Below are 238,674 nucleotides of genomic sequence, written 5' to 3' on the forward strand. Positions count from 1 at the left end.
GCCCACGGAATTAAATAATTGTTAGCCAGTATTAATGGTCGAGTCACAAGTGGAATCCAGTTCTCGTGATTCCCATTTCAGGAATGTTGGAAACAGCAGCTGCTTCTGTATCCTGGATGCCATCTGTGGCATAAATTGCAGCACAACAGAGAAAAACAAAACACAACTATACTGTATCTGGTAGGTAGACCTGGATTGGAATCCCATCTTTGCTAAATGCTGCCTCTGTGATCTTGGACAAGTTGCCTAATGTCTCAGTCTTTTTTCATTATTTGCAAAATGGAGATTGATTCATTCCTCAAATCCTTCCTAAATGCAGAGGGATAGCAGAACATGCCACCTCGAAACATACCTCTGTGGCAGAGTAGACACAGAGAAGCTCTGAAAAACTAGAATGCCCTTTTGGAAGGGAAATGTACATTTTTAAAGGAAATCTCCATTCCTAAAGGTGTCTCCGTCTCTGTACCTAGAAGAGGATTACTAAATCACGAGACACTCTTTATCAATGGGGAAAACACTAACTTAAATCTGCATAGCAAACCTTAAGCTTGTTTACTTTTCTTTCCCCGGTCACGTCCCGTAACTGGTCCTTCAGCCACCCACCCAACGCCAACACACACCTTTCTTTTGTCTACCCGAAGATGGTATATAAATTGGCATTCTAAGTCTTTTCCTTGGGTATCTCTAATGTATGTATGAGGTATATGTGTTAATAAATTTCTATTTGTTTTTCTCGTGTTAATCTTCTACTTCTCAGCCAAGAGTTCAGAAGAGTAGAGGTAACATTCTTTTTTTTTTTTTTTTTTTTAGATTTTATTTATTTATTTGACAGGGAGAGAGACAGCTAGCAAGAGAGGGAACGCAAGCAGGGGGAGTGGGAGAGGAAGAAGTAGGCTCCCACTGGAGCAGGGAGCCTGATGCGGGCTCCATCCAGGACCGTGGGATCATGCCCTGGGCCGAAGGCAGACGCTTAACAACTGAGCCACCCAGGCGCCCCTAGAGGTAACATTCTTTTCCCTCCCCTAAACCTACCACATGCTAGGCTGAGGACACCAGAGAGTATAAAACAAAGTACCTTTACTGAGAAGCTTACATTCTAGAGGAGAGGTAGAGGAGCCAATAAACAAGTTATTTACAGTAATACATGAGATGGTGATAATTGTTATGAATAAAAAAAGGAAGAGGAATAGAAAGTGCAATCTAAAAGTCTACAGTTTTAGGGTAGAGGGGAAAGCCCTGGCTGAGAAAGTAATTTGAACAAAGGGCAAGGGAGCTGGCTATGCTGGTATGCAAATATTTGGGCAGGTGTTCTAGGAACAGGGAATAAGTGTGAGAGCCCTCTTGACACCTCCAACTATGTAGCTGTAGCAGAGTGAATTAGGGGGAGGTATGAGAAGAGATCAAAAGGTAATGGGCAAAGTAAGTTAAGGGGCTAACCCTTAAGGTCAATATGGGAGGGAACTAGTAAAAGTGAGGACACTGGTAGGTCTGACTCATTGGGGCCATTAATGGGACAAACTGCCAGATATGCCTTCTCTCTCAGGTGGGGTGGGAGGCTACTGTAAAGGGGCACCAAGGTTATATTTAACTCAGGAAGCAATGTTTTAGTTCTTGAATTTAGTGGTTTAGTTCTTGATAGGTATATGGATATTCATTGTATTATTTTTATTTCAATTTATGTGTTATTTTTGCATATGAATTTCTTTTTATGTTATGTTACTTATTTAGAGAGGGAGAGAGAAAATCTTAAGCAAGCCCAACCCAGGGCTTGATCTCACAAGCCTGAGATCATGACCTGAGCTGAAATCAAGAGTTCGACGCTTAACTGGCTGAGCCACCCAGGTGCTCTTTTTGCGTATGAATTTATAAAAATCAGTCCCCTTGGAAAAAGTGAAGATAAAAGAGGGCTAAAAATTCATCTTGGAGTGGGTCAAAAGAAAAAAAGCCAGCAAAAGGAGAGTGAAAAAAAAAAATAGAAGCAAGAGGAATGTGGAAGCTAAAGGAAAGAAAAAACAAAGGGTTCGATGGGTAGAGTCAGATTCCATAGAAAGGTCAGATAAGATGACTCTACCCAAGAGAAATGACAACATTAATAAAAGTAGTGAAAGCAGGCATCCTTGTCTTGTTCCTGATCTTAGTGGGAAAATGTTCAATCTTTCACCATTGAGTATGATGTTACCTCTGGGTTTTTCATATATGGCCTTTATTATGTTGAGAAAGTTCTCTGCTAGTCTTAGTTTATAGGCTGTTTTTTTTTTTTTTATCATGAAAGGGTATTGCAGTTTTTAAAACTTGTTTATTGTAAAATACAGATAACATAAAATTTACAGGCAAAAGAATGAATTTGGACCCTTACCTAACACCATATACAAAAATTTAACTGAAACTTGATCAAAGACCTAAATGTAAGATATAAAATTTAGAAGGAAACAGTTAAAAAGCTTCATAACACTGTATTTGACAATAATTTCTTATGCAACACCATAGGCACAGGTAATAAAAGAAAAAATAGAAAAATTGAACTTACCAAATTTAAAATTTTTGTGCATCAAAGGCCACCATCACCAGAATACAAAGGTAACTCACAGAATAAAACATTTGCAAATGATTTATGATTGTTACTCAGACTATAGAGAGAACTCCTAAAACTCAACAACAGCTCAGTTTCCATGAGATTTCTTAACATTTCTTTGTCTTCTTTATTTCTTTCAGCAATGTTTTAGAGTTTTCATTGTATAAGTCTTTCACCTCCTTGATTAATTCCTAAGTATTTTATTCCTTTTGATGCTATTATAAATGGAATTGTTTTCTTAATTTCTTTTGGGTTGCTCATTGTTAGTGTATAAAGAGGTGACTGATTTCTTTCTGTTGATTTTGTATTACTCCATTGCTCAATTTATTTATTCTAATAGTTTTTTCTGTGGAATCTTAGGGTTTTCTACATATAAAATCATGTCTTTGAACAGAAATAACTTTGCTTTTTCCTTTCCAATTTGGATGCCTTTTATTTCTTTTTCTTACCTAGTTGCTCTGGCTAGAACTTCCCATACTATGTTAAATAGAATTGGAAAACAAAAAAAATAAAAAACAGGTATCTTTGTCTTATTCCTGATCTTAGTAGCAACACTTTCTGTCTTATACCGTTGAAGAGAAAGTTAGCTGTGGGTTTTTCATACATAGGCTTTCTTATACTGAGTTTCACTCTATTCCTAGTCTGTTCAGTGTTTTATCATGAAAGGGTGTTGAATTGTGTCACAAGATTTTTCTGTATCAGTTAGTTTTTTCCCCTTTATCCTCTTAAGACCATCTTTGTATTCTAGGAATATATCCCACTTGGCCACAGTATATAATCCTTTGATATGCTGTGGAATTCAGTTTGTTCATATTTTGTTGAGAATTTTTGTATTGATATTCATAGGGGATAGTGGTCTGTATTTTTTTTTTGTTTTTTTTTCCCTATCGTGTCTTTGTCTGGCGCAGTATCAGGGCAACAAATGAGTTAGCATGAGTTAGAAAGCATTCCGTTCACTTTCAATTTTTTGGAAAAGTTTGAGAAGTATTGGTATTAGTTCTTTAAGTCTTTGGTAGACTTCTCCAGCAAAACCATCAAGTCCAAGGCTTTTCTTTCTTGGAGGGTTTTTGATTACTGATTCAACCTTGTCACTAGTTATAGATCTATTTGGATTCTCTATTTCTTTGTGATTCAAACTTGGTAGGATTTATATTTCTGAAAATTAGTCCATTTCCTTTGGTTAATTTGTTGGTGTACATATATTCATAGTATTCTCTTGTAATCCTTTTTATTTATGTAAAGTCAGTAGTAATGTCCCCTCTTTAATTTCTTTTTTTTAAGATTTTTAAATTTATTCATTTGAGAGAGAGAGAGAGAGAGAGACATAAGAGAGAGCACAAGCAGGGGGAGAGGCAGACTCCCCACTGAGCTGGGAGCTTAACGTGGGGCTCGATCCCAGGACCTGGTGATCATGACCTGAGCCTAAGGCAAACACTTAACCATCTGAGCCACCCAGGTGCCAATTTAATTTGATTTTAGCAGCTTGAGTCTTCTCTTTTTTCTCTGACATTCTAGCTAAATATTTGTCAATTTTGCTGATTTTTTTTTTTAAGATTATATTTGTTTATTTGAGAGAGAGTGAGAGAGCCTGAGCTGGAAGCAGGGGCAGAAGGAGAGGGAGAAGCAGACTCCCTGCTGAGCAGGGAGCCTGACACAGGGCTCCATCCCAGGACCCTGGGATCATGACCCAAGCTGAAGGCAGATGCTTAACCAACTGAGCCACCGAGGCGCCCCAATTTTGCCGATTTAAAAAAACAACAAATTTTGTGTTTGTTTTCTATATTCTCTTTTTATCCTATTCATTATTTCACTTATCTCCACTCTAATTTTTATTTCCTACTTTCTGATAACTTTGGCTCAGTTTGTGGTTCTTTTTCTAGTTCCTTTAAGGTGTATAGGGGCTCCTGGCTGGCTTAGTTGGTAGAGCATGGACTCTTGATCTCAGTGTCATGAGTTCTAGCCCCATGCTTGGGTGTGGAGCCTACTTTAAAAAAAAAAAAAATTTTTTTAAGGTGTATAGTTAGGTTGTTGATTTGAGATTTTTTTAATGTACATGTTTGCAGGTATAAATTTCACTTCAGCACTGCTTTCAGTACATTCTCTAGGTTATGTATGTTGTGCTTTCATTTTCATTTGTCTCAAAATATTTTTTAATTTCCTTTATGATTCCTTCTTTGACCATTGGTTATTTAAGAGCATTTTTTAAAAAAATTTCACATTTTCGTGAGTTTTCCTTCTGCTACTGTTTCTAGTTTTGTTCCACAGTAATTAGAAAAGATACTTTGTATGATTTTTCAAAATTTATTAAAACTTGTTTTCTATGGTGATTACATGATGTGATATGATACAGGTTAGCTAATGCTACTGATAGAAACGTTTGCAGTATATAAGCATATCAAATCAACATGTTGTATACCTTCAACTTACACAGTGTTATATGTTGATTATATCTCAATAAAGCTGAAAATTTTTAATAAAAAAAAGGACTTGTTTTCTGGCCTAAAACATGTTTCACTCTGGACAGTGTTCTATATGCATTTGAGAAGAATGTGTGTTCCATTACTGTCAGGTGAAGAGTTCTATATATGTCCATTAGGTATACCTGGATTATACTGTCGTTCATGGACTCTCTTTCCGTCTTGATCTTTTCTCTGGTTGTTCTACCCATTATTAAAAGTGAAATACTGAAGTCTCCAACCACTATTGTAGAATTGTCAATTTCTCCCTTAATTCTCTTCTTGTTTTGTTTCATATGTGCTCTGATGTTAGATGCACATATGCTTATAATTGTTATGTCATCTTGTTGGATTTAATCTTTTTCTGTATATGAAGTCCTTCTTGTCTCTTATAACGCTTTTTCTAATGTAAAATCTAATAATATAGCCACCCCAAACTCTCCTTTGTGTAATTATTTATTTCTGTCAACATAAATTCATGGATTCTTATTTTATTCAGTGGGTTATAACCCATTACAGTTGGCTCTTAAACAATGTGAGGGTTAGGGGTATTGACCTACTGTTGAAAATCTGCATGTAACTTTTGACTCCCCAGAAACCGGATGACTAAAAGTGTACTGTGGACTGGAAGCCTTACTGATAACATAAATAGGTGTTAATACATATTTTGTATGTTATGTGTGTTATACGTGGTATTCTTACAATATAGTAATGAGTATAGTAATAGTATAAAGTGATATTGAGCATCTTTTCATGTCTGTTGGCCATTTGGATGTCTTCTTTGGAGAAATGTCTGCTCATTTCTTCTGCCCATTTTTTGTTTTTTGGGATTAGTTTTTGGGTGTTGATTTGTATAAGTTCTTTATATATTTTGGATACTAACCCTTTATTGGATATGTCATTTGCAAATATCTTCTCCCATTCGGTTGGTTGACTTAAAAGGCAACTGTTGTTGATTGTGTCCTTCGCTAGGCAGAAGCTTTACATTTTGACGTAATTTACACAGTTTTGTGGGGGGGTTTTTTGTTTGTTTTGGTTTTTTGGAGCACCACACAACACAGAGAACTTTATTCATCCATACCATTCCAGAGAAAAGCAGGCTCACTTTCGTATGCTGTTGTCTTGGGCTTCTGCCACTTCTCTCTCAATATGTTTCCATTTACCCTGCTTCTTTTTCTCCTTAGCTGCTATCCTCCTTTCCTCTTCTGCTCGAGGTTTCAGGTAGTTGTAGCACTTGGCTCTGTAGGCCACACCAAGGAATAGGGCAGAGTAGGGGCTGCACTTGAGAAGCAGAGCCCTGCACTGCCAACACCATCTTTTCTGTAACCTTAACCAGATTTTTTTGATAAATACCAAAAATTTCCAAATTCCCAAATAGAGCTATATTTGGAAGTATAAAATTAGGCAATCGGGTAGAACATTCCCTGAATATGTCTGGAGGCAGATACATTCTGCCTTGACTTTCTGGGAGTGCCAAGTGAATAATGCCATCCTCATTTCAGCCAATAGTGATGTGGCCAGCTGACCAGGGAAGTCCCTATTTTTGTTAGGAAGCTCTTGGTGAATGTAGTTTCTGGGAAAAGGATGTTGATTATCCCTTCCAAGGATAGAGGATGGGGAAGCTAATTTATCTGTTCAGTGGGGTCTTGCAAGTGTCTTCTGCAGCCACTGTGGGAGTAGACACAGAGCTTAGAGAGAAGGGCTGAAAATGCTCTTCAAATCCTAGCAGGCCAGATGAGAAAGCTGAATCAGAAAGCCCGGGACCTCAGTGCAAAGAGTGCCTAACTGCCTGAGAATAGGTTGGGGGCAGTGTTGGACAAAGTGTCACTGCCTGGGCTGGCTACCAAATGCTGGATGAGGTATGGCCAGAAGTGGCCAACCAGCTTTAAAATGCAAAGACAGGGCAGTCATGAGTGGTGGGGGAGAGGGGGCAGTGAAGATGACACGGTGAGAGTAGGGACAGTGGGCACCCATGACATGTGCATACACAGATGGGTCCCTGGGGTCGAGGTAGAGCTGACGGTAAGGTTGTAATGTTGGAAAGCACGCTACTAAGCACACTAATAAAGGCATTTATATTAGTTGATACACATTCTAGGGACTTAAACCTACTCATGATACCATCCAATCCCTTTACAAAAATAACAGAGGTATAAAGATTTCAACTCAACTCTTAATTTATAAATTTCCTTTAATGGAGATCAAGCTCTAAGTTTTGTGGTGCTTTGGGGTTCTATTTCTTAATTTTTTGTAATAAAGGAGAAGTTTGTATACGTCTATTCCAAAGATCGACTGGAGCTAGGCCATCTGCCAAGATCACACGATATAGGAAAAAACCCAGGGTCTGTAATACATTAGGAGACTCTTCTAAAAGTCATGGTTTGTGGAAGGGTGATTCAGGTTGCTACTGAGATCACAGAAGGGTGGAAAAGGTGCATCACGGTCTGATTATGGGTCCCTTTTATGAAGTACTTCTGGATGGGTCAAGATGGTTCAATTCGATGTCTTTCCTGCAGTCGAGTTGGATTTTTTTCCTGGTGCACTGTTTCCACTTAGCTCCAGGTGGTTGGAGGTGGTGGAATCCCAGGATATTTAGATCATGTCATTGCTCAGGAAGAACGAGTGTGTGAAGGAAGAAGTCCTCAGCAGTTGGGAATGAGACTGCCCTGTTCCTAAGTCCGAACTGACTGTTACTGTGTGTATCTGGGGGGAGGCAGGCATCCTGGAGGAGGAGGTAAAAGCCTGGCCATCGGATCTAGCAGATAACCTGGATCTGTGACTTTTGTGGTAACACTGTCAGTTTTTCCTTGTATTTAGACTTTAGAAGAAGATATTCATCTAAGGGAAAAAATGAAATACCTAATGTTCACAGCTAATAAGATCATTGTAGAAATGACTGGAGAAGAAAAAAAGCAGCAGCACCTAATTACTCTTGCTCAGAACAAGAACTACCTTCACTGGCATCCTATTCATACAGGTGCTTTACTTTAAAGTTAAGTTAGAAATAAAGTCTAAAATTACATTTGAAAAATAGAGAACACAAAATACATGACAGAAAAACAAAATGTTATGGAATCAAAAGAAAGGAAGTTAAAGGTAAGTAAATAAAAGCTAAAGGAAAATGCTGTAGGTTAAACAAATCAAAACGAAAAGTAAGTAAAGCTAGCTAAGAGGTCATGTCCAAAATGATGACAAGGGAACAAACAGGCAGGGCTGAGACCCAGAGTCTAAAGGCCATAAGCCCCAAGCCAGGCACACAAGATCCCCTAAGCTAAACTAAAAAGCTTTACATTCACTTATTCTCTTGAGGCCAGGGGTCCTGGAAGGAGGGCCGAGGCCTCGGGCATCCTTCCCCTCATGGTCAGGCTGCATAGCACATCTGTGTGGTTAGGCCTGTAGGCTGCGAGAGTCTGATTAATTCAGGCCGTCCTGGATCATCTCACCACACCTAGGGTCCAGCCAGGGAGCCATTACTCACCTCCATCACTGCCCATGAGCAGGGCCCTTCTCCACCTAGTGAACATACGTCCCTCACTAAGAAGGGCAGTACACTGGGGACCCCAGTTAGGTCCTTAATGCTCAGGGACAACTTAAAACCTACACATCAAAGAAAGTCTTTCTAATATTCCTTCTAGAGTATCTGCCTTTCAAATTTTCACAGGTTGAAGCAGGGGGAAGCCCTAAGCCCGAGAGGGGGGACACTGAGCTGCCAAGAAGAAGGGAGGGCTCTATTGAACACCTGTGAGGATTTCAGAAAAGGGCCCTGGGTTTGAATCCTGACTTTGCTACTTCCTAGCTATGTGCCCTTGAGGAAATTACACCTCCACGAGCTTCAGTTGCCAACTTGTTAAGTATTACTAGCGTATCATTACTATGTGGTTGTGCGCACAGTAAGTAGGTCAGGGAATACACCTGGCACAGGTGATACAGTGCTTTTGTTTAAAGGCAGAATAATCAGGGATTTAAGGAAGCAGTTGGAGGGCGGCATAGTTACCCAGCATGTCAAACTCACCTTTCTGGGTAATCCATGAAGTGACTCCAAGGGACATCTTGATGAGGACACTCATTATCCAGGAAGGTGTCAAACTCTGTTTTCGGAGGAAGGGCAACTCACGTCCATTTTCCTCAAGGAAGGGTCTTAACCACTGAGGCTCACATAAGCTTAAAGCCATTTCTCTCTCCCTTGAAAGAAGCGGTGAAGGATAGGAGGGATTTCTTCCAGAACCACCTGACATGGGTGTGAGCCACACAGTGACTGTGCAAGTGTGGTATCTTCCTCCCTTGGAGACCTCTCAACACAATAGGGCAGAGTTGTGTGCCTAGACTGGGTGGGCACACTCCTACCTGGAACAGAGACAAGGCTAGAGTAACTGCAGAAGGGCCTTCATGGGGCCCATCTCCCTTGTACTTCAAGCCAGGGCAGAAGTTCAGCTGCTGGTCTCAGGAAAGAGCCTACTTTATCGAGCTGAGCACCCCAAACATATCACATTTTAAGCAGAAATCAAGACGTTGTTTGCTGGCACAGTGGGGGGCAGAGGAGGGATGAGAGTAAGTCTCTAAAAAAAAAAGAAAGGCACAGCACCCAGGTTCTAATTGTTTACTTTAATGCCATGTGAGGGCACTGGGGCTCTATGCACCAAAGCGCTTACACAGACAGGTAGTGAACGAACATAGGAAGTGTTATACCGTGTACACAAACCCAACACCATACAGAAGGAAGACAGTGGACCCAGGTGACCTCCCACACTCCAGAGGCAACCTGTTCCTACACCCAGTCTTTGTTCCCGCCTCTTCAACCCCTGCGAACCCACCCTTCTCCCAATTAACATCTGTATACATATATGTTTCTTCCAGGATTCCAAAAAGTGCCTCTTCCACTCCAGTTCCCCACACTCCGGCTTCTGATGAATAAAGCCTCCCTCTTTTAAGGATGACAAGGCAGGCACTCACTACCTTCATGAAAGAGCCCCAGCAAAAAGGTACCTAAGAAAGCTTAATCACTTAGAATCAAAGACGGACAGAAGGTATGCAGGAGGATGTTTAAAATTCTCCCTGGGATCAAAACGCTCAGTGTAAGTAGTTTTTGTTTTGCTTTGCTGTCATTTTTCTTAACCTCTTCAGGGTCCAGCTTAGACCAAGACTGCACACTGAGGCTCACCCCGCTCTGTGGCTTGCAAATGTCATTCTTCTAGTCTTCCAACAAGCAACCCAGAACAGGAAGATTATGTCACCTGACCGGCCTGAGGCACAAGGCTCAGACAGCTCCCAGAATATCCTAAGCCCCAGGAAGAAAGAATAGAAACTTTCAGCGCACAGTTGACTGCTTTCCACACGCTAAGCACTGGACAGCCTCGTGAATTAACCAAAGGTAGAATACGAATGGTGACGATTCCTCTCTTTCTTCTATTTAGAGCGTTACCCAAAGAACTCCTCCATCTGGGATGTTGTGATGTGTTTCATTGTGGTTTTCTTTCAATCTTTGTTGTTGCCATTAAGTTTGTCATTTTGGTTGAATTTTGTTATGGCTGCTTTTGCACCATTCAATCCTATCTCCTAAATCTTTCACCTTCCCAACCAGTGAGCACAACACCTGGGAGAAAAGGTGCCCCAAGTCAAACACAACGGAAGCTCCAAAGGCAGGCACTTGGTTTGACCCATCAACATTATGCACAAGAATTCTATGAAAATATACTCCCTTTCAATTAGGAAGAAGCATTCATCCTTTGGAGCCCTCCTTCCTAATCCAACCCTTCTTATGCTCTAGACCTGACCATTTAGAGTTGAGAAGGGATCCAACTGGGAGAAGTCACTTCCTCAGACATGACCTTTATCTGGAGGCCTTTACCACAAATCGTCACATCCAAAAGCACTTTTCATCTTGGCCTTGGCTTCTCATCAGAGAATGGCCAAACTGGGCCATTGACTTTTTTTACTTCATTTGGAAAGAGCTCTAAGCTGGCTGCCAGTATCCCTGCTCTGCCTGGTCTACTGGCCCCGAGCCTTGTCTCTCCCACAATGGCACAGAGTACACCACTGTGAGGATAACACAGGGCCAGAGTGGTCCAAAGGAGTGTCTCTAGCAAGGGGCCTGGGGACAGTGTCCTTATCCAGCAGCCCTGTAGCCCCAAGCTAGTCTTCAGGGTCCATTTTTGAGCAAACTTGCTTTTGAGCCAACCAATCACTCTATTTTACATGTATGGACTCTAAATAACCGATGTTCTGTGATGCTCTGAGCCAGGGGTGGGAACGAGAAGGAGCCAAGGCCAGATTACTGAAAGCACTGGGATTAATTGTCTGCCTTCTCCTCACACTGCCTTTCTCCTGAATAGCTTGCCTCAGTGTCTGTCCAAAAATGCATTTGTGTTAGGCAGTAACACCAACTGGAGCGACTTAAACGAAAGACTTCTGTTAGAACAAGACAAGAGCCATGTTGCTGGAGTAAGCTTCAAGCAGGGACATCAACTCCAGAACAGTGATGATTCATTTGTGGATGAGAACAACAGAACACAGATCTCAGAACCCGAACAACTGACTATACCTTCCTCTTAGATCTGTTCCACCATATAATGGGAGAGTGCAAAACCACGCCCCAGAATTCCTGTTCCACAGAGGGCCACGAGGTCACTGCCCTATGAAGGAGTTCGGCAAGGTCCCAGGACTTGGCCTTCTCTTCCTCGGAAGGATGCAGACATCTTCCGTTCCCCTTCGCCCTACCTCACCAGTCTGGTCTCGTAGGACTGAGACCAATGAGGCTGTCCTCACCAGTGTTTTACATATAAAAAAAAATCTCCCTACAAAACACCCAGGACAGTCGAGTGCAGTCAACGATTACAGGGAGAAGCCCTTAATGCAGCACAGAAATGCTATGTTCCAATTACTGGTGCTGCATAGCTCTTCCTTCAGGAGATGCATGTCCATAGCTTGCTTAACAGCCCTAGTCTGCAGATGGAGCAAGAAGAAAAAGCAGTGGGAGCAGAACCTTGTGGATCTTTTTCTCTCTCTGAGATGTGGAGAGTAAAATGTGATGGAGGTTTGCTGCGATCGTCCTACAGCTCCTGGTATAGCTGTGCCTCCCACCCAACCCTTTCTTTGCTTCCTCGGAACAGACACTCTCCTAGGAGAACGTGAGCAGGATAAAGCAACAGGGTTTAAAAAAGAGGGGGTTCCTGTCTACAGAGGTTCACCACAAATTGGATGCTAACACATGAAATGGCAGCCAAAGAGACATTCTGAGCCTCCAGAAAGGGTGCCACACTCAAAGATAACAGAAGATCTGTGCAACTTGCCTGCTTGACTCCGGGAATCTTCAAAAGGAACCTCTGAAATCTGCATTACAGCCCTGAGGAGATAACCCTTCAAGCAAGGAAGGTTGGTGGAAGGTAGGAGAAGCCAAGGCCCTAAGGCAGGGCTGTAAACATTGTGCTCTTCTAAGGCCAACCTGGTGCACGGCTTTGGCAACTATGGTTACATCTCCAAAAGGTGGTGAAGAATATGTTTCAGGAGGGAGAGTCTTTCCACATCCTAGAACAAACCGTGAAACTATCCCTGGGGGAAGAGGGAGAGAGGATGCTTCTTCTTCAGTCAGGGGCCGTGGGGTAGTTCCTTGGGTAAATCCCCCCTCGTATTCTGTGTTCATACCTATATGCTAGGCACAAGGAAGGGATACTCGAACGGGGCTGAGGACGTGATTACGCCTATATTAGTTTGGTAACGTGGCACTAAAAAGGGCAGAAACTCTCTTGCAAGATCGAGTGTGACAAAACCTCTCTGGACTTCCCGGTCAAGCCCTAGCTAGCCAGACCCCATCAGCCTCAGGCAAAGACTGCTGTGCCTTGAGGAAAGGTCAGGTGAGTGCAGGTACCAAGTCCCTGTGGGCCAAAAGCCCTGAGCCTGACCCCGAGGTACAGCCGGGAGACTGGAGCTGCCAGGGGACCTCCATCCCCTTGGAGCTGTGCCTCAGGACTTGGTCCTCACCTCAGCAGGTCTGGGGCAGTTAGGATCCCTTCCAGGGATCTTACTCCCAGAGCCACTAAAGAGAATGGACACCCTCCTTGACGGGACTCTGTTCCCTACCAGGGCTACTCACCACCACGTGATCTTGAACTCATAGATGGGGCGCTTGCAGTAGTAGTGGTTGATGAGGTGCTTGTCGCACACCCCGATGCACTGGTGGTCCACGATGAGGCCCTGGGCTGACAGGTCCGTGACCAGGCAGTGCAGTAGGTCATAAACATCAGCCACAGCCTCCCAGGGCCCAAAGGACACATCCACTTCGCAGTGGTGCTCAAAGAGCTGCCCGTCGCTGTCACTCCGCTCGAAGCGCAGGGAGTTGAGAAGCGGACACTCGTAGGGGGTGATGGGCATCTCCTCCTTGAAGACACAGACCTTGAGCTTGGCAAAGCGGGCCTTCCGCTGTACCGCACGCAGCCGGGCGATCTCCACGATCCGCTCCAAATGGTCTGTGGGAGTGAACACAGCACCCATCACTGGGACAGGGGTCAGGAGGCTGGGGTGGGGGGTGGGCAAGGCAGTGTCAGGGCACAAAGAGAGAGCCCCAGTGAAGGCAGGATCCAACAGGAGAGAGAGAGATCCTGGGGAAGGGACTCTGTGGGCTTATGAAGGGCACAAACTTAAACAGGGGTCATGGATCACCATGGCAGAAGGAAACCAAAAAGATGGAATGAGGACAATCCTTTTGAAATGTGATTTGATGAGGTCACAGGCAAAGCGGGTCCTATTTAACCTGAATCTTCCCAGTGTGACTGGGAGGGAAGGGCAGAAAGGGAAGCAGGAATCTCTCCAATCTTGAGTAACGTAGATGAATCTCAGACCCACTTCTTCTGGTGAAGACCTAGGCCCGGACAGATGCCTTGCAACCCTCCTTTCCCACACCTCGACCACCCTGGGCAGTTGACCCCTCACCTTTGTAATAGGGCATGAGTCCCAGAAATGCCTGGCGCACTTTCTCCCCCTTCAGAGGCTGCATGTTTTCTAGCTGCTCCAGGAGGGGCCCGATGGCATAGTACTGGGCCTCTTTGTACACAGCCCGTACACGCTCCCGGGGAGGCAGGTCCCCTGAGCGCAGGAAATTCAGCACATCTCTGAGCGAGAAGGAAAGAGAGTTGGTGAGAAGGAGCTGATGGGTCTGGGCAGTGCCACACAGGAGTTACAGCACAGAAATCTGGAACCAGACTACCAGCTGTGTAACCTTGGGTAAATGAACCTAACCTCTCTCTATGCCTTGATTTTCTCATCTGTAAAATGGGGGAAATTAAAAAAAAAAAAAAACTACCCCATAATGGTATGAAGGGCCTAAGTGAGTTAATAGATAAAAAGTGCTTGGAAGGGGCGCCTGGGTGGCACAACGGTTAAGCGTCTGCCTTCGGCTCAGGGCGTGATCCCGGCGTTATGGGATCGAGCCCCACATCAGGCTCCTCCGCTATGAGCCTGCTTCTTCCTCTCCCACTCCCCCTGCTTGTGTTCCCTCTCTCGCTGGCTATCTCTATCTCTGTCGAATAAATAAATAAATTCTTTAAAAAAAAAAAAAGTGCTTGGAAAATACCTGGCACCGAATAAGCCCTCAGTATGCATTAGTAACTGTTATTATCAGTATCATTACTATTATATTTATACTTATTATTAGGTATGGTATTTTTTATTTTTATTAGGGGTTATTATTATTAGGTGTACATAGGAATAATGGAAAGATGTGATTTCTAGGCTCCTTAATCTATATATTTAAATCAAGGTATAATTAATATGCAATCAAGGTACAAATCATATAGCTGGATTACAACCACCGCCTACACCAAGATACAGAACATTTCCATCTCCTTAAAGTTTCTCTCTGCTTCTTCCCATTCAATCCCAGAATTCTATCAACAAAGATAAGTTCTGCCTCATCTTGAAATTCATATAAGCGGAAGCACACAGTACGTTCTCTTCTATGCCTCGCTTCTCTCCTTCAACAGAACGTTTCTGAGATTCATCCCCTATGTTGTGTGTAACAAGCTCAGTGGCCCGGCATTGAATGGATACACTGCCATTTATTTACCCATTCTCTTGTGGATAGACAGTTGCGTTGTTTCCAGTGTGGGGCTCTTACGAGTAAAGCTGTGACAAGCATTCCTGTACAAGACTTTCTGGGGGCCCATGTACCACCTTGTCTTGGGTATATATTAGGAGTAGAATTGCTCAGTCATAAGGTGAAGTGCATGCTTAACAAAATGGCTGTAGCATTTTACATTTCCACCAGCAATGCGGAAGGGTCCCCATCTTCCACATACCCTCGCCATTAGTCTTGTTCTGTAGCTATAAAGGCATCAGATGCCTACCCTAACACCTGAACAAACTGGTGCCTGCAATGAATAAAATACCTACTGCATTTTCTTAAAATAAAGACTCACTTCTTTTCATTCTATCTTCAGATTCCTTAGCGCTAAGAATAATCAGATCCTTCACTGGGAGGTGTGGGAAGGTCTTTTCTGTGAAGATATGTGAGCAAACCCCGAGATCAAGATGTCGCCTCCATAGTGGTCTATGACCGTGATGTAATACCAGCTAACACTCACTAAGTACTAATCTGTGTCCGTCACTATTCATGTGTTACCCCTTTTAATCACTTCAGTGACATTGTGCGGTAAGTGCCATTTTAGGTCCATTTTATCAATGAGGAAAAGGGGGGGCTCCAGGAGGTTAAGAAAGCCTTTCTAAGGAGCCACAGCCAGCGGGAGCCAGATGCAGACATGGTTGACTTCAAGCCCATACCCAGAGTGGTCCAGACTCTAGTCCACGGTGTTATTCACGGATCACGATGGGAAACTGCCCCAGGTGACGGCTCAAGCAGCCTTCACGGTGGGTACTGGGAACACATGAACTGTACCAGCAGAGAAACGCACCTGACCAAATGCCTTAAACCCCTATTTTATTTTATCTGAGTCTTTAAGCAACTCCATCTGCTGATGATGAATCATAGGCCACTGGAGTCCAACAGCCCAAGGAAAAATGCCACAATATCCTGCTTTCTGCCACACCCTTGCCCGCCTCTGACCCTCTCCAGCTATGGCCACCTGGGCATGGGCACATCGACCTAGAGCCAAACCCTGTTTCCCCCTCCCCACAACCTCTTTCCAAATTAGTCCTCTAGGATCTTAAGCAAACCTTGGTCTGCTCTCAAAAACATAACCCCGGGGCAAGGCCCAGCTAAAAGTGCTGTGGGAGCTGCCAGCTGGGGCCAGCACTTTCCTCCCCCAAACAGCCTGCAAACAAAAATCTTTTTATAGCTCTGCGGAGCGATGTGACACTTTGTTTTCTCAGCATTGGAGGCAGCTGACAGCCCAATGGGGACACCTAGATGGTTCAAAGTAAATTGTTTGACCAGACGCTCCTTTCTGAGGATAAAAATGACCTTTCTCCCAGTGCGGGCAATCCTACTGGGAGGCCAGCACAGAGACGTAGTGGTTGGAGAGTTTCTGCCTCCCTAGTCGATTTGTTGAAGGTGGAGAACCGTATTAGTGCTCTAGTCACCTCCAAAGTTAGACTGAAGGGGCAAAGAGCTTTAGCCACATGCTCTGGAAGGACCTGACCAGGGGTCACACCAAGGCTCCTTATGTAATCGGCATGGCAGGCCTGTAAGGCAGCTATAATTATTTCTCATTTCACAAATAAGGAAACTAAAACATAAAGTCTTTAAACTGTTCATGTGTCAGGTGTCAGAAGTCCTTTCTTCGGAAGGGCTATTTTCTTTTTTGAGTTTGTGTCTTCCCATGTTTTAGTATTAAAAGGACAGTCACAATTGAAGGTGTTTTTTTAAGAAGACTTTTCTTGGCAAAATTAAAGGATGGCAATCACGTATTAGCCCTTCCCTCACCTCTTTCGTTTGTCTGTTTTAGACTATTGAAGGAAGTCTGAGAACCACGGTCGACACCACGTCCCTCCCTAACGGCAGTGTGGAGCCCTGGATTCTGAATCGGAGGGTTTTCCCCAAGAAGTTGTTTTGGAGCACCCCACACCCCCGCCTCCAGGTGGGATCACAACTATTCCCCACAGATGACAACTTCCTGGTCTTCAAGTTCACAGGACAGAAGAGTTTCACCACATCCAGCCAGTGCGCGTCACCTGGGATTTCTCTGGCTGCCCTCGTCGCCTCTGGGAAAGAAACTATGACTTTGATTTCATTCAATAAACATATTCTTAAGTTCCATCAGCACACTTGTTATTTCCTCTTCTAGGTATTATAGACGACACCAGAGTCCCCGACACTTACTCGCTAGGGCTACAGAGTTGACCACAGAGGGGGAAACATACCCAAAGTGGGTGCCGTCCCGGTCGATGAAGTACCGGCCCTCGGCGTCGGTGGGGATGTAATGCCGCCCGCTGAACATGGCCGCCAGCATGGTGTCTTCATAGCGCCGCAGGGTAGACAGGCGTGTGGTGAAGTGAGCCCCTCCAATGTTAAGGGGGACAACCTCGGGAAACTGGAAAGGAACCACCGGCACCTTCAGCCAGACTTTGGGGAGTGAAGCAGGGGCTGCTCTGTCTGCAGTCTCCGTGGGTCTCATTAGCGCTGCACCATGCAGGCAGCCAAGGCAAAAGTCTGGGAGTCTTTCTGACTGCTCTTCTCTCTCCTCCCTTTCCGTACTCCTCAGCTGCCAAGTCCACCCCACTGTCCCCCCGATAGCCATTAAATCAGGCCTCCCCACACCCAGTTCTCCTATCTCTGCTCTAGAATGAATTTGCCATTTCTATGCCCTTGCTTATGCTGTCTTCTCTGTCCGGAATATTCTTCCCACTCTCCCTCTGTCCATCTAGCATATGCAATTGCCCTATGCGTGGTGTGCGTTGTTCACTGCACAAGGGCACCCGTCTGCGAGTGACCTGCTAGCCCAGCTGTGTGCCCTTTCTCCGATGCACACCAAGGCACCATATATGTTAGCAGCAGCCACTCATTCTAAAAGCTTCTCTTCAAGTTTCCTGATTTTGTGAGCATTTCTGCTCTTTTGTCCCTCGCCTGCCCCCAAGAGGGAGTTAACTAAGTATTCCCTCCATTGTGCCTTCACCATGTGCCACGCTCTCCTCTTATAGTGCCTAGCATGATACACGGGCAGTTATTTACTCCTGTCAGTCCACCCTTCTAGGCCCCAAGCTGCCTGAGGGCAGGGACAGCATCTTATTCACGAATCACGAGGCCACCCACAGGGCTCGTAGATGTTTGTGGAATCATTCCAGGCATCCACTCCGCATTCTCTGTCCCTCACCACTTCTCTCCTACTTCATCTGTAGAGTGAGATCAGTCCCCAGTCCAGCTCAGGTTCTGGAGGCGAGGGCAGGGGGAGGAACAGGGAATGATGGTATAGATTGGCCCAGAGAAGCTCTGGGTTCCCCCGAAAATGCTCAGGGGAGGGGGAATATCTTTCACTGCTTGTAGTTTTAAAAGTAATGAAACCAGTTCTCTCTCATTTTCTCACAAACCTCCAGATTAACTAAAATTTTATACTAGGGCATACTTTTTCATATTACAACATCTCTCAGGCTCCAGTGTATATTTTTCTAGATAGTCCTTTCCCCCAGCTTTCCAGTTCTGTTTTTTTTCCACATTTTTTTTTTTTTTTGAGGTATAGTTGACACACAATGTTACATTAGTCCCAGGTATACGACACAGCGATTTGACAGGTCTATAGCTTATGGTATGCTCACCACAAGTGTAGCCATTACGTGCCACCATATGTCGCTATTAAGATATCATTGACTTTATTCCCTACGCTGTACCTTTTACCCCAGTGACTTATTCATTCTGTAACTGGAAGCCAATACCTCCCACTCCCCTTCACCCTTTTTGCCCATCCCTGTACCCTCTCTCCTCTCTGGTAACCACTGGTTAGTTCTCTGTATTTATGAGTCTATTTATGCTTTGTTTGTTTGCTTTTTTAGATTCCACATGTAAATAAAACAATATGTTTTCAAATTCTTTGTGCAATAAAGTAGGATACAAATACATTAAGTCAAAGTTACCCAGAGCCTAATGCAGTGCCTGGCTCGCAGTAAAGACCCAAATACGCATTGAATGAATGAGTGAATGAATGAATGAGTGAATGAATAAAACAGAAAGGTGTGTACAGTTCTCGTGTATGTATGCACTGTTAGTCTTCTGCAACCAAAGGACAGCAAATGCCTTCTGCTTACTCTATAGCTCCTCTGAAACTATTGTATGTGCACACCAAGGACTAAAATATTACTTTGGAATAATAATACTTTACATTTCTGGAGCTCTTTACACCTTTTCCAAAGACATCTCATACCAATCCAAGTGTTTGCTCCATAGTAGAGCTAAAAAGACTGAGGCACAGAGGAAAAAGCAGTCAAAAACAGTTTTAGATCTCACATGGAACAATGTACCTATGGGGGAGATGGCCTACAGTCTCTGGGTCCTGCGCTCTTTCCTCTCAAATCACATTGTTTTCCCAATGACAGTGCACAAAAGATAAGCACCACAGTATTCCTGATGGCTTTTTTTTTTTCCCCTCCAACTGCAAAGAGTACTTCTAGGGTTTTGCTCATTGTCACAAGAAGTGGTTCCCGATGTTGAGGGTATAGGCTTCTAACCCTAAGAGGACCAGCCACCCCCAGCCCAGCCCTGCCCCTCTGGAGCTGACCATTTTCCTAGGACCCCACACATCACAGGCTCCCTTATCCTGCACTAGACCTTAGCTCCTATCTCCTAGTCTCCTTCTTCAGTGCCCAGGAGTGCCCCACCTTCCTCCTCTTCCCTTTCTCTTGGGGGTCATTTCAGCTCTAGATGTGATACTGTCATACACGTTAAGACCAGTAGGAGCACCCCAACACAGGAGCTAGTGAAGGAAGGCTATGGAGTTGTCAGGTGAATGTGGACACATCTATTCATCGGCCCTCTTCTTATCTGCACAGAGTCCCTTACCCCACTGTCTGGGCAGCTGGAGATTAGGTTTGGGCAACCACCAAGGCCTCCTCTTGGATTTCCTAGAAGACACTCTCCTCTTGGGGCTCCGAGGTCCCCTTCCCACAGCCTATCCTCCCTCCTCTGGTTGGTAAGGATGGGACATAGGGGTGGGACTATAAACCAACCTTGCAGTCCGTGAATTCTGGAATCGGGGATTGGGGGAGGGGGGCCAGGTGTGCCAGTGGGGCAGGGAAGACACACCTGGAGCGTTTTACCAGGGGGTGGGTGGGCCGGGGAGCATAGGTCCTCTGGCGCCGCCCTCAGCCCGACCTCTGACCGCAGCCTCAGCACTGCTCACACCCCAAGGTCAGCTCTGCTGGGCACCTGCTTCTCCCTCTGCGCCCCTTCCCACGCCCCACCCCCAGGTACCTCCTGGGGCAGCAGGGGCAGCGCGTGCCCCGCCTGCGTGGCCGTCGGAGTGGCCGGCTCCAGAAAGTCGTCTTCAGCGTCGGAGCTGGACATGGCACCGTCTGGGCGACGGCTGTCTGGCTCCCGCCCCGTGACTACCACCATCCCTCTGGCTCTGGACAGTGGGCGCGGCTTCGGGCGGGCGGCGGCGGCCCGGGCACTAGCGCCGAGCAGCGCCTGGCATGACGCGACGCGGCGCGGCGCGGCGCTGCGCTGCAGACGGGCGGGCCCGGGGGGGCCGAGAGCGCAGCGCGCGAGGGCGGGAGGGCGGCCACTCCCTCAGCGCTAACTGGCTCGCGGACCACCGCGCGGACCGCAGGGCCACCGGCCTGACCCGGCCGCCCCCCACTATTGGCCGAGGCGCCTCTGGCTCCGCCTTCGATTGACAGGAAACTCGTCCAGTCCGAGAGCAGGCAGCGCCGTCGGCCTGCGCCCGAGTGGCCACTGGAAGCCGGGCCTGATTGCCTGCCCTGCTCTTATTGGTCGTCGGGCCAGCAGGCCCGCCCCCTCCAGCCGCTATCTCCCGCTCGGCGCGCAGGGCGGGCGCGTGGGGCTGCCGCCTCTACGCGGGCACTCCTCGTTGGCTCGGAGGGCGGTTCCCGCATCGGGGTCGGCGCCTCCTAACTTGAGAGGAGGCAGGGCTCACGACCGAGTCGTTCGTCTGTCTGCAGGGCAGTGGGCCCTGTGCCTCCTCGGGCGTCGAAGGCCAGGAAAATCCGGGGGGGACTAGGTCACCCCAGCGGAGGTGCGGGAGGAGAGCTGAGGAAGTGGCGGGAGGACGGCTGAAGTCGCTGAGCTTGTAAGAGAGGAGGGGCAGCCCTGCGACAGGGGCCAACCCTCCTCAAGCCATAAGGGCTAAACCTGGGTTTCCAGTCCTTCCTGATTGCCTCAAGCAGGAATCTGAAAAAAGAAAACGCGAAATAGGAGCAACCGAGTTCAATTAAGAATGGCAACGACTCTCCATCCTCTGCCTGCCGTTCCTCCGCAGATGGAGACAGGCCCTACCCAAAGCAGCTGACAGCTGTCTGCAGCGTCAGCGGCTGTGTCCCCTCGCAGGGGGTTAAGGACTCTGGCAGGGATCAAGGTTTGAGCTCTTTCAAGCCATTTTTACAGCCAGTTCCTCATCCGATCCTCCTACTGTTGTGACAGAAAGGGAAATTGAGACCTAGAAGATCCGAACAGCTTCAGAGAGGTCAGCAGTGAGCTGGAGGCACAGCACTAGAAGTCTTCTAGGTCCGTGTTTTCTCCCACCTTACTTGCAACAAAATCACTGGGGGGGGGGGGGGCTTGTTAAAATACAGATTCCAGTGCTTCCTCCAGGGAATCTGATTTGGTCTGTCTGGAGTGAAGCCCTTACCTGGGCATTCCTAACAAGCTGGTAGGTAAGACTGATGTTGCAGGTACACGAACCACACTTTGAGTAGCACTGCCCTAAACGGGGCCCCTTGAGGCTTCCTGTTATCTACCACTATCTTATTCCGCCTTTCTCAACAATATATATAACAAAATTTCTTCTTTCTATCCTATGACAATTAGGATGTTTCGGCTGTAACAGAAACTGCAGCCAAAAACTGGCTTAATAAGAAAATTTTATTATTGTACATAACAAGAAGTCTGAGCAGATCCTGGGTTGGTTCACCAAGTAACTCAACTGAACAAGGAGTTACCTGGACCAGCTTCCTTCCATTTATCCACTCTGCCAGATGGCCTCTCCTCCCCTAGGAATCCATTTGAGAAAACCACGGAACTAAGGGCTCTCAGGGAGACAGTTATTCCAACTCCTTAAGGAAAGGCTGTATAGAGAAAACGAGAAGGGAGCCCCAGAGGCCCAGGAGTTAGGGAAATGCATGTGCAACCAGTTTTACGCTGCATTCTGAATGTGTTGGAGTTTTCGTTTTCCCTTCCTGCTGAGGATTTCCTTCAGGAATGTAGTTTCCCAGTTACTTCTGTTTACACAGTGGGGGGACTCCAAGGTCAGCAGCCTGGAATGAGGACTTGCTGAATGAGTAGGAAGGGGTTGGAACAGGCTTTCTGGGAAAGCAGGGTAGTTTGCTGGCAGCAGCCATCTCCACCCAGCAGTGGAATGACTTCCAGGCCAGTTCACATGAGGGCTGCAGGGAAAGGTCAGTGAGACTTGGAGAGAGGGATGGGGTGAGTAGCAGATACTCATGCAGGGGTGGCGGCTACTCGCAGAGGCAGCCTTATACCCTGGGATCACTTCTCCAAGAGCAAACCAAACAAACAGGCCTGAGATCAAGCCCTGAGATTAGTAACTGATTCTATTCTCCGTGTCTCCCTAAAGAAAAGAACTGAATGCCGGCAAATCTCTTAAAGTACTGATGTAGCTACTGAATTTTCTCTCCTGATTCTGATTTGTTGAATAAATAATTTAACAACCATAAAGGAAATGAAAACAGAAACAAAAGCATTCATCTTCTTTTCCATATTGCCTTCTTAGTTTTAATTTCGATTTAAATATTTTAGACATATAAACAATTATGGACACTAATAATTGGAAGCCCATGTACTTAGCTCCCAGCTCATGAAACACAAAATTATAAACAATTGTATCTGCACACACCTCCCTAATCTCATTCCTCCCCTCCTAAATATAGTATGTATTATTCCATGCATGTTTTCTCTTTAGTTGGGATATATAACACAGACAAGTGCAAAACCATATATGTACAGTTTGAAGAATACTTATAAAGGAGATACCCATAAAACCACCACTCAATCAAGAACTAGAACATTGCCAGGCCCCACATTCTCCAAGGGTCCTCCCTGATGAAGACAACCTCTGTTCTCCCAGAGGTCACCAACACCCTCACTTTTCTGACAATCATTTCCTTGTTTTCCAAGCTTAACCACCCTTATCTAGATCTCTAAGCAATGCAGTTTAATTTTAGCTGTTTTTAGACTTTTTAAAAAAGATTTTTTTTAGAGAAAGAGAGAGCAGGGGAAGGGGCAGACGGAGAAGGAGAGAGAGAATCTCAAACAGGCTCCCCACTGAGCATGGAGCCTGACATTTTATTTTCTCTCCTGTCCTACCAAGATCCTATGTGTATCCATTTAAGCATCTCCCTAGGGAATGCCTTTGTGTGTTCCCTTTCCAGCACCTGGCCACGGGACAAAACCCATCAGATTAACCCATCAGCCTTCCATGCTCTGCCTCTGGGTGAATGCCATCCTCGTGTGAATTGGTACCACTATAAATGCATGATTAACCATGCCGCCAGGCCATCTGTCCATGTGTTTCTTCTAGTCAGCTCTCTTTTCTTTTTTTTAATTGAGATATAATTGACATGTAACATTATATTAGTTTCCGGTGTACAAACATAATGATTCAATATTTATATAAACTGCAAAAAGATCACCGCAATAAACCCAGTCAATATCTAAGCTTCCTTTTCTATTTCCAATCTTATCATTCTTTCCAAGACCCCTCTGCGCTCTAGGAAATCGCCCCTCCTTCCAGCAAACAGCAATTTGGCTTTTATTGCATAGATTGATGAGGCTATCAGGCGTGAAGAACTCCCTCAACTTCCTACCATCTCCCTGGTGCGTTAACCTTCTTCTCTGGGTTTGAGGCTAAGTCTCCCAAGGAGGCTCTAACTTCTCCAGGATTCTTACTTGCTCCATCAGTCAGCCCTTTTCTGTCCTGAATTTTCAGTCTCTCTCTGTATCTTTTCTTTTGCTGTGGCCTTTTTAATGTGCCAGTTTCGCCCATCATAACAAATAAAAATTCTTCTTCAATCCTGCATCCTTCTCTAGATAGCACACCTTCTTTCTCTGTCTCTTCGTAGCTGGTATCCTCACAAGAGTCCCCACGGCTTCCTCCACTTCCTTATTCCCATTGCAAAGTAGACTTCTCACCCTCACTGAAACTGCTCTCCCCGAGATCAGAGTGGCCTCCTAATTGCCAAGCCCAACAATCTGTCCTTGAACTCTCTGAAGCATGCCACTGTTGACCAGTTTCTCTCTCTTAAAACCCCTTTCTCCTCTGAATTCCATGAGCCTCTTCTGTCTCTCCTCTCCATCTCTTTCCCATCTCCTTTGCAGGGCTCACACACCCTCTCACCTCTTCAGAGCTGCTGGATCTCAGGATTAGCCCTTGGCTTTCTTCTTTCCTGTTTTACGTACACTGTTAAGGTGATTTTGTCTACTCGCATGGTTTCAACCACATACGTTAAATATTCTCAAATTTAAATTTCCAACCCAGCTGTTTCTCCTGAACTTCATGCCCTTATCTTACATAAAACTGCTACTTCACATCTCTAACTGGATGACCCTAAGGGAAATTTGAAGTTAACACGTTCAAAACCTGACTCAGCATCTTCCCACCAAGCATTTCCATCCTCTCTTATTTCCCCCAATTCTCTCTCAATTCCTTGTTTCTTATCCATTGGGCACAAAGGGAGAAATATCATGGCTGAGAGGAGGGAGTTAGAGGGTTGGCTTTCCCTTGCTCTCCCAGCCTTGAGGACGATGTTGTTTGCCAACCGCTTCCCGAGGCACAAAAGCTTGGCTAATGGCCCACTTGCTCTCAACCCAGCTCAGCTCTCCCCCAGCCTCTGATGCACTCCATTCACTACCCACTGCTATTCCTCGGCCTGGACTTCTCTACCTATCATCAGGTTGGTAAATGTGACCGATGTTCAGATTGGATCTCTCGCTTCTTTTCTGATCCCTCTTAAGTGTGCCTCACTGAATGCTAGAAGCTTAAAACCTAAAAGCTACTTTTCCCAGAGTCCCTTGTATCCTGGATTCCATGCATGACCTAACTTTCACCAAGCAGATCAATGTACTTGAGACTTGGGTCGGAGGCCATGATTCTTACTCTTTTGGGAGGCAAGCTCAAATGTGGAAGTGTTAAAACTTCCTTTTTGCTGTGGTTGTAGCAGACTTCCCGGTATATACCTTCCTGAATGTCAAAAATCAGGGTGGAGGCATATGTTTTGTTGTCTTACTACTACTTCCTGTAACACCTCCAAGGTACAGTAACTATGCATGGCACACAGGAACTCAATACATGAATACTGAAAGAAATCTGTGCTATGATCACACTCAGATTATTATCTCCATGTACTTTTCCCTCTTGTATTTTATTGGTATTATTAGTATACAGGGGCATGAATTGCTATTATTAATATCAAAGAGGTAGGGAATTCCAGAATGCCATCACTCTGGGTTGGTGGGAAGGAGCTCCTGTCAAGTTGTGAGAAGTCCTAGGAGTCTTATCCAGAGCAAACACTAAGGGAATGCTCTTTGGATTGGGGTGCACACTGGTAACCATGGACATCTTCACGGTGTAAGATGACACAGGCCCTGTAGGGCTCTCATCTCAAGCTCTTAACATGTAGGCTCTTGATGAATGTTGTTTTATATTTTCACTTATTAATTAGAATAAAACAAAAATAACATATGAAACAGATGCAAAAATAACATCTAGAATTCCATGAAAATGGTGTTTCATGGATGTGGTTTGAAGGTCCATCATGTCCTACCTACTATTGCCTGTTACTTTCTCATACCTAATGTCTCTAAATGAGGCTGGTTCCAGTCACCTCTGGAAGCATTACAGTCAATGGGTGAGTATATTGGAACCACACCCCCAATTCTCCCTCCCACCTCACGCCCAGTTTGTGTGGCATTTTCACTGGTCTATCGTTTCAGGCTTAAGCACTTCCCAGCTTAAATATCTATTACCTCGACATGATTCCATCAAGTGGAAAAAGAATTTAGGGGACATACAATCCCCTGCACCCTAAGAAAATGCACCCTGTCTTCTGATGTTCCCTTCTTTTGGGGCCTCTCCACCATTCTACATTCTTTGTCTTCCTAGGCATCCCGGCCCACTCAGAGACTTTGTTGGATCTGAGGCTGCGAAGGGCCTGCTTCTCTGAGGCGGAAAAAGAGTATCAGGGAAAAACAACTTGCCATTTGGGGGCTTCCTCGCTCTGATGTTTGTTCTGACATTTCTTGACGTTGCCAGCTAAGAGTCCCTTTGGTTGGCTAGAGACATTAAGATATAGTGAAATATTTAAATATCCTGAGGCACGATAGAATTAAAATGATCTCTAAGAGTAGGGGTTTGCGCATTTTTCCTGTTAAGGGACACACAGGAAATATTTTTAGCTTGGTAGGCCATATAGTTTGTCTCTACTCGACCTGTAGCTGGAGAGAGAAAGCAGCCACAGACAAGACATATCTGGTAGGTGTGGCCAGATCTGGTTCACTGGCCGTAATTTGCCAACCCCCGTATAAGATAAATAAATCCATCCTACCTGCATTGTGATCTTTTCAAACATGCTCCATCCAAACGTCCGAATGGCTGATACCCTGCTTCCTTTCTGATTCAAGTCTGTTATTCATTTGTGAAGATCAATCAATAGCCAAATCTTCAGATTATTAACACTACTATTTTATCACCCAAAGATTGGATAAATGACTTATTAGAAAATAAGGGAACTGAAAGTCAGTGTTAAGTCTAACTAGATGTGTAGTTTTGGGTAAGTTGCAGCACTACTCAAGATCCCAGTTTTTTTTTGTTTTTGTTTTTTTTTATCTGTAGGATTAGGGGGTTCGATCTCTTATTTCTTTAAAAAAACATACTGTTTCTGGGGTCTCCTTACGGTGGTGATGGCATGAGAGCAGAGTAGGAACTCCAGCAGCCAGTCACTGCAGGATAGGCATTGAGAAAGTTTCTTCCCCTCTTTGGCTGAGTTTTAGTTGCAAGCAGTGCAGCCAAAACGTAACCAAAAGGAGACATTATGCTTCCAGAGAAGTGTCGAGGAAAAGTACTGCAGGCAGGCAACAGTAGTGGCTGTTGGATCAGGCGCTAAAGGAAAGCGTGGAGAGATTCAACCAATTAGCCTGAAAGTTGGAGATAAAGTTCTTCTCCCAGAATATGGAGGCCCCAAAGTAGTTCTGGACCACGAGGATTATTTCTTATTTAGAGATGGTGACATTCTTGGAAAATATGTAGACTGAAATAAATCACTATTGAAATGGCATCATGGGAAGCTGTCCATTCCACTGAAGTTCTGAAACCTTTCCTGTAAATAATTTCCATGTCTCTTTCATAACAAACTAATGATATCTAAGAACATAATAATAAATAACTCATTGTTTGCTTTTTTACAAAAATAGTTCATGTTGATCATAGCACATTTAGAAAACAGAGTTAAGCAGAAAGAAGAAAACAAGAATCCCCACAATTCCACCACCAAGAGATAACACTGTTAACATTTTGGAACATGTCCTTTCAGTTATCTATCAACTTAGCTATTCTACTTAGTTTCCTATCTATCCTTTAAATAATAAAGATGGCATCATAATAAACAGCTTTGTGATCTCAAGTTTTCACTTAATGTAACATGAACATTTCTGTGTTATTAAATCTTTTTCTACAATATCGTATTTATTAGCTGAGTTCTATTATGTGGATGTACCACAATTCATTTAACCAGTACCCCCTTTTGCTAGATTGCTTCAACTTTTTTATTTCCATAAACTATATTGCAATGGACAGTTTTGTAGAGAAAGCTTTGCACACATGCAAGATATATTTCCTCGATTGTTTTTCAACTTGAAAACTTTTTCATACATTCAGCAGTCATTCCATGTTTGGCCAATAGAGGGCATTTTAGGCTTTCTCAGGGTAAGGCCTTAGAGCCATTTCCATAATACGTAAGAACAAAAATAGTGGTTTTATTGTGAAAATGATTCAATTTTGGATCTTTGGCAATAATCAGCTCCAAAGGAAGAATCAAAGTCATTTATTTTTATCTCTAACAAAACTACTCTCTCTCACACTCACACACACACATACAACACCCAATACTCAAATAATGAAGTGCTCCACTACTCAAATAATGAACTGCTTTGTTAGGATTTCAGCACAAAATGAATAAAAATTACTTCTTTTGCCCAATTCAGAATAACTAAGGAGGGAGTGTTCTGTTTTACACAAAGACCCAAAGTCTCTGCAGAAGACTGCAAGGGATAGTGACAAGCAGGAAAGGGAACTCGATGCTGAAAATATTGACCTCTCCAGAGAGAAGCCCAGACAGCTCCAGGATCTATAGTTCCTTTAGAAATACAGATTTGGGGGTAACACTAAACGAAGTCTTGCCTAGACCACTACTTATCTATCACTTACTAGCCAGGTTTGGGTAGGTGATGCTATATACATTTTGTTAGAACCTGAAATAATTGTTTCATGGGCATTTTTCTTGATTTTTACCAAGACCATAAATTCCCAAGGGCAGTGATCTGCCTATGCTTCCTGGCACACCACCCAATTATACCTGGCAAATTACTAAGTACAAGGGAGGTACTTAAACAGTTGCAAGTCAATGCTAATGGCAAGTTTCTATTCTAGTATAAAGATGATTATTGAGATGCAGAGTAGTGGTTAGGGTGTCGGCTCTGGAGCCAGATTGCCTGTGTTTGAATCCCGACTCTGTTACTAGCTGTACTCGGTACTTTACCCCAGAGCCAATGTTCGTAAAATGTAGGTCGTAACAGAACATACCTCAGATGGTAATTATGAGAATTAAAGGAGTTTAAACATGTAAAATGGTTAGCACAGAGCCTGGACCATGACACATTCCTAGTTAAGTATTACTAGATGGATTACTTGATTAAGTGATTACTGAGGGTTTTTTTTCCCTCTCATTTTTAAATTCTATGATTCTTCATGGCTGATGCTCTCTTCAAGCTCCTCCTGTGGCCCCTGCGGACACCAGCCTCTCTCTGGCCTTGCGGGTGCACCTGCTGTCTGTGGCCAATGGCTGTGCTGGCTCCAGGAAGTTCTCTGATAGAGGCCACACGTCTACCTGGTCGCTTCCTGTTACCTCCTTTTAAATTTTACTCCAGCCATCTTTCATTCGTTCAACAGGAGTTCCATTTGATTCACCAAATTACAATATCTCATAGACAGTCATCTTCATACATGTGATCGGAGAGGTCAACGAGAAACAGAAACGCTTTTCTTCATCGGGCTCAAAAGAAATGTGCTTGGGCCAGAAAGAAAGGAAGCTTTGTGAAAGAAGGAATGTCAACAGGGATGGAAATAGCACAGCATCTGTTTCTTCAGGCCAGTTGGGCTGTGGTTTCCTTTTTCCCCCCCGAGTTGGCCATTTTGTGCAGCGGTTCTCCGCCCTTTTCCAATGCATGCCCACCTGTACTGGCGGAGTCTCTAGGGGTGGACAGGTGTGAGAAATAAAAATCATGTCTCCTTTGGGGCAAGTACTGGAGGCGGGCTGCATTACGGTTACAAAATGTCCTCCTCTCCCATTCCGATAGACTCTAGAGGAGTATGTGACCCCCTCCCTACAAAGTTAATGACATAAGATGAACACAGGAAATAAGCAAAAAAATAAATATTATGTTAAGCTGAAGCTGACTTTATTACCATTTGGAGGTTGGAGCAGTTATGTAAGGAGGAATGGCACTGAAAACAGCTGAGCCCTTAATGAGGCTGGGATGTCCCGGGGAGAGGGGAGAGGGTGTATGGGCATCTGGAAGCAGCAGAAAGTGAAGGAGTGTAAGGAGACAGGCAGGAGGCGTACTGTGCACAAGAAAGCAGTGAGGCCACACTGTGGAGGCAGAACACTTTAGGTGTAATGTGTTAGGCTTTAGAGAATCAAAGAAGGGTTTTGAACAAACGATTGATATGGCAGCAGTATTCATTTTCAACTGAGGGGGCAGGCCTGGGGGAGTGGATGGAAAGAGGGGTGCTCAGGTCAGGCTCGGACTGAAGCACCAGCTCACCATGACGGCACTACCTGAGGGGCCTTGTCTAAGGGACTTGATCCAGTTGAGCCTGTTTTCTCATCAGTAAAATGACATGCCAGAGGTTTCTGGGAGAATTAATCATTTACCAAGTATTTTCCTGGGTTCCTAGAATGTGCTAGACACTTTGCTAGGTGTCAGAGATACAAAAATGGACAAGAAAAGATATAGTCTCTGTGTTCCAGAACTCACTATCTAGTATAGGAGACTGACAATAAAAAAAAAAAAAAGTCAACATTAAAAACTGCAAAGTCTGATAAGGTGATACTGTGAAGACGAGAAGCAGGAAGGGCATCTACATTTTAGTTCAAGAGGTCAGGAAGGGTCTCTCTGAGGAAATGGAATTACTGAGACCAGAGAACTGAAGAGGAGGCTATCAGGCAAAGAGCAAAGGAAAGAACATTCCAGAGAGAGGCAGGAAAAGCTTGGTGTGTTTCCGGGAGATGCAAAGAACCTTAGAGCACATGGGTGGAGGTGGGGGAGATGGAGAGACGGGCAGTGGCTGGGTCATGGCAGGAACAGGGCTTCTATTCTAAAAGAGAGGGTAAGGGGGGAAGGGCATAACTGTACGTGCATTGTAAAACTATTACTCCGCTGTGTGCTAAACAGAATTGGGGGGGGCAAGGGTAAGAATGGGGTATTATTTAGGAGGCTCTCTAATGCAACAGTCTAGGTGACAGATGGTGCTGTCTTACGTTAGGGTGGGAGCAGTGGAGCTGAAGGGAAGTAGATGGATTCAAAGAATATTTTAAACATAGAATCAAAGATTTTGTATGTGGAGGGAAAAGGGAAGAAAAGACTCTTCCATGTCTGGCTTGAGTGACTTGGTAGAAAATATTATTTGCTGATGGGTAGGACCAGAAGATGCCGAATTCTCAAGCCAGGCTTTTATGTTAAGAGAACACATAAAACACCTTGTTCAGTGCCTCGCACATAGAAGACCCTCAATAAATAGAAATTACTATTATTATCTGGTCATTCTGTATTGTAGAACAGTGGCTTTTAGAAAACAGCCAGGAACAGCAACTTCTCTGTCCTTAAATGTAGTCCGTAGGCATGAAATAGAACAGGATTCTGAGACAAACGGATGAAAGCAAGTCTTCATGAAACAAATTACAACAAAATCTTCATTGAGAAGTTAAGATGCAGGTCAATTAACCTTCAACAAAGGAGGAAAGAATATACAACGGGAAAAAGTCTCTTCAATAAATGGTGTTGGGAAAACTGGACAGCCACATGCAAAAAAATGAAACTGAGTCACTTTCTCACACCATGCACAAAAAATAAACTCAAAACATATTAAACACCTAAATGTGAGACGTGGAACCATAAAAATCCTAGAAGAGAGCACAGGTAGTAATTTCTCTGACATCAGCCATAACAACATTTTCTAGATATGTCTCCTGTGGCAAGGGAAATAAAAGCAAAAATAAACTGTTGGGACTTCATCAAAATAAAAAGCTTCTGTACTGAAAAGAAAACAATCAACAAAACCAAAAGGCAACCTACAGAATGGGAGCAGATATTTGCAAATGACATATCTGACAAAGGCTTAGTATCCAAAATACATAAAGAACTGATACAACTCAACACCCAAAAAACAAATAATCCAATTAAAAATGGGCAGGAGACATGGACAGACATTTCTCCAAAGACATGCAGATGGCCAAGAGACGCATGAAAGGAAGCTCAGTATCACTCATCATCAGGGGAATGCAAATCAAAACCACAATGAGATCTCACCTCACACCTGTCAGAATGGCTAACATCAACAACACAAGAAATGACAAGTGCTGGGGAGGATGTGGAGAAAAAGGAACTGCTGGTGAGAATGAAAACCGGAGCAGCCACTGTGGAAAAGAGTATGGAGATTCCTTAAAAAGTTAAAAATAGTACAAGCCCAGTAATTGCACTACTGGGTATTTACCCAAAGAATACAAAAACACTAATTCAAAAGGATACATACACCCCGATGTTTATAGCAGCATTATTTACAATAGTCAAATTATGGAAACAGTCCAAGTGTCCATTGATTGATGAATGGATAAGAAAGATGTGGTACACACACACACACACACACACACACACACAGAGGAATATTAGTTGGCCATAAAAAATGATCTCTTGCCATTTGCAACAACATGGATGGAGCTACAGAGTATAATGCTAAGCAAAATAAGTCACAGAAGGACAATTACCATGTAATTTCACTCATATGTGGAATTTAAGAAACAAACGAATGAAGAAAAAAAGAGAGCGAGACAAACCAAGAAACAGACTCTTAACTATAGGGAATAAACTGATGGCTACCAGACGGGAGGTAGTTAGGAAGGGGTGAACTAGGTGATGGGGATTAAGGAGTGCACTTGTGATGAGCACTGGGCGCTGTACGGAACTGCTGAATCACTGTGTTGTACACCTGAAACTGACATAACACTGTACGTTAACTATAATGGAATTAAAATAAAAAACTTAATTAAAAAAGTTATGATGCATACAAGGAAATATCTACAATACAGCCAACTGAAGAAACTTTGGCTTATTGATCACCATCTGATAAGGTCTTACTGCTTCTCTAAAATCACAGTAACGAGAACATGTAAACCGCCAGAATGCTTCACACATTTAAAGCTTTTATTTTGAAAAATAAAATACAAAAGTCATTAAGTTGTAAATGTATACGGTAATTCCTCAACTTCTCAAAAACAATACAATGAATTATTTAAATAATTAAGATATTTAATATTATCCACATCAATACATTTAAACAGGAAGTGTCTACAAAACATTAGAACGTGTACGGACCACCTATTCCAAGATGAAACTGCCCAATTTCGCTTGTAGAATTCCATTTTAAAACCCTCCCCTTGAAACAAAAGTTTGCAATCTGGTAAGAAAAGATGAGGACCAGAGCAGTTTTAACAGAAAGCACATGCTCCCTCTGGGCTTCTATCCACAGGGTTGTGCACGTATTAGGATCAAGAGCACTGGACTCAGGAAGCAGATCACTCGGGAAGGCCCGAATGTATAGTGACATCCCGCCCTCTCAGTAGGAGACTGGCAAGGGAACAGGAGATGCGGGCCATGGTACATACGCTCCACTGATCTCAGCAGGGACAGCCAGTCCTAGAAATTTCGCTTCTGTTGAAAGGCAGCAGTCTTCCCTAGGGCAAACAGAACAAGGTTACAGGTGTGGAGTCACACTTTATTCTCCCCTGCACCATACTGCCTCCTTCCCAGTTATGGTCCTGGCAGAAGCCAGGCAGACAGGGAGGAGGACAGACAATTACAAGGGCAGCTGCCTCAGAAGGACTACCAAGGAAGCACACTCTCCCGCAGTCTGGGATGCTTTTAGACGCCTGTCAGGAGCTTCAGGACACAAAACAAGCAGATGGCAGCCAAAGCAAGGGCTGCTCCTGCCCATTTCTAAAAACTGTCATCTGCAGTCAAAGCTACTGCAGGGGCCCGGGTAGGGATGTCACATGTCCAGGGGTCCAACATGCTGACTCTTCACTGGAAAGAGTAGATACCAAGGTTCTTTAGAGGAAGCTTTAGAGAACACAGTGACAGTCATTCAAATGCCAAAGGGACCCAAAAGACTCAGAAAGACTAGTAACCTCCCTGAGATGCTTTGTTGTCTTCCTTGCTTCTTCTGAGTCCTTCTCTCACTGCATGCGGCCCTACACGCCGCAACAAGCATACAAGGATGAAATGAGGCTGTGGAGGCAACTCGAAGGCTGGAGTGCACTGACACTTCATTCTGTCTTGTAAAACATTCAATAAATGGATCCCTGCGTGTGCATTTCACAGAGGGAGTTTATCTATAAAAGGTATGATAACTGCTGTTCTATGCGTCCAGAGAGCCTATGTCTAACATTTAGCATTTGCTCCTTAGCAAAAAGGCAGTCATAAATCCTGAAACCTATTATTAGCTCAAAGTCATCCATGATTTTGACATGGCATAGCAGTGTTCGTGTGCTTTTTCAGCCTATTATCCATTAACCCAGCAAGTCATAAAAATCCCTTATTCAAATTATTCAGTCTTAATTTTCTCATCAGTACAACAGGTATAACACCACCTACCTGCCAGAGCTTGGAACTTTGAATGAATTCATTCATATAAATATACATATATGAATATCATATTATTATTACACAGTATGTGTCATATAATATATGTCATTTATACATTATGTATACAAAATGCTTGATATTTTATGCCTTGTATAGAGTATGCAGTCAATACACTGTTATTATATAAAATAAAAATAGAACAGCAAGCAAAACTATAAGAAACAAATCAGATTTTTAAAAAAAGCTTTTTGAGTTCCAAATGATCTAAGGCATTACCACATCATTCAGAACAAAACAGAATCTTAAGGAAGTGTGGGAAAGGGGCGTGAGCTCTGGGCAGCTGCGTCAGGAGGTCTGGGTTCAGAAACCAGCGTTGCCACTAATTGGCTGGTGTCCCTGGACACGTACCTGATGCTCAGACATTAAAGGGACTGGTACGGCATGGCTGGCCTAACCCAACCGTAGCCCTTACCTACAATGAGACAATGTAGGTTACAAATAAGATCTCATCGTACTTTAAAATCAGCAAGGACAGACTTGACCAACTCCCAAAAATATTACTGCAAAAACATCTGCACGCCCAGCGCACACAGAAGCAGCTCTGGCTTTCACCTTCCTGTGATGGGACTCTGACAAAGAACCTGCTCTCTCTGGGGTCAGTTTCCTTATCTGCAAACAGGTTATTGGGGGTAATGGTCTCCAGATTTCCTTCCGCTAAAATATTTTATTATCTTATACTCCCCCTCATATTAAAAATAACAACTAACACTGCTGTAGTGCTTACTACGTGCCAAGCTTTCTGTAGACATTATTATGGTTAATTCTTACTACTACTGTCTTACTGATACTGTCCTCGTTTACAGATAAGGAAGTTAAGACACAGAGAAGCAATTTGCTCAAGGCCACAGAGCCCAGATTCCAACCCAGGCCGACGGACTCCAGAGATGTGCTCTCCATGCCAGCCACACTGCCTCCTAAGACAGCTTAAGCAGGGAAACCCAAAGACCAAGGCATGTCCCCCAACTCTCACCTCATGTACGTAAGAGGTTCCTGGCTCTGCTATTCCACTTCCTCAGTCTGTCAAAGGAAACAAAAGATGTTTGAAAAGTCCTTGAAGTTCATCACGATGAAAACTGACTGCTCCCATTAAAATATCAGGGGTAGCTTGTAGGCTCTGAACACAGATTTTCTAATGAACTCCGTCTGCTACTATTGTATAATAAAGAATCTGACTGGCCTATGTCCCTAGTTCCTGGTAGGGAGACTCTAAATTCTTGGATTTTCCCAGGTAACAGGAATGTCTTCACTATTCAGGAGCTCCCTGGATCATACCTGAGCTTATGCTAAGAGAGGAGATAACTCAGGAGGGGGGCTGGTCACAGAAAGATCAAACCTGTGATTAGAGAGTTGGGACTTGGAGCCAGCCAACCTCTGGATAGGGGATGTTGACTGGGACTGACTTCAACCACACGCTCAATGATTCATCAATCATGTCTATGAAATCAGATCCCAATAAAAACCACGGGTGCTGCAGTTCAGTTCGGTGGAGCTCCCTGGGTGGTGAACGCACTGATGTGCTGCGGACAGGGAGAAGTGCCCTGACTCCGGGTGGTGTGGGCATAGCTCTGTGGTTGAGACCCTCGCAGTCCTTGTCCCACATGTCTCTTCATTTGACTGATCCTGATTTGTATCCTTTATAACAAAACTGTAAGTATAGCACTTTGCCTAGTTCTGTGAGCCACTTTATTTATTTTTTTATTTTTTTTATTAACATATAATGTATTATTTGTTTCAGGGGTACAGGTCTGTGATTCATCAGTCTTACACAATTCATAGCTCTCTGTGAGCCACTTTCGCTAAATACCAAACCTGAGGGCTCTGTGGGCTTCAATTTTCTCACGTATTGTAAGTTAAATCCAAGTCTTTTATAGCCCTTTTCTAAATATGAGTGTGTGTGATGCATTTAACCACAGTAAGGGGTATGAAGTTCCCAGTAAGCCTTTTGCGCATTTTTAATTTTTATTTATTTATTATTATTATTTTTTACTGATTTGTAGGAATCCTCTATATTCTACAAATGAGTCCTTTGTTTCAAATTATTTTATCCCACTTGAGGTATACCTTTTTACTCTCTCTATGATGCTTTCTAATAAATAAATATTATCGATTTTAATGGAGCCCAAGTAATCCATTTTAAAGTTAATGATTAGTGCTTTTTATGATCTGTTTAAGAAATCCTTCCCTCTTAAGGTCATGAAGATATTCTCCTTTATTGTCTCTTTAAAACTTCATTATTTTGCCTTTCGCATTTAGGTCTATAATCTGCCTGGATATGATTTTTGTGTATGCTGTGAAGCAGAGGTTATCCCTTTTAGTCTCAAATTCCCTTTCTTGATTCCTTCAAACTTATTATGCAAAACAGTCTTTGGATTTGACATTCCTTCAAGACTTGCCTCTTGGATTATTCTCTGGCTCCAACTGCCACACGTGCAAGTGACCGATGGCTTATTCATGAACCCAGCCGGGTTTCTGGGGCATCACGCCTAGCCCAGGCTCAGGGGCCGGGGCCTCCTTGTTTGCAAATTTGATCAGTCTTTAGGGGAGATCAGAAGTTCCCTAAGAAGATCTTTTTTTTCTCTGACTCTTGAGGACTCCGAACTGCTCACCCATAACAGAAGTTCGGTAAACATTTGTTGAATAAGTAAAATGAGTGAGAAGGAGGATTAAAGTTGTGTATATGCTAATAAGAATATGCTTTGAAATTCTCAAGTAATACATATCAACTATTAACGGCTGACTGTTATTGAACAAGGATCTGAGAAGACAGAGCCTTCAACCCTGGTGTGAGACAGCTTCTCTTAGAGAGCCCAGCCCACTTACTCCAGGCTTGCGTCAGGCAACGTGACTTCACACAGAGTCTGTGAGGAGGTATGTTTCCCTCACCAATCCATATCTGGAATGATTTTAGAGACCGAGTTCAGTGCTGAGTCTACATTTCCTATTTACAAGCCGATTACTGAGAGCGGCAGTCTGGAGGCAACATGCACTATCATTAGGCTAGAAAGGGAAGTCTGCTGCTGCGCTCCGGTACCAGTTACCCGTTTTTTCCCCACTACGATATGGGGATGGCAGATGAGGCTCAGATGCAGAAACTCTGGGCTACCTCAGGCACACAGTGTCAGCTGTAACACTGCCTGTTTCTCTTCAACTCAAGAAACAAAACCGAAACCTGAGTAAGTGAAGGCGTGACATTACAAGGATTAACTCTGGATCTATTTTCACTAAATCTTTTAAAAAGTAGAAGTTATAATTTTCAAACTCTCATTGTCCTTTCCCAACTTGGGGGCTTTGCAGTTGAGGGCCAATGGCTGTGAATATAATGTATTCACAAGTCTTCTAGGCTCCAAATAAGACAAGTTAAAGGCCATGGATGTACAGATGATAAGAACAAAGCGTGGCTGTATGGTTTATGTCAAGTTAGATCAGAAGGCCGGAGCAGATTCACCAAGGCAGGCTTCTTATCTGTGGAATACCATATGGCTTGTAAGTCACCTCAAGCAACTGGATTTTAGTTATCAGTAAAGTAGTTCCCTAATTTTGGAAGACACTGACACTGAACTCTCTCAAATTAAAACTGTGTTAAATTACTGTTAAAACCAACGATTACCAGAGGCCAGTCTTTCTACCACCAGCATAGCACTCTTTAAAAAGATCCCTCTGACACAAGAGCCCATCTATCACATTAAGAAGAGGAAGCAGATACAGTACCTGTGGTTTTTCTTTAAGAAATTCAGGGAGCTGAAATTCTCCTTTATAGACCTGGAAAAACAAAGCCAAGCGTGAGTTTAAGGAAACAGGTACTGTCATCATCACTTCAGGATGCTTGCAATGCCTGACGGTGGATGGATTTAGTGCTTCATTCTCGGTGAGTTTTAGAATGGGAGGGAAGCCTGTCAGTTTAAAAACAGCTGGCATTGAAGGCCTGAGTGAAATCCCCACTCACCCTGGTCCCACCTGTTCTACATTTGCCTGAGTGCTCGAATGCGGGCTGGCTGGGAGAGGGCCCGGAGTATCCGAAGAAGAAAAAAAGCATCCCAGCATTCCAAGCTCCAATCATGTGAGCTGAGAGAGAAAACAGCCCTGGGCCATCTCTCTCAGGCAACCAACAGAGAATCCACACAATTTAGGAAGATTCCCCCTGATATCCTGTTGAAATCTCCACCCTTACAAATCTAAGATTTATTTCAAATTTACTTTTATTATTTTTTTAAATTTTTAAAAAAGAGTTTATTTTATTTGACAGAGAGAGAGAGAGAGCACACAAGCAGCAGAGGGAGAGGGAGAAGCAGGCTTCCCGCTGAGCAGGGAGCCCCATGTAGGGCTCGATTCCAGGACCCTGGGATCATGAACTGAGCCGAAGGCAGACAGACGCTTAACCAGCTGAGCCACCCAGGTGCCCCCAAATTTGCTTTTCTTAATGTCCCCTATATTCCCATAATAATTTGAATATTAGGTGATTCTTAAAATGATGGATCTTTAACTTCAAGAAATCTTATAAAAACTTACTCTTCTCAATGTATAAAATTATATTACAAGCAATAATAAGGAAATAACTTTAAAAAACAATACCACTTATAACAACATGAAAAAACCCCCACCAGATACCTGAGAATAAATCTAGTAAAAGATGTATAAGATCTTTACACAGAAAACTATAAAAATTATTGAGATAAATTAAAGACCAAATAGAGAGACATACCACTTCCAGGGACTGGAAGACTCAATATAGTAAAGATGTTCATTATCCTTAACAAAGGAATTCCAATCAAAATTCTAGCATACTTTTTTGGGTGGAGAGGGCAGGGGTACTTTCAAGCTGATTGTAAAAGTTATATGGAAATGCTCAGGGCCAGGAATAACCAAAGTAATCTTAAAAAGAGCAAAGTGGGGGAGTTACTCCACTAGATATTAAAACTTATTATTATACAGCTATAATTAAGCCGATTATACACTAGATATACATACAATTATAATTGTTACAATATATATTAATATATGTTATATATACTATTATATATATAAAATAATAAAGATAATAATTAAGTTAGAGTGAAGACAGTAAGGCTTTGGTACAAGTACAGACAAATATATTAATGAAACAGAATGAAGAACCTAGAAACAGACCCTTGTATACAGATACTTGGTTTATGACAAAGGTGGCATTGCAAGCAATGCATTTTAATTAGAATGAATAAATAAATAAACGTGGTATATAAAGATATTGAGTAGCAATTAAGAAAAATGAACTACTGCTATGACAATAACATAGATGAATCCCAACACACAATGAGAAGCATAAAAGCCAGACCCCTAAAAGTGATATACACGTCTCCATTTAAAAAAAATTATTTTTTAAAGATTTTATTTATTTATTTGACAGAGAGAGACAGCCAGAGAGAGAGGGAACACAAGCAGGGGGAGTGGGAGAGGGAGAAGCAGGCTCCCAGCAGAGGAGCCTGATGTGGGGCTTGATCCCAGAATGCCAGGATCACGCCCTGAGCCAAAGGCAGACGCTTAACGACTGAGCCACCCAGGCGCCCCTCCATTTAAAATATTTTAAAGTTTGTAAAAAGGCGAAACAACTTGATGATGTTAGAAATCAGGATATTGCTTACTCCGGGGAGAAGGGAGGTGGTAGTGACTGGGAAGGGGATGAAAGAGCTTCCAGGGGGAATTTTCTGTCTTAATATGGATAGTAACTGTGAAGGTGTATCCTTTTTTTTAAAAAAAAGATTTTTATTTATTTATTTGTCAGAGAGAGAGCGAGAGCACAAGCAGGGAAGCAGCAGGCAGAGGGAGAAGCAGGCTCCCTGCTGAGCAAGGAGCCTGAAGTGGGACTCGATCCCAGGACCCTGGGATCATGACCTGAGCTGAAGGCAGATGCCCAACCGACTGAGCCACCCAGGCGTCCCAGGTGTGTTCATTGTGTATAATTTATACAGGTATGATTTGTGTAATTTTTCTGTATGTTATACTTCAAGAGCAAAAATGAAAAAATTAAGCCAGTAACTTAATGCTAAAAATTTATTAACACACACACACTCTCTCTCTCTCTCTCTCACTCTCTATTTAAATACAAGGATGTTTCAACACGGCAACAGCAAAAAAACTGGGAACTATTTGTGCCAATGAAGAGTAAAGAAGGTCTCCATTTAGGGCGCCTGGGTGGTTCGGTCGGTCATGATCCCAGGGTCCTGGGATCGAGCCGTCCGTCAGGCTCCCTGCTCAGTGGGGAGTCTGCTTCTCCCTTTGCCTCTCCCTCTGCTTGTGCTCTCTCTCTCTCTGTCAAATAAGTAAATACATAAAATCTTAAAAAAAAAAAAAGATGGTTTCCATTAGCCAAAGTCTGATAATTGATGAACCTGAGAAAGTAGGATAAGAAACTACAGATGGTTATTGGGAAGAGAGTCACTGAGTAGCCTCTCCTCGCAAAAAGAAGTCTTCTAAATGGTGAATCCTAAAGCCCACAGACCTAAAGGATTCTTACTTGGTTATAAGATGACCGATTTACTTCTAGGAGTAGCATTCTCTGAAACTCAGAGAATGAATGTACTTTGTGCCTTCTCTTTCTCTACAGTTTCTAAAACCTGCCCCATTCTTCACAGTCTCTTAGAAGCCTAAATTAAAACGAAGACATCGGACTTTTGGATAGGGCCCGTCTTCAGAGCTGCATCACAATGTCAGGGAAAGTGGGTGCAGGATAACAACACTGCATCCCCTAGGACTGTTTCAAAAGCTACCACGATCTCTTTCACACCCTCAAATATTCCCAGGTCACGGGGGTCTAACCTAGCTGCTCCCCGAAGAATCTGCATGGAAGAACCCTCTTCGTTCTACCCTATCACCACAGGCCAAACATTGTTCCAGCTTCCTGCACCGTGCCCCTGCCCATTTTACGGAGATGTAACTGACATATAACCTTGTATTACTGTTCCAGCTTTCTTTCTTTTTTTTTTAAAGATTTTATTTATTTATTTGACAGAGATAGAGACAGCCAGCGAGAGAGGTAACACAAGCAGGGGGAGTGGGAGAGGAAGAAGCAGGCTCACAGTGGAGGAGCCTGATGTGGGGCTCGATCCCACAACGCCGGGATCACGCCCTGAGCCGAAGGCAGGCGCTTAACCGCTGTGCCACCCAGGCGCCCCGTTCCAGCTTTCTGATGCAGGAAGTATCTCAGCCCCTGGAGTTGTGTATCATGTGATTTTGCCCTAGTCCCTCTTCCAGTTAGTGGGTTAGGTCCCCAAGCAACTTTTCTTATATTCCTCATATTCTCTGACTCAGAAACTGGCTCTCCTCTCCTTTAGCTAGCCTCTTCTGCTAGAATTCAAGCAGAAGATTCAATGAAAGCCCAGGGGTTTACACAGCAAATCACTGGCAGAGTGAGGCTCAGAAGGCCCCACCCAGGACTGTCCTGTATTTTATTACCATTAGCAAATCTTATGGTTAAATCTTCCCTTTTCTCAGTTCACTGTAAAAACCAGCAAAGACATGACAGAAAATATGAGTGGGAACATGAAATAATATAAAAGTCTTCCAGGAACCAACAATTCCAGAGAGGTAAGACTTATATGAAGGGGGGAAAACACCCCTAATTATATGATGTCTCAAATTTAATTAAAAAGCAAAAAGGGGTCAGGATAAGACATCAGATAAAAGGCTCAATCAAAAGGTAAGTGGGAAGCTGCCTCCTTTCATTATCCTTTAGGGAACAAATGCTTCAAAAGATAGAAACTATGGCACTGACCAAAAGAACACTTTCTGCTGACGAAGCAATTCCTATTCAGTGCAGGAAATCCAGCACCACATTGCTTATAAAAACAGCAAAATTGGGAATGGAATTTCCTTTGGTTAAATGAACAGTGTTTCTGGACATACTATTCTCTGGTACTAATGGACTGAGGATTGTGCTTGATAGCAGAATCCAAACATTCCTACAGAACCCTCTCACCTCAAGCCCTGAAGGAATGATGAGGAGGCAAAAGTAGGCTCCTGATTTGGAGGGTGCATTGGGAAATAAAAATAAGAACAGCAGGCAAACAGTATCATCTCAGGTTGGTGTTAAGTGCATGCGTCCTATGTATTATCTCATCAAATCCCACAGTCTCTGGAGGGAGATATATTACTCCTCTTTTTACAAATGAAGCAACTAAGGCACAGAGAAATTAAGTATTTTATCCAATGTAGTGAAATGGGAAGCAAATAGGTACCATGATTGAACCTGCATTTTAAAAGGATCATCTTGATTGCTCTGTTTACATTGTAGAGGGCCAAGGATAGAAGTATGGAGGTTATAGCAGTAACCCAGACAAGAGAGGATGACAAGGAGGTGGTGAGAAGTGGTAACTTTGTGGATCTTTATTTTTCTAATTACACCTATTACACAGACTGGATGTGGGGAGTGAGAGAGCAAAGGGGAGTCAAGGATAATTCCAAGGTTTTTGGCCTAAGCAACTACAAAGTGGAAATATGGAGTTGCCAAGAACTGAATTGGGAAATGTTCTGGCTACAGCATATTTTCAGGGGGAAGATCAATAGTTTAGTTTTGGATATACAAGCCTGGAGTTCATAGAAGTCTGGGTTGGGATATATAAATTTGAAAATCATCAACTTACAGATGGTATTTAAAGCCTTGACACCTGATAAGATAACCCAGGGGCTCAAGGCAGACAGACAACAGCAGTGGACTTAACACTAAGATATGGGGGCATTCTAGCAGGGAGAAGAGGAAGAAACAGCAAAGACTGAAAAGAAGCTACCAGTAACACAGAAGGAAAACTTAAAAGGTGGTGTCCTTAAAACCAAGTGAAGGAAACCTATCAAGGAGGGAGCAATCAATTGATCAAAAGAGGCTGGGAGGTAAGATGGTAACTGACCACTCGATATAGCAACATGAAGGTCACTGTCAATTTGACAGGAGCCAATTAAATAAAAAGGCAGCTGTAAAATTCTGTAGAGAGTGGATGTAGACAGAGAATGGAGAGGAACTGGAGACAGGGAGTACAGAAAACTTCAGTTTTGATGTAAAGGGAAGCAAAGAAATGAAGGGCAGTGGCAAGGCAACCGGAATCAAGAAGTATGGGTGTGTGTGTGGGTGTGTGTGTGTGTATGTTAAGATAGAAGAACTAAGGGTATATTTGTTTGTTGATGGGAAAGATCCTGCTGGAGAGCAAAATCTGATGATGCAGGAGACATGGGGACATGGACTTGGGTACCCAGGGGAAGGAAACGCCTTCAGAGAGGAACATGGACGTTCACTTCTGTTACCCACTTTCTATTATGAGAGAGGAGGATATCAGGTCTGCAACACTTCGCTTCCTCTACTCTCTCAAAAATTACATAATAATTTTTGGTTAAAGTCACACTCTGTCAGTTTCCACCATTATGATGATATAAATATCACATATTTACATTTTCTTACACAACTTATTTGTTGTTGTTTTAGCTAAAGTTAGTGATAGCCTCATATATTTTTTAATTAGTAGACTTTAGTTTTTAGAGAGGTTTTAGGTTTACAGAAAAACTGAGCACAAAGCAGAATCCCCATATATGTCCTCTCCCTCTCCTACAGTTCCCCCTATTAAAATCTTGCATTACTGTGGTGCCTTTGTTATAATTAATGAACTAGTATTCATACACTGTTATTAATTAAAGTCTTTAGTTTGCACTAGAGTTCACTCTTTGTGTTGTGCTTTCTATGCATTTTGATGAATGCATAATGACATGTATCCACTATTACAGTAAATACAGAGTAGTTCCATTATCATAAAAATCCCATGCTCCGCTTACTGATCCCTCCCATCCTTCCCGCAATCTTTTTACTATCTCCAATTCTGTCTTTTTCACAATGTCACAAAGTTGGAATCCTATAGTACGTAGCCTTTTATTTTTTTTAAAGAGATTTTTAAAAAATATTTTATTTATTTGAAAGAGAGCAAGAGAGAGAGCATGCATGAGTGGAGGGGGAGGGGTAGAGAGAGAGGGAGAAGCAGACCCCCCCACCAAGCAGGGAGCCCGATGCAGGCCTCGATCCCAGGACCCCAGGATCGTGACCTGAGCCGAAGGCAGACATTTAACCCACTGAGCCACTGAGGCGCCCCTGTATAGCATTTTCTTTTGAGTCTTTCTTAGCTCCATCTCTGTGCTTACATTACCCAGGTGTTCTTGCATGTTATCCACTTTTCCCATCCAAGCCCTCAGCATATTCATCATACTTAATTCCCAGTCTGATAATTCCAAAATTTCTGGCATATATGAATCCAGTTTGAATACTTTCTATTGTCTCTTCCAACTGTTTTTTGCCTTTTAGCACATCTTGTAGCCTTTTTTTTTTTTTTTTTTTTTTTTTTGGTTAAAAGTGGACATGATGTACTGAGTAAAAGGGACAGGGTAAAGAAGCCTTTAGTGTGAGCTTTTACGTTTATCTGGCTAGGAATCAGCTTGTGTTTACTGTTGGTTGGAGCTGTATGTATCAGAGGCTAAAATTTTTCAAGTGTCCTTGCTTTTGCACTTCTTGTTGTTCTGGGGTTTCCCCAGAGACTTCTTTTAAAAATAGAATCTGAACATTGTAGTTCTTATAGTAGTAATCCACTGTTATTATACAAGAGCCTGACTGGTGTGATAGTAGGGTATGTGTGTTTGGGGGGTGGGGGAGAAAGTGTTCTATAATCCCATAATTACATCTGAGTATTTTAGTGAGTCTGTGTGCCTGGGTTGTAACCATTCTAAGTGCTTCTCAGCTTCCCCTCCCACCCCTTCAGGTAAGACAGAAAAACCAGAGGGGCTAGAGTTGGGTAGTTTGTTCCCCCAGGTCGGTCAGGCTTTGGTAAAATCGTCTACTTTGAAGGCAAGCTGCTGTTAGTATCCCAAGCTTACTTTAAAATGGTTACTTTCCCCTTCCCTCTGTCAGAGCACCAGAGGATTTTTCTCTGACCTTCACCCTGAGCACCTTGAGGGTAAAATTCATGAGAGTTGGGGGGTCCCCTAAGACTGTGCCCCTGGAGTTTTTAAACTCTCAATCTTTTGAACTCTCACTGAGCCTCTGGCAATTCATTACTTACAGTTTATGCATTCCCAACAGTACTGACTCCAGTGGGAGAGTTCTGCTCTATGATTCTTGGCATTTACGTTCCCTCTTCCATTTTTCCGCCTTTCCCAAAATATCCTTCCTGAAACCCTGTTTACTTCCATCTGAACTGCTTGTTCTCTAGGTTTTCTCCTCAGGTATTGTCTTGGGATTTTCCAAGAATATCACACTTTTCCGGTTTTGATTCCCATTTCCTTGCCCAGGTCTTCTATTTACTTGGTTAATCCTTCATCTTTGGTACATTCTTCAGTAGCTCCTGAGAAAGGGTGTATAAGAAGCAAATCTTTGGGGCGCCTGGGTGGCTCGGTCAGTTAAGCGTCCAACTCTTGATTTCAACTCAGGTCATAATGTCAGAGTAGTGAGACTGAGCCCTGCGTCAGTCTCTGCACTCAGCGGGGAGTCTGCTTGAGATTCTCTACCGCTGCCCTCCCCGACCCCTCTCTCTTCAAAATAAATAAATCAATCTTTTTTTAAAAAGGCAAATCTTTTGCGATTTTGCATGTCTGAAAATGTCTTTATTTTATCCTAATACTTGATTTAAAGTTTATCTGGTTATATAATTCTAGATAAATAGTTTTCTCTTTGAAATTATGGCATCAAGGCTGATATTCTTCTAATTCCTGGTCCTTTCTATGTGACCTTTGTTTTCACTCTAGAAGTCTTAAGGATTTTCTTTTTATCCCCAGTGTTCTCTAAGTTTATGATAATGTGCCTTGATAAGACTCGTTTTCTTCACTCACTTCTGGAGATGCATGTCCTTCTGTTCCTGGAAATGTCGTTATATTACAACTTTGATAATTTCCTCCTCAACACTTTCTTTTTCTCCAATTAGTCAAACATCGGACCACCCGAATAAAGTCTCTAATTTTTTTTCTCTCCAAGTCATCTGTTGGTCCTTCTGTTCTACTTTCTGATTTTCTCAACTTTATTTTTCCAATTCTTTTACTGATTTTAAATTTCAGCTCTCATATTTTGTTTCCAAATTTTTAAATTCTGTTTCTGTTTTTGTTTTTAAAAAAAAAAACCACCTTATTCTTATTCCTTCATCTTATTTCTGCAAGAACATTAATTATAGTTCTTTTACATTTTCTCTTGCTCATTACATTGCTTTTTTCCCCTGTGTGATCTCTTTTTCTCTTTCTTTTGGTCTCTCTCTTTTGTGCTGGAGAAGTTCTGCAAATATGCTGTGCGTCTTGGCTGTGAAGCACAAAAAGCTGAAGTTCTGTATATGAAGACTGAGGCTAATTACAGGTGTGCTTCCTCAGCTGGCTCTTCTGTTTTTTGTTTTTTTGGTCAGTGTTCTTTCTCCACGTATGAAGGTACACCCATAGTACGCACAGTCTCTGAAGTCCAGGTAGGTAACTTGGGTCTGGAGGCTGCAAACCACTATTTATGGAATTGCCAAATAGAGGAACACGCCACTACTGGAAAAGAAATTCTATGTTGTACAGAGGAAAAAGATAAAAAAAGATAGGAGAGACATGTAATTCCCATAATCTTTAGCTTTACTGTTAATTATTTGCAAGAGACTGGGGGTACGAGGAAAGACTAACCGCTCCCCTCTGAGCTCTAATCCTTTGAGTTCGAAGGCGGTTTCTCAGAGCCTGAGCATCACAGGGATTGCTTTCTTGGTTCGACCTTCGCCCTCTCTAGCAGGCCTTCCAAGTCTGTGTCTAACAAGTTATAAAGGATACTGCACTGCTTCTGAGCCACTCACAGAGCAAAGCACTTAATAAAGCCTAAAAGAAATGCCGATAAAAATGTGAGTTCCACATATTTAAAAGCTTTACAGCTTTAACTTGTGGTAGTGACAGTGTGTTTCCATTTGAGAGGCTATGGCTGGCAACAGACACAATTTCCAAAGAAATCACTCAAATATAAAAGTAAATTGTACTTGCTGCTTTGGGTTTACAGCCTGAAATCAGGTTCAAATTTTTGAAGTGAGGTATAATTAACTTTATTATAAGTACAGCCTTTAATTGTGAAATTACTTAGGATACAGAGCTGAGGAAGGGAGGAGATTTTGCCTAAATTGCCTGAGAAGTTTCCAAAATCCAAGAAAGAAAAGTTTCAAAGTATTGTCTGAAGCAAGCAATGCGTAATACTGATTATTTGTCCTCAGGTCACTTTCAGTTTTCTTATAAAATTAATCAGGAACTGACCCACTAAGCCCAAAACCACTTCACTGTTACCGCAGCCTCACCTATCCGTAGTAACAATTTACAACTAAAATGTAAACAAAAGTCTGGGAGCAGCTAGCGGCAGTTCGTGGAGGTCATTAATGGGACTCTGCAGACTACAGGTTGAACCCTCCACAGGTCCCTTTTCCTTCACACAAGGTTTTATTCAACCTGAGTTATTCAGTTTCAATTTATAGCAATTAGATATAGCAAACACATAGGCAAGTACTGATAACTGCAAAGTGACAAATAAAGCAAATGGAGACACAAATTATAAAAAGGCAGACAGAAGCCTCGAAGATACCGACAATTCTATATTCTACGTAAGGAGGGGGCAACATTTTCTCTTTATAATACATACAATGACTAATTTTCTTCTGATGAAATAAAATTTCATCAAATTATGATCAGTAATTTATTTAAGAAGGTAAGGAAGTATGTGATCAAATCCAGAAGGAATTCTACACCAAATTATTAATTAAGATTTGTTCCGGGACAAGATCTATCCAGAAACTTGACTTTCTAGAGTGACTGACTCCCCAAGAGATGGTCAAGTTTCTACAAGCTACAGGAGAAACCTTCAGAAATGTTATGAGGCCAAACTCTGAATGTGGCTTGATCTTACAGAGAATATTAAACTTTCACTAAATTGTTTCCACACTAAAAGTGTTTATGGCCCATTCTGAGACACAGGTGCCTTGTTATTTGTGGTAAGCTGCCTCTGAGACTGGACCCCTAGGTTTGCTGCCTGGTATCCATGACCTGTGTAATCCCCTTCTTTTAAGTGTGAACTGAATCTGGTGACTTGCTTCTAACAACTAGAATATGGCAAAAATGATGGGATGTTACTTCTGAGATTAGGTCACAAGAAGTCCGTCTATCTTCTGTTTTGGGTAATCTCTCTTGCTCTTTGCTTCCTTGCTCTGAGGAAAGCCAGCGGCATGTCATGAACATCTTTATGCAGAGGTCTCTGTGCCAAAGAACTGATATCTCCAGCCAATGACTGACAAGGGCTTGAGGCCTGCCAACAGTCACAGGAGTGGGTTTGGAAAGGGATCCTCTTCCAACTGAGTCCTGAGATGACTGCCACCCTGGCTGAAAGTGTGACTACAATCTCATGATACTAGACCAGAAGCATCTAGATGAACCGCACCTGGATTCCTAATCCTCAGAAACTGTGTGATAATATGTTTGCTGTTTTGAGCAGCTAATCACCTTAAATTCTGAAGTGCCAGCAGAGAACAAATACAGATTTTGGTGTCATGAGTAGGGTTTTCTTATAACAAATACTTAAAATATGGCGGCAGTTTTGTAATCGGGCAGCAGGAGGTAGCTGTAAGGACTTCAAGGAGGCTTCCTATAAGGTTTCAAGGAAGGGAGGGACATCTCATTAGAAACTGGAGGCAGGGGGATCTTTGTCATGTCGTAACAGAAAGCTCAGCAACCCTGTCACTTGCAGTTATACAGAAAGTAGAAAATGAGGCAAACGAACTGGATGGTCCAGCTACGGAGATTTCCAAGCAAAGTGTTGAAGATACCAAGTTTTTTCTTGATGATTATAGTGAAATGCAAAAAAGGGGAGAGAAATTGAGGGAAGGATTGTTAAAAAAAAAAAAAGAAAAGAAAAAAGCCAAGAGCTCTGAAATTGGGTGAAAACTCAGCCTTGCCATCGTCGATGTGAGCGGCTGTGGCACCGTCACATTTCTCTCACTAATTATCACCTTCCCTGCTTTTAACTCTCCTGCCTCCCCCTTACAAGGACCCTTGCAATTACACTGAGCCCGGGCCCATCACATAATACAGGATACATTTTTAATTCCTTAATACATCTGCAAAATCCCCTTTGTCATGTAAGGTAACATATTCACAGATTTGAGGGATTAGGACATGGTCATCTTTAGGGGGCCATTCGGTATTCAGGCTACCACAGGTAAGCAATAGATAACTAATGCACAATACCTAGAATTCCTACAGTTTATACATGGGAACACAGAGATGAACAAAGTGCTACAGAAAAGACAGTTGTATAGCCCTTACACACAAACAAAAAGCCCATACGTGTGTCTTTAAATTTTAAAACGAATGGGTTATATAGAAGAATGCTCTTACAGGTGTATGCTGAAGGAGCATGATATCTGTAACTTTCAAATAATTCGACAGCAGCAGCAGCAGCAGCAAAAAAAAAAAAAAAAAAGCGTGCATGTATGTATACACGTACATGGAGAGAGATGAACAGATGAAGCAAATATGGCAAGATTTTAACTAGTGATCTATGTTAAAGGTGTAAGTTGTTCTTCAAATTTTTCTCTAAGTATGAAAAAGTTGGGGAAAATCAGGGGATCAAAACAGTTTTCAACATAACAAATATATTAACTTTACAAAGCTCATTGGAATATAAGAAATACACAACTTGTGTATGGGCTGAAACTGAGGATCACACTCAGGGGTTGGCAACCTACTCTGTAAAAGGCCAGTGAGTATGTATTTTAGGCTTTGTGAGCCATACAGTCACTTTCCAAACTACTCAATTCTGCAATGGTAGTGCAGAAACAGACATAGAGAATATATAAATAAATGAACACAGTGAGCTCTAATAAAACTTTATTTACAAAGGCAGATAGCAGGCCAGATTTAGCCTTTGAAAATAAGAGAATTTGAAACAATCTCCAGAAACATGCAGTAATGACCATATTACGTGCTAATAAGCGCTATATTAGGCACTGCAGACTTTAGGTGTTGCTTTTGCTTATCGTTTTCTTCAAAATGTGTGTGTGTGTGTGTGTGTACACAAAGGTTAAAAGATTAGTCTCACAACCCCTGGTTGTGAGTTCAAATTTCACCGTAAACTCAAATCTAATTTATTCTTCCTTCTTTCTGTAAACCCACTGTAAACTCTGTAATATAATCCATCCTTCCTTTTTTCTTTTTTCCTTTCTCCTTCCAATTCTAGTCAAACGAACAAATTGGATTAATCATAATCCTTAGTTCATGACAAACTTTCATCATTGGTCTATGGTTGGCCTGCTGTTATTTATCCTGTAATGTAATTCATTGTTTTTAATAATGTAATCAGCATGCCTCTTGAGAAATTATTACTTGGTATTTTCACATTCAGAGAAAACAGAACGCCAGCCAGATATGATAATACAGGAAGGAATCTAGATTTTGAAATTTACATCCTTAATCCCACTGGGCTCTTGTGGCTCATTAGAAACTTATTATCTCTGAAACACAAATATGAAATAGTTGGTAACATGTATGTTTACATATTCTCATTTGTCTTAAAATATTCTGGCAGCTTTGCAAATTCAGATTGGGTTCTTGGGGAGCTCAATGGTCTTGTGCTGCCTAGAAACAACTAGACAAATGTTATTTTCTATATCAAGAAAAAATTAATCAGCTCAGAAGCATGATCTTTTGCTCCAACAATGTTTTTAAGAAAAAGACATGTTTCAGAGTACTGATTTTTTTTTTTAAAGCTTTTATTCATTTATTTGACAGAGAGAGAGAGAGAGAGAACACAAGCGGAGGGTGGGGGGCAGCTGGTAGAGGGAGAGGGAGAAGCAGGCTCCTAACTGAGCAGGAAGCCCGATGAGGCGGTCAATCCCAGGACCCTGGTATCATGACCTGAGCCGAAGGAGACACTTAACTGACTGAGGCACTCAGGCACCCTCAGCATATTGATTTTTAAGTGAACTTTGATAAGATGGATTGGAATGTGAATTGAATTGGGAAAGTGTAATAACTGAAATAGGAACTTATTTCTATTATATAAAGCAGTTTAAACATAGCAAATTTATTTGATTTCCTAGGAAAAAAGTTAAGCTTGCAGAATGATTAAGAAATCATATCATTTAACTATAGACACTTATCAGGCAAAAATGCAAAGTCATTTCCATTCAAAGGTAATGGTACCAAACTGAGTTTTCAGGGACACTGAAAAATAGTTAATACATACAAGTACCATCAATACTGTGTCCTCGTGGCACCCTAAATGCCCTACTTTTATGGCAATTATCACACTGAATTGTTAATTACAAATCTATCTTCACCATATTTCTTAAGGAGACAGAGTCAAGCATCCTTATATCCTGGATACAGGAAAAATGGACGGCTGGATGAAAAAGGAATAAATAAATGAGATCCTTTCATAGTGGTCTCTATTTTTACAGATGAAGGACTGAGAATAGTTTCTGAGGCCAACTTACAGTATAGTTTGAACACAGAGAGGCAGAAAAAACAACTCTAATGAGACCTTCCTTATTTGAACCTGTTGAAATATCAGGGCTACATATGATATTACTTTATAGAATTTTTTTAAAGATTTTATTTATTTATTTGACAGAGAGAGAGAGACAGCCAGCAAGAGAGGGAACACAAGCAGCGGGAGTGGGAGAGTGAAGAAGCAGGCTCCCAGCAGAGCAGGGAGCCCGATGCGGGCTCAATCCCAGGACCCTGGGATCACGCCCTGAGCCGAAGGCAGACACTTAATGACTAAGCCGCCCAGGCGCCCCTACTTTATAGAATATTAATGTTCATTCTATCATTCTAATCAATCCTACTCTTGGAAATAAAGGACTTAAGAATTTAAAATTGTTTGATAAAAACATCAGATAGCTTAATTAAAAAAAGTATTATCTTTTGCTTAATTGCATTCTGAAATGTTCATAAAGGAACAAATTTGTGACAGGTGGCAAAGAAAAAAAATGGCAGACAATCAAAACCCAAATATCACCAAATACCAAGTAAGTTAAACTAGCCAGTCCTAAACTGTTCACCCTGCCCTGTCCTGCCTTTCATTTGGAAACCCCAGTGAAGGCTCTTGCCCTTGCTCCTGTTTTCTGTCTCCTAACCACCCTGGTAGCTTTTCCACATAGCCCTGCATGGGACGCCATGCCTTCTATCCCTAGGACCTGTAAGTATAATAAACTTTGTTTCCCTGAGCCTCTTCTCAGACTCCTCTTATGGACACACCTGACTGACTGGCTCATAAAAGAATACAAAACAAGCATCTTTTCATATGTTTACTGGCCATCTGTGTTCATTTTCTTTGGAGAAATACTAAGGCCTTTGTCCATTTTGTGTTTAACTTTTTGAGGAACTGCCAGACTATTTTCCAAAGTGATTGCACTGTTTCACATTCCCACCAGCATTGTATGAGGATACTAATTTCTCCACATACTTGGAAACATATTATTAATTTTTTTTGTTTTTATTGTGGTAAAATATATAACAAAATTTCCCATTTTAACCATTTTTTAAACTAAAAAAAATTTAATTCCAGTGTAGTTAACACAGTGTTCTATTAGTTTCGGGTGTACAATACAGTGATTCACCAGGTCCATACCATTTTAACCATTTTAAAGTATATCGTTCAATGGCATTAAGTGTATTCACAGTGTTGTGCAGCCATCTCCGCTATTTCAAGAATTTTTAAAATCATTCTTTACTGAAACCCTGTATCTATTAAATAATAACTGCTAATTCCCTCTTTCCTCCAGCCCCTGATAACCTCTGTTCTACTTAAGTTTCTATATATTTGACTATTCTAGGTACCCCATATAAGTAGAATCCTACAATATTTGTCCTTTTTGTATATGGCTATTTCACTTAGCATAATGCCTGTCTTCAACGTGGCAGCGTGTATCACATTTCATTCCATTGTGAGGAATTTCATTCCACTGTAAGTACAGAGTACATTTTGTTTATCCATTCATCTGTTGATGGGCAATGGGTTGTTGTTCACACCCTTTGGCTATTTTCAATGCTGCTGCTATGAACACTGGCATACAAACAGGAGTACCTGCTTTCATTTCTTTTGTGTATATACCCAGAAATGAAATTGCTGGATCATATAATTCTATGTTTAATATTTTGAAGAACTACTATACTGGTTTTCATCTATTTTTATTATAGGCATCCAGTGGGTGTGAAATAGCATCTAATCGTGCTTTTGCTTTGCATCTCCTTCATGATGAATGATCTTAAGCATCTTTTCACGTGCTTATTAGCTACTTCTATATCTTATTTTTTTAAGACTTATTTATTTATTTATTTGAAAGAGAGAGAAGAGGAGAAAGGAGCGGCAGAGGGAGAGAATCTTCAAGCAGACCCCCCCGCCCCCGAGCACAGATCCCAACTCAGGCCTCGACCTCACTATCTATAAAATCATGACTTGAGCCGGAACCAAGAGTCAGATGCTTAACTGACTGAGCCATCCAGGCGCCCCTGTTTCTACGTCTTCTGTAGAGAAGTGTCCAAATTCTTTGCCCATTTTTAAATTGGGTGATGTGAATTCTTATTATTGAATCATAGAGTTCTTTATATGTTCTGGATTCTAATATCTGGGTATGATTCTGTGTGTCGTCTTTTTACTTTCTTGATGATATCATTTACAGCACAAAAGTTCTGAACTTAAATGCAGTCCAATTTTCCTATTTTTCCTTTTGTTGCTTATACTTTTGGTGTCATATCTATAAAATCTAAGGCCATAAATATTTTATTCCTATGTTTTCTTCTACAAGTTTTATAGTTTTAGCTCTTACATTTAGGTCTGTAATTCATTTTGAGTTAATTTGTGTATGATATTGTAGAAGTGATCCAACTTCAATCTTTGCATGTCAGCATCCAGTTGTCCCAGCACCATTCGTTGAAAAGACTCTTCTTTTCCCATTGAATTGTCTTGGCATTCTTTTGAAAAACAACTAACCATAAATGGTAGGACTTACTTGTGGACTCTCATGTCACCTTGTACTTTTTTAATAAATTATCTTTCTGCTTAAATCAGCCTGAGTTGGTTCCTGTTGCTTGAAACTAAGAACTTCATATTGGGAATGAGAAACTGTAATGTAAAGTTAAGAAGAGGATCGTCAAAGAGTAGTACTAGGGACCCCACAAGACCAAACAGGGAATTTGAGAATTTTTGTAGCAGCTTCAGTCCTTTTAAACTATCAAATATTGTACCTTGGGACACTGATCACGTGCCTATTGAGGCTATATATATTAGAGAAAACTGTAAGTTAAAGTCCAGATGTTGGTATTTGTTGACTATATTTTTTAGCCTTCAATAACTCCTGACATCAATAAATATTTGAAAGCAAATACAGCTCTGTTAAGGCAAAATGGAAACTGACTGATGATATAGTAATTTGGACGTTTTCAGGATTGAAAAAGTCAAATTCTGTACATCAAGCTAAAGTAAGTGTATGTAGATGCAGTGAGGTAGAAGACTTGGTAGGAGATAAAACTGAGCAAAAAAAAAAAAAAAAAAAAAAAAAGCCTAATCTAGGCCTTTCTAGATGCTGTTAAGAATTCTCCACTAAACAAAGAGATAATAAGTCTGGGGCCTTATGAGTAAATTATGAGTAAATTATGAGTTATGCCTTTTCAACCTGAGGCTATTTTTAAATATTTTATTTATTTCTTTGAGAATGAGAGAGAGAGAGAGAGAGAGAACGAGCACAAGCAGGGGGAGAGGGAGCCTGCTGAACAGGAAGCCTGATGATGCGAGGGTCAATTCCAGGACTCTGGGATCGTGACCTGAGCTGAGGGCAGACCCTTAACTGGCTGAGCCACCCAGGCGCCCCCCGAGGCTATTTTTAAAAAACCGTCTCAGAGCCAGGGGCTTGGACAGGGATAGAAGACTACTGCTAAGAGACAGGAATTTCCATGATCAAAGAAACTAGATAAGCACGATGGCTGTGGTGCCTGGGCTGACTAGAAGCAGAAACTGAAAGTCAACCAATCTATTTTATTTCTGTCTCACTGCCTCAACTCCAACCACGTGTGAAGTCTCAGACAAACCAGGTGTTCTCCTGCCTCAAAGCCTGCGCACAGACTACTCCCTCTACCTTGTACAGACTTGCCCCCAAATATCTGGATGGAAATTCCCTTACCACCTTGATGTCTTTGCTTAGATGCATCTTCTTTTAATAAGGGCTGCTCAGATTACTCTCTGCCTAATTGTAACCCGTTCCCTAACCCATTCAACTTTCTCGATCCCCCTAACCTTGTTCTATTTTTCTCCAAGAAATTATCATCTAATAATATATATAATTTACTTATTTGCCATAACTATCACTTATTTTCTGGGAAAAAAGCAAGGATTTTTGTCAGTCTTGTTTCCCAATGTCTTAAAAAATTTATTGATTCAATAAAATGGAATCAAATTTTGATTCAATAAAATGTGCTATACTAAGCTAAATTTTGTATTTTGAGAAGAATAGTGGGAGAATGAAATCACATGGTAAATGGCAGCGTAGACATGACTGCGTGTATATCAACTTTCTATTTCTATAAATGACAGACTTAAAAAATGCTATTTCATATTTTTTGACTACCCCACTAAACCATCCAAATTTACCAAAGAATGACCATAATAAACTCCCAAATGTAAGAAAACAAATGGTTCCTCATAAGAGATAATTCAACTTGTACTCTTCTATACCTAAAGCCAATCAGAAAATATTATTGCTTTACTGAATTTGGGAAGTTTAATGTCTTCCTCTCACTTGTTTCTTCAACAAGTATTTCTTGGTTATGAGAGACCCTGCTCTGGGTGCTCATCACACTGTGGTAAACAAGGTCCTTGTACTCAAGGTATTTATATTCATGTTCCTTAAAAACATCATTTCAAAGACAGTGGCAAATATTTGTGCTGCTCACCAATATATCCAGTCCTCCTCTCTTCTGGCACATGAGAGGACTGTACTTCTCTATCTCTTGAAGTTAGGACCACTTGACGTCAGACATGGCTTTTATTAGTAAAACATAAAGAGGAATAATGTGTGACATTTCTAAGAGGGCTCATTTAAGACTTTGCGCACAATTCCCCATGCTCCCCCTCTCTTTCTCTGCCACATGTTGATACAGAGGTGCCACAAGATCAAAGAAGCCTGAATGTGGAGACAACACGTGGGACATGCCTGAGTGTAGCCTAGATTCCAAAAAACAAAGTGACAAATTTATTTTGGTTAAGTCCCCTGAAGTCTGGAAGGGAGATTATACAAACTTCTCTCCACCGTAATATCTAAGTCAGAAAAAATACGGACATCTGCAAGACATACTTTTTAATCCAGAATAAACTAACATTTCGTGGTTGCCTGAAACTGACCAGAGTTCTGGTTTTGAGATCCTTTTAGGGATTTTGTAAAGTGAACACAAATTCTCTCTTTAGTGTTACAGTAGAGCTTTCCAGAGGCTACCTGACATGTGATATTGCAAAAGACTGAATACAAAACAGATACGAGAATCCATATATCAAGTTAGACAACGAAGATATTTTACAAAAATGTAAAATACTCTTCTAAAATCTTTTTGTTATAGAAAGTAGTTATTTTTCATAAAAGTAGGTTATATTATGTTCATATATAATGCGTTTCTTATTTCTAAGTGAATTTAAAATATTAAAAAATTTTTCAGTTTTAGTTTCTAATAAAATAAACATTGGGATATATATACACAGATACAGCATGTAAACAAAAGCTCTTTCTAGTCTGATAATTTTTTTTAAAGATTTTATTTCTTTATCTGAGAGAGCTAGACAGAGAGAGAGCACAAGCAGCAGGGAGGGGCAGAGTGAGGGGGAAAAGCAGACTCCCCGCTGAGCAGGGAGCCCAGTGCTCAACCCCAGGACCCGGGGATCATGACCCGAGCAGAAGGCAGAGGCTTAACCGACTTAGCCACCCAGGGGCCCTCGAGTCTGATAATTTTTAATAATTTTGGTCCTGAAACCAAAAAATTTAAGAATTGCTAGTTTGGACTATTCTTTCATCACTGAAGGGTTACTATTTTTTCTTTAAGATTTTGTTTATTTGTCAGAGAGAGGCAGGCAGAGGCAGAAGCAGGCTCCCACCTCCCGGCAAGGAGCCCGACGCTGGACTCAATCCCAGGAGCCTGGATCATGCCCTGAGCTGAAGGCAGACGCTTAACCAACTGAGCCACCCAGGCATCCCAAGAGTTACTATTGTTCATATTTGCCCCTCATCCTTTTCTTTCCACATGAAAGAATTACTTTTCAGAGGCTTCATAATAAATATCAATATATGTCATCAAGTTTCTGATCAAAAGTAACTTTAAATTGGAATGTATGCTTGAAAGAAATTTTAAGAATTCTGAAATTTGTATCTTTTTGAAGGTAATCAGGAAAAACTATTAAAGTAGAAAATGCTTTTAGGGAATAGTTATCTCATGACAGTACTGAAGAGAAATTCTACAAAGTAATAACTGATATGCATCAATCAATGTCTTCACTGTTGAATGAGTGATTTAATTTGAATTAAATTATTTGATCAGTTCAGGTCTTCTGTTTGTATGTCCTAATTACTATGCAACAATTATAGATGATCTAAATTAAACTCTTAAATTATAAAATAATGTGCGATTATAAGTGCAACACTGTTGCTACAGTATGAAAACACAGTCACCATTAACTAGAATTCAGTTGCCAGTGATCTCATAATCAATTATTTTGGCTTTACAGGTATCCATGAAGATGTAAAGCAGTCATCTCTCAAACCAAATTACCAGGAAATCCATTCTAGTCCTGGCCAACTGCCAGGCAGGACAGAAAATAAACTTGGCTAATCATTTAATCTCGAGCAATGCAAATTCTCAGAAATTAAGCTCAAGTATTTCTGTGTTTTCTAAAGGGCTCTTTTACTGCTTCACTTAAAACAATTTTTTTAATGACTTCAAAAGAAGTATGATATTTATATAAAACTTAAAAGAATTCAAATTCTGATAGTTATATCATACTGTTTTATATATTTTTTCTCCTATCTATCACTTCTTGCATTCTGGAAATGGTATTGTGACAGATGCTGACACAAGACAGCACTAACCAGGACACGAGGAGAGAGGATTGAAAGAAAAAATTAAAAACCAACAATAACAATTATACTATATGCTTGATATATTTTTCAAAATCCTGTTTTCAGCCTCTCCTCTCTAATCCATATGGCTATAGTGCACATATAAGCAAGTGACTGCCTTGCTGCATATCTCTCATACCCAGTCTGAAGACCCAAGCATGGCACACAGGCCATTCGAACTTTTCCTTCAACCTTACCATCTCGCTTCCTCTCCTACAACTCCCTGTCCAATCTCATCTCCAAACAACAGTCTGCCATTCCCAATAGGGCTTCATGTTCTCCTACCTTTCTACTAACTGTTCCCTCTGACTGAAATTCCCTTTCCTGTCTTAGCTGGTGAACCTCTATTTAACTCTTAAAACTCAGCTAAGGGGCGCCTGGGTGGCGCAGTCGTTAAGTGTCTGCCTTCAGCTCAGGGCGTGATTCCAGCGTTCTGGGATCGAGCCGCACATCGGGCTCCTCTGCTAGGAGCCTGCTTCTTCCTCTCCCATTCCTCCTGCTTGTGTTCTCTCTCTCGCTGGCTGTCTCTGTCAAATAAATAAATAAAATCTTAAAAAAAAAAACTCAGCTAAAATATCAGCACCACTGTGAAGTCCTAAATTGAATTAAACTTTCTAATCTTTTGGGGTGCCTGGGTGGTGCAGTTGGTTACATGTCGGACTCTTGGCTTCCACTCGGGTCATGATCTCAGGGTTGTGAGTTCAAGCCCCATACTGGGCTCCATGCTGGGCAATAATTTTTAATCTTCCAGAGTACTTGGTTGCCCTTTGTGTGTGTGTGTGTGTGTGTGTGGAACAGAAGGAAAAGGAGAGAGGGAATCCCAAGCAGGCTCCATGCCCAGTGTGGAGCTCACATGGGACTCAATCTCATGACCCTGAGATCATGACCTGAGCCAAAATCAAGAGTTGGATGCTCAACCAACTGAGCCACCCAGGCACCCTCTTGGTTACTCTTTTTATAGCATCAATCACTTTACTTTTGGGAATTATTTTCTTCCCTGCCTCTCTCCCCAGTGACATTACCTTAATAACAAAGACTATATGTCATTTATCTTTAGCTCATCTCACATGGCACCTAGTAGGTACTAAATAAACTGCTGAATGGAAAATTAGAAAAACAACACACGATTATCTCAATAGATTCAGAAAAAGCATTCAACAGAATTCAACATCTTTTCATTTTAAAAACACTCAGCAAAGTAGGAAAAGTAACTCCATTAACATGATAGAGAGCACTTATGAAAATCCAACACCTAACATCATACTTAATGGTGAAAGACTGAAAGATTCCCATTAAGATCAGGAATAAGACAAGGATGCCTACTTTTGCACTGCTCTTCAATCTTGTACTATAAGTCTTAGCCAGAGCAATTATACAAGAAAAAGAAATAAAAGGCATCCAGTTTGGAAAAGAAGTAAAACTATTTCTATTTGCAGATGACATAATTCTACATGTAGAAAATCCCAAAGATTCCACACATAAATAAAATAGCTGCTAGGGGTGCCTGGGTGGCACAGCGGTTAAGCGTCTGCCTTCGGCTCAGGGCGTGATCCCGGCGTTATGGGATCGAGCCCCACATCAGGCTCCTGCGCTATGAGCCTGCTTCTTCCTCTCCCACTCCCCCTGCCTGTGTTCCCTCTCTCGCTGGCTGTCTCTATCTCTGTCAAATAAATAAATAAAAAATCTTTAAAAAAAAAAAATAGCTGCTAGCACGAATAAACAAATTCGGCAATATTGCAGGGTAAAAGATCAACATACGAAAATGAGTTGTGTTAGATGCACCAGCAATGAATAATCAAGAAAGAAATTAAGAATGCAATACCATTTATAATAACATCTAAAAAAAGACACCTAGGAATAAATTTAAAGGGAGTAAAAGACGTGTACAGTAAAAACAACCACATACTGATGAAAGAAATTAAAGAAGACATAATTACATGAAAAAACATTTCCTATTCATAGATTAGAAGACTTAATATTCTTAAGATGGCATCACTCCCCAAAGTGATCTGCAAATTTTAATGCAATCCCTATCAAAATCCCAATGGCTTTGTGTGTGTGTGCGTGTGCGCGCGCACGCGTGTGTATGTGTGTAAATGGAAGAGCCAATCATCATATTCATATGGAATTGCAAGGGGCCCTAAAAAGCCCAAACAATACTGAAAAAGAAAAACAAAGCTCAAGAACTCACAAAGATTTCAAAACTCACTCCAAAGTTATATCAAGCAAAACACTGGTACTGGCACAAGGACATATAGACCAATGGAATGAAATTGTGGCTCAAGAAATAAATCCAAACATCTATGGCCAATTGATTTTTCACAAGAGTACCAAAACCATTCAATGGGTAAAGAATAAGCTCTCTAACAAATAGTGCTGGGCCAACTGGATATGCAGAAACATGAAGTTGGAACCCTGCTTTGTTCAATGAAATTAGCTCATAATGGATAAAAGACCTAAATATAGGAACTAAAATTTTAAAACGATCATAATGTGGCGCCTGGGTGGCTCAGTTGGTTAAGTGTTGTACTCTGACTCAGGTCATGATCTTGGGGTTGTGGGGCTGAGGCCCGAGTTGGGCTCTGCACTCAGTCTACTTCTTCTCTCCTCCTGCCACTCCCCCTTGCTCATGCACACACTTTCTCTCTCTGGAATAAATAAATAAATCTTTAAAAAAGAACGATCATAAGAAAACACAGGGGTAAATTCTTCATTACTTCAGATGTGCCAATGGATTCTTAGATTTGACATCAAAAGCATAAGCTACTAATGTCAAAATTAATTTCCATTATGTGAGGCTTAATTTTTGTGTGTACAAACTTTTTATAACATTTTGGGGCAATTTTTTAAATCACATAAATGACAAATAACAATTTAGAATCATAATCATATATATAAAGTATCTTAAACATGTGAGCTCTTTGATACAGTTGTTTCAGAGGAAATAAAAATATTCTCTGGTCTTGGGGGAAAAAAAGCATAATCAACAAATGAAAAAGCAAATAAACTGAACACACACAAATTAAAACCTTTGTCCATCAAAAGATCTTATCAAGAGAATAAAAAGACAACGTACGGAATGGGAAAAATATTTGCAATCATGCATCTGATAAAGGTTTGGTATCTAAAATATATAAAGAACTCTTACAACTCAACGAAATAATACAACCCAATTAAAAAATGGGCAGTGGATCTGAATAGACATTTCTCCAAAGATATATGAATGGAAAGAAGCACCTGAAGAGATGTTCAAATTCATTTGTCATTAAAGATGTGCAAATCAAAACCACAACGAGGTATCACTTCACAATTGCTAGGATGGCTAGAATTTTTTGTTTTAAAAGGAAAATAACAAGTATTGATGAGGAGAAGAAGAAACACGAACTTCTGCACATTGCTGATGGGAATGTAAAATGGCACAACCACTGTGTAGGAGAGTTTGGCAGTTTCTCAAACAGTTAAACATAAAATTACCATATGAAAATTACGAGGATTTCCATTTCTAGGTATATATTCAAGAGAAATGAAAACATATGTCCACACAGAAACCTGTACATTAATATTCATAGCAGCATTGTTCATAATAACCAAAAGGTGGAAACAACCCACATGCCCATCACTGGACAAATGGATAAACAAAGAGTGGTATAAATGAATCATGGAATATTATTAAGCTTTAAGAAGGACACATGAACCACAAAAACATTTTAACAGAGACAGAAAGCAGTTTAGTGGTTCCCAGGGGGTAAGAGAAAGGAGGAATGAGTAATGATTACTTAAAGGTTATTCTGAGTTTATGTAAAATACTAAACTAGAAAGAGCTGGTAATTATAACGCTGTAAATGAACTGAATGCCACTGAATTGTAAATTTTAATGACGTTAATTACCATGTGACTTTTGCCTCAATATTTTAAAAGGTAATTAAGAGAATATTATGGATTTTTTGCCAATAAATTTGCAATATCAGAAGAAATAGACAAGCTCTTGGAAAACACAACTCAAACCAACTGACATAAGAAAAAAAGGATATTTAGGCTGTTACAGAAAAATGCCATAATTTTAAATCATCCATGTTGCAGACTGCAAAAGTGACCTTGGTTTTCAACTCCCTTAATCCAGGCCACTTGGAATGTGACTTGGCAACTCAGAAAAGATCTGAGAGGTCCTAGAGATTCTTGCAGGCTGATAGTGAAGATCTTCCCCTGAAGGAAGCCCATCCATAAAGAATGGAGAGGTGACTGTTTTTTCAAACACACAAATCTCAACAAAAGACTATGAGGCATACAAAGAAACAGGGAAATATGGCCCAATCAAAGGGACAAAATAAGACTCCAGAAACCAACCCTAAAGAAACACAGATATTTACAAATCATATATCTCATAAGAAGTTAATATACAGAATATATAATGAACTTCTTGAATTTGACAAAAAAATCAAATAACTTAAGAAACAGGCAAAGGACTTGGACAATTCTCCAAAGATGATATACAGATGACCAAAAAGTACATGCAAAGATTCTCAATATCACTAAGTATTAGAGATATACAACCAAAAACACGAGATAGCACTTCACATTCATTAGTAATCCCACTAGGATTACTAGAGAAAACAAAAATAAAACAAAACAAAAAAAAACAAGCCAGAAAATAACAAGTGTTGGTAAGGATGTGGAGAAGTTGGAACCCTTGCACACTGCTGTACAATTATAAAATGGTATGACTGCTATGGAAAACATATGGGAGTTTCTCAAAAAAATTAAAAATAAAATCACCATATAATCCAGTAATCCCGCAGGGTCTCGAAGAGATATTTGTATCCATATTTGTAGCAGCATTATCACCAGGTGGAAGCAACCCGAACGTCCATCAGTGGATGAATGGACAAACAAAATGAAGTATGTAAATATAATGGAGTATCATTCAGGTTTTTAAAAAGATTTATTTATTTATTTGAGCAAGAGGGGGATGGCAGAGTGGAAGAGGAGAGAGAGTCTTAAGTAAACTCTGCACCGAGCCCAATGCAGGGCTCAATTTCATGACCCTGAGATCATGATCTGAGCCAAAACCAAGAGTTGGATGCTTAACCGACTGTGCCACCCAGATGTCCCTATCACTCACTTTTTAAAAGGAAATCCTGTCATGTGCTACAATATGGATAAACCTTGAGGACATTATGCTAAATGAAATATGCCAGTCATGTAGAAGACAAATACTATATAAATCTATTTATATTAGGTACTTACAGTCAAATCCAGAGATAGAAAGTGGCATGGTGTTGCCGGAGGGGAAGGGAAAAATGGAGAGTTGTTTAATGGGTAGAATTTGTTTGGCAAGACGAAAAAGTTCTGGATATCTATTTCAATATACTTAATTGTCAATATACTTAATACTACTGAACTGTTCACCCAAAGATGTTGAAAATCATAAATTTTATGTTACACATTTTTTAAAATGTTTTTTTAATTATATTATGTTAGTCACCATACAGTACATCCCTGGTTTCTGATGCAAAGTTCGATGATTCATTAGTTGCTTATAACACCCAGTGCACCATGCAATACGTGCCCTCCTTACTACCCATCACCAGTCTATCCCATTCCCCCACCCCCTTCCCCTCTGAAGCCCTCAGTTTGTTTCTCAGAGTCCATAGTCTCTCATGCTTCATTCTCCCTTCTGATTATCCCCCCTTTCTTTATCCCTTTCTTCCCCTACCGATCTTCCTAGTTCTTATGTTCCACAGATGAGAGAAATCATATGATAATTGTCTTTCTCTGCTTGACCTATTTCACTTAGCATTATCTCCTCCAGTGCCGTCCATGTTGCAGCAAATGTTGAGAACTCATTCTTTCTGATAGCTGAGTAATATTCCATTGTATATATGGACCACAACTTCTTAATCCAGTCATCTGTTGAAGGGCATCTCGGTTCCTTCCACGATTTGGCTATTGTGGACAATGCTGCTATGAACATTGGGGTGCATATGGCCCTTCTCTTCACTACGTCTGTACTGATTACATTTTTCAAAGACCTGGAACAAATAGTCCTTAAATTTGTATGGAACCAGAAAAGGCCCTGAATCGCCAAGGAACTGTTGAAGAGGAAAAACAAAGCTGGGGGCATCACAATGCCGGATTTCGAGCTGTACTACAAAGTTGTGATCACAAAGATAGCATAGTACTGGCACAAAAACAGACACATAGACCAATGGAACAGAATAGAGAACCCAGAAATGGACCCTCAGCTCTTTGGGCAACTAATATTTGATAAAGCAGGAAAAAACATCCGGTGGAAAAAAGACAGTCTCTTCAATAAATGGTGCTGGGAAAATTGGACAGCTACATGCAAAAGAATGAAACTTGACCACTCTCTCACACCATACACAAAAATAAACTCCAAATGGATGAAAGACCTCGATGTGAGACAGGAATCCATCAAAATTCTAGAGGAGAACATAGGCAACAACCTCTACGACATCGGCCAAAGCAACCTTTTTCATGACACATCTCCAAAGGCAAGAGAAACAAAAGACAAAATGAACTTGTGGGACTTCATCAAGATAAAAAGCTTCTGCACAGCCAAGGAAACAGTCAAAAAAACTAAGAGGCAGCCCACAGAATGGGAGAAGATATTTGCAAATGATGCTACAGATAAAAGACTGGTATCCAAGATCTACAAAGAACTTCTCAAACTCAATACGCGAGAAACAAATAAACAAATCATAAAATGGGCAGAAGATATGAACAGACACTTTTCCAATGATGACATACAAATGGCTAACAGACACATGAAAAAATGTTCAAAATCATTAGCCATCAGGGAAATTCAAATCAAAACCACACTAAGATACCACCTTACGCCAGTTAGAATGGCAAAAATTGACAAGGCAAGAAACAATTGCTGGAGAGGATGTGGAGAAAGGGGATCCCTCCTACATTGTTGGTGGGAATGCAAGTTGGTACAGCCACTCTGGAAAACAGTGTGGAGGTCCCTTAAAAAGTTAAAAATTGAGCTACCCTATGACCCAGCCATTGCACAACTGGGTATTTACCCCAAAGATATGTTACACATTTTTTACCACAATAAAAATATCAATTCTAGGTAGGGGTTGCAGATCTAAATGAGAAAGTTAAAGCAATAAAGCTTTGAGATATAACATAGAAGAATATCTTACATTCTTCTTCTTACAAGAAGAATGGCCCTACATTATGAAAAAGATTTATTAAATGATGTAACAAAAACACTAAACATAATGGAAAAGGCACCAAATTAGGTATTACAATTGGGAACTTTTATTCTTGAAAAGATAGCCTTAAAAGGGAGAAAAAGGCAAGTTAGGTAAGTGAGAGAAAATATTAACTTTAGGGAGGTGAGTGGGGAGATGGGGTAACTGGGCAATGGACATTAAGGAGGGCACGTGATATGATGAGCACTGGGTGTTATATGCAACAAATGCATCACTGAACACTACGTCAAAAACTAATGATGTACTATATGTTGGCTCATTGAATTTAAATAAAAAAACCACATATAAACTTTACATATCAAAATACGTAGAGAATTCCTAAAAATCATTAAGGATAAAGCAAACAATTCAGTAGAAAATTGGGTGAAAGCCTTGAACAGGCATTTTATAACATAGTCCAGTGGCAAATATCATAACGAAAAGGTGTTTACTCTCTTTAGTTATTAAGTACATATGAATTTTAACTATAATGAGATATCACTGTGCACCAATAAGAAAACACTAAAATTTTAAAAGATTGATTCTAACAAATACTGGAAATGTACAACAACTGAAATTCTCTAATACACACTGGTGAGACAGTAAACTGGTATAACCACTTTGGAAAACTCTTTGGCATTATCTCCTAAATGTAAACATACAAATACTCTATTACCCATCACTTTTACTCTGTGAAGGAAAAGATTAACTCAGCAGGCCTAGGTTGTTCAAATGCTGCATATTCCAATGAAAGGCCTGTTTTCAGGACTGGCTATTGGTTGGCTCCTGAGATCTGAGTTCTGAGTATTCTGTCTATAAGAATGTTTTTGCATGTCTGAGGATTTGGGCCAGGCTGTTCCAGTATGAGCAGACAGTTTATGTTAATTATTTATTTATGGTGAACACCTGTTTTTACTCTGGGGGCACCTGGAGCCTGAGAAACTGAAGTTAGTCATGCAGACACTACATGCCTCTGACTGACCCCCAATAAAACCCTTAGGTGAGAGCTCCCTGGCTGTCAACAATTCACATGTGTTGTCACACATGTTCCTGGGTGAATGAAACATATCCTATGTGACTCCGCTAGAGGGGACATTTAAAGATAGCACTTGGTTTCTTCAGGAGTTCCTTCCTACATGCCTTTTCCCCTTGCTGATTTTACTTTGTATCCTTTTGCTATAATCAACTGTAACTGTGAGTGTGAGAATTATGGATTACTATGAGTGGTCTTGGCAACTCCTAACATAACTCTTAGGAATAACTCAACAAAAACACATACTCATTCACATTGACAAAGATATTGTGTATCGACATTAAAACATCCTAAAACTACAAACAACCCAAATGTCCACATAGTTGTATAATCAAAGTATAATATTAAATAACAAAAATGAACCACTGTTAAATGCAACAACACAAATCTCACAAATATTAAACGAAAGAAACCAGACAAAAACGAATACTATCAATGCCCTTAAGCTAAAGACTACCAGAGATATAGCTATAATTAAATGTGTTGAGTTTATTACTCATTTCAAGCAAGGGAAAACCCACATCATGGGGAAATGTGGGGTGTCTCAGTAAGAGAGTACTGGAAAGGACTTATATGATTCAGGTTTTGGTTAGGTGATTTGGGGGAAGGGTCCAAGGAAACAGGAGCTTGCTGTGGATTGGGTGCTGCCAACCAGAAGGGATGATTCTATGACTGGGTATCTTATTTTTTAAAATTTAAATTCAATAAGCCAACATATAGTACACCATTAGTTTCAGATGTAGTGTTCAATAATTCATCAGTTGCGTGTAACACCCAGTGCTCATCACATCATGTGCCCTCCTTAATGCCCATCGCCCAGTTACCCCACCACCCACCCACCTTCCCTTCAGCAACCCTCAGTTTGTTTCCCAGAGTTAAGAGTCTCATATGGTTTGTCTCCCTCTCTGGTTTCCTCTCATCCATTTTTCCCTCCCTATTGTATCTTATCTAGAGGAAGGCAGTCTAGAAGAAGCAAGACTAAAATGATTATTGGTAAACAGAAGTCACCCATATTAGACAAGAGGTGGGTGTTTGTTATTTTGTGACTTGCAAAGTGACCTTAATTTTCTCTGTGCTTAGACAAAATTATCAAGTGGTCCTATCTTTTCTCAGTTCATCATAGTTAAAAAGTAATACTGTCTGATGTTGGTATTCTGTGAGATCATTTATATCCAACAGGAGACCAACATGTCCTAATGGTGAGCACAAACTCAGCTTCTAATAAACTATAGCCTAGATGTTGTGTGAGATCAGCTCCTGGTTGTCACAGGCTGGTTTTTTCCCTTGAATACATATTGTATGGTTCCATTTATATGAAGGTTAAAAACAAGCAAAATCAACTCCATCATAAATTCAGGACAGAATTTGGGACGCCTGGTTAAGCATCTGCCTTCGGCTCAGGTCGTGATCCCAGGGTCCCGGGATCAAGTCCCGCATGGGGCTCCTTGCTCAGCGGGGAACCTGCTTCTGCTCCTGCCTGCTGTGCCCTCTGCTTGTGCTTTCTCTCTCTCGGACAAATAAATAAACAAAATCTTTAAAAAAAAATCAGGACAGAAGTTATCTTTAGAGAGAAAAGGGGGAGGGAATGATTTGGAGGGGCAGGAAGGAAAGGGTACACTTACTGACTCCTTGAAAAGGAAAAGAAGCATGTCTGAGTTGAAAAATGGTGGGAAAATAGAAGGAAACCAGCAATAGCCTGCACAGCCTTCATTCAATTATGAAACATGATCAAGGGACTTTTGCAATAGGATGAAGCCTTTGTATACTCACTTGTCTATCACATCATTATTTAGGAGAATACATCATTTGTTGAAATGCAAAATATATGAAGGTTCACATGAATCCCACTGATGTTTATTCAAGATTTCAAGTCCCTAAAACGAATATTTGAACAAAGCAACATGGAACTTCTATTGAATTCAACTACTCTGATTCAACAAAAACAAAAGAATATAAGAAAATTTGGGGATGGTATCTATGTCTTTAAGAAAGTGAGGGCAAATGGCAAAAAAAAAAAAAAAAAATCTAGGAATTGTCTAGTAGTTGAAACACCCAAGACCACTCTGATGTTTTAAAAATTGCCATAAAATATATTCAAAAAATAAGCAAGAACAAGAGAATATTTTCTTAATATAGCAGGCAGGTTAAAAAGAGCCCCAAAACAGGGGCGCCTGGGTGGCTCAGTCGTTAAGCGTCTGCCTTTGGCCCAGGGCATGATCCCAGAGTCCTGGGATCGAGTCCCGCATCGGGCTCCTCTGCTGGGAGCCTGCTTCTTCCTCTCCCACTCCCCCTGCTTGTGTTCCCTCTCTCGCTGGCTGTCTCTCTCTCTGTCAAATAAATAAATAAAATCTTAAAAAAAAAAAAAAAAAAAAAAAAGAGCCCCCAAACAGGTGCTCCTGGGTGGCTCAGTTGGTTATACGTCAAACTCTTGATTTTGGCTCAGGTTAATCTCAGGGTCATTTGATTGAGCCCCATGTAGGGCTCCATGCTGGACAGGGGAGCCTGCTTAGATTCTCTCTCTCTCTCCCTCTGCCCCTGCCCCCACCCCCAAAGCTTGCACTCTCTCTCTCAAAAAATAAAATAAAGTAGCCAGAAATATAACTGTTAAAATTAAAATGTACTAGATAGGTTAAAGAGATTGTTTCAGATTAGAAACAGAATGAGTAAATTAGAAAATGAATCCAAAGAAATTACCCAGAACATAGCAGAGAGACATGATAGAAAACAGGAAAGAGATGTTAAAATATTTGGAGGGCAGAATGAAACACTTTAATATTCAACTAACTATGAAAGTCTAATGACAAAATGCAGAAAATGGAAAAGCACAATTTTCAAAGAGAAATGGCTGAGAATTTTACAGAAGTAATGAGATATAGGAATTTGCCTAAAATAGGTACATAAAGCAAAATAAATAAAAAAGCCAGAGTTAGGTACACTGCAGTAAAACTGCAGAACAGCTGTGTGCGTGTATCTCTCTACATATACATAGGGACACCTGCCTGATAGAGAAGATCTTACACACAAGTACTCATGAGCAAGGTAAGTGGTAAACATCTACATAAACGTAAGTAAATACTGTCTTAGAAAATAATGATTCTGTCTAACATATGCGGTTAAACAAAGAACTAAAATAGTCAACAGTAATAGCAAAAATATTAAAAAGGTAGTTATCAGAGGTAAAAAGTTTATGTGGAGATTCAAATTATTGAACAGCTTTAGATTTTGTCGAGTTTGGACAGTAATATTTCAAGGCTAACAAAAGAATAAATAAATATGTCTGACTTCTTTTTCTGTTTGAAGATTTATTTATTTATGAGATAGAGAGCGAATGTGTGTGCTAGAAGGGGGAGGAGAAGAGGGAGAGGGAGAGAGAGAATCTCAAGCAGACTCCCGGCTGAGTGTGGAGCCCGACATGGGGCTCAATTTCGTGACCCTGAGATCATGACCTGAGCTGAAAACAAGAGCTGGACACTTACCCAACTGAGCCACCCAGGTGCCCCAAGTATGTCTAACTTGTAAAACAGTAGTAGGGGAAGATGGAATTTTAAAATTCAGACAAAAAAAAGAGACAGCAAGAACACAAAAAAATGGGAAAAATAAAAAATATTTTAAAATAGAGTTTAAAAATATAAGGACAATATGTCAGTAATCCTAATAAATGTAAAAATAGGAGTCCAAGATGGTGGCGGAGTAGGTGACCTTAATTTCATCTGGTCTCAGGAATTCAGCTAGATAGCTATCAAATCATTCTGAACACCTATGAACTCAACCGGAGATCTAAAAAAAGAATAGCTGCAACTCTACCAATAGAAAAGCGACCACTTTCTGCAAGGGAGGAGGCGTGGAGAAGTGAATCCCAGTTGATATATGGGGAGACAGACCATTGGGGGAGGGAGCCTCCGTAAGCCAGCACCAGAAAGAGACAGAGCAGTGGAGCACAAAATCGGAACATTCAGAAGTGTGCTCCGGTGAGCAATGTCACTTAGGGGGCTAAGCAGGGCCAGAACCCTAGCTGTGACAATGGTCTCAGGATCCTCGGGGTCACAGGAAGACCAGGGGGGGAGGTGCCTGAGTGTGGCAGAGCTCACAGACATCAGAGTGGGAAAGCCGACGGCAAAGAGTGAGCCCAGGAGTGGGCTCTCAGCTCAGGGCTGCCATAAACTGGGAACTGCGGCACAGTCAGGCGACTGCTCTCTGAGTAGGGGCCCAACAAGTGGCAGAACTGGCAAGACCCCCATCCTTCCCCGGAGGAGCGGCATGGGAGCAGGCCGCAGGAGTCTGTAGGATTTGGAGACTCAAAACTGGGTCGTGTGCCTGAGATAGAAACGTTCGGTTACAGGCCAGGTGAGCACAGAGAGTGGCCAGAGACCAGGGGACAGGAGTGATTGGACTGCTTTTCTCTGAGGGCCCACTAAGGAGCAGGGGTGGGGGGGGGGAGCTCTTGGCTCCAGGGCCAGAGATTGGGAGGCCTCCATTTTCATTCTCATCCTCTAAACAGGCGCAGAAAGCCTTCAGGGAACAAAAGCCACATAGAGCAAACAGGAGATTACTTAGCCTGGCCCCTGGCAAGGGCGATACAATTACACCGGGGACAAAGACACTTGAGAATCAACACAATAGGCCCCTCCCCCGGAAGATCAGCCAAGACCAAGTTTACCAATCAAGGAGACTGCAAAACTCCAGCACTAGGGAAATACAGCACATAGAATCCATGATTTTTCCCCCCATGATTCCTTAGTCTTTCAAGTCTAACTTCTTTTAAATGTTTTTCTTTCCTTTTTCAACCAATTTCTTATTTTGCCAACTCCTTTTTTTTTTAATTTTAGAAGAGTTTATTTATTTATTTATTTATTTATTTATTTATTCATTTGAGAGACAGTGAAAGTGATCACAGAGAGAGAGGGAGATGCAGACTTGCTACTGAGTGGAGAGCCCAACGTGGGGCTCAATCTCAGGATGCTGAGATCATGACTTAAGCCTAAGGCAGACACTTAACCGACTACGCCACCCAGGAGGCCCTATCACTCCTTTTTATTATTTATTTATTTTTTAATTCTTTTAAAGATTTTATTTATTTATTTGACAGAGAGAGACAGCCAGCAAGAGAGGGAACACAAGCAGGGGGAGTGGGAGAGGAAGAAGCAGACTCCTAGCGGAGGAGCCTGATGTGGGGCTCGATCCCAGAAGGCTGGGATCATGCCCTGAGCTGAAGGCAGACACTTAACGACTGCGCCACCCAGGCGCCCCTATCAACTCCTTTTTAAAATCTTTTTTAGGGGTGCCTGGGTAGCTCAGTTGTTAAGCGTCTGCTTTCGGCTCAGGGCTGGATCCCAGGATCCTGGGATTGAGCCCCCGAATCGGGCTCCCTGCTCCACTGGGAACCTGCTTCTTCCTCTCCCACTCCCCCTGCTTGTGTTCCCTCTCTCGCTGGCTGTCTCTCTCTCTCTCTGTCAAATAAATAAATAAAATCTTTTAAAAAAAAAATCTTTTTTAATTTTCATTTTTACAGTTACATTCTATCCCTTCATTGTATTTACTCTTATTCTTGTATACATATATATGTTTTTCTTTCTTTACAATTTTAGGATGCAGTTTCTTCTAATAGACCAAAATACACCTAAAATCTAGTGTACGGCTCTGTTCTAGCCACCTGTCTGATCGTATTCTCTTTGTTGGTTTTTTTCTTCTTCCTTTTTTTTTTTTTTTTTGTTAAAGTCTTTTTAAATTTTCATCTTTACAGTTACATTCTATCCTTTCAATGTATTTAATTTTATTTTTGTATTTACAAGTTTTTCTTTCTTTACAATTTTGAGATGGAGTTTATTCTAAGAAACTGACCAAAATACACGCAGGGGATAGTATATTGCTCTGTTCTGTTCACCTATTTATATTCCTTCCACTTTTTGGTTGTTGGTTTTTTTTTTTCTCCTCTTTCTTGTCTTTTAATTTCCATTTTTACAGTTACATTCTATCCTTTCATTGTATTTAATTTTATTTTTGTACATATATAAGTCAGTTGTTCTTTACAATTTTGGGATCAAGTTTTCTAAAAAACAGACCAAAAACCACACAGAATCCAGTGTATGATTGCTCTACTCTACCCACCTGTCTGATTACATTCTCTTTTTTTCCACCCGGTTTAGGGTCTCTTCTGATTTGTTTAGTATATATTTTTGTGGGTTCACTGTTGCCATTTTAGTATTTTGTTCTCTCATTCATCTATTCTTCTCTGGACAGAATGACAAGATGGAAAAATTCACCTCAAAAAAGAGACCAAGAGGCAGTACTGACTGCCAGGGACCTAATCAGTATGGACATAAGTAAGATGTTGGAACTAGAGTTCAGAATAATAATTTTAAAGACTAGCTGGGATTGAAAAAAGCATAGAAGACACTAGAGAATTCCCTTCTGGAGAAATAAAAGAACTAAAAACTAACCAGGTTAAAGTCAAAAAGACTATTAATGAGATGGACTAAAAAATAGAGGCTCTAACTGCTAGGGTAAATGAGGCAGGAGAGAGAATTACTGATACAGAAGACCAAATGATGGAGAATTAAAAAAAAACTGAGAAAAAGAGATAAACAACAACTGGATCACAAGGGGAGAATTCCAGAGATAAGTGATACCATAAAATGAAACAACGTTAGAATAATTGGGATCCCAGAAGAAGAGGAAAGAGAAAGAGGGGCAGAAGGTATATTGGAGAAAATTATAGGAGGACTTCCCTAACCTGGTGAAGGAAACAGGCCTCAAAAATCCAGGAGGCACAGAAAGCCCCCCTCAAAATCAATTAAAAATAGGTCAACACCCCGACATGTAATAGTGAAATTTATAAATCTCAGAGACAAAGAAAATCCTGAAAGCAGCTTGGGACTAGAGGTCTGTAACCTACAAACGTAGAAACATTAGATTGGCAGCAGACCTATCCACAGAGACCTGTAGGCCAGAAAGAAAATGAGAAAAATATGTGCCAAGAATACTTTATCCAGCTAGGATGTCATTCAAAACAGGAGTGATAAAAAGTTTCTAGGACAAACAGAAACTAAAAGAATTTGTGATCACCAAATCAACCCTACAAGAAATATCAAAAGGGATCCTCTAAGCAAAGAGAGAGCCCAAAAGTAACACAGACCAGAAAGGAACAGAGACAATATACAGTAACAACCACTTTACATGCAATACAATGGCACTAAATTCGTATATTTCAATAGTTACTCTGACTGTAAATGGGCTAAATGCCCCAATCAAACACACAGTATATCAGATTAGATAAAAAAGCAAGACCCATCAATATACTGTCTGCAAGAGACTCATTTTAGACCCAAAGACACCCCCAGATTTAAAGTGAAGGGGTGGAAAACTATTTATCATGGTAATGCCCATAAAAAGAAAGCTAGGGTGGCAATCCTTATATCAGACAAATTAGATTTTACTTTATTTTTATTTTTTTAAAGATTTTATTTATTTATTTGACAGAGAAAGAGACAGCCAGTGAGAGAGTGAACACAAGCAGGAGGAGTGGGAGAGGAAGAAACAGGCTCGCAGAAGAGCAGGGAGCCTGATGCAGGGCTCGATCCCAGGACCCTGGGATCACGCCCTGAGCCGAAGGCAGGTGCTTAATGACTAAGCCACCCAGGTTCCCCGAAATTAGATTTTAAACCAAAGACTGTAATAAGAGATAAGGAAGGAAACTATATCATAATTAAAGGGTCTATCCAACAAGAAGATCTAACAATTGTAAATATTTATGCCCCTAACATGAGAGCAGCCAATTATATCAGCCAATTAATAACAAAATCAAAGAAGCACATCGATAATAATACAGTAATAGTAGGGGACTTTAGCACCCCCTCATTGCAACAGACAGAACACCTAAGCAGAAGATCAATAAGAATATAGGGCTTTGAATGACACACAAGACCAAATGGACTTCACAGATATATTCAGAACATTCCATCCTAAGGCAAAAGAATACACTTTCTTCTCAAGTGCACACTGAACATTCTCCAGAATAGATCACACACTGGGTCACAAATCAGGTCTCAACCAGTACCAAGAGACTGGGATCATTCCCTGCATATTTTCAGACCATAGGCTTTGAAACTGGAACTCAATCATAAGAGGAAATTTGGAAAGAACTCAAATACATGGAGGCTAAAGAGCATCCTACTAAAGAATAAATGGGTTAACCAGGAAATTAAAGAATAATTTAAAAAATTCATGGAAACAAATGAAAATAAAAACACAACTGTTCAAAATCTTTGGGATGCAGTGAAGGCAGTCCTAACAGGGAAGTACACAGCAATACGAGACTTTCTCAGGAAACAAGAAGGTCTCAAATACACAACTTAACCTTACACCTAAAGGAGCTGGAGAAAGAACAGTGAATAAAGCCTAAACTCAGCAGGAGAAGAGAAATAACAAAGATTAGAGTAGAAATCAATGAACTAGAAACCAAAAGAACAGTAGAACAGATCAATGAAACTAGGAGCTGGTTCTTTGAAAGAATTAATAAGACTGATAAACCCCTGGCCAGACTTATCAAAAAGAGAAGAGAAAGGACCCAAATAAATAAAATGATGAATGAAAGCAGACAGATCACAACCAACATTGAAAAAATACAAACAATTATAAGAACATATTATGAGCAACTATATGCCAACAAATGAGGCAATATGGAAGAAATGGATGCATTCCTAGAGATGTATAAACTACCCAAACTGAAACAGGAAGAAATAGAAAACCTGAACAGACCCATAATCAGCAAAGAAATTGAAGCAGTAATCAAAAATCTCCTAAGAAACAAGAGCCTAGGACCAGATGGCTTCCCAGGGGAATTCTACCAAATGTTTAAAGAAGAATTAATACCTATTTTTCTGAAGCTGTTTCAAAAATAGAAATGGAAGGAAAACTTCCAAACTCATTCTATGAGGCCAGCATTACCTTGACCCCAAAACCAGACAAAAACCCCATTAAAAAGGAGAATTACCGACCAATATCCCAAAATCCTCACCAAAATACTAGCCAATAGGATCCAAGAGTACATTAAAGGGATTATTCACTATGACCAAGTAAGATTTATTCCCGGGATGCAAGGTTGCTCAACATCTGCAAATCAATCAATGTGATACACTACATAAATAATAAAAAAGGACAAGAACCATATGATCCTCTCAATAGGTGCAGAAAAAGTATTTGACAAAGTACAGCATCCTATTTTGATTAAAACTCTTCACAGTGTAGGGATAGAGGGAATATACCGCAATTTCAAAAAAGCCATCTACAAAAAATGCATAGCAAATATCATTCTCAATGGGGAAAAACTGAGAGCTTTTCCCCTAAGGTCAGGAACAGGGCAGGGACGTCCACTATCACCACTGCTGTTTAACATAGTACTAGAAGTCCTAGCCTCAGCAATCAGACAACAACAACAAAAAAATAAAAGGCAGCCAATTTGGCAAAGAAGAAGTCAAATTCTCACTCTTTGCAGATGACATGATACTCTACGTGGAAAACCCAAAAGACTCTACCCCCAATATGCTAGAACTCATACAGGAATTCAGCCAAGTGGCAGGATATAAAATCAATGCACAGAAATCAGTTGCATTTTATACACTGACAATGAGACAGAAGAAAGAGAAATTAAGGAGTTGATCTCATTTACAATTGCACCCAAAACCGTAAGATATCTAATAATAAATCTAACCAGAGGCAAAGGATCTATACTCAGAAAACTATAGAATACTCATGAAAGAAATTGAGGAAGACACAAAGAAATGGAAAAACACTTCATGGTCATGGATTGGAAGAACAAATACTGTTAAAATGTCTATGCTACTACCTAGAGCAATCTACACATTCAATGCAATCCCTATCAAAATACGACGAACTTTTTTCACAGAGCTGGAACAAATAATCTTAAAATTTGTATGGAAGCAGAAAAGACCCTGACTAGCCAAAGGAATGTTGAAAAAGAAAATCAAAGCTGGTGGCATCACAGTTCCAGACTTTAAGCTGTATTACAAAGCTGTAATCATCAAGACAGTATGGTACAGGTACAAAATCAAACACATTGATCAGTGGAATAGAAAACAGAACAAAGATAGGGACCCTCAACTCTGCAGTCAACTAATCTTCAATAAAGCAGGAAAGAATATCCAATGGAAAAAAGACAGTTTCTTTAACTAAAGTGGTGTTGGGAAAATTGGACAGCCACATGTGGAAGAATGAAACTGGATCATTTTCTTACACCAAACACAAAAATAAACTCAAAATGGATGAAAGACCTAAATGTGAGACAGGAATCCATCAAAATACGGGAGAACACAGGCAGCAACCTCTTTGACCTCAGCTGCAGCAATTTCTTGCTAGACGTGTCTCCAATGGCAAGGGAAACAAAAGCAAAAATGAACTATTGGGACTTCATCAAGATAAATAGCCTTTTACAGCAAAGGAAATAGTCAACAAAACCAAAAGACAACTGACAGAATGGGAGAAGATATTTTCAGATGTCTTATCAGATAAAGGGCTAGTATCCAAAATCTAAAAAGAACTTATCAAATTCAATGCCCAAAGAACAAATAATCCAGTGAAGAAATGGGCAGAAGACATGAACAGACATTTCTCCAAAGAGGACATCCAAACGGCCAACAGACACATGAAAAAATGCTCAACATCAGTTGGCATCAGGGAACTACAAATCAAAACCACAAAGAGATGCCACCCCACACCAGTCAGAATGGCTAAAATGAACACATCAGGAAATGACAGATGTTGTCAAGGATGCAGAAAAAAGGGGAACCCTCTTACACTGCTGGTGGGAATGCAAGCTGGTGCAGCTACTCTGGAAAACAGTATGGAGGTTCCTCAAAAAGTAAAAAATAGAGCTACCCTAGGACTCAGCAATTGCACTACTGGGTATTTACCCCGAAGATGCAAATGTAGTGATCCAAAGGGGCACCTGCACCCCAATGTTTATATATAGCAGCAATGGCCACAACCGTCGAACTATGGAAGGATCCCAGGCATCCATCGACAGATGAATATGGAATATTACGCAGACATCAAAAAATGAAATCTTGCCATTTGCAATGATGTGGATGGAACTAGAGGGTATTATGCTAAGAGAAGTAAGTCAATCAGAGAAAGATAATAATCATATGATTTCACTGATATGTGGAATTTAAGAAACAAAACAGAGGACTATAGGGGAAGAGAGGAAAAAATAAAACAAGATGAAACCAGAGAGGAAGACAAACCATAAGAGACTCTTAACTCTAGGAAAAAAACTGAGGGTTGCTGGTGGGTGGGGTGGAGGGATGGGTATAACTGGGTGATGGACATTAAGGAGGGCATGTGATGTAATGAGCACTGGGTATTATATAAAACTAATGAATCACAGACCTGTACTCCTGAAACCAGTAAAACATTATATGTTAATTAATTGATTTAAATTTTAAAAATAGAAAAGGAAGGAAGGAAGGAAGGAAGGAAGGAAGGAAGGAAGGAAGGAAGGAAGGAAGGAGGGAAGGAAGGAAAAAAGAAACCACCACCACCAACAACAAAAAACTTGCTTGAAAATATACATAGGCCAGATTAGATTAAATACAATTTCAGCTACTGGCTAAGAAACCATTAAAACATAAAGACTTAGAAACGTTGAAATTTACAAAATAGAAAAAGACATACTAGGGAATTACAACAAAAAGAAGAGTAGCTATATTATTTGTAAAAAAATTAGTCTTTTTAAAGATAGGGTTGCTAAAGTTAGTGGAAATAAAGAAAACCCAGGACTATGTAAGTCAAATTTGCATTTCAGATAAACAATGAATAATTTTTAATATATTTAGAACATACGTACACTAAAGATTATGTGTTGTTTATCTGAAATACAAATTTAATCGGGTATCCTGTATTTTATCTGGCAACCCTACTGTAAGACGAAAAGCATTTTTAGTGATAGAATCTTTAGATTATGATAAAGTACTCTATTTGGCAGGAAACAGTAATGATTCTAAATCTGTAAGCTCTCAATAAAGTTGCCTCAAAATAAAGCAAACTTTGATAACTTTAGGGAGAAGTGGGCAAATCCATCACCCATCACTGCAGACAAAACACCGACCTTGCCTCTGTCTGTCAGTGGCCGCTTTCCTCGACAGTCAGAGCACCCATGTGTAGTTCCTCCCGGTTTTCACCAGACTGGCAAGCGACAAGGCCTCTGCAGGCCTAAGGATGGTAATGCCTTCTCTTTGTTGCCAGTTACTGGCACTTCATCATTTCTTGTTGATTTCTTAACCATGGCCACATTTCAATAAATCAATCCTTCAATAAAATCTTGTCAGCTAAACTCTTTCAAGTGTGCCATCTGCTTCCTGTCACTACCACAACAAAGACAATTCCGTGCAGAATTCTGTGACACTGATAATTCTCCTATAAAATGGAGAGAGTAGTAGGGTTGCACAAACTAGCATCTCGTGACTATCATAATAAAGACTGCTGTGAGCAAAAATCATCAATGGATGCTAAATCTAAGGTGTAAAGTCTAATGAAAAGCAAGATATTTGCACAACCTTTTTTAAAAAATATTTTATTTATTGGGGTACTTGGTGGCTCAGTCGGTTAAGTGTCTGCCTTTGGCTCAGGTCACGGTCCCAGGTCCTGGGATAGAGCCCCACATCAGGCTCACTGCTCAGTGGGGAGCCTGCTTTTCCCTCTGCCACTTCCCCTGCTTGTGCTCTCTCTGTCAAATAAATAAATAAAATCTTTTAAAAAAAAGAGATTTTATTTACTTACTTATTTCTCTCTCTCTCTCTCTCCCTCATGCAAGCAGGAGAGGGGCAGAGGGAGAGAGAGAATATCAAGCAGACGCCACGCTGAGGGCAGAGACGGATGCAGGGCTCGATCCCAGGACCTTGAGATCATGACCCCAGTGGAAATGAAGCCTAAGACACTTAACCGACTGAGTCACTCAGGCACCCTGATATCTGTACCGTCTTAAAGTGCAAAGTTACTTTGAATGAAAGGGAGAAAATAATAAATACGGAGTGGAGACACTGGAAAAACACCTTTTTAAACAGAAAAATTAACATCACCAAGGAGGAACAGATGGATATCGTGTGCCTCCAGATGTGATTCCTTAAGAATGAAACAATACCATATATCGAGTATCCTGCTGGGAATGCGCCATCTGATTTAACCATAAGGCAACATCAAACAAACCCACAATGAGGAGCACTGTATAAAATAACTTGCCCAAATTCTTCAAAAATGTCAATGTCTTGACAGACAGAACAACATATGAGGAAATGTTAAAGATTAAAGGAAACGGAAACAACATGAAACTAAATACAATATGTTATCTGAGACTGAAACCTGTACTGGTGGGGGAAGAATCTAGAGAGTACATTATTGAGACAACTGACAACACTGAAATACAGACTATAAATTAGATAAAAGCATTCTGTCAATGTGAAGTTATCTGAATTTGATAAACTGCACTGATAATATTCTCATTTTTAAGAAATATTAAAAGCAAAGGGGCATGATGTATACAACCAATTCTCAAATTATAAATGATTAAGTAACAAATAAAATATAGTGTATATATGGGTGTTAGTGTAAAATGAGAGAATGGTAAGACAAAAGTAAACCTGGTAAATATATATTTTATACACAAACAGAGAGAGAGGGAGAGAAGAAGGGCGGGGGGAGTTGGTGAAGGACATACTTATGGCCAAAAGTTAAAGATTAGTGAATCTGAGAAAACACAGGAGTCCTCTGTGTTACTCTTGCAACTTTTCTCCAGGTTTTAAATTATTTTACAATAAAAGGTGCTTGTGGATATTGCTCCATTATGATTCTTTGTTTCACTTGAAAATATGATGAAAGATATAGATTCTATTTCCAGGAAAATAAACTTGCATCAACACACGTAAGTTTGTACTATTTCAGGGAATTCAAAGACACAATAAAGTAAATGTAGGTTAAGAACCGCTGCTCCATTTTTTCCCCAAACATCCAGTATTGCAAAAGATTAATTCTGCCACCAGTGTCATTTTCATTTTTTGGTAGGTAACCCATTGTTTTCTGCTTCATTATATGCAGGTTTTTCCCCCCAGGATCTTTGAAATTTTTTAAATACCACCAAAATATAGTACAGACATTTTTTCCCCCATATGTTCTTTAGAAAATAGTAAGCCCTTTTTATTCTTTTTTGTGTGTGTGTTGTTAATTCCAGTTTTATTAGATTGATACTTTGCCTTTTTTATTCTTTTGAGTTATTTATTTATTTTTAATTTATTTTTTTATTATTCCTCCCCCTTTTTTAAATGTTTTTTAATTATATTATGTTAGTCACCATACAGTACATCCTTGGTTTTTGATGTAAAGTTCGATGATTCATTAGTTGCGTCTAACACCCAGTGCACCATGCAATACGTGCCCTCCCTACTACCCATCAGCAGTCTATCCCATTCCCCCACCCCCCTCCCCTCTGAAGCCCTCAGTTTGTTTCTCAGAGTCCATAGTCTCTCATGCTTCATTCCCCCTTCTGATTACCCCCCCTTTCTTTATCCCTTTCTTCCCCTACCGATCTTCCTAGTTCTTATGTTCCATAGATGAGAGAAACCATACGATAATTGTCTTTCTCTGCTTGACTTATTTCTCTCAGCATTATCTCCTCCAGTGCCGTCCATGTTGCAGCAAATGTTGAGAACTCGTTCTTTCTGATAGCTGAGTAATATTCCATTGTATCTATGGACCACAACTTCTTTATTTAGTCATCTGTTGAAGGGCATCTTGGCTCCTTCCACGATTTAGCTATTGTGGACAATGCTGCTATGAACATTGGGGTGCATACGGCCCTTCTCTTCATTACGTCTGTATCTTTGGGGTAAATACCCAGTAGTGCAATGGCTGGATCATAGGGTAGCTCAATTTTTAACTTTTTAAGGGACCTCCACACTGTTTTCCAGAGTGGCTGTACCAATTTGCATTCCACCAACAATGTAGGAGGGATCCCCTTTCTCCACATCCTCTCCAGCAATTGTTTCTTGCCTTGTCAATTTTTGCCATTCTAACTGGTGTAAGGTGGTATCTTAGTGTGGTTTTGATTTGAATTTCCCTGATGGCTAATGATTTTGAACATTTTTTCATGTGTCTGTTAGCCATTTGCACGTCATCATTGGAAAAGTATCTGTTCATATCTTCTGCCCATTTTTTGATTTGTTTATTTGTTTCTCGCGTATTGAGTTTGAGAAGTTCTTTGTAGATCTTGGATACCAGTCTTTTATCTGTAGTATCATTTGCAAATATCTTCTCCCATTCTGTGGACTGCCTCTTAGTTTTTTTGACTGTTTCCTTGGCTGTGCAGAAGCTTTTTATCTTGATGAAGTCCCACAAGTTCATTTTATCTTGTTTCTCTTCAGGTCATTTTCAGCCTTAGGAACTTTCCTACAATGTCAATTTGATTAATGCTTCTGTTCTATTTCTTCTGATTTTTTCCTTTAGAGATTTCTATTATTCATTGGTTAAATTTTTCTCTCTTGTGTATGGATACTTTCCTTTTACCTATCATTTTCATCGCTGTGCTTTCACTGTGCATTCTAGAAAAGCACTCCAAGTGCGCTATGTCATTCATCTGATTTTTTTGTAGCATCAATTCTACCCTTTATCACATGCTCCTTAAACTCCAGAAATGCTGTTTACCTGGAGCTGTGACCTGACAGTGGATACAGAAAGACAGAGTAACTATAGAAAGAGGGGAGATGATAGGGTTAGGATGTTTAGCAGACCAGCTAATAACTCTAACTTCCTGATTTTCTAGTCAGGGCAACCCTTCCAATCTGGAGTTGGAAATGGATAGTAAAGGTGAGTCCAAGCCTTATTATGGCTTCTTTGTGTCCACTGGTAAACTTGGGTTTAAGAAAGTGACATGAATGTGGTCTCAATGTAATCAATGATAAACTTATTAGAAAACTTGCCCATTCTTTAGCATAAAGCTTTTTCGTATCTTTGTTTTACAGTGATGTTTCTCTTTATTAAAATATCTTTATGGAATTTTTTAAAAAGATTTTATTTATTTATTTTGTGAGAGAGAGAAAGAGAAAGAGATCGTGTGTGCAAGTGTGGGGCAGGGGCAGAGGGAAACAGAGAATCTCAAGCAGACTCCACACTGAGCGTGGAGCCCAATGCAGGGCTCAATCCTATGACCTGAGCCAAAATCAAGAGTTGGACCCTTAACTGACTGAGTCACCGAGGCTCCCCTTTATGGAACTTTTTCATTTCATTTCATTTCATTTCATTTATGGAATTTTTAAAAGGTAATTGGAAAAAGCTATTTCAGACACTGGTAATCTGATACTAAGTTAACCTAGAAATATCTTCTCCCTTATTTTCCCTTGAATAAGAGCATGGGGTGTAAAATTACTTCTGATTATTCTGGTTTATTATATTCCCATTATAGACATGAATTTTCTAAGAGTTGGGTATTATTGTTTAGTATATTATATCTAAATGTTTAGGATAGGTGAGAATTGATTTCTCTCTTTAGAATTCTAAGGGAAACTGTAAATAGCTACCCAACCAAACCTCTTAGCTTCTTCAAGTGTTCTCTCTTCTTCAAAAGATGGTCTCACTAATGAAAGCAGAAAGAGAAAGATAAGAGGAACTATGGAACCTGCTTCTTTTTAGAGACTAGATTCCCCATAGGCCTTCAGATAGGATCACATCTGAAGGCAACTGTTGTTAAAGATAATTTAAATGTATTAAATCAGGAATGACACAAGTAAGGAATATGTGGCTTGTACACATAACGAAGGGGTTCCTTTGACATTTGATTAGGTAAGTAAAAGACGAAGAAGAAGACTCGCTTTACGCAAATACAAATACATGAAATTCATTACCCCCAAAAGCATTTCTGGCAGAAAACACAAGTTATCGAGACACATTTGTGAATGACTGTGCCAGAATGGTGACAGAGAAGATGAAACAAAGACTTGACTCAGAATGATGAGTCAAAGGGCACAATCTGGTGGATATTCCCTTGGGGTAGTCTTGGATTTTGAGAATGACCCAGTGGACAAATTCCTGAGTTTCTAAAACCGGTTTTTACGCTTTTAAAACACAGTAGAAAATTTTCTGTCATCTTATCATTACCTTATTATTTCTATGTCATATCTTTTCTAATTACCCACATCTTCCTGTATACAAACCCAGTCTTTGCTTCTTCTGAAGCAACTAGGTGTTATGCCTAGAGCAATTTTTTAGTAATTACCTGTTTAATAATTTAAGTCTTAAAATGATATATCTAAGTACAGACTGAGGTATTCTGAGAGATGGTAAAATGTACTACTCTGAACCTCCTCATATATTCTTCATAAAATGCCCAAAGGAAACAATTCTGCCTGTTTTCAAAATCAAGGCAAAATACTTGGGGGGAAAAAACCTGGAAGAAGGAATTGAATTTAATTCTACAGTTGTTGCTTTGAAGGTCTATGAAAATTTTAAGAGAATGTAAGTATTCCCTTAACTAAAACAGCCAAAATTTGAGTACAAGAAATCAAGGATATGAGGAATAGCTGAAGATTTATCATCCTTCAAATTCACCAAGAACAGTATTAGTTGGAAGATTCCTACTATGGCCCACAAGCCCAATTAAAGTCAAGGAGTCCAAGGGGGGATTTTTCCTGGATGTGAACGACGATGTCTCACATAACTGTGGCAAGAGCAGAGTTGAAGATGATATTCACAGACAACCAGGACTTCAAACAGTGCCAGACTCTTTCTTGGACTCGCTCTGCTTGCCTCACTGGGTTGGCTTTGTTTCCTCCACACACTCAGGAATAGGACTCCACTAGCAGTTAAGATACAATTACAGAATAATTGGTTAAAAGTAGTTCAAATACATATGGTCAGTCCTGAGCTAGGCTCAGGAGCTCAGAAATCAAGGGTCCCAGGCTCCTTCTTTGTCTTCCTTCTATCATTTTCAGAGTATCAGTGGTATCTTCTCTTACGATCTCAAGGTGGCTACAGCAGAGCCACACGCGAAGTTCTTCCACAGCAGTGTTCAAAAGCAGGAAGGGAAAGAGAAGCTCTCTTCATACAATTCTTTATTTTCTCAGAAAGTTAAATGTCTCCCAGAAAACCCTAGCAGACATCTCCTTATATAGCACTGCCTAGATAAAAACTGGCCACATGCTTATCCCACCTGTGAGAAAGTTTAGAAAAATTAATACCAGGAATTTTTAGTTTATTTTTTAAGAGATAGTTCCTACTAACAGGAAAAGATGGAACAGGCAATCAACAATATCTAACACTTCTACCAATACTTCCTATGCCTTATATCAAGTTCCTTCTTGCTTGCTACGGTGGGTTCTGCAGCCTGCTGAAGAACCCTTCTGATACCTGCTTTTCCATTTGACTACTTGCTCTTTATTAGTGCTGTCTATTCAGGTTTTCAAAAGCATATTCTATTCATACTTTGATCTGCTTTTCAGCTCTCTTCAGGTTTAGTAACCAGGTCTTTAAACTGTTTCCTGGCTTGACTCATGTGCCCTGAGGACGCTGCTCCTCCCATCTGCTCAGTGGCTCATAGACGCTTCAAGTATAGATGAGCTAGCCCATCCCATCCCTACTCTAGATTCCTGCTCAGTTTAGTGAACAATTCCATCAAGCTTCTGCCTACCATGGAATAAATTCGGAAAATAAGTTCTATTTTGTCACTGAGTTTGAAGTCCTTGTGAGCATGTAGGTGGAGACATACAAAAGGCAGTTGGAAATTAGGAACCTGGGGCTTAGGAGAGAAACCCGAGGGAGGGGGGTGGGGGAATGGGATAGGCTGGTGATGGGTATTAAGGAGGGCACGTATTGCATGGTGCACTGGGTGTTATACGCAAGTAATGAATCATGGAACTTTACATCAAAAACTAGGGATGTACTGTATGGTGACTAACATAATACATAAAAAAAAAAAAAAAGAAACCCACTGGGAGATACAGATTTATGATCATCAGCAAATAGGCTGTAATCAAAGCCACATGAGTGGATGAGCTTGATCAAGGAGACTAGAAAACAGAAGTCCTTAACTGAGAGGCTTCAGGGACATCTATGAATTCCCTGAAATTGTGGGTAAAATTCTGTGCATCTCTGTGTCTGTATTTCTAAGGTAGGGATCCATATATTTCATCAGATTCTCAATTAGATTTGTAAATCTAAAAAGATTAAAAACCTATGGGAGAGTGGAAGGCTAAGGCTGCAACCGAGCGGGCACTATCTACTTAAATGTGCCACAATTTGGGGATTAGAGACTATGATGGGAAAGAGTAAGGAATATGTTAGCATTTAATTTCCAATTTACCATCTGAGTCACAGCAACCATCAAGCACATGATTTTCTATTCAAAATTGGGCAATATGTCCCCAAAATAGTTGACTCAGACACCAATACTTCTAGACTACCCAGAATTATATGAAAACCAGCACTTTTAGGCCTGGAGCTTTGGATTCTAGATTCCCAGTCAAAATGTGAATTTCTTCCCACTCCCATCCCATAAATAAAGGGAATAATCTCCCTAGCCACCTTCTTTCTCTGGACCCATTCTCAGATCACACTTGACAGTCAAACATCACTTTTTAAATGTTACTTTATGAAACTTCACGATCACCAATGCTGGGTATATTAGCATCTGAGTTTTTGCAAGCAAAGAAGCTTTGAAAAAACATACGAGTTGGATTACAAGAAGGGCTATGAAACCCAACCCCACAAAACAAGAATGTCAGCTTGTATGTATTATTATGAAGTGCTAAAAAATGCAATTATAGTTCACACTTTATCTTTTTTTCCCTCAAAATTATTTGTGACTTCAGAAAGAGAGATGGGAGAAAAGGGCTTTTTCCCCCCAGTGTGCATTCTGAAACCCTCTAAAAAGCCACAAGTGTGTATGAAACAAATTCTCTAGTCACATGGATTCAAACCACAGCATTCTTCCCAACCTACCACTCAAGCAGGCCAAGAATAATCTAGCCAGTCAACTTGCATGTAGGAAAACTACTACTGCCTGGAAAACCTTGAAATATCATTTGTACAGGTTTCCGGTTTATAAAAAACATTTCACTACTGTACAAAGGAGAAAGCTATGAATTACCAATTACCAAGAGATTATCAAGGACTATGATAAAGGATGTTAGACTGATGTGTACTTCATCTTTAGCAGAATGTAAACTTTTTTAAAAACTTCAGAGATGGTTCATAAAAGAATATATGCATATAGGTAATAACTGTGAAATGTTCAATTATATTAATCAATGAAACCTATTAAAATTAGCAAAAATAAAAAATAAAATGACCTATTATACAGATAGTTCCAATGATTAAAAAGAAATTATCAACATATATCAAGCAACTTAAAAAGTTTCAGATACTTGGACCTGGTTTAATTCTACTTTCATTAGTCTGAACTAAAAAAAAGAAACTAAAATGTATCTTGTGCAAAGATGTTCATTGTAGTGTAATCTGTCGAACACAAAACTGTAAGCAACAAAAGGAAAATGATAAAATGAATTATAGAACATATACTAGGGAAATATATTTTACTTGTTCATTCATTTACTGACCTGCTGTGTTTCAGAAAGGACTTGAGGTGGCTCATAATATATTATGTAACCATGAAAAATCATGTTTAAAAAGCAGCATGCTGGGGGGGCACCAGGGTGGCTCAGTTAAGTGTCTGCCTTCAGCTTGGGTCATGATCCCAGGGTCCTGGGATCGAGTCCTGCACTGGGCTTCCTGCTCAGTGGGGAATCTGCTTCTCCATCTGCCTCTCTCTCTCTGTCAAATAAATAATATCAAAAAAAAAAAAAAAAAAGCAACACGCTTGTGACTATTACAAGGAAAGGACTGGATACAAAATTGTGTGTGTGAGCAAAAGTAAGATTATAAAACAATGCAATCTTACCTTTGTTTAACGATATACAGAGAAGGAAGGGAAATCCACTGAAATATTAAAATGGTATGTGTATGGTTGGTAACAGAGGTCAATTTTCTTCTATCTTTTTAATTTTGTAAGTTATATATACCAAGCTTATTTTTTTTTTTAAAGATTTTATTTATTTATTTGACAGAGATAGAGACAGCCAGTGAGAGAGGGAACACAAGCAGGGGGAGTGGGAAAGGAAGAAGCAGGCTCATAGTGGAGGAGCCTGATGTGGGGCTCGATCCCATAATGCCAGGATCACGCCCTGAGCCGAAGGCAGACGCTTAACCGCTGTGCCACCCAGGCACCCCCAAGCTTATATTTTTATAATAAAATGTCTGTATATATGAAATTGTAAAGAGAATAAAGGTTATTTAAAAAACAAAAAAACTAGCTATATAAATGATGGTTTAGAAGAAGTTAGCTCTTCCTATATATAGCCACTAATGAACTGAAAAAGGGAAATTAAAGTACATAATACCTAAGAGAAAAAAATCCACATGGAAATAACCTCATGAAACATAAATGTGTTTGTCAATTAAAGCTATCAAAATAAAGACAGAATAAAGAGATGATATAAGGTTGTAGGGAGAGAAGGACACTAACATAAGCAAGAGAATACCTGAGAAAAGCAAGGAATTTTAATGCTAACATAGTTGTGTTGTTTAAACTGCAGTTTTAGAAAAGAATGCGTGTAGAGACAGAGGGTAGAATTGTGGTTGCTAGGGGCTGGAAGGAGGGGAAAGGATAATGAGTATGTAGTCTCAGTTTAGAAAGACGAAAAAGTTTTGGAGTTGGATGGTGGTGGAAGTTCACGACAAGTGAATGTACTTAATACCACTGAACTCTATACTTATAAATTGTAAAAATGCTAAATTTAATGTTATGTATATTTTACAATAATAAAAAAAGAAAATTCTGATTTGAAATAAATTATACAACAAAGGTACATATTCAGATTGGCTCTTTGAGTTTTTAGCTTCTCTGAAACAACATTTTATAAAGATGTGAGCATAATTTATTTTTTAAAAAGCTGTAATTACACTTTCATAGCAACTTTCAATCAAAAGGTAACTTATTACACCTGTTTAATAATTCTTATGATGTAGCCTACGTTCAGTTTTCAAGTATCAAGAAATCATGCCCTATTTAAACAAAGGTTTAAAAGTAAAGTAGCTATTAGCTTCTAAAGGAAAAAAAAAAAAAAACCCTAGAAGTGAGGTCATTAATAATTCTGGTTTTTCCAGCAAATTTGTGGTAATCAGCTATGAGAATAAATCTCCCCAACAATAAGCACCATTTCTAGAAATTGGACAAAGGACATTTAAGAATTGTCCCCATAATTCCTGGAAGAGTCACAGTTACCCTTAAAATGCAGTGGAAGTGTTCTCATGATAAAGCATTCTACAAACAGACTTTTTCAAACTTAAATTTCTGATCATAAAAAACAAGAAGCAAAATAAGAAAAAACTTCAGGACCCAAATTCCATATCCAGTTTTCTCAATTCACTTTAAAAATCTCACTTACCCTTCTAGTGTTTTCAAGGATTTTGGGATCAGGTTTTCCATAGTTAGGTGGATTGGCATATGGGTCATATCCAAGTTTGGCAAGCATGGGTGCGATCACTGCCATGTCTTGTAAAACATCTGGGGGTATCTTCCCAACCCACTTTGATAGTGCTCCCACATTGACTGGCTTGATGACTTGGTCTGTAGATCTTTCCACTCTGAAAACAATATAATATGAGTATGAATAAGGATTTATTTAGAATACCAAAAAATAATAATGTTAAAAGACCAATGGAAATTATTTTTCATAACTTTAAAACCTGTAAGTGTCTGGATTATAAATCTATTGAGAGAGGGGACACTAATCAGACTTAACACTATTTACCAGACTCTTTTTCTCAATGTCCTAAATTTGACAGCTATTATTGGGAACTTCATGTTTCTAGAAACAGGAAAAATGGTCAGCTGAAAACATCTGCACAAAACGGGTTAACAATTTAATTACAACACCCACACACACACACAAAAAAAACAAAGCTAATACTGCTTAGGAAAACAGCCAATCAACTTACTTGAAAGGCATCACAATTAAACAAATAAATAAATAAGATGGACTGATGAATGACTAGAGGGACAAACAGATGGACAGATGTGTGATAAAGCAAATACAGCAATACATTAATTAGAGCTAGCAGGCATAATTCTTTCAATTCTTTGTATGTTTGAAATTTTTCATAATACAATATTAGGGGGAAAATAGCCAACCATAACCCACTAAGAATGCAAAATATTCATTTGTTCTGTTTTTTTGTTGACTTCCTGAAGAATCCTTTTTTCTAAAGAAGGAAAATTAGTGCTATTTATGATTTTCAGTATTATAGAATAAATGTATTCTATCTCTTGATGTAGAAGTTTACTTTATACTCACTATAGTTGACTAAAACTCATAATCTTAGGATAAAATAAATAAATATAAATAAAATAAACATAAAATGACACCTAGATTTAAATTGGATGTGAATTAGCAGATTTTGGTCAAATGATTGCAAAACAAAAGTGCTTAATAAAACTTAAGAGTTTTATATCATAATGCATAAGAAGTCATTCAAATTAGTATTCCAATAAAAGGTAAAACCCCTTTTTTAAAAGTATATGACCTTTCCCTGCAGATAATCATTATATGATGATGAATCCCTCAAAGGGACTCTACTCCCAAACAAAAGACAAGAGAAAATAAAATGATTATTCCCTGGGATTCTGTGAAACCACTAGCTCCAGGTTTCCTTCCTGTCTCAATGGTCACATTTTCCCCCCTCTTAAAAATTTCTCCAGGACACCCAAAGCAATCTATACATTCAATGCAATCCCTATCAAAATACGACCAACTTTTTTCACAGAGCTGGAACAAATAATCTTAAAATTTGTATGGAAGCAGAAAAGACCCTGACTAGCCAAAGGAATGTTGAAAAAGAAAATCAAAGCTGGTGACATCACAGTTCCAGACTTTAAGCTGTATTACAAAGCTGTAATCATCAAGACAGTATGGTACAGGTACAAAAACAAACACATTGATCAGTGGAATAGAAAACAGAACAAAGATAGGGACCCTCAACTCTGCAGTCAACTAATCTTCAATAAAGCAGGAAAGAATATCCAATGGAAAAAAGACAGTTTCTTTAACTAAAGTGGTGTTGGGAAAATTGGACAGCCACATGTGGAAGAATGAAACTGGATCATTTTCTTACACCAAACACAAAAATAAACTCAAAATGGATGAAAGACCTAAATGTGAGACAGGAATCCATCAAAATACGGGAGAACACAGGCAGCAACCTCTTTGACCTCAGCCACAGCAATTTCTTGCTAGACATGTCTCCAATGGCAAGGGAAACAAAAGCAAAAATGAACTATTGGTACTTCATCAAGATAAATAGCCTTTTACAGCAAAGGAAATAGTCAACAAAACCAAAAGACAACTGACAGAATGGGAGAAGATATTTTCAGATGTCTTATCAGATAAAGGGCTAGTAACCAAAATCTGTAAAGAACTTATCGAACTCAAAACCCAAAAAAACAAATAATCCAGTGAAGAAATGGGCAGAAGACATGAACAGACATTTCTCCAAAGAAGATATCCAAATGGCCAACAGACACATGAAAAAATGTTCAACATCACTTGGCATCAGGGAACTACAAATCAATGTAGTTGATGGTCCATCCACCATGAGATGGACCTCACACCAGTCAGAATGGCTAAAATGAACAACTCAGGAATCAACAGATGTTGGTGAGGATGTGGAGAAAGGGGAGCCCTCTTACACTGCTGGTGGGAATGCAAACTGGTACAGCCACTATGGAAAACAGTATGGAGGTTCCTCAAAAAGTTAAAAATAGAGCTGCCCTACGACCTAGCAATTGCACTACTGGTATTTATCCCAAGGATACAAACATAGTGACTCAAAGGAGCACATGTACCCCAATGTTTATAGCAGCAATGTCCACAATAGCCACACAATGGAAAAGAGCCCAGATATCCATCGACAGATGAATGGATAAAGATGTGGTATGTGTATATATATATATATATATATATATATATATATATATATATATACACATACATATGTATGTATATGTATATATATATATACATACATATGTATGTATATGTATATATACATATACATACATATGTATGTATATATACACACACACACACACACACACACACACATACACACACACACACACAATGGAGTACTACTCAGCAATCAAAAAAATTGAAATCTTGCCATTTGCAACGACATGGATGGAACAAGAGGGTATATGCTAAGCGAAATAAGTCAATCAGAGAAAGATAATTATCATATGATCTCACTGATATGTGGAATTTAAGAAACAAGGCAGAGGATCATAGGGGAAGAGAGGAAAAAATAAAACAAGAGGAAATCAGAAAGGGAGATAAACCATAGAGACTCTTAATCACAGGAAACAATCTGAGGGTTGCTGGAGGGGAGGGGGATGGAGGGATGGGGTAACTGGGTGATGGACATTAAGGAAGGCATGTGATGTAATGAGCACTGGGTATTATATAAGACTGATGAATCACTGACCTCTACCTCTGAAACTAATAATATATTATATGTTAATTGAATTTTTTAAAAAAGTTTAAAAATGAAAAAAAAGAAGACATGGTGTATATATACACAATGGAATACTACTGAGACATCAAAAAGAATGAAATCTCACCATTTGCAAAGATGTGAATGGAACTAGAGGGTATTATGTAAGCGAAATAACTCAGAGAAAGAACAATTATTTGATTTCACTCATATGGAATTTATGAATTTATGTATTTGGGAAAGGGAAAGGGAGGGAAAAATAAAATAAGACAGTATGAGAGAGGGAGACAAACCATAAGAGACTCTTAACTATAGGAAACAAACTGAGGGTTGCTGGAGGGGAGGCAGATGAGATAACTGGGTGACAGGCATTAAGGAGGGCACTTGATGTAATGAGCACTGGGTGTTATACGCAACTGATGAATCACTAAACTCTACTTCTGAAACTAATAATATATATGTTAATTAATTGAGTTTAAATTAAAAAAATTTTTCTCCAGTATTCCACTTAACCCACTGCTGTCTTCACTCTATACTTTCTGCTTGTATGGCTTGATATTTATTGATCTTTTCTTGACATCCTTGGTTCTTCCAAGATAGGTCCAGTGTATACCTATTGCCCCAGTCTTCATTATTAAGAGCACATCCTACTCACTCTCATAAATGTTCAAGTTTGTGTGATAAATTATATGGTTACCCTACCCAGATACCCTACACACATTTCAAAACTAGGATGGTCCAAAACTGGACCCATCATGTTCTGCTCAAGATCTGATCCTCTTCATGTACATGTTATATTGATAAATGGCACCACCACTTATACACAAGGCAAAGCCAGAGATTTCAGATGGGACAGGGAGAAAGAAAGCAAGATCACTTCCAAGTTATCCAGTTCTATAGTCCTTATCTTTGAGTGAAACATCTCTCCTCCATTCCTACTTCCACTATCTTAGTTCATATCACCATCACTTCTTACCCAGCTGATTACAAAAGCCCCCTAACTTCCCTGCATTTAAATAGTTGGCCTCCTTGCCCAACTATCTATCATTCCACTGAAATATAAGAAGGGTCTATGTCTTGTTAATCTATCACCAGCACCTAGCCCATTAATATGTAATAGATGCTCAATTAATGTTTATTAAGTAAAAGAATAAAAGCTTTTCATGGGAAAAAAGTCCAGGCCTATAAATTTAGTTTACACAAACATGCTCAAGAGAAGTCAAGGATCATCTTTCTAAGGAGATCAACTGACACAAGATGAACTAAAATACAAGAGCTAAACTGCATGATATTTTCTGTGGGGGCATTAGGAATGTTAGAGAATGGGAGTCATGTCTACAGAAATAAACACCTTCAGAAAAGCAAGGCTTATAATAAACACAGAATATCATTTTCTGCTCATTCTATGTCAGGCACTTTGCATGCAATATCTAGCTTTTGGATCCTTAAAACAACCTTAAGAGAAAGGTATCAGTCCCTATTTTTTAAATGTGTAAACTGAGACCCAGATAAGGTAAGTGATTTACCCAGGTTCACACAGTCTGGAATAGTGGAGTGGAACCCGCATCTGTCCAATTCCAAAGCTCTCGTTTTCCCCAGTTTCTCTTATCGCCAACCTATTGATCTTCTTAATTTTTACATTCTATGCTTCCCTGGAAACTTCAGCCTTTTGTTCTAATGCATAGAGTGAGCAAATTAGTTTGCCATAACGGTAAAAATATATAAATATACTATACATATAATAGGCATATATAATCCTCTGCTGGTAATGTTTAACAACCTGATCTCCAGGGAGGGGAAAAGCTATTTGTTGCATTTACTGATGTCCATGGCGTAAATACCCCTACCATGGTTGATTTCAAATCACCAACATGGCATCACCAACTGCCGCTGACCAGCTCTAGCAGACCACTGAATATCTATAGGGCCATAATCTCCAATCTCAAATTATGAAATCCAAAAAACTATAAAAACTAAACATTTTCCTGCCTTCGTTTCACCGCAAAACATGACCTGGACTGATAGTACTTATAGTCCTTATTCTACTTGGCATAAACAATCATACTCTTTGATGCAGAAACATGAATGTGTATGACCACACAGTGCTGACACAGAACAGAGGGTATTATATAATATGTGTTATGTACATTATATGACCTGAGATCCAAATATTTCTCAGTTCTGAAACACATCTGTGTTAAACCCTGGAGTCACACAGAGGGTTTGTATATCATGACTGGGAAGTTGGCTTTATCTTGAAAATGATGGGATAGAAGGGTTTTCATCACAGAATTGACATGATCAGGTTATCACTGTAAGCATTCAATCTGATAATTATGGGTAAGGTAGATTGAGGGATGGGTAACTGGGGTCAGAAACACTAGTAAAGACATTCAACTACATATTGGAAAAGTTGAGAAAATACTAATTCATCTAGAGCAAGTGAGACAGAGATAGAAGAAAAACTCAATAGATTAAAAAAAAACACTGATAAGACTTAGTAGCCAATTAGATAGGGAGAGGAGGAGGGGAAGGAGTCTAGATCAATTCAGATTTGACATGAAGGGCTCAAAATACACAGTGTTATCATTCATTACAGTAGGTAGTATGGAAGGAAAACATGACGCTGTTGCTTTGTTTTGTTTTAGATGTATGGAACAAAGAGAAAGAGGTAAATTAATAGTAGTCACAAAGTTACCAAGTCTAAAGAAAAACCAGAGTTGACTAAGAGACTGGAATGTAGTATATGCTCAATAAACGACAGCTATTATATTTTTCATCCAGATTATAGCACTGGTTCCTAAGAAAAATGAAAAGCCATATTTATCATTAAGATCAAATTAATAATTCAAAGTCCAGTGATCTGTTATCTGAAAGCAAAAGAGAACTCTAAAATGAAAGAATTTGGAAAGGTTTTTTATTACATAACCACTGAGTCACAAGATCCACTAGCAGCAAATGCAGTTACTACGGACTGCTAGAGGGAAGAACCTGGAAAGGCCCACTGCCTATCAACCAGATGTTTTTCTTTAAGACAGTAGTAAAGACATTTTATACTTACTGACCATAAAATTAAAATTAAACATTTTCTGAATACCCACTATGTATGTGTCCGGTCAAGTGTTAGATACAACGGATGCAAAAATGACTGACTAGGCCATGGCCCTCCTCTCAAGAAGCTCAGAGTCCAATAAGAGAGATAAACAATACTCATGATTAATATGCAGCATGGTAAATGGAATGACAAAAGCTAGAAACTATAGGGGCACCTGGGTGGCTCTTGATTTCAGCTCAGGTCATGATCTCAGGATTGGGATATCGAGCCCTGCACAGTCAGGCTCTCCACTGGGTGTGGAATCTGCTTAAGATTCTCTCTCTCCAGGATGCCTGAGTGGCTCAGTTGGTTAAACGTATGCCTTCCAGTCAGGTCCTGTCCTGTGATCGAGCATCAAGCAGAGCATTGAGCATCGAGCATCGAGCATCCGGCTCCTTGCTCAGTAGGGGGCCTGCTTCTCCCTCTGCCTGCCACTCCCCTGGCTTGTGCTCTCTCTCTCCCTAACAAATAAAATACTTAAAAAAAAAAAAAAAAAAAAGATTCTCTCTCTCTCTCTCTCCTCACCCTCTCTAAAAAAGCCAGAAACCCAGAAACTATATAATGTGACTACAGATGACAGAACTGAGCCATTCTTTTCCTGGGGTGGGAAATAAATCAGGGCAAGCTGCCAAACAGCTAAGGCAAGAGTTAGCAAGCAATCTATGGGTCACAGGCCAAATTCAGTCCTACTGCCTGTTCTTGTCTGGCCTTCAAGCTAAGAATGGCTTTTACGTTTTTAAACGGTTTTTAAAAACTCAAAAGAATATCTCATAACACATGAAAATCATATGAAATTTCAATGTCATAAAGTTTCATTGGAACACAGCCATGCTCATTTGTTTATACATTGTCTGTGGCCTCTCTTCTGCTTCAATGGCAAAGTTGAATAGTTGAGATAAAGACCATCTTGCTCCCAAAACCTAAAATATTTACCATTTAGCCATTTACAGAAAAAAAATTATCAACTGTAATCTGAGACTGCACCTTAGGGGCATGTAGGGTCTGTATGGGGGAGTCTCAGGAGACACCCTTCCTTACCGAAGGACCCTATCAACTTTCATACGCATGACAGACCTGCTGCATTTAGGGAACGGAGAGCTACACGTGGAGAGCCACTCCCACTTGTTTCCGAAAGGTGTATGACTGCTTTAGCTCTAAGTCAGCTGAATATTACAATGAAAATTTGATGGCCTGTCAAGCCAAAAATACCTGGCCCTTTACGGAAAGTTTGTTCATCTCTGTTCAAAAGGATACAGTCACTAGAGAGAAATGAGCTTTGCTCAGAGAGCCTTATTATCTTTTCTACACAACAACTTGCAGGCTGGATGGAGCTCATCAAATCCCCCTTACTCCTTCAGACTTTCCAGAAATGAACCAACAGTCAGGTGTGAAGTGTCCTAGGCTATAAATTAGTTACCATTCCAGTACCCACTAGTCTCACTGGGACCTCAAGACACAGTGCCTGCCAGACTAGATACTTCAACACCCACAGCCCAGGCACAGCCCTGCAAGGCAAGATCTACCTGTGAATCTGCAGGTTCTCCCCCAGTCCTGAGTGTGCAGGCTCCCTTCTCTCTGCAGCACTCAGAGTGGAAGGCACTCGTCCTCAGCGAATGGGGACAATGCCAAATCTTGAATGACTGAGGTGAATATAATCTTCCAAGACACTCATTTGAAAAGCATGGATCTTACATGAGTCTTGGTTAAACACTACAGCCAGGCGGGCTGCCAAACCACAGGTCTGAATTATGATACACAGCAACTACTACCGGAAACCAAATTCTCTAGACTAAAGCAAGCGTCAGGGATGGAATGGACAGGCAAAAAAGGAACGGAGAAGAGTACATAATCCATACGGTTATACTTATTAGACTAAAACAAAAGATGAAATACCATTAACACTCATATTTTCGAGGCGCCTGGGTAGCTCCGTAGGTTGGGCACCCAGCTCTTGATTTTGGCTCAGGTCATGACCTCAAGGTAATGAGGACGAGCCTTGCATTGGGCTCCACACTCAGCAGAGAGTCTGCTTCTTTCTCTCTCTCCCTCCTCCCGCCCCTCCGCCCGCTCACGCACTCTCTCTAAAATAAATAAATAAATCAATCTTTTTTTTTTTTTAAAAAAACCATGTTTTCAAAGACTATTTCACTCTTAGCAAATGCTTGGGTTATATCTTGTGAAAGTAGACTTTTCTGTGTGTGTACACAACAGAAATTCAATTTTGTAATGTTATATATACTCATAGAATCATATCAAAATGCTAACAATGACAGTGATATGATTGTGACTTTTATATTCTTACCTAACTTTTCTGTATTTTCCAGTTTTCTATAATAAGCAATGTCTTTTTCAGCTCTTGGAAGAGTGGAATTATGGAGGTCCACACAGAAATCTAATAATTATCTTAAGCTCAACACAGTCCAAACTTAATTCCTGATCTTATCCCCAAAGTCTACTATACGGCCTCCCAATCTTAGTTGAAAACGACTCCTCCATTCTTCTGGCTGGGCAGAATAAAATAAAACGAGCTGTCTTTTGACTACTCTCCAGCTCATCCAATCCACGTGAAAATCTTATCAACTTATACTTCAAAATATATCCAAATATGATCACTTCTCATTAAATCCACAGCTACTCCCCCCTGGTCCAAGCCAACATTATCTCTTGTCTGGATTTCTACAATATTCTTCTAATAGTTTCCCTTCTTCTTCCTTTACATTCCCATGGTCTATTTGCAGTATATATACCAGATAGAGTTAGATCGTATCATTCCTCTCCTCAAAATCCTGCAACGCCTCCCCAAGTATTCCAAGTCCAAGTCCTAAAAATGAGAGGGAATCTGAGAAACCACAAGAATAGGTTTTTTTAATCTTGCCAAATCATCTATGAAAACAAAGAAACCAGATAGCAAAACCAAAAAAAATGAACAACATTTAAAACAAAACGAGGTGACAAAGTTGCCCTACAAACTCCAAAAATACAAGTGGTTGGAAACAACCAACATAAACATAATACCTGCATGAAATGAGTAAGTTGGAGGAAGGACAAGGAAGCAACAGGGCATCTGAAAGACATCTATATGGTTGACCCTTGAACAACATGGTACTTAGGGGTGCTGATACCCATGCACTTGAAAATTCTTGTGTAATTCTTTCTTTCTTTTGTTAAGTAATCTCTACACCCAATGTGGGGCTTGAATTCATGACCCTGAGATCAAGAGTCACATGCTCTACCGACTGAGCCAGCCAGGCATCTCCCTTTCCATTTCTTGGTGTAATCTTTAATTTCTTTCATCAGTGTTTTATATTTTTCAGAGTACAGGCCTTTCACCTCTTTGGTTAGGTTTATTTCTAGGTATCTTATTATTTTTGTTGCAGTTTAAATGGAATTGGTTTCTTACTCTCTCTGCTGCTTCATTATTGCTATATATAAAAATGCAACAGATTTCTACACATTGATTATGTAACCTGTTGACATTACTGAACTCATTCATTAGTTCTAGCAGTTTTTTTGGTAGAGTCTTTCAGGTTTTCTTCATATCGTCTCACATCACCTACAAATAGTGAATGTTTTACTTCTTTACTGATTTGAATGACTTATGTTTCTTTTTGTTATCTGATTGCTGTGGCTACACTTCCAGTACTATGTTGAATAGAAGTGCTAAGAGTGGACATCCTTGTCTTGTTCCTGACCTTAGGGGAAAAGATCTCAGTTTTTCCCCATTAAGGATGATATTAGCTATGGGTTTTTCATATATGGCCTTTATTATGTTGAGGTATGTTCCCTCTAAACCTTTTGGGGGTTTTTATCATGAATGGCTGTTGTACTTTGTCAAATGCTTTTTCCATATCTGTTGAAACGATCATACGGTTCTTACCCTTCTTTTATTTTGATTGATTTGTGAATATTGAACCACCCTTGCAACCCAGGAATAAATCCCACTTGATCATGACAAATGATTTTTTTTAAATGTACTGTTTGCAAGTATTTTATTGGGAATTTTTGCAACCATGTTCATCAGGGATATTGGCCTGTAGTTATATTCTTTGTAGTGGAGTCTTTCTCTGGTTTTTGGTATCAGGGTAATGCTGGCCTCACAGAATGAATTTGGAAGTTCTCCTTCCTTTTCTGTTTTTTTGGAATAGTTTAAGAAGAATAGGTATGAACTCTTCTTTAAATATTTGGCGGAATTTACCCGTGAAGCCATCTGGTCCTGGACTTTTGATTACCTACTCAATTTATTTGCTGGTTACTGGTCTATTCAAGTTTTCTATTTCTTCCTGTTTCAGTTTTTGTAGTTTATAATATTTTTCTAGGAATTCATCCATTTCTTCCAGGTTGTCCAATTTTGTTGGCATATAACTTTCCCTAACGATTATTTGTATTTCTGTGGTGTTGGTTATATTTCTCCTCTCTCATTTCTGATTTTATATATTTGAGTCCTTTTTCTCTTTTTCTTGATAAGTCTGGCTAGAGGTTTATCAATTTTACTGATTTTTTTCCAAGGAACCAGCCCCTGGTTTCATTGATGTGTTCTATTGTGTTTTTAGTTTCTATATCACTTATTTCTGCTCTAATCTTTATTATTTCCTTCCTTCTGTTGGGTTTGGGTTTTGCTTGTTGTTCTTTTTCTAGCTCCTTTAGGTACAAGGTTAGGTTATTTGAGATTTTTTTTGCTTCTTGAAGTAGGCCTGTATTGCTATAGATTTCCCTATTAGAACCACTTTTGCTGCATCCCAGAGGTTTTGGACCATTGTGTTTTCATTTTCATTTGTTTCCATGTACTTCTTTTAAGATTTTATTTATTTATTTATTTATTTGGGAGAGAGAGAGCGAGAGAGACAGCAAGTGAGCATGCACATGCATGCATGTAAGCAGGTGGAAGGGAGAGGGAAAGGAAGAGGGACAAGCAGACTCCCCACTGAACACAGAGCCTCATGTGGGGATCGATCTCGTGACCCCGAGACCGTGACCTGAGCTGAAATCAAGAGTCGGCCATTAACTGACTGAGCCACCCAGGTGCCCCAAGTTTCCATGTACTTCTTTATTGCTTCTTTATTTCCTAGTTGACCCATTCATTGTTTAGTAGCATGTTATTTAATCCCGATGTATTTTCAGTCTTTCCAAATTTTTTCTAATGGTCGATTTCTAGTTTCATAGTGGTGTGGTCAAAAATTATTTATGGTATGATTTTGATCTTCTTGAATTAGTTGAGGTTTGTTTTGTGGGCTAATATGTGATCTCTTCTGGAGAATGTTTCACATGCACTTAAAAAGGTGTATTCAGCTGTTTTATATGTTTATATATCTGTTAGATCCACCTGCTCCCATGGATCATTTAAAGCCATGGTTTCATTGTTGATTTTCTGTTAAGATGATCTGTCACTGATGTAAGTGAGGTGTTAATGTCCCCTACTATTATGGTATTATCAATTAGTTCCTTTATGTCTGTTACTGTTTTATATATTTGGGTGCTCCTATGTTAGGTGCATAAATATTCAAAATTGCTTTATCATCTCATTGGATTGTCCCCTTTATTATTATACAGTGTCTTTATTTGTCTCTTGTTACAGTCTTTGTTTTAAAGTCACTTTGTCGGGGCGCCTGGGTGGCACAGCGGTTAAGCGTCTGCCTTCGGCTCAGGGCGTTATCCCGGCGTTATGGGATCGAGCCCCACATCAGGCTCCTCCGCTAGGAGCCTGCTTCTTCCTCTCCCACTCCCCCTGCTTGTGTTCCCTCTCTCGCTGGCTGTCTCTATCTCTGTCAAATAAATAAATAAAATCTTTAAAAAAAAATAAAGTCACTTTGTCTGATGTACGTATTGCTACTCTTTTGACATCCATTTGTATGACAGATGTTTCTCCAACCATTTACTTTCAATCTGCAGGTGTCTGTAGTACAAAATGGGCCTTCTGTAGACAGCATATAGATGGGTCTTGTCTTGTTTTTTTAAGATTTTTATTTTTAGGGGCGCCTGGGTAGCGCAGTCATTAAGCGTCTGCCTTCAGCTCAGAGCGTGATCCTGGGCGTTCCGGGATCGAGTCCCACATCGGGCTCCTCCGCTGGGAGCCTGCTTCTTCCTCTCCCACTCCCCCCTGCTGTGTTCCCTCTTTCGCTGGCTGTCTCTCTGTCACATAAATAAATAAAATCTTTAAAAAAAAAAAAAGATTTTTATTTTTAAGTAATCTCTATACCCAACATATGGGGCTTCAAGTCAGAGCTCCAAGATCAAGAGTTGCATGCTCTACCAAATGAGCCAGCCAGGAGCTCCGGATGGGTCTTGTTTTTTTGTTTGTTTTTAATCCATTCTGTCACCATGTGTCCTTTGACTGGAGGGTTTGTTTCACTTACACTCAAAATAATTACTGATACAGATGTAATTATTGTTTTTTATTACTCGTTTCATGGTTGTTTCTCGAAATTTTCTCTGATCCTTTCATGTCTTTCATTCTTTCATGTTTGCTGATTTTCTTTAGTCATACATTTGGATTTATATCTCTTTAATCTTTGCATATTAATGGCTTTTGATACATGATTACCGTTCAGTTTATCTGTAATCTCTTCTGTATATGGCAATCTATATTAAGTTGATGGTCATTTAATTTGAACCTATTCTTTTCTCTTCCCTCCCCAAGTTTTAGGTATATGTTATTATATTCTATATCCTTTTTTGGTGAGTTCCTTAACTGATTTTTTACAGAAATATTCATTTTTACTGCTTTTGTATGTCCTCCCTCTATACTGTCACTTTTAGTCTCTCCTTTCTACTCAGAGTTCCTTTTAGTATTTCTTGCAAAGCTGGCTTGGTGGTCATGAACTCCTTTGGTTTTGTCTGTTTGAGAATTCTTTATTTCTCCTACTCTGAATGATAACCTGGCTGTAGAGAGTAGTCTTGGCTGCAGATTTTTTCCATTCAGCACTTGGAATATATCATGCCATTCTTTCCTGGCTTGCAAAGTTTCTGTTGAAAAATCTCCTGCTAGACTTTTGGATTTTCCCTTATAAGTTAATGACTTCTTTCATCTTGCTACTTTTAAGATTTTTTTATCACTATATTTTGCAAATTTAATTACCATATATCTTGGTATAGGTCTATTTTGTTAACAGAATTTGCCCTGAGTCCAAAGCCAAAGTCAGCAAGCTTGGAGTGAGTGTGTCTTCAGGAGAACTCGTGGGCCTGGTGCACTGCTACCAGGTTAGGTGGAAGTATCTGTGCAGCCTTGCCTCTCACAGGTGGCTCTGTGTTTATGCTGGAAGTTGGGAGAGGAAAAGGACACCTACCAGCTCCCTCATTTTCAGTGAAGTCTCCCAACATGCTCCAATATCAGTGTGAACAGATCTGTCTCCTGTTTGTCCCTGGCATTGTGTAAACTGCCATTTTTGTGTTGCCTTTCTGTGCAGGCTGCTGTCTCTTTAAGGGCAGCATCCAAGTTATCGCTCACTCTCCCCACTCCCCAAGTGCTGATGCAACAGCCTTTTAAAAGCTCCAGGCTCCAAGTACCACCACTGGTTTTTAAAGCTACATGTTATGGATATTTGTCTTCCCCATGTGAGCTCCATGGCCCAAGGGCCCATTTCTCTGCCCTCTCCATGCACACTGCTCCCACCCTCCTGCACGCGGCCTCCCTCTGCCTTTCTGATCTTCCCAACCATTCAGCTGCAGCTTCTTCTCTATATTAGTTGTAGAGTTGTTCTGCCAGCCTTCAGATTGCTTTCCAGTTTGTTGACTTAGATGTGGATGGTATCTAGTTGAAAACATGAAAAAAGGTGAGCTCAGGGTCCTCCTACACTGCCATCTTCCCAAGCTCCTCCAAAGAAAGCAGTCTTAAAAAAATTTTTTTTTCCAAGTATATACTGACAGAGTACATGGTCTACCTCAGAATATCTGCTTTAAAATGACCAACATCAGGATGTAGCCTAGTGAAATGATGGGATTTCAAAAGAAAAAAAATCCATTGAGCACCTAGGCAAAATGAGCTCGTGACTCACAGCAGAAAAATAAAGTAACAAATACAGAAGAATCAAAATTAGATTATCAGACTTTATAACATCAATACTTTTTGCCAAAAGAAAATGGAGCAATCTATTAAACATACACATGGAAGAAAATTAAGCCAAGAATTTTATATGGAGCAAAACTGACTTTCAGGTATAAGCAAAACAGAACAGCTGTTATCAAACAGCTGGAATCAAAGTTCCAAAGAACTCAGGAAATACTGTTTCTATGGACACTTTCTGAAGAGTCTACTAGAATGCAAGTCAACAAACTTTTTCTATAAAAAACCAGATAGCAAATATCTAAGGCTATCAAGGCATAGTCTCTGTTGCACATCCTCCTTTTAATTTTTACAACCCTCTAAAATTTTGTAAAAACCATGCCTAGCTCATAAGCTATACAAAATAGGCGGAAAGCCACAGTTTTCCACCCCTGTGCTAAAAATGAGCTTCAGACAACCAAAATAGTTAGGGGGCACTGACAAAGGACTGGGATAGCCTGACCAGAGGAACTCTTAAAATACCATTTTCTGTTAAAAGAAACTAAGGCATATTGAATAAATGATTGATTCCTGATCTGAGCTGAGCCTGTAATACCTTGTCATACTAGATAAGCAAGGAAATTATGAGACACTCCATGGTCATGGCAAAAGTCCACAGGAACCAATATGAAGAAGCTTCTAGTGGGCCAGAGATGGGACAATTTGAACTTCAACAAAATAATAATTGCAATAGATTGAAATCATCGAATTAGTCTCTTGGAAAGCTATGAAAAGAAACCAACTCGTTATCTTGAAAACTACCAAATAAAGAATAACAATCAAGTATTTATCATGCTTTTTTCCTATATGGACTATAAACCTAGGTAACCAGAGAGTAGATGCAGGGATGTATCACTTTATAAAATTTTTCCAAATAATAGTGAGAAACTAAATCAGAATTTTGCAAGATCAGGGGCGCCTGGGTGGCACAGTGGTTAGGCGTCTGCCTTCGGCTCAGGGTGTGATCCCGGCGTTCTGGGATCGAGCCCCACATCAGGCTCCTCCACTATGAGCCTGCTTCTTCCTCTCCCATTCCCCCTGCTTGTGTTCCCTCTCCCGCTGGCTGTCTCTATCTCCGTCGAATAAATAAATAAAATCTTTAAATAAAAAAAAATAATTTTGCAAGATCAAACAAACTAATGAATCTAGGCATTGAGGATCAAAGGCTGCTAAAATCACAAAAAGAAAGACAACTACACATAACAGACAGCCTTGCCAAATCAGATTTTGAGTCTGATTAAGCCTCTGGATTCAGCTGCCAATTTGTATGAAATATAGAATTAAGAAGAATATGTTGGACAATCAGCAGTCCGATTGAAAAAATTTTGCAATTAGCAAAATTCAGATGGTAAATAATTTTACCGGTTAAATGACCAAGGCTCTTCAAAAAATAGTGCATGGTTATGATAGGAATTGAGCTTTCGGAAATCTGTAAGTTAAAAGAAACTCAAAATACATGCCAGATTGTTTTTAAAGGGTGAGGCTATAATATATAAGCATGCATATTTGGATGATAAAACTATAAAGAAACATCAGGAAGTGACTTCTGAAAGTGTCAGAATAGTATATAGTTTTACGGGAAAGCATGAGATTTATTTTGAGATTAGGATACATGGATAGGCTTCTGGACTGGCATAGTTCAATATCTTGACAGGGATGGTAGCTATAAGGGTGTTGCCTTATTAAAATTCATTACACTAATTTTTAATTAGTCCTTACAGTGGTCTACAAGGCCCTATATAACCTAATCTGACTTCCACACCCTCCTACGTCCACTCTGTTCCAGCTCCACTGACGTTTTTGCAATTATTTGTGTAGACCAGGTATGCTCCTCACTAGTGTCTTCACAGAGGCTGTTTCCTCTGCCTGGAACACTCTTTCCCCAGATATCCACTTGGCTAACTCCTTCCCCCTAAGATTTCCTCAGATCTCATGCTGATGAGGAATACTCTGATCACTCTATTTAATATTATAACCAGCCCTTCAAAATCCCCTCGGTCCATGGGACACCTGGTTAGCTCAGTCAGCAGAGCATGCAACTCTTTTTTTTTTTTTTTTAAAGATTTTATTTATTTATGTGACAGAGAGACAGCCAGCGAGAGAGGGAACACAGCAGGAGAGTGAGAGAGGAAGAAGCAGGCTCCCAGCGGAGGAGCCCGATGTGGGACTCGATCCCGCAACACCGGGATCACGCCCTGAGCCGAAGGCAGACGCTTTAACGACTGCGCTACCCAGGCGCCCCAGAGCATGCAACTCTTGATCATGGGGTTCTGAGTTTGAGCCCCATGTTGGGTGTAGAGATTACTTAAAAAAAATTTTTTTTAATTAAAAAAAGTCCACTCCATCCTGGTCCCCTTTATTCTCCTCTGATTTTTCTTTTTCCATAGCATTTATAATCTCCTAATATGCTATATGTTTTTCTTATTTAAATGGTTTTTGGGGTTTTTAGTCTTCGCCCACTAGATTGTAGGCTCCATAAGGGCAGCAATTTTTCTATTTTGTTCACTTGCTCTTGCTCTCCCATAGGTCTCTGCCAGAAGTATCACTTTACCAATGAGGACTTCCCTACTATTCCTACACCCCACCTCTTAATAACAACCTATACTCTACTTTATTTCTTTCTATAAGACTCATTATCATCTGATGAACTAGACGTTTAACTTGCCTATTTTTTAATGGGATGGCTCCCAAATGAAAATGTAAGTTCCATGAAGAAAGGGCTTATTTTTATTTGTTTTGTATGTTTTGTTAACTGCTATAACCCCAGCCCATCAAACATAACCTGGCACATAATGAGTGCTAAGTAAAAACATGTTCAGTGAACAAATAGTCTTTATCATATTTAAGTAGTTTTTTCCTATTCCTTCTTAAGTTTATTATGAATGACAACTCAATTTTACCAAGAGCCTTTCAGCATTAAATAATATGAACATCTGGTTTTAATTTATTGATGTAATGAACTGTATTAATAGATTTTTCTGATATGAACCATTCTTTCATTTTTGAAATAAAAGTTATTTGGTCATAAAAGCTTATCAATCTTTAATACACTGCTGAATTCTGCTTGCTAATATTTTACTTATGACTTTAGGATTTATGATTTTGGCATCAATATGGATAAGAAAATTCTGGTTTTCTTTTCTGTAATTTCTATTGTGTTCTGTTGTTAAGTCATGGTTTCATAAAGTGAACAGGGGAGTTTTCCATCTTTTTCTAGGACCTAGACTAGTTTAAACAGCACTGGACTCATCTGTTAGAGATAATTAAATTCTGAGTCATCTATGCCTTTTTAAATGTTCTTAGTCACCTTTTCAATCTCTTTGATGCTAATCAATGTATTTACGTTCTCCATCTATCATGAAAAATTAGCTATTATCTCTGGACTTTCGATTTATTACGAAAATACCTTTACATAGTATTCACACATAATTCTTTTAATGTCTTTTATACCTGTATTATTTCTCCTTTTTCATCCTTTAGCTAATATACATTTGCTCTCTTATACCTTCATCGATACTGCAAAGGGTTTACCTTTTCATCGATCGTCTCAAATCATCAATTTTCATTTTTATTTATCCTTTCTACTATTTTTCTCTATTTTATTATTTTTAGTTTTATCTTCATTGACTTTAGGATCCAAGACTATCACAGTAGTACCTCCTTATCCACCAGGCATAAGTTCCAAGACCCTCAGTGGATGCATGAAAACACAGGTAGTACCAAACCATATATACACTATGTTCTTTTTTTTTTAATCTATGATAAAGTTTAATTTATAAATTAGGCACAATAAGAGATTAACAATAATAATAAAATAGAACAGTTATAACAACATATATGTAAAAGTTATATAAACATGGTCTCTCTCAAAATACCTGATTGTACTGTATTATAATGGCTTTAAGATGATAAATTGCCTATGTGATGAGAAAGTGAGGTGAATGATATAGGCACTGTGACAGAGCATTAGGCTACTACTGACTTTCTGACGGTATGTCAGAACGATTATCGGCTTCCAGACCGTGGCTGACCACGGGTAACTGAAACTGGAAAGCAAAACTGCAGACAAGGGTGGGCACTACTGTACTCCTTTGTGTATGATATCATAGCAATGTCCTAAGTTCCCATATGATTTGGGTCTATTTCCAATGTTATTCTTTACCACTTACCAAGACAGATCATTCGATTCATATGCAAGAAGATTTTATTATTTAAGTACTAAGAAGGGTCTCATTAGAAAGGTAATGGGCCTAAATAGCAGCATTAAACTGGAGGTTCCAGATGGTATGGTCAGTTGAAGGCTAAACCAAGAAAAGCAGCTACTTAAAATAGGCTCACTGCAACATGTATAATGTGTGTATGCATTCCTATCCTACCCCCACTCTCAATATATGTTCCATAAGGGCAGGAATTTATCTCTTGTTTGCTGTTCTATCCCAAGTGCTTACAATGATGCTAGGAGCATAACAGAATGTCAATAAATATTTGTTGAATAAATGAATAAACTGGAGAAATCTGTTTCTGATTCTTCGGATGAAGTCAGCATTTCTAGGTTTAGATTAATAGTTCACACAAGGTCAAGAAAAAAATAAAAATCTCTCTCCTCCCCTGATTACTCTTCCTCTCCCCTGTGCCTGGTCTTGTCCCAGTCCTTTTTCTTTCTGTCCTTGAACATTCTGGGATGAAAGCAGCTCTGTTGTGGTTTTGTCTCTGGTTGTTTTATTTTCTCTATGCAGCAACATCTTGGTGTTTGGCCAGACTCGCATTCTTTGCAAGGAATAGATTTCGTTTCTTTTTTACAGCCTACAAGTAGTTGTGAAAACACTGGCACTTTATTTCTTGAAAGTTCACTTACTTGCTCATTCTACTTTGGTCCTCCAACATGAAACAACAGAACAAGCTAGTTAAATATTGGTAATAACTGCCCTTAGCCCATTCTGGACTTTAAGATTAACGTATGTATGCGGCACCTGGGTGGCTCAGCTGGTCAAGCATCTGCCTTCGGCCCAGGTCATGATCCCGGGGTCCTGGGATCTGGCCACATGGGGCTCCCTGCTCAGCAGGAAGTCTGCTTCCCCCCCTCCCTCTGCCTCTCCCCTTCATGTGCTTTTTCTCTCTAATAAATAAAATTTTTAAAAAAATTAACATATGTGACCAAATATTTAAATATTACCCTAAAGTCAAATAGGGTAATCATCAGATTATTAAAACTAGGTTTATGTTTTTATGTCAAAGGTAAATTATATTATTATACCTTAATTAAGACTTTTAGCAGTCATAAATAATGAAACTGTGGTTGAATTTGCTTCCACATGATCTAATTATATACTATTATTTATCCCATATTTGAACACTGCAAGAATAAAGATATATATTTCAAGATCTTAAACTATCTTACATAATACAAAGTACAAACAGAGCTTCAAGAACAGCAACTTTTTTTCAGCTTTTAATTCAAATTTTATGTATATATCCATGTAACCATCGTCCAGAACAAGAAAGAGAACATTCTCAGCTTCTAAACTGGCTCCTTTAAGCTGCATCCCAGTCAGTACCCATAAGATTACCAGTATTCTAATAACTACACAGATTACTTTTACCCATTTTTGAACTTTATATAAATGGGAAATTACATTATACACTCTTTTGTGTCTTTTTATGCAAAGCATATTTGGTGAGATTTAACATGTGTATATCAGCAGTTTGCTCCTTTTTATTGCTCACTGCATGAATATACCATATTATCTGTTCCCCTGTTGATGGGCATTCGGATTTGCTTCCAGCTTTTAGAATAGTTATAACACTCATATAATAATGGTTATAACCTTAGTTAGTTATAACTAACTGCTCATTCAGTGTCTCTTCTCTTTGAAAGATTTCGTTATATCTATGCTAGTACACTTGATGGTATCCCACGGGTTCTGTATATGTATTTTTTTCTGTTCTTCACATTGGATAATAGCAATTAACTTGTCTACAAGTTTGCTGGTTTCTTTCTTCTTCCAGTTCAAATTTCTTGGGCCTGATGAGAGAATTTTTCATCTCACTTATTGTCAACTCCAGAATTCCTATCTGGTTTCATACAGTTCCATCTCATTATTCTCTATTTTGTGAGACACTGTTCTCATACTTTGCTTTACTTTTTATTTTTAAAAAATTGTATATATTTACAACGCGTACAATGTGATATTTAAATATACACAATATTGTGAAATAATAGCTACAGTAAGCTAATGAACATATAAATCACCTTTTTGTGTGTGTGGTAAATATACATAAGATCCCCTCTCTTCACACTTCTGGAGTCCTTAAATCTAAAGTGAGTCTTTTGTAGCCCCCACTGCTCCCCCCGCCAAAAAAATCACTGATGTTGTTTTTTAAATCCATTCAGCCACTAAAGCTGAATAAATGTTGAATGACTGGTGAATTTAAACTCTTTACATTTAAAGTAATTCTTTTTTTTTTTTTTTTTAAGAAATCTCTACACCCAACATGGGCCTCAAACTCACAATCCTGAGATCAAGAGTCACATGCTCTTCCAACTGAGCCAGCCAGATGTCCCTAAAGTAATTTTTGATAAATGAGAGCTTACTGCTATTTTTTGCTATTTTGCTATTGCTTTGTTTCCCTCTTCATCTCTTGCTGTCTTCTTCGTTTTCTAATGGTTTTATGTAATGGTTTGATTCTTCTTCTAAGTATCTAAGGTTTTTTTTTTCTTTGTGGTTACAAGGATTGCATGAAATATCTTGTAGTTACAATTTTCTATTTTAGGTTGACAATAACTTAACTTCAATCACCTACAAAAATTCTACACTCCCCTTTACAAACACTTCGTTTTTTAATAGTCAGAGTTTGCATCTTTCTATAATGTATATCAATTAACAAACTTTTGTGATTACAATTATTCTTAATGTTTTTGTCTTTTAGCTTTTACATTAGGGTTAAAAGTAATTTATATACTACCATTACAATATTACATTGATTATATATTTACCTTTACCCATGAGATTTATGTTTTCATATGGCTGTCTAGCTTTTCATTTCAAATGGAAGAACTCCCTTAAGCATTTATTTCTTGTGAGGCAGGTCTACCTCAGTTTTTGTCTGGAAAAACTTTACCTCTCTTTCATTTTAAAAGGATAATTTTGCCTGACAATGAATTCCTGTTTGGCAGTTTTTTCTTTCAGAATTCTGAATATATCATCCCACCCTTTCCTGGCCTGGTAAGTTTCTGCTGAGAAATCCACTGATATTCTTATGGGGTTCCCTTCTAAGTGATGAACCACTTTTCTCCTGATGCTTTCAAAGTTCTCTTTATCCTTTAATATTTTTTTTGCTTTATTTTACTTTTTAATGGAAATATAATTGACATGTAACATTGTGTAAGTCTAAGATATACAATTTCCTTGGCCTTTGGTAATTTGATTATAATATGTCTCAGTGTAGTTTTCTTTGGGCTGATCCTGATGCAGAAACTTCTGAGCTTTGTGAATCTGGGTATCAACTTCCCTCACGTGATTTGGGAGATTTTCAGCCATTATTTCTTTTTTCTTTTTTCTTTAAAGATTTTATTTATTTATTGGACACAGAGAGAGGCAGCGAGAGAGGGAACACAAGCAGGGGGAGTGGGAGAGGGAGAAGCAGGCTTCCCGCTGAGCGCGGGGCTCAATCCCAGAATGCTGGGATCATGACCTGAGCAGAAGGCAGATGCTTAACAACTGAGCCACCCAGGCACCCCTCAGCCATTATGTCTTAAATAAGCTTTCTGTCCCTTTCTCTCCTTCCTCTCTTCTGGGACCCCCATAATGCATATATGGTTTTGTTTGATGGTTTTGTTTGATGTTTGATAGTTAAGTTAATATATCTTTGAGTTCTCTTCTCCTTCTTTGAGTCTGAGGTTAAAGCTCCCTGCTGTATTATTTCACACAATGTATTCTTTAGCTCCAGAATTTGACTTTTTTTTTATGATTCCTATCTCTTTGTTGAACTGTTTTCTTCATGTATTGCTGTCATGATTTTGTTATCTATCTATATTCTCCTGTAGTTCATGAGTTTCTTAAAAACAATTATTTTTAATTCTCTGGCAATTGAAAGATCTCCATTTCTTTGGGGTCAGTTACTGAAGTTATTGTGTTCCTCTGGTTGTTTCATGTTCCCTGTTTTTGTATTCCTTTTAGCCTTGTATTGCCGTCTTTGTATCTGAAGAAGCAGTAACCCCTTCCAACCTTCATGGACTGGCTTAGCTAGGGGAAGATGTCCTCCAAGAGAAGATGTGAGGTCATCAGCTGGATGAAATGTATAGCAGCTCCAAGTCCAGATGTGGAGGTGTGCCAATTCTGCAGCAAATGAGGGCACCTGGTCTCCCAGTTGCATGTGTGCAGCCACGAAAAGCACCTGGTTCCATGGACATACATGAGCAACTATGGTGGGCTCATAATCCCTTGGACACATGGATGTGTGTTCAGTGGTATCTGTATGTGCTGGAAGCTATGTTCAGGCTCGCACATCAAGGTGGGCGCTGGGGCTGCTAAGGGAGAGTGACAACTCTAACTCGTGGGTGGGAGGGGCATCATTTGGCGACTCTGGTTCCAGGGGATGCAGCACCTCTGGCATGAGGAAGCTCTAGCAGCTGGAGTCTGCATCAGCAAAGAGCACAGGAGTCCTCTGCAGTGGTAACTACAGCTGCTGAAGTCCCTCAGTCTCTCTCTTCCCCAATTAGGGGAATTCATGGCCAAGCGAATTCCCTGCAACACTTTGCTGGCCTGAGGAATACGACAACGTAGGCAGAATGCTTCTTATCCCATTTATTTAGTCATCTCCAGTCTCTGCACTCCTCTGGTTCACTGAAGCCCCCTAAATGTAGCCCATAATTTTCCCAGAATTTTCCTCATCCGTGATAGTTGACTTGATCATTATTTTTGTGTGGGGGTGAGGGCTGGGATCTCCTAGTCTGCCATCTTGGTGATATTACCCTCCCTCATACTTCCCCTCAGTTCTTTAGACATGGTTTGATTCCTTGAGGAACTATTTAAAATAGCTGATTTATTACAATAGCACCAAAAGTCACATGGTATCTCGGAATTAACTTAACCAGAGAGGTAAAGGATCTATATTCTAGAAACCACAGAACACTGATGAAAGACATTGAAGAAAACACAAAAAGATGGAAAAACATTCCATGTTCATGGATCGGAAAAATAAACATAGTTAAAATGTCTACGCTACCCAGAGCAATCTACACTTTCAATGCCATCCTGATCAAAATACCGATGACATTTTTCAAAGAGCTGTAACAAACAAACCTAAATTTGTGTGGAGCCAGAAAAGACCCCGAATAGCTAAGGAAATGTTGAAAAGGAAAAACAAAGCTAGGGCATCACGTTCCCAGATTTCAAGCTATACTACAAAGCTATGATCACCAAGACAGCATGGATCTGGCACAAAAACAGGCACATAGACCAACGGAACAGAATACAGACTCCAGAAATGGACCCTCGACTCTATGGTCAACTAATCTTTGACAAAGCAGGAAAAAACATCCAGTGGAAAAAAGACAGTCTCTTCAATAAATGGTGCTGGGAAAATTGGACAGCTATATACAGAAGGATGAAACTTGACCACTCTCACACCATACACAAAGATAAACTCCAAATGGATGAAAGACCTTGATGTGAGACAGGAATGCATCAAAATCATAGAGAAGAACATAGGCTGTAACCTCTTTGACATCAGCCACAGCAACTTCTTTATGACACATCTCCAAAGGCAAGAGAAACAAAAGAAAAAATGAACTTGTGGGACTTCATCAAGATAAAACATTTCTGCATAGTAAAGGAAATAGTCATCAAAACAAAGAGGCAACCCACAGAATGGGAGAAGATATTTGCAAATGACACTACAGATAAAAGGCTGGTATCCCAAGATCTATAAAGAACTTCTCAAACTCAATGCACAAGAAACAAATAATCAAATCAAAAAATGGGTAGAAACCCCAATGTTCATAGCAGCAATGTCCACAATAGCTAAATTGTGGAAGGAGCCGAGATGCCCTTCAACAGATGACTGGATTAAGAAGTTGTGGTCCATATATACGATAGAATATTACTCAGCTATCAGAAAGAACGAGTTCTCAACATTTGCTACAACATGGACAGCACTGGAGGAGATAATGCTAAGTGAAATAAGTCAAGCAGAGAAAGACAACTATCATATGATTTCTCTCATCTATGGAACATAAGAACTAGGATGATCGGTAGGGGAAGAGAGGGATAAAGAAAGGGGGGGTAATCAGAAGGGGGAATGAAACATGAGAGACTATGGACTATGAGAAACAAACTGAGGACTTCAGAGGGGAGGTGGGTGGGGGAATGGGATAGACTGGTGATGGGTAGTAAGAAGGGCACGTATTGCATGGTGCACTGGGTGTTATACACAACTAATGAATCATCGAGCCTTACATCGGAAACCGGGGATGTACTGTATGGTGACTAACATAATATAATAATAATAATAATAATAATAATAATAATAATAATATCATTTAAAAAAATGGGCAGAAGATATGAACAGACACTTTTCCAAAGAAGATATACAAATGGCTAACAGACACATGAAAAAAAGTTCAAAATCATTAGTCATCAGGGAAATTCAAATCAAAACCACACTGAAATACTACCTTATGCCACGTAGAATGGCAAAAATTGACAAGACAAGAAACAACAAATGTTGGAGAGGATGTGGAGAAAGACGAACCCTCTTACACTGTTGGTGGGAATGCAAGTTGGTACAGCCACTTTGGAAAACAGTGTGCAGGTCCCTCAAAAAGTTAAAAATAGAGCTACCCTATGACCCAGTAATTGCACTACTGGGTATTTACCCCAAAGATACAGACATAGTGAAAAGAAGGGCCATATGCACCCCAGTATTCATAGTAGCATTGTCCACAATAGCTGAATTGTGGAACGAGCAGAGATGCCCTTCAAAAGACGAATGGATAAAGAAGATGTGGTCCATATATACAATGGAATATTACTCAGCCATCAGAAAGAACGATTACCCAACATTTGCAGCAACACGGATGGGACTGGAGGAGATTATACTAAGTGAAATAAGTCAAGCAGAGGAAGACAATTATCATATGGTTTCACTCATTTATGGAACATAAGAAATAGCAGGGGAATCGGTAGGAGAAGGAAGGGAAGAATGAAGGGGGGGTAAACAGTAGGGGAAATGAACCACGAGAGACTATGGACTCTGGGAAACAAACTGAGGGCTTCAGAGGGGAGGGGGATGAAGGGATGGGTTAGCCCAGTGATGGGTATTAAGGAGGGCATGCACTGCACGGAACACTGGGTGTTATATGCAAACAATGAATCATGGAACACTACATCAAAAACTAATGATGTACTGTAGGGTGACTAACATAATAAAAAAATAAAAAAATAAAATAAAATAACTGATTTAAAGTATTTGTTTAGAAAGTGCAGTATCTAGACTTCCTCCAAGCAGTTTCTACTGATGATTTTTCCATTGTTTATTTGCATGCCTCATAATTTTTTTTGAAAACTGGACATTTTGAATATTATATTGTGGCATTTCTGCAAAATCAGATTCTCTCTCTTCCAGAGTTTCTCATCACTGCTGCTTATTATAGTAGTTATTTGTTTAGAGACTCTTCAAAATCAATTTTGTAAAGTCTGTATTCTTTGTTGCATGTAGCCAATGATCTCTCTGTTCTGTTAGCTTAGAGGTCAGCTAATGATTGCAGTTTTCTTTAAATCCCTGGAAACAAAAATCTCCCAACCATTACAGGGGACTCTGTGGGTTTAGGATATACTTTAAACACTCAGCCAGGCAGTTCACAACTCTGTCTTAGCCTTTACTTCCTGCTTCCACAGACCTTCAAGATCGGCCAGAGGTGACAGCTTAGGGCCCTCTTAGGTCTTCTTTAGGCATGCACAGAGTCCTGCCCAAGTACATGGCTTTCCATAGTCCCAGGAATATGCTGGGAGTTTTCCAAACCCTATGGACATCTAATTCTAGGCTTTTTTTGTCGATTGTTTGACCCAAGTATTTTCTATTGCCTCAGGTGGCAGTAATAAAATTATTTGCTTCTAAGTATTTTTGACAAATGCTGCACTTACTGCTCCCAGCAGCTTTAGCAGTTGGCCCGTTCTGAGTCAGAAGAAATAAAGACAAGGGTTTTGAGTCAATCTTCCAGGGAGCCTCCAACCAAGGCAAAACAAATAATTACAAATCTTGGAGAATTAGGTCTGTTTTCTCAAATACCAAGAACACAGGCTATTATTTTAGGCTCAGCTGCTCTGGGGGGATAGGAAGTGAGACTAGGGTAAATTGAAATGCCACAAAGCTCACTCTACTTACTGAAATTTGGCTACTTTCCATGAATAAGTATTTCCCTAAGTTGTTGCAAACCTTTGGTTAATTACCAGAGTTCTGAAAAGTTGGTTCTAACCATCTTTGCCATTTTTTCTGTTGCTTTTACTGGAAGAACTAAATTTCAGATTTCTTGACTCTGCAATTTTTGCTGATGTCATCTCAAAATAAAACTTTTAAATTTTTTTTTCAAAGATTTTATTTATTTAATTGACAGAGAAACAGCCAGCGAGAGAGGGAACACAAGCGGGCGGGGCGTGGGGGTGGGAGAGGAAGCAGCAGGCTCCCAGTGGAGGAGCCTGATGTGGGGCTCAATCCCAGCACACCGGGATCACACCCTGAGCCGAAGGCAGATGCTTAACGACTGAGCCACCCAGGCACCCCTCAAAATAAAACTTTTAAAGCTACTTTAAAAGACATCACTCCTAGCTTCCCAATAACTCAATTTATCAAACATTTGTTGACAGTTTATATTGTTGTGTTGCTACAGGGATAACTGAGACAAACTGTTTCCAATCAAGTAACATAAATTCAATAATATCAGATTCCATGTGAAATTATTATTAATTATGACACTGGATGAGAATCTAGAAAGCTGCAAGTTTAGTAAGTGTCCCAAATAGTTCTGATACTGGTAGTCTGGCTTAGAAAAAAGTGCCTTAGGTTTTCTTTGGCTTCTGCATCCTGAGACACTATATTGATAAACATAAGCATATGTAGGCATAAATGTATTATAAAGACCTAGCCATAGAAGTGGGCAATCAAGACAGGAGAAGAGTACTAGAGAAAACAGAATATACTAACTGCAAGATAGGGAGAAGAGGCCATGAGGGAGCCTGCCTTTTCCATCTGTTCACAAGCAGTCTTGATGTCAGTACTCAAAACAAGCCTTGAAAAGGTTCAGATGTTACTGCCTCAGAGAAACCTTCCTTGACCTCTATCTAAATTGGCAAACCCAACTCTACCCCAGGATATATTTTTTCTTTTTAATTTATCTAATAAGTATAATATTTGTAAATACATTCCAACCTGTGTTTCCTTGTCAGGAAGCTGGTTACTCTTTCCCTGTATCACACTTGCCATATTGCCTTAAGAAAAGTGGCATAGGAAATGGAAAGCCTGCCCTGAGCAGGCTCTTGGTGTACTGTTGAAAGGATAAGAGAACAGTGGGAAGAAAACAGCAGTAACACACTTGTACACTGACCTCCTTCTTCCAGAATAAAGTTCTAAAAAAAGAAAAGACATGCTATAGGTTGAAGAAAAAACTAAAAGAGAGGGACTTTGATTCATTTCCCAGTTGGGGTTCTGAGAGGAGACTGCTATGTAAGACGCCTCCCCTCTTAATAAGCCAGGGAACATTACATGATTGGTACAAAAGATGAGAATGTAGAGTACGAATTTACATATCCAGAGTCCACTGGCTCCCACATGGGATAAAAAGCATCCAGAATTTTCTGTATGCCCAACTGAAAAAGAGTAAGGAGAATTCTATTAATGCAAAATTACTATGAGAAAGGAGTTTGCCCTAGGGGAGGCAAAGAGATTCTGTAGCTGAGAGTTGTAGGTCTTATTATTGCCCAAGGTCAGGGCTTAAAGAATACAACAGCCAGACCTCTCAAGGTCAGTATGAGTCAAGGTGGGGGCCAGTACAGCAAGGAGAACCACTCGGCCACGGTGGAGAGGAGATCATGACTTAATTTGCCATAGAATGCATCCAGGTGGACAGGAATTACCAATATCCCAGAAACCAATAAGGACTCAGAGCAATACAAGACCACACACAATCACCTAATCTTTGTCAACATATGCAACCTAAGAAAGGTTAAGTGGTTCTCCTTGCATGTATACTTGTAGTAATATATGTAGTGGCAGAGGTAAAAATAACAAGGGTTAAGGTAATTTTATAGCACTTATTATGTGCCAAACACTGACCTAAGATTTCTACATACATATAAATATTTCACAACAAGCATTTGATGTAAGCACCAAAAGTATCACCATTTTACAGATGAAGAAACTGAGGCATAAACAGTTTTGACTTAAGACCCCAAAGTGGTAAAGCCAGGATATGAATTCAAACTGACAACTTATGCACTAGGGGAAAGTGGATGTATCGAATGTATTTTTTTAAATGTATGAAAATGATAAACACCTAATTCAGAATGAGTCTCACAGAGATTTTCTAGTTAAAAAAAAAAAAATTCAGGTATTATATGTCTCTGGATCCAGAACAACATAAAGAAGTTGAAGAAGGAGATAATGGTGTGATTCTGATGTAGGGTCTAGGAGGGAACAATCAAGAAAGAATTCTTGAAATGTTTGCAGTGCAAAAAAGTGTTTTGTTTTGTTTTTAAATATTTCATTTATTTATTTGAGAGAGAGAGGTGGGGGGAGTACAGAGGGAGAAGGGGAAGCAGACTCCCCACTGAGCAGAGAGCCGGATGCAGGGCTTGATCCCAGGACCCTGAGATCATGACCTGAGCCGAAGGCAGACACTTTTGTTTGTTTGTTTGTTTTTGTTTTTTTATGTTTTTTTATTACATTTTGTAAGTCACCATGAAGGCAGACACTTGAGCAACTGAGCCACCCAGGAGCCCCAAAGGTGGCTTTATTAAAGCACAGGAACAGGACCCGCAGGCAGAAAGAGCTGCACCACCATTGTGAGGAGTGACTTACTACATACTTTTAAGTTGGGAGGGGAAGAGATAAAGAAGTTTCCAAAAGGAATTTCGTATGTTAGAGAAGACTTACAGGGTCCTGGAGGTTTGGCTCTTGTCAAGCAAAGGTTGCCTGCTGCCTTTAGCAAAGCATTAACATTAAGACAGCTGGCTGCTGATTATCAAATAATTGTTTCCAGGACAAAACTGATACAGTGGGAAATAAAGCAAGTTAGCACATGAACTTATACATGTTTCAGAAACTCAGAGATCTAGTGGTGACCAAAGGCTTGAGATAAAATGAAGAGCTCTTATCTTTTAAAGGATCATACTAAAGTATCTATAAATAAAATGCTTCAAAATAATTCAGTGGCCGGGGGCGGGGGTGGGGGGGAGGTGGCACACTGGGTGGTTCAGTCAGTTAAGGGTCTGCCTTCAGCTCAGGTCCTGATCCCAGGGTCCTGGGATTGAGCCCCCAGAGTTGGGCTCCCTGCTCAGCGGTGAATCTGATTCTCCCTCTTCCTCCCTCAACTTGTGCGCTCTCTCGCTCTTTCTCTCTCACTCTCAAATAAATAAAATCTTTAAAAAAAACAATTCAGTGGGAAACAATATCTGAAACAATCAAAAAAATAGTAGACAAGACATGACATAACACACTGGAAACGCATAAAACGCTGGAAATCAGGCATTAAAGAACAACGATGCCTGAGATGGGGAACAAATAAGGTAAGCCTCATAACTGCCCTAGTTACTCCCCTGAGAGGTTTATAGGCTGTGGTATAACAAGGGGAACCCACAGGGAGCTTGGTGGATTCCACAAGTTAAGGAAATGGAGCTGAAAGTCAGAGAAAACCTGACTTTCAGGTTAGTTTGAAGGGCAATCAAAGAGGAGAAAAGTACACAGAGAATTGGAGGTCTGCTAAGGAGAAAGAACCACCTGAAAAAATAACAAGGAACTGTGTTCAGGACTCACACAGGGCTGGAAATAGTACTTGCTACTACCATGCGGAATGGAAACACCCACAATTCAGCAGATATTGGTAGTACACTTAGGAAATTCCTGACTCAATACTGGGGAATAATTAGGCCTAGATGAAGTACTCCTTCTGACTTATCTAACAAATCATAAAACTAAAACACAAAAAGATAAAACTATCCAAGTAATTTAACTGCATTGCAGAACAATATTCTATATTCTTAAGAACATAGAAATACAAAAATACCCAGCACCCAACAAAGTAAAACCCACATGTGGCACCCAATCAAACATTATCAGGCATTCAAATAAGCAGAAAAATACAACACATAACTAAGGAAAATAATCAGTCAAAACTGGCAAAGATGCTAGAATAATAACAGATAAACACATTAAAACAATTATTCAATACGCTCATGGAATAGAGTTATACAGGTATACAAGACATGTGTGACACTATGATTTATAATAAGAAATATGCAATTGGTCTTGACTTCCCATTTCTGCTACAGAGCTCCTAAAACCTTTGGCATTTAAGTAAGGAGAGGGATAAGCCTCTCCTTTTGTTAATAAGCCTGTAGATAAACTAAGGATGGGGGCTGGCTGCCAGGGGAACCAACCATGTGATCTGAGGGCTAGAACTTTCAATCCTACGTCTCAACCTCCTAGAAGGGAAGGACTAGAGATTGAGCTCAATCACCAATAGCCAATAATTTAATCAATCACACCTACGTCATGAAGCCTCCATAAAAGTCCAAGAGGATGAGTTCAGAGAGCTCCCAAGTTGGTGAATGCACCCACATACCTGCACGACGGCACACCTCAAACTCCACAGGGAGAGAAAGCTCCTGTATTCAAGACCATTCTAAACCTCACCCTATGTTTCCCTCCATCTGGGTGTTCATTTGTATCCTTTAACATCCTTTGTAATAAAGAATAAGTAAACTGATTTCCTAAGTTCTGGAAGCAGCTCTAGCAAATCAATGGAACCAACAAGGGAATTGCGGGAACCTCCAATTTGTAGCCAGTTGGTCAGAGGCACAGGTGACAACCTAGACTTGCGACTGGCACCCGAAGTGGAAGCAGTCTTGTGTGTCCAGTGGGATGAGCCCTTAGCCTGTGAAATATGACCCTCTCCAGGTAGTGTCACAACTGAGTTAAATATGTGGCATATTTCATCAGTATCCTTTGAGATTTGGAGAATTACTTGGAGGTGTGGAAAAAACATATATAAGCAGAACATGGAAGATAGACCCAAATCAAATTTTGAATGATGCAAATTCTGTCTGAGTTGAAAAATACACAAGATGTTCATGGCAGATTAGATATATTTCAAACAATAAGATTAGTGAATATAAAAGACAAAGCAATAAAATCATCTGGAATGAAACACAGAGAGGAAAAAAAATTTTTTTAATAAAAAGAGGACTTTCAGTTTCTCAGAGCTTGAAAGGAGCTTGGAAGTTGCCCCTCCGTCCTAACAAGTAAAAAGCTGAACAAACTGAAAGAACAACTTTTCTTAGATTTGTTAAGCAAGTGAGGTCACAAGGCAAACCCCCAAAGTTGGAGAGATAGACAGGCAGATACCAAGAAACACGACTTACCAGAGCAGAGACTTATAAGCAGAAACCTCTGGGGAAAGCAATGCTGGGATAGGAAAACCTGAACTACAGTTGACAAATTGCTGGAGGCTCAGAGTAGGCAAACGTATGAGTTAAAGATTCGAGGGGCACCCCCAGACTTGTGAGTTTTACCCTCTGGAATACTACCAGGTTCTCACTGTAAAAATCAGAGAAAAATCTTCTCCTGCTTCTGTCAGGGATAGGAGAAAAGTAACCATTTTGAAATATGCCAGAGTCTTTTGTCCTTAATAAAGCCTGCCCTCAAAAGAAACTAATTAACCAGAGCCTAACTGATCTGAGGGAAGGGATATACTCAGCTCCAGGCCTCTCCAGCCATCCTGCCCAAACTAAGGGACAGGGGAGGGGGAAGGCAAAACTAAAAGGGTACTTGCAAAGTTCATTGCTGAAGGGCACCAGCTCATGAAAAGACTGACTCCTCAGACTACAGAATGCCCCCCAACACCACAGCACCATATCACTAAAGAACTTCTCGCCAGAGTTCCTCTCACCCAGTACACATCATGCATGGCTTTCAAAAAGAAAATTATAAGGCATACTAAAAGGCAAAAATCAGTTTGAAGAAACAGAACAAGCATCAGAACCAGACTCAGATACAGCAGGAATGTTGGAATTATCAGACCAGGAATTCAAACAACTATGGTTAATATGTTAAGGGTTCTAATGGGAAAAGTAGACAACATGTAAGACCTGAAAGATACTGTAAAGCAAAGAGATGAAAATTCTAAGAAAGAAGAAATGCTCCGGATCATGAACAGACATGTAACAGACATGAAGAAGGCCTCTGATGGGCTCTTTAGCAGAGTGAACACAGCTGAGAAAAAAATCTCTGAGCTTGAGGATATGTCAATAGAAATTTCCAAAACTGGAAAAAAAAAAAAAAGAGAGAGAGAGAGAGAGAAAAGACTGAAAAGGTAAAACAAAATACCCAAGAAATGCGGAACAACTACAAAAGTGTGGCATGCATGTAATGGGAAGACAAGGAGAAGAAAGACAAAAAGAACAGAAGAAATATTTGAAACATTAATGACTGAGAATTTGCCCAAATTAATCTCAGATATGATGGTTAATTTTACGTGTCAATTTGAACCATAAGACGCCCAGACATTTAGTCCATTACTCTGGGTATGTCTGCGACAGTCTTTTTAAACGAGGTTAACATTTGAATCAATAGACAGAGTAAAGCAAATTGCCCTTCCTAATGTGAGTGGCCCTCAACCAACTAATTGAAGATCTGCATAGAACACAAGGCTCAGTAAGAGGGAACTTCTGACCTCAGACTGGAACTTACACCATCAGCTCTTCTGGTTTCACAAGCCTTCAGACTCAGACTTTTCGGAAATACAGCAGCTGCTCCCCTGGGGTCTCTAGCTTGCCAACTGCAGATTTTGGGACTGCTCAGCCTCCATAATTACATGAGTCAATTCCTCAGAATAAATCTCTTTACATAGATAAATACAAATATATATATCACCATCCTACTGGTTCTGTTTTTCTGGAAAACCCTGATTAATATACACACCAAACCACAGAACCAGGAAGCTCAGTGGCCATCTGGAAGATTAATGCAAAAAAGAAAAAGAAAAGAAAGACTATACCTAGCCATATCATATTCAGAATGCAGAGGAGCAAAGATAAAGGACAAAATTTTTTAAGAACCCAGAGAAAGGGACACCTGGGTGGCTTAGTCAGTTAAACACCTGCCTTCAGCTCAGGTCATGATCCCAGGGTCCTGGGATCAAGCACCACACTGAGTTCCTTGCTCAGCTGAGAGCCTGCCTCTCCCTCTGCCTGCCCCTCTCCCTGCTTGTGCACTCTCTCTCTCTCTCTCTGGCAAATAAATAAATAAAATATTTTAAAAAAGAAGAAGAAGAAGGAGAAGAAGAAGAAGAAGAAGCAGCAGCAGCAGCAGCCAGAGTAGAAAACATCTTGCCTATAGAGGAGCAAAGATAAGAATTACCTCCAACTTCTTTTCAGAAACCATGTAAGCAATCAGAGAGCGGAGTGAAATATTTAAAATACTGACAGAAAAAAAATCACAAACTTATAATTCTGTATCCTGTGAAATTATTCCTCAAAAGTGAAGGGGAAATAAAGACTTTCACAGACAAACATTAAGGGAATTTGCTGCCAGACCTACCTTGCAAGGAATTTAAAAGAGTTCTTTAGAACCGGGCAGAAACTTGGGATTTACATAAAGAGAGGAAAAGCATTAGAGAAGTAATAAGTGAAGGTAAATTCAAAACTTTCATTTTTCTTATTCTTAACTGATCTAACAGATCTATCAGAGTTTGTTCAAAATAATAGCAACAATGTATTTGAGTATGAGTACTTCTGTATAAGTGAAATGAATGAAACCAATGATACAAAGGACCGAGAGAAAATAGAAATATTTTGTTATAATAAGGTACTTGCACTACCCATAAAGTGGTACAGTGTTACTTGAAAGTGGATTTGGATTAGTTGTAAATGTATATTGCAGACAAAAAGGCAACCACAAAAAAATTATTTTTTTTAGTATAATTCATATGCTAAGAAAGGAGAGAAAACTGAATCATATAAGAGGCTCAGTCAAAACCACAAATGGCAGAAAGAGTGAAAAACAAAAACAGGAACGAAGAACAAAAGCAATGAATAAAAACCAGTAATAATTATAGTAGGTTTTAATCCAACTATATCAGAAATCACTCTGAACATCAATGGTCTAAATGCACCAATTAAAAGCAAATTATTGTGAGAGTGGATCAAGAAACAAGATCCAACTATATGTTTGCTTCAAGAAACCCACTGTAAATATAAAGACACATATAGATTAAAGGTAATCAGATGGATAAAAACATAACATGTTAACACCAAAGGTAGAGTAGCTATATTAATGATAAGGGGACCAATTTTTCAAGAAGACCTAACAATGCTTAATGTGCAGGCACCTAACAACAAAGGGTCAAAAGACGCTGAGGCAACAAAGGACAGAATGTCATGGAGAAATAGATAAGTCCATTATTATAGCTGAAGAATTTAACACACCTCTATCAGAAATGGGCAGATCCTACAGGCAGAAAATCAGCAAGGATATAGGTGAACTCAACAACATCATCAGTCAAAGGGATATAACTGACATTATTCTTTCTCTTAACAACAGCAGAATATACATATATATCATCTTAGGCTCACATGGAACATACAACAAGCTAGATCCCATTTTGGCCATAAAAACAAACTTAAAAGAATAGAGGTTATACAATGTATTCTTGTAAACTACAATGGAATTAAACTAGAAATCGGTAACAGAAAGCTGGAAAAACTCAATATACTGAGATTAAACAACACCCTTCTAAGTAATATGTGGATCAAAGAATAATTCTTAAATATTTTAAACTAAATGAAAATGAAAATACAACTTACCAAAATATGTGCAATGAAGTGAAAACAGTGCTTACAAGGCAGTTTATAGCATTGAGTACATATTTCAAAAAAGAAGCCACAAAAGAAGTAACAATTACAGTAGAATTCAATGAAATTAAAAATAAGAAATCAATAGAGAAAATAAAAATCAAAACCTGGTTCTTTGACCAAAAAAAATCAATAAAATTTATACTATTCAGCGCTGAAAAAAATGAGCTGTCAGGCCATGAAAAGACATGGAAGAACTTTAAATGCATATTACCAAGTGAAAGCAGCCAATCTGAAAAGGCTACATACTGTATGACTCCAATTATATGACATTCTGGAAAAGGCAAAATTACAGAGACAGTAAAAAGACCAGCAGTTGGGGGAAGAGAGGGACAAAAAGGCAAAGCACAGAGGACTTTTAGGGCAGTGAAACTATTCTGTATATAACTGTAATGGTGGATAAACGACAGTATACATTTGTCAAAACCTACAGAATGAACACCACCAAGAGTGAACCCTACTATCAAGTATGGACTTTGCATGCTCATGATGTGTCAATGTTGGTTCATCAACTACAACAAATGTACCAGTTTGGTTTGGGATTTTGATAGTGGAAGAAGCTTTGCATATGTGGGGGCCAAGAATATATGGAAACTCCCTGTACTTTCTGTTCAATTTTACTGTAAACCTAAAACTGCTCTAAGGCCACCTGGGTGGCTCAGTCAGTTAAGCGTCTGACTCTTGGTTTCAGCTCAGGTCATGATCTCATGGGTCATGAGATAAGCAATGACCCATGAGGGCTCTACCCTCAGTGTGGAGTTTGCTTGAGGATTCTCTCCCTCTGCCCTTTCCCGCATTCACATTCTTTCTCTCTCTCTCAAATAAATAAATCTTTTTTTAAAACTGCTCTAAAAGACAAAGTCTATTTCTAAATATAGAAAGTGCATCAGTGAGCTCTGGAACAGTTTCAAACAGTTTCATGTACTTCTAATTGGAGTCTCCAAGAGAGGAGAGAGAGAAGAAAAGCAAATATATATATATATATATATATATATATATATATATATATATATATATATATACACACACACACACACACACACACAATGTGTGTGTGTGAAGAAGTAATGTACAAGTTTTCCCACAATTTATAGAAACTATAAAGCCCACAGACCCCAAAATCTCAACAAACTCCACGTAGAAGTAACGAACTTCAGGAATGAGAGGCTCTACAGATCATTACAGATTCAGTAAGAGAATATTATGAGTAATTTTATGCCTACATATTCAGCAACTTAGAAGAAATGGGCAAACTCCTTGAAAGACACAAAGCTCACTCAAGAAATAATTTAGACTTTCATCTTTTAAAGAAACTGAAATTATAGTTAAACACCTCCAATATTTCCAAAAGGAACATTTACCAAGCCAGGTAAGTCAAAACAGAAATCCACACCTACTCACAAAATATACGAGTAAAAATACAGAACACAAAAGATGAAGAGATCTTAAAACGGTCAGGAAAATGGTGTATTAAAAGAAGGGCCGACAATTAGACTGACAACGGATTTCTCAGGAGCAACAACTGCAACTGGAAGAACAGTGGAATAATATCTCCACAGCACTAAGAGAATTACTGGCAACCCAGACGAACAGAAGAACAACAACAACAAAATCTTTTAAAAATCAGACTTTTTCAAAGGAAACTTAGAAACATTAAATCCTTAGAATAAAATTAAAATCCTTGTCTATGCTGTCTATGCACAAATGTGAGCAGCAAAAACCAAGCACAAACCCATCTTTCAGGCAAAAAAGAATTGGGAAAAGGGACCGTGGGGATCTAAAGACTATATGAAACACCCTCGCTATTTTTGACAGTTTTCTCTCACCTCTTTGCCCCAGTGGTGGCACCTGTCATGCAGAAATGCATCGCGATGGTGCAGGTAGGTAAAACTGTGAGAGAAACCCACACGTCTGGCCAGAATAACAAGAAAAGTAGCTTGTGGGATCCAGGGACGGTTGGAGGAATCCAGGGAAAGGAAGAACCAGAGAAAGTTTCCCGTAACTTTGTACGTGAATCAGCACAACTTCCAGCTCACACCTAGGAGAGACCTAAGGAAGCAAAGGCTTTGAGAATTACACTATGGAATAAACTGCCACCGAATCTGTAAACTCTTAACTGCTATGTGGATGCAAAAGACCCAAAGTAGCACAGCAAAGTCTTAAAACCAAACTGATACTAGAAACACTGTTCACAGAAGGTAAGACAAACTTGTGGTTAGGACCTAACCAGCTTGGCTGCCCACCAAAAAGAAAAAAAAAATCATTCTCCAGAGAATTCTAACAGGACTTGGTGACTCAAAACATAACTCCAAATATTCCTGAAATACAGAGAACCAAGAAAAATGATCCAATATTGAGGGAAAAATCAAAGGATGCACAGAATGGGAGGAAACACTCTTCAAGGAATTTGTAAGGCTACCATATCTATATAACAAAACCAGATATAGATTGTAAGAAAAATTAAAATTATAGGTCATTATTATTCATGAAATAAATATAAAAATCTTAAACCAGTAAAGTTAATAAGAGAGTAAATCCTAAGAGTTCTCATCACAAGGAAAAAAAATAATGTTTCCCTTTATTCTTTTTTTTTTTTAAAGATTTTATTTATTTATTTGACAGAGAGAGAGACAGCCAGCAAGAGAGGGAACACAAGCAGGGGGAGTGGGAGAGGAAGAAGCAGGCTCATAGCGGAGGAGCCTGATGTGGGGCTCGATCCCAGAATGCTGGGATCATACCCTGAGCCGAAGGCAGACACTTAACTGCTGTGCCACCCAGGCGCCCCTTCCCTTTATTCTTTTCTTCTTTCTTTTCTTTTTATTGTATCTACATGAAAAGATAGATCTATCAGCTGAACCTATTACGATAATCATTTCATAACATATGTAAATCAAACCATCATGCTGTACACTTTAAACTTATGTGGTGATGTATGTCAATTATTTCTCAATAAAACTGGGGGAAAAAATCAACATAAAATACACATGGAAACATTTTTTTAAAACCCTAAACCAAAAACTGGCTTATCAAATCCAGCACTAATTATCAGGTGGTAAATCATGACCGTGTTGGGAGTTGTTTTTTTTTTTTTTTTTTTCAGAAATTCAAGGTTAAATCAACATTAGAAATCTATTAATGTAACTTATTCTGCATTAGTAGCTTAAAGGAAAGAAAAAAAGTCATATGGGTACTTCGATTAGATAAAATTTAACCTCTGTGGTAGGCTTCTAAAATGGCTCCCAGGGGTGCCTGAGTAGCTCAGTCTGTTAAAAGCCTACCTTCAGCTCAGATCATGTTCCCGCATACTGGCTTAGGGGGGAGTCTGCTTCTCCCTCCACTCTTGCTCTCTCTTGCTCACTCTCTCTCTCAAATAAATAAATAAAATCTTTTTTAAAAATAAAATGGCTCCCAATAATTCAGTCACAAAAAGAGTACTTTAAATAAATTAAGGCTATGTCTCATGGGTCCTCTCAGTTGAACAATAAGGCATCTAAGAAGTATAAGCACACTGTCCCTTAGCCATCTCAGCAGAACAAAAGCATAGAAGTGTTTATCTCAAAGAAATTTGTAGGTGTAACTATTATCCAATGAAATGAACCCCAATTAGATTTACAGAGGACGCATAAAGTTCCTGAGAAAGTTTATCAGCAGAAATACTGTCAACTTGGACTGAAAGACAAATAGTACAAATGGAAAAGCATTGGATTACTAAAATTCTTCTGGCAGGAAGTAGACTAATAAAACCACATAGCTACAAACCACATAGCTGCAAACATGTGCTATCCTTCATGACAAAGGAAGGATCATTCAAAAGCCCAGAGGTAGAGAGCTGACAAACATGGAGAATAATTGTAGAATTATTTCTATTTGACTGAAACCTAGTGAAAAACGTCTTACATTTTTCCAGAAGGACTGTGGAATTGATATGGATCAATAAGAACTTGTGCTTCCTATTTTCCCCCGTTTTTTTTTTTTTTTTTAAGATTTTATTTATTTATTTGACAGAGAGAGAGGCAGCGAGAGAGGGAACACAAGCAGGGCGAGTATGAGAGGGAGAAGCAGGCTCCCCGTTGAGCAGGGAGCCCGATGTGGGGCTCGATTGCAGAACACTGGGATCATGACCTAAGCCGAAGGCAGACACTTAACAACTGAGGTACCCCTATTTTCCCCCATTTTAAACTAGACTGTCTATTATCCTATGCCTGTTCCACTAGCATACTGTGGGGAGGCATAATTGTGTATTTAGTGTCACAGATCTTCGGATTGAGAGCAACTGTATTTAAGGAACTAAACCCAGGAAGCTTATATACAACTAGACCTGCTTTAGATGGCAAGATGCTGGACTTTGAGCTTGTAATGGGATGAGACTTTTGGTGCCTGGGGAGGGAGAAGTGTATTCTGCAAATGCAAGGGAAATAAGACGTTCGCGGCTAGAAGGCAGTCTGATAGACTACTTCTAAAATGGTACCTCAGATTCCCAACTCCTGGTATTCCTATGAGTAGTCCCCTCCCCTTGATTATGGCTGGAACTAGGGATCTGCTTCTAATGTCACTTCCAAGATTAGGTTATAAAAGATGTGATTTCCCTCCTGCTGACTCTCGCGGCTCTTCTCATATGGTTGACCTGAAGAAATCACCTGCCATGTTGTAACCATACAGCTTCATGATAGGAAAGTGAGGTCCTCCATCCAAAATCTATTAAGACCTGAAACTTGACATAAACCACATAACCTGGAAAATAGTCCCTTACCATGGAGAATAATTCCATGACTACAGCCTCCACTGCAAAAATAATTTAAAAACCTGAATGTAGAATAATTCCTTGATTGCAGTCATGTGAGAGATTCTAAACCAGAAGATTCAGCTAAGCCATGCCCATGCTCCATACATATAGAAACTATGATTTTCTTCAGGTTGCTGAACATACATCTACATTCTGGGAAGGTAGAGCACCCCAGTTTCATGGGGCTATAAACCCCTGTCCTTGAGACCCTTCTGAACCCAGCCATCCTATGTACTACTTCTTCTGGTTGTTCACCTCTATCCTTTATAAGAGTGGCTCCAAATTAATTGGCTTTCTTAAATGCAACGTTTTAAATGGGAAATAAACCAAGATCCAAAGTGATGAAGTGACCTGTCTAGGTTCACAACTGCTCGTTAAGTGGCAGAGCTGGGATTCAAACCCAGGACTATCTAAGAACCAAAATCTTAACCATTTTACTCACTGAATATGTCTTCACAGGACCTAATAACATAAAACAAAGCACTTTATTATATTAGGTAAAAGAAACAAGGCAGATTATATTCAGAATGTATTTTTGTAAATGCTTGATTTAAAACCGTTGATGATCTTTCTAACGAAATAAATGATATTTAAAAAAAGATGGAATGAAACTGGGCTCCTTAGCACAGTAGGTAGTGTCAGTCTTATATTAAAGATGGAATGATATGCTAACTTGGGTTTCTTTATAACAATTCAGAAGTGGTGGAACAAACGGGTGTTAATTGTTGTGGTCATATGGGGTTCTGTACACTATTCTACTTTTGTATTTGAAATTTTTCACAATAATAAAAAAAATTTAAGGTTTCTCAAGCTTGGCATTACTGACGTTTTCGAATTGATGAATTCTTTGTTGCAGGGTTTTTCTGTGCACGGTAGGATGTTTAGTAGCATCCCAGGCCCTAGCCATTAGATGCCAGCAGTGCCACCACTCCCACGTTGTGACACCAAAAATACTTCCAGACATTGCCAAATGTACCCCAGGGAAGCAAATTGGCCCCAGTCAAGAACCACTGCTTTAAACAGGTTGTTTGTTATTATTAGAAGCCCTAGCACAGGCAAACACACAAAATACTAGGAAAACTGCAGGATGTAAATACATACAAGTCATTTGCACTTCTATACGAGAGCAACTAACAGAAAATTTTAAAACACAATCTAGATTAACAACAAAAAAGGCACTTAATCATAAGTTAATCAAAAGAAATACAAGACTTTTATGAAGAACATTATAATATATCCTCGAAAGATGTGGAAAATCTAAATAAATGGAGAAGCATTCTGTGTTTTGGATAGGAAGGCTTACTATCCTAATGATGACTATTTGTCTCAAAATTACCTACAGATTATATGTAAATTTAAGCAAGATTTATATGGAGGAAAAGGGTTAAAAAATAGCCAAGACAAGAGAACAAGACAACAAGAACGAAGCAGAGGGCTTGCCCTATGCTAGATATTAAGGCATTCTTGTAAAACAATAATAATTAAAACAGAGTAGAATTGAAGAGAAAGAGCTAAGAGAATAATACATTATGGAAACATAATATTTAACCTAGCTTGGTACTACACATCACTAGGGGAACAAGCACTTTCTAGGAAACTCATCATCTATATAGAAATAAATTAAAAAATGGATCTGTACCTCACACACACAAAATAAATACTACATTCAGTAACAAATTTCAGACTGATTAATGCGAAAGGAAAATTTTTTCAGTTTTAGAAAAAAATATGGCAGACTATTTCTATGACCTTAGGGTAAGGGAGGATTTTGTTACAAAATGCAGAAAGAGGGGTGCCTGGGTGCTCAGTCAGTTAAGCATCTGCCTTTGGCTCAGGTCATGATCTCAGGGTCCTGGGATTGAGTCCCACATTAAGCTCCCTGCTCAGCAGGGAGTCTGCCTCTCCCTTTCCCTCTGTGCATGCTCTCTCTCTCGCTCTCACTCTCTCTCAAATAAATAAAATCTTAAAACAAAACACAAAAAGGTTCAAACCATGAAGGAACTGATAAATGCAACAACTTTAAAATCTACATTCATCAAAAGAGATTATAAAGAAAGTTAAAAGACAAGCTACTGAGAAAAGCAGTTTGTAACATACATATCAGATAAAGGCTAGCAGGGGCACCTGGGTGGCTCAGTCGTTAAGCGTCTGCCTTTGGCTCAGGGCGTGATCCCAGAGTCCTGGGATCAAGCCCCGCATAGGGCTCCCTGCTCCACTGGGAGCCTGCTTCTTCCTCTCCCACTCCCCCTGGTTGTGTTCCCCTCTCTCTGTCAAATAAATTATGGAAGCAGCTGCACTATCCATCAACTGATAAATGGATAAATAAGATGAGTGTGTACACACACATACACACACTCAATAGGATATTACTGAGCCATAAAAAAGAAAGAGATCTTGCCATTTGCAACAACATAGATCTAGAAGGTATAATGCTAACTGAAGTAGTTAGTCACAGAAAGGCAAGTACCATATGATTTTACTCACATGTGGAATTTAAGAAACAAAACAAATGAACAAAGGAAAAAATGGACAAACCAAAAAACAAACTCCTAACTGTAGATGGTTGCCAGAGGGCAGGTGGCTGGGGAGATGAGTGAAATAGGTGAAAGGAATTAAGAGTACACTTACCATGATGAGCACCAGGTGAGGCACAGAATTATTGAATCACTACATTGTTCACCTAACCTAATACAACACCGTATGTTTCCTAGAATTAAAATTTTAAAAATATATATATGTATGTATAGTGCTCAAATGCACTTAATCAGAGAATTAGAAATTAAAATCACAGAGAGGTACCATTTACTCTTACCCAATTGGAGAATTAAAAAAACAGGCTGTCCTATGTAATAAAATAAGGTTGTAAAATGTGTTACAGTCCTGTTCACTAAGTGATCCCTATTTTATTATTTAAATGTTTGGTGTAGATGTAGATATAAGTTTAAAACTACGTATCTATATGTATATGTTTATATATGATATATGTGTTTATAATTCATGTTTATTTTTCATATATATGGAAAGATATATATCTATGAAAAATAAACATAAAATATTAACTTTAAAAAAAGGCCAGGCTTATGGATATGGATCCTTGGGAATTTTTATACTCTGATGGTGGCAATGTAAACCACTGCAAACTCTTTAGAAAACAATTTGGCAGGGCACCTGGGTGGCTCAGTCAGTTAAGCATCTGACTTCAGCTCATGTCATGATCTCAGGGTCCTGGAATTGAGCCCTGTGTCAGGCTCCCTGTTCAGCAGGGGGAGTCAGCTTGGCCCTCTGCCCCTCCCCCTGCTTGTGTGCTCTCTCTCTCTTAAATAAGTAAAAATTTTTTAAAAATTGGCATTGCCATGTGAAGTTGAAAATGCATATCCTCCATGATTCCACCAACTGTATTCCTAAGTGTTTATTTCAGAGAAACTCTTGAAGTAGACACCTTAAAAAATACAGAGAGCCCAAACCAAAACAATCCAAGTGTTCATCAACAGTAGAAATGTATAAATAAGCTATATCATAGAACAGTATTGTGGCAATAAAAACAAACTGATGACATCTATACATCTGAAAACTGAAAAACCTCAAGATAATGTTAAGAAAAAGGAGGAGGAGAAGGAGGAGCAAGGGGAGGATGGGGAAAGAAAGGAAAGAAGATGGACACATGAAAGAAAGAAGAAAACTGACTATGGTTCCATTTACGTAAATTTCATAAACAGGCAAATAAAAGAAGCAAATAAAAATAGGAAAAACATGACAATGAAAGACTGGGGATCACCATCGAGTAGTTTCAAATACTGCTATTGTAATACTAAATTCCCAACCTGCCATGTCAGTTTCCCCCACTGGGGTTGTTCAAATCAGGTGCCCAATTTGCTTTGTTAGACAAACATTTCATGAGTTAAGACTATCTCTACCCTAAACAAGCCTGCAAACCCTTTTGAGTTCACTGTCTTTCTCGCCGTTTCTGAGGGCCACTGGTAAGTCCTTCATGGTTTGATTCTGCTCTTTTGCATCTTCGATCTAATTGGCTTTCCAGTCCAGGGTTAACAGGTCAGTCTATACTGACAAGGGGCACCTAGCAGAGCACCAGTCTTCAGCCTTGTTCACAGCCCAGTCCACAATTCCACACTGGAATTCCTTCCCCAGAGTTCCAGTCTGAAATCCCCATTCACTAGAGTCTCCTGGTTTAGTGCTAGTGGTCTACAAGACCTTCTCTTAACCAGTCCACAGTAACATCTTTTGATTACTCCTGGTATGTTTGCTGTCTGGTTTTGTGTAACAAAGGCTTAGCTACTGAGGTCCTTGAGTTCTAAAAAGTCAAATATACCACCTTCTGGCACATCTGCTTATTTTATGTCTAAAAAGATGGAGCTGGGGGGGGGTGCCTGGGTGGCTCAGTTGGTTACGTGGCTGCCTTTGGCTCAGGTCATGGTCCCAGGGTCCTGGGATTGAGCCCCGCATTGGGCTCCCTGCTCCCTGTTCCCTCTCTCTAATAAGTAAATTAAATTAAATCCATTTCTAAAATAATAAATAAATAAAAACTATGGAGCTGGGTGAACTGAATATATACAGAAATGGCAGAATTTTACCAAAAACAACCTAGAATTACAATGGCTGTGATGGGGAACGTTCCAATTAGATGAGATCATTTAAGAAGCACACTTGAAAGCAAGGGTTCCCAAATAAAAGAATGGGATACCTATTTTAACTGGCAAGCAGAGGCTTCCAATTCCAAAGTAGTTTCATTGAAAAATTCATTGCAAAAGCTAATAGAAAAATTAATGTGAGGGACCTAAAACAGGACTATAACTTCCACAGCTCCTTCTTTCCTCCTGAGTACTCATTCTACTAATTCTCTGTCTGAATTTTTTTTCCACTCTGAAAAGACTACACAACCATAAACAACAGTCTTCCAAATCAATGGCCTTACAGATAACCCCATATCTAGCTTCAAAGGAGGGCCCCATATAGGCCCCCTTAAAGTTGATGAAACTGATGAGTTTACTGGTAAACTGCTACATTATTTCTTTAAACAAACAAGGGTAAACTCTGGTAGATACCAGAGTCAGCAGAGGGGATCACAGAAAAACTGACAGAAGCCAGTGAAGGGTGAAAATTCTTATCAGAATCCTTTCTTCTGAATCTGTCTGTAGTGCCCAGTTGAGAGAGGAAAATAAAATTGCACATTATCCCTTCCCTTCCAAGTCCAAACCCATTGTTTATTGATCCTTTCTCTCTCCAGGATAGGGATTGTCTTCTTGCTTACATAACTGGGCTTGGCTTTTTGCCTGCCTGGGACATGCAAGTTGTTAGCTCTTTTTTAAGGCAATCTTTGTAAGTGACTAGATTTTGGGAAGGTAATATTCTTTACCCTCTTTGGGGCCCTTATACCCAAGCAGGGTTATTCAATACTGCCAGAAATATTTAAAATTAAAACTCTGTACCCAGAGGGAAAGAAAAATTGAGGATAATGTAGTTGGATAGGTGGATCAATATATGATGATGTCATTTAAGTTACAACCCAATTCTTTGAGGAATTGAAAGCAACTGTCCTAATCTTGCAAAATTTTTTTTTAAGATTTTATTTATTTATTCGACAGAGTTAGAGACAGCCAGCGAGAAAAGAAACACAAGCAGGGGGAGTGGGAGAGGAAGAAGCAGGCTCATAGCGGAGGAGCCTGATGTGGGGCTCGATCCCATAACGCCGGGATCACGCCCTGAGCCTAAGGCAGACACTTAACCGCTGTGCCACCCAGGCGCCCCATAATCTTGCAAATTTTTTGACAGCTCTAGAGGCAATTCAAAATTCACCTACTTCACCAATCCTCAAACTCCCTTATTTATCTCAAAAGGCTTGTAAATTATTGGCCTTAGGAAAGCAAAGTCCATCTTGGAGAAACTTACATTCTTTCAGTCCCTTGGAGTTATAAACACAGCTCATAATCACCTGATTCGAAAGGAAGGAAGGAAGGAAGGAAGGAAGGAAGGAAGGAAGGAAGGAAGGAAGAGGAAAAGGTCTTTTTAAAATGCAAACTGCTAAAAGGGTTGGCTCCTAGGCTCTAGCAGTCTCAATTCCAGGGACAAATACAAATCTTAAAAATCTCCGCAAATATTAGTAATTATAAGGTCTTTGCATTGATCTGTTTGTGTATATGTTATAAATGTGAGATATTATGCTGCCTCTGGATAGTACTGCTAAAATTAATTTGTGAAGGGCTCTAATATTTGGTTTGAAGACAAGCATTGGGCATTATAAAACTTTGAAAAAGACGGAAACTAACCCAAATGTTTTTCAAGTTCATGTAATCTGAAGAAAATATCCTATATAAAAGCTAGTTTAAGGTTGATGGTTTAATGAAAACAGACATGTTTAGAGTTATAACACCAAATAGAAAACGTTCATTCTACCGAAGTTTATTAGCCAAATAAATTCATATTATCTCTTACAAGATCTACGAACAAAAAAGTAATAGCTTGGGATAATGAAGAACACCTGGGTGGCTCAGTCAGTTAAGTGCCTTCGGCTCAGGTCATGATCCTGGGATGGAGTCCCACATTGGGCTCCTTGCTCAGTAGAGCCTGCTTCTCCCTCTGCCTGCCACTCCCCCTGCTTGCGCGTGCTCTCTCGCTCTCTCTTTCTATCGGACAAATAAATAAAATTTTTATAAATAAATAAAGTACTTTAAAAAAAATAGCTTGGGATAATGGCTGTCTAATGTTTAATGAAGTTTTGTAGGTAATCTAAACATACTTATTCTAAAAAAGTAAATGTAAGCAAGACAAAAGTTTATAAATGAAATTTTCAGCAATATTTATGTCTACCTAAATAGTTCCCCCAAATCTTTTTGGTAACCTAAAACCTTAAGGTTTTGCTAAATTAGGTTAAATGATAAGTTAAATTCTTTAAATATCTAGGTCATTTCCAAATAAGATAAAATACTATAACATTAATTACTGAAGATTAACTACTTTGAGGTTCTTATTACAGAGAAACTAAAAGATATTTGGATGTGTTAGTGCTACACTGGAAAAATGAAAAAGGCGTATGCTTCTAAAAATTACAAAATATATTCATAAATTTGCAAATCTAAAGAATGCTAACGTAACAGTTCATGATTGCTTACTTACTGGCTTTCACTAGAAGTTAAGGTCTCCAAGAATTAAGAATTCTAATGTAATTAAGACTACTGGAAATAATAAGGAAAACAACTCTGCATGCAAGGAAAGTAGGATGTGGGTGTTTTTGATTAAGAAAAAGTCTGAAAAACAGAAATAACATTTTTGTTGAAAGAAAAGAAAGTAATTTTGTCCTAAAATGAAACTGGTTATTTAGTTTCTTATTTTTGAAACTGGTTATTTAAAGAGGGAAACTGAACAAAATCTGAATGTAAAAAAGGTTTGTGGTAAATAAATCTTTGGGAGGAAATTTTAATGTGTGATCAAACTGACTTTCATGCAAAGCAATAGCGACAGACTCTGTAAAGATTGTGACACGTGGATAAAGCCCATTCAGCTTCTGCAAAAAATGGCCCCTCGTTGTAACAAGACAACAGTACGCTCCTGAGTCAGGAAATTAAGATGGATAAAAATGGCTACAAATGAACAGCCAGAGCTATGGGAAAACCAAGACAGCTGTTTGGCTCTTCCTAGCTCTCTGACAAAACCCATTTTTTGGTTTTTGTATTCCTTCACCCACCATGGTGCATTTAAGATGACTCAAATTATAAACAGACATTGGTGGGGAAACTTATAAAATCCAGAAAGTCTATCAGCAATGTCTGACTTGTCAGGTCTATAATCCTGAAAAAACTGGTTTTGTCTCTAGAGGCCTCAGACCTCCTCCCGCTGGACCCTTTGAACACCTACAGCTAGATTTTATTCAACTGCCATTTCCTATGGGTTATCAATATGTCCTTGTTATTGTATGTATGTTTTCCAGATAGGTTAAAGCCTTTCCCTGCCACAAGGCTGATGCCCTCACAGTGAGGGGGGGAAAAAAAGTTAAAAAATTGTGTTTCCCACTTGGGGTATAACTTCCATAATCTCCAGTGATTGAGGCACCCACTTCCCTGGGCAGATCATACAAACCTCAACAAAAACCCTGCAAATTTCCTGGAATTCCATCAATATACAACCTTCTGCTGATCCCTTGTTATCCTCTGAAAGTACAAACTACTGTAAGCCTCTAATGTCTTATGTTCAAGCCTGTCATCAACAGGTTAAAGATATCTATCTGGATCCTAATTCAAAGATCACAGTTTAGAACTGGTTTTTTTGGAAACCAACCGCTCCTGGCCACTGAGACTGCTCTGCAAAATTAGAAGGTGTTAAGCTTTGAGTACACATCACCCAGTGAAAGACTCCACGTGACCCCTAGCCCTGTACAGACACTGGAAACCTCCAAATCAAATTACGAGGAAGAGAAGTATCTGACGTCAAGGCAGGCTGCTTCCACCCAAGACGATAGATCAAGACTGCCTACTTTAAAAGAACATGAAACCCTTTCTCCTTTTCCTTTCCCTTCCTCTGCCACTGGCCTGGAAAAATAATGCCTTTATCTCTCAGGCCACTGATAAGGGTGCCAACCTCTGGAATTTAGAGCAACCTTTTATTTCAGGCTAGAAGAAAATCTAACTATGGTCCTAACTTTTTACAAGCAAAATAGGACAACTTACTGGTCGACTCCCCTGAATTTACATCATAAATTCATGACCCAGGAGGCTTGCAGGATTCAAGATTCACTCTTTTTGGCAGGTACCTACTTCCTCTGTTAGGGATAAACATAAATAAGGCTATGATCAGGAACTTCTTAATCCTTGAAATTGTTGCAGAATCTGCTACTGAAGCAATAGCTATTCAACAAAGGTATCTTTAGACTCCGGCCAAAGCTGTTCTAGATAACAGAATAGCCCTTGATTATCTTTTAGGTGAGCACATAAAGCAAAATGTTATGACCTGTGAATGCCACACGAAGGATCAACAAAAGCTGCTGGAACTACAGAGTGGCAGCTGAGAGCCCAAAATGGTGTCACTTAGGTTAAAGCCCAAGTCAGGAAACCAAGACTTAATACCTAATCTAACTGCAGCTTCAAACCACCAGGAATGTAATCTTTCACCAGTTCACATAGAATTTCCTAGTCAATACTGGGAATTTACTGATAGACCCTTTCCACTCCCCTCAGGAAGGCAACCTTGCCTAAACAATGCATTCCTTGCTAATAAATTCCTTTTTTTTTTTTTTTTTAATTTTATGCCCTCTCTCTGCCTTTAAAAGCCTTCCTCCTATTTAGCTCATGAAGCTCCACTCTACTTGCTAGATGGGATGCTGCCTGATTCATGAATCATTTAATAAAGCCAATTAGATCTTCAAATTTACTCAGTTGGATTTTTTTTAATGAAGTCAAACTTATACCTATTAAAACTAAGTATTCTTAGAAACCATTATAATCCTAATCACTTAATATTTGTTATCATTTCTATAAATTTTGGAGGATGTCATAATCAATTATTTTAAGATTTATTTATTTATTTATTTATTTGAGAGAAAGAAAAAAAGTGTGCATGTGTGTTGGGGGAGGGGCAACGGGAGAGGAAGAGCGTCTGTCAAGCAGACTCCCTGGTGAATACAGAGCCTGATAGGGGGCTTAATCTCACAACCCTGAGATCATGATCTGAGCTGAAATCAAGAGTCAGATGCTTAAGTGACTGAGCCACCCAGGCACCCTGTCAATTTATTTCTTTTAAAAAACAACACTTTACAATTCCATGAGTTTCACTTCAGTTTTGTTAAATCCAAGCAAAATTAAATGTTGCCTCAACCAATGCCTCTCCACTTCTGAGTACGTTAGATACCAAGGTTCCTTACGAGATTTCATTTGGAATGAGTGTCCCACAATAACAGAAGTTTGCAAACAACTGATCTACAGGATAAAATTCAGTATCTTTCACATAAACTATAAAGGCCCTCCAAAGCCTGGTCACCATCAATTCCCATCAACTCTCTCAAGCTTTATTTCCCACTACTTCCTGCCTAGAAATGAACTTTCTAGTTAGAAACACCAAACTTCCTATAGTTCCTCATAAATACCACAATTTATGAGATGCTTCTCATCTTTGTGAATTTGTCCATATTGTAACTTCCAAACGACTCCTGCCTGGTTTTATTTTATTTTACTTTACATTTTAAAGGGGCGCCTGGGTGGCTCAGTCATTAAGCGTCTGCCTTTGGCTCAGGGCATGTTCCTGGGGTCCTGGGATCGAGCCCTGTATAGGGCTCCCTGCTCCTCTGGGAAGCCTACTTCTTCCTCTCCCACTCCCCCTGCTTGTGTTCCCTCTCCTGCTGGCTGTCTCTCTCTCTGTCAAATAAATAAATAGTCTTTAAAAAAAAATTACATTAGGCTATGGGAAACAAATGCCACATTCTGGACCCCAGTGGGATTGAGCTTGGGTGACTTTCACTACATGGTGGAAGGGTAGGGTCCATAAATCAGATGCAACAGGGCCTAGTTGTTCCCTAGGTCCTTTTGTGCCCCTAGGTTGGGCCAGCAGTCATGTCACAAGAAGCCTGCCATCCCATCTCTTCTTTTTGGATACTGTAGGACTGGAGTTAGACACTGGCTGTTCCTAGGAGTAATATCTCTTGATGGCTCATTTGGCTAAGGAAGGCAAAGACATTCTGGACAGTCAAGGAATAACTACAGCACTCTAGCCATGGGTCACCCAAGGAGTACATTATCCTACAAGTCAGAACTGGATGTTCTTCCCTTTATCTGTTGAGCTACTTATCCTTTAGGTCAATGATTCTCAACAGGAGGGGAGAAGGGGAGCATTTTGTCCCCCCAGGGGGCATTTGGCAATGTCTGGAAACATTTTTGATTGTTGCACAAGTGGGGAGGGTGTTTGCTACTGGCATCTATAGAGGCCGGGGATGTTGTTAAACATCCCACAATGTATAGGACAGCCCCCACAACAAAGAATTATCTGGCCCAAAATGTCGATAGTGCTAAGATCAAGAAACACCGCTTTATTTCTCAGTCTGATACTACATTGTCCAGGAAGGTCTTCCTGAACACCCCAGATTACCTCTTCTTGGTTTCCCATAATACTTAGCATTGTATTGCATATGAATCTGTGCCTTCCATTAGATCATGTGTAGCTTTAGGACACAGACACTCTGGCACACAGTACATACTCAGTGAAGCAGCAGAGACTGCTATCTGCCTATCCCAATATCTAGCCTCTATCTCGTTGTAAAAGAAAAACCAACTCTCAGTTGGGGACATGGTCACTTAGAATAAAAATTACATTCCCTAGGGGCGCCTGGGTGGCACAGCGGTTAAGCGCCTGCCTTCGGCTCAGGGCGTGATCCCAGCGTTATGAGATCGAGCCCCACATCAGGCTCTTCCACTATGAGCCTGCTTCTTCCTCTCCCACTCCCCCTGCTTGTGTTCCCTCTCTCGCTATCTCTGTTAAATAAATAAATAAAAATCTTAAAAAAAAAAAAATTACATTCCCTAGCCTTTTATATAGGGCCATAAGACTATGTGATAGCTAGTAGAATCCAAGAAGGGCTACCTGGAAAGTAAAGGAATGAAGGGAACTCAAGGGAAATGTCCTAAAAATATATGAAATGCCCCTTCTTATATGCCCACACTACCCCCACCCTACTACTTAGGACATAGATAAGTGGAGCTCCAACTTAGACCACGGAGCTGATGGAGCCAAAAACTGGGAGCAGTCTAAATGTTAGATGACTGCAGAGCTTCTAAACCGGCCTCGGTCTGCCTTCTTTTATATAACAGCCACTATTTTGCTTAAAACCATGGCTATTTGGGGTCTCTGTTTTTTGCAAAGACACCTGGTCTAAATTAATAAATGATCTAACACCCAACTTCTGTTTTTTTGCCATCGAATGCCATCTTCTTCAAGAAAAGTATGAACTGTGCTTTATTAAATTATGTTCTTGTTCTGCTTCTTCTCATTCTTCACTAACACATTCTGAAATACAATTTTTCCTCTGCTCCTTTCCTTTTGCAACCTGTTTTGCTGTCAGCTGCATTCCCTGTTTATTCAATTACCCCTCTCCAACTAAGGTTCTCAGCTACCTATAATTTGTAATAGAACAGTGATTTCCACAACTACAAAAGCACTGCTCTTAGGTAGTATCTGATTAACAACCAGATTTATAAAGCTAGGTTTACTGCCTTCACAAAGGATAAGTCAACCAGAATAATTTTTCAAAAACAAAAAAAAAAAAAAAAGTAATATTTATAAAATTCTTCTCGGTTATTTTAATCTAAGCTAGTAGAGCTCAGGTAATCCTAATATGCATGCTATTAATTTTACACACTGCAGAAGTGATCATAATTTGCATGAATACTGCCTTTCTCTTAACTTGCTCATAATATTCTTGCTATCCTTAAATTTCAGGAAATTTTCAAGTGGATATTTTGTTATGTCCCTCTCTGTTAATTCTGTAAGATACTATAAAAATTTTGATTTCCAAAGTAAATTCCACTATGGAAATAACTATTCTTTCTACTTAGGAGTATCTCCATTTCCAAAAAACCTTTTTTTGCATTGCTTTCACCTATTTATCTTTTTAAAAAGAAAACCACAGGCTTAATATGGTGTCACTTGGATTATGGCTCCAAGACAGTAAACCAGGGGCGCCTGGGTGGCTCAGTGGTTAAGCGTCTGCCTTCAACCCAGGGCGTGATCCCAGAGTCCTGGGATCGAGCCCTGCGTCGGGCTCCCTGCTCTGCTGGGAAGCCTGCTTCTTCCTCTCGCACTCCCCCTACTTGTGTTCCCTCTCCGGCTGTGTCTCTCTCTCTGTCAAATAAATAAATAAATAAATAATCTTTTAAAAAAACAAAAAAACAAGACAGTAAACCAAGACTTAATACCTCTCTTGGCCTGCCCCTCCTGAGTGGTGTGGAGGCAGAGGCTTGTGTGTATTCGAGATTCAGCTGCACCTGTAACCCACCAGCATGGTGGAGGAAGTCACTGCTGCTGGAAGCATAACGGCTGTTAATACTGCTTTATAAGAGGCACTGAAGACCACCCTCAACCACAATGACCTCCCAGGTGGAATTCGCGAAGCTGCCAAAACCTTAAGACAAACACCAAACCAATCTTTGTGTGTTTGCACCCAACTGGGATGTCAAGTTGGTGGAGGCCCTTTGTGCTCAACATCAAATCAACCTAATTAAGGTTGATGACAACAAGGAAGTAGGGAAATGGGGAGGCCTCTGTACAACGGACAGGGAGGGAAAACCCCGTAAAGTGGTTGGGTGCAGTTGTATGATGGCAAAGAGTCTCAGACCAAGGACTGTCACTGGGGAATACTTCAAATGTAAGAAATTAACAAATAAAAAACTTGGTTCTTGTTCTTTAAGGAAAATAAAAGTCTTAACACCTAATCTAACTGCAGTTTCACAACCCCTGAAATGTAACCTTTAACCAGTCAACATAGGAATTTCCTGCTCAGCACTAGCAAATTTACTGATAGACCCCAGCCATTCCCCTTAGGAGGGCAACCTTGTCTAAAACAATGGTTTCTTTCCTAATAATTTCCTTTTTTCCTTTTTTTCCCACTGGCTCTCTACCTTTAAAAACCTTACCTTTTCTGTAGTCCTTTGGGGGTCCCCCACTATTTGCTAGATGGGATACTGCCTGATTCATGAATTAATAAATAAAGCCAATTAGATCTTTAAATTTTACTCAGTTGTATTTTTGCTAATACTTTCTTTGTTCTGGATCTGATTTCTAGTTTTCTTTCTGCTTTAACTTACTAGAAGCTTCAGAGTGTCAATTATTGTATTCTTATTTGTTCTCTTGTACTTACCACTGCTACTGTATTTTTCCTTTTAACCTATTTGTGCTTAATAGTTGTATATCTTTTTTCTGCCCCAAGGGCAGACAGCTCTCCGAATTGTACTTGTGATTCTTGTACTTGCTTCTGTTTAAGGGTTACCATTATAATGTTCTGTTTTTCTGGCTTTGCTCTTTTCACCTAGTAAACTTGTTTACTGATCCGTGGTCACTTTTGTATTTTAGCCATTCTTAAGTATATCATGGTGCACTCTTTTGTTATTGTTACGGATGATTTTTATTTGTTCCAGGTAATTTCATCGTATGTTAATGAGTTTAAGAGCAGGAACGATGCTGTATACACTAGTAATTTCCTGAATGTTCCCAGATGGACATGACTGAAATTCCACAAAAATTCCACAATTCATGAGACAAAGTGAAATAGCCTCAAACTTTATTTCCACTTCCTACTCCAATTATTTGAGAAGTAGGCAGGCAGTAGATACCATTCTCTGATCAGCAAACTCCTACTGCCGTAGTCAATCACTTGGAGAATCTACCCATGTGCATAAGGTATTTTCCTTAAAATGCGACCCCCCTCCCTTTCTATACAAACATTTCTTGAAAGATAAAGGCAAAAAGACATTTAGAAATGCTTCAGTTTTTTCTACTCTATTAGTCTGGAAGAAATAAAGAGATCAGCGAGTTCTGTATCATTTTTGGAGCCATCGTATTCAAGACTGCAGCTCGATTTAATATGAAGTTGAAGAGGATGGGTGAATAATTTGTTAGAGTGTATTCAAGACATTAAAGTTACAACTTCAATCACTGGAGAAACTAGCTCTACTACTTGAACTTGAAATGACTATCTAAAAACATCAAGGATAAATAGTGCACCTAAAATTCTATAGTTGTACCTTAATACAGAACCAAACTTATCAGCCAGCCAAAGCAATCTGTTTTTATCCCTTCCCCACTCATTAAAAACTTTGCTTTTATTTTCAGTTTTTTTTTTAAGATTTTATTTATTTATTTGACAGAGAGAGAGAGACAGCCAGTGAGAGAGGGAACACAAGCACGGGGAGTGGGAGAGGGAGAAGCAGGCTCCCAGCGGAGCAGGGAGCCCAATGTGGGGCTCGATCCCAGGACCCTGGGATCATGCCCTGAGCTGAAGGCAGACGCTTAACGACTGAGCCACCCAGGTGCCCCTTATTTTCAGTTTTAAAGAAAGCTTAGCTCATATACAGTAGTCTCTAATGAAGATTCCCTGAACCACCCCAGAATGAAAAAATGCTTTCTTCCACCAAATTCTTTCATGGAGGAACTCTTATATATGCTAGCAGGTGATTACCTTATGCTCCCACTGTAACTGGAACTGACCAGGGAGGCAAGAGGTACCTCTCTGATTGAAAGTAACTGAAAATTCCTAAGCACAGCAAAAAAAGCTTAACTTTCATAGTTAATAAAACAGGGCAGGTAGAACTGTGAAAACTTTCCTTATCACGGTCTTCAACAATTTCTGCATATATTCCTGAGACATCTGGTGATATCTTCAAGCCTTCAAAACCACCTAAATATTTTCAGTATTTTACTGCTAAATAATAGCACAATAAGTATTAAAATACTTATTTTAAACAATTTTCCCAGGATAAAAATATTTATGGAAAGCAAAGCACAGCACACAGATGATTGACTCTGGGCTATGAATTCCTTATGGTCATGACTTTCAACTAACATGGAATATTTCCAACTTGGTAATTATTAATGGAATAATTCTATGTTTCTGCTTTATCTCCCAATTGCTCTGAGAGCAGGGACTCAGTCTCAAAAGACACAGTACAGCCCAGATTAGGCCTGCCTCAACCCATGTAGCTCTGCTTTTATCTGTTTTATACTGGAATTCTGGGAAGATTTGTTTCAAAAAAGAGCTCAAATATTGTTATTTTGTTTCATTTTTAGGTCTAAAAAAAATACTTGTACCTTCCCGAAAATTAAAAGGACTCAGAATACCAAGTGTGGGCAAAGATGCAAAGCAACTACAACACATTCCTGTACAGTATAGCCATACACTAACGGTACAGCCACTGTGGAAAACAAGTATCTGTTAAGGACATGCAAATATAGAGATACAGATCTACCCTACGATCCCGCAATTCTACTCATTGGTATATACCCAAGAGAAATTAATGCTATGACCACCAATAGTGATGTACAGGAATGATCTTAGCAACTCTGTCCATAACGGCCCCAAACTGGGGCTTTACCTTGAGCATTATCGCCTTAATCCTTACTTGGACAGACTGGGGATGGGGAGGGAGGGTCTAACAGGCTTATTTTATACCACCTGAAGGAACCAGCATGAGAATATCTGGGCCAACATACAAGCACACAGACTGATATGCTTACCTAGGAATACAGGTGATTAGATATTAGTTATGGTCTATTTTCTGGAAAGAACAATAAACTATGATGCCAGCAGCTAGGGCTATAATTTTCTTTGAATCAATAAAAATAACCCAGAGCCAGTAGAGTGATAATACCTAATAATTTATAATCAATACCCTGTAAGCTAAATGCAGAAACGCAGCTGTTCCTTTCAAATTATCTACATCAGGAATCAATACTCACTGCACAAGTTCTATACACTGAAAAAAGAAATCAAGAAGACATTCCTTCATAAGAGGAAGCAGGGTACCTAAAGGAGAAGTACACGGTTTTATCTTTTCTTTCTTTTTTTTACAGGGGGTACACAGCACTTTTATAAATGAAAAAAAATAAATAAAACTTACTTACGCCCAACTTTTCCCCATAAGGAAATGCTACCTGAATTTAACAGTAGTTTCATTTTTGTATCCTTATTCTAGGTATATAAGTCATCAAATCACATTGTCAGATCAAGTCAGGGCACCCCAGTCACCACTTCATAAGAAAGGGGGAAAAAATGCAATGGTTTTAGAAGTATTTGAATCTAAGGAACTTCCTATACGGATTATGGATTAAGCTTCCAAATTGTGGAGCTCTCTACCCTTTTGCAAAAATCAAGATCCATCAGATGACAAAAGTACTACATGTTATAAAATATCATGGAAAACAGCACTAACCCTCTGAGACCAAGGCATAGACTCTAATTCTGACCTTTCCATCTAAATTTGAGTGAATCATTTTTACTTTCTGATTCAGTCTTTCTACCTGTAAAATGAAGGGGCTGGGTTAGATAGTCTTTATTTTTCTCTATCACTAAAAATTCCTAAATGCTTTGAATTCACCACTTGCTTACCAACATGTGATATGCTTCTCATATTAACCTTAATCCACACAAAAGCCAACTATCCTTATTAATAAAAATATCTAGAAATTAGAAATCAGGAGTCACTAAAATTGAATGATGGACATTAAGGTCTGAGGTCTGTGAAAAAGAACTTTCACTGCGATAAACTGGGCTTGCTTCCACCAAAAAAATTAAAAAGGCCACAATTCATAAATATACAAATGAATTAAATAAATGAAAGGGTCTATAATGAACTGGCTAGAGAATTTTTTAAAAAACTCATTGATGAAGTCCTATCTATTCCAAAAAAGAGCTGTAGTTTACACACACACACACACACACACACACACACACACACACACACAGATTTATTACTTGTATATAAAGAAAAATAATAATAACATCTACTCACTTTGACAGAGATACTCCTCCGGCTTTCCCAATCATCTCCTCATGATGTAATACTGAGTGGTTCCACGGAATATGAAGGAACTTTAGGAGTGTTCTCATCCACCGTTCCGGATGCAACACAAGTTGTTCATAGTGAACTAACATGCATTTTTTATAGCCAACCTCCATACACTGGTTATACATGGTCTCTATGGCACGATTCCACTTGGTCAAACAGTCTCTATAGCTGTTCAGGTCAAACCCAGCTATAGTAACTTTCCGAGAAATCATTGAATGTACTGATGCCCGGCCATCTCGGACCATCAGGAGAAATTTGGCATTGGGGAATAACCTAGCAAGGTAAGTTAAGGATTTCAGGGCAAAAGGATCTTTATTACATAAATAAGGAGCTGGTTCCCCATGCTTAACAATAATTTCTAGTAGGAAGGCTTGCATGGCAGAATCCAGCACTTCATCAGTGACACCAGCCTCATCCAAGCGTATTTTCTCTTTACTTGACCGTGACCACATCTGCTTCAGAGCGAGGATGCGGGGAATCACCCTGGTTTCCTCTCCACAGCGAATATCGGGGTGTGCATCTAGCATGGCCCTCATGAGTGTGGTTCCACTCCGAGGCACACCTCCAATAAATATTAAAGGCATATCTTTGTGATAGGCAAAGGTTTTATTGGCTTTGATGTCCAGGCCAGTTCGCACAGTGGTCTTTGTGCTCTCCAATTTGAGAGGCTGGCTACGTTCTTCTATTCGGTGATGGCATTCCATGGCGTGTTGGCCCAAGTAAAACACAGTCACAGAACTAATCACCAGACATGCCAATAGTAAGTTCTGCTTCAGTTTTCCAACCATCTTGATGTGGTTATCTTGTTATTAAACAGATAGTCTGCTCGAAATAATTTTCAGAAAATGTTCAGGCCATGGAGATTCTACCGCAGAAAGAGGATCAACATCTAATGGGAAAAGGAAAAAATTATTTTATCATCCCATTAAGACTGTTGACCAAAAAAAAGATTGTTTACAACTTAGTCATCAGTGACCACCATTATATTTTAGCTAGAAAGAAGCTGACGCAGTCTTAGATACTGCGATATTCTTAGAACACAAGTATACGCAAATGCAAGCAAAAAGAAATCATTTCTAATCAGAAACAGCTTTTCTTAATGTAACAATTCTGAAGCCATGTACCTTGCGCAGAATGGAAAAATAAAACTATTCCTATCAGTAAGTCATGAAAATATTTAATATGCCCAAGTATGTTTGGAGTCTAACCCAAGGCTCATCACTGATACTCAGATTTGCTTCACCCCTAAGAAGTCATTATCTCTACATTCTACTCGAAAGACAGATTGCAGAAGAAATATATGACTCCCAAAACTTTAACAAAGATTTAGTTTATTTATCCCGCAAGTTATTTATTTAGATACTACAGGCCAGATACCTGGGCTTGGCTGAGGATAAGCTTTGAAAAAGACAGCAGTGCAGTGACTTCTGCTCTCAGGAAACAAAGTCTCACGGACAGACAGATATGCAAACAATGACAAAATACAATCTGTGCCTTAGTAGAAATGAGCCAATGGGACAATGAGAGTATAATGAAAAGAAGCACGTAAGTCTGCCAGAGGAAGCTATAAAAGCCTCCTAGAAAATAAGGGGGAGGGGTAGTCTAAGCAGCAGGAACTTGTGTGCGAGTTCCTGTGCACGATGACATGACAGAACAGCGCATATTTAGGTGACCAGTTGTTCAGGAGAGCTGGTGAACAGTGTGCGAAGACAAGGATGCATGTGTGTCTGTGATCTAGTCTTCAGAAGGACAGGTAAGATTTAGACACACAGTTTTCTAAGCTGAAGACAGACATGACCAAAGATGTGGATGTGCAGAAGCAAAGGCATGTATGTAAAACATATCTACTACGTAAAATATACATATTATATGTAACTGTAAAACGCGCCTATTATGGAAACGCTAGTTTAGCTGCAGAGCAAGGATACACACAGTGAAGCACACAGCCATCAGACAACACCTAGACTAAAACAATGTACCCTGAACCCTCAGTGAGGAGGTGTGATGGTTAATTTTATGCGTCAACTTGGGTAGGCTATAGAGCGCAGTGTTTGTCAAACACCAAACACTGGTTTGGTCTCGATGTTGCTGGGAAGCCATTTTTTAGATATGATTAACAATTGAATAAAAAAGTGAATCAACAGACTCTGATTAAAGCAGACTATCCTTCATAATATGAATAGGCCTCGTTCAACAACTGAAGTCCTTAAGAGAAAAGACAGGTTTCCTGAAGAAAAAGGAATTATCTTCAAGACAGCAACATGGAAACTCTACCTCAATTTCCAGCCTTCTACCCTGCAGAATTTGGACTGAAGGTTAACATCAACTCTTATCTGCTAGACTGCTCTATGGATTTTAAAAATGCCAGCACCTCAATCACAGGAGCTAATTCCTTAAAATTTCTCCCTTTCATATGTCTCCTGACTAATAGTAAGTACACCTGGGGAAATGACTAGCTATACTAAAAAAAGAACACCTTCCAAGAGGCAGAATATCGCGCTATGGACTAGTGAGAAGGTAGGCAATTCTCCCCCAAAACCAATTAAAAGCAGGATGAAAAGGACAACCCTTGCAGTCCTCTGGAAATCAGCCAAAGGAATAAAACAACCTAAGTAGCATTTAGGCTTGAAAACTGCTAAATGTTGAGTAAGAACAATGAAAGTCTGTGGCATTCTTGCCGAAGACTATTCCCACTCCACCATCCACCCACTCAGCAGGACAGAGGTTCCGCAGAGCAGGGCAAGGCAGGGCAAACTATAAAGACCGGTGGCTTTGCTGCCAGGATCAAAGGGAGAGCACTCAGTTTGGAGAGGTGAGTAACACACGCTCAGCTGTGCTCTCAGTGTAAGTGATGTGCCAGGTAGCAGGTGAGCAAGAAGGACGAACTGGCAAGCTCAATGCCAACTCAGAGGTGCACGGAGGCAAAGAAGGGACATGAACTGTATGGTGACTAACATAATATAATAAAAAAACATTAAAAAAAAAAAGAAGGGACATGAAAGGAATAAGAGGAAAGTAAACACCAGTGCAGATTTGAAAATGCCCTGAACTTTGAATGTGCTCCTCTACCCACATGCAGATCCACTGGCAGAGGAAAAGTCGTACTGTCTTTAAGACGTTTGAGCACAGGGGCGCCTGGGTGGCACAGCGGTTAAGCGTCTGCCTTCAGCTCAGGGCGTGATCCCGGTGTTATGGGATCGAGCCCCACGTCAGGCTCCTCCGCTGTGAGCCTGCTTCTTCCTCTCCCACTCCCCCTGCTTGTGTTCCCTCTCTCGCTGGCTGTCTCTATCTCTGTCAAATAAATAAATAAAATCTTTAAAAAAAAAAAAAAAGACGTTTGAGCACAACCACTGTCCATTAAGCTATGCTGCCAGGAAGGCAACCCCTAGAAAGCCATGCTTAAAAATAAAAACAATTTTAAGTGTGTGTGTGTGTGTGTGTGTGTGTGTGTGTGTGTATCTATGACCAGCTCTATCAGCATACATTTATATGAAATGTCCATACAAGGCAAATTTAGAGACAGAAAGCAGAGGGTGGAAGCAGGAATTTAATGACAAATAGGCACGAAGTGACTTTCTGCAGTAATGGAAATGTTCTAAAACTGGACTGTTGTGACAGCTACACGACTCTATAAAATCCACTAAAAATCACTGAATTGGACACTTACAATGGGAAATCTTATCGTATATAAGTTATACCTCAACACAGCTGGGGTTTTTTGGTTTTCTTTTTTTTTTTTTTTTAAGAAAACTTTCCTAGAAAAATATTTTGATAGTCTTATCGTTGATAGTCTTATCTTTGATAATCTTAGTAGGATACACCAAGATCTGGTTTTTGTCTACTCGTGTATTCATTCTTTTAGCTGCATATCTGAACACATATTACTATGCCAGGCAATGTACTGTACTGTAAAGCTACATCAAAGAACCACCAAGTGCGAATAGGTTGAGATTAAAGGATCAGCTTAATAAGAAAAGACTGCAAAGAAAAAAGCAATGATTAAGAACATTGGAAGTGGGGCACCTGGGTGAATCAGTCGGTTAAGTGTCCCACTCTTTTTTTTTTTTTTAAGATTTTATTTATTTATTTATTTGACAGAGAGAGAGACAGCGAGAGAGGGAACACAAGCAGGGGGAGTGGGAGAGGGAGAAGCAGGCGTCCCGCCGAGCAGGGAGCCTAATGTGGGGCTTGACCCCAGGACCCTGGGATCATGACCTGAGCCAAAGGCAGATGCTTAACGACTGAGCCACCCAGGCGCCCCTAAGTGTCTGACTCCTGATTTCGGCTCAGGTCATGATCCCAGGGTCGTGAGATCGAGCCCTGCACTGGCTGCGCTCTGGGTGTGGAGCCTGTTTAAGATTCTCTCTCCCTCTCCCTCTGCCCCTCCTCCCCCCACCCCTGCGCTCTAAAACAAAAACACAAAAAAGAACATTGGTAGCAACATAACATTGAAATATCTATACAGAAAACTGTATCCATGATATAAAAGAAATGCTTAAGATGTTCTACCAGTATTCAATTTAAAAAGGGGCAGGTGGTAAGAAAAGAAAACAATGGAAAGAAAAGAGAGTAATACATAGAATGGAAAATTAAGAATAATAGAATAGTAACATTTTGAATGTTACTAGAATAACAACATTTTGGTCGAAAATTATATTACAAACACAAATGAAGAAAACATTGCTGAAATGGAAAAAAACTTTCTGTAGATGTAAGGACCAACATTTTTAAGCAAAATAAATGACAATAAACCCAATCTGGACACATTTTGGCAATTTCAAATATCCTTCAATCTCAAATGTGAAGAGAATACTTCTGTAGACTTTCAAAGGAAATAAGGACCAAAGGATCAAATAACAACCTGGCATCAGATGTCTCTATCACACTAAATGCTTATCCTCTGGTTTCCTAGTAGTCACCATTCTTTATTTTTCAAACTTGCTATAATGAACGTTTGTTACTCTTCTAAGTGAGAAAAGAAAGACATTTTTTAAATAATAGGGACAGGAGTGCCCGGGTGGCTCAGTCAGTGAAGTGTCTGCCTTTGGCTCAGGTCATGATCCCAGGGTCCTGGGACTGAGTCCTGCATGGGGTTCCCTGCTCAGCAGGGAGTCTGCTTCTCCCTCTATCCCTTCCCCCACTTGCTTGTGTGTATGTGTGTGTGCGTGCACACACGTGCGCTCTCTCTCTCTCTTTCCTTCTCACAAAAATAAATAAATAAAATCTTTTCAAATAAGAAGGAGAGACTATCTTTAAAAAATGACATTTAGGTAGAGATCTGAACAGCGAATAAGAATTAGGTAAAGTGAAGGGAAGAACATTCTAAGCAAAAGCAAGTGGATACACAAAAGTCCTCCAATGGAAAGCCATTTTAAAGCTCTTAAGGAGCAGGGTAAAGCAAGAGAAAAAGTGGGTGAATAATGCAACTGGAAAGATGGGCAGTGGTCAGACCATAAATCTTGTGGATCAGTTTAGGGATGTGAAATTTTATGACAGATGCAATCAGATGTGACTGATTTAAAGACTTTAAGCAGGGAGTTACTAATTCTATTTTAGGTTTATACAATCTCATTCTGGCCAAAACGATCTTGAAAAAGAACAATGCTGGAATATTCACAATTCCCAATCTCAAAACTTACTACAAAGCTACAGTAATGAAGACAATGCAGCACGGGCATAAAAACAAGCATACAAATGAATGGAATAGCATTACAAATCCAGAAATACACCTTTACATTTTTGGTCAAGTGAGTTTTCTTTTTTTGCATTAAGTTTTTAATTTTAATTCCAGTATAGTTAACACAGTGTTATATTAGTTTCAAATGTACAATATAGTGATTCAACAATTCTACACATTGCTCAGTGCTCATCATGGCAAGTGCACTCTTTAAGCCCCATCACGTATTTCACACATCCCCCACCCACTCTGGTAACCATCAGTGTGTTCTCTGTAGTTAAGAATCTGTTTCTTGGTTTGTTTCTCTCTCTCTTTTTTCCTTTGTTCATTTGATTTGTTTCTTAAGTTACACATGAGTGAAATCATATGGTATCTGTCTTTCTCTGACTTATCTTACTTAGCATTATACCCTCTAGCTCCATCCATGTTGTTGCAAAAGGCAATATCTCGTTCTTTATGGCTGAGTAATATTCCAGTGTGTGTGTGTGTGTGTGTGTGTGTGTGTGTGTGTGTATACACACACACATACCATTTCTTTATCCGTTCATCTACTGATGGCCATTGGGCTGCCTTCCTATCTTGGCTACGGTAAATAATGCTGCTATAAACATAGGGGTGCATGTATCCCTTTGAATTGTTTTGTTTTGTTTTTGTAATTTGGGATTAAGTGCCCAGTAGTGAGATTACTAGGTCCTATGGCAGTTCTATTTTTAACTTTTTGAGGAACATCCATACTGTTTTCTGCAGTGGCTGCACCAGTTTGCATTCCCACCAACAGTGCATAGGGCTCCTTTCTGTCCACACCCTTGACAACACTTCTTGTTTTCACATATTTTTTTATTTTAACCATTCTGACAGGTGTGGTGTGATATCTCATTGTAGTTTTGATTTGAAATTCCCTGATCATGAGTGATGTGGAGCATCTTCTGATGTGGTCAACTCATTTTTGACAGCATACTGAGACAAATGAGTGAGGAAGGAACACCCTTTTCAACAAATGGTACAGGGACAACTGGATATCCACATGTAAAAGAATGAAGCTGAATACCTGGCTCACAAAACTTCAGACAAAATGAGCTAGAGACTTACATGTCTGAGCTAAAACTATAAAACTCTAAGATTACAGAAGTGTAAATCTTTGTGGCCACAATTTCTTAGATACAAGACCAAAAGTACAAGAAACAAATTAAAAACAGTTGAATTAGACTTCATCAAAATTAAACACATTCGTGCTCCAAAGAACATCATCCTGAAAGATAAATCAAAGAATGGGAGAAAATATTTACAAATCATATATCTGATAAAGGACTCATAGCCAGAATATATAAAGAACTTTTATAATTCAACAATAAACACAAATAACCCAATTTTAAAAATGGGCAAAAATCTCTATAGACATTTCTCCAAAGAAGATATATAAATGGTTAACACGCACAGGAGATGTTCAATATTCTTCTTCTTCAGGAAAATGCAAATTAAAACCACTTCACACCCACTAGATGGCCACAATCAAAAACAAAGATAATAACAAGTATTGATGAAGATGTGGAGAAACTGGAATATATACTGCTCATATACTGCTAGTGGGTGGGACTGTAAAATGGTGCAGCCAATTTAGAAAAGTATGGCAGTTCCTCAAAAGGTTAAATGCAGAACTAACGTATGATCCAGCAATTCTACCCAAGTGAACTAAAAACATGTGCTCACAGAAAAACTTGTGCCACAGCATCATTATTTATAGCTAAAAAATAGCAACAACCCAAATGTCCACCAACTGACAAATGTATAAACAAAATATGGTATATCCAAACAACAGAGTATTATTCAGCCATAAAAGGACTGAAGTACTGATACACGATTTGATATAGACAAACCTTGAAAATATTATGCTAACTGATTAAAAGCAACTCATAAATGATCACATGATTCCATTTATATGAATGTCCAAAACAGGCAAATCTATACAGACAGAAAAATTAGTAGTTGCCTGGGGCTAAAGGGAAAGGGAAGATGAAAGTGACTACTACACAGTTTCTTTTTGAAACCTAGATTGTGGAGAATTTTTTGGTATGTGGTTACACTTCAATAATATTGTGTTAAAAAAAAACAACACCACTATGCACTTACTTGAATGGCTAAAATACAAAAACACTGACAATATCAAGTGCTGATGAGCATGAGGAGTAACTGGACTCAGACATTTCTGGGAACGCACAATGCCACATCTGACAAAGGGTTTGGTAGAGTCTAATAATGTAAACATATACTTACCATACAATCCATTAACTGTATTCCTGAGCATTTATCCTAGAGAAATGAAATCTATGTTTACACAAAACCTGCACATGAATGTCTATAGCAGCTCCATCCATAATCACCAAAAACTAAAAACAAACACAATGTCCCTCAATGTGTAAACTGGATAAACTACGGTAAATCCATTGCTGGAATACTACTCAGCAATAAAAAGGAACAAACTCTTGATACACACAACAACTTGGATGAATCCCAAAGACAGTATGTATACTGAATGAAAGAAGCCAGTCTCAAAATAATTCTATTCATAAAATAGTCTCAAAAAGGCAAAACAGGGGCGCCTGGGTGGCTCAGTCAGTGAAGCATCTGCCTTCGGCTCGGGTCATGATCCCAGGGTCCTGGGATGGAGCCCCACATTGGGCTCCCTGCTCTGCTGGGAGCCTGCTTCTTCTTCCTCTCCCACTCCCCCTGCTTGTGCTCCCTCTCTCATTGGCTGTCTCTCTCTCTCTGTCAAATAAATAAATAAAATCTTTAAAAAAAAGAAAAAAAAGGCAAAACAACAGCTCACTGGATGCCAGAAGCCTGTGACATTATTTTTTTTTAAGATTTTATTTATTTATTTATTTATTTATTTATTTATTTGAGAAAGAGAGTGAGTGAGAGAGAGAGCATGAGCAGGGTGGGAGGAACAAGAGGGAGAGGGACAACTAGACTCCCCACTGAGCAGGGAGCCCAATGCCAGGCCGATCCCAGTACCCTGGGATCATGACCTGAGCCAAAAGCCAACGCTGAACTGACTGAGCCACCAAGAGCCCCCAGAAGACTGTAACTTTAAAAGGATATAATACAATAAAGTTTTCTGGGATGATGGAATTATTCTGTGTCCTGACTGTGGTAGCTGTTCCACAAATCAATATATGTATTAAAATTCACAGAACTATGCACTAAAATAAAAAGTCTATATTACTGGATGATAATCTTTAAAACAAAAAAAATTAATCAAGAGAAATCTGAGAGGAAATGTGGGGGACGGGGAAAAAAGATGACTGAAGATCAAAAACAGGAGAGTTTATGATTCTGAATCTTCCAATTAATGCTTCTGATCAAATATTATTTAGTGTTGATAAATTCAGTGGTAATAGGTATACATTAAATAAATAATGGATTTTACTGAGAAGAGCAAAGAAATGATCCCAGAAAAATTATCTCATGTTTTCCATTTTATGAACCCTGAGATTAAATAAAAATTCATTTAAATTTGAACAATGCACTGTATGGTGACTAACATAATATAATAAAAAATCATTAAAAAAATAAAATAAAATAAAAAATAATAATAAATCTGAACAATGCAAACAAAACTTACTTAGTGAAGCAAAGAGAAGTGCTCTTAGGGAAGCAATTAACTCTAATAATGGTTGGTTTCATTTTAGATAGTTATACAGGAATGATTCCTCTAGCACATTTCATTTGTTTGTAGGGTGGCAGATGCATAATGCATGTTGTATGAGAGAAGAGCAGTAATCACTAAGAAATCACTTGAAAATGGCAAAGCTTTTTGGTAAAATTTAGTACTATATGTCTTGTAAATTACATTTAACTTACCAACTTCTGACTTCACTATGTGATAAATGAGTCTTCTTTCAAAAATTACTTGAGCAACAATTTAAAATTCAATTGCACAAAACAAGATATTAATAAACCAAATCTTCCCCAAGCATATATCAGATACAAAATGTTCACCAACCAAAAGCTAACATGACAAAACCACTAAGTTGCTATAGTAGCAACCAACAGTATCTGATAACTTCACATTAAAATATCCCAAATTCTCAGTAAAATACATAAAAAGCCAAAAACTGTAAATATATCAACATATTTCTGTGTCTAGAAACATACTTATAAAAGCATCTCAATGGCTGCATAATACTTTACTGAAAGGATCTATAACCAAACTAATCTGAGTCTGCTCCTCGGTAAGTTAAAGGTAGAGACTACACCAAAAGTGGAGTTGTCAGAGAAACTATTTGCAGCAAATAAGGAGATCATGAAGAATAACTTCCAAAGCAGTGAATCCCTGAGTAGGGGTGAGTGGGTTCCTTTTATTTAGGGTTAGAACAAATATTCAGAAAGGGAAGCTCTGTCATCACATATAAATGTGGGTACTCTCTTACTTAGAAAACAGGCCTATACATACATCCTCTGTTATGTTATTGAAGCTGGTGCTCCTCCTAGGATGGAGACGTTAACATTACAAGGAAGCAGAGGTAACTGTCAAAGGGGCTATGCGCATGCTCTGAGAACTTGTATAAACTGGATGGGGCTTGGGGCTCCTTATCTCAGGAAAGGAATGCAGGGCTTCGCTTGCTTATGAAACAGCACTGGAATTTTGTACCACTGATTTATTGTCTCTGATATGGTTAGGCTATTTCCTGGCCTGGTAGAGACTTAAGTTTTTGCATTCCCTTTGTTCCCTTAAAATTCTTAACTACTGGGGTGGCCTGGGTGGCACAGTTAGTTAAGTGACATCTCTTGATTTTGGTTCAGGTCATGATCTCAGGGTCGTGAGACCGAGCCCTGCCTGGGCTCTGAGCTCAGCGTGGAGTCAGCTTGAGAGTCTCTTCCCTTCTCCCTCTGCCCTTCCACTTGTGCTAGCTCTCTCTCCAAAATACATAAATCTTAAAAAAACAAAACAAAACAAAACAAAAAAACTTAACTACTTAGGGTTTTGCATTTCTTTGTAATTCTGATCTCCAAAAAAGTTCTGCAAGAAGTGTGCTTGGGCAAGTAGGGCACAGATCATGGGTCAGGGGAATGGCTGGGGGTTTAAAATGGCCTCTCAGTATCACAAAGGTTATATCTTTATTTTTCTGGGGGCCCCTAACTCTTTCTGCTTACAGATCTATCAACATTTATCTGTTCAATTCTCTGTTATTATTTACTTGTTTTTAAGCTTTCATGACTATGAATAACACCGTGATAAATATTCTCGTATAAACAAACATCTTTGCACATGTAATTATTTTCTTAAGCTAAATTTTTAAAAGAGGAATTGCTAGGTCAAAGCGTGTGGAATATTGAGTGTGGGATATGCTTGATTTTAAAGCATTTAATAAATATTTGATTCATATCCTTCTCATACCCTACATCCAAATCTGATTTTTAAAAAATCTGTTGGCTCTATCCTCAAAATACAGTCACAATCCGACCACTTCTCAACACTTCATTTGCACCACCAGCATCTCTTAGCAAGAGTATGGAAAGGTATCCTTACTTCTACTCCTGTCCCCTAGAGACTATTCTCAACTCAGTAGCCAGAGGGATCTTTTTAAATTTAGTCAGAACACATCATTCCTCTGCTCACCGCCCAGTATTGTTTTTCAAAATAGTCTTGAAAAGGCTTAAGACATCCAACACTAAATCTGTGTTAAATTTCTCTTTTTCTACTGATTTTGTCAAGAAATCTCTATAGGCATCAAAAATAACACTGACAGAGGTCAGGACAATATATCTTATTGTTCAAAGTAATTGAAAAGACAACTCTTAAATTAGAAGTTTCATAAGGACTAAAATGAAGGGATAATGCTACATATCCAAGCATACTTGATAACTGTGTCATCACAATTTGGATTTTTTTCAAATTTTCATTTTTGTTGTATTTTAAATCAAATATTGTCTTCCCCAACACATTAGGGAGAAAAAAGTATGTTCTTTATCCCCTTCAAGATGTTTGAAAGACCTTGTAAGGATTATTAAAATTGAAAAGAAAGAGATTTTGGCTTTCCCGGAAACATTCTCTTCAAAGGTCGCTTTTAATTTTATCATGTATATTTTATTTACTCCAGAAAATTTTAAGCTCAGAAATTCAGAGTCCTTGTCTAGGTTTCATCCCCTACCACAGCACGCATAACAGAGCATGAGGTCACACGTTGTACACTGAGTCTTCAGAAAGCATCGGTAAACCAACTGAACTGGGAAGTACATTGCTCTAGAAGAGAGACGCTGGGGAAATGAGGTCTCTACTCACACCCTGATATGAATTCTCTTCATTCTTTTTTTTAAAAAAGTAGCCCTATAATTTAAGTAGAAAGTACAGCAAAAGCTGGTCTGACCATTACCCTTATATATTCAACCACTATGCACATGCACATACACACACACACACACAAAGACACACAAAAGCACCTGCACGTGCACCCACACACACAGGCCTTTGTCCATTACCTAAAACTCTATTTCGCTAATTTTCAAACAAGCAGTATCAGTATTTTCTCAACTGGGACATTTACAGAGCCGAGGCTGAGCTAGAGAAGAACACCAAAAAGTTCAGTCTCGTTTTTATCTCTGGAGGAAAGAAAAAGCATTAAACACTGCAACAAACATATCTGAGAAATCACTATTAATAGGACCACTGTTTCTCGGCAAGCCAAATGAAAGACTCCCAGAAATGAAAGACTCCCTAGAGAAAAAACAGTGTTGACATTATGCTTCCCTACTTAGATCTTTACAAATTTTATAAAGATTTCGAATCAAAAACAGTTATCAGTCAACAGAAGTAGGGGTATAGAGGTCAGTAGTCAGAAAGGCTGCACCAAACACTCAGTGCACACACACAGGCCCAGGCAGGAGCACTCATGAGCACATACGTCACACCCTGCTTTTATGATCAGGAAAATGGCCGTGTGCTAGGTCCAAAGAGATGATGAGCAAATGTCCTAGGAAAAGATATATTAATGATCCCCTAAAAACTTTCCTTACAATATTACTTGTTAGCTACTTTCTGCTTATGCCTATTCATGATATTAACCAATATAGCAAGCAGCAACAGCCAATGCCACATGGCCTGCTGTCTAAAGTCTGTTTCATAGTGGGTTTCTCTATTCTCTAAGTTTTTTAGCAAAAGGAAACATAATTACATCATGCCTTTAAACCTGCCAATTAATATGTGTCCAGGGGTTAATGTAAATTACAGCTTTGCCATTCTGCAGAACTTCCAGTAAACAGACCACTGTTCCAAGACCAATTCTTATGTCAGCTCATTGAGTACCAAAATGGGAACACCTTTTTCTTGCCATATATTGGGGTCTGCCGCTAGAACCACTGACAACAAATGGAAAATGGCAAAAAGAATATGGTATACACAGCTGATGATCTTTGGGAAGAATACTGGAATCCATCTTCTTTAAAGAGCAGATTTTGTTTTCAATAAACCCCATGGTCAAGAGGGAAAAGACCTAGTCAAATACAAAGAACTGGACCTAATGTCTATGACATAAATAGACACAAAAGCACAGGTGAAACTCAAACACAGCATTTTCAATGGTTCAAGTGAAATAAAATGATGTCTGGGAATTGCTTCAAAAATATCCGACAGCAGATATAAGAGTGGGGAGGGGAGTTATATACAAAATTAGATGGCTATGAGTTAATAACTACTAAAGCTGAGTGATGAGTACTTGAGAACTCATTTTCTCTATTTTTGGTTATGATTGAAAATTTTCATAATAAATGGTTAAAATGAAGTAAAACAAAATAGAAAGTTTAAGTTGCCAAATTCTAAACTCCTCAGATCTGTAAATCAGAGAGTCATCGTAGGCTAACCATTCCACAAGAAAAGAACTAGAAAAAAAACACAACCACATGGTGGCTTAACAACATCTACTAAACAACCAATAGGTCAATGAAGAAATCAGAGGAAATAAAAAATACATGGAGACAAATAAAATGGAAACACAATGATCCAAAACTTTGGAACACAGCAAAAGCAATTCTAAGAAGGAAATGTACAGCAATACAGGCCTACCTCAAGAAACAAGAAAAATCTCAAACAATCAAAACTTACACCTAAAGAATTAGGAAGAAAAAGAACAAACAAAGCCCAAAGTTAATATGAGGAAGGAAATAATCACAGCAAAATTAATTAAATCAAGACAAAAAGCCCACAAAAGATCAATGAAACCAAGAGCTGGTTCTCTGAAAAGGTAAGCAAAATTGATAAACCTTTAGCCAGACTCTTCAAATAAAAAAAGAGAAAGAACTCATATACATAAAATGAGAAATGAAAGAGGAGAAATAACAACCAACACCACAGAAAGGATTCTAAGAAATTACTATGAAAAATTATATACCAACAAAACCACCTAGAAGAAACGGATAAGTTCCTAGAAACATACAATCTTCCAAAACTGAATGATGAAGAAGTAGAAAATTTGAACACATCATTTATAATAACAAAACCGAATCAGTAATCAGAAACTCCCACCAAACAAAGTCCAAGGCCAGATGGTTTCACTGGTGAAATCTACCAAACACTTAAAGAAGACTTAATACCTATTCTTCTCAAACTATTCCAAAAACAGAAGAGGGAGGAAAACTCCCAAATACACCCTACAAGGCCAACATTACCCAGACCCAAAACCAGACAAAGACACTACAGGAAAAGAAAACTATATGCCAATACCTCTAGTGAACATAGATGCAAATATCGTCAATAATGTTTAAGCAAACTAAATTCAACAACACAGTAAAAAAATCATTCACCACACTCAAATGGGATGTAGAATGGTTCAATTCAAAAATGTAGTTGCCCGGGTAGTTCAGTGGGTTAAGTGTCTGCCTTTGGCTTGGGTCATGATCCCAGGGTCCTGGAACTGAGCCCGACATCGGGCTCCCTGCTGAGTGGAAAGCCTGCTTCTCCCTCTCCCTCTGCCTGCCACTCTCCCGTGCTGTGCTCTCTCTCTGTCAAATAAATAAAATCTTAAAAAAAAAAATTTAAAATGTGATACATTAACAAGAGAAAGGATAAAAACCATATCATCATGTCAACAGATTCAGAAAAAGCATTTGACAAAATACAACATCCATTAATGATGAAAACTCTCAACAAAGTGGATCTACAGGGAACATACCACAACATAAAAGTGGATCTACAGGGAACATACCACAACATACCACAAAGGCCATAAGTGAAAAACCCATAGCTAACATCATACTCAATGGTGAAAAACCGAGAGTTTTCTCCTAAGATCAGGAACAAAACAAAGATTTCCACTCTCATCACTTTTATCCAACATAGTACTGGAAGTCCTAGCCACAGCAATCAGATATGAAAAATAAATAAAAGGAATTCAAATTGGTGAGAAAGATACAATACTGTCACCATTGCAGACATTTCTCAATATAGAAAACCCTAACAACTCCCTCAAAAAACTGTAAGAACCAAAAAAGGAATTCAGTAAAGTTGCAGAATATAAAACTAATACACATAATCTGCTGCATCTCTGTACACTAACAACAGTTAGTAGAAAGAGAAAATAATCTCATTTTCAATTGCACCAAAAAGAATAAATTATCTAGATGTAAATTTACCCAAGGAAGTGAAAGACCTATACTCTATAAACTGTAAGACATTGATGAAAGAAACAGAAGACAATACAAACAAACATAAAGACACAACTATGCTCATGGACTGGAAGAATTAATATTGCTAAAATGTCCATACTACCTAAAGCAATCTATAGATTTAATCCTTATCAAAATACTAATAGTATATTTCACTGAACTAGAACAATCTCAAAATTCATATGGAACCACAAATAACCCAAAAAGATAAAGCAGCCTTGAGGAAGAACAAAGCTGGAGGTATCACAAATCTCAGATTTGAAGGTATACTACAAAGCTATACTAATCAGGGGCGCCTGGGTGGCACAGTCGTTAAGCATCTGCCTTCGGCTCAGGGCGTGATTCCCGGCATTCCGGGATCGAGCCCCACATCAGTCTCCTCCGCTGGAAGCCTGCTTCTTCCTCTCCCACTCCCCCTGCTTGTGTTCTCTCTCCCTGGCTGTCTGTCTCTGTCAAATAATAAATAAAAATCTTTAAAAAAAAAAAAAAGCTATACTAATCAAAACAGTATGGTCCTGGCACAAAACAGACACATGGATCTGCATACAGATCTGAATGCAACAGGATAGAGAGCCCAGAAATAAAACTGTGCTTACATGGTCAATTAATCTATGACAAAGAGGCAAGAATATACAATGGGGAAAAGACAGTGTCTTCAATAAATGGTGATGGGAAAACTGGACAGCTACCTGCGAATGAATAAAACTGAATCACTTTCTTACACCATACATAAAAATAAACTCAAAATGGATTAAAGACCTAAATGTGAGACCTGAAACCATAAAACATCTAAAAGAAAACATAAGCACAAATCTCATGGACATCAGCCTTAGCAACATATTTATGAATACGTGTCTGCAGGTAAGGGAAACAAAAACAAAAATAAACTACTGGGACTACACCAAAATAAAAAGCTTTTTCACAACAAAGGAAACCATCAACAAAACAAAAAGACAATGTACTGGATGGAAGAAGATAGTTGCAGATGATATACCCAATACGGGGATAATACCCTTATTATAAGGGGTTAATACCCAAAATATAAAAAGAACTTATACAATTCAACACCAAAAAGAACAAACAATTAAAAAATGGGTAGAGGACCTGAATAGACATTTTCCTAAAGAAGACATACAGATGGCCAACAAACACATAAAAGATGCTCAACATGACTAATCATCATGGAAACGCAAACTAAAACCACAATGGGATATTACCTCACACCAGTAAGAATGGCTATTACCAAAAAGACAAGAAACAACAAGTGTTAGTGAAGACGTGGAGAAAAGGGAACCCTCATGCACTGTTACTGGGAATGTAAATAGGTGCAACCAATAGGCAACCACTGTGGAAAACAGTATGGAGGTTCCTCAAAAAAATTAAAAATAGATTCTCATTTAATCTGGTAATTCCACTACTAGGTATTTATCCACAGAAAATGAAAACACTAATTCAAAAAGATACATACACCCCTAAGTTTATTGTAGCACTATTTAAAAGGGACAAAATATGAAAGCAGTCTATCAACAGATGAATGGAAAAGATGTGGTACATACATACAAGTATGTATTATCTGTGTGTGTGTACGTGTGTGTGTGTATGATGTAATAATAGTCAGAAAAAAGAATGAGATCTTTCCATTTGCAACATGGATGGACCTAGAGGGCATTATTGAAGTTAAATAAATCAGAAGAAGACAAATAACCATGCAATTTCACTTACACAAAGAATGTTAAAAAACAACAAATGAAAAAACAAAAACAGACTCATAAATACAGAGAACTGGTGGTTGCTAGAAAGGAGGGATGGGCAAAACAGGTGAAAGGAATTAAGAAGGTAGAAAAACTTTCATTTATAAAATAAATAAGTCACAGAGATAAAAAGTACAACATACTGAATATAGTCAATAATATTGTAATAACGTTGTATGGTAATGGATGGTGACTACACTCATCATTGTAAGCACTGAGTAATTCATAGAATTGTCAAATCACTATGTTGTGGAAAAAATGAGAGAGAAAGAAAGAGATAAAACAAGAAAAAGACTCTTAATTACAGAGAACAAACTGATGGTTACCAGAGGGGAGATGGGTTTGGAGGATGGATTAAATAGGTGATGGGGATGAAGGAAAGAGCTCATCATGATGAGAACTGAGTGATGTATGGAATTGCTGAATCACTATATCGTATACCTGAAACTAATATAACACTGTATGTTAACTAACTGGAATTAAAAATTTTTAAAAAATCACCGTGCTGTACACTTGAAACTAGCACAACACTGTATGTCAACTATACTTTGACAATTAAAAAAATCTATATCTATATCTATATCTATATCTATATCTATATCTATATCTATATCTATATCTATATCTATATCTATCACGGGCCTGTGGCACCCTTCCCGGCACTCCTCCCATGCAGCCTGCCCCCATTCAGGACCACTCTCCATCCATACAAGGCACCTCCACACTTGCCCTCCACTCATGTTGCTACCTCTAATGTCATGCCCGTTTCTCTGTTTTAGACACGCCTCCTCAGTGTTCTTTTCCTATCCCCCTCACCCCTAAAATCAATTGTTCCAACTTCTGTAACCTCAAGCACTTGGTAACAACACGTTGGTTTGTATATTCATGCACTGTTCTGCGGTTAGTTTACCCCACTAGATTATAAACTCCTTTAAAGCACAAATTAAAATACATTCATTATCATGCAATGAGTGCATGAACATCAGATAAAATATAAAAGAAAATACAGAAAATAATAAACATCTAGTGAAATCTTCTCAAACCTCTGTGAAATACCTACAATGTCAAGTGAAACAAAGCAAATGTTCAACAAATGTCAAAAATGAAGGAAGGAACTACAAATAAACAAAAACAAAGTAATCTGGAAGTCATAAAAATTTTTGCAATTTCAATCATTATCCCTATAATAGGATTTTTTAAACCGAATGTACAAAATTTATAGCAGGTACAAAAAATAGTTTTTCCAAGACTTCAGGAAAACAGCCACACAAATATTAAAGTATTAACAAAACTTCTAACTCTTATGATACTAATAGTAAAGAAAAAACAGCCTCAACTATGTACACAAATTTAATATGCTTCAAAAGCAAACATCACAAAACAGTGACAATTGTTTAATTTATGGTATTGGGTTCGCTCATCCACATTCCTACACTCACCCTGCTTCATCAATAGCTACCTTGTACTTATATTCTGATGCCTCTCAACTGTACTTGCAACCAAGGCTTGTATCCCGCATCTCAAACCTGATTATTCAAAGGCAAAGGCACGGGGCGCATGGGTGGCACAGAGGTTAAGCGTCTGCCTTCGGCTCAGGGCATGATCCCGGCGTTATGGGATCGAGCCCCACATCAGGCTCCTCCGCTATGAGCCTGCTTCTTCCTCTCCCACTCCACCTACTTGTGTTCCCTCTCTCGCTGGCTGTCTCTCTGTCGAATAAATAAATAAAATCTTTAAAAAAAAAAAAAAAAAAGAAGTGATCTTTCTAAAATGTAAACATACTCACGACACTCACCTGCTTAAAACCTTTCAAGACCTTCTACTTCCTCAAAACAAAATCCTCAACACAACATATTAGGCCCTTCCTGATCTAGCCCTTAGCCTCATCTTTCATCACTCCCCATCTCCAACACTCCCCTACACATACACACTCACCCAGTGCGGCTTGCATCTCTTTACTCATAACTCTGACTCATCCTTCAACATTCAGTTTCAATGAGAGCTCTTCTAGGAAGTTTTCTTGACAGCTTTCTGCCTCGTATGACATAGGTGTCCTTCATAGCACTCTGGTACTCACCCACGTCGTACTGCTTCTTACATGGTTAATCTGTTCCTTTCTTCAGGGGATTGTGAAGTTCTTGAAAATAGGGACTTCTGATAAGTCAATGGCTTCTTGACTGCCAATAAGTTAAAGTAACTAGATTCTGTGAGAGTTAATTAGTTGTAAGTTCTAGGAAGGTAGGGACCATATCATCTTTCCAGTTTCCCCCACAGCACGTAACATAAAAGATATTTGCATACGGAGCACTCAATAAATATGCATCGAGAGACTTCACTAAAACTCTTTCTCACTAAAACTTCAGACACCTAACATTTTCCTATGATTAGAATACTGATCTTCTGTTTCCAATGTTAAAATACAGTTTTTCACTATGTTCAGAAAGAGTAACATTGCGGGGCGCCTGGGTGGCACAGCGGTTAAGCGTCTGCCTTCGGCTCAGGGCGTGATCCCAGCGTTATGGGATCGAGCCCCACATCAGGCTCCTCCACTATGAGCCTGCTTCTTCCTCTCCCACTCCCCCTGTTTGTGTTCCCTCTCTCGCTGGCTGTCTCTATCTCTGTCGAATAAATAAATAAAATCTTTAAAAAAAAAAAAAAAAAAAAGAAAGAGTAACATTGCAAAATTCACCTCTTGTTTTTTCTCCTCTGACCCTTGTTCTGCTAATCCATTCTGTTTACTGATCAGTTTATTTCATCTACCTCTATTATTTCACACTCTCATTGATGACTGAATCAAATCTTAATTTTTGTAATCCCTTAGACACAGTGCAAAAATCAGAATGTAAAGTAATATTTCTGTCCTAGAATCATTGAACATAGGAGGAAACTGAAGTTCAGAAAGGATAACTCATGTAAAGTGTCTATCAGTACTTGGCAAATTATTGATCAAGCTGGAATCCAGGTCGACTCGGAAACTGCAACAGCTATTCCATGGTGCTGCCCAGGCATTAGGCTTGGCAGGAACAAAAAGACATGTATGTAGCAAGTATGGTTCAAATTAGGTGAATATAAGACTATGTAATATTGCTACAAGCCTTTCGTTAGCAAGCATATGGTTTTAAAAATATACCCAGCTTCTGAATTATGCTATTATCAACATCTCAGATCTAATTAGATGCTAGAAGAAAACTCTAAATCCATGCATGCATTGTGCTTCATTTGCGTTAATAAGCATCATATGCACATTTACATACTTTCTGCTAATCCCTGAAGGTATCATCTAGATGGGATTAAGAATGGAGAACTAGGGCTGGTCCTAAGAGATAACAGACATACATGGAGGACAGAAATTAGCATGGCAATCAGCTCAACCTTTCCTGTGGTTTTTATTAGTTTAGTTTGGCTTTAGCACAGTCATTCTCACATGTAAATAAGTTCCACTTCTGTCATGAGAAATTATGCCTCTGACAGAAAGTTACTCAGAGCTGGAATTCCGTGGTCTCTATAAAAATCTGGGCATCGGGGCGCCTGAGTGGTGCAGGCGGTTAGGCGTCTGCCTTCAGCTCAGGTCACGATCCCAGATTCCTGGGATAGAGCCCTGTATCTGGCTCCCTGCTCAGTGGGGAGTCTGCTCCTCCCTCTCCTTCTGCTTCTCCCTCTCCCTCCACTGCTCCCCCTGCTTGTTCTCTCTCTCTCTGTGAAATAAATAAATAAAATCTTTAAGAAGAAAAAAAAAAAAGCTGGGCATCAAACCTCTAATCAGAAACTATAACAACCTCTACTGGGAAAATTCAAGTTTTCCTTTATCATTTTATGTTCTTGTACCTCTTCAAGGATTGTATGTTTGTGTACAGCCATATATTACTTAAATTATTAATAATTCCCAGAATAGATAATTTCCTTGGGTTCAATAATGAATGAATAAAATGTGACCCCAGTAACAATATCTAAAATGTGGAACATTCTTGCTACAAAACCTCACTCCTACACTCCAATTAAACAAACATTTCTTGAACATATAAGTAACTATGATTCATCATTTGCCTTCAAAGAACTAACTTAGCAGGGGAACTGCTATGTATATATGAACTGCTATATATAAGAAACTATACATATTACATGATATAATAATAAAAAGGTCACACAAAAGGTATGAAAAAAAGACATACGGGAATTTAAAGAAAGGATCACATGTATGGGCTCATAAAAGGCTAGAGGAAATGACATCAAAGAATAAATCTTAGAAGATAAGCAGGACTCCCATTGTGGGACTGAGGGAAGAAAGAGAATTTTGAGCAGAGAAAATAAGATAACAAGAAGCCTTAAAATGGAAGAATAAAGCACATATTCAGAGACTATTAATCAGCTCAGCCAGAGTATAGGGGAATAATAGCAAATAAAACTAGAAAAACAGAATTGCTTTATTTCAGACTTGTCAGTGACGTAAACCAATCTGCTAAAATGTAATTCGTAAACCCTTACCACATAAATGCTTAGAAAAGGCGGAAGAAAGCACATCTAGCATGGCAAATAAGGACCTAAAATAAAAGTCTGATCCTCTATAAAAGTAATGAGAACACTGGCAACAAGAGTCAAAATCAACATTTTCAAAAATCTAAAAATTAACCAAAGACTTGCAACAATCAAAGAAACATTTTAGGAAAAATAGCTTACTTTCGGTAAGCATGGAGAGCTTTATGACATTTTAATTTGCCCAATTCCCCTCTCCCCATCTCTATGGAAGCCTTGGAAACCAACAACCTGCAAACATGGTAGATGTGAAAAACAGCACTCCAGTAGCTGCTTAAGGGGTCAGAAGAGGTTAGGAGCTCCCCAAAAACCACATTTCTGGACTAACTTGTCCAGCAGCTCACTGGAAAAGCTTCATACTCAGGGCTTATACTCAGAGGACCCCCATCAATGTGAACCCTCCCACCCCCAGGGCTTTTGTTAAAAATGATCAGAGACAGTTGCTTAATGTCACAGCTGTTGGCAGTGACAAAAAGTTAAGGCAAACAATACTTTTCATCAAAAAACTTGAAAGGAAAAACTGAGAAATGAGATGTACATAGAGGACTTAGAAAAGCTGCTAAGTATCTAAAAGGCATGCACATGCCCAGGAAAGACCTGATAAGGCCCAAATCGATCATCTTTTGCTTGGTATTCTATACAAGCCAGAAGTAAAGGCACAGTGTAAACTGCTGGCACATGAAAGAAGCCACAAAACACACACACACACACACACACACACACACACACACACACAGAGAGAGAGAAAACGCTTCAGCAAGGGCTGAAAGAGTATAGGTTCAAGATATTTAGTGAAAACTGTCCAGTCATTCGCTGACCACCAAGTTCTAACTAAGGAGAGAGTTCAGTGCTCCACAGGACAAAGAATACAGAATTTAAAAAATTTATCCCCAAAAGCAATGAAACAAATAACAACAACAAACACCAGGAGAGACAGATTTGATTCCCAGAGCAGCCACATTATATTATTAAAAATGTCCATTTTCAACAAACCACTATGACATACACCAAAAAACCAAGAAAGTATTGTCCATACACAGGGGCAAAAAAATCAGTCAGTAAAAACTATCTCTGAGGAAGCTCAGATGTTGGACTTACTATACAAAGATCATGTAAATCAGATCATGTAAATAAGTTCAAGGAACTAAGATAGACCGAGTCCAAAGAATCAAAGGAAATTATGAGAATAAATTCTCACCAAATAAAGAATATCAATAGGAATAAAAGTTTACTTAAAGAAGAACTAAGGGGCGCTTGGGTGGTGTAGTCAGTTAAGCCTCCAACTCTTGGTTTTGGCTCAGGTCATGATTCAGGGTAGTGAGATCAAGCCCCACATCAGACTCCAAGCAGACTTTCTCTCCCTTGGGGGGCCTGGGTGGCTCAGTCGGTTAAGTGACCGACTCTTGATTTTGGCTCACATCGTGATCTCAGGGTTGTGAGATCAAGCCCCATGTAGGGCTCTGCACTTAGCAGAGAGTCTGCTTCTCTCTCTCCCTCTCACTCTGCCTCTCCCCCAGCTCATGCTCTCTAAAATAAATAAATACATCTTAAAAAAAAAAAAAAAAGACTTTCTCTTTCTCTCCCTCTGCCCCCCCCTCCTGCTCTTGTTCCCTCTCTCTAAAATAAATAAATCTTTTAAAAAAAATTTTTTTTAGGGGCGCCTGCGTAGTGCAGTCGTTAAGCGTCTACCTTCAGCTCAGGGCGTGATCCCAGCGTTATGGGATCGAGCCCCACATCAGGCTCCTCCGCTGGGAGCCTGCCTTCTTCCTCTCCCACTCCCCCTGCTTGTGTTCCCTCTCTGGCTGGCTGTCTCTCTGTCAAATAAATAAATAAAATCTTTAAAAAAAATTTTTTTTAATACAGAAGAACCAAACAAAAATCCTAGAGTTGAAAAGTTTAATAACTGAAATGAAAAATTCACTAAAGAGACTCAACACCAGACTTAAGCTAGAAGAATCACCAAACTTAGATAAATTTTCCAGTCTAAAGAACAGAAACAAAAAAGAATGAAGAAAAATGAACTCAGGCTCAGACTTGTGGAATATCATCTAGCATACCAAAATACATAAAACAGAAAGCCTGGAAGGAGACAGAAGAAAAAAATCAAATTTATATAAATAAGTGGTTGAAATCCTAAATTCAATGGAAAACATTAAACTTCCAAGGAACTACATAAACCTCCAGTAGGATAACTCAAACAGATGTGCACCTAGACACATTAAAATGAAGCTCAAAACCCAAAGACAGAGGAACCTGAAGGTACCAGGAGAAAAAACTAATCACATAAAATCTTCAATAAGATGAACAACTGACTTCTCATCAAAAACCACAGAAGCCAGACACCGTGGAGACATATTCACAGCTAAAAGGACTATCAATCAAGAATTCTATATCCACCAAAACTATCCTTCAAAAATAAATGAGAAATTAAGAAATCCTAATAAACAAAACAGAGAATTTATCACTGGGAGAGCTGTTGTACAAGAAACATAGGGAGTCCTTAATGCTAAAAGGCTTAAGTAAGTAACCCAAACCCAAAGAATAAACAGCACCAAATAAAGATTACTACACAAACACAAAAGACAATATAAAAATATTTGGGGGGCTGCCTGGGTGGCTTAGTCAGTGGCTCAGTCTGACCCTTGATCTCAGGGTTGAGTTCAAGCCCCATGTTGGACTCCACACTGGGCACAGAGCCTACTTAAAAAGAAACATTTGTTTAGAACACTTTTCCTATCAGAATTAAACGACACTTGCATAAAGCAATAATTATAAAACTGCAATTGATGGGCTTTTAATGTAAAATATGTAATTTGCATGAAGACAAAGGGAAAAAATGAAAAGAATTCTATTAAAGCAAAGTTTTGCGTACTATTTTTTTTTTAGAGAGAGCAAGTGGTGGGGGAGGGGCAGAGGGAGAGGGAGAGAGAGAATACTAAGCAGACTCTACCCCAGTGCAGAGCCCAATGTGGGGATCGATCTCACAACCCCAAGATCATGACCTGAGCTGAAATCAAGAGTCGGATGCTTAAATGACTGAACCACCCAGGTGCCCCAGTTTTTGGATACTATTAACATTAAGTTGGTATCAACCTGAAATACATCAAGATATTAATAGTAACCACCAAGAAAATAAAGAAAAATTATGATAAAAGAAATAACAAGCTAAGTAAAATATATACAGGAAAATAATACAAAAGAAAGCAGTAACAGAGGAACAGAAAAACTAAAAAAACATAAGACCTGTAGAAAACAAACAGCAAAATGGAAAACATATAACCTAATGTATTAGTAATTATGTTAAATGTAAATGGATTAAATACTCACAAAAAGAGGATTGGCAAAATGGACCAAAACAAACAAAATCATGTAACTATATACCAAGAAAGGAAGATAGTGGCAGAGTAGGAGGACCCTAGGCTAATCTTGTCCCACAAACACAACTAGATAACTATCAAATCATCCTAAATACCCCAGAAATCAATCTGAAGACTGACAAACTCCACAACTAAAGAGAGAGAAGAAGCCACATCGAAGACGGTGGGAAGTGTGGAGACGTGGTTTGGGAGAGAAATGGATCACAGTGCGGTGGAAGGGAGGGAGCCATGGTCACAGAGAAGGGCAGGAGAGAGGAGCACACAGGGGAACACACAAGGAGAACGTTTCCCCAAAGCCACTGGCTTGGAAAACGAGAAGGGCTGAATTTCATGGGTTCTTACAACCAGCAGGGCTTAAAGCCTGGAGTTTTAAAAGTCACTGGTCTTGACTGGGATAGAGCCCAAAGGGCACTGCGCTGTTCCTGGAGAGAAGGTAGGCAAAACACCTGGGGGGAGATAATGTGGAAACAATGATCTAAAAAACACTTGGGGCACACTAGGTAGAGACTATTCACTCTTCTCAGAGAGCATCCCTGAAAGGCAGCATTCAGAGACGTCTCCCCAGGAACAACGAAGCTGGTTGGTGCCATTTCTCACCCTCGCCCCTCAGCATAAACACAGAGCCATTGCGTGCAGGAGGCAGAGCAGCACCAACACAAGCTACCTCTCTTGCTTACCCCAAGTCCCACACCCCTGCACTCTGCCAGGACTACCCTTCTCAGTCAAGCATTCCTCACTCCCAGCATGGCAGGCCCCTCCCTCAGAAGACCAGCACAAGCCCCTGCCTATATCACGTCTCTAAAGCTTGGAGTTTTAAAGCACAGAGAACACTGCACTGCTCTTACAGAGAAGTCAGGCAAAAAAACCCAGAAGCAGAAAGCATGGAAAGAATTATCTGAAAAATGCCTGCAGCACACAGTGGGTAGATTATTTGCAATTCTAGGAAGTGCTTCCCTGAGAGGTAATGTTCGTGGAGATGTCTCTCCAGGAACAAAGGAGCTGGCTGGCACCATTTCCCTCCCTTGCCCCTCAGCATAAACAGAGCCACTGGAGGGAAACAGCACAAACGTGCTGTTAAGTTGCCTCAGTCAAGTTGCCTAACTCCCAGTGTGGGGGGCGTCCCTCCTCCAGAAGACCAGCACAAACTCATACTCACATCATGACTCCCAATCAGACTGTTCTGCAGAGCCTCAGTTCTGGAGGAGCTGTCCGGTCTCATTTCACAAGCAGAACAGAGGATACCTAGTTAAAACCCTCCACATTCAGGCCAGGGAACAAACACTGCCCACAAGAGGCAAGGAGAATCTCTTCAGATGAATGGCCTGGGGAAGGAAAAAGACTTCCAAATCCAGGAGGCAAAGAGAATTCCCACCAAAATCAACAAAATCAGGCCAACACCAAGACATATTGTAATTAAATTTGCACAATATAATGATAGAGAAAAAATCTTAAAAGCAGCAAGACAAAAGAAGTCTTTAACTTACAAAGGAAGACCCATAAGGCTAGCTGGAGATTTCTCCACAGAAACTTGGCAAGTGAGAAGGAAGGGGCATGATATATTCAAAGTGCTGAACTGGAAAAATATACAACCAAGAATACTGTATCCAACAAGGCTATCATTCAGAATTTCCCAGACAAACAAAAATTAAAGGAGTTTGTGACCACTAAACCAGCACTGCAAGAAATATTAAAAGGGACTCCCTGAGTGGAAAGGAAAGACCAAAAGTGACAAAGACAAGAAAAGATCTGAAGAAATCTCCAGAAACAACCAAACAAGTAATAAAATGGCAACAGATATTTATCTATCAATAATTACTTTGGTATAGCAGCATTATTGACAAAAGCCAAACTATGGAAAGAGTCCAAGTGTCCACTGACTAATGAATGGATAAAGAAGATGTGGTACACACACACACACCCACACACACACACTGGAATATGACTCAGCCATCAAAAAGAATGAAATCTTGCCATCTGCAATGACGTGGATGAACTAGAGGGCATAATGCTAAGTGAAATAAGCCAGTCAGAGAAAGACAAATACCACGTGATTTCACTCGCACATGGAATTTAGGAAATAAAACAGATGAACATATGGGAAGGGGAAAAAGAGAGAGGGAAGCAATCATAAGAGACTCTTAGTGATAGAAAACATACTGAGGGTTGATGGAGGGAGGGGTGGGTGGGGGATGGGCTAGATGGGTGATGGGTACTAGGAGGGCACTTGTTATAATGAGCACTGGATGTTGTATGTAAGTGATAAATCACTAAATTCTACTTCTGAAGCCAATATTACACTATATGTTAACTAACTAGAATTTAAATAAAAATTTGAAGAAAAAATTACTTTGAATGTAAATGGACTACATGCTCCAATCAAAAGACAAAGGGTATCGGAAGGGATAAAAAAAACCAGACCCATATGGGGCGCCTGGGTGGCTCAGTTGGTTGACATCCAACTCTTGGTTTCGGCTCAGGCCGTGATCTCAAGGGTCATGGGGTTGAGCCCCAAGTCAGGATCCTGCTCAGCAGGAAGTCTGCTTGAAGATTCTCACCCTCTGCCCCTCCCCCAACTCTCGCTCGCTCTCTCTCTCTCTCTCTCAAATAAATAAACCTTAAAACAAACCAACAAACAAAAAACAAGACCTATCTGTATGCTGCCTTATAAGGGACTCATTTTAGACCCAAAGACACCTGCAGATTGAAAGTGAGAGGGTGGAGAAATATTTATCATGGAAATGAATGTTAAAAGAAAGCCAGAGTAGCAACACTTATATTGGACAAACTAGACTTTAAAACAAAGACTGTAAAAGATATGAAGAAGGGCACTATATAATCAAAAAGAGGACAACAAAAAAAGAAGATATAACAATTGTAAATATGTCTGCATCCAACATGGGAACACCAAAATACATAAAGGAACTAATTGATAGTAACGCAATAATAGTAGGGACATCTAACTCACATTGATGGACAGATAATCGAAACAGAAAATAAGGAAGGAAACAATGGCTTTGAATGACACACTGCACCAGATGGACTTAACAGACATATTCAGACATATTCAGAACATCTTACCCTAAAACAGCAGAATACACATTCCTTTTTGTGTACATGGGAAATTCTCCAGAACAGATCCCATATTAGGCCTCAACAAATACAAGAAGACTGAAATCATACCATGCACCTTTTCTTACCACAACGCTATGAAACCAGAAGTCAGCCACAAGAAAAAGTCTGGAAAGACCACAAATACACACAGGTTAAACAACATGCTATTACAACAATGAATGGCTCAATCAGGAAATAAAAGAAGAAATTAAAAAACAAAACAAAACACAGACACAAATGAAAATGAAAACACAACAGTCCAAAACCTTTGGAATGCAGCAAAAGCAGTGCTATGAGGGAAGTGTACATCAATACAGGCCTACCTCAAGAAAAAAAATCTCAAATAAACAACATAACCTTACACCTAAAGGAGCTAGAAAAAGAACAACAAGCAAAACCTAAAGCCAGCAGAAGGAATGAAATAATAAAGATTAGAGCAGAAATAAGTGATATAGAAACTAAAAACACAATAGAACAGATCAATGAAACCAGGAGCTTGTTGTTTGAAAAAAATAAATAAAATTGATAAACCCTTGGCCAGACTTATCAAAAAGACAATAGGAAGAACCCAAATAAATGAAATCATGAATGAGAGAGATCACAACCAACACAACAGAACTGAAAACTGTATGAGAATATTATAAAAATTATATGCTAACAAACCGTACAACTTGGAAGAAATGGATAAATTCCTAAAAATATATAAACTACCAAAACTGAAACAGGAAGAAACAGAAAACTTGAACAGACTGATAAGCAGCAAAGAAACTGAATCAGTAATCAAAAAACCCCCAACAAACAAAAGTCCAGGGCCAAATGGCTTCCCAGGGGAATTCTACCGAACATTTATTTATTTATTTATTTATTTATTTTTACTGAACATTTAAAGAAGATTTCATACCTATCTTCTCAAACTATTCCAAAAAACAAAAAAGAAAGGAAAACTTCCAAATTCAGTTTATGAGGCCAGCATTACTCTGATACCAAAACCAGAGAAAGACTCCACTAGAGAAGATAAGTACAGGCCAATAACCCTGATGAACACAGATGTGGGGGAAAAATTTTTTTTAAAGATATATTTATTTTAGAATGAAAATGCACATGTGCATGTGCAAGCAAGGGGAGGGACAGAGAGAGAGAGAAGGAAAGAATCTCAAGCAGCCTCCCTACTGAACGCAGAGCCCAATGAGAGGCTCAATCCCACAATCCTGAAATTATGACCTAAGCCAAAATCAAGAGCTACCCAGGCGCCCTAATGTAGAAATTCTTTTTTTTTTTTAAGTTTTATTTATTTATTTATTTATTTATTTGAGAGAGAGAGAGAGCGCATGAGTAGGCAGAGGGGCAGAGGGAGAAGGAGAAGCAGACTTCCCACTGAGCAGGGAGGCTAACTCGGGGCTTGATCCCAGGAACCCAGGATCATGACCTGAGCCAAAGGCAAATGCTTAACTGAATGGGCCACCCAGGCGTCCCCGATGTAAAAATTAATTTTTTTAAGATTTTATTTATTTATTTGACAGAGAGCAAGAAAGCACAAGCAGGGGAAGCAGCAGAGGGAGAAGCAAGCTCCCAATGAGCAGGGAGCCCTATGCGGGGCTCAATCCCAGGACACTAGAATCATAACCTGAGCCAAAGGCAGGCTCTTAACCAACTGAGCCAGCCAGAAAACCCCAGATGTAAAATTTCTTAATAAAATACTAGCACACTGAATCCAACAATACATTTTAAAAAATCATTCACCAAGATCAAGTGGGATTTATTCCTCAGCTGCCAGCATAGTTCAATATTCACAAATCAATCAACGTGATACATTACATTAATTTAAAAAAGGGATAAGAGCCATATAATTATTTCAATAGCTGCAGAAAAAGCATCTGACACAGTACGATATCTGTTTATGATAAAAACCCTCAACAAAGTAGGTTTAGGGGAAATATACCTCAATATAATAAGAGCCCTACGTGAAAAAAACCATAGCTAATATAATTTTCAATGGGGGAAAACAGAGTTTTTCCTCTACAGTCGGAACAAGACAGGGATGCCCACTCTCACCACTGTTTTTTGTTTGTTTGTTTGTTTGTTTGTTTTTTAAAGATTTTATTTATTTATGTGACAGAGAGACAGCCAGCGAGAGAGGAACACAGCAAGCGAGTGAGAGAGGAAGAAGCAGGCTCCCAGCAGAGGAGCCCGATGTGGGACTCGATCCCGGAATGCCGGGATCACGCCCTGAGCCGAAGGCAGACGCTTTAACGACTGCGCTACCCAGGCGCCCCTCACCACTGTTTTTTAACATCGTGCTAAGTCCTAGCCTCAGCAGACAACAAAAATAAAGGGCATTCAAACTGGCAAAGAAGTAAAACTTTCACTATTTGCAGATGACATGACACTCTATATAGAAAACCTGAAAGACTCCACCCAAAAACTGCTAGAACTGAAAAACGAATTCAGTAAAGTTGCAGGATACAAAATCAATGTACAGAAATTTGTAGCATTTCTATACATCAATAATGAAGCAGCAGAAAGAGAAATTAAGGAATCAATCCAATTTACAATTACACCAAAGACAATGAGATTCCCAAGAATAAATCTAAACAAAGAGGTGAAAGACCTGTACTCTGAAAACTACAAAACACTGATGAAAGAAACTGAAGATGACAACAAGAAATGGAAAGACATTCCATGCTCATGGATTGCAAGGACAAATATTCTACTACCCAAACCAGTATAAAGCTTTAAGGCAATGTTTATTAAAATACCACCAGCATTTTTCACAGAACTAGAACAAACAATCCTAAAATTTGCACGGAACCACAAAAGACCCTGAGTAGCCAAAGCAATCCTGAAAAAGAAAAGCAAACCTGGAGACATCACAATTCCAGACGTCAAGTTATATTATAAAGCTGTAGTGATCAAAAGAGTACGGTACTGCCACAAAAATAGACACATAAATCAAAAGAACAAAATAAAGAATGCAAAAATGAACCCACAACTATATGGTCAATTAATCTTCAACAAAGCAGGAAAGAATGACCAATAAGAAAGAAAAAGACAGTCTCTTCAACAAATGGAGTTGAGAATAATGGAAAGCAACATTCAAAAGACTGAAACTGGACCACTTTCCTGTACCAAACACAAAAATAAATTCAAAATCGATTAAAGACTTTTAAGTATAAGAATTGAAACCATAAAAATCCTAGAGAACACAGCCAGCAACCTCTTTGACACTGCCATAGCAACTTCTTTCTAGAGATGTCTCCTGAGGCAGGGAAAACAAAAGCAAAAATAAAGTATTGGGACTTCGTCAAAATAAAAAGTTTCTACAAAGTGAAGGAAACAATAAAACTAAAAAGCAACTACAGAACGGAAGAAGATACTTGCATATGACATATCCAATAAAGGGTTAGTATCCAAAATATACTAAGAATTTATAAAACTCAACACCCAAAAAACAATCCAATTAAAAAATGGACAGAAGACACAAACAGACGTTTTTCCAAAGAAGACATACAGATGGCCAAAAGACACATGAAAAGATGCTGAACATCACCTATCATCAGGGAAATACAAATCAAAACAATGAGATATCACCTCACACCTGTCAGAATGACTAAAATCAAAAACACAAGAAACAACAGGTGCTGACAACGATGTGGAAAAAGGGGAACTCTCTTGCACTATTGGTAGGAATGCAAACTAGCACGGCCACTCTGGAAAAACAGTATGGAGTTTCCTCAAAAAGATAAAAACTGAACTGCCCTACAATCCAGTGATCACACCATTAGGTACTTACCCAAAGAATACAAAAATACTAATTCGAAAGGATATATGCACCCAATGTTTATAGCAGCATTATCTACAATAGCCAAATTATGGAAACAGCCCAAGTGTCCATCGACTGATGAACAGATAAGGAAGATGTGTGTATATATATATATTTTATCTATAATGGAATATTACTCAGCCACCAAAAAGAATGAAATCTTCCATTTGCAATAATGTTGATGGACCTAAAGAGTATTATGTCAAGTGAAGTCAGTCAGAGAAAGACAAATACCATATGATTTCACACATATGTGGAATTTAAGAAACAAAACAAACAAGCAAAGAGAAAAAAAGAGAGAAGGAGACAAATCAAGAAAGAGACTCTTAATTATAGAAAACAAACTGATGGTTACCAGAGGGGAGGTGGGTGCGGGGATGGGTTGAATAGATGATGGGGATTAAGGAGTACACTTGCTGTGATGAGCACCAGGTGTTGTATGGAAGTGTTCAGTCACTATATTGTACACCTGAAATTAATATTACACTGTATATTAACTAACTAGAATTTGAATAAAAACTTCTTTAAAAAAATCATCAAAATATAAGTTTCCTACAAGATAAACTTTACATTCAATGACCAAATGGGCTGAAAGCAAAAGAAGGGGAAAAGATACACCACATGGCATAACAAAAAGACTCTGGAGTAGCTATACTAACATCATATACAATGCACTTTAAGATAAATTGTTACTAGAGACAAAGGGCACTATATAATTATAAGAACTGAAATCCATCAAGAAGATATAAAAATTATAAATACATATGCACCTAACAACAGAACTTCCAAATACAAGAGGCAAAAATTGACAGTTGAAGGGAGAAATAGATACTCCTACAACAATATTTGGAGAATTTTTTTTAAGATTTTTTATTTATTTGAGATAGAGAGACACAAGGTGGAGAAGGGCAGAGGGAGAGAGGAGACTCCCTACTGAGCACGGATCCCCATGCGAGGCTCAATCTCAGGACCCAGGATCATGACCTGAGCCAAAGGCAGACGCTTAACCAACTGAGCCACCCAGGTGCCCCATGGAGAATTTATTTACTCTATTTTTCATATCAGATAAAACAACCAGACAAGAGATCATCAAGGAAAGAGATTTGAACAATACTACAAGCCAACTAGACTTAGCAAACATCTATAAAACAGTCTAGGCTTTATATCATTTTCACATGCACACAGGACATTCCCCAGGATAGACCATAAATAAATCTCAATAAATGTAAAGGATTGAAATCATACAAAGTATATTCTCCAACCACAGTAGAATAAAATTAGAAAACCATAACAGTTAAAATATTTGAGAAATTTGCAAAAATGTGAAAATTTATAGAACACTCTCCTAAATAACCAATAAGCCACAGAAGAAATAGCAAGGGAAGTTAGGAAATACTTTGAGATAAAAACACAAAACTTACGGGATGTAGAAAAAGCAGCAAGAGCTACATCATAAGGGAAATTTATAGTGTAAATACCTATAAAAAAGAAAATCTCAAATCAACCTGTTGTACATCTTAAATTTACATACTATTGTATGTCAATTATATGTAAACTTAAAAAATAAAATCTTAGAAATTTTAAAACTTTGGAAGTTAAAAAGATCTCACATCAACAACCTAAGAGTTCACCTTAAAAAAACAGAAAAAAGGGGCACTTGGGTGGCTCAGTCTGTTAAGTGTAAGACTCTTGATTATGGCTCAGGTCATGCTCTCAGGGTCATGAGATCGAGCCGCATGTCAGGCTTCACACTCAACAGGGAGTCTGCTTGAGATTCTCTCCCTCTCCTTCTGCCCCTCCCTCTGCATGCACACACATGCACACATGTGCTTTCTCTCTATCTCAAATAAATAAATCTTTTTTAAAAACAGAAAAAGAAGAGTAAACTAAACCCAAAGCCAGCAGACAGAGGAATTAATTAGACTACAGTGAAATAAATACAATAGAGAAAAAAGAATAAAGAAAATCAACAAAATAAAAAGTTGGTTCTTTGAAAAGATCAACAGAATTAACAATCTTAGTTAGATTTAACAAGAACAAAAAAGAGAAGACTCAAATTATTAAAATCAGTAATTACCACCAACCTTACATTAAAAAAAATTATTATAAAGAATTATAGGGAATACCATAAACAATCATAATCAAATAAATTATGTAACTAGATGCAGTGAACAAATTCCTAGAAGATACAAAGTACTAAAATAGACTCATAAAGAAATGCTCTGAATAAAGCTATAACAAGTAAAGTCTAAGATCAAATGGCTTCACTAATGGATTCTACCTAACAAGAATGAACACCAATCCTTAACAAACTCTTCCAAAATATAGAAGAGATGGGAATACTTCCCAATTTATTCTATGAGGCCAGTTTTCCCTGATTCCAAAGCCAGAAAAAGACACTGCAAGAAAACTACAAACATATATTTATTTATATAAATGCAAAAGTCCCGAGAAAATGCCACCAATTCAAATCCAGAAACATACATAAAGGATGACCACACATTAACCATGACCAAGGGTGGACTGTCCCAAGCATGTAAAATTGTTTCAACATATGAAAATCAACTAATGTCATACACCATATTAATAAATGACAAAAAGCACACAATCACCTCAATAGGCACTGAAAAAGCACTTGACAATATTCAACAATTGTTCATGATAAATACAAGGAATAGAGGAGAACATCATTATCATGAAAAAGGACATCTAAGAAAACTCACAGCTAACTTCACACTTAATGATTACTCCATAAGATCAACAAGATTGGATGTCTGCTCTCACCATTTCTATTCAATATTGTACAGGAAGTTCTAGCCAATGCAATTAGGCAAGAAAACTTAAAACGTATCTAGATTGGAAGGAAAAAGTGAGACTATCTCTCATCAGAGATGCTATATCATGTATATATAAATTCCTAATAACTCGTTAAAAAACTATCAGAACTGTTAAATGAGTTAGGGATGTTTGCAAGATACAGGACTAATAAACAGAATTCAACTGTAGTATATCTATATATTAACAATAACAATCCAAAAATGGAATTAAGAAGACAATTCCATTTATAATAGTATCAAAAGAATAAAATATTCAGAAACAAATTTTACCAAAAATAATGCAAGACTTATACATGGAAAACTAGAAGACATTATTGAAAGAAATTTAAGAAGATCTAAATAAATGGGTGCACCTGGATGGCTCAGTCGGTTAAATGCCTGCCTTTAGCTCAGGTCATGAACTCAGGATCCTGGGATTGAGCCCCACATCAGGTTCCCTACTCAGCGGGGAGTCTGCTTCTCCCTCTCCCTTTGCCCCTCCCCCCACTCATATGCTCACACGTGTGCTCCCTCTCTCTCTCAAATAAATAAATGAAATCTTAAAAAAGAAGATCTAAACAAATGAAAAGACATTTCATGTTCATGGACTGGAAGACTAATAACATTAAGATAGCAATATTCCTCAAATTGACCTACAGGTTCAATGCAATCCCTGCCAAAATTCCACATGGAGAAAGGTGCCAAAACAATTCAGAGGAGGAAAGAATAGTTTCTTCAACACATGCTGCTGAGATAACTGAACATCTAAAGCAAAAACATGAAGTTAGACCCCTATCTCACACTATGTACAAAATTCACAAAAAAAGATCAAACACCAAATATAAGAGCTGAAACTCTAATGCTCTTGGAAGAAAACGTAAGATTAAGTCTTCATGACCCTGAATCAGGCAATGGTTTCTTAAATATAAAGCCTAAAGGGCTCACAGCTGGTGGAACACGTGACTCTTGATCTTGGGGTTGTGAGTTCAAGCCCCAGGTTAGGCATGGAGCCTACTTAAAACAACAACAAAAAAATGAAACCTAAAGCACAAGCCCAAAAGAAAAAATAAATAAATTGAAGTTCGCCAAAATTAAAAACCTTTGTGCTTGAAAGGACACCATCAAGAAAGTGAAATGACACTCACAGAATGGGACATCTGTATTTGCAAATTATATAGTTGATTAAGTATCTAGAATATATAAAGACATCTTACAACAATAAAAAGACTACTTAATTTTAAAATGGTCAAAGGAATAGAGATTTCTCTAAATATATACAAACAGCCAAAAAGCACATGAAAATATGCTCAACATCATTATCCATCAGGGAAATGCAATCAAAACCACAAAATATTACTTCATCCCACTAGGATGGCTAGAATCAAAGAGTCAGATAATAACAAGTGTTAGCGAGGATGCTAAGTAATTGGAACCTTCATATATTGCTGGCAGAAATATGAAATGGGGCAGCCACTCTGGAAAACAATCTAGCAATTCCTCAAAATGTTAGATTTAGAGTTCTAGAATTACCATATAACCAGCAATTCACGTCCACACAAAAACTTGAACTCAAATGTTCATAGTATTACTCATAATAGACAAAAAGTGGAAATAATCCAAACACCATCAACTGATTAATGGATAAGTAAAAAGCATTATGTCTATAAAATAGAATATTATTCAGCAACACAAAGAAATAAAATGCTGGTACATTCTACAACATGGAAGAACACTGAAAACATCACGCTGCGTGAAAGAAACCAGTAACAAAAGAGCATATGTTGTATTTTTGCATTTACATGAAATGTGTAAAATAGGCAAATTTACAGAGACAGAAAATATATCAGTAGTGCCTACAGATGGAGGGGATGATAAATGGGACATTTGGGGGTGACAGGTAAGGAGTGTGGAGTTTCTTTGTGGAGTAATGAAAATGTTCTAAAATTGACTGTAGTAATTAATGCACAACTCTGTAAATACACTAAAAAATTTCATACCTAAAATGGGCAAATGCATGGCATGTGACTTATAACTCAATAAAGCTGTTACCAAAAAAAAAAAAAAAAAAAAAAAAAGTAGGCTGGAACCTACACACTAAGCCTCTTGGGGTGACTGTTTACTAAAACCAAAGATTTAAAAAGGATCCACAGTCTCCAAACAAAACATCAAAAATGTCTAGGATATAATCAAAAGTCAATCATCATACTAAGAACCAGGAAAATACAATTGAATAAAAAAGACAATTAACATATACTAATACCACATATGAATCAAATGTCAGAATTACCTGACAAGGATTTTTTTTTTAAAGATTTTATTTATTTATTTGACAGAGAGAGAGGCAGCCTACCTGACAAGGATTTTAAAGCAGCCATCATGCTTTAATGAGCAATGATATACTACTGAAACAAACAACACAATAAAGTTTACCAGAAATAGCAAATACAGAAAAGAACCAAACGGAAATTACAGAACTGAAAAATAACCAAAACAAAAAGTCAATAGATGGGCTCAATCAGAGATTGAATACAAGAAAAAAACAAGTGAAGTTGAAATTGGAAGTAGAACAACAGGAATTACCCAATCTAAACAACAGAGGGAAAAAACGCCGCATGCACTATAGGACAGTAACAAAAGATCTAAGACTTGTATTCTCACAGTCACAGAGAGGAGAAAGAGAGTGCTGTTGAAAAATTATTCTTAAAAAAAAAAGAAAGAAAAAAAAAGAATTTATTCTAAAAATCGCTGAAACATCCAAAATTTGAAACATCCAAAATGGCAAAAGACAAACCTACAGTTGAAAAAGCTAACAAAGGGGCGCCTGGTTGGCTCACTCAGTAGAGCATGGAACTCTTGATCTCAGGGTTGTGAGTTCAAGCCCCACACTGGGCATAGGGCCTGCTTAAAATTAATTAATTAATTTTTAAAAAATCTAAGAACTCCAAATAGGATAAGCCCAAACAAATTCATGCCAAGACATATCATAACCGAACTTCTGAAAACTAAAGACAAAGAAAACGTCTGCCTTTGGCTCAGGTCATGAACCCAGGATCCTGGTATAGAGTCCCACATCGGGCTCCTTGTTCAGCAGGAAGCCTGCTTCTCCCTCTGCCTGCTGCTCCTCCTGCTTGTGCTTCTGTGCGTGCGATCTCTCTCTGACAAATAAATAAATAAAATCTTTTTTTAAATAAATAAATTGAATTAAATAAAGTAAAATAAAATAAAGCAGCCAGGGAGAAAGGATACATCACCTATAGGGAAACACAAACTCCAATGATAGAGGACTTCTCGCCTAAAATCATGGAGGTCTGGAGAAGGCAGCACAACATTTTCAAATGCTAAAAGTAAGGAACCACAAATCTATGGAGAAAGACAGCTGACAAAAATCTTAAGAAAACTAAAGAAAAGAAGACAACTCTACAGTTTATATCTTAGTTCTAACTTACCACAAAGTGGTACCATTCTCTGAGCAAATACAGGTTTTTCTTGTAACAGTAATTAAATATTTGGGAATTACAGATTTCCCCCTCACCAACACCAAAGCCAATGAGATTCATATATGTGGATGACTTAATGCATATTCCCTACTTTCTTAATTCTCTTAAAAAGAAATAGTTCTGCCACTGTTCAAGATCTTTTATCAATTTGACAGTTTTTGTTCTACTTGAAAATTCCAAAGCCTATAAGCCTAAAATCAGAGCTATTTGTTTAAAAAAGATGGAAGATACATATGTCTCAACCATCCATGTCTATTTTAAATAGCAGCTACTAAAGAGGAAGCCTGAATGAACCTCTATAATCATGTACCAGCTTAGCCATGTTAAAAGCCAAATCATAAGAGCAAATATTATTTATCTTAATCCAGTCTAATTTATTACAAGTGTGTGTTTTTTAAAACAAGAATGACTATGCAAGTATGACTAGTGACCTGTTAATCAGCCAAGAAAGAAAGATGGCCATCTTGCAAAACCGTGAATTCAAGATCTGTTTTACATTATTTACCAACTGATTCATTCAACTAACTTTTACCAAGTTTTTAAAATAGGATAAGCCCAAACAAATTCATGCCAAGACATATCATAATTGAACTTCTGAAAACTAAAGACAAAGAAAACGTCTGCCTTTGGCTCAGGTCATGAACCCAGGGTCCTGGGATAGAGTCCCACATCGGGCTCCTTGTTCAGCAGGAAGCCTGCTTCTCCCTCTACTAAGTACTGTACAAGGCAGTAACAAAAAGATAAATAAGGCATTACAATACTGTGATATAAGAATAATTATAGAATATAAACTAGGTCTTCATCCCTGGCTCCTGACACAGAGCTCCTAAAACCCTTGGAATTTCTTGGGGCACCTGGGTAGCGCGGTTGTTAAGCATCTGCCTTCGGCTCAGGGTGTGATCTGGCATTCCGGGATCGAGTCCCACATCGGGCTCCTCCACTGGGAGCCTGCTTCTTCCTCTCCCACTCCCCTGCTGTGTTCCCTCTCTCGCTGGCTGTCTCTCTGTCACATAAATTAATAAAAAAATCTTTAAAAAATAAAAAAAAAAAACTTGGAATTTCTTGATGGGGTGAGAGGAGCATCTTTTATTACTCGTAACAAGCCCCTTTCAACCACATCTTGGAGGATGGGGGCTGGTTGCCAGAAGAACCAACCCCTGACCTCAGGATGGGGGAAAAGGGCTGCAGAATGAGTTTATCACCATCAACCAATGATTATGCCTACATAATGAAGCATCCATAAAACCCTAACTGAAGGGATTCAGAGAGCTTCTGGGTTGGTGAACACACGGAGGTGTGGGAGGATGGTGCCCCCAGGGAAAGCATGGAAGCTCACGGAAGCTCCATACCCCTTCCCACACACTTTGCTCTAGGCATCTCTTCCATTTGCTGTTCCTGAGTTATACCCTCTATAATAAGCAGGTGATGGTTAAGTAAAGAGCTTTCCGGAGTTCTGAGTCATTACAGCAAATTATTGACCGGACGAGGGGGTTGTGGGAAGCCCCAGTTTATAGCCAGTCGGTCAAAAGTACAGGTCACAACCTCGGACTTGCAACTGGTATAGCGGTGGGGTGTGGAGGAGGTGGGTGGGGGCTAAGTTCTTCATCTGTGGGGTCTGCAGTAACTCCAGGTGGGTGGTGTCATAATTGAGTTAAATTGTAGGACACCCATTAGGTGTCTGGACAGTTGGAGAACTGTAAGGGGAAAGCCCACATATTTGCGTCAGAAGGGTCATGAATAGTGTAGAAGAAACAGCAGGCATGATCCTAGACCTCAAACAATTCCTAGTCATGACAAAAATGGGCCCATGAGGAATAATTTAAATAAAATGGTATGTACTTTAACAGGTACATGCACCAAGTGCCAGGAAAGTAAGCAACTAACCATGTCAACAAAAATGACATTTATCCTAATTTTTAAATGATGAGTTAAATACTGTTTAATTCCTCAGGGTTCTATCAGTCCCTTCTCAAGCTCTCAGCCAAGTTCTCAGCCCTAGCTGAGTATTACCGTCACATAGGAAGCATGTTTTTAACTTATTTTTTTTAAGATTTTATTTATTTGAGAGAGAGAGAGAGAGCATGAGCAGAGGGGGTAAAGAGGAGAAGAGAAGACTTCCCACTGAGCAGGGAGCCCAACATGGGGCTCGATCCCAGGACCGGGAGATCATGACCTCAGCTAAAGGCAGACACTTCACCAACTGAGCCACCCAGGTGCATTTTTTAAATGACAAGTTCTGGCCCCACACCAAACCAACTGAATCAGAATCTCTGTGGAAGCCTTCATCCCCTCTTCTCTAACCTTTAAAAGCTCCCAGGTGGTTTTAAAGTAGTGCCTGGGTGAATGAATGAATGAATGAATGAATGAATGAAGCAGTGCTTGGGTTGGAAATGACCATCTCTGTTCGAGAAAAACATAACCTAGGCCTCAACCAATCTTCTGGCAGTGAGGAGAGAAAGAAAAAGATTTCAGGTAGAAACAATATGAGCAATGACAGACTTACTGTGAGGAGAGAAGAGAATTCTAAAGTTTCCAGGGTGAAAGCCTAAAATAGGACAAGGAGTGCTTATATGTGCTTGAGGGGGCTATGTGAGTAGAGGGAAGGGAGAAAAAAAAGATAACCAAGTTTGGAGTACTCAGTATCCAAGTTTAGTTATTCAAAAGACAGATGAAAATAATACTTGAAACTCAAGAAAAATGGGGACTGAATACACATCTTTGAAAACCATAAATATACAGGTACTATCTGAAGCCATGATAGAAAGTGTAATCACACAAGGAAATTAGAGAACAGAAAAGAACAAAAACTGAAACTCTAAGGAAGACCACATTAATCTGAGAAAATAAAAAAGAGGGAAGCACCGAGAAGGTTTTTGTTTTTGTTTTGGAAGGTGTAAATCTGACCACGTATGCAAGATGAGAAAAAAACTGAGAATATAGAGGAGATCAAAGATGTTAGCCTTAGAGAGGAGGATCCTTTTTCTTCTGATAAAAGGAAAGGAGATCAGAAATCAGACAGGCACAGGCACACAGAAAAATGATAGACCCTTACTAGTTCAGGGCTAAAGCCCACGAATTTCTTCTGTGAATTTTCTGCTTATTGTGAAATAAGCAATGAAGAAACATCAAGAGTAGGACAAAGAGAGGAGAATGGTAAAAATCTATAAAAAGCCATTCAGGTTTTAGTACATAAGAATATCCTAGGGGTAAATCAAAGGATCTCCAGCGCCAGCATGAGTAAAGTTAGAATCAGAAGTCTAGAATAGCACCAGCAGCTCACTTACAAGATTTTCTCGTCTGCTCTGGAGATCCTAGAAGAAAAAGCAACTGTTTGATTCATCCTGGCTTGTAGACCAATAAAGCTAATGTGGCAAGAATGGGTTGAAGCCAGTAACACCGCTTTTATAATTTTGAAAAGTCAAATTTATTTCACTTCTTTAAAAAATGTAGCTACTTCCTCTGATTGCCAGAAAGAGAGTTGGGGAAAGGGAGAGATAATTACTCTTTCACTCTTACAGAACTTGTTAGAACTTTCACTCCTAAGATTTTTGATTCCTCCAGCAGCTGATTCCAAGAATTCTAAACCCCATTCCCCCAGGCTCTTAAAGGATGAAAATTCACTGCAGATTTGGACTATCCAGCTGGGAGATAAACAAGTAAAATACTTCTTACATACAATGTTATTCTGGCTAGGAGATAAACACTGTAGTTTGAAGGGCTGGGGGGGTGTGATAAGGGAATAATTACATTGTGAAGCTCCCTAAGAATCCTTTACAAAGCCAATTAATATGAAACAACACTTCACACAAAAACAGCAAAATTCACTTTTTTTCTGAATAAATGCTGTGAGTAAATAACTGACAATTTAATCTCTTTCTCACACTTGGGAGTTCAATAATTTGTCCTGCCATCTCCCATACCACTCTTCCAAGAGTGGATCGAATCCCTCTGATACTGGACTAAGAAGTTGTACTCACCACCATCTGGTGAGTACAAAGACCTGGAAGGAGGAAGAGGCTAACACTCACAGCATCCACTGTGTGGCAGGCCTACTGTGTGCCAGGTTCTGGGCAAGGCGCTTTACATGTTATCCGTGCAACTCACTGAAAGACGAATTATGATGTTAAAACTATAGATCTGGCATTCAGGAGAGTATGAGAGTGTCTGAACGTTTAAGTGTAAAGGAAAAGAAGTGGCTGATGAAAGTGAGGGGAGAAGAGGCGAGTTGGGCGAGGAAGGCATCCGGGGGCAAAAGGGCAAAACCCAAGGGACATGGACGGTTGGCGGGCGCCTAAAAGGTACCGAGGATATGGCATTCAAGGGCAGGGATGAGGGTGATTCTGCAGAAGAGAAGCCCAGGTACAAATGAGGGCAAAAGTCTGATCTGATCCCGACGGGATGGCTGGGGCGGGGGTCTCATCCCCGGAAGGCGCCCCGAAGGACTGCAGAGGCTGGGAACCGGTGCCAGCGCCGCGAAAGGGGAGGGGACGGAGAGGAGAGGGGAGCGGGCGGAGAGGAGAGGGTAAGGGGCGGAGAGGAGAGGGTAAGGGGCGGGGAGCCGACCTCGGCGGGGGCTAGCAGGGCGACAGCGAAGCGGAGACCGGGAAACGCAGGCGCTGGGGGAAGGGGAGCGGGTGTGGGTGCAGCAGGCGGCCGGCCAGGGCGAGGGGCGCCGCGCTCGGGGGGCGGGGCTGGACAACTGCCCCGGGGCAGATGGGGAGATGTGCGGGCAGGAGGTGACGCGGGGCCAAAGGATGCCAGAACAGAGCCGGCCGGGGCCCGGAGCCAGGTGGGCGGCGACTGGAAGACGGCGGGGCCGGGGCGGCGCTCCGAGCCGAGCCACAGCGAGCGCGGCGTCCCCCTTACCTGGGATGAGTGAGGAGCCGCCGCGCCGCCTCCCCAGCATCCTGCGCTCAGCCGCTTCTCCCACTGCCCTAGGCGGGGGCCATTCCGCCCGCCCCGGGAGCCCGCCCTCACCGCCAGGCGCCAGCTGCAGCCAGCCCGGGCCGGCCCCGCGGAGCAGCGCCGACGCGACCCGCGCCCGCGGCCGCCTCAGCAGCGACTCCCGCCGTCGCCGCCTCAACGCCGGCCGCCAGCCTCGCGGGCGGGCCCGGGATCACACATGTGCAACGATTGGTTGCTGCGCGCCCGGCCCGGGCGATGTGTCGACTCCTCTGATTGGTGGCTTTAGCGAGCTACCGCCCGCAGGAGGCGGTATTCGCAATCGTGCCGGGTCCAGCAGGCGTTAAGGGGCGGGATGGGTCTGACGTCGCGGCCGGGCGGGCGTCCCGGCGTCCCGGCGTCCCTGCGTGTGAGCGCTCCCCGCGAGGGCTCCGGAGCCGCCACCTGCCTGGACTGATCGTTGCCCTAGCGACAGCGCGTTTGACCTAGCTGGACAGGGCGGCGGGGGGGGGGGGGGGGGGGGAGCCGGGCTGGGGGTGCGGTCCACGCCGCCCCGACCCCCACGTGGGCAGCCTTCATCCGTGAAACCCATACACGCTACAAGAAAAGGAGCTTTTCCGAGAAGTCCTCCTCCTGCAGGTCCGCTGCTTCGAATACCACCTCTCTGGCCCCAGCTGGCGGAGGAGCTTTCATCTGATGGGAGAGAACTCAAGAACGGATAGCAAATTCACACAATGTTGCGTTCCACACCAAAGTGTGAGCGAGTGAGTGAGTGATAGGAGACTCTGTCCCAAACACAGGGGCGGGGAAATGATACTTGAGAGAAAGAAGTGAAAACTGGGATTGGAGAAAAAGCGAAGGGAAGAGACACGTTGGGGGAGAGGGCTGAGATTTCCCAACTGAAAATCAACAGTTGATGTCTATGAATCCGTCTTACTGACATACCCACACCAGGTTCTGTCAAAGCAATTATCAGTTCTATGAACTGTGAAAGAAGGTTCGAAATGAAGTAAGCATTGCCGCAGAGTCTCTCTAGAGTTGAGAGCACATTGAGGAAGTAGGGCCTAGTTCAGTTGTGGTAACTCCTCAAACTTTTGACGTTTGTCAATTGAACGTTGGACTTCTGTCAATTGCAGCTTGTTAGTTTCAACTCCACCATCTCTTCCACTTAACCTTCTACTTTGCAGTGAAATAGAAAATGTTAACACCCAACAGCTAAATAGTCAGTCATGTATTAGTAAGTTTAAACTCAGCTAGCAGCAATCATAATTATTTTAGAACAAATTATGTAACCTTGTGGTTTTTGCCTTTTTAAGCCTGATCTTCTGCATCCTTGAAACTCAGGGCACAATTTTGAATTTCAGGGGGCTCCATGTCTCCTCCAAATAAATGCTTTGGTTGCTTTACCTCTTCTTGATGGACAGAACACAGACTGCAATAAGCATGGGCTCAGGAATCTAATATAATAAAGATATACAAAATTCCTGTCAACCACATTGGAGTGCTTTTTTTATCTACGGAATGAGATCTATAAAATATGAATCTTAGAGAGTTGCTGTAGTGTTCAAGTGAGGTCCACACAAAAACTTGTACCTGAATACTCACAGCAACATTATTCATAATAGCCATTTAAGTGAAAACAACCCAGACGTCTACCAACTGATTAATAAACAAAATTTGGTATACCCATAGGATGAAATATTAGCCATAAAAAAGGAATGAAGTTCTGATACATGCTACAGTGTGAATTGTAATATTGAAAATATTTCACTAAATGAAAGAAAATAGTCACAAAGACCCATTGTTGTATAAGTCCACTTATATAAAATGTTCAAAATAGGCAAATCTATAGAGATAGCAAGTAGATTAGTAAATGCCTTGGGCTGAGGGGATTGGGGAAAATGCGAAGTGACTGCTAATGGGTATGGGGTTTCCTTTAGGGGTGATTGATGAAAATGTCCTAAAATTGATTGTGTGATGGTTACACAATTTTGTGCATATATTAAAAACCATTGGATTGTGTACTTTAAATAGGGGAATTGTATGGCATATGAATTATAACTCAATAAAGCTGTTTTATTTAAAAGATTTTGTTTTTAAGTAATCTCTACACCCAGCATGGGGCTCGAACTCACAACCCCGAGATCCAGAGTCACATGCTCTCCTGACTGAGCCAGCCAGGTGCCCCAAAGCTGTTACTTTTTCAAAAAATAAAAAGAGGTAACAAACCTCTGAAAGCCCCTGGCTCTGGTGCCTCTCTAAGAACAAGGGATCCGTATATCTAACTTTGTTTTTTCTTTACTCAGTTAGCAAAATCTTGTAAGCAATTCGATCTGAGGAAATTGAAACAAATACCCACCATGATATTTTTCTAAAATCTAAATCAAATGAAGAAGATGATCTGATTTGACCCAAGCTGCTTTGGGGCAGAAGAAATGGACCACTAGGATTATAAAGCTCAGCAAAAGAAAATGAACAAGATCAGCAGGCCTCGAGCAAGAGAAAGGGAAGAAAGGAGATAGCTCTACAAAGTGACTAGAGAAAGACCTGAGGCCTGCCCCCGAAGTCATTTAACCAGTCTTTGAACATTAAGGGTTATGTCCCATCCCACTTCCTGTATTCCAGACCTCTACAGGAAAAGTTCCCACGGTGACCCGAAGCCACTGCAAGCCCCTCACCTCCACAAAAACCTAATTGCAACTGATCAGCCCTTCTTATTACCCCCAAAATACTTTACCCAACTACATGACCTGAACAATAACAATAACAACAACAACAACAACAACTGAGTAGCCAGGTGAGGGGCTGGTGGTTGTATCTCACCTAGGAAACTATGAGAACAAATCCCAGATGTGGGGGATCCAGGAAGACTAGAGGACACAAATTGCTTCGGTGGAATCTGGCAGGGAGGTGGGCTCCCCACCTGTCACATGGCAGGATGTCTCCCAGAGCAGGACAGCTTTAGGTGGCCCAGGGTCCACACTGTAAAAGGCAGACGCAAGGAGCTTCTTGAAGTGAAGCAAAGCTCAGTTATTGGGGAAAAGTTTTTGCTGCTTTCTAAATCTACCCCCAACCCATACAGTGTATGTTAAGAAAAAAGACTCCAAAATATCCTCTTAAGAGAAAAGAACAAAGTTAAAAACAGTATATATAATATGCCCATTTGCATTTTTTTTAAGAACACACACCCACCCACCCACACACACACATGCTTGTGATTTTCAGAAATGATCTCTGGAAGGACACACAGTAAACTACAGCAGCGGTTGTTTCTGGATGGAAAACTGAGGAGCTTGGGGACAGGAGTAGGAAAGAGACTTATTTTTCACTATATCTATATACTTGGGCACTTTTCAGAAGTTTGTGTCATGTACTTGGCTTACCTATTAAAACGAATTCAGAATTAAAAAAAAAACCAAAAACCCTCTCTTCTGCAAAACTCACCATTCAAGCCTATATGAACCTCTGGTTCACATGACATGTACGTGGCTTTGTGTAATTTAATAAGCCACATATTCAGGGTACATTCTGTAAACATGCTGTACGAATCTTCCCTCCCCAGCCTTACCTCTTCCAGGTATTAAGCTCAGACTCAGATAACCTCACCTGAGGGCCCAGACACCGTCATCCCCTGAGCAATCAAGAGGCAATTCAAAGGACCCAGAGCCTGTTTCTTCCAAACAGCCTAGGCAGCCCCCACAGGCCCAAGAAAAGAGAGGAAGTGGACAAGTGGTCGCTGACACCCCAGGGACAGCCTGGAAGCCACTGCCCCCTAAGGCCAGTCTCGCACAGCTCCCGCCTCGGGATTCATCTTCCAGGAAGACCTGGCCCAGGGTGAGTGAGGACTCTGTACCACGGTATCTCACCTCCTGGAAGGAAAGTCTGGTCAACACCCCTAGGTATGTTCAGGCTTGGAGGAGAACTAAAGCAGCAGCATAGCCCTCCACCCTTTTACTTTGGGGGTGTGTTGGCTTTGATTTGGTTTTTGGTGCAGATCTCCCTTCGTGGCATTGCCATTCCAGAATCCAGCGTGAACCGAGGATGGTGGCAGAGGTTAGAGGTGGAAGTGGGAAGAGGCCCTCAGAAATGGGGAAGAGACTCATGCCAGGTCCTACTTTTTTATTCTCTGTCCCAGACCAAGGGAGCTGGAAATGAGAGTCAGGAGCAAGGGGCTTGGAAACAGAAAATGGAGAAGACAGGCTATCTTCGCAGTGTAAGTCAAGGAGCAGAGATCTTTCAGAGAGCACACTCGTGGCTGTAGGAGAAGTGTGGGAAGTGGAGAAGTGGGGACAAAAGCAGGTCTCAAGGGTAAGGGCAGAAATGGTGATGACAGAAGGTGGTTGTGTCTGGCCAACCCTCCACCCTGCCCCCAGCACAGGGCCTAGCGCGCGTTAAATGAATGGATGAGTGAATGAATAGAGGTGGAAATGGAAAAAGCTGCAGCTGTCAGTAAAGGCCACCAAGGCAAAGCAGAGAGGGACACGGGGAAGAGAATCGAAAGGCACTCGGGGTCCTGCCTGGGAGGGCAGAGAGACAGGGCAAGGGCTCCAGAGGCACAGATCCTTGTTGGGGAAATGAGGGTTAAATTAAACTTTCACCCAACCTAAAGTGACCCCCAAATCCTGGCTGACTTAGGACAAAATGAAAGCTTACCTGCAAATAGCATCAAAGGGCCAATGAGCGGCAGGCGACACCTCACAATGCTCTTGAAGCTTGTGGGATAGAGGGATTTGAGACAGAAAGGAAATGCTGATACAATTTAAAGAAAAGGGAAAGAAAAGGGCAGCCTCCACACTTTCCCCACCCCTAAATCCAGGAAAACTGGCCAGGTCAGGCCCCTCAGCCACATCATCATTTTAAAATGAAAATCCAGCCTAGCCTATGAGCAGGCATTTTCCAAATGGCTACAGAATTCCTGCACCTTCCAAAAATACTTCTTCATGGAACTCCCGCCAGGGAGCGAGGGCCACATGCCCAGGCTGGAACCAACGAGTCGGGCTTCCTGAGCCCAGGAGCTCCCACCCACATGCTCTGCAGAACCCTAGATGCAGGAAATGCCCGCTGCTCCGTGGGTCAACCCAGCCAGACAGCTACCGGTGCTGAGCCCAAGACTGGGAGCGAAGGACCCTCCAGCACCACTTGCAACAAAAATGATTATGGGACTTCCAGGAGTGGTTTTCAAACCTAGCTCTGCGTATCAACCACCTGTGCATATAAACGAGACACCAAGCCTCCCATGGATTATATGAAGCAGAAGGTCTGGGAGAAGGGTCACCCCGACCACGGGGCAGGGGGACAGCGACTGGAGTAGTGACTGGGAGGTGGCACCAGGGGGACTAGAGAGAGGCTAGTTGGTGATATTCTGTTTCCTGACCTGGAAATTACCCGGTTTGTTCACTCCGTGAAAACTCATCAAACCCTATCAAGTGTGCACTTTTCTGTATGTTTGTTACACTTCATTTTTCAAAAAGTTCCCGCTAAATTCTGCTCCCCTAGCAGGTTTGAAGAGCACTGAGTCAGAGGTCCAGGGTGAGGGTCTTAGGTTACACGAGAGAAGCTGAGTGCTTCGGGGTGTATGTTAGACTAGCTACAGGGGTCTGACTCTACTCTTAGGCAAGTCTCTGACTTTCAAAGGCAAGAAGCTCCAGGGAAGGGAGGGGCCCCGGTGGGAGGCGCTCCAGGGAACAGCCTGTGCCCACAGATGCTAATTTCTTGCCCTGCACCCTGCCTCCCGGACAGGGCTTGCTCAGGCCCCCTGTGACCCAACTCAGGAGGGCCATTTTCACCTGTGGCTTTGGTTTTCCCTCCCTGGTTAAAGAGGCTGCGGAGAGTACCAGCTTGTAGCCACCCTCCTCGGTCCCTTTCCCCGGGCAATCAGCTTCTTGAAAGAATATGCTACTCCCTGCACGATCTGGGGGATTCGAGCACATTGACTGTTGTCTTCCACCCGGCACTAGGTCCTGAGGACACAGCAATGAACAAATCGGTCCCTGCTGTCTTTATTGGGCTTATATTTTAGTGTACAGCCTGACATTCAATTACATGTGAAGGAGATCAGGAAACGCCACCTCAGAATCTTAAGGATTATTTTGAGTTGAAGGCAATTAAGAAACATAAAACACGAGGAAAAAAAAAGAAAAGAAACAGAAAACACAAGTTCTTTGTCCTGCCTTTCTTCAGGAAACAGGGCATAAGTCTCCCTTTTGGGGGGGGGAAACAGAAGGGGGAATGAACCATGAGAGACTATGGACTCTGGGAAACAAACTGAGGGCTTCAGAGGGGAGGGGGGTGGGGGATTGGGATAGACCAGTGACGGGTAGTAAGGAGGGCACGTATTGCATGGAGTGCTGGGTGTTATACGCGAACAGTGACTCATGGAACACTACGTCAAAAACTAATGATGGACTGTATGGTGACTAACATAATAAAAAATTATTTAAAAAAATAATAAGTCTCCCTTTTGCAAAGGAAATTTCTACCTGTAAAGATGCTTCCCCTTCTTCCCAGGAAGAGAACAACCTGGAGAGAACTCATGGCCTCACCATCAGTTGAATCTGCATAACCTTACTCAGTCACCGTTATCTTCCATTGGTCTCCCACGGAAATTTAACTTATATACTTTGCTGTCCCTAGAAACCCAAATCCTACCCCTTTCCCCGAGCAAGTTAAGAATATAAACCATTTGGGGTGCCTGGGTGGCTCAATTGGTGAAGCGTCTGCCTTGGCTCAGGTCATGATCCCGGAGTGGGGGATCAAGCCCCACATGGGGCTCCCCGCTCAGCGGGGAATCTGCTTTGCCCTCTGCCCCTCCCCCTGCTCATGCTCTCTCTCTCTTTCTCTCTCTCTCTCAAATAAATTAAATTAAATTGAAAAAAACAAGAATATAAGCCTTTCAGGGGCTGCCCCCTCACCCATCACGCAGTGCAATGCACATTGGTGGGGAAGCTGGTACTAAAGCATTCATAGACGACCTGCTTCTGGGTCGGGGTTTCCTATGTAGCAGAGCAGCTCCCTCTCGGTGATCTATTGAAAGTCAGCCCTCATCACAACGGCTTGTAAAAAACACCAAACAAAACCACCACCACAACAAAAGAAAATAAGAATGCAAGCCTTTCAACCTACGGAATGGGAGAAGATATTTGCAAATGACATACCTGATAAAGGGTTAGTGTCCAAAATCTATAAAGAACTAATCAAACTCAACACCCAAAAAACAAATAATCCCCGTGAAGAATTGGGCAGAAGATACGAATAGACATTTTTCCAAAGAAGACATAGAGACGGCCAACAGACATGTGAGAGGACGCTCAACATCACTCATCAGTGGGGAAATCCAAGCCAAAATCATGATGAGATACCCCCTCACACCAGTCAGAACGGCTAAAATTAACAACACAAGAAACAACAGACGTTGGCGAGGTTGCGGAGAAAGGGGAACCCTCTACACTGTTGGTGAGAATGCAAACTGGTGCAGCCACTGTGGAAAACAGTATGGAAGGTCCTCAGAAAGCTACAAATAGAGCTACCCTATGACCCAGCAATTACACCACTAGGTATTTACCCAAGGATACAAAAATACTGATTCAAAGGGATTATATGCACCCCAAGTTTATAGCAACATATCAACAATATGGAAAGAGCCCAGATGTTCATCTACAGACGAATGGATAAAGAAGATGTGGTGTGTACACCCACACACACACACACACTGGAATATTACTCCACCATCAAAAAGAATGAAATCTTGCCATCTGCAATGACGTGGATGGAACTAGAGTATATTATGCTAAGTGAAATAAGTTAGAGAAAGACAAATACCATATGATTTCACTTATGTGGAAGTTAAGAAAAAAAAACAGATGAACATAGGGGAAAGATAAAAACATTTTTTTAAAAAAGGAGAGAGGGGCATACCATAAAAGACTCTTAATTATAGAGAACAAACTGAGGGTTGCTGGAGGGAAGGTGGGTGGGGGGATTGGTTAAATGGGGGATGGGCATTAAGGAGGCCACTTGCTGTGCTGAGTACTGGGTATTGTATGTAAATGATGAATGACTAAATTCTACTCCTGAAACTACTATTACACTATATGTTAACTAACTTAAATTTAAATAAAAACTTGAAACTAAAAAAAAGAAAAAAGAATATAAGCCTTTAGCTTCGACCATTTAAGAAGCAACTACTTCCTTTGTTGGCTCCTGTGTGCCTGGGCAATAGTAAACCTTTTCTCCTGTTAACCTGTTGTTTGCCAATTTAATCTTCAGGCCTCAGCCTCTGAGCCTAAGAGGGTTGACGACTAAACTGCCTTTCCCACACGTACTTAACAGCAGCACTCAAGACAACAAAGACTTGCTCACCACTCACTGTGCCCAGGTCTCTGCGTCTGATGCTTTGCTCGTACACATTCTTCCACCTGCATTGACCTCAGCACAGCTCTGCTGTGAACATTCAGCCAGCCTCCGAACACACTGCCAATGCCACCTCCACTGGGAAGTGTCTCATCTCTGCGACTCTTGTGACTTGTGCCCCGCCTTACGATTTTCTTAAGAAACTTCCTGCTCTATTTTGCATTCTTGTTCTCTGTGTATTTGTCTGGTTCTCCTCCCTCACCCTTATTCTCTGCAGCACCCAACACTATTCTGGCCCCATGAGAGGCCTTGGAAGGTTTGTTGAGATGGATTAAATTGAATGACAGGACAGGGTTTCCCTTAAGAATCATCAGGTCACTTTGTTCTACATCTCTGTAATTCACAGACAAAAACCCTATTGGTTTTTTTTAAATTTTATTTTGAAAAATTTTAAACATGGAAAAAATTGGTGCAAATAGTACAATTAACTCCACTAAATATATTGTTGACCAAACGTCCGACTGTTGATGCACCAATTGGTAACGTTTCCTGCATTTCTTTGATACCTGTCTATATATAATTATCATTGCTACTGTTTTTTGAGCCATTTGATAATAAATTACAGACATTGTGTCTTTTTTTTTTTTTAAAGACTCTTCATTTATTTGACAGAGAGACAGAAAGAGCCAGAGAGCACAAGTTGGGGATGGCGGGGGGCGGGGAATGGCAGAGGGAGAGGAAGAGGGAGAAGCAGACTCCCTGCTGAGCAGGGAGCCTGATGTGGGGCTTGATCCCAGGACCCTAGAATCATGACCTGAGCTGAAGGCAGACGTTTAACCCACTGAGCCACCCAGGCACCCCCGTATGTTGTCTTACATTCCTTTTTATGCCATAGGTATCTCCTAAAAACAGGGACATTCTCTTATACAATGATCCAGTGAAGGAAATGTATTGAGTTTATGTAATATACAGCCCATATTCAAATTTTTGAATTGTCCCAAGTACATCCTTTTTGAAAGAGGATTTCCACCACCTCCATTTTGACCTCAAACTTTCTAATTGATTCAAGTCTTTCCAGCTTATCTCTGAACACAGGCAAAAGAGCCTGCAGGCAAAGCATCCGCTGATGGGAACCAAAATTACCGCTCAAGCAATGACTGCCCTGAGCCAGCAAGACCCCCCTGTGATTGACCCCAAGACAATGATAGACCTGACCCTTACTGCCCACCTGCAGGTGCCCGCTGACCTTTGTCCCACATTTTCCTTGTAGAAACCTAGAAGTATTTTCCGCACTTTGGAGACGGTCTTGAGATGTTAGTCTGCTGTCTTCCTGGTGTCGGCCTTTCTGAAATAAATCCCTTTCTTGTTTCACTGCCACTGTCTCCCTGTCTTTAGATTCTGTCAGCCGGGAGAGGCCCAACCCAGGCTGTTTGGGGCCCCAGAGCCAGCGCTCCTGCTCCCTTGTGCCGGGCTTCATTTATAGCTAGTTTTTCCTTCTAATCTGTGTGTTGCATTTGGTTATGTCACTTTTGCCTCTTTCCTCACTCTTCCTCTGTCTTTTGAGGCATGCTACATTTATATTTATAAAATAGTCTTCAACTTGAGTTTGTCTGCTGTTTGAGGGGGCAGGAACACCCCAAAAGGGGGGTACCATCATAGTAGGAGGCACACAAGATCAATTTGACTCATTATTGGCGATGCTAACGTCTAGTGAAGCTAGGATTCTCCCCTGTGAAACTTCCATTTTTCCCGTTGTAACTCCCATGTAACTGTTGAAATTACTCAGTATTTCAGGGACTGTGGAAACAGCCCGTCCCTGTCTGATGATGATTCCTGCCTGGCCCTGCCGTTTTCGCCAGTCATTCAAGGAAAGTGGAGCTGGCTGCCACCCAGGGGCTGAGGCGCTGGAGATCACAGGGCCAGGGTGGACAGAGAAGGAAAAGCAACGAGGACAGGAAACGAAGCAGAGAGCCGTGAAGGCGGTCTGAACGCCACGCTGGGAGCTGAGCCGCAGCTCGCTGAAGTAGGAGAGCAGGCTCCCTGCGCCCCTTCAGTGCCCTTCAGCCCCCTTGTGCCGGCCCTTCACTCGAACCACGCTCTGGAAAAGGACCAGGTTTGCAGGAAGCAGAAAAGCCATCCTTTCCCTCCCTCTTTCCTGGTGGCCCCTGGTAATCCCCAAGGGTTTCCAAATGCCCCAGAAGCATTATTTCCAGGAAATTTCCAGGGACCCAGTGAATCTGAAGGCTCCCAGATCTCTGGGCCCTGCCTGGCCCTCGCAGCCAGGCTCCCTCATAGATCCACCGCCGGTTTGCTCTCCTCCTCGCAAATATTTGCTGTGCTGTTGTACACACCGGGGCTGGCAGCCAAGGTGGAATGTGGGGGTGCACGGCCACAGGACACACACAGCCCTGGACCAACTGGCCACAGGTTCTTCTATGCCCAACACAAGGTGTAGTCATTTCCTGCGGCTGCCGTAACACGTTACCACAAACCGAGGGGCTTCACACAGCACAAATTTACTCTCTCACAGTTCTGGAGCTCAGAAGTCTGAAATCAAGCTGACAGCAGGACCTGCAGGTTCTCTGGGGCGAATCCGTCCTCACCCTTTCCAGCTTCTGGTAGCTACAGGCTTTCTGTGACCTTCTTAGCTGTATCTTCCAATTTCTGTATCTTCCAATGTGGTCACATTGCCCTCTCTTCTCTCACAGAAAACTTCTCATTGGATTTCAGGCAGGATCCTGCAGACGCCCGGATAATCCAGAACGATCTCATAGGAGATCCTTAACTCGACTACATCTATAAAGACGCTTTTCCAAATAAAGTGACCCTCACAGGTTTTGGGGGTTAGCACAAATCTTTCGGTGGGCCACCATTCAACCCACTACGTATCTATGTACTTTCTTCCATTCTGCACAAATGGTAATTTTCCGAATGCTTCTCTGAATGAATTCTACACTCATAGCTAGAATTCATTAAGATACTCCGTAGGGGTGCCTGGGTGGCTTGGTTGGTTGAATGTCCTGCTCTTGGTTTCGGCTCAGGTCCTGGTCTTGAGGTCAAGGTCATGGGATCAGGCCTGCTTGGGGCCCCAGTGCTGGGCCTGGAGTCTGCTTGTCCCTCTTCCTCCTCCCTCCCTTGTTCTCTCTCTGTCACTTGCTCTCAAATAAACAAATAAATAAAATCTTTAAACATAAAATAAAATAGTCCCTAATAGCTCTTTTGGGCCTACCTAAATATTTTTCTTCACACACAAGAATACACACACACACACACACACACACACACATCAACACACAGAGACTTACACATTGCACACACATGCTTGTACAGAAATGTGCATCTATACTGCTCTTCTGGTACCTATTTATTGAGTGCCCACTGCATGCCAGGCCCTGTGGAGCACAGGCAACACAGCAGTGAATAAGGCAGCAAGCCCATGCCTTGTTTACACTCTGGTAAAATATTTACATGCACACAGTGTGCATGAAAATACAAATGCAGAATACACAAGGCTTTTACTTTCCCAGGGCTTCCAGAGGGCTCAGTTCTGCAATTCGAGGCCAGAGGCGGCAAGGGAACGTGAAGGCCTGGACGTAAATCAAGTCACCGCCAAAGTGGCTGACACATTTGTGAGCAGGGGTGAATCCCGTCTCCGAAAGAGCAGATCTTTGCCTTGCTGTGGAGAAGCTGCAGTTCTGGGGTGTGCAACAGAGGAATCTGAGCAAATGGGCCTTAAATACCCAGCAAAGCCCAGAGCACAGGCCGATACCGGCTTTGGGAGGACAAAAAGCACCAGGCCCGATGGCGGGAAGGGAGACTGCCCGCAGGGGGCACATGCCGGAAGCTGAGGGTCAGAAATTGGCAATGATGTACAGGATTAGGTGAGACGATGAACACCTTATCATGGCATTGTCTACCAGTGCTGGTACCCACACAAGTGTGATGAGTATGTCATGTGGGTACTTGGCAAGGCTGAAATACCGGCCCCAGAATTCCCTTTTTAGTGATTCTAACTACTGTGGGCTACAAGCAGTATTCTTGCATGAAGTCAGAGGATGGAAGGAAGGCAGCAGCCACGGGGTAGCGTACACACAGTTTCTCCCCATTATTCGTGCAATTGTTGTCGATTCCCTCTGGATCTTCTTTCCTGAGTGCCTGGGAACAAGCTTCCACCTCTGTCAGTGCAAGTCCAGCCTGCTTGTGCCCTTCCCTGCCACTGCCTGCCCTGCAGTGGACTTTGGATTTGCCTTGCCAGCCCTCACAATCGCATAAGCCAGGCCCTTATGAAATAAAACATTTTTAAAAAGGGGGAAAAAATATAGGCTAAACTCTAATACACCAAGATTCTATAAACTGTTAGGAATTCAAATATCTTTTTTTTAAAATTAAACTACATATTGAAATAAATGTCAGAATACAAAAGTTTATACTATCATAAAACATCAAGCAAAAGATCAACACGAATTATAGATTATAATTCTACTATAACTTGTTAACAAATTCATTTGATGAAAACGAAGTATCATTTAAAAATAATCAACTTGGCACAACAGTCAAAACAGAAGCTTCATCATAAAACACCGATCATGAAATAACATTGTTTGATTTTCTAAATCAAAGCAATTTTAACATATAAAGAGTGTCTGCAAAGAAATGGAAAGACATTCCATGCACATGGGTTGGAAGAACAAATATTGTTAAAATGGTGATACTACCAAAGTAATCTATGCATTTAATGCAATCCCTACCAAAATACCACCAGCATTTTTCACAGAACTAGAACAAACAATCCTAAAATTTGCATGAAACCACAAAAGACCCAGAATAGCCAAAGCAACCTTGAAAAAGAAAAACAGCTGGAGGCATCACAATTCCGGACTTCAACTTATATTACAAAGCTGTAATGATCAAAGGAGTATGGTACTGGCACAAAAATAGACACGCAGATCAATAGAACAGAATAGAAAACCCAGAAATAAACCCACAATTTTATGGTCAATTAATCTTCCACAAAGCACCAAAGAATATGTGATGGGAAAAAGAATGTCTCTTCAACAAATGGTGCTGGGAAAACTGGACAGCAACATGAAAAAGAACGAAACTGGACCACTTTCTTATACCATACACAAAAACAAATTCAAAACGGATTAAAGACCTTAATGTAAGACTTGAAACCATAAAAATCCTACAAAAGAGCCCAGGCAATAATTTCTCTGATATCAGCCATAGCAACATTTCTCTAGATATGTCTGCTGAGGCAAGGGAAACAAAAGCAAAAATAAACGATGGGAACTGGATCAAAATGAAAATCTTCTGCAAAGTGAAGGAAACAATCAATAAAACTAAAAGGCTGGGAGAAGAAATTTGCAAATGACATATTCAATAAAGGGTTACTATCCAAAATCTATAAAGAATGTATATAACTTCATTCTCCAAAACCAAATAATCCGATTAAAAAATGGGTAAAAGACATGGACCGACCTTTCTCCAAAGAAGACATACGGATGGCCAACGGACACATGAAGAGATACTCATGAAAAGATACTCATCATCACTTATCATCTGAGAGATGCAAATCAAAACTACAATGAGATACCACCTCACACCTGTCAGAACGGCTAAAATCAACAACACACAAAACAACAGGTGGTGGTGAGGATGAAGAGAAAGGGGAGCCCTCTTACACTGTTGGTGGGAATGCAGACTGGTGCAGTCACTCTGGAAAACAGTATGGAGGTTCCTCAAAAAGTTAAAAATAGAACTACCTTATGATCCAGCAATCGCACTGCTGGGAACTTAGCCAAAGAATACAAAAACACTAATTCAAAGGGATACACGCACCCCTCTGTTTAAAGCATTATTTACAATAGCTAAGATATGGAAGCTGCCCGTGCATCCATCAATTGATGAACAGATAAAGAAGATGTGGTATATACACACAATGGAATATTATTCAACCATAAGAAAGTGAAATCTTGCCACTTGCAATGACATGGATGGAGCTTCAGAAACTTACACCAGGAGAAATAAGTCAGAGAAAGACAAATACCATATGATTTCACGCATATGTGGAATTTAAGAAACAAAACAGATGAGCAAAGGAAAAAAAGAGAGAGAGAGAGGCAAACCAAGAAATAGACTCTCAACTATAGAGAATAAACTGATGGCTACCAGAAGGGAGGGGGTTAGGGGAAAGAGGTGATGTGGATTAAGGCGTGTACTTGTGATGAGCGCTGGGTAATTAAAACAGAAACTCAAAAATAAATAAGTAAATAAATAAATAAATAAATATTATAAAAATATAAACAGTGTCTGGAGTTATGAGACAATTTTTGTGCAAATACTTCCAGTTGCTGAGAAACTCCTTCTGACGCTTCACTATTTGGGAGAAGATGAGAAGATAAACCCAAATGTTTTTCTGTTGTTTAAAAAACAAAATCTGGGACACCTGAGTGGTTCAGTTGGTCAAGTGTCTGACTTCAGCTCAGGTCATGAACCCAGGGTCCTGGGATGGAGTCCAACAGCGGGCTCCTTGCTCAGCAGCGAGCCTGCTTCTCCCTCTGCCTGCCACTCCCCTGTTTGTGCTGTCTGTCTTTCTCTTTCTCTCTGACAAATAAATAAAATCTTTTAAAAAACAAACAAAATCCAACTGAGGAAATTGTAAAGATCTCATGGCTTTATACAATGATTCATGAATTGGCCAACAGACACAGAGTCAGAATGAAAGACTTTTATAGACAGAAGGGAACAGGAACAAGTTATACTAGCAAAAAGCAGATTGGCTGTGGCGAGGTCACCTTCCTTTAGGGGATGGCAGGGGACTCTCGAGCAAATAACCCCACTAATATTGACGGTAATTTCTCACTAGCTGATTTAATATTCCATTTCTGGAAGAACCAAAACTGTAATTAGTAAAGTTAATTAGTTAAGTTTTGGTTTGGTGATGTGCGGCTTAAAATAAGTGACTCCATTTGGGGCATGTTGTTTTGTTTTTCCCAACTCCCCCTTTTGATCGGACTGTCAGCCTGAGAGAAGTGATAAAAATTTAAGGCATTAGCACTATTCCCAGCCACCACTCTGGAGCTACTTATTCTCTGTGTGGTACTCATTGGTCACAGCATCTGGTTCACATTCTTTAAGTCAGTCATTCTCTTTGTTCCTTTTCTGATGTAGTAGTCTTAGCGAGATCGTTTGCTTGGTGGTTACCAGCTGTGAACATGCATTTAAAGTTTTTGAGAGAATACAGTATGTCCAGGAGACAATTGTGATGATTATAAACAGAATAATTCCCAGTATCTGAAGTGCACTTCAGAGCCATGGTCCCCGAGGCCCAAATCAAAATCAAAGAAGTCAAAGAAAGATGTTGAAGGTGTCACTTTTGTAAGCTACATCAATTATTCAATGATTTGGGGGCGCCTGGGTGGCACAGCGGTTAAGCGTCTGCCTTCGGCTCAGGGCGTGATCCCGGCGTTCTGGGATCGAGCCCCACATCAGGCTCCTCCCTGTGAGCCTGCTTCTTCCTCTCCCACTCCCCCTGCTTGTGTTCCCTCTCTCGCTGGCTGTCTCTATCTCTGTCAAATAAATAAATAAAATCTTTAAAAAAAAAATTATTCAATGATTTTATGTAGCTTTTGACTTCCCCAAAGGTGTTAATCCAGGTGCAGCAACTGGTGTTGGCCCTAGCTCAGACATCTTGCTCGGCTAAAAGGTAATCAAAGGCTATCCTATTATCAAAAACAACTTTGGCCAAAGAATCTAGGGAATTTTATTGGGCAGCTATAGCTTTAGCAGCAATTCTGCAATATCTTCGAGAGAGGTTCTTGATCATAGAATTATTTGCAGTAACTCCTAACCAGGGGAAATAAGGATCTGCCAAAGGAAGTGACTTTGAATCATGAATGCCTCTAGGTAATTCCTGAGTCTGTGGTCAGGACAAGAAAGGTGACAGCCATGGAGGCCAGTAAAATATAAGGATCTATAGACCACACAAGCAGTTTTATTTTGGTTACTTTTGCCTTGTGTCTCTTTCTTTGTAAGAACCTGGATGCAGGGGCGCCTGGGTGGCACAGCGGTTGGGCGTCTGCCTTCGGCTCAGGGTGTGATCCCAGTGTTATGGGATCGAGCCCCACATCAGGCTCCTCTGCTGCGAGCCTGCTTCTTCCTCTCCCACTCCCCCTGCTTGTGTTCCCTCTCTCGCTGGCTGCCTCTACCTCTGTCGAATAAATAAATAAAATCTTAAAAAAAAAATTAAATAAAAAAATTTAAAAAAAAAAGAACTTGGATGCAAGGTTCTCAGGTTTGGGGTTATGAACCAGAGACAGGGAAATAGTCCCCAGGGTTAGGGAACCTAATATGAAAGAGAGGAAGCTGAGTTTGTTGTAGAGAAACTGAGGCATCAGAAATCAGGGAGAAGTCTGTGACAGGCAGAACCACAGAATCATCAGAACCATGGCAAATCCAACAGACATTTGAAGTTGGATTACCTCCCTTTGCAATGCCTGAAATATGTAAACAATGATATTTCTTTTCCAGGCCACAGAAAGGCAAAAGGTGAACAAAAGAATCATAGGTCCTTCATGGTGTAAGAATTAGAAAAAGGATGGTCAGATAGGAAAAGAGAAATGGAAAGAAATATTCTTGATCTGATGTCTTGGAAAGAAGCAGTCTACCTCAATGTCATCTATTTCTTTTCCTAGCCAATTTGATTTTGAGGTCTCCAGCATTTGCACAGGACCAGATGTCAGTTGGAGCCTTCTTCATTTGTGAAATATGCACCCACGGTTCAACACCTTGTAATTTGGCAATGGTGTTACAAATTGTTCTTTGTACAGTCCTTTCCATGACTTACTTTTACAAAAGCATTGGAATAAAACAAGAATTGTCTGTAAATGACAAAAGACTTTAAAATACCTGTTGCTAAAGGTCTGATGAGAGTTTACCACTGATCAGAAAATTTGGTTATTTCTGTGACATGCAACGTTTTAAGATAACTAGAATTACACCAGGACATAGAAGAGTTCTAGAAATTTCATACAATTTCTGGAACACTTACATTAACAGAAGCATTACTTCTAACTTGAAAATGCTTCCCATGTAATTTAATATATCAAATAAGCCTAATTAGTTTAATATCTCTCTTTTCATATGGAGAGAGAACAAATCTTTTGAAATGTTCCTGGGATCCACTGGAAAACCCCAAAGTTAGGTGGGGGTTGAAAAAAGACTATTTAGAACTCGATTTGGGGAAGTTATTTAAAAAAATCAAAAAGCTTTGGGCACTTTACTAAAAAGGATCACAGAGCATTATGAAACAATAATTATGTATTTAGCCAAAGTGACAAAAAATTTCAAAGGCAAATACAGAAGGTTACACAGTTCTGAGCAAAACTTTGCCCTTTCAATAATTGAGAAGATTAAGCTTACTTAAGTATTAAAGACATGCTGATTAAGATAACATGAAGCACAGGAAATTATTTTGATAAACATAAAATCTTTGCTTTCTAGGCAAATTGCTTAAAAGGTAAAACAAAACAAAACAAAACAAAACCCAAAACTTTTGTTTAAATTTCTTATTAAGAGATTAAGAGCAAACCAAAATTTAAGAAAAACGTTGCCTTCTTAACAGAGAGAATACCAAATTCTAATTTTGTACCAGTGTACTTTTGATATTAAAATTAAATTTTAAAAATTTAATTAAATCCATTTCAATCTTAGCCAGCTTGACCACACATAAAATTCTTTTCCCAAGATCCCTTTTCTACAAAACTTCTACAACTTTCCATGTCCATTTAGTTTGTCCTTTGTTCTCTTTCCCATTCTGAAACAATTAGCTTTACTTTAGGACAAAATTACTTTCTTTTCCATCAACAAAAATGCATCTCCATTTCTCATACTTTCCTTAGTGAAAACACACATTCCATTTTCCTATATTGAGATGTTTCCTTTATTACTTCTGTTAGTTTCAATTAACATATTAGAATTTTTAACCCATCAAAACCTTAATTCCTAGTGAAAATTAGGAATTAAACAATTGTCCATTACTGGCAAATTTATAAATACATTTCATAATTTCTAGAAGCATACACTTGTTTAGAGTAGATTTTCCGATGTGGCACAAACATGTTTACCAATAGACCAAAACATCTTTAATTCCTCTGTAAAAAGTAGCCAAAAGTAAGTAAACCTATGTCTAGTAATTAATGTTTTATAATTTTATCTTATTGGAAATGTTCTAGATATTCAGTGACTATCCATCCTTTAAATTAACTTAGCAAAACTCTAAAGTTTCAAGTTACCAAAAAGATTTGGGGAAGCTGTTTAAGTAGACATACCATAAAACATACCTATTGCTGAAAATTTTACTTAAAAAGTCTTATCCCATTTACATCTATCCAAATCACTTGCTTCCACAATTATGCTTAAACTATCCATGGAGACTTCATGAGACACTAGACAAAGTTAGCCATCATCCTAAGCTACTTTTCTTGCTGACAAATTCTTTAAGAGGGATAACATGAGCTTATTTGTCTTTTAGTAAACTTGGGTGAAACAAATGTGTTATACTTAATGCTGAAAACTCAAAGGACATGTTTATTTTAAACCAACAAACTTAAACCAGTTTTTATTTATTAAAGACTTATCCTAGATCACATGAACTTGAAAAACATGTGGGTTGGTTTTTATATTTCTCAGAGGATACTTAATTTATATAGTACTTGTTTGTTTTTAAGCCAAGTAAATAGAGCTCTTTACAAATTACTTTTAGCAACACCATCTGGAGGTAGAAATACATCACGCTTCTATAAACATACATACATAGACATACAGAAACATACAGACATCCACAGAGATCTTATAGCTTTTGTTTTAAAAATTTCAGTCAAGCAATGGGTATGGTAATGCAAAACGCACTCGCTTATAAAAGAACAGATGAATCCAAATTATGTTTCTGCAATAGGTGTTGGCAAGGGTGTGGAGAAAGAAGAACATTCTTGCACTGTTGTTGGGAATGCAAACTGGTGCAGCCACTCTGGAAAACACTATGGAGTTTTCTCAAAAAGATAAAAATATTTTAAATATTTAAAAACAGAACTGCCTTACAATTCAGCAATTGCACTACTAGGTATTTACCCAAAGAATACAAAAATACTAATTCAAAGGGCTACATGCACCCCGATGTTTATAGCAGCATTATCTACAGTAGGCAAATCATGGAAATAGCTCAAGTGTCCACCAACTGATGAATGGATAAAAAAGACGTGTGTGCGCGCGTGTGTGTAATGGAATATTATTCAGCCATAAAAAGAATGAAATCTTGGCATTTGCACAACATGGATGAAACTAGAGTATTAGGCTAAGTGAAGTACATCAGTGAGAAAACGACAAATACCACATGATTTTACTCATATGTGGAATTTAAGAAGCAAAACAAATTGGGGCACCTGGGTGGCTCAGTTGGTTAAGCATCCAACTCCTGATTTCGGCTCAGGGGCCTGAGATAGAGCCCTGCCTAGGGCTCTGCGCTGGGTGTGGAGCCTGCTTGGGATTCTCTCCCTCTCCCTCTGCCCCTCCCCTCACTCATGCACACACCAAGTAACAGACTCTTGACTACAGAGAACAAACAGAAGGGAGGTGGGAGGGGGGATGGGTTAAAAAAGTGATGGGGATTAAGGAGTGCACTTGCTGTCATGAGTACTGGGTATTGTCATGGAAGTGTTGAATCACTATATTGTACACCTAAAACTAATATTACACTGTATGTTAACTGACTGGAATTTAAATAAAAACCTACAAAAAAACACCAAATTGTATTTCTGGCCGATGAAACAAGGTTACCTGCTCAGATGGCTTAGAGTATTTACTAATATTTGTGGAGAAGATAATATTTTTCATTTGCCAACTTTCCAAATATCCTTTCCCTTTTTTTCCTTCTGATAAGAACTACCTCCCTAACGTTTGCTTTTCAAAGACATGGCCCTCGAGAAGACCAGGTAGAACATTTACATCTCAAAGACACAAAGAAAGAACTCGAGTCCCTCTAAGGCGGACTTTTGTTTCCTAGAGTCAGAATTTTTACAACACTTACATTTTTTTTTAACCTACAAGCCTTTTGAGATGGATGGGAGAGGTTTGGGGATTGGTAAAAAGAATAGATAGGCTTTGAAATACTTCTAGACCTGCATTTCTGTTCTTACAAAGACTCAATTTATAAGATGAGAACAGTTGTTTTTATTTATTTTTTTAAGATTTTATTTATTTATTTATTTATTTATTTATTTATTTATTTATTTATTTATTTGAGAGAGTGAGCCTGAGAGAGAGAGCACAAGCAGGGGGAGGGGCAGAGGGAGAAGCAGGAAGCAGGGAGCTGAGCAGGGAGACCCACTCAGGGCTCGATTCCAGGACCCTGGGATCATGACCAAGCCGAAGGCAGATGCTTAACTGACTCAGCCCCCCAGGCATGCCAAGAACAGTTGTTTTTAATTCCTCAAAGAATTTAGTTTGCAACCTAAATGACTTCAATGGCCTATTGTATTTTTAAGAGTGTAAATCCATCATATGAAAACACAGCAGTATGTAATATAGGGATGCTGAAACACCAAGCTGCTGATAATCACTACTTCACTCACCAACAATATTGTGATATAATAAGAAATGCATATTTGGTCTTTATCCCAGGGAACCTGGCACAGAGCTCCTAAAACCCTTGTCATTTCCTGAATGATAAGGGTGAGAGAAGCATCTTTTGTTATTCATTATAAGCTCCTTATGTTAATGAGTCCCTAGGTGATTTCATATTGGGGGTTGGTTTCCAGAGGAACCAACCATGTAATCAGAGGGTCACATCCCCACCATCTGGGGAGGGGACAGCAGTGAAGATTGAATTAATCACCAATGCCAAGGATTTAATCAATCATGTTTATATAATAGAATCTTCACAGAACCCAAAACAAAGGGGTTTGGAGAGCTTACGGATTGGTGACCACGTCCATGTGCCAGAAGGGTGGCATGTGCCAAACTTCACAGGGGCAGAAGCTTGGGACCCTTCCAGATCTCACACTATGTGTGTCTTCATCTGGCTGTTCAATTTGTCCACTTTATAATATCATTTATGAGTAAAATATTTGCCTGAGTTCTGTGAGCCATTCTAGCAAATTATTGATCCTGAGTAGGGTTGGTGGGAACCCCTGATCTACAGCCAGTTGATCAGAAGCATAGGAGGCTCAGACTTGCAAGTGGTATCTGACATGGGAGGCAGTCTTTGGGGACTGAGCCCTTAATCTGTGGGGTCTGCACTAACTCTAGGTAGGTAGTTTTAGCTTTGATTTGAATTGCAGGACACACAATTGTTGTCTGCAGAGAATTGCGGAATTGTTCGCTGTGGAAAACCCACATACCTGGTGTTAGAAGTGTTGTGAGTAGAGAATTAATTTTCCTTTAAGTAGGGCGACACATACTATATTTTCAATAAATGTTTTTGGAATAAATCCATAACATTTTAGGCAATTATTCCATCCATCCTAAAATAGACCTAAATCTGATGATTGAGTTTCCTTGCTCTGTCAGTGAACCGAGAGTTGCTATTTGATCAAATGGGCATTTATTGAGTGAAACTGTGTGTAGCATTGTGTCAGTTTTTCTCTCTTCATAACTTTTTTTTTAAATCACATCTTGGATCATCCAGTACAGACCAGAGCTTCCAGTACAGGTCAGTATCTTGGCTATTCTTGGCTCTTTGCCCTTTCATATAAAGTTAGAATCAGCTTGTCAAGACCTATTAAGAAACATGCTGAAATTTTAGTAAGAATTATGCATAATCTATAAATTAACTTGAAGAGAATTAACTTTTATAATATTGAGTTTTCTTTCCTTCTTCTTTTTTTTTTTTTTTTAAGTAGTCTCCATGCTGGGCTTGAACTCACAACCCTGAGATCAAGACCTGAGCTGAGATCAACAGTTGGACGCTTAACTGACTGGGCCACCCGGGCACTCTGATACTGAGTTTCTTAATCCAGGAACATGGTATATTTCTCAAGACTCACACATAGATTAATGACTGCAAAAAAAGGTATCAAAATGGTGGGACTGTTAGTTCAGTGGACACCCATGGGAATGACTGGCTGGCACTATCTACCTTCTCGTTGCTGTCCTTTCCCCTTTCTTTCTAGTTTCAGGCTGCCCGATTATTATGTGACCTCTCCCCTGCCCACGGCTGATTGGTTCAGGGTAAGGCACCTGCCCCAAGCTCATCTAATGAGACTTCTCATGGATTTTTAGACCACAGACTTAAAAAGAGTTGAAATAGGCTTTCTTTTCTGTCTGATGTTGTAAAAACATAAAATTTAGGATCTTTCTGCAACCATGTTTCAGATCATGTAGACTGGAGGACGGGAAGCAGATGCATTGTTGAGGGAAAAAGAGTGAAGCTTAGAGAGGTACAGAGACAAGACAGAGAGGCTGGTGGTACTTGAGTCTCTGACTCCGTGTAGTTCTTGAGGCCCAACTGCATTCTTGCTCACAGGTTCCAAGAGCCCCACTGTTCCTCATAATAAACCCATCTTTAGGCTCAAACTAGTCTGAGTTGGGTTTCTATCACTTGCAACCAAGAGTCCAACTAATGGAGCTGAGTAGACTTAAAATACGTATTCTCAAATAGATTTCAGATGAGCCAGACTGGGCACCTGGCTTTCACAGGCTCACAGTTTGGATTGCACTCCACTCCCTCTGGTGCCCTTAGAAAGAACCTTCTCTAACAGAGGCCAGCACCTAGCAGACAACCTTTGTTCCTTTGTTTCTCTGTGGGAATTTTACTGCCTCTGCTTGGGATAGATAATCAGAAGTGGTCTCCCTTATCCTCTTTTTTTATGCAGGATTTATCTAAAGTAAGCACTTCTTATTTTTATGTTTGGATGCCAAACTTTGGTCAGAATTTAATTACCATGTGTATCCTTAAGATCGTCCCTACGATCATTCTAGGGCTGTTAGAGGTCAAACTGGCAAGTGGCTACATGTCAAGATGTTAAGAATCTCCCAAAACAAGATGCAAGCACCAGATGGAACTTCAAAGAAATAGTAAAATTCTGCACCACTTTTGCCTCTCATGATAATGACCCTATATACCATGAGGCAGAGGGTAAGGTTCTGAATTTTGAGGACATCGAAGCGAGGAATTTTGGATACCGTGATGTAGGGAAAAGCTATGTCCTATATAGACAGATGGTTCTCAACTTTGCTTAAGTCAAATCTTGAACAGTCTATGCTTTTATACATTTAATGCACTATGCCCAGTTTTTCAAAGGCCAGATTTGAACTTTAATATCTCAGCCAACTCAGGATGATGTCAGGCTAACTCATGAGGGTGTTGTGTAGCTGCCAACAATCCCGCTTCGGCAACACCAATTGCCATTGGTATCAGTATAGCAATCGATGTCATTATTTAAATATTTAGGTGAACAGGAAATAGACAAAGGAAGGTTCTGTTTGATGATTAAAAAACACGAAGGTCTCAGAAACTTAATACAAAAGTGGGACAAAAGTTCAGACAAAAGTGGGAGTGATTAGGTGGGCTAAAATTGGTGAATCTTTAGCTGCAAGTCAGTCATCACACTGAAACTGGTTAATTGTGTGTTTATTTGTGAAGAGAAAAAAAGATCAATTTAGGTAGGATAATAGAAGACCTTGTAGACTCTGGGAAAGTGCTTGCCAGGGCCTGAAATGTTCTGTGGCCTGCTTCCATGGCCCTGAGAAGTGTAATGAAGCCAGTCAAGTTTCCCAAGATTCTCCAAGGCAGCCTGTTCTTGGCATTTCCTTTGTTACCCTAACAACTCCAAGAAGGTTCTGGCCACTACACTTTAACAGGATTGTAAAAGTTTTAGTACATTCTAATTCAAGGTTATGTAATTTTGTAAAAGAAACATCTCTACAACTATCTATCTATATCCAGATGTGAATAGATAGATAGATAGATAGATAGATAGATAGATAGATAGATACTCTATGTGATTTTTATAGAACATTCTAGTCAATGGTGTCTGTGTCTGGTTCTCCAGGAGAAAAAGGATCCAGACCTCAAGAACTGAGGAAGGGACTCTGGAATTTCTGAACCGATGAGTTAAAATAGCTTAGGAATGTGCTGTGTGTTGGGGAATAGCCACATGAGGACACATTTTAATCATTAGTGCTGATGCAGGCCAGATTGCTTTCCAAGAAACCCTGCCCTGTCACTTTTTCCAGCCATTCTTGTCTGAGGACAGAGGAAGTTAAGCAAGCCTGGGTATTCTTGGAAGGAAAGCTATGCCTGAGCGTGGTGGCCAAAGTTTCAGCAGGGGTGTGTGCAGTGCAGGGTGTGATGACAGAAAGAGCAGCTCCCTGGATCCTCTAGGCAAGAGAGAGGAATTCAGCAACTGAACACTTCCAGAGATCACACTCCTCCAGGTTTGGAGACCACAGAAATAAAATCCACTTCCAGAATCCAAATATGACCCCATTTCCCCTGTGCTTCTGAAATATGGCCAGGGCTCACTTCTGATCCAATTACTTTATCTCAAGAAATTTTGCAGTTTGAATAATTGATCTGGTATGATGCAGCTAAGTACCAATGCTCTTAGATTAGAAGATCTTAACTGGGAACACACCACCTGGAGAGACATTTCAAAATTCATAGACCCTAGGGGCACCTGGGTGGCACAGCGGTTAAGCGTCTGCCTTCGGCTCAGGGCGTGATCCCAGCATTATGGGATCGAGCCCCACATCAGGCTCCTCTGCTAGGAGCCTGCTTCTTCCTCTCCCACTCCCCCTGCTTGTGTTCCCTCTCTCGCTGGATGTCTCTGTCAAATTAATAAATAAAATCTTAAAAAAAAAATCATAGACCCTGAATCCCCACTCTGAACCCATTGAATCAGAAAATCTGGGGCCTAAACCCATGTAGTTTGAGAAAAGTCATGGAGATGCTAAGGCAAGCTTCCAAGTTAAGGGCCAGGGCAAAAGAACACGGGACCGGTAAGGCTAGGCCACGGTCTTGATGTTTTTGTCCTTTTATGTTAGAAATGTCTATTTCGGGGCGCCTGGGTGGCTCAGTCGTTGGGCGTCTGCCTTCAGCTCAGGGCGTGATCCCGTCGTTCTGGGATCGAGCCCCACGTCAGGCTCTTCCTCTGGGAGCCTGCTTCTTCCTCTCCCACTCCCCCTGCTTGTGTTCCCTCTCTCGCTGTCAAATGAATAAATAAAATCTTCTAAAAAAAATGTCTATTTCATCTAAGTCACCAAAATACATTGGAAGCTATGCGTTACAGCGCGTGCTAAACCAGACTTCTCACGTACACGAACCTACAAATCCCATCTTGTTAAAATGCGGATTCTGATTCCGCAGATCTAGAGTGGTTCCTGACAATTTGCCTTTCTAACAAGATCCCAAGATGATGCCCACGCTGCTGGTCCATACTTTGAGTAGCAAGGCCTCAGTGATTCTTAACCTGGGGCAATTTTGTCACCACCATCTCGAGGGGACATTTGGCAATGAGAAATGTCTAGCAGTGTTTTGGGTTGTCAGCTGGGGAAGGGGAAGGTGTTAACCATCTAGCTGGTCGATTTTTGGCTACACATTCGACAATGCACGGGAAAGCTCCCACAACAAAGACTACTCAATCCAAAATGTCTGTGGCTCTGAGGTTGAAAAATGCTGGACTAGACCAAATGCAAAATGTATAAGGTTTCTGAAAAGTACTTTAGTCTTGATTCTTTGCCCCAATGTTGGCAATTAGATTTAAGAAGAGAATTGTTTTGAAGAGAATTTTATAGAAGGTGTGCATTGGCCCTACACCCAGTGACTGAGGAGAGGAGTTCCTCAGAGAATTTCCCAAAGTACCCAAGCATTAAAGAGCTGGCTTTAAATATTTACCAAATCTGAAACCAGCTCACAGCAGTAACACTCAAATAAGAATGTTCCTGTTATCCTTTCCTGTCTCTCTCTCTTTTTTTTTTTAAGATTTTATTTATTTATTTAACAGAGAGAGACAGAGACAGCCAGCGAGAGAGGGAACACAGGCAGGGGGAGTGGGAGAGGAAGAAGCAGGCTCCCAGCAGAGGAGCCTGATGTGGAGCTCGATCCCAGGGCTCTGGGATCACGCCCTGAGCCGAAGGCAGACGCTTAATGACTGAGCCACCCAGGCGCCCCTCTTTCCTGTCTTCTTTACTGTATTCCAACCCCAAGTGTTCACAGGTTAGCCACCCACGACACGTTCCCCAATTTCAGGCTTCCCACCTGTGTCTTCACCCAGTCTGAGAATCCTCTTACCTCGTCTTCCTTCCCATTAGGCTTTTAAGTCCTCACTGAGACACTCCTCCCTTGACCATCCTCACCTGGAATGATCTGGCCCTTTTCTGGTTTTCCTTGATTCGCTGTCCAGGCTGTATTAATGCCCCTATCATCATAGCTCTTTCTATTTTTTTTTTTAAGATTTTATTTATTTGAGAGAGAGAGAGAGAGTGAGCGCACATACCAGACAGCATGAGGGGTGGCGGGGTGAGGAGCCATAAGGAGAGGGCGAAGCAGCCTCCCCTCATCAGGGAGCCCAATGCAGGGCTCAATCCCAGGACCCTGGGATCATGACCTGAGCCAGGTCTGAAGGCAGACGCTTAACCGACTGAGCCACCCAGGCACCCCATCATAGCTCTTCTTTTTAAGAACAGTTTTATTGATATAAAATTCATAGAGCATACAATTCACCCACACTACTCAATGGATTTTAGTATATTCAGAGAGATGTGCAACTATCACTACAATATTGTGATTTATAAGAAATATATATTTGGTCATTCAGATGACCAAAATATTTTTCTCATATATATTTGGTCTTCGCTTTTCCGAAAAAGACATCCAGATGACTAACTGACACATGAAAAGATGCTCGACGTCACTCACCATCAGGGACATACAAATCCAAACCATGATGAGATATCATCTCACACCTGTCAGGATGGCTAAAAATAACAACACAAGAAACAACAGGTGTTGGCAAGGATGTGGAGAAAGCAGAACCCTCGTGCACTGTTGGTGGGAATGAAAACTGGTGCGGTCACTCTGGAGAGCAGTATGGAAGTTCCTCACAAAGTTCAAAATAGAACTACCCTACACTCTAACAATTGCACTACTAGGTATTTACCCAAAGGATAAAAAAATACAGATTCGAAGGGATGCATGGACCCCAGTGTTATAGCAGCATTATCAATGATAGCCAAACTATAGTGAGAGCCCAAATGTCCATCAACTGATGAATGGATAAAGAAGAAGTGGTATACACACACACACACACACACACACACACACACACACACACACACACAGGAATATTACTCAGCCATCAAAAAGAATGAAATCTTGCCATTTGCAAGGACATAGAAAGAGCTAGAGTGTGTTATGCTAAGTGAAATAAGTCAGTCAGAGAAGGACAAATAGCATATGGTCTCACTCATACGTGGAATTTAAGAAAGAAAACAGATGAACATATGGGAAGGGAAACGAAAAAAAAAGGACAGAGGGCAAAACAAGCCATAAGAGACTCTTAAGGTTAGAGAGCAAACTGAGGGTTGATGGAGGGAGGTGGGTAGGGGGATGGGCTAGATGGGTGATGGGTATTAAGGGGGGCACTTGTTACGATGAGCACAGGGTGTTGTATGTAAGTGATGAATCACTGAATTCTACTCCAGAAACCGATATTGCACTGTATGTTAATGACATAAAATTTAAATTCATACACACACACACACACATACGTGTGTGTGTGTGTGTGTGTGTGTGTGTGTGTGTGTGTAGGACTGGACTGGATGCTGTTTGTGGACCTCTGCAGATCTGACAACCCAGGAGGGAGTGGGGAGGAAGGGAGAGAGACACCACTCAGATTTTATTGCACATCCCAGCTCCACTCTCTGGAAAATTCAGTCCCTGGAAAGCAACCAGCTTTCCAGCTGTCAGTTTTGGGAGTTCTTTCTTCCTTTCCTCCCTCAATTCTTCCCCCCTACTCCCTCTCTCTCTTCCTTCCTTCTTTCTTTTCCTTTCTTTCAACTTCATTTTTTCCAATGATAAAAAAATAACAGTATCACAAACCCTTTAGAACACGCTACAAAATACTAAAATGGAAAGAAAAATACCGCTCAGAGATGATCACTGTTAACATTTTAATAGTTCCTTTTGGCCTCATTAATGCACAGTTTTAAAAAAAATCATAGATGAGAACATACTTGCGGTAGATTTTTTTTTTTAAAAGATTTTATTTATTTATTTGACAGAGATAGAGACAGCCAGCGAGAGAGGGAACACAAGCAGGGGGAGTGGGAGAGGAAGAAGCAGGCTCATAGCTGAAGAGCCTGATGTGGGGCTCGATCCCATAACGCCGGGATCACGCCCTGAGCCAAAGGCAGGCGCTTAACTGCTGTGCCACCCAGGCGCCCCCTTGCGGTAGATTGTTGTGGTAAAGACCTCCAGCTTCCCTGCATCCAAGCCATTGTCTAATGCTCCCCCCACCACCGCTGTGACTCTCGGCTTGGTTGTCCTGACTTGCTTTGACCAAAGGGACATTAGCAAAGGTGAGGCAAGCAGACTGCTCACACCTTGAGGCTTGTTCTCTTGTTGCCCTCTGGGTCCACGAAACTGCTATGAGAAGAAGCCAGGCTAGCCTTTTGGAGGTTTAGAGATCACATGGAACAGAGATGACCTGTCCCAGATAAGGCCCCCTTAGCCCAATCAGCCTGCAGCCACCAGATGGGGGAATGAGACCATCCCCGACTATTCAGACCCAGCTGCAAAACACCTAGACACACAAAATGAGGGAAATCATAAATGCGTAAGGGACTTAAGTGATTAAATTTGGAGCGGTTTGTTACGTGGCAAAAGCTGACTAGTATACTAATTTATATAAAATCCTGTGACCTATTTTTTTGCATGTGACATTTCAACACAAGCACTTTGTCATGTGATTACAACTCTTCATGAATCTGTTTTTAATGGCCACATAATAGTCCCTTGAGGGGTAGATCTGGTTTATAAAATTGTTGCCCTATTGTTTGACATTTAGTTTTTGTGATTTGGGCGCTCATGATGCTGGTGGGATTGATATTCTTACGCATAAAGGTTTTTCCTAAATGTGAAGGTTATTTTCTGAGCACGGACCCCCTGGAATAGAATCACAGAGTCAAGGTGAAAGATCTTTTACTTTATTTATCCCCTTACTATGGAAATTTAAACAAACAAAGTGCCAAAGAGTATAATGCATTCAATGGACCAGCACCCGGCTTTAATAATTATTAATATTTTGCCATTCTTCTTTCAAGTATCTATTCCCCATCCCCATGGGTTTTTTTCCCTAAAGTATTTTAATCTCTCCTTTAACATAAACATTTTTAGTATGTATTTCTAACTGATAAGAATTTTTTTAAAGATACTATTTATTTATTTATTTATTTATTTATTTATTTATTTATTTATTTATTGACAGAGTGAGAGAGAGCACAAGGAGGCGGAGCCGCAGGCAGAGGGAGAAGCAGGCTTCCCACTGAGCAAGGAGCCTGATATGGGACTCAATCCATCCTGGGACCACGATCCAAGCCGAAGGCAGACGCTTAACCAACTGAGCCACGCAGTTGTCCTGGTTGATGAATGTCTTATCCCTCTTGTAAATTCCCCGTAAACTAGATTTGGTTGACTGCTTCCTTATGATGACATTTAAGACATTTCTCTAACCTCCATATTTTCTGTTATTCAGAGACATTTGATTAAATTAAAAAAATTTTTTTGGCATGAATACTTCATTGGGAATGGTACGCTTCCTACTGTATCACATCAAAAGGCTCAGAACATCTGGTTGTCTCTTTGTGTGATCTTAAGATTGATCAGTGTGTTCAGAAGCTGTCAGCCTGGTCATTTCACCAAACGTGTGTGTGTGTGTGTGTGTGTGTGTGTGTGTGTGTGTGTGTGTGTGTGTGTCTTTTTTTTTAAAGATTTTATTTATTTATTAGAGAGAGAGAGAGTGAGAGACAGCATGAGAGGGGAGTGGGTCAGAGGGAGAAGAAGGCTCCCCGCTGAGCAGGAAGCCGGACAAAGGACTCAATTCTGGGACTCCGGGATCATGAGCTGAGCCGAAGGCAGTCTCTTAACCAACTGAGCCACCCAGGCGCCCACACCAAATGTTTTTAACAGCCACTGATAGTCATTGCCTAAATTTATTACTTCATTTGGAATTGTAAATCAAGATTTTCTAATCCTGGGGTGCCTGGGTGGCACAGCGGTTAAGCGTCTGCCTTCGGCTCAGGGCGTGATCCTGGCGTTGTGGGATTGAGCCCCACATCAGGCTCCTCTGCTATGAGCCTGCTTCTTCCTCTCCCACTCCCCCTGCTTGTGTTCCCTCTCTCGCTGGCTGTCTCTATCTCTGTCGAATAAATAAATAAAATCTTTAAAAAAAAAAAAAGATTTTCTAATCCTATAATTCATTTTTGCTGTAAAAAGAAGAACTTTCTTTCATCAACTATTTGGGTATCCTAAAATAGAGTTGATAAGAATAGCCGGGATAAATGCTTAATTATTTTTTTCCTTTATCAACTTGCAGAAGGAATTGGTATCCTTGAACTTCAAAAGATAATATTTTACTTTTGTTCTTTAGTATTAAAGATCTATTTATTTGTTTGAGCGAGAGAGACTGGTTGGAGGGGGAAGAGGGTAGGGGGACAGGGAAAGAGAGAGGGAGAGGAGCAGATTCCCTGCTTAGCGTGGAGCCTCATGGGGGCCTCAATCTCACGACCCTGAGATCATGACTGAAGGGACAATCAGGAGTTGGTTGCTTCACCGAGTGAGCCACCCAGGCCTTTTGTTTTTGTTTTTTAGTATTAAGAATGCTTAGATTACTATATTCTTGATATGTTTCAATCCATTGCAGTCATTATTCTTTTGAATACCCAATATTCTTTTGAGTCCCCTGGTTTGCTTCAAATAGGGTTATTTCATATAAGTAATGTGTGAAAATATCCATTTATTACTTCTTTCATTAAGACTGGATATTCTTATTAAGATAGATAGATGATTGATAGATAGATAGATAGAAAATATATATTATATATTTATATGTAAATATATATTACATATAAATTGTCATGGAGAATGTAAATGGACATCAGTATTTTTTTAAATGGTCCCTGAGTGATTTTAAAGTATAGCCAGGGTTGGGAATCACTAGACCAGGGCTTCTCAATCTATGTTTACAAATCCCCTGGGCATATTGTTAAAAGGCAAATCAGATTTGGCAGGACTGGGGTGGAGCTGAGATTATATAGTCTGCGTGTGTGTGTGTGTATTATAAATATACTACATATATTTATGTTATAGATATTAATAAATATATATTATAAATACATATAAATAGTTGCTATCAATAGGTTTAAAAATCGTATCTGTGCTAATTTGCCTTTTTTCCCCCAATCCTACTGAAGCTGACAATTTTCTGTATGTCATTAGCCATTTGTATTTGTCTCGAGGTGAATTGTCCAGATATATCCTTTACTCATTTACCTCTTGGTTCTTAGCAGTTTTTAAAATAGATTTTTGTGAATTTTTTATATATTAAAGATATTAACACATCTCCTGTTGCATTTTTTGAGCATTATTTGCACAGTTAATTGTTTGCCTTTGATTTTAAGTATATACGTTCTATGTTCTATAAAGGTAAGGTCATGGATCTTTTTATTTGTGAGTTATCCCATTGTTATTAAATTTAGAATTTGTCAAATTCCATCAAGAAATTTGGCAAATATTTTCCTCTATTCTAGGATTTCAATGGGTTAAAAAATCAATTTAACTCAAATCCATCAGTCATCAAGTCTTTTCTTCATTTATCCATCTATTCTCATTCTAGTATCACACATTATTACAGGTTTACAATGTATTTCTCCATATAAGAGAGAAGGTCTTTATTATTATTCTTAGTCTTCATAGATATCTCAGCATTTATTATGTTTATTCTTTCAAATAACTGTGTATTGGACGCTTGTCATGCTTTGGAGCTGCCTTTTGGGAGCATTTTCTGCCTTATGAATCCTGCCCACTCCCATCCTACAAGGAAGCCAGGAAACAGAATTTCCCAGGCTCCCTTGCAGCTCGGGAATGGGCAGGTGATCTAGGTTCCAGCAATCCAACATACTTGTGTGAAACTTTGGTGTAGAAATAAACACAAGAAAGCGGGCTCTTTGTGGAATCCATTTGCTGGTGAGGGTGACAAGAGACATCCAGTTTTGGGGGCTGGCGATAGCTGTGCCGTGGCGTTCCAGGCACACATGTGGCATTGGTGCTCGTGGCCGTTGTGGGCACAGTTGGTTTGCATCCCTGGCATGAGTGCAGATGGGCTCAATGCCTGGCCATGGGAAGACTGGTTCCCTCATTAGGTCAGTTCTGCAACGTGGTCTGGGCACTGTTCCTAGGAGCTCAGCTCCGAGCTCCTAGTTGGTTCTTAGAGATCTCCAGTGCCCACTAATACATGCCTTTTCTGAGCGAGAGTGTGTTCTGAGGTTTATAACTGAGAATCCTGACTGACAGTAGGCAAAACTAAATTGGGGAAGAAAGGTGTTGTATCCAGGATGAATTGTAGGGGTTGGCTTGAGTCTAGATCGACCTTTGATATTTTAAAGTGTGTTAAGTCTGGTCCATGGAGACCAACAGCACCAGCACCTGAGAACTTGTTAGAAATGCTTAATATTGGTCCAGTCCACCCCAGTCCTGCTGAATCTGATTTGCCTTTTTTTTTTTTTTTGATAGAGAGAGAGTACGTGCTTGAGGGGCAGAGGGAGAGGGAGAATCTTAAGCAGGCTCCAGGCCCAACGTGGAGCCTGACACAGGGCTCGATCTTACCACCCTGAGATCATGACCTGAGCCAAAATCAAGAATCAGACACCTAACTGATTGAGCCACCCAAGCGCCCCTGATTTCCCTTTTAACAAGATGCCCAGGGGATTTGTAAACACAGATTGAGAAGCCCTGGTCTAATGACTCCCAATGCTGGCTGTACTTTAAAATCACTTGGAGACCATTTAAAAAAATATTGATGTACATTTACATTCTCCATGACAACAACAGAGTCAAGAAAGAATCACCAAAGGAGCCTAAAACCACGGGGCAAAAGGTTGTTAGGGAATTGGTTATTCTCAAAGAATTTCCCCACAGATCACTTGCTGATTACAAAGGGGAAAAAGGACCTTCACAGCGGAGAAATCTGGCACACTCTACATGAAAAGCTAAAAAAACTTAACGACACAAACAACTGGGCCAAGTGACATCATGAGCCTCCTGATAAGAACGCAGCGTCACCTCTGTAGAACTTCTGCCAAAAATGAAAATGATTAACCTGAATCAGATTCATAATACCGAGCGACAAAAAAAAAAAAAAAAAAATCAAGACAAATCCAAACTGAGAGACAACCTGCTCCACAGCTGTCCTGGACTCTTCAAAAATGCCACTTTCGTGAGAGCTGAAAAAGGCTAGGAATTGTTCTAGATCAAAATGCAAGTTGGTGCAGCCACTCTGGAAAACAGTGTGGAGGTCCCTTAAAAAGTTAAAAATGGAGCTACCCTATGATCCCGCCATTGCACTACTGGGTGTTTACCCCAAAGATACAGACGTAGTGAAGAGAAGGGCCATATGCACCCCAATGTTAATAGCAGCAATGTCCACAATAGCTAAACTGTGGAAGGAGCCGAGATGCCCTGCAACAGACGAATGGATAAAGAAGATGTGGTCCATATATACAATGGAATATTACTCAACCATCAGAAAGAACGATTACCCAACATTTGCAGCAACATGGATGGGACTGGAGGAGATTATGCTAAGTGAAATAAGTCAAGCAGAGAAAGACAATTATCATACGGTTTCACTCATTTATGGAACATAAGAAATAGCAGGAAGATCGATAGGAGAAGGAAGGGAAGAATGAAGGGGGGGTAAACAGAAAGGGGAATGAACCACAAGAGACTATGGACTCTGGGAAACAAACTGAGGGTCTCAGAGGGAAGGGGGCAGGGGGATGGGCTAGCCTGGTGATGGGTATTAAGGAGGGCACGTATTGCATGGAGCACTGGGTGTTACATGCAAACAATGACTCATGGAACACGACATCAAAAACTAATGATGTACTGTATGGTGACTAACATAACATAATAAATTATTATTTAAAAAATGCACTAGGATGAAATAGGAGAGAGACTTTCATGTTAGTAATACCTCAATAAACACACAGAGGGATGCAAAAAATTAATTCATTCATTAATTTTAAAAAAATCAACTGAAAAGTCATGAAAACTAAATGCACTGTGTAATCTTTAGTTACACACTGAAAGGAGGATGGAAAGGCTCTGAAGGACATTGCCAGGCCAATTTGGGGGAAATCTGAATATTAGTTAATAGAATTGTATTAATGTTAAATGCTCTGGGTGTGATCATTATAATGTGGTTTATGGAAAAGAGTAAACTTGTTCTCAGGACACACGCTGAAATATTGAGAGACCAAGTGTCATGAAATCTACACTTCCTTTTAAATGGTTTAGAAAAAAATTCATAGATAAAGAGAAATAAGGGGTGGGGGGGAAGAGAAATAAAAACAAAAATTGCAAAATGCCAAATGTTAATATTTGGTAGACCTAGACCAAGGGTCAGTAAATGTTTTCTGTGAAGAGCCAGATAGTCAAGTGCATTAGGCATCACAGTCTCTGTCGCAATACTCCATCCACTCTGCTGTTTCGGTGTGAAAGCCGCCATAAACAAAATACACCTGCTGTGTTTTAATAAAACTTTATTTGTGGACAATCAGGCACAAATTTCATCTCATTAAAGTTAGAAAACAGCCATTTCAAAAACTTCCTTCTCGGAGTGGGCAAAGGGGAGCTCTGTTTTACTTTCTATATATCCATACTGTTTGAACGTTCAGAAGAGTGCTTTGGTTTTTTGTTTGTTTTTCCATGAAGTGGCTTCTTAGAGCAGTCGGCTTTTGCTGCCGTAGCAAAAACCCCACATCTCAGTGGTTTATAATGAGTATTTGTTTCTCATGTGATGTGAGGGCTGAGAATAGGCTGCACTTTGGCTCTGTGTATTTTCTCACCCCGGCGTCCAGGCTGAAGGAACAGACCTATCAGAAACACACTGTTCTCATAGCAGAGGGCAGAACCGGTAGAGACCGAGCCAAACCATGCAACTGCATTTCAAGTTTCTGCTCAGACATGATATGAAACATGCCTGCTCATGTGCCAAAGGCCAAAGGCCCACGGCAGTCCCACAGCCAAGCCTCACGATGGAAGGCTTACCAAGGGGGTGTATGTGATTACCTTATAGGGAAGGGAGTGAATAATTGTGAAACAATGATATACTCGACTACATTTCTGTCGAATTAAGTAAATCTCCTTTGAGAAAATATTTTCTTTTTTTTTGTTCTTATCTAATGTTTCCCCATGGACCCATTTTTTTCCTCTCGGTTTTTGATTCCCTATGTAAAGGTAGCTTCGGCGAGTGCTTTTCAAACGGCAGACGGTAACCCATTCATGAGCCTTGAAGTTAATTTAGTGGAGACACAACTAGTTCTTCCATTTAAAAGAACAGAATACAAAAAAAAAAAAAAAGCAGAATACAATAGAAAATTATAAGGGAACACTGCACAGAGTAAAGATAAGGATTGTTTCATGAACCTTTTATTTCAGTTACGTATATCTGTCCATAAACTGATATAAGCTATATTTTTTGTTGTGAGATTCAGGTAAAAAAAAAAAAATTAAAGCCTTGACTGAGGGGACAGGCTAGGTGGAGGGACTGAGCACTCCCAACTCCCATCTGTATTCAAGGGTGCTGGCACCAAGACACCACTGAATGCCGAGGGACCGTGGTGGATACAGCAGACTGACGACCTCACCCTCTTTGCTGTGTCCCATTTCCTTCTCTGCTGCAGGGACTAGAAATCCTAAAACTACATTTCCCAGGCCCCTTTGCAGCAGGGTTCCAGGTGGGTTTTAGCTTCCACTCATCAGACGCTGTGGTAGATTAAAAACTACACACATTCATTGCTACTCCTCCCATTGAGAGGTAGGATCTAATCGCCATCGCCAGGAATCTGATCTGGCCTTGGAGACTTGGGTGGCCAAAAGAATGCAGCAGAAATGATGTTCTCAAACTTTGTTCCTAAGTTCCTAAGAAGCCTGACGGCATCCACCTGGGCTCTGCTCTGGGGGAGCCAGTTTCTTTTTTTTTTTTTTTTTTAAAGATTTTATTTATTTATTCAACAGAGAGAGAGACAGCCAGCGAGAGAGGGAACACAAGCAGGGGGAGTGGGAGAGGAAGAAGCAGGCTCATAGCGGAGGAGCCTGATGTGGGGCTCGATCCCACAACGCCGGGGAGCTTAACCGCTGTGCCACCCAGGCGCCCCTGGGGGAGCCAGTTTCTATGTTAAAAGTGCAACTGTTCCCAACGCCATACTGTGAGAAGCCCATGCCTCAGGAGGCCAGTGGAGGATGAGACCAGCACGGAGGGGTGCTCACTATGGGAGCGGACGAGATTACTTTGGAAGGAAATCCTCCAGCCCCAGCTGCCCCAGCACGGATCAGAAACAGACCACCCAACCAAGCCCTCTCCTGACTCGCAAATCATGATCAAAATAAAACGGTTATTTAAGCCACCAAGTTTTGAGGTGGTGTGTTTCGCAACAATAGATGAACAGAAGAGATGTCTTTTCTCAAGACTTCCATCTGGAACTGAGTTAAGCAGAGAGACAGTGGCATGCAAGGCCCCCCGAGGATAAAAGGTTGCTTCTTGTTTGGGCGTCTGGAAGCAGATGGGTGGTATGCAGGGTACTTTCTTTTTTTTTTTTTTTTTTTTTAAGATTTTATTTATTTATGCGACAGAGAGACAGCCAGCGAGAGAGGGAACACAAGCAGGGGGAGTGGGAGAGGAAGAAGCAGGCTCCCAGCCGAGGAGCCCGATGTGGGACTCGATCCCGGAACGCCGGTATCACGCCCTGAGCCGAAGGCAGACGCTTAACGACTGCGCTACCCAGGCACCCCCAGGGTACTTTCTTTTTAGGCCTTCACCCTTAGCAGCACCCAAGCTCCAGGACAGGACACTTGGGAACCAAGAGACATGGTGCTGAGAAAATCGAGAGGCTAACACTAAGGACCACAGGAAAGCCAAGAAGAACTTGGGGTACAGAGTCAGGAATGAAGCCGGACAGAGTGATAAACTCAGACAGCTAACATTCTTTGGTCACTTACTGTGTGCCAAGAATGAATCCACACTCTATGAGTGTGATTTTTTTTGATCCCCCCAACTATCCTAGGAGGTCGCTACTACTATTCATTCACATTTCATGGATGAAGAAATCAAGGCACAAAGAAGCTCAGTAATTTCAAGGTCCTGCAACCCGTAGATGGCAGAGCATGGATTTATCTGATTGAGAGCTTGTGTTCCTACCAGCCGCTGGCACCGGGGTGGCTTCCAAGAGCAAGGGCCGAGTTACTCAAAGGAGCCTGAAACCACAGTGAGCATTAAAGGGCAGGTGAGGTGGGCGTATGTTCTTGCACAAAAGTACAGATGGGATTCAGTGACACAGAACAGTCCTTTACTCAAGATAACTCATGAGTGTGCCCCTACCCTCACTCCCTAAGACAATGTTTATAAACTCCATTACCGTTTCCACCCTGTGAGTGCCAAGAAAGTTCCTGTTGGGATTCTAAGGCTCTTCTCCATTCCTGGTAACCAGAGGCTAAGTTAACCTCAGCTTGGCTCAGAGCCCCCAAACAGTTCAGACCTCTTATACTGGTTCATGTGTGATCCAGGTTGGGGCTGGCCAGGAAAATTGCTAGAAGGAGGGCTGGGAATTTTAAGATAGCCCCTATAACCTTCACCCCCTTGTGTAACTCCTGTGATTATGTTATGCTATATGGCAAAAGGGATGTTACCCAAGTGGGCCTAGTCTGATCACACGAGCCCACTAAAAGCCGAGTTTCTTTGGTAGCAGAAGAAGTAGTGACAAAGATTCCCTTTTTTGACCAAACCCTGGCCAAGCTCCTCTGAGCCCTTTTCTCCACTAGGCCTCAGTGTTGGCCTATAAAGACTTGAACAAACACTAACCTAGTTTCTGACAACTCAAGGCCACATCCCTACGATAGTCTTAGCCCCTTTAAAGTGCCTGCCTGAGAAAGCTCAAAGTTGAGTTTGGTTCACATTGGACTCTTCTCCCTATTGCAATAGTGGTTACTGATTAAAATCTGTCCTTACCACTTTAGCTAATGTCCAGCTTTGTTTACCTTTGACAGAAGTTGGAGAGATTCCAAGCAAGAATGATTCAACACACTGTTGCCGGTTTGAAGATGGAGGGGCCATGTGGCAAGGAATGGGGGCAGCCTATGGAAACAAAATGCACACAGCAAAATGGAGACCTCAGTCCCAGGAACTGAATGCTGCCACTGGATTTTCTTGGAAGTGTATTCTTTCTAGAGCCTCCAGATAAGAGCCCAGTCAACATCTTGATTTATGCCTTGTTATGTTTTGAGCAGAGAGCCCAGTCAAGCACGCCCAGACTTCTGTCCTACAGAACAGAAGTCTGTTGTTTTAAGCTGCTAACTTTGTGGTAACTAGTTACACTGCCATAGAAAAGGAATGCACCCCTTGTTTGACCCAGAAATCCCACTTCTAAGAATTTATCCTGAGGACAGACCGTCAATAATACAAAGACATAGGTTACTCACTGCAATATTATTTTTAACTGCAAAACACTGGAAACTACCTAAATGTCCAAGCAGGGGCGCCTGGGTGGCTCAGTCGTTAAGCGTCTGCCTTCAGCTCAAGGAGTGATCCCAGGGTCCTGGGATCGAGCCCCACATCTGGCTCCCTGCTCAGCGGGGGTCTGCTTCTTCCTCTCCCACTCCCCCGCTTGTGTTCCCTCTCTTGCTGGCTGTCTCTCTCTCTCTGTCAAATAAATGAATAAAATCTTAAAAAAAAAAAAAAAAGAAAGAAAAGGGAAAAAAAAGAAACTGAATCGCAGAAAAGCATATTGTAAAGGAAAAACTGTTTCCCTCTACATTACACCCCGTACTCTGAATACGTCTCTACCCCACATGTGCGGTAGGTTTTCCCACATCAAGCAAGTCTGTGACACGGCCTGGGTGGCCTGTAATTTAACTCAATTTTTACATGATCTGCCTTCTTTCTTGGAGCATCAGACCCCACAGGTTAAGGACTTAGACCCATAAGCTCGCCCACTTTAGACAGCAACAAAGCCAGGGTGTTACATGTGTTTCTGATGGGCTATAAACTGGAGGGTCCCATAAACTCCTCTTCAGATTTCATTTATTCACTAGAGTGGCTCACAGAACTCAGAGAAACATTTATTTATGTTTATCAGTTTATTATAAGGGATATGATAAAGGATACAGATGGGGGCGCCTGGGTGGCTCAGTCAGTTAAGCATCCAACTCTTGATTTTGGCTCAGGTCATGATCCCAGGGTTGTGGGATGGAGCCGCATGTTGAGCTCTGTGCACAGCAGGGAGTGTGCTTGCGATTCTCTTTTTCCCTCTCCCTCCTCCCCTCCCCACCTCTCAAATAAATAAAATCTTTAAAAAAAAAAAGAATATAATATTTGCATGATGTCCCTGCATTGCTTATTAGTTGCAAGGGAGAAGAAAACCCCAGCAACAACCATACCGTGAAGTATTTAGGGGTAAAGGGCCTTGATATATTTAACTCACTTTAAGATGGTTTTAAAAGGGGGAAAATGTGTTATTTTTTTTTAATGTGTATTTTTATATTGTGCTGCTTTGATTTTTGCAACTTTTTTGGAAAGTTTGAAATTATTTCTGGGTGGTTAAAAAATAAATAAATAAATAAATAAATAAATAAATAAATACCTCTTACATGGAAAGTCTCTGAAAGTAAAGCCCTTGCAGAATGCAGTTTTTGTCCAAAGAGAGGGTTGGGGCCTGACTGAGTGATCACAGCAGGTAAGTAGCTATGCTAGGGGACTGAAGCTGATAGGATACGGAGGCTGAGCCCCAGGAAACAGGTGGGTATGAGCCTGAGAGGCCTGTAGGAGAGGTGACTGTCCACCACAAAGTCTGACCCATGACTAACGCATGTTCTGGGCTTGCACATCCTCAGCCTGGGCCAATCTACCAGCCACAGGCCATTGTCAGCCCTGAGAACAAACTTCCATCCCTGGAGATGTCCAGACGGGTTCAGGATCTCCTATCCCAGCTGCACGTGATCCTGACCTGCTGGAGTTTGTTCTTGGCTCCAATCCTGAGTGCATCCTCTGCTGTGACCTCTCCTATATCTGGTGAGTTCTCCCTCCACCCAGCACGCAGATCGTGGCTTTCCTCCAGATTTTCTGGGTCAGCATGCCTTGCCCTGGCCCTGACTTCACGTCTCCCTATGACTCAGGGCTCTGGCTCCCTGCCCCAGGACCCCACCCTGCCCATGTGCTGGTCCTCCCAGCAAAGGTCCCACAAGAGCCCAAAGAATGGGGATGTTTAACCAAGAACCTGCCAGGTTACCAAGACCCTCCACACCTATCATGTGAAAGGACAAGTTGGAGCTTCTGGTTCTGTCAGCCCAGCTCCTGAGCCAGTCACACCTGCAGGACACTGCAGATACATAGTGGCCCATGAAGCTGCAAACTGGGGATGGAACTGGCTCCTGACTGCTGAACACACCCAGCACGTCACAGTCCATGGCCCTGAAACGTGTCTGCCCTACCCTTTCTCTAGGTCAGGTGGTGTTTGGGAAGCACAAGGAAGGAGCATCAAAACCAGGCTTGCTCAACAGACCTGATGCTTGGAGTCCCCCATTTTCAGCTAATACTTGCTTCCCCAGCTCTAACATGTGAATTCTAGCTCCAGGGCAGCTGGGCCTGGAGTGTCCTCCCATCCCTGCTGCTTATTAGCCATGTGCCCTTGCTGCCGCTGTTTCACCTCGCAGCTCAGTCTCCTCTGTGATGTAAGCACAATGCACACGAAGCACCCAGGGCAGCATCTGGAGCGTGGCTGGTGCTCAAAAATAGTAGCCATTGAACCAAGAAAGAATCGCCAATAGATGATGACGGAGAGTTTGACGAGGAAGACGATCTTCATATCATCGTAAAGTATCTCTCCATAAATTACTAGCTAATTTAAAAAGGGGGGAAAAATCAAAGGACACTCTCAAGAAAGTGAAAAGACAACCCACAAATGGGGGTAAATATTTGCAAATTGTATATCTGATAAGAGATTAATATTCAGAATCTATAAACAACTCCTGCCACAACAACAAAAAACACAGTTCAAAGGACTTGAGCAGACATTTCTCTAAAGATGATTGACAAACGCCCAATAAGCACATGAAAACATATACATCATCCATCATCAGGGAAATGCAAATCAAAGTCACACTGAGCTACCACCTCAAACCCACTAGGATGGCTATGATGACAACAAAAACAAGATGGAGAAACAGAAAGGTTGGCAAGGATGTGGAGAATCTAAAACCCAAGTGCATTGCTGGTGGGAGTATAAAATGGCGCAGCTGTCGCCGAAAATGGAAAAGCCACCGCGACAGTTCTTCACAAAGTTGACAATGGAATTACCACCTAATCCAACAATTCCACTCCGAGATATATATAAAAAGAATTAAAAGTAGGGTCTCGAATAGATACTTGTACACCAACATTCACAGCAGCATTATTCCCAATAGCCAAAAGATGAAAACAACGGATGAATGAATCTATGAAATGTGAGATATATATATATATATATATATATATATGATATATCATCACACACACACAACAAAATATTATTTAGCTATATAAAAAGGAATGAAATTCAGATAATGGTACAAGACAGATGATTTTGAAAACATTACACTTAGTAAAATAAGATAGACACTGAAGGACAAATACTGTATGATTCTACTTACGTGAGGTCCTAGAATAGGCAAATTCATAGGGACAGAAAGTAGAATAAAGGTTTTCAAGAACTAGGGGAAGGGGGAGGGGGTTGAAGAGTTCCTGCTAAATGGGTACAGAATTTCGGTTTGAGATCATTTAAAAAGTTCTGGGAATGCAGAGTGGTGATGGTTGCACGACATTGTGAATATACTTAATGCCACTGAATTGTTAACTTAAAAATGTTTAACATGATAAATGAACTCTCAAAACTGACTGATGGGGGCTCACTTTTAGGACAGGGCCCCACATTGAGATGACACTGCTGGGAGTCAAATCAAAATGGAGCAGAACAGAGACAACAGAGACAAAGAAAGAAGAGGCCTAAATCAGGGGTCTTAGAGGGCTACACAGTAAGCATTTTTGGTTTGTAGGCTTTAGGGTTAATGTTGCAACCACCCAGCTTTGCTGATTTGGCCTGAGAGCAGGTGTAAACAACATGGAAATAAATGAGCAAGACTGTATTTCAATAAAACTTTTTTTATAAAAACAGGTGACCTTTGCCAGTCTTTGATCTAAATAAAAGTGGGAGGGGAACAGAGTTGGCAAGCCACCATACTTTTGAATACTGTATAAAAACAACAAAAAAGGGAGCTCTGTGAAGTTAGAAAAACCATCCTATACCACACAACTTCCTCTAAAAGTTCCAGAAAACTAATTTCACATAAAAGTAAACAGCACAAAATAAGGTAAAATCTCATACAAAGTTATTATTAAAAAAAAGAAAAGGTTGGGGCACCTGAGTGGCTCAGTCGTTAGGCATCTGCCTTCGGCTCAGGGCGTGATCCCAGAGTTCTGGGATCGAGCCCCACATCGGGCTCCCTGCTCCACTGGGAGCCTGCTTCTTCCTCTCCCACTCCCCTGCTTGTGTTCCCTCTCTCGCTGGCTGTCTCTCTCTCTCTGCCAAATAAATAAAATCTTTAAAAAAAAAAAGAAAGAAAGAAAGAAAGAAAGAAAGAAAGAAAGAAAGAAAGAAAGAAAGAAAGAAAGAAAGAAAGAAAAGGAGCAGAATAACATTTTGCCCACAAAACAGCTCAAATTGTAATCCACTATTTTATTTTTTAATTAAACTCTAGGCCCAATGTGGGGCTCCAAATCATGACCCTGAGATCAAAAGTCGTATGCTCAACTGAGCCAGCCACTGTTTTTTATTAAAAAGATTTTATTTATTTATTTGAGAGACAGAGAGAGAGAGGGAGGGAGGAAGAGGAAGATAGAGAGTGCACAAAGATGCAGAAGGGGCAGAGGGAGAGGGAGAAGCAGACTCCCTGCTGAGCAGGGAGCCCAACTTGGGGCTTGATCCCAGCACCCTGAGATCATGACCTGAGCCAAAGGCGGATGCTTAACCAACTGAGCCATCTAGGAACTGCAAGCCAGCCACTATTTTAAAACCAGCTAAAAATTATTAAGAAAACGATATAAGACACAAAAGAGCTACGGTAAAAGAAGGGAGAAAAACTTAGAAATGAGTAAAGAATTAGAAATAAAGGGATAAAATTAAGAGTAAATTAAAGAAACACAAAAGCAAATAAACAATAAAGATGTCTTAAGGGAAACAGAAAGGAGAAAACATTAAAAACATTTTTTTAATATTAAAAAAAATGTTTTTTTCTACGTTTTACTCTTAAGTAATCTCTACACCCAATGCGGGGCTTGAACTCACAACCCTGAGATCAAGAGTCGCATGCTCCACTGAATGAGCCAGCCAGGTGCCCCAAGAGAAAAACATTTCTTTCCAAGACTGACTGACTTTCTTTCTTTCTTTCTTTCTTTCTTTCTTTCTTTCTTTCTTTCTTTCTTTCTTCTTTCTTTCTTTCTTTCTTTCTTTCTTTCTTTCTTTCTTTCTTTCTTTCTTTCTTTCTTTCCTTCCTTCCTTCCTTCCTTCCTTCCTTCCTTCCTTCCTTCCTTATTTGAGAGACAGAGAGAGAGAGAGAGAGAGCACGTGCACAAGTGTGGGGAAGGGCAGAGGGAGAGGGAGAGAGTGAATCTCAAGCAAACTCCCCACTGAGTGTGGAGCCCAATTTGGGGCTCAATCCCACAACCCTAAGTTAACAACCTGAGCTGAAATCAAGAGTTAGACGCTTAACTGACTAAGCCACCCAGGTGCCCTGAGAGAAAATCAATTTTAATTGTAAAGAAGTCTTATAGAAAATAATAAAATGAATTGACTGAAAATAACAAATATGTAGGATAGGCAAAGAAGAGCCAACATAGAACATCGGTCTCTGGAGTTGAGGACTGAAGCAAGTAAATAGAATAAATATTAAAAAAAAAAATCAATATATATATATATATACGTATATATATATACGTATATATATATGTGTGTGTATATATATATATATATCTTGATATAAAACATGCATTAATCAAGAAAATACATAAAACAGGGACACCTGGGTGGCTCAGTCCTTTAAGCATCTGCCTTTGGCTCGGGTCATGATCCCAGGGTCCTGGGATCAAGCCCCACATCAGGCTCCCTGCTTAGCAGGAAACCTGCTTCTCCCTCTCCCACTCCCCCTGCTTGTGTTCCTTCTCATGCTCTCTGTCAGATAAATAAATAAAATCTTTAAAAAAAATATGTAAAACAAAAAAGTTAAGAAAATGTTCCTGAATAGAAGAAAAAGAATATTTGGAACTACACACACACACACACACACACACACACACACACACCATGTACTTGACCCAAACAACCACTATCAAGACATATTCTAGGGGCCACCTGGGTGGCTCAGTCGTTAAGCATCTGCCTTCAGCTCAGGGCGTGATTCCAGGGTCCTGGGATCGAGCCCTGCATCGGGCTCCTCCGCTGGGAGCCTGCTTCTCCCTCTCCCACTCCCCCTGCTTGTGTTCCCTCTCTCGCTGGCTGTCTCTCTCTCTGTGAAAGAAATAAATAAAATCTTAAAAAAAAAAAGACATATTCTAATAAACTCACTAAACTTTCAGGAGAAAACAATCCTTTGGGCATCCAGGCAAAAAAAAAAAGTGGTTTATATGAGAAACAAAATGTGGATATTGGCAGACTTTTTTTTAACAACAAAAGAAAAGGAAATGTGACCCAAGGACTTCATATCCAGCAAAACTGACTTTCAAATATAAAGAGCACTTACTATTATCAACATGTAAGAGCTCAGGGAAGACTGTTTCCTTCAGCTCTTACTGAAGAATCTACTGAAGAACAAGTTTCAGATAACCAAAACTAGAGAGACAGGAACGTAAGATACGGCGAGGAACGTCATAGAAATGGCCAGTTGTGGAACTAAGACTAAACAAGGCTTAAGAGGGGAAATAATGGCTGTATTCCTGGCCATGTGTGTATAGAATGATTATTATAAAATGCAGGGTAAAAGGGAAAGCATAAACAAAAAATGTATTTTAAGCTATTTTCAGTAATCATACTGGTAGTGGTGGTATTACTATTGTTATTCTATAATCAATAATTATGAGATATTCTAATTCTATCTAGAGAAGAATTTAAGTAAAAAACCCTGAATTTGAAGTGGAAGTATCGTCAGGATGAAGTCAGAAGTTACCTTTATCTTTAAAAATGTACATACTCACATATGCATATATTTATATAAAATACTGTATTATGTACATATCATCCTAGCATATATATTCATATATGTATGCATTTTGTGTATTTACATATAATTTATTTTTAGAACATGTTTTATATCATATATACATATATATATTCCTATCTCTGTTGACTGAAAAGGCCTAGAAACGAGGCAGACACAATGACCAACCAGAGGCAATGCAGAGATGGTCTCGAAATACCATTTTGTACTAGAAGAAACTAGGGCTTTTTGAAGAAATGGATGATTCAAGGACAGGAAAGTACAAGATGAACCTGGAACACTTTGCATGTCAGATCACAGGAAGCTCTCAAGAGAAACTCAGGAGCAAGCTTTAAAGAGGTTATCTATCATGGCTCAGAGGACAATTTGAGCTGCACTAAGGATAATAATTATATAGACTGAAGCCCATCAGTAGTGGGGTAAGTCCACGGGTTAATAATGCTACTTTAAACAAACAAAACTAATCGGTCACCTTTGGAGAACGTTTAGGAGCCAATTCATTATTTTGAAAATAGGTAAATAAAAGGAAAGATTCAAACATGTATCTTGCTTTCCCTACATGAACTTTACTCCTAGGTGTAGGGTAAACAAAAATCTAAAAATAATAATAAAATAAATTTAAATGTGTCTGGTGCTTAAAAGAAAAGAAAGCATTCCCCCTTCTTCTTTTCAGCATCTCTTTTTAAAAAACCTGAAATTATAAATGCTTTCTCCATCTTTCTGAGATATATGTACATCTTTAAAAAAAGTTAAATAGACCTCTTGCCAGTTTTTCATACCAGGAATGCCTTTCTTGGAGGCCGTCCTTGAAATGTGAAATTGTCTTTTTTTGGGATTTTTTAAACTTAGGTGCTTGGCTCCTTAATGTAACATCCTGCTTGTCATAAAGATAGAAGTTTTATTTTTCCTTTGATAAAGACGGTTAACATATATGTAATGGATTTTATTTACCTGGCCATTTGTAACAGGACTTACTTTTCTTTGCAGTCTCCTTGATGGATTTGCTATTATGTACATTGCAGTCTGGTTTAATGCTTATTCAATAACGAGACTGTTCCCTTTCTTTCCTATATTTTGTGGAAGCAAATTTCTGTGTTGGCAGGAGATCTGATTTATAATTATACTTCCCCAAAACTGGTAACTGATAGTAGATGGGGAAAAACATCTCATTATAAAAATATTCTATTTAATAAATAAAGAAAAAGTGATCGAATTAGAATACCACCATTGTGCAACCCCCAGTGAGTTAACAGGTCCAGGCACTGAGCACCAACAGCTGCTAATATCACCAACAGACAATACAGACACCATATGCCTCTTGCTTAAAGAACACAATACCACCTATAGTCTTGCCAAAGAGATCAAACCTGAATCTGACCAAGCCTCTGGACTGTTGCTAAAATGCAGGAAAAAAAAAAAAATAAGAGAGAGGAACAAGTTGAACTGTACTATAAATATGCCATCTGCAAAATCTAGGACTGTGGGAAACACTATAGGTCAAACAGCCTGGAATTTTCATCATGAAATTGTAAGAAAGCCATGGTGAGTGATCTTGAAGATTAAGAGGCTGAAAGGGTATGTTTAAAAAACAACAAGAACAAAAGTGCAAGAGAAAACTATTGTGGTAGGGGAGTACACACTTGGGTAACAAAACGATAAAGAAATCCGGGGACGTGGCGACCATGAAGTTAAGGACTGTGGACATTCTATGCAGGAGGAAGGCAACTGTATTTGGGACAGGGTGAAAGGAGGGTCTCTGGAGTGCCTGGTGAAGTTCTTTCTTGACCTGAGAGGTAGTTATACAGGTGTTCTTAGAATTCATTAAGCTATGAATCATAATTATAAATTCTCTTTATAATCCAACTCCTTATAATTCACATGATTTATATGGGGGTGTTCGGTATCTGTGTTTTATTTTACAATAAAAAAGGTTAAGATTATTTAAACCAAGTCCTGTAATCATTGCCTTTCCAGAAGATTCTGCATGGAATTAAAACAGAAGTGACTTGCTAACGAACTGGATGGAGGCTGGAATCAAGGGTGACTTCTATTCATATAATAGGGCAAGGCGAGCATCATGAAAACACCACAAGGCCATGCATAACTTATAGCTGATAACCAGCAAACTTGTTTAGTTTACAGCAAGGAGAGAATACTTCAGCATAAGATGATCAGAGAGGGCTTTCAGGAGAAGGGAGGATATGAGCCAAATCTTGAGTGGGATTTTTTTTTAAAGATTTTATTTATTTTTAGAGAGAGAGAGAGAGAGAGAGAGTGCGGGAGAGCAAATGCAAGATGGGGCAGGGGGGAAGGGCAGAAGAAGAGGGAGAGAAGCAGACTTTCCCTGAGCACGGAGCCCAACGCATGGCTCGACCTCACCACCCTTGAGATCACGATCTGAGCCAAAATCAAGTCAGTCGTTTAACCAACTGAACCATCCAGGTGCCCCTAGAATTCGGATTCGTAAAGAAGGCATGTAGTAGAAGCAACGGCACCATGTACACAAAAGCATAGAAATGAGAAAACACAAACATCTCTTGAAGGAATGTTCTTTCCTTCATTGACCTATAGGTCTACACATTACTTTCTCCAAGAACTGCCCCAATTGTCCCAGACTAGGTCGGGTTCTCCGTTATATGCTTTCTTGGTTCATTCTCACTTCCCCCCCTCACCATAGTTGTAATGAAATGATGAACTGTG

General features: G+C 40.0%; 2 protein-coding genes, 1 long non-coding RNA gene and 1 pseudogene across 8 annotated transcripts; 2 read left to right on the forward strand and 2 right to left on the reverse strand.

Annotated features, from left to right (window-relative positions):
- Positions 1-4,060: 4,060 nt before the first annotated feature.
- KCTD7 (potassium channel tetramerization domain containing 7) lies at positions 4,061-20,702 on the reverse strand. 5 transcript variants are annotated; one of them, XM_087868404.1, is made up of 6 exons: positions 20,372-20,702; positions 17,335-17,504; positions 13,951-14,129; positions 13,115-13,487; positions 9,041-9,210; positions 4,061-7,866 (listed from the first exon to the last, which is right to left on the reverse strand). In XM_087868404.1, exons 1-6 carry the CDS (start codon positions 20,513-20,515, stop codon positions 7,784-7,786), a joined length of 1,119 nt encoding a protein of 372 aa, XP_087724530.1. In that variant the 5' UTR covers positions 20,516-20,702; the 3' UTR covers positions 4,061-7,783. The 5 variants fall into 5 exon arrangements, with proteins under 5 accessions (XP_087724530.1, XP_045642088.1, XP_045642087.1 ...); XM_045786132.2 differs by lacking the exons at positions 4,061-7,866; positions 9,041-9,210 and adding an exon at positions 9,239-9,372 and having other exon boundaries at positions 20,372-20,697; XM_045786131.2 differs by lacking the exons at positions 4,061-7,866; positions 9,041-9,210 and adding an exon at positions 9,616-12,573 and having other exon boundaries at positions 20,372-20,698.
- On the forward strand, positions 12,283-17,228 carry LOC148110481 (uncharacterized). Its single transcript, XR_015727011.1, has 3 exons — positions 12,283-12,407; positions 15,456-15,667; positions 16,920-17,228. It is a non-coding gene; the product is annotated as an uncharacterized LOC148110481 (long non-coding RNA).
- A 5,295-nt stretch (positions 20,703-25,997) lies between the features above and the next one.
- Positions 25,998-27,403, forward strand: LOC148110482 (10 kDa heat shock protein, mitochondrial pseudogene; annotated as a pseudogene).
- A 5,421-nt stretch (positions 27,404-32,824) lies between these two features.
- On the reverse strand, positions 32,825-198,528 carry TPST1 (tyrosylprotein sulfotransferase 1). 2 transcript variants are annotated; one of them, XM_045786125.2, is made up of 6 exons: positions 198,414-198,528; positions 146,861-147,806; positions 89,232-89,430; positions 38,054-38,104; positions 35,316-35,362; positions 32,825-33,375 (listed from the first exon to the last, which is right to left on the reverse strand). In XM_045786125.2, exons 2-5 carry the CDS (start codon positions 147,703-147,705, stop codon positions 35,345-35,347), a joined length of 1,113 nt encoding a protein of 370 aa, XP_045642081.1. In that variant the 5' UTR covers positions 147,706-147,806; positions 198,414-198,528; the 3' UTR covers positions 32,825-33,375; positions 35,316-35,344. The 2 variants fall into 2 exon arrangements, with proteins under 2 accessions (XP_045642081.1, XP_045642077.1); XM_045786121.2 differs by lacking the exon at positions 198,414-198,528 and adding an exon at positions 190,020-190,215.
- Positions 198,529-238,674: the final 40,146 nt, after the last annotated feature.

This window comes from Ursus americanus, chromosome 2 (genome assembly GCF_024610735.1).
Source record: "Ursus americanus isolate L20-20 chromosome 2, mUrsAme1.1.p, whole genome shotgun sequence".
NCBI lineage: Eukaryota > Metazoa > Chordata > Mammalia > Carnivora > Ursidae > Ursus > Ursus americanus.

What these genes read in the sequence shown, in the direction of transcription:
- KCTD7 (XM_087868404.1), bottom strand. Translation starts at nt 20,515, where the DNA reads ATGGTGGTAGTCACGGGGCGGGAGCCAGACAGCCGTCGCCCAGACGGT. An exon ending in GAGTTCAAGATCACGTGGTG is followed by an intron (nt 9,211 to 13,114) that starts GTGAGTAGCCCT and finishes GCTTCTTTCAAG; the next exon opens with GGAGAGAGAAATGGCTTTAA. An exon ending in TTCATGGATTACCCAGAAAG is followed by an intron (nt 7,867 to 9,040) that starts GTGAGTTTGACA and finishes TTTTTCCCTTAG; the next exon opens with ATGAATATCTTCTTCTAAAG.
- TPST1 (XM_045786125.2), bottom strand. Translation starts at nt 147,705, where the DNA reads ATGGTTGGAAAACTGAAGCAGAACTTACTATTGGCATGTCTGGTGATT. An exon ending in GGAGGAGTATCTCTGTCAAA is followed by an intron (nt 89,431 to 146,860) that starts GTGAGTAGATGT and finishes TATTGTTTTCAG; the next exon opens with AGTGGAAAGATCTACAGACC. An exon ending in TCCTTGAAAACACTAGAAGG is followed by an intron (nt 38,105 to 89,231) that starts GTAAGTGAGATT and finishes TTGTTTTTCCAG; the next exon opens with GTCTATAAAGGAGAATTTCA.